General features: G+C 43.9%; 13 protein-coding genes and 1 long non-coding RNA gene across 16 annotated transcripts; 2 read left to right on the forward strand and 12 right to left on the reverse strand.

The window, feature by feature from the left end:
* Positions 1-6909: 6909 nt before the first annotated feature.
* On the reverse strand, positions 6910-44913 carry CD6 (CD6 molecule). The gene is made up of 11 exons (XM_033140510.1): positions 44667-44913; positions 23633-23701; positions 19672-19980; positions 17653-17961; positions 14761-14838; positions 12959-13108; positions 10800-10922; positions 9490-9630; positions 8282-8398; positions 8045-8161; positions 6910-7306 (listed from the first exon to the last, which is right to left on the reverse strand). The coding sequence occupies exons 1-11, from the start codon at positions 44719-44721 to the stop codon at positions 7209-7211; spliced, it is 1566 nt and encodes a 521-aa protein (XP_032996401.1). The 5' UTR covers positions 44722-44913; the 3' UTR covers positions 6910-7208.
* Positions 44914-60432: 15519 nt separating this feature from the next.
* SLC15A3 (solute carrier family 15 member 3) lies at positions 60433-74230 on the forward strand. Its single transcript, XM_033157419.1, has 8 exons — positions 60433-60996; positions 64755-65053; positions 66740-66902; positions 70556-70666; positions 72263-72431; positions 72816-72974; positions 73164-73322; positions 73651-74230. The coding sequence occupies exons 1-8, from the start codon at positions 60433-60435 to the stop codon at positions 73803-73805; spliced, it is 1779 nt and encodes a 592-aa protein (XP_033013310.1). The 3' UTR covers positions 73806-74230.
* A 1862-nt stretch (positions 74231-76092) lies between these two features.
* On the reverse strand, positions 76093-106639 carry TMEM132A (transmembrane protein 132A). Its single transcript, XM_033157432.1, has 11 exons — positions 106466-106639; positions 93824-94038; positions 93499-93717; positions 90538-90938; positions 89907-90056; positions 83482-83674; positions 83238-83381; positions 82252-82457; positions 79820-80096; positions 78782-78973; positions 76093-78152 (listed from the first exon to the last, which is right to left on the reverse strand). Exons 1-11 carry the CDS (start codon positions 106536-106538, stop codon positions 76959-76961), a joined length of 3264 nt encoding a protein of 1087 aa, XP_033013323.1. The 5' UTR covers positions 106539-106639; the 3' UTR covers positions 76093-76958.
* Positions 106640-118011: 11372 nt separating this feature from the next.
* TMEM109 (transmembrane protein 109) lies at positions 118012-122249 on the reverse strand. 2 transcript variants are annotated; one of them, XM_033157464.1, is made up of 4 exons: positions 122151-122249; positions 120930-121183; positions 120198-120300; positions 118012-118637 (listed from the first exon to the last, which is right to left on the reverse strand). In XM_033157464.1, the coding sequence occupies exons 2-4, from the start codon at positions 121149-121151 to the stop codon at positions 118255-118257; spliced, it is 708 nt and encodes a 235-aa protein (XP_033013355.1). In that variant the 5' UTR covers positions 121152-121183; positions 122151-122249; the 3' UTR covers positions 118012-118254. The 2 variants fall into 2 exon arrangements, with proteins under 2 accessions (XP_033013355.1, XP_033013347.1); XM_033157456.1 differs by lacking the exon at positions 122151-122249 and adding an exon at positions 121944-122047.
* A 1213-nt stretch (positions 122250-123462) lies between these two features.
* PRPF19 (pre-mRNA processing factor 19) lies at positions 123463-137522 on the forward strand. The gene is made up of 16 exons (XM_033157444.1): positions 123463-123636; positions 130019-130168; positions 130301-130377; positions 130702-130843; positions 130947-131020; positions 131111-131173; positions 131580-131621; positions 131785-131859; positions 132814-132889; positions 133309-133418; positions 133707-133862; positions 134200-134269; positions 134887-134972; positions 136442-136612; positions 136875-136980; positions 137125-137522. The coding sequence occupies exons 1-16, from the start codon at positions 123618-123620 to the stop codon at positions 137220-137222; spliced, it is 1515 nt and encodes a 504-aa protein (XP_033013335.1). The 5' UTR covers positions 123463-123617; the 3' UTR covers positions 137223-137522.
* A 1424-nt stretch (positions 137523-138946) lies between these two features.
* On the reverse strand, positions 138947-154124 carry ZP1 (zona pellucida glycoprotein 1). The gene is made up of 13 exons (XM_033140635.1): positions 153870-154124; positions 151565-151683; positions 148152-150404; positions 147284-147341; positions 146390-146533; positions 143548-143732; positions 143362-143459; positions 142324-142451; positions 142044-142233; positions 141799-141949; positions 141077-141161; positions 140237-140359; positions 138947-139112 (listed from the first exon to the last, which is right to left on the reverse strand). The coding sequence occupies exons 1-13, from the start codon at positions 154054-154056 to the stop codon at positions 138991-138993; spliced, it is 3843 nt and encodes a 1280-aa protein (XP_032996526.1). The 5' UTR covers positions 154057-154124; the 3' UTR covers positions 138947-138990.
* Positions 154125-159721: 5597 nt separating this feature from the next.
* LOC117051261 (acyl-coenzyme A amino acid N-acyltransferase 1-like) lies at positions 159722-165550 on the reverse strand. Of its 2 annotated transcripts, none has more exons than XM_033157475.1 (4): positions 165407-165550; positions 162955-163426; positions 161771-161973; positions 159722-160753 (listed from the first exon to the last, which is right to left on the reverse strand). In XM_033157475.1, the coding sequence occupies exons 2-4, from the start codon at positions 163415-163417 to the stop codon at positions 160157-160159; spliced, it is 1263 nt and encodes a 420-aa protein (XP_033013366.1). In that variant the 5' UTR covers positions 163418-163426; positions 165407-165550; the 3' UTR covers positions 159722-160156. The 2 variants fall into 2 exon arrangements, with proteins under 2 accessions (XP_033013366.1, XP_033013375.1); XM_033157484.1 differs by having other exon boundaries at positions 162955-163435.
* Positions 165551-168786: 3236 nt separating this feature from the next.
* On the reverse strand, positions 168787-173073 carry CCDC86 (coiled-coil domain containing 86). The gene is made up of 4 exons (XM_033157498.1): positions 172826-173073; positions 172220-172349; positions 171116-171190; positions 168787-169143 (listed from the first exon to the last, which is right to left on the reverse strand). Exons 1-4 carry the CDS (start codon positions 173056-173058, stop codon positions 169024-169026), a joined length of 558 nt encoding a protein of 185 aa, XP_033013389.1. The 5' UTR covers positions 173059-173073; the 3' UTR covers positions 168787-169023.
* A 2598-nt stretch (positions 173074-175671) lies between these two features.
* Positions 175672-185818, reverse strand: MS4A15 (membrane spanning 4-domains A15). The gene is made up of 7 exons (XM_033157509.1): positions 185678-185818; positions 182144-182316; positions 181784-181903; positions 180284-180340; positions 179449-179592; positions 177012-177131; positions 175672-176599 (listed from the first exon to the last, which is right to left on the reverse strand). The coding sequence occupies exons 2-7, from the start codon at positions 182312-182314 to the stop codon at positions 176591-176593; spliced, it is 621 nt and encodes a 206-aa protein (XP_033013400.1). The 5' UTR covers positions 182315-182316; positions 185678-185818; the 3' UTR covers positions 175672-176590.
* A 4813-nt stretch (positions 185819-190631) lies between these two features.
* On the reverse strand, positions 190632-191629 carry LOC117060937 (olfactory receptor 9G4-like). Its single transcript, XM_033173551.1, has one exon. It carries the CDS (start codon positions 191580-191582, stop codon positions 190632-190634), a length of 951 nt encoding a protein of 316 aa, XP_033029442.1. The 5' UTR covers positions 191583-191629.
* A 5832-nt stretch (positions 191630-197461) lies between these two features.
* On the reverse strand, positions 197462-198412 carry LOC117041694 (olfactory receptor 9G4-like). Its single transcript, XM_033140765.1, has one exon. The coding sequence runs from the start codon at positions 198410-198412 to the stop codon at positions 197462-197464; it is 951 nt and encodes a 316-aa protein (XP_032996656.1).
* An 8033-nt stretch (positions 198413-206445) lies between these two features.
* On the reverse strand, positions 206446-215778 carry LOC117060947 (membrane-spanning 4-domains subfamily A member 12-like). The gene is made up of 6 exons (XM_033173564.1): positions 215447-215778; positions 212464-212595; positions 210464-210520; positions 208048-208170; positions 207046-207168; positions 206446-206634 (listed from the first exon to the last, which is right to left on the reverse strand). Exons 1-6 carry the CDS (start codon positions 215651-215653, stop codon positions 206521-206523), a joined length of 756 nt encoding a protein of 251 aa, XP_033029455.1. The 5' UTR covers positions 215654-215778; the 3' UTR covers positions 206446-206520.
* A 6024-nt stretch (positions 215779-221802) lies between these two features.
* Positions 221803-269268, reverse strand: LOC117041753. Its single transcript, XM_033140899.1, has 11 exons — positions 269050-269268; positions 267611-267733; positions 241751-241807; positions 241185-241307; positions 232494-232575; positions 232110-232390; positions 230068-230190; positions 227678-227734; positions 226297-226434; positions 224678-224800; positions 221803-221994 (listed from the first exon to the last, which is right to left on the reverse strand). The coding sequence occupies exons 1-11, from the start codon at positions 269251-269253 to the stop codon at positions 221881-221883; spliced, it is 1425 nt and encodes a 474-aa protein (XP_032996790.1). The 5' UTR covers positions 269254-269268; the 3' UTR covers positions 221803-221880.
* On the reverse strand, positions 243218-246399 carry LOC117051289. The gene is made up of 3 exons (XR_004427171.1): positions 246327-246399; positions 245058-245290; positions 243218-243281 (listed from the first exon to the last, which is right to left on the reverse strand). It is a non-coding gene; the product is annotated as an uncharacterized LOC117051289 (long non-coding RNA).
* Positions 269269-286471: the final 17203 nt, after the last annotated feature.

A 286471-nucleotide genomic window follows, 5' to 3' on the forward strand; every position in this document is an offset into this window, starting at 1 on the left:
GTTGTTGGTAAAGTTGTTGAGGATTTTCCTTTGACAAAGTGGTAGAGGGTTTTTTTTTTTTTTTTAGTTTTGCCCAAAGTTGTTAAGCTTTTTTGAGCTATATTTAAGGAAATTCACCAAAATCTAGACTTCCGACATGGGACATTGCAGTGATTTCCGACTGGACACTGTTTCCGACTGCTGTATTCTGGCTATGTCCGGGAAGTTCTGGACGTATGGCATCCATACATAAACTTTAAGGATTTTTTTTAATGAAATGTGATATTAAACACTTGTATGAATTAGTTATAAAGATATATAATTTATTTATTTTTAAAATAGGTGGCAGAGTGATTTTAATAAAATGATTTCTACCTAAGACAGGATATTGCACCTGTGTTACTTGATAGGAGTGTGTGTGTGTGTATATTAGTCATAGCTGTCAACCTTTCCCTTTTTTGCAGGAAATTCCCTTATTATAGCATTGGGAATCAGCAGGGAGGGTTGACAGCTATGATATAGTGTGTATGTATGTAATTACTTATTTACCAGGACTAATAATTTTATGTTTAATAAAAGAGAGTGTGTACAATTGAAAGAATGATGTAGGCTAATCTTCTCTCATCCAGTCCCCTCCAGATGTTTTGGGGACTACAACTCCCATTATCCCCAGGCAGCACACCACTCGATGGATACTGTCCATGGTGTGGAACCTTCTCTCGGCAGTTAAGACATCAGTTGCTAAGAAATTGAAAATTAATAATATTCCATGTCGTACTGAGATTGCATTGACCTGTTATGATATGTCAAAGAGAAGCAATGAGGCAACCATTTGTTGGCGTGTGGAATAGTTTAACACAATACATAAGTCTATGGGGTTATGCCAGCAGTTCAACCTAGCAGTTTGAAAGCACACCAGTACAAGTAGACAATTAGGTACCACTGCAGCAGGAAGGTAAATGGCGTTTCCATGCGCTGTGGTTTCCATCATGGTGTTCCATTGCACCTGAAGCGGTTTAGTCATGCTGGCCACATGACCCAGAAAGCTGCCTGTGGACAAACGCCAGCTCCCTCAGCCAGAAAGTGAATTGAGTGCTGCACCCCATAGTCGCCTTTGACTGGACTTATCCAGGGGTCCTTTACCTTTTTTACCTTTACCTTTTTTCGCTTGTAATTATATTTGAGGTGTGTGTCTGAGAGAGATAGAGAGCAATGTAAAAATGGTATTTACATCATTGGAGAGAAGAACAGCATTATAGCCTATTATAGCCTATTTCTTGGTGGTTGTGGGTGATGCTGAGTTTTTGAATGGGCACTTCCTATCTTTTACTTTTCTGGGCTGCAGGTGTTCTTTGTTTCTATTTCAACTCTTCCTCAGGTTTGTGGTTTGGGGGCAAAGCTTCTTTTGCTCTCAGTCTATATGAGAACCCATCTGAGCTGATAAACAGCTGAAGGATGTGGGGCACAAGGTGGTGAATTTTCCACTGAAGCTGGTTTGCACACATGCGGCCTTTTCTCAGCACCCTGCCCTTGGCTCCCTCCCTCTTCTGGTTCATGCGTGCATGCGCACATGCACACACCCTTACAAAATGATTTGGTAGATGCCAGTGATTCAGATGGGTGCATAGGCTTAATTGAAATGAAATAACCTATTTATCCAGCACACAGAACAGGAGATGAAGGAGGGAAACTGTAACCCACAGATAGAGATGATAAAAAGGGGCAGAAGGTTTGAGGAAGGAGATACAGATCAGGAGTTGAGTTTCAAGTGGAAAGAGGCAACCTTCATTTATTTATTTCCTTCATCATTAAAATGTCATTTGATGTGGCAAAGGGAGCAGCAGCAGCAGCAGCAGGAAGAGGGGCACGCTAGGCTAAAAAATGTCCACACTGTCCTTGACTGAGAAATCTGGAAAGCAAGCTAATTGGAAGTGTCCATATGAAATGGTAATGTGGCACCCAGGTTCACTCAAGTTCCCTGTCAGGCTGCCAACTGTTCTGTAGAGCAACGTGAGCCCTGAATGAGTCCTGTCCTTGTTATAAGCTGAAATAAGCCTTCTATCTTCTCAAGCTCTGATCAGGCATGTGTCAGTGTTTTCACACAGCCTGACGTTTAAGTCAGCAGGGCGTCATTTTAAAAAGTCAAATTTCAGTGCCAGGCGATGGGCCATTTCAGATTTGCTGCAACTAAATGAGCTCAGATTCGCAAATGACCAATTATAGCAGAAGTTCTCCTCCCCATCACCACCCTGGTAAGCCACTGCAGCACTTTGAATTGTAAATTCCTGCAGTGTCAACGTGTCACACTCGATTTGAACGTGACACCAGGAGGGTTAGGAAAACTGACCCATACAGTGTATTGTGTAGCTAACGTCTCATATAAACTGAGCTCTCCTGCTATGTGTGCAGAGTTAGCATGCTAGTGCAATGCCTGTCTGGGCCACACATCCTTGGCATTATATGAACTCATCTGGAAACAAAGTGACCTGGTTTAAATGAGACATCAGTTGCTTGGAGTGCTTGCAGTAGCTTAGGACCAGACCAGGGTCAATAGAAACTGTAGGGATCTGCAATGCTTGCACAATCACATCTCATACAATTCTTGCAGTGGCAATGGACGTACTAGCTGGGGGAAGTGCTGCATGTTCTCAGGAGCAAAATATTGTGGTTTGACTGCTGGGTAAATGCCATTTCATGCACAATGCTTGCGATTGCAGTGCTGGGATATTGAGGGCCAGCAACCATATTTCCCCAATGACAACATCAGTTGAGGGCAGCCCACGTGGAGAACAGCTCAGCTGCACTGAAGTTAACTCCATTTGTATGTAATGGCTTCAGCACTTGTTGGGTATGGGTTTTGGGTGCTATTCTCAAAAGGAGCAACACAGCAAAATGAGTGATCTCTCCTACTTGGTGCAGACCCACCCAATATAGCATGATCATCTTCTACCAAATGTCTAGCTCCTTGTCATCACAGAGGTGGGCAATTGGCCTTAATGCTGTTCTGCAGCGAAAGTTGCTTGGCTTAACCTGGACCACTAGGTGGCAATACGGGCTGCAGGACATCACAGGACAAGAGACTCTGCTACAATGGGAGAAAGGAACCGTACCCCAAAAATCTCAGAATTCAGAGTGGCATTCTGCTACATTTGACTCACGACGAAACCCACTAAAATTAATGACCATGACTAAGTTAGGCCCATTAATATCAGTAGGTTTACTCTGAGTAAAACTTAATTGAATCCTAATTTTTAATGCATTATAAAGCACTTCATTGCTTTAGGTGGATGATTGTCTTAATCACCACCACACACTTTCAGTAAATCTTCCATGTTTAGAAGCAGTGTGCCTCTGATTACCAGAAACTCGGGGACACATAACAAGAGAAGGGACTCTTGCTTATGAGCTCCCCAGGGGAAATTTGCTGATTATTGTTGGAGACAGCGTCCTGGATTGCACGGGCATCCAATCTGATCTCCAAGGCGATGGAGGAATCAGTGCACGCAGTACATAGCACCTTATGATGCTCCAATGCACTGAATCAGTATCTCAGAAGTGGGCACAAAATCCTATGCCATCAATATGCACGAATTGTTGAACTCCAAACCCGGGGGGGGGGGGCTTGTTCTGTGCCTCTGAATACTCTTCTTCTTCTTCTTCTTCTTCTTCTTCTTCTTCTTCGCCTCCTTCTTTGCCTCCTTCTGAATTGCACAGATCCCTCCTGTGCATCATCTCAAGAGACTTAACTAGTGGAGAGACTCTCTCCCTTGGGGGAAAAAGGTGATGCTCAGCACAAATAGATGTGAGGCAGTATGTATATTATTATGCTGGACAGCATCACGAGTCTGCAGTGCGTCTGCTGTGGGGGATATGTAGCACAGCTCTGTTCTGGAATGCAAAGGTATATATATTTGTACTGACTTGACATCTGCTCCCTGTCCATAGGGAATCTTATCCGCTGGCATTACTGAGCATTCTCTTCATTTGGAGTAACTCTCTTTGCCAGGCATTTACAGCCCCCTTGTCACATCTGTTATATCAGGGCTGGGGCTTTGTTTCAGAGAGACATGTAGAGGAAGGTGGGAGAAATGGGTGCATTCTAGAAATCATATCATGCATTTTGCAAATACTTTTATTTCTTTAGATCCCTTTGGAATACGTAAAATTAATCCCAATTTAGTTCTCATTTATTTCAGTGGGAATGAATTCATGGTTAGTTTTGCATAGATTCTAAAGGGACCCAAGTGCAACTTACTTACTAATCTTGAGCATTTTAAAGATTGGAGTTATATTTCTTGCAAATACCGGACACAGCATGTGCTGGCCTGAGGAGCATTAAATGTAAGAGAAATGTCACTCAGTGCTAATCAGACTCTGCTCCTGAGTCAGCCAATCATGTCTCCCTGCTGGGTGCATATGGGGTAAGAGTTGACCACCAGTGAGAGCAGGGCTTCTTTGGCAGAAACTCCCATTTCCTGTTACAGGTGGGTAGCCGTGTTGGTCTGCCATAGTCAAAACAAAATAAAAAATTCTTTCCAGTAGCACCTTAGAGACCAACTAAGTTTGTTCTTGGTATGAGCTTTCGTGTGCATGCACACTTCTTCAGATACCTTCTTCAGATACTTCTTCAGGTATCTGAAGAAGTGTGCATGCACACGAAAGCTCATACCAAGAACAAACTTAGTTGGTCTCTAAGGTGCTACTGGAAAGAATTTTTTATCCAATTTCCTGGAATTCCCAGGAGAGACTCACACAACCTCTTCCCTGTTCTCTTTCCATGGAAGCTTAAAACCTTTTCGAATTTCAGATTGCATTAGTGAAATATACTCAATATACTCAATAGTGAAATTGTTATATTAGTGAAATATAACAATTAGCTAACTGTTAAGTTTTGTCAATTGGCGACTGCTATTTCTAACACTCTTTAAGTTTGTTGTTGTTTGATTGCCTCTCTCTTTTTAAATTTTGTGTGTATTTTTATTGTTGGTTCTGTTGTCGGTTGTTATCGTTCGGTCCTGTTGTAAAATGCTGTGGAATCCTTTTTGATGAAATGCAGCATAAAAATATTTTTAATATAAAATAAATAGCATGCACGGTACACGTTTATCGCATTCACTCTTTTCATTCTTATGCATAGACATCAAAATATTTTTTTAAAAACGACTTGGTTGAAAAATGAAATGTGCTAAGGGAAGAAACCTAACCCCACCATAGAGCTGGCTGAGGAGCCTTAGAAAGTGCCATAGCATTAAGTATCTCTCCGCTGGCAGAGACAGAAGTTTGCTGGCAGAATGGCAATACATTGCTAGAAAGGCCCTGGCACACCAGTGAAGAGCACAGGTGTTCCACTGGTGGGAGTGAAAACAGGGCAAGTTGGACATAGGCACAGGTATACCACATTTTCCCCAACCCATCCACAGAAATGGAGAAACTCCACAGCAGTCCCCGGAGCTGGTGCAATTAACCCCCTCTATTGTAGTTAATGGGAGGGAAGACGAACAGGCTGCCCCCATCTCCCACGCAGCAATAATGGCATAGCAATGGATGTGGTTGATGACTCTACAAGCCAATCTCTGGAATGCCTCCCTACTCTAGCATAGATGCAACTTAGGGTTGCTCTACTTAAGACCCTCTTATGAAGATCTAGAAGAGACAGGGACCAGCCAGGGCCCTTGAGAACCTCACAGACAACCAGTGCCACAGACTGGTAGAGCCCAAACAGCAGTCACTCCCTGGCTCTTGATTCTGGATTCTGGGTGCCCAGCAGCCCCCTACCCCTCCCTCGCAGGCTGCACCTCCAATTCCAAAATCTGTAAGGAGAATAAAAAGCAGATATTCAAATCGCCATTACAAAAGTGCCACGGTCTACTTTACCATGCTGGGGTGAGTAATAAGAATTTGATCCCCGCTTCAGTAGAATGCAACTCTCTTTAAATAGAAGATGTTTGTGCTTGGGTTTCATCAGATACATTCATTTCTGCCATTAGATGCTTCTGGTCCTGGCTACAGTGCAGCACAAAGTGCTTTGGGAGGCCTTATGTTTAACCCAGACAGAATACTCCCAGACACATAGAGCAGCTGTCATTGCTGTGTGTTGCTCTCTGGAAGTTGCAGAATTCCCATCAGCCCCAGCCAGCATGGCCGCCAGTCAGAGTTCTTTGGTGGCCCACAGGTTTCCCAGCACTGGCCTTAGACCATACATGAAGCTGCCTTATATCTAGTCAGAACATTGGTCCATCTAGCCTAGCATCAGCAACTCTCCGGGCAGGGTGTCTGGCCAAGGTCCTTCCCCAGCCTTGTTACCTGAGATGCTTTGAACTGGAGACACCAAGGACTGCATCTGGGCCTGACTGCATGCAAAGCTCTTTGCTGCCAGCTGCACCCTGGTTCTTCCCCAAATTTGCTTCTGTAGCAGAAGGAACTGCTGTCCTCCTTTCATCTCAGGAGCTCACAGGCCTTCACAAGCCCCAGAGCGGAAAGCTAAAACTGCTGTGAGGTGGGGCTAGTCCTGGCAATCAGTGCTCCATTCCCCACAGTGAGGAGAAATTAGAGCCCCTGAAACAGCAGTTCTGGCTTTCTTCAGGTGGAATAGCATTGACTAATCCCATCATGAAAGCACCCCGCCCTTATCCAAGAAACCCAGGCATTTAACCAAGAGCTCTCCCCAAGGAAGAAACTGTCAGAGAGGCTCTGGTTCCTAGAGCGAGGACTTTGTTTTAGCTCCATCCTTGGTAGCAGCTCAGGGGAAGTCTGTGTTGGTGATGGAACACCATTCAAGGGGACTGGCCAGTGCTTATTGCTGGAAGCTTCTGCCTCAGCTGCTTGGATTTTGAAGCTAGATGTCAGCCTGCTGAGACTGTAGGAATGTCAGTGTATCAACTGCTTTGCCGGCTGGCCATACAAACTGGGGAAAGGAAATCTATCTGAGTTCTTTTCTTCACCCCCATATAGTTATTCTCACAATAGCACAAGTTGGAAATCTCAGGCAGAATAAACACATGGCTCTGTCACAGCAACAAATTTCTAGTTGGTCCTGGGAATGGAGCTGGACACACACGTATCTTTGAGGGAATTGGTCTTCTTCCAAAATGCTGAATCCTTGAGGCCCAGACTGTGGGAACAGGTAGGTCCCTTTCAGTTCTCAGCCTTGCCGTCACCCTTGGCTGTTTCTCATGGAGGCGTTGCTGACGACAGATGGAGCGGAATCATCCCAGCTGCATCCCTGCCCTTTAGGCCCACATGTCATCATAATCGCTGCTGCTGTCAAATGAGCTGTTTCCAGGCCCAGCCTTGCAGTTCACCAAAGGTCTGGGGGAAGTTGTCGAACCTGAAGCAAAGAAGTGAGGGCATTTCAGGTCAGCTGCCTAGAAGCAGAAGGAAGGAAGGAGCTCAGAAAGAAAAGATGCTGAGGGGAAAGCTGAGGTGCTTGGTGACCTAACTATCCAGCTGCGAGGCCTCTCTGGAGGTCTTGCTGGGTAATGAGGGAGAAAACTATCGGCTTCTCAGGGTGGAGAGCTCTGGCCCCCACGCTTCTCTCTTTAGGTGATCTTGCTGTGCTTGACCATTGCTAGAGCCCTGCATTGTGGGCTGCAGTAATTGGCAGCCCTGTATTTAGATGAGGATGTGTAGCACCCACAGCCCTTAACTGTCCCACAACAGGAATCCATTTTGTCTAAGCCACAGATGGCCACCTGGCAGCCTAGAGGTCAGACACCCCCCTCCAAGCAATGCTATATGGCCCCTGTCATTTTAATCAAACGTCTGGCCATGGTTTCATGTGGAATATTTTTCTTTAACGTTGCATCTCTCTTTTGTATCTAACATGTAGGTACATTAGCAAACATGTGTGTAACACAATGCCTGGCCACACATGCTCCAAAACTGCAAAGCCTTAATTATCAGATGGTGTCAATTTCATTACAGAGAATGACCTCACTTTTGAAGGGATCAGATTGTGCTCGTCTCTGACGTTCAGAGTAGATACAACCTTGTTTTATTTTGCGATGACCTTTGAATGTGCTAGCTGACTAATTAAAGTTCCACTGATAACAATCCTACGCTTCACCTCCAAAGGAAGGCTCGTTTCCTGGATGGCTTTCCTGTTGCTCTGGTTTCTGGATGTTCTCATACCAGTCCGCGTCTCCAGAAGAGGTGCTGTCACTGTCTTCAGCTGCAGGTCCTGCTGGAGAAAACCATGGACTTCATTATGGCAGTGAGGAACTGGATCCAGCACAAGAAATCAGCAACAGCATCACAATTACTGTGTCCCCCCCCCCCAAGAAAGGTACAGAAAGGCTCTCACCTGCTTGTGGATAGGCCTCTGAGGTGGGGTGCTTGTTGTCCCCCTCCTCGTGCATAGCTGGCATTGCAAAATTGTAACGGGGAGGGTCTTCATCAGTCACTCGGTTCCTAAAAGAATCTGAAAGCAGGGGCCAAACAGACTTCATCATCAAGCTCCCGGGTGCAGGGGAAGGGGAGAGGGAGGTTTCTTTCAAAACACAGGGGTAGGAGGATCTACAGACTATCACTGTCACCCCCACCCCCACCCCCAAATGTCTTAGAAGCACAAGTTGATTTGTCAGGAAAGTAGGCTATTATATATGCTGTATTCAAACTGCCCACCTCTGAACCCTCAAACTTGCAGATCCTTTAACCCTAAGTTCCCACAGCTCTTAAAGTTTACAAGGTTTGCCCCTTGTGGCTTTTTCCCCTTTCCGGGCACACCAAAAGGGAAAAACTCCTCCTCAGGTCTGCCTGGGTGCCTTCCTGCTCCCTCCTTCCTCAGCCCTCTCCTGCTGCCTCTCTGCCCTCTCTCCCAACCTTGCCCCAACTAGCTGGGAGGGGCCAGTTGAACCCATGGGCTGCCCCTGCAGGGCATTTTCTGCTCCCTACCCAGTCCCTGCACAAACCCACTGATGGGAGTTTATTGGAGTGGGGGTGAAGAAACACACTGGACACATACTCAGCTTCCTAAATGCAACCCCTGTTATACCTAACAAACATTCAATTGCCTCTGAATGTGGATTGCATAATTACCCAGGCGCATAGATGTGGGGCACAGAAGTCTAACTTGCATCTCTCAGTAGAAAACCTGCACTGAATCTGCTTTTAAAGTCTGCAATGGGAAAATCTTCAGGGACTGTGGAGGGAGGGAGTTAGGGAAATAGCAGGTGGGCCAAACGGCACCAAGGAACAGTAGTGATGGAGAAGGAAGTGTTTAAAGAGCCTAACTAAATATTAAAATCAAATGTGTGGCATGCAGTTTTGTCTGCATTTCCCCTTTAATACTGATCTAAGTGAGACTTCCGAAACTGCTGCTAGTCATGCAGAGGGGTGTGTGTGAATATATACTGGGATATATTTGGGGGGGGGGGAGTGGGTGGAATTTTGATTAGGAAAACAGCACAAAGGAAAGGGTTAAACATCCCCCAGTAAAGTAGAACCACAAAGGATCACTTGGGATTATCATGGATGTATAGCTTGGCCCAAAGAAGCTGGGAAGTTTCTGACAAGAGAACAGTATGTTCCTGGCAGTGGTGAGATGCTCACTGTAGAAGGTAGACAGTTGCAGAGGTGGTTTGCTGTTGAAATCATAGTGTTCATAGTCGGAATCAGAGTCTTCGCTAAGGGGTGTAGGCAGCACTGCCGTTGCTGAAAGGGAGAAAGAAACATGAGTCCACTCAGGGAGAACCAGCTAGTGGAGCTATCAGGCAGGACTTCAGGGCAAAAGTCCAAGGTCAACTCAGAAGAGAAATGCAGAAGAAGGACTGGCTTACCCTGGGCTACACCCAACCTTCTCTATCTGCTACTGCCAGGGCTCTTGTGCCAGGGAATCAGTGAGTTTTATTGTCACACAACATAGGAATCCAACACAACAGTTGCACTAGCTGAAACTCACATCACGGCAGATTGCATGATCCATCGTGCAACAAAGCTGCCAGCAACCTGCTTATGAATTCTCCAGCATAATAGCATTTCACCGGCACAAAATATTTCAACCATTTTATCAGATGCATGAAATGCTATCTTTGCTTGGCAGAGTAGATAGATAGCTTGTAGATACGTAGAGACAAACACAGAGAGGCACGAAGGAGAAATGTAACCAGTGAAATCAGAGGGAAACAAAAATACAAAAAATGGCACTCTCAGACGCTTGCATAAAGTAACCATTCACAGAGCATTATTGATGATAAAAAACAAACATCTTGGAATGGGTACTGGCATTTATACAATATTGAAAGTACTGTACATTAGATTTTCTAGTTGTAGGCTTTTTTGGAGTTATATTATCTGTTTGAATTTTTTAAAAAAACACAAAAACCCCAACTACTATTTTTATGAAAATAAAATGGTTAAACTGAGAAGAATCCTGATAGAGACAATGTTATCAAAACAAACAGCATCACTGGTGGTGTGAGGCTGGTAATAACTGGGATTCACTAGCAAATACCAGCTCTGAGGTAGGGACTTTCCTCAGGAAAACTGTCTGTTGTGATCCTGATAATTATAAAACACATCCAACCACCAGCATTATTGGATAACTGCAGCCAAGAAGAGATTGGAATTGTTACTGTACATGAGAGAAGGGATAATGCAGTGCTAACATTTCGCTCCCAGCAGCCCACCAAGGACAGCCTTATGGGCTACTGTCGGGTAGATTCTGACCCAAACCATCAAACATGGAAACTAGCAAGTGCCAGGAAGACAGGAGAGAGAGAAAGAGACAGAGAAAGAGAAAGAGACAGAGAGACAGAGAAGGATAGGTGGTGGGTGGAATAAGGGAGATACAAGTGATGCCAGCAAACTATAACTTCCAATACCTTCTTCTTTGGGGAGGCTTGTGGGAACTTGCTGATAGTTGTTGCGTGTTCCAGTGGCTGAGACCTGCATGCTGTGATTTAGAAGGATGGGGGCAGCTGTTGAGGCACAGAGATTGGCACTATCTGCAACTGAAAACAGATATTTCATTCTGTAAGGCTCCCCTGCAGAGGGACTTTGCACGCAGATAGGAGTTTGACTCCCGCTCTGACAACAGTGGAGCTGGGGAGCCTGTGGCTTTCTAGATGTTGTCAGACTACAACTCCCATCATCCGTGACCATTGGCTGGGCTGGGCTGATGGGAGGAGTGCAGCAACATCTTGAGGGCCACAGCTCCCTCATTCTTGGCCTATACAGGCTTCCCTTCCACTCCTCAGAGGGTGCTGAGGTGACATTCTCACAACCAACTTCCACATGGTAATCGTATGAGTAACTATTGCATTATCTGGGGCAAGGGGAAACCAACACCCATGCTGCCAACTGAGCAGTGGAAAAGTGAAATATTCCTCCAATGGATGTGCTCTGTAAGAAAAGAACAGCATCTGCACAAATTTACTATGGAAAGAGATGATAGTTTGGAAAGGTCCAAAGGAAATATAGGCCCTCCATAGTAACTAAAGACAGGTCAGATATGACGTATGGCAACCCATAACGGATTTTGCCGAATTTCCTTGCTTGCTCAACAACTTTGGGCAAAACATTTCACCCTGCTCTTTCTAGGCACAGTGAATTTTTAAGAGTGGGTTTTTTGCAGAAAAGCTCTGAAGCAAAAAGAAAAAAAGGGTGTGGGTGCTCAGACACTGAGCTTTAAATTGCGGCGGGCTGTGCCTGGAAAAAGCAGAGGAAAGTTAAGTGTCGATAAGCCCAAAGTTGCATGCCCGGGTAACATCATTCATTCATGTAAAAGAAGTAAACATGAAAGCATTTTCTGGTCATCATACATAGCAAAATGACAACAATAAAATCCAACTGCAAAAAACTCCCAAAAAACAAAGAAATAGTAATTAGACACAATTTCCATCTCATATTAAAAGCTTGGGAAAACAAAAAGGGTTTTGCCTGGCACTAAAAGGACAACAGAACAGGCACTAAGCAGCAAGCTTCCTCAGAGACAGCACCCTAGAAGTGGGGCACCACAACCAAGCAGGCCCTCTCCCCTGTCTCAACCTGCCTCACCTCTGGCAACAGGGGCGCCTAGACAGGGCTGGCCCAATACCTTTTGGCCCCTGAAACAGACCCCAAAATGGCACCCCCATCCCTGCGAAGGAAGAAGGAGTGAGAGCAGATTGGAAACAATTGGGGTGGGGGTGGGGAGACAGATCAACGTTGGGATCTGCTGCTCCTGTGGATCCTGCCACCTGAGGCAGTTTACCTCACTTTACCTCATGGGCCAGACCTGCACCCAGAGGATGGTCTCTGAAGGACATTATAGGTATGCACCAGCACTCTGAACTGTGTCTGGCATCAGTGTGGCTTTTTAAAGCAATGTGGAGATATGTTTAGTTCACCTGGTTGCAGTTAGCAGCTTTGTGATTGTGTGTAGCACATAATTATTATTTTTTTGCATGTCAATGTTTCAAAAGGGGGGCAAGAAGTAGGGATATGCTACTAAACTATAGGGACAAACATCTGCCAAAATGACAGCGTCAGCCTGCAGGCTGGCTGAATGTGGCATCTTTAAAGCAAAAGAAATGAGTTTCCGACATGAATCCATATAACTAAATGCCCATAACAGGGGAGAAAATGAACACCTGGAGCCCAGAGAGATAGTGGCTCAATTACACACTTTTCTCTGAGAGGCTTCTAAGTCTCATTTGCAATCAACCCTTATACTTGAAATCTATCTGCACTGTCCTTCATATTTCAGGAAGCATTATAGACTTGTTATAAAGGAGGCTTCTGGAAGTGGCAGGGATACACTGAGACTGAAAAACATTTGACAGCTCGTGACAGCTTCTTGGTGGCAATATGAATCCATGGCAGGGACATTTTGCAGCATTTCTGATTCCTGCCAGGAAGGGATCTGGCATCTGTTTCGAAGCCTTCCTATAGTAGCTGTCCATCCAAAACACAGTATATTATATCCACTCCACCAAATTTCCCATAGCATTATTTATACGTAGGTTTCCTCCTTCTATAGTGCTGGTGATGCCCAGCATACCAATGGTACCGTTTTCTCTTCGCTTGTGTCGCAAAATGGTGATAATTAGAGTCAGAATGGCCAAAAGAAGAAGAAGACCCAGGACAATGCAGAGAATTTGCAGTATCTGGTATGATGGTCTAACATCTAAGTTCTCAGGTGCAGTCCAACCTGCAAATGGAAACATTAGCAGTTGTGGGTGGGTGGTAAAGATGGAGAATAGAAGAAGAAGAAGAAGAAGAAGAAGAAGAAGAAGAAGAAGAAGAAGAAGAAGAAGAAGAAGAAGAAGAAGAAGTCAATTTCAGTTTCTCTCCATTTTCCCAGTTCAGTTCATCCCATGATGATTTTTTTTCCAAGTAGGCATTAAAATATATATGCATTTTGTGCAAAAACATTCTCCTAATATAGCTATTTTTGAACACAATTATGCATAGTGGATTTATGTTGCATTTGTGATGTCCAATTATGTCTTATTATGTTATTGTTATTTATTGTTTGTAAAGTGCTTTGGGATTCGTTTGAATGAAAAGTGGAATAGAAATACAACCAGTCAATCAGTGTCCCCCCCCCCTCAACAGAATGCATTTTGCATGCTATTTTCAACAAATAAGCACATTTTTGTATGCATTCTTTGGTTTGCGAACCACATGGCAAAATTGAAAGTAGTGCAGATTTCAAAGGAGAGCTGTATTCTGATTTGCTAATTGGCTCAGGAAGTGTGAATTTGGAAAATTTCCATTAAATGCAAAATAAGCAAATCCTCAAGCCTCTAATGTGTGGAAGGGAGAAGGACAAGGAAGAGGGAAACAGCCTTCTAAGCTTGTGTTTGATTTTGTGCCATTTCTGTGTTTTCTTTGTTCTTATACCATAAATGTGTTGCTGTTGCTGCTGCTGGTGCTGGTGCTGTTGTTATGAGTTTGGGAAGGGGGGTAGTAGGCTGTATGCTAAGACCCTTCTAATGTCTGGGCCCCCTTCTAATTCCTGGAATAGCAAGCCGGGCTTGCTTCCTGGTGAGGTAATGGGCCACTAAGAAAACAACAGGAGTGGATCAGGGTGCCCCCCCCCAACTCACAAGTAGTTAGAAAGACAAAGGCTAGAGTTGAGAGTGGAGTTATGTGTGCTGGAAGCTGGAAGCAAGGCAGCCAGCTGGGAAGGCAGAGCATCAGAGCCATGCCTGATTTCTCCAGGAATCCAAGGCTGCAGCTATGAGAGAAGCAAGGCCTTATGGGGGTGTTAATGCTGTGAATCCCTCCATTGCAGGTTCTGGTTGTAAATATGTGCAAATAAACCATAAACCATATTAACTCTCCAGTCTCCGCTGTACCTCATTCCAAAGGAAACACGAATCCTGAGTAAGTGCCTGGAGCCCCTGGAATCTTGCACCACTCAAGAGACTGGGGTGGCATGTAACATTATCACAATGATTATGATTATGACTATTAAATTTATTAAGGTCCCCTAAGGTCCCAGGGCAGGTTACAACGTTAAAGCACAACACAATATTAAAGCCAGTCTAAAACAACGTAGTAGCATGGCATAACCGTGGATGAAGACTAGTCTTACTATGGTTTCAGTTACCCAGCTGTGCATACAGTCCCTATGTCACCTAGAGGACACAGACCAGGAACAAGGGCTATATAAAGATAAAAGCAGAGAGTTTAGAGGGTGGGTGTTTGTTCATATGGGTACTGATCACACAGGCAGACAAGACCAAACAAGCTGAGATCATGATTTTATGCTACCTCCTTTTGTAACTGAGCCTGAGCACAGACTGGAGATGCAATACTGTCTGCAGGAGAAAGTGCCTTGAGGCTTGAACTTACGTGGACTGGTCAGGTGGGAAACTGGAGTCACTGCTTCTGTCGCTTGTGTGTTTGCAGGGCCCGCCAAACCCCGTGAGCCTGAAATCCAGAAAAGAGCACAGAAGAGTAAAGAACCAGCAACACCTAAGTACCGTATTAATTTTTGGGTTAGAGAGCAGGAGACAGAGAAAGAGGGTCTAGACCAGGCATCCCCAAACTCAGCCCTCCAGATGTTTTTGGACTACAACTCCCATAATCCCTAGCTAACAGGACCAGTGGTCAGGGATGATGGGAATTGTAGTCCCAAAACATCTGGAGGGCCTGGTCTAGACTGCATCTTCTCAGGATCCTGGGTGGGTGAGAAGGGACCCACAGCTCCTGCTTTTTCCTCTTAGTCCCCCCCACATAGTTTTTACGGTTCTGTTTTATTGTATTTTAATCATAGATTTTAAGCAAATCAGCAGCAGTGCAGGGATTGCCAGAGACCCTCCCTCATTTGCAGATACCTTTGTATTGAGCTCAGGCAGACTAAGCAGCCTGTGCTCATTTCATGTCAGCACCCGGCAGCCATGCAGATCAGCAGGAAACAGTGTCGGGTAAAGCACATAGCAGGCTTGGGGTAAAACAGAGACAACTGGGAGCTCCTTTAGACTGCGATACATGTTGTGGCAGCGGCTTCTGCACCATCAAACGAGTTACCTAACTACTCTGCAACGTAACCAGGGCATTTTCAGGTGGTGGGTGGGCCTGTTGCCCAGTGACACCTCAATCACCCCCCCTTCAGGGAAGCCAAACAGCATCATGGCATGAAGCCCCTGCTGAAGCAGGGAAACCAGAAGGGACCCCTTGCTTGGACCCTGTGGCTACTCTCTGTATTGGGCTGGCATGGCATAGATTTCAACCACTCCTCTTTCTATGCAAATCACTGCAAATTGTGGTGAAATGAATTCAATAATGGAAAAATGAGAAACCAAGAAAACTGAAATTGACAGATCCTACTACAGTGGAACCTTGGTTGTCAAACGTAATCCGTTCTGGAAGACTTCCGAAATGTTCAACAACCGAGGCGCAAAGGACTATTGGAAATTTCCACTGAGAAAATTGAAAAACACGCAGCGGAAGCCATTTGGCTTCCGAGGCGCGTTCGAAAACGGAAGCATTTACTTCCGGGTTTTCGGTGTACAGGTTTCGAAGCATTTGGCTTCCGAGACACTCAAAAACCGAGGTTCCACTCTATTGCTATGTGTTGTTCACTCATCTCAGCAATTGTCACCAGCCTGCTGCTGTAAAGGGTTTAATGGTGTGCCTAGTTAAGCTCTAATTATCACTCGGTGAGATTTCTGCACGTGATTGCTATTCCGCTCCCACCTTACCATTTTTCTTCTTTATATACCTACCAATTAAGATTTTATTTTATGCATCCAATGAAGAGGGCCCAAGTTTATGAAAGGTTACGCTGTAATAAATTTGCTAGTCATTAAGGTGCCTCATGGAAGCACTTGGATCATTTTTTAGACTGGCAGCAAAGAGGGGAACAAATAGCCCAGTTCACCAACGTGATCGACTAAGCCTGCAGGGGGGAAGAATCCCAGGCTCCAGGTGGGATTTCTGTCTCCATTTCAGCTAGTGATCTAAATTTGGCCTGTCTTTACTCTGGAATGCTTTTAGGCATGTGATCTATTCTTGGCTTCACCTTCTGCAGACAGTCCACAGGTGAGAATGTGTTAAATGGATATTAATGTCTGGCAAGGCAAAAATGCAGGCAAGTCCTTAAACTTGAAGGGAAGTGGTGGGAGGAAAGCTCCAGGCAGATGGTGGTGAGGAATATTAATGGACAATCACTTGTCCCCACCAGAAGAGGACATCCAGGGAAGCTGAATGTTGAAAGATTCAGGACAGACTGCACCCCAAAAGCAGTACTTCTTCACGCAGCACGTAGTTAAAACTATGGAACTTGCTCCCACAGGTGGCAGTGATGGCCACCAACTTGGAGGCTTTGAAAGAGGATTAGACAAATTCACAGAGTTTATCCATGATGGCTACTAGCCATGATGGCTATGTTCTGCCTCCACAGTTGGAGGCAGCAACACTCCTGAATGCCAGTTGCTGGAAACCACAGGAAAGGAGAGTGCTCTTGTGCTCCTGTTCTGCTCCTTGGTTTCCCATGGGCATCTGGTTGGCCTCTGTGAGAACAGGATGCTGCACCCCATTGGCCTAACCCAGCAGGATCTTCTGGTGTTCATATCTGCCTATTTCAGTTGCTCCTGGTTTTTCTTTCCCCCCAGACTTAAGTTCAGGACTTGGTCGGAGAATGGCATCGCAAAATTGAATTCCCAAGGAGGGTGGCATTTTGGTTCACATGGCACTCTGGAATCATAGAATCATAGAGATGGAAGAGACCACAAGGGCCATCCAGTCCAACCCCCTGCCAAGCAGGAAACACCATCAAAGCATTCCTGACAGATGGCTGTCAAGCCTCTGCTTAAAGACCTCCAAAGAAGGAGACTCCACCACACTCCTTGGTAGCAAATTCCACTGCCGAACAGCTCTCACTGTCAGGAAGTTCTTCCTAATGTTTAGGTGGAATCTTCTTTCTTGTAGTTTGAATCCATTGCCCCGTGTCCGCTTCTCTGGAGCAGCAGAAAACAACCTTTCACCCTCCTCTATATAACATCCTTTTATATATTTGAACATGGCTATCATATCACCCCTTAACCTTCTCTTCTCCAGGCTAAACATACCCAGCTGGAAAGTTCAGATGACATAGCTTTGCCTTCAAACGCCAACTGAATCAGAGTTCTCCCCTGTCCTTAACTGTTCCTACCTTTAACTACCTCTGTGGTTGAAATCTGCACCAGAGAGAGGGACAGAAAAAGAGAAGGCATACTGGAGATGCCAGTTAAGGGCAATTACCATTGCAGATCACACCAGCAGCTGCAAACTGGGCAGCGCACACATTGCTGTTGTTGTAGAGCCAGGTACAGCTGGCGAGCGACTTTTCTGTTCCGGAGCAGGCATAGTACATCTTGCCCATCAGTGTGTGGCTGAAAGGCACTCTCGGGGCTGAGGCCTTCTCACTGCAGTTCAATGAGTGACAGAGCACATCAGCCTCATCCTGGTACCAGTTACCGTCACACACAGTGTTCCAGGTGCCCCGGTAATAAACCTCCACTCGGCCGGCACAAGCATCTAGTCCTTCTGACAGCCGCCACTCCTGGTGCTCTGCAGAGGTGATGGGAGTGAGGGAGAGAAATAGAATCAGCAAAGATCAAACAGCCGGCGAAATGCCGTTCTTATGCTGTAATAGTCGCTGCTGCATTATCAGCACCAGTGATTTCCTTTCCTTGTAGGCCAGAGCTATATCTGTTACATGGAAGGCATTTTCATGTGTGCTGCTAAGAACTGTAGTAGAGCAGTTTCCTGTACTTGAGGACTGAGATTGCCATGCTGATCAGAACATGTATTCAAGTTTAAAATGTCTCTCTTCTGTTTACCAGATCATAACATTCAGAAAGAATGGACCAGACGGAGGCTAAGGACATGGTAGGGTGCCCATTCGTTTTCAAGCTTGCCGTCTTCCATTTTCTGTCCCACAGTAATAAACGCCGTTTTCCCTCCTTCGTCTTCTTACGATATTTTTAAAAACGAGCTCCCATCCAGAGCGGCGTGGGGGTGGGGGTGGGGAGCTTTTTGACGTTTCAATTCAGCAATGAAGACGTCAAATGCTACCATGTGTCTCAAAGTCACTTTAGGTGTCATGTGTGAAAGCAGCGGGGATGTGCTTAGCATAACTTATGCTAATGTGCTTTCTGGGAAACATTCCAAGAGAAGATTCCATGGGAGGTGTGGAGGTCAGCGCAGGAGATCCCCATTCTTGCTAAGTGCTGACACCCTGGCTTGCAGGCCAGGCATTGAGAGGAACAGGGCCACATGTTTTTCAAGAGAGCTACATTCAGTACACGTGGATGTCAAAACACTTGCACTACTTGCTTAGGCCTGGGACTTTTTCAGAGACATAAAGTTTGTTTCACAGTTAATTATTGAATAAGATAAAAGGCGGTCCTCCTGATGTCTCCAGCTGCCCCAAAGAAAAATGCAGGACTGGAGGGACCTTTGGCCTGATCCAGGAGGGCTCTGCTTCATATACATGTATTTCTACTGATCTCTGTTAAAAACAAAAAAAACAAAACTGAACCCTGCAGGGAGCTGACATTTCTCTTAAGATGGTACTGAGCTAAAATTCATAAATACCAATACAAGACCAATAAATACAAGACCAAGAACAAACTTAGTTGGTCTCTAAGGTGCTACTGGAAGGATTTTTTTTTTTTTTAGTGATAAATATGTGTCTATCTTTGAGGAATAGATTTCTGCTTGATCTTTCCTTTTAGCTCTGCACAAGAGATGCACTTCTGTCATACGGCTGTCAGAAAATATATGCACGGGACATGAAATTTAAAGCAGAGATGTCCCAGTGTCCACATGCAGTTAACATTAGGCCAGCAACATCATTTTATCTGGTATTGCGAATTCCTTTCTGTACTAGTTCTTGGCTGCTCCACCAGGCTCAGAATACAGACAAAAAGGATAAAGGATTGGAAATGCCCTGGCTGCTTCTTCTGACATGTTTTAATGAGGTGGGTGGAAAGACTTCTGCTTCCCCTTGTCCTCTGTTACCAGTCTTAGGATGGAGGGAAGGAAAGCAGGGATGTCAAGCAACTTCTTCCCTGTCTCCTCCCACCTCCACCAATACATCTGCATTTGGTGGAGTCTCCAAGTATTAGCATGGCAATGTGAGTCTGGTCATTAAGGCCTGATCATGGGATAATGAGAGTTTGTCATCTCCAGGATTAGGAAATGGGCAGTATGAGTAGACACGTGTATGCGTGCACATGTGCACACACACAGAGAGAGGAAAATATATGTGCTCACCTGAACATATTACACCGGCATCTTCCTTGTGTCCGCAGTCATGGTTCCTCTCAAATGAACAGTCCCACAAAAAAGACTCATTCCCCAAGCACTTCACTTCATCCAAATAGATGGGGCCTGTCCCCTTCTGGAAATGAGAGGCAATTGGAGCCTGAAGAGCCCAGCCGCAATGCAGTTGCCGGCACACGACTCCAGCATCAGCCAGGTCCCAGTTGTCATCACATATGGTGCCCCAGGTACCGTTGAATTCAACCTCCACCCTGCCGGAACAGTTGCTTCTTCCACCCACCAAACGTAGCTTCCGTGTTTCTGCAGGAAAGAGGCAGAGAAGTGTTGGATCAGAAGTCACACAGTGGGAGAACAAAGAAATAGAAGGAAGGATGGATGGATGGATGGATGGATGGATGGATAGATAGGTATCTAAATTTACAGATCTAAATTTAATATAGTACAACTTGCTAAAACAGCAAGGCAAAGAAAGCTCATACATTCCAAAGCTCCCAACATCCTTATGTTACTTGGGAAATTCAGATCTGGCATGTATAAACACATGTATGAAGCTGATGTGTTGAGTTGGTTCATGCATGCATGTCCATCACTTGATGACTCACATGTAGGAATGGTCCTCACAGATATATCCATGGTTTTATCTTACTAAACATTTACACGAGTGCAACAACTTTTAGCTGCAAAATGTAAGTTCTCCACCCTCTGCTCTCCCCATGCAGCCTCACCCAAATCTGCTCTGGGTTTCCCCCCAACTTGGGGGTGCATGGGGAAAGGAGAGGGTGGGGAAGTTACACTGCACAGCTAAAAGTTGTTGCACTAGCATTACTGTTTAGTTGGATACCTCCCACAGATACAACTTTCATATCCCCTCATTTCCTTTTGCTTTGCAATGAGAGCTTCCCTCCAACCAAACTGAATCAGTTTGTCATATTCAACTGCCAATTATTCAGGCCGTTTACACATGCAGTAGAATGAGATGGGGGGGGGGGTCAGGTGGTTGCATGGACTGTAGCTCAGTCTGCATGTATTAAAAAAGAAGAAAAACCAACAATACCAAAGCAAGTGCTTACTGATAGGAAATCAGTGCAAAGGGTGATGTTCTGGACTTAGAACAATTCTCCTCAGTTTGCTATGTGCAGGAAGTTAAAAGCAAAAGTGTGGAAAAGCCGTCAATGTTAGTATTTCACCCCCTTCCTTTGTGAGAATCGTGTGACTTATGGTCTGAGAGAAGGGGGAGGGAACTGAGTCTTTGATCTCTTAATTAACTTCTCTGTGTCAGACAGAATGTGACCTTCACTGTGTGTGTTAGACTGGGTTCGTTCTGGAGATAAGATGTGTGGAAGAAACCTAGCCACACAAGCTGTATAGTTATGTATATATTGTAGCTTGTAGAAAATAAAAGAAGAACTGTTTCAAGTTAATATAGCCAGCGCTTTATTCAACCTCTGAGGAAGTGAGGGTGCTCATGACAGACAGTCTTGAGTCCAGATATTATGATTGAGCTGTAGGTGTTCCAGTCTTATCGCCTGGCCCAGTCGGGGCACGAAGTGGGGCACAAGACCTGGATAGATCCTGGCTTAAATCAACAGTCAAAAGTGGTATCCCCACCTGCAATTTGAGGTAGATGCATAGGTAGATGCAGCCACATTGCTAAGTAATCAAGGTTTGGCGTGCACTTGCAGCAGAATAAGGTAGCAGAATTCTGGAGGGGCAAGGGGGATTGTACCACCTCAGACAGTAGGTAGAAGGATGGCATTTTTGTTTGCTCTTCCATGTACCAAATTTCCTGCAAGTAAAACAACAGCAACAACAACAACTAGCTCATCAGGGAGAAAGGTCTCGGCCCCACCCTCTGCTGTGCCACTTTCCTGACTGCAGAGTGTTCGGGTTTGGGATTATTTTTTATACATATTGAAAAATATGGTTCTCCCACCTGCCGTATGAAATGATACAGCTCACTCTACCACCTCAGGATGTTTCCAGCTCATTGCCACATCATTCTGCTCTACATGTACAGCAAGCCCAAGTTATGAGAAATCAAGTGATAGAATTGCATGTGGGAATGTTACCCACCCTTTGATGTTTCCGATTCTGTAGCTAATGAGATAACTGGAATCCAACAGTTGGGGAAATACAGACTGGTCGACCCACTTTTTTTTCTATCTGAGAGGCATTCTCAGTATAGCATGGCGAAAAGGAACGCTGTAGCTCAGCGGAAAAGCATCTGCTTTGCACTCAGAACTTCCCTAGGTTCAATCTCTGGCATCTCTCCAGGTAGGACTGGGAATTATCCCCCTGCCTGAAACTCTGGAGAGCTGCTGCTGGTCAGTGTAGACAGTACTGAACTAGATGGACCAGCAGCCTTACTGTGTATAAGAGGCTATTTGTTTCCTTCAGAGCTGTGCACACAGATACATCTTTCCTCCTTCAGATAATGATTCATGGAACCAGCATGGGAGAAAAGTATGTGTGGGTTGAACACTCATAAAAAGTACTATTGGCCTGGAAACTGTACTGTATTTAGAGATTTACAGTATTTCCAGAATTAAACACACACACACACACACACACACACACTGATAACCCCAAAGCTCACAACTGTCACTGGGGCCTCAGTATGGTATAGGCTCATTGAAGACAGTGACAATATTGATCCTGCCAAAAGAGCCAATCCTGGCTTATGTTGCTACAGAAATTGCCTGAGATTCAGCCAATGAGTTCAGGATAGGGGGTCAATATACCTTTTTTTTTTTTTTTACAGTCCTCCGTTTGAAGGGCTGACAGAATAAAGTCCCCAACTTGGTAGCCTTCAGATATTTTGGACTACAGGGATGGTCCATGGTCAAGAGTGATGGGAGTTGCAGTCATGCAACATCTGAAGGGCACCAGGTTGGAGAAAGACAGTCCTCTGTTTGGCCGAGTCCTCTACATGAAGTGCTGTCTGATTTTAAAGAATCATAAGAAGGGAAAGTTGGGGGTGTGGGAGGCTTGAGGTGGCCTCTCAGCAGTTTAAGCCCCTGGACACCAGAAAAGCATCTCACCTGGTCACAATCTTCCCCACATGGTGAGGTGTATTTTATTTCTATTTAGATTACACCAGCTGTGTCTAATTTTGCACCCCTACAGATGAATTAACATATGCAAATATTAGGCAGATTTGCATCCTCTCTTTTTTTAGTGATGAATAAGTGGCTCCCCTAGTCCAGGAAGTGGGTGCTAAAGAAAAAACAACAACACCAACCTCAACTCCGCTCTATCCGTGGGATGGGTGCAACACAATTTGCCACCCACACAACTTCCTGCCCCTTTGATGAAAATGTCACTGAGGTGAGTGCACACGGAGCTCAGGTAACCTCAAAAACCAGTGATGAGGTAAGCTCTGCTCCCTGGGAGGAATCCCAGCAGGTGGGGGCTGGCTTGGGCCATTTTTGCACAGCTTGGAGACTACTGTATTGTAAGTTGATCACCCCACCCCGCCTCTGCCCTGTATGCAAGCAGGCTAATGGGAACTGAATGAAAGACCACCCAGACTCCAAAACAAAAGATGCACAATTGTGTCTTAGGATGGTATCTACTCTGAACTGTATGCATTCCATCATCTCCCAGGTCCAACAAGTGGGGTGAAAGATGTGCTTATCAAAATCTGTACATTCTCATGTCCTTATCTTTGTGAAGAAGCCAATCTACTCTGAGTATCATTCCTGCAGTTCTTGATAGATTAGCCCTTCAGGATATCATGCTTGCTCTTCATATGTAAGTTAAGGCGTCTGTCATTTGCAGCTGAGTTAACATGCCGCCGTGAGATGTAGTGTGTCTGGTTAATAAGTTGGATCTGCCCAGCACCTGACACTCAGCTGGTACTGAATTAGTAGTAGAAATGGCCTTATGAGCCAGCCACACAGAAACACACCACAGATAGAAAAGGGCTTAGCCTACCCTTTCGTATTCTTACCTGGCTCTGCAGTTGGGCTTCCTTCAGTGCTGTTTCCAATGGCAGGAGACCCGGTTGGCTTTGCCTGGACTGAAACAGAAACGGGCAAGATTTGGAAGTGAATAATCACAGGTGTCTGATTCCAAGACTCCAGCACAAAAAGCACACATCATCCGGGGCGGGGGGGGGGAGCCATGGAGCAATGCCCTAGGTGATCGGAAGTGCCTCTGCTGAATATAATTAAGTGCTAGTTAGAATTGGTATGATTGTTAAATACTTCTTGAGAGATCAAACTGTGCAGCTGGAATATTTTTGGAGGCTCTTTTCTAGCTGGAGAGCTAGCTTTAGGGATGGACAAAGGCAAGCTATCCATTTCAATGTCACTCAATTCCTCATTTTTTTCAAATCTTAAGTTCAGTTCACAAACACTTCCACATCAGTATGTGAATTATCCCCCCACCCCCTCCAGGCCTCATGAAAATTTGTCAGCACTTTTGTGTTCATTTCACCTGATATAGACACTTCTGTGTGTAATTTTGCCTAATATAAATGTTGTTGCATGCACTTACCCCCTAATATAATGCATTTTTGTATATTATTTTCACTGATATATGCATTTCGCCTTATACAGGCATTTTTGTACACCTTTTTCGGTTGAAGAACCACATTGCAAATTTTGAGAAGTGTGAATTTCAAAGGCTGGCTGTGTTTCAGTTTGAACCAACTTTCTGCCCTATTTCTATTCCCCCCAATTGATACTGATTAAATGTACAGTAGTTGTAAAAATGACCTTATGAAACAGCCCTGGGGAAACTACCAAAGATATAAAAGGGTTTAGCTGTTCAGTACGTAATACAGTGGTACCTCGGTTTACAAACTTAATCTGTTCTGGAAGTCCGTTCTGAAACTGAAACCGTTCTTAAACCGAGACACGCTTTCCCTAATGAGGCCTCCTGCCGCCAGTGCCCTTCCACCGTTCGGATTCCGTTCTTAGTCTGAGGTAAAGTTCGCAAACCGGGACACTACTTCCGGTTTTGTGAAGTTCGTAAACCGAATCGTTCGTAAACAGGACTGTTCTTAAACCGAGGTAGGCCTACCACGGTATCTCTTTCTATAAATATCAAAAGTTCAGTACATAAACTGTTGGTTCCAAAAATCAATCTTAAAAGTAGAGATTGCAGCAGGAGGGGTACGTATATTATTAACACAGAGTTGAAATACAGTCTCAGTGGAATCTAATTTTTGATATATTTTTCTTTTCATTTTTTCTGGAAATTTAGTTTTTTAAGTACGTTAATTGATTATATTTGCATTAATAAACAAAGTTTCCCATTTAAATGAAACTGCATTATAAATGCAAACCTTTTCTTCACTATTCAAATCCTTGATATTTATTCCGGCGGATTTGAAGCCAGCATCCTGTTATTTTATTTTGTCTGTTGCTGAAAATCAGAAAATATTTTGTAAAACAATATTTACAGTTTACACCAGCCCTGAATTACATGAAACGTGAAATAACAACATTAAGCAAATCGGCATTGCGAAACTCAAGCACAAACAGCATATCACCGGTGAAATTATCAGATCTGTATCAAATGCAGCTTTCAGAGCCAGTCTTCAATTTCATGCACCACCACCACAAAATTGAGTCTCACAATTTGGGGAATATTTAAAATGTTATAGAACATCTATTAATATTTACAACTCAGTTATCGAAGATGCCTTTTTCTTTTGTGACATTTCGGCCATTGCCAATGAGAATGCCACAAAAATGGCGCCACATCTGTTTAAACCTCTGATTTGATGAATGATTTCTATATTCTTCACGAAATGTAGATGGATGGTATCATAAGCTGCTTCTCAACAGGCAATTCTCAACACTATGCATTCATTGCTCTTTGTCTACATGCAAAATTGCAGCAGTGTCTCCACACTTGCATAAGTTTTGTGTTTTGTGTTTTGTGCGTGTTGAACTTCACGCAATGTCCTTCCACATGTTTGCAAGGTTCCTTCCCACAATTGCTGAGGAAACAAGGACTGATCATAAAAAGATTACTATGTTGTCTGGACACCCTGTAAAAACTGTGAATTAATGACTCATGACAATTCCAAAACAAATACCTTGTCTCGAAGCAACTATAGTCAGCTTTTTGTTGTCCAAGCAGATGCCCTTGGAATGCAGGGTGAGATTTATTGGCTGGCTGTGTGTATGTGTATGTGTGTGTGTGTGTGTGTGTGTGTGTGTGCGTGTGCACACACACACACACACACACACAAACGTATATGTATGCTCAGCTGAATTGTACCCTTTTATTCCCCAGCCACAGGACTATGTCACATCCACTAATGTGGATGGAACATTAGGTGATGTTCACATGCAAAACTGTGACACTCCTAGCAGATAGGCAAGTCCGTTGCATTTCTGTACAGAGCTTACAATGGAAGAGTAATGAATGAATAGTATTAGGAACTGTCCATCTGGAAGGAACCTACATCGTGCGGACCACCCCACCACTGCTGTAAAAAATGAGTGAACAAGGTATAGCAAATCCACAATGAACACCTCATCTGGAAGCTGTAATAGACAGCATTGCTTTTCTGTATAAACCAGTGACAAGGGTGATTTGGGGATTGGGTTATGTATTAAGCTAGGATAAGTCAGGAGTTTAACACTCCTGTTTTCAAGACGTTCTGGGGCAAATGCCCTTCTCCTGCCAGTCAAAGTGCAGAGAACCCAAAAGGTGCAGCAGATCGATGAGAATTGGCTTGTTTTCTTTGGTGTTTGGGTCCACCAGAATTAGAATGGCTAAGTTGTGCCCAAGGGAGGAGCAAACAGAAGTCGGGGTGTGACAATATAGACTACCCACCCAAACAGCATCATATACCTGGCAAACCAACCACTCCCAAAATGTACAAATCAGCTCTAATACACAAGCAGTACCTGCAGATATATAACAGGTAATTTTTTACTTATCAGGTTTTGTGCAGGGAGGCGAAATCCAGATCATTTTTTTAATTAAAAAAAGTTTGGCTATCACTTTGATAATGACATTGTATGGATGTTGAAAAAAACTTGTGGGCACGAGTACCACCAATTTAGCAATAAACTCCCATCTGAAAAATCCCAGTTATCAAATACAAACCCACAAATGAAACTGCAAGGAGAAATGCAAGCTAAACAAGAAGATTTTCCCTGCGTAGATGTCTTTTACTTTAAACTTTTACTAATGAAGCATGCTAGGAGCCAGCCATAGACCAAATCTCAAAATGACAGGTCATTTGATTCTAAGCTTATGGCAAGTTTTACCCCCTATTTGTATGAATAACAAATCCAACTATTCAGGTGCCACCACTCCTGCATAGTAATCAAATCACTCTAGGTCACAATGGGAATTAATTTTCTATGTGGTTAACTGTTGAACTCATAGCCCCACCCCACCCATGACCTGAAGAGTATTTAAAATGACTGACATGAACTGAATGACATTTTTATGGAATATTAATATATGTATGGATCAGCTGATGGTGGGTTTTGCTTCACTGCTGCATAGACAGAATAAGAAATAAGAACAACACCTTTTCAGAACACAAGTCAGTTTTATGAATTTATAATGTACCATAACCTGTTTGAATCAGTAGCTCCTGTTGCAAACAATGAGCTCAATCCACCAACCACTGCTACTGATTACACAGAAGATCTTTGTGTGAATCATCCCACACGTCTTTCTGTCCATGCAAACTCCACTAAGATGAACTGAAACTGTACAGTAGCAATGCCAATCACCTAGATTCAAGGAGGCCAATCCACGTAATGAAATATGTTCCTACACACAAGTATCAACTCCATCCTGGTGGACAAAAATACCACTGTAGGAAGGACCTGCATCCTGCATCCCATATCCGTATCCGAGACTGCAGGACAAGTGCTTCTGTTCCATATGCATCGTAAGCACTTTCGGCTCAAACGTTTCTGATCACATAAGGACCACTGATGTGACTGCAACTTGAATGGTCTCTCCACATGCTGCTCTAGTAGTGTCTGGGCAGTTCATCACTGATGCCATGCTATGCCCAACAGGAAGCCATCAGAGGCACAAGTTGCAAGAAGGCAATGTCTATTTAAAATTGCAGGGGGCTTCGATGACCAAGATTTGCTTCTGAGTAGGGAGATGGGCAAATATGTCAATTTCAGTTTCTCACTTTTCCAGTCTTAAGCTCACTTCCCCACATTTCTACAGGAGTTTATGTTTTTTGTTTAAAAAGTCTTCATGAAAATCCATCAGCATTTGAGTATAGTTTATTGTGAAATGCGACCTCGACTGTCTTTTCTGACATGCTGTTATTATTAGTACATGAAATCTGGGATACAGCTCACAGAATTGTAACCTTGGAAAGCATCCCAAAGATCATCTTCTTGCAAAGATCATCTGGCCCCTACAATTCAGGAATATGCAGCTGTCCCATACGGGGATTGAACTTGCAACCTTGGCATTATCAGCACCATGCCCTAACCGATGGAGCTGGGTAGAGCAATATTTTTATACAACGCTTTCTGGGGTAGAAAATGAGGTGCCAATACCCAAATATTCATTGTGCCATGGATGCCGGAACAAAATAGCTGTCATGGCCAGTAAAAAAGGAGATGGTGATACTCCACACTGCCATGGAAATCCCTGTTTTTAAATATATCTGCTGTAAGAAGCAGTGAATTGGACTTGTTTTTCTTGTGATGTTGATTCTTTTCCTTGTTTCTTTATTATTTTTTCAGTGATGTTTTTCTAGAGAAAGAGGTGCCGGAACTCACCATGAACGCCTCCCCTGTTTTCTTAGAATGGCAATGGTGCCCACCTGAGGGGTGCCATGACTGAGTTCTGACAAGTTCTGGCTGAGAAAAAGCCCTGATTTTTTTTCACTGCAAAATAAAATCCTATAATATATATATATATATATTTTAATGATAGAAAGTCAGATACAAAGTCAATGGAGAAATAAAGCTCACCCTACTGTTTGTTCTGACTCTCTGCTCAGTAGGTGTATTAGCAGTGAATGTTGGTTTCCTGGGAGATCACTTAATTGGGCATGTTCAGTATCAATAATGTTTTACAAAATCATCATTAAAAATGCGTCAAAAATGCACAAATGATGAAAAGATCAGTGGGACTGATCTGCTGCAAACATATACCACTGAAGAGATGCTGTACCCCTTTTGTCACATCACCAACTATCGCTATTCCCCTGTCAATTGATTCAAAGCAAGTAGATTGGATAATTGAGCTTCAGGTGATGAGAGATGTGCTGTATATGCACCTTTGCTAGATATGTGCTGTCAAACACCGAAGGAAACAACAGGATAGGAAGGAAGGAAACCTTTTATTATTCTCTCCTTATTTTACTTCTTCTTTTAAAAATAATAATAATAATCCCGCTCTTCTAAAATGATTCGTAGCAGCTTGCAACTAACTCATTACAAACAAGGAAACAATCAAAATCACACAACAAAACCAAAACTGCACATCTGCAGAAACAGAAAGATGCAAATCAGTACGCTGTAATCAAAGCAGCAAAAAACACAAGAAAGCAGGAACAAATCGGTAAGTGTACACACCATACAGCTAAAGCACATTGCTACATTGTACCACTCACAGTGCAACAATTCCCAGCACCCTTATCAAATTATAGTTCCCAGGGCTCTTCGGAGGAGGTTACGTGCTTTAAATGTTTGGTGTGTACGGAGGCAAAGGCAGGGTTCACTGACCACAAAACCTCCTTCAAGCACTATGTTTTAACTTGGAGTCTAAAGACTTTCTTGCCTGGCCAGGTAGTGTCATAGGGAGGGAGTGTCATAAGGCTGGCACCACAACTCAAAAGTCCCTGCTCCTAGTGGAGACCCACTGAACTTGATGGGAGCATATGGTGCGGCAATTCAGATGTTGAACCAATTGCACAAATGTGTTACTCTCTAATTTATGTAGTAAGGAAACATTAATGAAATGTAGCACACAAACAAAATGCAATCCGCGGAATTAATGAAAAATTGTCAGCTTTGTGCAAATGTTGTATGATCATTGTATTAACGATCAGCTCCCAGTTGAATTCACGTACTGTTTGTAGGCTTTCCAGAGGCATTTGGATAGCCTTATTGAAAACAGGTGAAATTTACTAATCCAACAAGTCTCTTATGCAGTTTTGGTCCCAGATTATTATAGACCAAGCTCTCAGTGAAATACTGACTCAAAAATACTTTCAGAATTAACTTGGTATCTCTTGACTGATCACTTCCTTGCACCACTGTGGGGGTAATGGTTTGAATGTCTGCCTAGGAGACTGGGGTTCAAATTCCCACTCAGCCGTGGAGTTTGCTGGGTGGCTTTGAGCCTGTCACTATCTCTCAACCTTCCCACCACAGGGCTGTTGTGAGGACAAAATGAGGAGAGGGAGAGCCATGTATGCCCCCTTGAGCTCCTTGCAGCAAAGGTGCAATGGAAATGCAACAAGTAAATAAATAATATCAATGTGGACCAGAACGGTTTTCTGGGGGAGGAAAGGGGAGGGATTTCCTTCTGACAACAAATTTTTGGAGGGGGCAACCTGCGGCCTTCAGGATTTTCCCACTTCCATTTCTTGTGCTAGAATCATAGAGTTGGAAGGGACCATGAGGGTCATCTAGCCCAACATGGGGCTCAAACTCATGACCCTGAGATTAAGAGTCTCTTGCTCTACCGACTGAGCTATCCCAGGTTATTGCTGGGCACCTATTCCCATTTACCAATAACTTCTGGAGAGCACCACACTGACAACGTGGACAGCAGCAGCAGAATTAAATATTGGCACAAAATCAACTATAGTTAAAAAGATCAACCTCGATTTTATTTGAGATGCATATAAAGCATTTGAATAGATTATAACACGGTAATTCTGTCCATTTTTTTCTGGACATTGAGTCTTAATGTTTGTGTCTAATGTGGCTTTCTCTTAAGCAAGTGTGCTTAGGATTGCAGCCTAAAGCTTGGCAACTCCGGAAAAAAGAAACGTCCTTTGGGGGTGGCAGACCCAGGACGGGGAAGATTTCTATATCTAACTTTCGAGGTGAGAGCTCGGGAGTGTTGGTGAAAAAATTAATACGTCTACAAACAAAAGAAGAATGGTATTTTGAACCGGAGAAGCTGGAAGAAGAAGAAGTGCGTACCCTGAAGCTCTATGCAAGGATTGCTATGGATTTTGTCTGGATCTGTGGATTTATAAGGAAAGAGGACATTTCGAGGAGCGGCTCCGGAACAAGACGGGAAAAAATGGACAGAAGGGGGATAGGGTGAATTGTATTAAGGGCAAAGCAAAAATGGTTTATTATGGTACTCTGAAGCCGGTGTGTTAAGACTTTAAGCTTTTGAACTAGAATAGGGATATTTGGATTTCTTTTATTAGCAGCAGTTTAAGGGAAGAAGATGTTTGTTAGGATCTGGTTAAGAATAATATGTTAAGGTATAGAATTTTGTGATGAATTAAAGTGAAGTTACAATATGATTTGATTTTAGCTAAGTTAAGAACTAGAATAAATATTGTAATTTAGAAAATAAGATTTTTAAGAAGAATGTTTAGTGTTAAATCTCTTTAAAAAAAACGTGTTTAAGTTTTATTTTTAGAACAAGAAGTTATCAAAGTAATATTTGGAATTGGAACCGAAGGAGAATAGGCAGGGGAAGTCAAAATCAAGATTCGACCAAGAACTTTTTTTTTCCAGAAGAATTATTGATATGTTTGTATTTGTTTATTTTTAGTTGGGATGGGTAAGTGTTGGGTTAATGTTGGTGATGGTGTTGGATTGTTTGTCTGTTATGGAAAATTAATAAATTCTTATTAAAAAAAAAAAAAAGGATTGCAGCCTAAAGTATATTATCTGGTGTGTAGCCCAATCCTGTAAATTCTTACTGAGAACCTTCTCTCCCACTTTTTCCAAAGTATGTTCACATTCCAGTTGCCGGGGTTCAGCGGCCAGCACCTCGCATGCGTTTCCGCACGGGCGCCGGCCAAGCCTGCGAACGGAGCGGCCGATAATTCTGGAGCATAAACTCGCACCGTGCCGCTGTCCGCCAGGCTAAATCTGAAGGTGCGTGAGTGGTTCGGATGAAAATGCCTCGTGAAAGTATCTACAAACACTTGCGACCTCCTGAGTTACTCTAAAGTTACATACCCAAGCATAAAGACTAAAGTTACGACCAAGCATAAAGGCTAAATAGACCCCCAAAAAGTTTAAATTAAAATGAAATAAAGACAGACAACGTTACTTCTTTGAATGGCTTTGGCTGACCCGCATAGGCTTTTACACTTCCCTATACCTATCACTATTCTAAGCTTTTCCTAAGCTAACAGACCCTGCACCGCCAAATCTTCCGCAATGCTAAGGCTAACTAAATCTGTACTGCCAAATCTTCCGCGATCTAAGCCTATGCTAAAACTAAAGCTATCTAAACCTTTACCGCCAAATCTTCCGCAAGCTAAGACCTAACTACCTCCTGCACGCGCTTCCAACCCATCCAACCCATCCAACCCGCTCCCCAAAAACCCCACTAACTAAGCGACTAATAAATCCTGACTATTCCCGCCCAAGACGGGGAGCCGCAGCCTTTTATTGACAACCAAGTGCAACGTCATGATCAATATATTTACCAATAGGAACGCTGTTGCTGCCCCCCAAAAAGGCGGGAAGCAGAATAAATGATCATTGACAAATTCAAACCTCTGGAACTACAATTTTAGGCGGAGGGATCTCAGTGGCAAGATGCCTACTGAGCTTTACTTTTGCTTTCGCTGTTGCATGGAAGGATACATAAAATAGTGCATCAACAACATTAACTTAAACAAATACCGTATTTTTTGCTCCATAAGACGCACTTTTTTCCTCCTAAAAAGTAAGTAAAAAGACCTGTGCGTCTTATGGAGCGAATGGTGGTCCCTGGAGCTAAATTGCCCAGGAGCCAAAAGCAGATTGTGCTTTTTATTTTACAAAGAGAAAAGGGAGTGTTGAAAGGATCCAGCTCAGCAGCTGATCAGAAAGAGATCGGGAGAGAGATAAGAGTCCTGGCTCCCTTTCAGCCACGCCCTCCTTTGTTGAATGTGCTGCAGAGGGAGGTTGTTTGTTTCCCCAGGACATGTGACTGGCTGATTAGATTATCTGTCTGGAAACAGTAGAAATGGCTCCTTTTCCTTAAGATTTTTCAGAAATGTGAGTTAAACCCCATAAAAATGGGGCTTTTCCTCTTTGCTTTTCCCCCTTTGCAAAAGGAGCTTTGCTTTTCCCCCTTTGCAAAAAAAAGCTGCAAAACCTTTTGCTGATCCTCAAAAAAACAAAAACAAAAAAACAGGGCTTTTCCCTTTGCAAAAAAGCTGCAAAGCCTTTAGCTGATCCTTTAAAAAGGCCTTTTGCCTTTGCATAAACAGCTGCAAAACTTTCAGCTGATCCTCAAAAAAGCCAGGGCTTTTCCCTTTGCAAAAAAGCTGCAAAACTTTTAGCTGATCCTCAAAAAAACAAACAAACAGGGCTTTTAGAGGAGGAAAACCAGAAAAATGTTTTTTCCCTGGGTTTCCTCCTCTAAAAATGAGGTGCGCCCTATGGTCCAGTGCGTCCTACGGAGCGAAAAATACGGTAATCGCGGGTTCAAAGGAACCCACGAAGTGTATTCCCACATAAGACTGCCGCTTTACAAATAGAGCAGATAGTGTTCTGCATTACAGAGGACAACAATCTATTTCAAGGTAACCACTGTTTAAAGGGCTGTCAAGTCCAAGCCTGTTTTAATGATAATTAGTCATAAGAAAGGAGAGTGGGGGGGGGGATGGGGGACTTGCTCATCTCCAGTCAGCACCTGGGCAACAGACCGAGCAGGCACTCACAGGTCACTTGAACATAGCCTTCCCCACTATGGTGAGATGTATTGTCCTTCTATTTAAATTACTATAATACTTTCGAAATTTGCATTGATGCACATAAATTAGCATAGGCAAATTCTACACACATCTATGCCCTCTTACTTGGCAATGCATGTGCTTATTCGATTTGCAATTTTCACTGATGCTCACTGAGCTAGAATTATTCAAATTGTTTTCGGTGACAAAGCAGTAAGCAAAATGGCCGAGGATGTTCCATTAACCTTCATGCTCCCATTAAAGTCAATGTCTATCACAATTAGACAGGACCAGGGGATATAATAAAATGTAATCTCTTTATACACTGATAATGCGGCTATTCCATCTCTGATCCAGTTGTATCTCTTCACAAAACCCTACAGATTATCCCTAGTTACAGCCTTCATCACCCAGGGCATAAAATCAATGAGCAGAAATAGAGATTATTGGGCATTAAATATATCTGCTCGCCATACATATCCATGTAAGCAAAACTGCAATTTTTATTCATTCCTTGGAAATTTATTCTCATAAAATACTTAGGACTAAAAATATATGGAGACTTGTCAGTGAACGATATGAGCTGAGTAAATAAAACAATAAAAAGCTCACAAACAAAAAGAAAGACCACAGGTGGTTAGGAAGGATCACTGTAATTAAAATAAATGTTGCCTCAAAATTAAGTTCTCAATGAATACTATACCAATATTTTTCTGATAGAGAATTTTGGAATTATTTGTCTAAAATAATTTATACTGGTGGGGGAGAAAAATCTCAGTAAAGGAAAGAAAATGATATAATATTTGTGTGTGTGTGTGTGTGTGTGTGTGTGTAATATATATTTGTGTGTGTAATTACAACTCTGATTATTTTCATTAATATATTTTCAAAATGAGAGCAGAAGACTGGACAGCTATTCCATTGCAAGCTCCATCACGAATGCTGAATAAGAACAGATTAGCCTCCATTACAGATAAACCAATTCTTTGGCTAGCAGTGTGAACTCAAGACAAACAGAATCGTTTTAAGATCCATAATCCCTTCATTTGCATCCATGCTTTATAGTACAAACTTTAAATGGCATGAATAGTAAAAGAATGGAATGTTACTGGGAGCATCCAAGCCTTTTTCCAGTGTAATCCAATACATTTCTGCTCAGAAGTAAGAACCCACTGATTTCAATGGACCATACTCCCGGGTAAGCGTGAAGAGGATTGCCGCCTTAAATTCATGATTTCCCTTCCTCTGCTTCTAATTATGTTTTATAACAAAAACTCTAACCAATGAATCAAGGCCCTCCCCTCTTCCATTTTTCCTACCACAACACTTTTTGCATGAAATAGATAAAGGAAAAGCTTTATTTGGAGTTGGAGGTTGCAAGGGAAATCTACTCTTATCGTTATAATAGTCAATTCGTTTTATGTTTGTTCCAGTTTGAAAGACATAATCTTTCAAGCTTTCATATATAGGAACAACTAGCTTCTGAAATCTTGGGTGCCATTCAACTCTCCAGATAGTGATCCAAAAATCAGAACAATATTTGGATGCACAACCTAGCCCCCTCATGGGTAGTTAAGAACAAACTAGATGTAATCCCACTGTGTGTGTGTGACTGAGGATGCAATGCTGGGGTGTGTGGTTAAACACTATCCATGGCATTTTCCTGATTTAATCCCCCCTCCCACCCACATTGACTATTAACTGCAGGGGGGAAATATAAGTACCTGTAGTCTAAGAGCAGCTATGTGTGTGGTTTAGATCAGGAAAATATCCCTGGCGGGGCATTTAAGGTAGCTAAATAACTAACTAACTAACTAAATCAGGAGATCGGACATGGATTTAATCTGTTTTGTCCCTCAGAATCTTCAAAATTGGCACATTTGGTCAGACATCATAATGGACAGCAAAGAATTAGCTACTTCCAGGTGAGATGAGCCGAGCTTCCTGGTAAGCTACCTTCTATTGTGTGGGCTAGGTAGTCCCTCCCCTTACCTGGCCGATCCCCTGGCAACGCCTCCCCCAGGCGGGATTGGGCGCTTAGCTGGGGTAGGCGGAGACCCCAGGTATCCCTCCTGGGGGAAGGCACAGCCAGTCCGAACTACCAGGTGTCGCCTAGGAGCTCAAGGGGCTGCGCGCGACCACGCAAACGTCGCCCCCCATTTGATGTGGGGAGCGATCATTTCATTTTTGTAATAATTATCTAGGACAGCATAATAATGTGGTTACTCTTTCTCAATGAAATATCAGCATCCATTAACTGAATAGTTTAAATAATACATACATTGATTTTAAAAATGAATTGAATTAAATAAAAGATAACCATTGCTCAAGAAAAAAGTCCTAGCAAATGGAGAAAGTGCTTCAAGAAACCATGAAGACACAAGATCAACCCCAGTGGGTCAGACACTGGACTAGGGGTCAGCAAACTTTTTCGGCAGGGGGCCGATCCACTGTCCCTCAGACCTTGTTGGGGGCCGGACTATATTTTTTGGGGGGGAATGAACGAATTCCTATGCCCCACAAATAACCCAGAGATGCATTTTAAATAAAAGCACACATTCTGTTCATGTAAAAACACGCTGATTCCCGGACCGTCCGCGGGCCAGATTTAGAAGGCGATTGGGCCGCATCCAGCCCCCGGGCTTTAGTTTGGGGACCCCTGCACTGGACCATCGAGTTTTAAAGATCCAATCTTCTACAATGTTTGGGCTTTTTGTTCTGGCCTGAGCAACAGCTGACACTGAAATGAAAAGACTTTCATCATCCTTGGTCACTTATCCACCTGTTTCTCTTCATATTAACCATCTATTTTAGTAATGGGTGTCATCTCAACTTCCTCTGCTGCAAAAATAATCTGCAGGCAGACAAGGCAGGGAGGAAGAAATAACACTTTCTGTTTTGGTGTGTCTTGCTCTTGAACATCCTAGGCCAGAATGGAGGCCTTTTTTTCTGTTTTCCGAAGAACCATCCTTGGGTGATACAGGAGCGGGATGCTGCTGGAGGGTAACAAAATGTTAAGATGGATCAAATCCCATCAGCAAAATATCAGCTTTTGGAGGGTGTTTCCCCTTTGGGGTTAATAGATTAGATCTCTAGCTGTTGTAAATAAAAAACAGTAGTCAGTTCTGAAACAGTCAAATCAAGGACAGTCAAGGAACCTTTGGTCTGATTAAGAATGATGACACTTGAAGCCTTCTCTCGTTGCCAAGATCAGTGGAAAGGTCAGACACCAAAGGTCTGATGGATCCAAAGTCTAAGGTCAGGAATCCAAACACTTGAAAAATGAGAGTTAACCATATTAAACTGAAGAAATCAAAGCACCTGGCAATAAAAACAGCCTCTGATATATTGTGACCATGCACATTGGCCGACAGACAACCTTCCAGGCAGCTGCTTCAGTTTCTCCAGCAGTGAGTAGGCTACTGCCTGCAATTGTTTGCACCAAAAGGAGGGCTTGGCTTCAGAAATCAGGTCACTGTGTCTGCCTGTCCGCTGCACACTTGGGTATTATTCTGTATAAGCCACTTAAGTCCAAGCAACCATCCCTGCTTTCCTACAGCCTAAGAGAACTCATTGTTACAACTGGGTTATTTTAGGCTAAACATTTTTGTCTCTCTCCCCACCCCCTCTCCTGGAAGGCTGTACCCTGGGGGCTTATGCCATTTTAGTCTCACTCTCTTTCATTCTAACCTGTCTCTCTGCTATAGCCTATCAGCTTTCTTTCCACATAAAGCAGCATCTTTTCAGAACAGGAAGTAAATGGCCTCGGCACAGTATGGATTCTCCCCAGCCCTGAAGCGCTTCGATGTTTATCATCATCTAGCATCACATGGTCTGAATTAATTACGCCAGTTCCCATTTCTGAAGATTTATCCCACTGAATAAAGCCAGACTGCTTCCACTATGATAGGAACATAATCGTGTTCTCTTAGGTTAAATCGTACCGATTTACCTGCCTCGTATTTTCAAAAGCGAAATCGCAACCACAAAGTAAGATCTGATCCCATATGGCCTTACACGCACAGAAGCTGCCAGGCACACCGCTCCTATCAAGATAAACTCACAGCGTTTGGAACCTATTACACCTCATCTGCAAATCCCTTTTCACTGATGTGCTACAGATCAGCCAGAGGGCAAGATTCCCTGGCACACCAGAAGGAGGGAAATACTATTATCTTGTTCCCCCTGACTGAAACTTGTTCCTAGTAACGGTTTACTGCCATCCCAAAAGCATTGGCTGCACGTCCTTAGAAAAGCCCAATTTCCATAATCTACCAAAGAATGAATCATGTGGCCAGAGGTCAGGCCCCTGGCTGATCTAAATTGGCAGAGCTTGACTGCTGCTTACTTAGCTGTACAAAAACAAACGGTAAATGCGAGACAGGAACCTTGAAACAAACAAAGCATCAAGGATGGCAATTGTTTGCCATTTCAAAATGCTCCAGATCTTTTTGAATCTCTCGGCTCCTGGACTACACAGGCAAGCAGGATAAAATGTACTACGCCAGGGGAAAGGATGCCTTTTTTCAGTTGCTCTGCCATGTAAAAAAAACTATTGAAAGTCGAAAAGAAACTAATCAGAAAGAATATTTCAAGCCTAGCCTCAGCCCTGCTTTGCTAGCTTTCTACTTGTGGTGAGTTTCTGGACATATTACATATCCTCCAACATTCACCAATGAAAATAGGGACGTTCTATTCTTCTATCATCATCATCATCAATCATAATAATAATGATAATCCCTTGTCCATCTGACTGGGTTGCCTCAGCCACTCTGGGCAGCTTCCAACATATATAAAAATTTAATAAAACATTAAACATTTTTTAAAACAACTTCCCTATACAGGGCTGCCTTCATATATCTTCTAAAGGTTGTATAATTACTTATCTCCTTGGCTCCATACCCTCCAACATTTCTCTGATGAGAATAGGGATGTCCTAAGGAAAAGCTTTGGCCACCTCATGAGAAGAGAAGACTCCCTGGAAAAGACCCTGATGTTGGGAAAGATGGAGGGCACAAGGAGAAGGGGACGACAGAGGATGAGATGGTTGGACAATGTTCTCGAAGCGACTGGCATGAGTTTGGCCGAACTGCGGGAGGCAGTGGAGGATAGGGGTGCCTGGCGTGCTCTGGTCCATGGGGTCACAAAGAGTCGGACACGACTGAACGACTGAACAACAACAAGGAAAAGCGGGACATTCCAGGATCATATCAGAAACCGGTACAGCTTCTGTAAATCCGGTACTGCCCCTGGAACATAGGGACACTTGGAGGGTCTGACATTAACATGTATGATTCTCCACTTGTAGTAGAGTATCCTATCCTGCCATCTCAGGGTCCTGCCACCTCATTTGGCTGTATCAGGGCTGGCCTTACCATTAAGCAAAGTGAAGAGACCACATCAGGCGACAGGTGCCAGAAGGCAGGGAGTATGTTTTGGAGGTGTGCCACATAGCACACCCCATAAGGAAGCCTACCACCTTCAAGTACAGTGGGGGGACATTGCCACATCACCGGTGTTGAAACTACTTTCAATGGCCTGTTCAGCTCACTTCTGTACATGGAATGTGGGAGGAGGGAGCTATCTTGTTGTTCGGCTCAGGCAGCAAAATGCATACATAAAGTCCCTACCTGCGTAAGCTTTCCAGAGGCACCAGGTACATTTACATGTACGTAGCATGAGCACTGACCTGTTCGTGTCTAATGTCATCACTCATCGATGGTGAGACCATAGGTAGAAAGCTGTGTGCAGTTCTGATCTTCGCCTCGCCTCAAAAATGATATTTTTAGAGACAGAAAGGGGTTTTTTTTAAGGGCAACCAGAATAATCAATGAGTTGCAGAAGCTTCCCTTTGGGGGGAGATTAAAACATTTGGAACTTTTTTAGTTTAGGACAAATGATAGAAGTCCGTAAGATTGGCTACGGAGGTGTTTTTCTCTCACCCTCTTAATACTAAAACCCAGTGATGCTGAATTTTGAAAGACTCAGGACAGAGAAAACAAAGTACTTTTTTCAAAGAGTGCACTCCAGCTACTGAATTCACTCTGACAAGATGTAGTGATGTCTATATCTTACCTCCACTGTCAGAGGCAGAATGCCTCTGAATATCAGCTGCTGGGAATCACAAGTGGAGAGTGTGCTGGTAAACTCAGATCTTGCTTGTGGGCTTCCCATAGGCATCTAGCTGGCTGTGTTGAGAACAGGATGGTGGACTGGATGGGCATTTGGCCTGATCCAGCAGAACTTTTCATATGGTCTTTCAGAGTACTCTAGTGGCACACTCACCTAGGCCACTGATCACTCTTAGATATAATTACTATGTGATGTTGCACATATATGGCAAGTGCATTTAAAAGTGACCAGGCCCATGTGGGAAGCTTATATAGGTAAGGGTTTCTCCTACGGCTTGCGTCAAGCCTCACCTAGCATAAACGGACAAAACGATAAATGATTTGATGGCCTTCATCGAAGAAGAAATGACTTACCTTCTTGCCAGGAATAACTGGACAAGAATTTTAACAGAGATAGTAGAAAGCAGGTATTCAGCTACTGGCATGGGACACCAGGGCCCAGCCCTACCACAAGGCAGAAAGAGATAGCTGCCTCAGATGGCAATTGTAGGGGGGGGCGTATGGCTCCAGCCCTCACCATTCCCCCAAGTCTTCTAACCTGCTACCTCTAGGTGCTGTGTAGAAAACACTGTACTATCACCAGTGCTGAAGTAAGATAAAACTGCCAGTCCAATTGGATTTTATATATGGGATGGGAGGGTGCCATCTTGTCCTTTGCCTCAGGCAGTAAAATATCTTGGGCAGGATCTGCTGTGCATTCTGCATATGCTGACCATCTTATTCAGGGCCAAACTAGTCAGTATGGGAAACGGATGAGCACATTCTCGCCTCTGTTTTTTTTTAAAACAAACAAACAAACAAACAGCGACCATAAAAAGTCAGGGAGCAGAATCAGACACAGGTAATAAAAATGTCGCCATGCATACAGCAGCTTTGGGTTAGCGATTTTCACCAGGACCATAGCATAAGATGAAGGTGTTACACCTTCTTCACCATGCTGAGAGGTCCCGATCCTGACGGCTGTCTCCCCCTGCAATTGCTGCTTATTTTTAAAACATGAAGTATATTTGCACATTTAACTCATTGTCTAGTTTGTGTGGGCATAAAGCAGGGGCATAGCAGAGTGAACTCAAAACACAAAAAGTAAATAAGCCTCAGCTAATTAGCCGGAGCTCCAAGAAACAAAAGGCAATGGTCAGATGATTGGCTTGGCGGGTGTTTAAACAAATTACAAGGAAGCTGGGATTATTTGCCCCTATTGCAGTTGAATCTTGCCCACCATTTCCCAAGGAACATATTTTAGAACAATTCAGGATTCATCACGGACCACCACCACCCCACGCTACACACAAGCCTGCAACCTGGTCAGTTAAGGATTTTATTATACTGTAGTGTTAATTTAAATGCTCATTTAAAAGGAGACAGAGATGGAGGCTCAAGCAAGGAATGTTGTCAAATAATAAAAATAAGCAAGTAAATTAAAACATGAGTTTTGTATTGGTAGAAATAATTGTATTTACAATCTTGGAGATTTAAAAACCCAATTACGTACTGGAAAATTGATCTACTTTCTTACTGCATTGATCAACATGCCCTTGTAGTTTACGTTGCGGGGGGGGGGGGGACTTTTCATTCCCTTCCCCCTTCTCTTATGTGGCTCCAGTCCAGACAAATATTCCCAAAGACTTGTGTTGCACTTACCATTTGAAAGATGGATCTAGTCTGGACTGCAGAAGTTTCTGTATGGGTCAAACTAGACAGGACACTAAATGGGTCTCTTGAAAATGCTTCACTTTTTGTAAACCGCTTTAAGGTATTTTTAAACAATCAAATGGTATATAAATTTTACAAGATAAATAAATAAAATTTATTTCAGAGTAGTTTAAAATTTGTAATAATAGACATGGGGGGGACCAAATTTCATCTGGATTGCAATGTACAGGGAGGAAAATTTAATCATCCCCTTCCCACTAGTATTCCTGATAAAACTGCCTTTCATGCTGCTACTTAGAAAACACACTTTAATTGGTGCCAATTAGATTTCTGTTGGGATCATGGCTGCGGTGGGAAGAGCTAAATCTCCCCTTCCTACACTCTAAGATTCCAATGAGAATCCACTCAGCCATTATTACAGTTTATAAATTCCTGGACCTGCTTCCAAGTTTGGCCATCAGCCTTAATCAGCTCTCAGGTGAGATAGGTATTAGGAGGAAGGTGTGCCTTGGACATGAAACAAGGTCAAATGCAGCCCTTCATTCATGTATGGAAGCCCACTAGGGACAGTATAGCCGTAAAGTGTCTGGCAGGACAAAATGCATGACTGTTGCACTGCGGTTGACTTGATGGGTCATAGGTTGTACAGGCCTGCATTTAAAAAAATCAGTCAAGACCAGAATTTCAGTCACTGTAAAATGGGAGACCTGCATTAGTTGGTGGCTGGGGAGCACTTAAAAAAAAATAAAAAGTCTTAATCATAAGCACAATGAATAGAATTCCAACTAAATCTCCATAATTTGGGGTGCTCCCAGACTGCTGTTACCGGCATTTTCAGGTGGAATTCACTCACATACCAACAACTTCAGGTTGTGCAATCAAAGCTGATTTGGTACTTTTGCTCAACAAACTCGCTTTGCCCCCCAAAACTGGATTTTTCTCCAATGGGGAAAGTGGTGGGGAAATGCCACAGAGGGTGGAGGATAACAATTGCTTGAGGCAATGTTGTATAAGCTCCCCACAAATAAACCAGAATGAATGCTTCATAAACAGCCAACATGGTTTAACTTCTGCACAAGCTTTGTGCAAACAAATCAAGATGTATGCTCAATAAACAGGTTGTCTAATGACCTATATAAGGACATCCATACAGGCATAATATAAAGTAGTAATGTACATACTGAACGAGACAGAAACGGTGTTGGTCCCTTTCTTGAAAAAGAGCTTTAAAAGCCAAGCAAAGGTGTGATCAAATTTTTCCTTCTATTCTGGATTAATGAATCTGTAATAATGACTACACCCTGGTTGGGTGTTCACAATGGCTAGTGCTGTTTCGAATCATTACTGTCTCCCCCCCTGCCCCCCATACAAGCATCCATCAATAGAGTCTAAGGAGGCCAACAGTAAGCTAAAAACAAACAATCGATACCAAAAATCCAATAAAACAGTTAAAAGAACAGTGCTAGCAATAATTACACAACAGTCCAGCAACAGTCCAAGACATTTTGCTCCCTGAGGCAGAATAACTAATGGCGCAATATCGCTCTCCCCATTTTTAAGATTCAGAGTGCCCAAAATTGGCTGAGTAATTTGGGCACTTTATTTCAAACAGCGCAGGCAGAAAATCTCACAGGTTTTTCCTTTGACGGTCAAAAAGTAACAATAATAACCTTTTCATGACATTCAAAATCAGCTGCCTGAGACAACTACTTCACCCTACCTAATGTTAGGGATGGTTCTGCATCAGCCACCAAAGGCTTGGGAGAATAAGAACTAAAGGACTACAAGATTGGCTTGCATGAGTGTCACTGAGGAATTTATTCTATAAACAGGGTACAATCAAAGAGAAGGCCCTGTCCACTGTTGCCTCCTGTGTTATGTATATAAATGGTATTAAAGTGATGCAGTACTTAATTCTGTTAATATGATGGTCTAAGCCAGGAGTGGGGATGGTGTGGCCTTCCAGATGTTACTGGACTACTACAACACCTCTAACCATTGGCCATGTTGGCTGCAGCTCATGGGAGTTGAAGTCCAAGAATGTCTGGAGGACCGCAGCTTCGTCATATCTGGTTTAACCAGGCTAGTAATATGCATATATGATTTATTTATTTTCTTTTTGAATAGCACAATGTTCTCCTGGGACTACTTTTATGTCCATTCCTGCCCCCATTTTTCCTTTTAATCTTCTTCTTGGGTTCGCTTTACATGCAAAGCTGGATAGTATTTATTAAACAACGTAGACTAGGAAATTCAGCAATTATGGGGCAAGAATTTAGATCCCCTTAAATATTGGTAACAGGCTGGAAAAAGGCAGCAAAGAGTAGGACCGAAATAACAGGCCTTACAATGGAGGGAAGTAAACAGTGGTGTTCCTCAAGGGTCTGCATTGGCTTGAGAATCCACAACTACTTGTTTATACATGATATAATGTTTGGGGTGAGAAGAGAAGCGGCCAAGTTGTGGGCAGCCCCCCTTGGTACAAGGTGCTAGACTAGGTGGATGCTTTACCCAGAAGAGCTCTTATACTTGTAAGAAATCTCTAGTCAATTCCCTCATTCGTGATTCAGGCAGTGATAATTAGAGACATGAAGCCCTCTTCGTTAGCTAAATTTCCAAAAAAAAGGCAAGCAGCTCCTATGCTAAGAGAAGGAGGAATTCAAGACAGATTCTTGTGTCCATCTGTTTCTACTGAGCTGAAAGTTGGCTTCTGAGTTCAGATGCACATCTTGGGAATAAATGGAATGGTGTCACCTTTTCAAATTACAGCAGGCATAACCCCCCCCCCCATGTTTCCCCATATTTGGAAAAATAGTGAGAACAAGTGGGCATAAAATGCCAGATTTGTTTCTGAATAATGAGGACACTGTTGGTCCAGGACCAGGACAGGAGACCTGTCATCTGTAGGCCACTTGGTCTGATATGTCAACTTCACATCTCAAAGAGGCTGACATTCATTGTCATTTGATGTCCGTTTTAGAGATGTGAGTAATGAGGGTGAAAATTAGTTTCTTTTCCCATCCTTTTGGGTATGGGTATTAAACCCCCCCCCCCACTGTTTTTCTCCAGCAGGAAGTGGGATCACAAATGAATGGTCTCTTCTTGACTTGAGAGCAGAACAAGGAAAAGAGAAAAATGGGCACCTGAAAGCCTCAGGTGCTGCAAACTGGTATTGGCCTCAAAGAAGGTAGCACCAGATCTACCGCAGAAAGCTGGGCCAAATGAAAGGACCGTTGTGGATGGCAGAGGGAGAGATGCACTGAGATGTCATCACATCTAAAGGACTTTCAGAGAAAGCTGAACAGAGCCAGAGAGAGCCAGCATGGACAGAAATGAAAATACAGAACCAAGCGAGAAATCGAGAGAAGTACCTTTTCTGATCGCCATTAAGGAAAGGGTCATTAGCAGCACTTCCATCAGGTCCATCGTGCATGAGGGTGCACTGAACAGCAATGATCTTCAGAGCTGGGGAGAGGAAAAGGCCCAGCATGCTCTTCATTTCATTCTCCTCCTGACGTCGTGATTAGTTTCCATACAGTAGTTTATTTCGTTTGCTTGTGGTTTCAATCGTCAGGAAACTGTCGGTACACTCTTAGTCCTGGTGGCAACTCAAGCAGACTGAAAAGTGCAGCAATGTGAGAAAATGGAATTGGGGTTGGGGAGGGGGCAGGAAAGCAAAATGAAACCCGTGTGAAATAATACTGGAGTGGAAGATATCACAGGCCACCAGCATTAGGATGTCCATTATCATGGCCAGAGGACACACACAAAGAACCGAGGTCCTGGTAGTTATACACATCATTCTTTGTCTCAGAAATAGGTGCTTCTGGAGTTGTCTTGTTATTTTGCCTCCAGGACCTTCATGTTCCTCCTTCATCTAGAGGCCTGACATGTAAAAGAATAGTGTTTTGTTTTGTTTTTCCTTTCAAAATTAAGATATATTTTTTTAATACAGAGCAAGAAACAAATCCCTAATCACCACCTTCCTGGTCCCTGGTCAAACCAGCTAGCGATATACAAATCATCCCAAAGTGCTTTCCCACATCTGTCCCTGTGTGCCAGGCAGGCAGAAACCATGTTCTTTTGTTGTAGCATATATAATAAAACTGGACCAAATGATATAGAATTTGTCAGGTGTATGTCAGATTTATCTGCATACGCAGCTTGTGGGTCAACTTTTCCATTAATGCCAAGATCCAAGTTTGGATAGTCCAATCCCAAAACAAGTCTCCATCCAGGTTTCTCCGGTACTTGGCAATCGTCAGTTTAGCTGCTATGATAGGATATATAACTAAGTCTTTAAGAAGCAATGTTTTAACATCGGGATCAAAAACAGAAAGGAGAGCAAGCCTGGTGTCAGGTGAAAGTTTTTGTTTAGCTATATGTTCAATTTCCTGAAACACTTCACCCAAATAAAGCAAGCTTGGATCAAGACCACTGGATGTGATTTTAAAAAGCTGGTGGACCTACATTCTCTCCAGCAGCTGTTATATCCGCTACTCGATATTCTGCTAAGCCACTGTGGAGAGAAGTGCCAAGGATGGGTAGGTTTAATAGTGCTTTCCTTGACCCTAGCTGAATCTGACCAAAGAAGCAGAGCAACCCAGATTGCCTGCCATTCCTCATCAGATATAGGCATCCCTGTATCATCTTCCCAAAACTTTTTCAATCCATAATTAAAACCTGTAGGAGTCTGAGCAAGCATTTTGTAAAGCTTCTTTTGAATTCAAAAGATCTAGTAGCATGGCTTTTGATCTCAGGGTGAGATATTAAGTAGAAAGTATGATACATATGTATGAATATTGGTCACTGACCATAATGAAGAGATTGATTGATAGACTGATGGATATGTATCTGATGAAATGGAACATCTTTTAATTTGGTTTGAATCACATCACCCTTCAGAAGTGCTGGCCTCATTTAAATCATCACTTTCCCATTTCCTGAAAATACAGTAACGGGTCATGGAAGAGATGGAAGGTCCAAAAATCTAACCATGAGATCTGCAGATCTGCAGATCGCTCTGGATAATTAACAAAACATTTTTAAAATGAGATTCATTGTGCTATCACTGAAGGTTTGGTGAGGACAGATATTTTTGACTGGTTGGAGCAAACCAAACTGCCTTTTGAAGTCACAGCCGCTTTTTACCATTTATTGAGGGGATACTTGTGTATTCACAGGAGAATAGTTTAAAAAAGGAAAAGGAATTTTGGAAGCCGCATCATTTTTATGGCTGCTGTCCAACCCAGGGAAGACCAAGTGGCAATTTTTCAATTTTGTAATTGGAGTTTGAATTCTGAAATCACCCATTTGTAATTTAGGGTAAAGTGTCCACAAAAATGCATGTATTAGTGAAAATAACATTAAAATATATTATATTAGAGCAAATTACTTGCAAAAATGTGTATGTTAGGCAAAAACGGATACAAAAATATCTTTAATTAGGAGAAATTCACACTAAAATGCTGACAAATTTTCATGAGATTTTTTTTAAATCACAAATTATTGCGGAGATGTGGAGAAGTGATTTTTTAAGACTGGAAAAATGAGAAACTTGGGGGACTGAAAATGACAGATTCGTCTATCCCTAACCACAACCCTCTCTCATCAAATCAGTGATTTTTTTTCTGGGGGTACGCAGGGGTACAAATACCCCTAAACATTTTGTGAATCTTTGTAGTTTTGTCCATTTACTGTATTTATTTTTCACGATTTGAACTATAAAATGGTGATTTTCTTGAGTCAAAATGAGAATACCCCTAAACATGTTGGGTTTTTTTAAGCGCTGCATCAAACCATTTGTTACCTGTGGTAACATTTCCAATTGAATGGACAGCACACCCTGTGGCCTTTAATCTGGTGATCTTACCCAGATAAATTAGAAGGAACCACAGACAGCCAAAAGTATGTCACCTCACCCCACACTTTTAAAGTTCCTTCTGCCCTTAGCCCTCTGCCCAAAGAAAACAATCTCATGCAAGGTCCATGAAGTTTAATTGCTGCCCTCTAATGGAGAGCAGCCGGCACTACAGAAATGCATTGGTGCATGGGGCTGCAGGATTGACATGATATCGAAGACATATCGACCCACAGCAAATTATTATCTTGACCTTACTTTGGACATGATCTAGGAGGCTGCCTGTTACGGAAATTATGGGGGGGGGGGGTCACCCAAGCAAAGTCTCCTCCCGAGCAAACTCATTGGGGTATGGAGTGATGCCCTTAAGGGAACCCATCTTTCTGCCATGATCCAGTAGGCGAGAGACCACGTGCACAGGGAAATGCTTCAGCAGGTAATCTCTGGGTGCTTCAGGAAGCCACCGGGCTAATATCCCTCAGCTGGAATCCCATTGTTCTCTCCCAGATAAGTGCTCAAGGTATCCTTGCCAATACTTAACACCAATTCACATTGACTCAGGGCTATCTCCCTGATATTGCTCTGTTTCCCCCATATGTTAATCTTGTTTTTCCTACATGTTAATCATGTATAACCCTTCCCTTTCGTGATGTAGTGATGATGTTTTAGTGATGTAGTAATGATGTTTCCAAACTGTATTCTGGGATATGATAGGAGTTTTTAAAAGTTCTTGTAACCCTGCTCTGGGTGTGCAGTTTTACTGTAACCTATTGCGCAATAAACCCTGTCTTGTCCTTGCTCCAGTGGCTGGACTTCTTTTATTTAACTCCGCAGAAACCAGTGGGCTTATCCCCAAGGGCCAGGTGCCTGGGCAGTTCCACACCTGGGATTTTCCGTTACACTGCCACACTGTCGTTTATTGTGAACTTGGTGCTGCTCCTGCATGCAAGTTCTGTGCAGTGTCCACACAACCTTGTACTCATCAGAATGCTCTTTTTTCCTTTTTGTTCCTTATTGATTTTCTGCAGATATGGTAGACTTCTCGCATTTTGATGAGGATGTTGTGTGGACACTGTGCAAAACATGCATGCATTAGCAGTGCCAAGTCCACTGCTGTGAGGAAGTCCCCCAAAGTCAAAATAAAGTAATGGCAGTTTCCCTTAACCAACGGAACTTAATTTGAGAAGACCATCTGAGAATCACTTGTCACTGTAAGGAAGCAGACAGTGGGGCTTCCAAATCTTGTGAGAAGTGCTGGCAAGTGAATGTGCTTCTGCTCCTTGCAATTCCATTGTACTATCCAAAGGGAAATATATTGGGGGGGGGATGTGCAATCCATATGCCTGAGCCAGTGCAAGAGAGTGGATTTTTTGCCAGGACACACATGGCCCCAGTCATATACAAACACAATCTGTTGCGGTTATCAAGCTGATTGGTTGTAACTCAGCCACAGAGGAGAAGAACCACTGCCATTTTTTAATTTGGAATGAGATTTCCATATCAGATGTCTCCCTCTTCCTCTTTATTTGCTTGTTAAATTAGTGCAGGATACGACTGCCAGGCAGAAAAGGGCAACCCAAATAATCCATAGGCTGGAGAAACAGATGGCAGATTTCTACAGGCACTTTCAAGCCTGTATTCACAGACAGAAACAAAAAAAAAAAAGAGAATTCTGCGCTCAGAAAAGCATTGTTCTGCAGTCCTATGGTACTGTGGCTTTCATTCTGCCCTTCCCTCTATAGATGTATAATCTAGATTAGACAGGCAAATCTGGAATAAAGGCAGGAGGTGGAGGATAAATCTTTCCATCTAGTAGCACCATGGTTGTTTCTCCAGTCTGTTCAAGGCAGACATGGGGGATCTGTAGCCCTACAGATGTTGTTTGACTACAACTGCTATCAGCTCCAAATGGTCAGGGATTGATGGGGCAAGATTGGCTTGCCCACCCTTGGTGTAATGTTTTAATAGCAAGGCTGCCATTTGGGTAGAGAGAAGCCTGTCCACAAAGGAGCTGAAGTGGCTTTGCTAACCGCAGGAGGAGTCTGTCAAGACGTGTAACAGCAATAGCCATGACTGACTCCCACTGCAAGCTACATGATGACCCAAAGAGAAGCTCTGCCTAATGCACCTGGAGACTAATCCCTCCAAAACGTCCACCACAGCTATAACCTCGCAGCTGCCTTCTACCCCCTCCAGCTTCATTCACATCAGCATTCCTCCCTCCCCATGACGCACAAAAGGAAATGTCACTCTTGATTATTTGTTAATTACTCACCACCCAGAGCCGATTATTGTGGAGGCACAGTAGTTAATGGCTGAGTTGATTTATACATCTTTCAATTTGCCATTTAACAGCCCCTAGCAAATGACTGTCTTTACAAATGCCTCATTAAATTTCATTTAGTTAAATGTCTTTTGCCTTGTTACAGAAAGGATTTTTAATTTTTTTTTGTTTTTAGAAAATAGTTAGCTGGTTGGTACCTATTTTTCTCGTTATGTCTACAGGTTACAAGTGTATATTGGATTTGTAGCGGAACCTGCCAACTTTGCCTCTCACAGTGCCTTGTTACTTGGCAAGCCGATCTTGTTGGTACATATAAAATGCTGAAATTGTGGGCATTTTTGTATTTTTGGAGTGGGACACCTTGAGCGACCCTAAAAGATTAAGAAAACCCCGAAATGGGAAAAGGAGAGGCAGCCTCAGAAATGTGTCTTTTGAAGGCCACGTGTATTTCAAAATATCTTTTCTTTATGTTTTCCGTGGGGGCGGGAACCCTGATTCTCTGCCCTATTAGCACAGCTTCGAGGGTGGTTAACAACCATAAAGGCAATCAAAGCAATGAAACGAAAACATCGGCACAATGTAATTGGCAGCACAACCCTATGGATGTCTACTCAGATGTGCACCCTGCTGAGGTCAATGGAACTAACTTCCAAGGAAGATGACTATAGAATTGCTGCCTAAAAGAAAAATGGAAACACAGGGGAAGATAAAAATAGGCTGGTTGCTGCTGCCCAGGAGGACTCCCCTGCCTGAGTGCCTGAGGGCCCCGTTCCTGCCACTCACCACCTGGCCCAGGGCGGGGCCTGGTAAGGCCATAAAAAGACTGCTGCTGCCTCTGCTTTGCTGCTGGTTGCTGCTGCCCAGGAGGACTCCCCTGCCTGAGTGCCTGAGGGCCCCGTTCCTGCCACTCACCACCTGGCCCAGGGCGGGGCCTGGTAAGGCCTCAAAAGGACTGCTGCTGCCTCTGCTTTGCTGCTGGTTGCTGCTGCCCAGGAGGACTCCCCTGCCTGAGTGCCTGAGGGCCCCGTTCCTGCCACTCACCACCTGGCCCAGGGCGGGGCCTGGTAAGGCCTCAGAAGGACTGCTGCTGCCTCTGCTTTGCTGCTGGTTGCTGCTGCCCAGGAGGACTCCCCTGCCTGAGTGCCTGAGGGCCCCGTTCCTGCCACTCACCACCTGGCCCAGGGCGGGGCCTGGTAAGGCCATAAAAGGACTGCTGCTGCCTCTGCTTTGCTGCTGGTTGCTGCTGCCCAGGAGGACTCCCCTGCCTGAGTGCCTGAGGGCCCCGTTCCTGCCACTCACCACCTGGCCCAGGGCGGGGCCTGGTAAGGCCTCAGAAGGACTGCTGCTGCCTCTGCTCTGCTGCTGGTTGCTGCTGCCCAGGAGGACTCCCCTGCCTGAGTGCCTGAGGGCCCCGTTCCTGCCACTCACCATCTGGCCCAGGGCGGGGCCTGGTAAGGCCTCAAAAGGACTGCTGCTGCCTCTGCTTTGCTGCTGGTTGCTGCTGCCCAGGAGGACCCCGCTGCCTGAGTGCCTGAGTGCTGCTGCTGTCCAGCTCTTTTTTAAATGTTTTTTTTTCTTTTTTTTTCTTAAATGTTTTAAAATGTTTCTATTATTATTATTATTTCTTTTCATCTTTTTAAGTTTTCTTGTTGTGGGGGTGGGATAGATGTTTAGTGGGGTTTTGAGTTTTGTATAATTTTGGTTACTTGTAATTTTTATAGTTTTTGGTTTGTATTGTTGTGTTTTGTTTTCTGTTTTTATATAGGTTTAATTTTGTTCTTAAGGGGTGGGGTCAGGGCTGCCTGGGAGGGGGTCCCGGCCAACAAAATGGCTGGGGCAGGTTCCACAGGGTGGGATGCACTGGGACAACCGATCTCAGTGATCACGGGCAGGAGGAGGAGTTACGCTAAGACCAGACCATGTCATTGCCGAGAAGGCAGGTTTAGTCGTTGTCTGAGGACTATTCCTGCCTCCGGGTCTGGTCCTGACCGGACGGATACTGGATTCAGCAAGGGATACCCACATGACCTGAAGATGCTGCTGTGCAATGCCAGGTCAATGTTGAATAAAACCACTGCCATCCACGACTTGATTGTGGATGGTGGACTTGACCTGGCATGTGTAACAGAGACTTGGTTGGATGAAGCGGATGGGCCTGTCCTTGCCGCTGCTTGTCCACCAGGTTTCTCTTACGCACAGCAACCCAGGCCATCTGGGCGGGGAGGGGGGGTTGCAGTGATTTTTAGGAAGTCATTAGTTTGCACCAGGCGTCCTATTGGGAAGACCCAGTTCTCTGAGTGCATGTTCTGGAAGTTGGGCAATAGGGGCAGTACAGGATTCCTTTTGGTGTACCGACCTCCCCGCTGCACCAAGGATTCCCTGCCCGAGCTGCTTCAGGTCGTGGCGGATGTTCTCCTGGAGTCACCTAGTTTGGTCGTCCTAGGGGATTTTAACATCCATGCCGACACGACCTTACAAGGGGCCGCTCGGGACTTCGTGGAAAGCATGGCCTCCATGGGGCTGTCCCTGAATAAGTCTGGTCCAACTCATAGCCGAGGACATGCCTTAGACCTGGTATTCACCTCTATGGATGTTGGTGATCTGACATTAAAAAAAAGTGAAACTAAAGAAGTGCCATGGTCAGATCACTTCCTGGTACAACTGGACTTCTCCGCAACCCTTCCCCTCTGCAGGGAGGTGGGACCAATTCGGATGGTCCGCCCCCGCCACTTAATGGATCCAAATGGTTTCCAGAGAGTGGTAGGGGATACTTTATCCCATGTTGATGGCCTTTCAGCCGATTCCCTGGTGGCCCGCTGGAATGTGGAGCTAACCAGGGCTATTGACTGTTTGGCTCCGAAGCGCCCTCTCCGGTTGCATGGAGCCCGGACAGCCCCGTGGTTTTCCCCGGAGCTGAGGGCGATGAAACAATCGTTGAGACGGCTAGAGCGCCGGTGGCAGAAAACCCATTCTGAATCCGACCGAACACAGGTTAGAGCTCAACGTCGAGCCTACCAAGTGGCGATAGCGACGGCGAAGAAGACTTTCTTCACCGCCTCTATTGCATCTGCGGAAAATAGCAGCAGGAGACTCTTTCAGGTGGTTCGGAATCTATCGGAGCCACCTTCGTCATCGGGGCCTGGTAGGGACCCCAAGATCTCCTGCAATGCGTTTGCAAAGTTTTTTGCAGATAAAATCGCTCAGATTCGGAAAGAGATAGACTCCACCGTGGGAGCAGGGCCAGGGCGGGAGAGTGCCAGAGTCCTGTTTAGTCCAGTTGCGTGGGATCAATTTCAGTCTGTTACCTCCGAGGATGTGGACAGGCTGCTCGGACGAGTGAAACCAACCACCTGTCTCCTTGATCCTTGCCCATCCTGGCTTATAAAAGCTAGCCGGGAGGGGCTGGGCGATGGGCTGCGCGGGGTGGTGAATGCTTCCCTCTGTGAGGGAGCCTTCCCAGCCCCGCTGAAAGAGGCGGTCATTAAACCGCTTCTTAAAAAAACATCTTTAGACCCGGCCAATATGGCCAACTATCGCCCAGTCTCAAATCTACCATTCTTGGGCAAGGTGATTGAGAGGGTGGTTGCTGAACAACTCCAGGCACGCCTGGAAGAAGCGGACCATTTGGATCCCTTCCAATCGGGATTCAGGCCTCACCATGGGACTGAAACCGCCTTGGTCGCGCTGGTCGATGATCTCCGGCGGGCTAGGGACAAAGGTGAGAGCTGTTTCCTAGTTCTGCTGGATCTCTCAGCGGCCTTTGACACCATCGACCATAACATCCTTCTAGACCGGCTAGAGGGGTTGGGAGCTGGAGGCACTGTTATACAGTGGTTCCGCTCCTTCCTCCTGGGCCGTGTTCAGAAAGTGGTGGTGGGGGATGAGTGTTCAGACCCCTGGGCTCTCACTTGTGGGGTGCCTCAGGGTTCTGTCCTCTCCCCCATGCTTTTTAATATCTATATGAAGCCGCTGGGAGAGATCATCAGGGGGTTTGGGCTGGGTGTTCATCAGTATGCGGATGATACCCAGCTCTACCTCTCTTTCAAATCAGAACCAGTGAAGGCCGTGAAGGTCCTGTGTGAGTGCCTGGAGGCGGTTGGAGGATGGATGGCGGCTAACAGATTGAGGTTGAATCCTGACAAGACAGAAGTACTGTTCTTGGGGGACAGGAGGAGGGCAGGTGTGGAGGATTCCCTGGTCCTGAATGGGGTAACTGTGCCCCTGAAGGACCAGGTGCGCAGCCTGGGAGTCATTTTGGACTCACAGCTGTCCATGGAAGCGCAGGTTAATTCTGTATCCAGGGCAGCTGTCTACCAGCTCCACCTGGTACGCAGGCTGAGACCCTACCTGCCCGCGGACTGTCTCACCAAAGTGGTGCATGCTCTGGTTATCTCCCGCTTGGACTACTGCAATGCGCTCTATGTGGGGCTGCCTTTGAAGGTGACCCGGAAACTGCAATTAATCCAAAATGCGGCAGCTAGACTGGTGACTGGGAGTGGCCGCCGAGACCACATAACACCGGTCCTGAGAGATCTGCATTGGCTCCCAGTACGTTTCCGAGCACAATTCAAAGTGTTGGTGCTGACCTTTAAAGCCCTAAACGGCCTCGGTCCTGTATACCTGAAGGAGCGTCTCCACCCCCATCATTCAGCCCGGACACTGAGATCCAGCGCCGAGGGCCTTCTGTCTGTTCCCTCACTGCGAGAAGCAAAACTACAGGGAACCAGGCAGAGGGCCTTCTCGGTAGTGGCGCCCGCCCTGTGGAACGCCCTCCCATCACAGGTCAGGGAAATAAACAACTACCTGACATTCAGAAAAAACCTGAAGGCAGCCCTTTTTAGGGAAGTTTTTAATGTTTGATATTGTTGTATTTGGTTTCTGTTGGAAGCCGCCCAGAGTGGCTGGGGAAATCCAGCCAGATGGGCGGGGTACAAATAATAAATATTATTATATTATATTATTATTATTATAGGTGAGCGTAACCAGCAGAAGACCCACTCAGCTGGCATTTAAGAATGCTGGGGGAAATGGAAGAAAGCTCTCTGACTGGCAAAAGAAAGGTGTGAGAGTGAGGCACCAGCCAGGCCATCCTCTCTGAGGGAAGCAGTCCAGAAGTGAGGCAAAAAAATTGAGACTGGGAATGATGGGGGGGGGGGTAATATGTTTTAGCATTGGGATATATACAGTCTTCAGAAGGGAAGAGGATAGGATTACTGTGTACCGTATATGAAGAAGTGTGCATGCACACAAAAGCTCATACCAATAACAATCTTAGTTGGTCTCTAAGATGCTACTGGAAGGAATTTTTTTGTTTTGTTTCGACTACGGCAGACCAACACGGCTACCTACCTGTAACTAACATATATGAGACAGCTACTGTACTAGGTTCTATTTTCATTGATTCAAAGTTGTTAATAAGCTAGCTTTTGAGGTCAAGTAGTGTACAAAAGAATGTATGAGACATGTCGTAGTGGTATACATTATTATAAGAAGGCTTGTCTGAATTACATAAGCCCAGGGTAGGGAAACCTTTTTCTTTCAAGGGCTGCACTCTCATGGGGTAATCTGTTGGGGGCCACATACAAGCAGTATGTAGGGCCAGAGGCAAACTGTGGGTGGCGTCAGAGGTGAGGGGCGTTTGTAGCATTACAGGATTGCATAGCTCTCTCTCGGCCACCACATATTTTTTATGGGCTTGCTGAGTAGCCATTTCTCTCTCTCTCTCTCTCTCTCTCTCTCTCTCTCTCTCTCTCACACACACACACACACACACCAGAAGAGGGAGCCAGCAAGGGAAGATGGCCTGAATTATGGGCTGAATGAGAACCAACTGACTCAGAAGGTATCAGTGGAATCTGTTGCCTGGCAACTACCAACATAGAAAAACTTGCCTTCACTGAGTGAGAACCAGCTGCTCAGTCCCATTCTCCTAAGCAGAGAGGTCAACAGTGAGCTCTGATGCCTAGTAGGCAGAGGCCAAATAGAATCATCAAGGAAGACCATGGATATGAGCAAGAAATGCCACCAATATAATCCTTATACCCTACAGAAACCATGTTAATTTTGTTATTGACAATTTGTTGTTGTTGTTGTTGTTCAGTTGTTTAGTCGTGTCTGACTCTTCGTGACCCATGGGCCATGACAACTAGGGGTGGACAAATCTGTCAGTTTCGGTTTCTCTCGGTTTATCATTTTTCAATAGACAATAAAGTTTCATTCATTTGTTCATTTTTCTGACCTTAAGTTCAGTTCTCCAGATTTCTAGATCTGTTCGCATTTTTTTTAAGTCCCAATGAAAATTCGCCAACAAGTGAATTTTTCCGTGTTTGTGTGTGTGTGTTTTGAATCTAATTTTGCCTAGCATAGACATTTTTTCAAAGCAATTTTTAATACAATGGATTTTTTGTGCATTGTTTCATATGCATTTTATTCACACTTCATCCCAATATATGCATTTTTGTACACATTTGTCGGCTGGACAACTGTGTTGCAAAATTCGGAGAAGTGACCATTTCAAAGGATGGCTCTAATTTGGTCTGCATATTGCTTCAGAAAGTGTGAATTAGACAGAATCACCTGTGAACTGAATCAAATTTCTCCCTATCCCTGCTGACAACAAACCTGAATGTGATTTTCATTGTGATAACATTTTGTGAGCTGCCTTGAGAGCCTCTGTGTGTGACAAATTTGTATATTCTTATCAGTATAAATAGGTAAGAAGTAGTGATTCCCAGTCTGCAGAGCAAGAGTGGGCCCACAGGGTCTTGAAGGCCTCATGCGATCTCCCAGCCATGCCTCAGGTCCATTGCCACTGACACAGGAGAAGGCCTTCTGTGGTATAGAAAGAATAATTTTACCAAGCACAATCATAATAATAAATCTTTAATACAGTCAAAGACCAGCAAGAAAATTGTACAGTCCAATTCATATAATTGGTATCTACTTAATAAAATTACAATTAAAATTTTGCAGATTTTAAAAAGTTTTATAAAAAATTATGGATGGATCTTAACCACCTGTTGACATTCCTGCAGTGGTCCTATGGTCTAGTTCGACTAGGGTATCAGTCACTGGTATTTGCTGTCATCACAGTGTGTCTTATTCTTGTCACTATGTAGCAAAATTTTGCAACAATCCTAGTGGTGTCTATGTCTTCGTCAGCTAAAAGGTATCTGGTGTAGGCTTCCTCTGATTGACTGGGCTGTTTCACCAAGAGGGGTTCGATCAGTTATTTCCTTGAGTGGGCAATATAAAGGGCGTGCCCAGTGGATTCGATCTCATTGCCCTCACAAGGGCATAGTCTTAGGTCAATCGGGGTCTTGTTGTATCTGCCCACTTAGAGAGCTGAGGGGAGAGCGTTAAGCCGGGCCCTGGAAAATGCCCAGCAATGTTTGGGGTTATCTAATGAGTTGAGGTAATTTACTAAGTGCAGCCTTTGATGATCATAAAGAGGAACTAGGTGCAATGTCTCCCGCCACTGATGTATTAGGACAGGCAAAGAGGTACCCACTAAAATCTGTTAGACAACCATTAAAGGCACAATAGTCCTGCTCTGTTTGACATCTGACCTTCACAAAGGAGGACACATGGGGAATCTATGTGTGTCTGGTTTCTTCACTATTCAGCTTTTGGCAAAAGCTGAAAACAGACCCCTTTACCTTTGACCCCTCAGATGTGTGCTTCCAGGGCTCACTCTATTCCTGTAACTGTAATCTGTTTTAACTACTTTTAATTTGCAATTGTTGTGATAAATGGCGGCAGCAGCAGCAGCACCTGTGATGTGGATCTCCCTTCGCTTCCTTCAGCATTGGATTTTTTACTGCTCTGAAGGAGGAGAGGAGCAACCTCCTGCATTCAGCATCGTGAACAGTAGGAGAGGCTCTCCCAGGGCCCTTGGGCAAGTATTTTGCCCTAACACACTAAGGAATGAGAGAAGATTGTTTTGATGCGCAGCAGACTACATACTAAGCGGATACCATGACCAGACAATTGAAACAATACACAGAGGACTCTTAATTGACACATGAGGATTAGTCAGTTAAAACCTGCAGTGCTTCCAATTGTCCAGCCACATTATCCACTTTAAAGACCGTTTACCTTGTAGGGCTACTTTAGTATTGCTTTTCAGAGAGGAATTTCCAGCTGCAAATGTTCATTGCTTTTAGCATTTAATCCATACACCTCTTTCAACTACTTTAATTGGAACATATAGTGTTTTGTCTATCAGCTGCTGAAGAAAATTTGTGTTTGAATATGCACTTTACTAATTTAACCAAAATAATTTCCATAGGAATTATGCTTAGCTTGGTAGATCTGTCATTTTGTCAGCAGGAGTTGAGGAATTTAATTCCAGGGTTAAATGATGCCTGTTTCCAGATGGACAGCTCCTAAAACTATTCATTTATTCTCTTTCTCTGTGTGCTACACATGAAATTGCAATTGACTCTCTGCACTGCTGGGGGTATTGCACTTTTTGCATGTGAACATCCTCTTATGTTCCATCTATCCTAGAGATGTGAAATCACCATATGAATGGGGAAGGGGAAGGTACAATTCACCTCCTAAGCAACATATATTCTTTTTTCCCCTTCTTTATTTTTAAAGACAAGCATCTGTCTGGGTTTCTCCAATATGGCTCTACCTGGGATGTGTGCTTACAGCTGCAGCCTTTTCTCAGTGACTAGCATAGCAATATGAATCAAACTGCTTCTTCAAAATGCTATTTTGGCTTAGCAATGGTATAAGGTGCTCCGAGTCTACTGGGAGGAGATGGGGTTAGTTAGGGGAAGTACAGAAATTCAAATGAAGTTCAGCACAAATTTCAGAGGGGTTTAAATTGCCCAGGAAAGGTCCCTGGAATCTGAACAACTTTGCCCAGGCCAGCTGGTCCCTCCCAATCACTCTGCATATAACTCCTTTCTTGAACTGGACTTTGCACATTCACTTAAAAAAAATAATACTGTACTTATGCTGTTGTGCAAGAGGAGAGAGCTCTTTAAGAGCTCTATAAGAAGTGTGCACTTAACTGTACAAACAAAATGTCTGTGAGGGCCCTAAATCTTGTTTTGTTTTTGGCGTCAGTTTACGAATATGACTTGAAGTAATGTAAATATTAAAACGGTTGCATTTTATTTATTTTTTATCATGATTGGGACAGTCCAATGGGCAGAGAAAGAAGCAGATTTCAGAATGAGAGGAAGAATTTTTTTAACTTTAAAAAAAATGGGAAGGAACACAATTCTTTACACCACAGGCTCTTGAAGTAAAATGCCAGCAGAGAAGTGTGTCTTGGCTACCTCCCTAATCCAATGCTTGTGTGGTGCTGGACTAGGAGTCAGAACAGTAATCTATCCTCTTCCAATTGGTACAAACCACACCTGCCTCACTTGTTAATTCCGTGCCTCTTCTGCAGGCCAATGGTGAATAACCCTTTCCCCCACATACAAGTTTTTAGATTCCCTAAAGGTCCATCTTTCAAAAACACTAATACACATTGCTGATGTATATGGGACCAATAATTCCTCTCTTTCCTTTGGGGTCACTTGCATTCACAGGTTAAGGGTGAAAGTAAGCATTGTCCTACTCCATTGATTTTCATCATGCAGCTATAAGGAAGTTTAATGGATTGATGTCCCAATGAGGGATGTCCCACCGAGAGAGCTCTCATCCAGAGTGCCGCAATATGGGTGTTTTTGCTGACTCATCAACAGAGGGGAAGGAATGGAGAACACAATCATTTCTAGGCCTTGTTGTTGAGGCAGACCACCTCTCTTTGGCCTGCCATGAGCTAAAGCAGATGTGCATCACCATAGGTAACACAGAGCCCTCAGGACACTTCCAAACCCCCCTCTCCAGGTACACACCCCTTGAGGTTTTCTGCCTGGTTCCAAATGTGTCCTTGAGGTATGATAATGACTCTTGCTTGTCTGGATGGAGGGCAGAGAGGGGCAGGTGAGTGTGTACAGTAGCATCTGTCAGGGCTGCATGGACGCCTTGCTCTCCTGACTTCCCTATGTCATGCATTGCTGCAGGTTATCAAGAGGTGGAGGGGGAAGTCAGTGGGGATCTCCGCATGGTGCAGCACGGCATCGGATTGCCTCTGCCGCTGCACCGCACCGTGCCAGGCTCCCTTTACCTTCATGGTAACAGGCAGCAACATGTGGCATTGGGAAGTCAAGAAATGCACGCAGCTCCACCTGTGCGGCCCTGCCAGCCACTACTGAGTGTGTGTAGAAACTAGCCTGCTGTAAGAAGGCAAACATTTGCATTAATTGCTCGGCTCACTTTTGTCTGTCTCTGGCCCTCCCCATCACTGCCAAGCGGCTCCTGGAGGTTTGCTCAATAAGGAATTCTGCCTGTAGACTGAAAAAGGTCTTGCATTCCTGGGATAGAAGGAGAGCCAAATATGGAGATCTGGAGGGAGCTGCTTATTGTTGGTTCCCCCTGTGAATTCCCTGCGTTTAGGAAAGCCTTGAGCAAAATGCCCTCATGTGTGTGTTGGCTGGGGCAGGGAGGGAGGTGCTGTTGTGGTTGCCCATTTCCCTACGTCTCATCTAGTTGTGAGAGCCTCATAGAAAAAGGCTAAACCTTTGGTGACCTAGGGAGCCAAAGAGCAGTTTTGCTTTGTTTTTAAAGTCAAACAAATAGATGATTTATTAAAGAGCTGTTGTTGTTTCAAAAAACTACTGCGAGAAGGGATGGAAGACTGTAAAGTGGGAGGGAAGAAAATATGATTGTGACTCATGGGAAAAGGGAACCAGCTCTGCCTCAGAGAAAATGAAAGTTTCCTTTCAGAGAAAAGAGCTGTCATATGACATCTGTATTTGAGCAGAGAAATGAGGAAGTGCAAGGAGCGCTGAGAGGCTCTGGAGTAGAAAGAGGATCCCTGGGAAGAAAGACTCGGAGGAAAAGACACGGGCAAGAAAGGGAGAGGCCGAGAGAATAAGCAAATAGCCAGGTGGATAAAGAGCTCAGATCCCAAGGCAGGGCTTGCATGGCCTCGCTGGGGGCCCGAGAGGAGCGGAAGCCCCTCATAAGGCAGGAGGAGGCCCCTGACAGGCCTGCCGCATCTCCCTTTGTGGGCAGGAAGACTGCCTGTGCTGCTGTGCTGCTGGTGGAGATTCTGGAGCGAACCGCTTTTTTTGGCATCGTCTCCAACCTCGTCCTGTACCTCAACAGCAGCGACTTCAACTGGGGCGGCGCCCAGTCTTCGCGTGCGGCGTTGCTCTTCTTGGGGGCCTCCTACCTGTTTTCGCCCATCGGGGGCTGGCTTGCGGATGCTTACCTGGGCCGCTACTGGACCATCGCATTCAGCTTCCTGCTCTACTTGCTGTCGGCCTGCCTCCTGCCAGCCGTGGCCTCGCAAGATAGTCGGCTCTGGCTGTGCGGGGAGATGCCAGCTTACCCAGTACAACCCGCCTGCAGAAATGGTACTACGGACTGCAACCAGCAATTGCCAAGTCAATATTGTGCCGCTGTTATGTACAGTGGTCTACTTCTCCTGGCCCTGAGCATCAGCTCTGTCAAAGCCAACCTCACACCATTTGGCGCTGACCAGGTAAGAACAGATCTGTGCTCACACCTACCCTTCCTACTGGTATTTATACAAGGAGGATACCGGTGCACTTTGCTCCTTGTTTCATGGGCTCCTTCTGTCTTCAATATACGTTGACTGAGTAAACACAATACCTCTGAAGTACATTCAAAATGGTTTGGTTTTTTTCTCTTAAAGAATTCTGGGCACTGTGATTTATTAAAGGTTGCTGGGAATTGTAAATCTGTGAGGGGGGAAACCAGAGGGCCCAGAATTCTTTGAGGGAAATAATGTGTTTTGGATGTGCTTTAAAGGCAAAGTGTATGCAGCCTTTGGCTCATTGTCTCCTGACTCTTGTTAAAAGCAGAATGCATTATTTTAGTTTATTTTTACATACTTCCTTATACAGTGGTGCCCCGCTAGACGAATGCCTTGCTAGACGAAAAACTCGCTAGACGAACGGCATTTGTCTAGCGGAAGCTGACCCGCAAGACAAAAAAGTCAATGGGGCTGCTTCGCAAGATGAAATTTTTTTTTAGCGTGAAAACCTCCGCGCTCCATTGCCGCTTCGCTAGACGAAAAATTTGCTCTACGAAAAAACTCGTAGAACGAATTGTTTTCGTCTAGCGGGGCACCACTGTATCCTGCTTTTCAGTACAGATTTTCCGCAGTAGCAATATAAGAAATCACAACATAAACCTAAATGATTTAAAACAAAATTAGAAAAGGCCTCCAAAAATTGAAAAGTTTTTAACTTGCGGCTGAAAAGATAACAGACTCATTGTTAAGCAAACCTCTCTGGGGAGGGACTTCTAAAGTAGGAGCCCTAACTAAAGCATCTTTTTCAGTATGCTGGCTTTTCTTCTTCTTCAGTCGTTTTTCAATTAAATGTAGCTTTTCTCTTTCTATGTGTTGTTTTTCTGAAAAAGACAATAAAAGCTTTTTTCATTTTTTAAAAAAAGTAGAATTCTTGTTATTATCATAATCATCAATAATACTAATAACAACCCACCCTTCACCCTAAGATCCCAGGGTGGGTTACAACAATTAAAACACAATGTTAAAAAAAAATTGAAACAACTTACAATCACAGAAATAAAGCAGGTCTTAAAAAAATATACATCTAATCTGTGAACAGGCAGGGTAACAAGTCCATCTTCAGGATTCAGCAAAAGCTGTGTAATGAAGAGGCCTCCTCCATGATAAGGGAATTCCTTCTCCCGGGTTTCCACCCCCCCCCAAAAAAAAAAACCTCTGAGGGAAAGAGGCGTTCTTTCAGATATTTGGGGGCCCAGATCGTTTAGGGCTTTAGCATGAGAATGGTTTCTGATACATGTACCAATAGGGTCAACACTTCCGTCATGCTCAGTTTTTACCCAGAACACCATTAAAACCAAACAAACATGTGTAAAAGCATCTGCAGCCAGGGGTCTTTCATATTTGTAGGAGATTAGGCAACTTCCTCACTGAGTTCCTTACAGAGAACAAGGAAGAGCATTTTCTCCTTTCCCCCTGAGAGCAAATTGAATTCCCCTTATCCTGGTCCCAGAATGGAGATACTTGTCTACTTGCGGCAGAACTAGAGCTAAGCCAAACTAGTCCCCCCAATTCTCCATGCTATTTGTGGGTTGCAAAATTGGGGGGTGGGGTGGGGGCAATTTTACCAAATATTCTTGGTGGGCAAGTTTCTCCGTCCACCCCCCCCAAAAAAATTCTATTTTGAGAAATTTTGGTTCACTTAATGGTGAATGTTGCTGAGTTTATTTATTTGTTTTATGACCTGCTTCCTAGAGTTGGATATTGGTGAGTGAAGGAAGCAGTGGGCTAAGAGAGGACTGGAAGGATCAGGGGCGGAGGAAGCCTCTTGGCCACCCGGGGTGGCAAATGCCGTGCAGAGGCACCCCCCTGGGGGCGGGGTGTCTTGACGCATGCGCCGCACATGCGCAGTCCATCCGGGCCAGCGCTGCTGCTCCCACGGCGACCAAGGGAGCTGCCCCAGCTGTCTGTAAAGCAGCACGGACGGGGTCCTGGGCGGCGGGGCTCGGCTTGGGGAGTGGCAGGAGGGGCCGCCAAGTGTCACCCCCCTCCCCTGGAACCTGGGGTGCACCGCCCCCATCGCCCCTCCCTTGTTATGCAGCTGGGAAGGAGTAGGGGCCAAGTCCATTGCTTCCTTCAACTGTATTAAGCAATACTATTTTATTGTTTAATAACATCTTAAATGAAGGAATTGCATGCAGGCGGTCACAAGTTCAATCCTTGGCATCTGGTAGGAGTGGGAGAGACCTTTAGTGCTAGAGAGGCACTGCCAATTGGTGTAGAGATAATACTGAGCTAGGTATCGGGCAGCTTGCTGTGTTCTTATTAAAGCTAAATCCACAGTTGTGCCAACGTTTAATGGATGACAAAATTCAGGAGGCCATTTTGGTAAATATCCACCAGAATGCGGCTGAAATTCCCCAACAGAACATAAAAAGAGCTTTCTGGATCAGGCCATTGGCCCATTTTAGTCCAGCATCCTGTTCTCACAGTAGCCAACCAACAAGCAAGATTGGAAAAACAACAGCACTTTCCCGTCCTGCGGTTTCCAGCAATTGCATTCAAAAACATGATTGCCTTCAACTGTGGAGGCAGAGCATGGCCATCACAAAACTTCCAAGTGTCTCTATTTTCCAGATTTAGAGAAGCCGTCCCAGATTCTGATTGGATCCCGGATTGTCCCACTTTTCCTTAGGATGTGCCTATTTTCATTGGAGAAATGTTGGAGGGTATGGAGTTTTCCGACCCCTGAGCCTTCTGAAGGCAATCCTTGTATAGGGAAACCTTTTTTAATGTTAAAGTTTTATTATGTTTTTATATATGTTGGGAGCTGCCCAGAGCGGCTGAGGCACCCAGTAAGATGTGTGGGGTATAAATAATAAAATTACCATTATGGAATGGGACGTCCTTATTTTCATCAGAGAAATGTTGGAGCGTATGCCATCATGGCTGATAGCCTTTGATAGCTCTTTCCTCCATGAAAACAAAACCGCCAAGCTTCAAAAGGAGTTTGAAAAATAGAAACCATGTAAGAAATTTATTTTCTGAATAAATCTGGCTTGGTAGACAGACCAGTAGAATGGCTTTGTTCCCACCCCCCACCCCAATGCAAGAGAGCTTCAGTGTAGCTCCTGCAGTACTGGTTGCCCCACCTTGTCCAGAACATTCCAGGTTAACCCTTCGTCACCCCTCCTTCTTAGATTGTGTCTTCACAGTTATTTGGTAACTCGTCAGCCAGCACCCTCAAAATGTGGTATAGGGATATGCTAAAGAGACGATATAGTGCTCTCCCGCTCAAACTGCCACCCACCGTCCAGTTTTTGTGCATCTTCGTCAAAGCCATGATACCCCACCCACTTCCCCATAATTGTTCACAAGCCAAGAAGAAGCCATTGCCTCCCTTGCAGTGGATAAGTCTTCTCCTCACCAGGGTTTGGTGTGTCAGGATACAGCTGCCTCTGTCAAACTCGACCTCAGGGCCCCCTTGGTTTGCACCTCATTCCCACGAAAGAGCTTTCCATGTTTGGAAATCAGCCTTGCAAATAAGACCACAACGGTTATCAACTCCTATAAATGTTTACTAGTCCTAGTCCACTTATACTTGGATAGAAAGGACCCGTTGTCTTTCAGGTTTCAAATATATCCCTTGCCAGTCACATGGAGACAATTCTTACAGGGATAAGTCATACAAGCAACTTGTCTGTCAGAACATGGTCTCACTCCTCTGTACTTTTAAAAATTTGAAGGTGACGGACCGTGGCCGGGATGCCACCCGACGTTTCTTCAACTGGTTCTACTGGAGCATTAATATTGGGGCTGTAATCTCTCTGCTGGTGATTGCCTTCATCCAGCAGAATGTGGACTTCCTTATTGGCTATGCCATCCCTGCTGGCTGCCTGGCCCTGGCCCTCATCGTCTTCCTCTTGGCTGCCCCTACCTTTGTCACAAAGCCTGCGGCTGGCAGTCAAGTCTACCCCATGTTCCAGTTGGCCCTCCAGAAAAGCTGCTGTGGCCAAGCAATCCAGAAGATGACCACCAAAACCAGGTAAAGCAGAGGATATCTCTTTCGGCTGGCCAAGGCCATTTGCCCTATGGGACTTTCCTCTGAGCATTGCTGGATATGCGCTTAAGGCTGGCATGAGCACCACTCAAAAAGCATGTGTGTAGCAGTTGGTTTAAAAAACAAAACTTCTTTAGATCAGTCAGAAAGGGTTAAGCATTACCTTCTGTTAAGGAGTTACCCTTCACCTAGATGGCATTAACACAGTGCACATGTACAGATGCAGCAAATGAGATGGCAGAATCTTGAGGGAATTATGGACTTTACCACTTTAGGATGCAAGTAGGGGGTGATATTAAAAACAACAACCCCAGGGTCCATAAAATGGTTCTTGTTTGGTCTGTTCTCTATGATGTTAGCTTTGTACTTTCAGAGAGTTTCTTAAACACACAAACACACACTATAATTTTTTTTTAAAAAAATGGCATCCCCTGCTACAGTCTGAAGTAATACAGCCTATTCAACCTCTTCATTCTGCTGCATTTTCAGACAAGGCCGCATAAACTTATCCTGAGGGAATAGCTTCTTAATTAATTTAATATTCTATCCCCCCCCCCCATAATCTAATGGAAAAAAGCACAGTGAAAATGTGACTAGCGAAGCTGAGCCCTGGAATTATTGGGAGCTCTCATAGTATTTGGTTGGTCCACTTGTGTTGTGTGGAAAGGGACCGTATAAAAAGACCCCTGAAGAAGGGCGGAAAGTACCTTCCAGTTGCAGTAGGTGAAGCAATGCATGCTTCTCACTCACCAAGTGCACTGGAATCTGCCAGATAAGATACTGAGCCAGGCCATTAGTCCTTCGAGAGCAAGGATCTTTGGTTCTCCAGATGGTGTTGGAGTTCCCATTATTCCTTACTACAGATCATTTCTGAAGGGTCTGATGGGAGCTGTAGTCCAACAACACCTGGAGGGCCGCAGGGTTCCCCATTCATGGACTAGCCCAATATTGTTTGCACTGTCTGGCCGCAGGTGTGCCAAGGTTTCGGATGGGTTTTTCTTTGCCCTGCCTAAAAATGTCAGGAATTGAACCTGGAACCTTCTTCATCCAAAGCATTTGCTTCACCACCCACAGAACTCTCCTTACAGCAAAGATGGAAAACCTGTGGTCCTCCAGATGTTGTTGAACTGTTACAGCTTTTGTTGTCCTTGACCATAGGCCGTGCTGGCTATGGCTGATGGGAGTTGTGGCCCTCTATGTTATCTGGTGCCAAGTTTCCTATCCCTTACAGCAGGGCAGGAGGAGAAACAGTTCTCACTCTACTTCTTCCAACCCATAGGAATGCACTCTCAGGGCCAAGGCTCAAAGGGGCTGTGGTCTTTGTGGGAAATAGATGGGTACTTTGTCCACCTTCTGAAGAAGTGTGCATGCACACGAAAGCTCATACCAAGAACAAACTCAGCTGGTCTCTAAGGTGCTACTGGAAAGAATTTTCTATTTTGTTTCGACTATGGCAGACCAGCACGGCTACCCACCTGTAACTTTGAACAGGTTGTTGAGTTCTGGGGAATGTTACTTCAGGCTCTGTAATAACAGTCTTGATTCCTATAAATCAAGTGAAACTGCTATTTGGGGATAAGAAGCCCACATGAATGCATTTGAAGTCTGTATTGTGACCCTAGTCATGTTATAAAAGCCCTAATACACTTTTGTTTTTCCTTTTATCGACAGAACACATAGTAACCAGTCAGAAGCCGAGGCTAATGGCTCACTTTCAGGTCCAAGGACTCAGCCTGTGGGGATGTCACATGAGAATATTGCCAACTTCCAAGTGATAATGAAGATCCTACCTGTGTTGCTCACTCTCATCCCGTACTGGATGGTCTATTTCCAGGTAGGGCATGGCACCGTTTCCTTATTCTGGTCTGAAGCACTGATCCATTTCGTGCAGGTATGGGGAAGCTGTGGCCCTCTGGATGTTGCTGAACTGCAGCTCGCAGCATCCCTAACTGTTGGCAATGTTGGCTTGGGCTGATGGGAGTTGGGAGTCCAAAAACATTTGGAGGGTTACAGCTTCCCCATACCTGGTTTAGTGGCTGAAGTTAGAAGGAGTGGAGGGTTAAAGGATGTCCTTTCATTGCCAAAATGTTCTTAAACCATGTGTGACTTCATACTTTCATAATAATAATAATAATAATACATAATAGTAATAGTGTTGTACAGGAACCCTCTCCATTTGGTCACTTTACATTAAGCATGAAGCTTGGTCTTTGGCCTACATAAGCTCTGCCCCGTCCTTAGCAGGGAAGCAAATTCAACAAGGATTGCAACCCACTATGCATGCACACAGGTGGCGTTGTGGTCTAAACCACTGAGCCTTGGGCTTGCCGATCGGAAGGTCAGTGGTTCGAATCCCCACCACGGGGTGAGTTCCTCGGTCCCAGCTCCTGCCAACCTAGCAGTTCAAAAGCACGTCAAAAGTGCAAGTAGGTAAATAGGTACTGCTCCGGCGGGAAGGTAAACGGCGTTTCCGTGCACTGCTCCGGTTTTGCCAGAAGTGGCTTAGTCATGCTGGCCACATGACCCGGACAAACTGTCTGCGGACAAATGTCGGCTCCCTCGGCCAGTAAAGCGAGATGAGCGCCGCAACCCCAGAGTCGTTTGCGATTGGAGTTAACTGTCAGGGCTTCTTTACCTTTTATGCATTCATGTGGGCTCAAGCCCAAACTTAGTTCCAAGCAAACTTGCATAGGGTGATCAGACTGCAAGGTCCCTAGCAGGGCTAGATTTGGACCTTTAGAGGCCCTAAGCACTTAAAGGATTTTGGTTCCCTCTTCTATATCTAATTCAAAATATAAACAATAAAAAACCATAAAATAAAATTTATTTTTTGAAATGAAATGAAACCTACAGTAAGATGGGAAAGAACGTTTAGTTTTATATATTTGTATAAATAATGTTTGTGTTTGTTCAGCTGCATCATATGGTCCATGGTAAATCTTGCAATGGGAAATTTCTGTGGTGCCCCCCCTTCCCTTGGCGCCCTAAGCACGTGTTAATTTTGCTTAATGGTTAATCCAGCCCTGGTTCCTAGGGGCTATAGAAAAAACAGAAGTCTGCCCATTTCATTTCCCCCTTGGTTCCTGTTGGCTTTTACAGCACAGCTGTAAAGTTGACAAGCAGTTACTATAAAGTGAAATGAAATGCACATTAAAAAGCAAAGCTATGGAAGCAGAGATGTTTCTATTCCCTTACATTTTTTTCAACAAGGTCATAAATCCTTGTTTGTAGGTGAGTGGGTTGCCAGGAAAATGTGAAACCATTTATCCCAAAGAGATATTTGCGAGGGAAAAGGAGCAAGCGTGGAGACAACAATAAAACAGATTATTCTAAATGTTAAAAATTGCTTAGGAGGATGTCTGTTTTGATACAAGCTCATGGTGTTTCCATACAACACGGTTTCACTTATCCACTCTGAGGTGCTATGGCACTAAGTCAGCTGTTGAGAGAGGTCTTCCTTCTCGGAGGCACCAGGCATCTCAGCAGGGATAGGGAACTTCCAGGTGTTGCTGGACTCCATTTGCTATCACCCCTGACTGTTGGCCATGCTGGGTGGGCCTGATGGGAGTCCAAATCCAACAATAGAGGGCTACAGGTTACCTACCCCTAGCATTTTTTTGTAATGAATCAGTTTAATAATATGCCTTTTAACTGCTTAACCAATTCATGATTAAAATCAGAGTTGCGCCAAAATGGGTTGAGGATACACATTGCACAGAATACATGGCCTCTTATGTTATCAATTAAACACACCCGAACTCACTTTCACTGATTACTGGGGATAGGTCTTCAAAACAGTGGGGAAATGGTACCTCATTCTGAGTAAAAGTAGGTGCCCTTGCTGTGGTTGGCTTTGTGATGTCATCATGTAGCTAAATCTGATTGGCCAACTACAAGGCAACCGATCCCTGAGGTGCTCAGATAATGAATTTCACTGTTCTTGCAGCATCTACCATGCAGATGGCTGGGAGATCAATGTGTGTTGAAGACCCATGGGTGGGTATGGGCACATCAAAGAAAGCCCTGTGCAAATGCTTATTTATAAGGACTTTCAAAGTTTCTTAGTTTGTGTGGGCATCTGCTACATTTACACCCCTGACTTTCCTCCATGACGGAACTCACGGTGGCATACAAGGGTTCTCCCCAGATGTTCTCCCCAGATGTTCTTCCCATCCAGGCATTGACCAAACCCAGGCATGCAAACATAGCCACCAAATCTTGGTGCCCAGCGGAGTTTTTCTGGGTGACTCCTGGGGGCCAGGGCATTTTGGGGCTCCCCAGTGTTTTTTTTTTATGGGGCTGGGACCCTCAATGTTCAGAGGGCCATGCACATGACATCAGGACATCGCACTGGGCACCCTCAAATATCCAGAGAAGCTGGCACCTCTGACTGCAAAGCTTCAACTAAGTGGCTGCATAATGGGTCTCAGACCAGAACCTGGGCCCTACGTTCCTGTTTTTCATACTTTATTAGTGTTTCAGGGCTGCAACATATTCTTTGCTTGCAATGGATGAATGAGTTTATTCCAGATTCAACTAAGTTGTTTTGGGGTTTGTTTGGTTTTTTTGCAATTGTAACCCCATATATTACACAGGCTGACCCCACTCCTGTGTTTTTGTTTCCCTTACTTAAACCCTCTTCTGGTCTCGAGAGACATTTCTTCATGGTTCTGGCTGCTTTATATGACAGAAAGTAGGGGGTTTTGTACCATGCACAGGATTTGGGTGACAATTTCCACTTTTGTAGCAGAGGCAGCCGAATATGCAAATGCGATCAGATCTGCATATCTAGCCACCAGGGAGAGAACACATTAAATGTTTCTTATTGGCATTTAATATGATCAGGGATTTAAACAGCTCTGGCTGGCTTTATTAGATGCATTATTTGTGAGTTTCAGGGAGACTTGATATCACTGACAATGATTTAAGAGTTCCTGAATTTTACAACAGATTCATCTGTTTGTAAAGTTGGTTCAAAATTGTTTCCTTATTTCTTCACATCAAGGAATAACACAAGAATAGTTGTCTGCATGTGGTGGGCACTGCCAATGACATCCAGACGTTTGATCACCACAGAGCTTATACCAAACATTTTTGGTTCCATAAACTCACCCCCAGTGCTGCTTACTCTACCTTAGCAAAGGAGAAGCTTTATCAGTACTTTGCATGCGCCACTAAGGAAGATAATAACACAATAAAATTCAAAGCCGCAACAATTATTTGCACATTTATTAAAAATCCAGTTGAAACTATTTAGTTTAGTTAATTCAACAAAATTGATTAGCTTGATCCAGATATATCAGCTTCTCAAAATCTGATTGTCGTTTACACTTCCAGTGCTTCCCTGCTGCCCCCAGTAATACCCCCCTTTGGGAACCACTGGCTTAGACCTTGACAGTCAGCTGGGTTGGGGTCAATCAAAGACTCGTGATCTTTCTAGCTGAGCATATATATCTTTAATGGCATTCCTCTTGTCTTGCGTTTTAGATGCAGTCAACCTACTACCTGCAGGGTCTGCACCTCTACATCCCCAACATCTTTCAGAAGAGTCAGCGGAACAACAGTGCTTTCTCAGTGGCCGCAGAGGGTCACTACACGGTAAGCCATGAGAAACAATGCTGTGTGGCTTCGTTAGACCTTCGTTAGGCAGTGGAAGACCATCCAGCCCAGACGACGGAGCTTGTGCCAAGCAGCTCTGTGCTTTAAGAAGGGGACGAGCTGTAGTGACTTGGGTCACATTGTGTTCAAATGTGGCACCCACCGCAACAAATGTCTCTTTTAAGTGGAGGAGATATGGGTGCTCAACAGCTCCAATGAAGAGGCTGAGCCTGTGGTGAATGTGTTAAGGAACAACAGGGCTTCTTCGGGGAAGGGACATAAAGCAACAGCCCGGTTCTGCCCAGAGCAACATTCCTCCTCCTCTGCAACAACCCAGGCACAATCCCTATTTTTATAGGCAGAATAGCTGCTGACAAGCTGCATGTGACTCTGGCAATGATAACAGGCCTCAGACACCACAAACAGAAGAGAAATTGTTGCACTTCCCCTCAGGCCCCAAACTGTGTTGCGCTAAGCTAAGGGGAGAGTTGAGATTGGAATAAGGATGGGATGCATAAACGCAGGAGAGAATGAGAGATTCTTGGAAAAGAACTCAGGCATTCATGTTGGCTTTGGACTTCTTTCTTAAGGGAATGCCCTTCTATCTCATGAACAGGAAGCAGTCTCTTTTATTTGAAGGACTTAAACGGCATTTATTTCTCTCTCCCCGTCCCCCATCCTTTCTGATATTGCTTGCCCGTCTCCTCAGTTCGGTAGCTGTGCTGCTTTTATTACTATTTCTCAACTTCATTCTGGGGAAAACATCCTCAGAATATGCAACCATGAGCCATATAGTGGTCTCTGGAAATCTGTTGAAAAAAATGTATGAGTGGGTTCATTTCATTCTTGCAGGGAGCCAACCATATGCAGAGATTGCCACAAACAGGACTGTGCTTTTTGCACAATCTGTAAAACACTCTATTGTGGGGAATATGATAAAAGCATGATCATGTAATTGGATTGCTTGTATACAACCAACCCATGATAATCAGGGGTGAGAAAGCACACTGTGATATTGGGCAGCCACTACATGTTTAGAAGGTTGTACCAATTGCCCATGGCAGCTGGGGACAGTTGACACAATCAGACTAGTGCATTCAAAAAAGTTGGTTGAGCAGAAGCAGTTCTGTGGTTCCTTCATCAGTTTGCAACTCAACCCACTTACCACAGCAGGGCAGCCATTCCTGGCACAGTAAATAAATAAGGGTCGGATTGTGAGGAGTGAGCATTTGGGAGAAGCAATGACACCCAGTGTTGAAAGTGGTTGCTGAACTCTGCATGGACCCGCTCATCGTGACAGTATGGTGGTGTGTATTGTCCCTTTGCAGCTCCATAGAATCCAAGCCTATTGCATGACATCCCATCAAATAGGTGTTCCCACATCCACTAGCTCCATAGAAGTGTCAATGGTATCTGTAAGCAGAGCTTTTTTTCAGCTAGAACTCACTGGTACTTCGTTCCAGCACCTCTCAAGTGGGCACCATAGCCATTATAAGAGAATAAGAGAGGCATTCATGGTGAGTTCCTGCACCTCCTATTCTAGAAAAAACAACACTGTATGTAAATATATCTGAAGTGCGCGCGCTCTCTCCCCAGTTCCCAGATGCCTGGCTCCTTCTAGCTAATGTGGTGGTTCTGCTGGTCCTGGTCCCACTAAAGGACCGGGTCATAGACCCGTTCCTGGCAAAGAGGAAGCTATTGCCTTCAGCACTAAAGAGGATGGCTCTAGGCATGTTCTTTGGGCTTGCCTCAGTTGTTGTTGCAGGTGAGTCATTCATTTATATGTATCAATCCCAACCGCTTCCAGACAGGCAGGATCGTAGCTAAGGGGTGGTGAGGAAGGCCCCCACCAGGGGCGCAGGCGGGGTGTGTGTGCGAAATTGGCTTAAAAATATGCCCATAAATATGTCTATAAATAAAAATATTGATTTTTGCCTCATAAGACAAGGCTTTAAATAGAGGGTCTTTATATGACATGCAGGGCCCTGTTTTTCCCTATTTTTTCCTGTCCCAGGAACAGCGACTGGTCCTATACACACACACACACACACACACACACACACACACACAGGCATGGCCTATGATTAAACATATCCCATCTGTGAAATGCATCCTTACTATGGGTCTAAAGGCTGCTTCTGCTCAATAGGTGTTCTGGAGTCTGAGCGTCTGAAATACGTGAACAACAATGGGACCATCTCACAGAGAATTGGGAAGGATGTTTACAATGCAGCCCCGCTCTACATCTGGTGGCAAATCCCTCAATACCTGCTCATTGGAATCAGCGAAATCTTTGCCAGCATTCCTGGTAAGCAGCACAGAAGAGTTTTCTATGGCACTAGCAAGCAAACACCTGGAACTGCACACAAGGGGGAAAGCTGCTGGGGGGGGGGTCAATGGAAGCCTAAATACAGCTATGGTTTATGGAGCCTAGAATAATGGTTTAAAAATAGCTGGCACCTTGCTCTTCTGGTTAACCAAAACTCCTTTCTCCCAGGGCTGGAGTTTGCCTACTCAGAAGCTCCCAAATCCATGCAAGGAGCCATCATGGGTCTCTTCTTCTTCATTTCCGGCGTGGGATCACTTTTAGGATCTGGCCTCCTGACATTGCTCTCTGTGCCGGCCAATGGCTGGATGCACTGCCCAGAGGATTTCGGTAAGTGACACAACATCTGCTGCCCTTTAGCTACAAGTAGCGGGTGAAATTGGACTGTAGGGAGAGTTAAAGGGCCTCTTGACATGCCCCTCTTAGGGTCTGGGCTTTGGCCTATGTCCGAGTTATAAGGGCAGGACAGCGTAGGCGAGAAAGGAACCTGGTGTGTCTGAAAGGCTGCAAAGAAGGTATGTTGTCAGGAGGCTGCTGTAGACAGAGAATACGAGGAAAGAATTGCCTGGAGTGGTGAATGCTGCAGTCCATGGCAATGGGACTCCCTGCTGCTGGCCTGCTTTGTGTACACTAATGGCTCTCCCTTTTTCTCCCCTAGGGAACATTAACAAATGTCGGATGGATTATTATTTCTTCCTGCTGGCCGGGATTCAGACAGTAACCTGTGTCCTCTTTGTCTGGATCTCCATCCGCTACGAGCGCCAGCAGCAGCGGTCCCTCTGCCTCCGCTCCGCTGGCCGCGAGGGCAACTAACATCCTCTGCCTTCTTCCACTGGGACTGCAAAGAGGCGCCAGAGTCCCCTGGATCTCAGCATGCTGCGGAATCCCCACCACTGTAGCCTATATGGTTAACTGCTGGGACGTTGCAGAGGCCAATGGTATATAAAAGGATTAGAGAAATTAATTGGGGATAGAGCTGTCAGTGGCAGCCAGCCAAAGACGACAACCGCACGTTCAAAGTGTCATTAACGTCTTAGTTCTCAAAGCTGAGCCCGGGGAGCCCAAATTAATTATCCCGGGATATAAGCCACTGTGACTAAGTCACACGGACCCGTTCTCTGACCTGGCAAAGCTGCTCTTGCTCCTGTGAGTACTTAACATTCCTTTTGCAGTTCAGCTGTCCTTTTTGGTAGTGGGATTAAACCCCAAAATAAGAGGTGAGTTTTCCCTGTATATCTCCTCCCCCTACCCCCTCCTCTCCCCCCCCCCCCCATGCCCAAGCCAATGACAAGACCATTCTATCTTTAAGCTACTGTGCAGCCTTCTTGAAAGTCACCTCCTCGGGAAAATTATTCTCTCTGGTCAAGGGTAAAGTGTAGCAAATGGAGATGTGGCTGGTGATGGGTTAAGACATCAAATATATACAACAAAGCTTTTCACGCAACGAGATCTGGTGTGGAGGGATCCACAGTCCTCTTCTGAGAATGGACATGGCCTTTAAGGTGTGCACCATCAGTTACTGAGAGCCAGTTTTGTCACAGAGAAAACGACACCTGTTGCCTTGCTTCTGGGGGGCATGGCTTCTGTTGCATGAAAGAAAGAAAGTGGTGGGCCTGGGATTTGAAGAGCACAACAGTGTTAATGGGGCCAAGAGAAGATGGAAAGGAATGGCACTTGTGGAATGGGGACTTCCTGACTGCTCCCTCCCACCTCACGGCAGCCCTTAGACTCAAACATCCAGCAATGGCAGGAGATGGGGTACGGCAGGGACTGCAATGGGAAATCAGAGGAATCTGACAGGGGTGTCTTGGGGAAGCTTTAAGTACTTTAGGACCTCTGTGGATCCAAGCACTTGTATTTTGAACATATGCAATGTGAACCTACGTCACTTCATTTTCCATGTGGGGAATACAGGGATAGATTTATATTGTGGAATGGAAACATCGGTCACTTTCAATTAAAAATAAATAAATCACCCAATGCGTTTCTGAACCTCTGACTGAACAAACTTCACTTGCGAATGTGAGCCGGCACAAAATCTAAAATAGCGTTTCGATAATTGCTTTAGTAAGCCTTCTTGTGGCCTTTTAAGTCCATCTCAACATTCCTTTTGGAATGCAAAGAAGAGTAGAGTTATCTTTGCAATGCCAAAACCCCAAAGGTGAAAAGCTGATTTCTGTGTCGAAGAAGCCTGGCATAGATGCGGGTCAAAGGCCACAGGTTGTTCCTAGTGTGGCATCTTTAACTTAGCAGGGGCTTTGATCTGGACCACAGCATCAAATGCACCCGGCTGGGCTGGATTCCGCTGCAGCTCGTGTCAGCTCAGTGTGTTGGATTTGCTCTTCAGCTGTCGTTATGAATTTTTAAAATTAAAATCAATGCCAAACTCCCTATAGAAACATTCCGTGCTTGACAAGACTCCTGTAGAATCCCAGAGAGAAGTTCCACGGGGCCTCGTCTTACTTTTCCTGGTAATATGAAAACTAATCCTAAATGATTTATGACCAGTGGGCCTGTAGCTTATCGGCATATTTGAGGAGTGACAGGAGGACGGGAGGTGGCAGTTAGAATCCCAGAGACAAGTTTCAGCAGCGCAGAGGAGGAGGGGGCTCCTGTCAACTCAAAATCGCTGCGTGGAAGAGGGGTATTTTGGCAGGTGTCTCCTGCAAGGATGGGGAAAGCGGTACTTGCTGAATTTCCTTCCATACGGAGAAAAATTAGTGGTAGGATAGCATCAGCTCTAGGTTGGGCAAGACACCCCTCCTGCATTGAGTCTAGCACACCATCACAGTTCTCACCAGCTGCTGCCCCTCTTCCTCTTCTGCCTCCTCCTGCTACTACCTGCTTGTTAGCAGCAGAAAGCCAACGAGCACCCAGGCAGGTGAATGAGCAAGTAGGTTGCAATGGTGGGGAGGAGGAGGTCCTCTTGCCACGGAGGTGTGGCCCCCTGGCAGACGACTGACTGCGCCGGTCCCTCGATGCCAGTCCTGCCTCCTGAGTGCCTGACCTGAATCTGGCTAGCAGGGAGTGTTGCCCCATGACTAGCCAAGCAAGGAAAGCACAAGCAAGCCATCAAGTCCAAAACACAGAAGCCTTGGTTATTTTCAATTATCATTTGTTTTTTATTAACAATGTAAGAATTAAAAATCTTCCATAAATAAAAGGACTTGCCTGGCAGCCTCCCAATACTACAGGTATAAAATATGAGCGATTGTACAAAACTGTTAAAAGACACCAGGCACACAGCTGGGGTGAAAAAGGACCGGCTGGTGCTTGCTGGAGTTCTGCCCTTGCCCGGCTTGTTTTTCTTTTTTGGAGGTGGGGGGTGTGGGAGTTGCGGGGAGGGGAAGAGCTCCAGGCTCAAGACCACAGGAAGGAAGGGACACTCGCTGTTCAAACCACCACAATGGACACAAACTGGCAATGAGGGTCAAAGCAATAAGGGAGGTCCGGGGGGAAGGAAGGCACCCCCACTGGCCCCCGGCGTTCCCCTCCAGAACACATCGCAGTTGGCTTGATGCTGCTGCTGATTTCCAGCCTGCAAAGCCCTCACACCCCCCACTCTAGTTAGAAACCTCTTGGGGGGGTGGGAGTAGGGGAGAAGCAACGAGGGCAACCCAGGTTCTGTCCCCGCAAGGGAGAGGTAGCTCCACTGAGGTCATAGCAGGAAGGGGAGGACTCCAACCCAGCACATCCCTCTCCAGCATGTAAAGAGAGTGGGCTTAGTGGTGCAGCCAAGGAAGGAGATCTCTAACATAGAGAGAGCAGCACAAGTATCCCTGGCTGAGTAACCCAAGGCTGGTTTCCTGTTGTGTAGAGCCCTCTTCAGAAAGGGGGGGGGGAGGGGAGAACGCCCAGCTGGATGACCCTAGGAGAGCACCCGGGGGCGGGGGGGGGGGCTTGCAGGTGCCGATCCCTTATTGGTTTGCCCCTATGGGTACAGGTGGGGCACGGGAGAGCCAGAGGTCAGGAGCTGCCCCGGATCCTCTCCATGTAGCTGCGCAGCTCGTCTGGGTCGTGCAGCCCCATGTCCTCGCACACCCAGCGGATGTCGTCTTCGCTGGCCACCAGGATGGACTGAACGGCAGGAGCGGAAGGTGGGGGGCTGGGAGCGGAGCCAGGGGGGGACGCGAAGGTCACAAACTCCACGCGCTTCCGCCGGCCACCCACCTCCCTGCCCTCCTTCTTTCTAGACAAGGTGGTGGTGAGGGCTGGGCTTCCAGGGGCAGGCAGGCCCAGAGTGCTGGCAGAAATGCCCATCTCTGGCCCCAGCGGTGGCAGTGGCGGCGGACCTGGGCTCTCCTGAGCCACAGCCTCCAGCTTCCCTTCTGGCCCCGCACAGCAGCAGCACCCGTCGCTGGTGCCGGAAGGGCCCAGGGGTTGGTCCTGGCAGTGCTGGTGGCGCAGATCCAGCTGCCGGCTAAGCTCCTCTTGGTCGGTGCCCAGCCAGACCCAGTTGTGGGGCTGCGGGGCGGAAGAGGCCAGCCCCGAACCGGCGTCGGGGGGCTCCTTGCGCTGGTAGCGGAGGACAAAGACCACGCAGTTGATGAGGAAGATGAAGATGGCGAGGCAGAAAACCCCCAGCAGAACGTACATACCTATCTCCAGATCTGTCACCTTGGCAGGGGCCTTCACCATCTCCTCCTCCTCCACATCCACCTCCTCAGGGTTGTTATAGGAGCTGCCACCAGGCTCCTCAAATTTGGTCATGGGCGGCCCCACTCCCACCGGGCTGCGTCTCCGCGACCCCCTTCCGCTTTCGGTGACGGCTGCAACCGTCACCGCTTCACCTGACATGGCGCCTTCCGCTCGCTGGAAAGGGGGCTCGCCGTGGAGACCGGGGTCCTGCTGCTGTGGGCTGCCTGTGGTCGGGAGGTGTTGGCCAAAGTTCACTTCCAGCCACACGGTGCCCTGGGAGAGGGGGGCCCTATGCTTGCCCTTGCGGCAGGAGTCTGGGGAGTGCAGGCTCAGCTGCAGCAGGGATCCTCGGCCTGGCCCCTCCGCCACGGCCACGGGGCGAGCCTGCTCCTCATCCTGCCGCACGGAGACCACGCGAGGGTTCAGCGAAGAAAGCGAGAGCGCCGCATCCCGCCAGCCATAAAGCTCTACGGGGGCCAAGGTGTGGTCGGTGAATACCAGCCAGATGGTCAGCACTGCTTCCTGCAAGGAAAGAGAATGTTGTATCAGGAGGTGGAGGGGACCACACAGATAAGACACACGTCTGGGTTTAATATGAGGTAGGCTTGCCATATCTGGAGCAGGGCATGCTGGGACTGACCCCCTGTAACCTGGGTAATTGCCCCCTCAGGGCTGGAGGTCGAAAGTCCTTAAGAGGCTGGCTTTTATATGAATTTCATGCTCGCCTGATTTGTGCCTCTCTTTTTTTTTTTGGTGTTGCTTTGGTGTTGATTCTGGTGTTTTTTACGTCATTTGTACTGAAGCTTTTTTATTTATTGAATTGCATTTTGCAATTCTGCCTGGAGGACTGTGGTTGGTTCCCCCTTTTCAGGTCCTCATTTGTGGAGGCAAGGAAACTCACAGCCCAGCTGTGCCAAGCCACACGTGTGCACGGGTAGATTTTGCCAGACTGGAGGAAGAGACACAAGGCTGCGGGTTTCAGTGGCAGCCATGAAATCCATGGTGGACCACAGCAGGATGGGGGCTTTATCTTCCATGTGTGCACCCTCCATCACTTCCTTGGACCAAAAGGCTGATGAGCCTTAAACCTGCCACACTACCAATTGCCCAATAGGGCCCTTCCTCTGCTACCTACTGCAGCATCTTCTCACCTGCTTCAGGGAACGCAGAGCAGAGATTCCCTGACACGTTGCAGTGAAGACATTCAGGTGTCCTGGCTCCATGGAGAGTGTCAGCGAGAGGCCTGAGACTAGCTGGGCCTGCAGCTCTGAGATGGAGACCTTCTCCTCCGTTACCACCAGGGTCTGCTCCCCCAGGATAGAGTCAGAAACAGGAGAACGCACCTGAACCAGGGGATAGAGAGGACATGATGACCCTCAAGAGGAGACTCTTCGCAGAACCAGTACCTTTATTCTTTGATATTCTTCTGAATTGCTTCAGCTTGTAAATAGATAACTAGTACCAAGCGTCCTCTGGTGCGTAAGGGAAGCTGGTTTCCCACTAGGGATTGACAAATATATGTAAAAGGAAAATGCTTGTGCACTATTAATATTTGTAAGATTGCCATATTCCCCTTTCTTTGTCGCTTCCCTGCATTCACTACTGGGGCATTCACACATTACATTCAACAAGTGTAGAGTATGTGAACTCAAACAGTTGAGCTGTACACTTGCATAATTATTCACATGTAATGTTCAGCGAATGTACCATTTGTGTGCCTGTGTTCCCAACAGTTGAGCTGCACAAATAAACAAGTGTACACAGGCAACGTTTCACACAAACACTTGTACATGTTTCAATACAGCTTGTGCTTGTACCTGTCATCCTACCCTGGGAAAGATCCCAGGAAGAGTGAACGCCTATGAACAGGTGGTTGTGATCTGAACACAGTTAGGATAGGTGATAGGGTTTAAGTGTCCTGTCTTCTGACTCCCTCCCCCCACAGCAAACCCTATCACCTATCCTAACTGTGTTCAGATCACAACCACCTGCTCATAGGCGTTCACTCTTCCCATTGCTCCACCTTTCCCCCAAACACCTCTGCTATCCCGTAACATCCAAACCACATGCCTTCTAGGACTTTGCAGTTAGGTTATCATCAGACATCAAGCAAGCTTCTCACCCCACTTCATCTAAGCAGCCAACAAACAGCACCCCCGCCTCCCCCCCCCCCCCGGCCAGCTCCTTACCTCCACAGATGTCATTCCTGGTTCCTGGCCAACCACTACACTCCCACCTTCCAGTGTTGCCACTCGGGGGTCCTGGATTCTAGCATGCTTTTGCACCAGATGAGAGACATCCAGCAGCCAATCGGAGCTTGGCATATAGGTCAGGTGACGGCCACCATCTAGTGGGTGAGCCACAAAATGGGCAAGGAAGCGGACCCCAGCACGCTGGTACTGGAGACGGCAGCCACGAGCTCTTCTCTCAGCTTCCTCTCCACCGTCTTCAGGCTCTGTTGGGCTGCTGCTCAGAAGAGGAGGGATGACTTGTACTGAGCATTTATAATGGCACATTTCAAGCAATGCAGTCGAGGTGCATTATCTCAGTAATCCCGACAAAAGCTTTATAAAGGAGGTTGGAATTATCCCCAAGTAAACCCTTACATGAAATTAACATCTACTCCACCTTCCTACAAGAGTACCGAGTGTCCCAAGTGTGCACAATGTAATTCCTACCATTTTTAGATCTTATTTTAGCAGTCTGTATCGACACAAGAACCTCTAAGTAGTTCCCAATGAAAAATCCCAAAATATTCATTTGAAAATAAATCGATAAAAGCAAAGATTAAAACCATGTAAACATAACAAGTTAAAATTAAATCTGAACTTTTAAAAGATACATAGTAGAATTACATGCTAAAATTATACGCCTGGATAGGGTTTCTGAAACAAATAAAGGTTTTCAGCAGGTGCTAAAATGCTACAGCAAAGGTACCTGCCCACATCAATGGGCGGGGAGTTCCAAAGAATGAGATGACATTTCCATTATAACTTGAGTCAGGTGGCCATCCTGCTGTGTAGGTTAGGTACTTTGCACCTAGGCAAAAAAAGTGTCTCCTTTCACACTCTCATGCTTCTCTTCCCTTCTCCTTTCCCCTCTGTGTGTTATTTTAGATTGTGAGCTCTTAGGGAGAATGATGTGTAAAGCACCTAGTAGTTTGTAGGCACTATATTATACCATAATTAACATCATCATCTCTTGCTTGCTGTGCACTGGGTATTAATCAAGGCACCACCAGCAGCCATGCTTTGTTTGTTCGTTGATCATTAAAGATGTTCAAGGAACTTCCAGACAATATAATATGTCTGGAGCACTGTAGCCATTAATCTCTCTGCCAAAATGCAAATAGAAATAATCAATTTCCCAAGTTATTTTTCAGCGATTTAGGTATCTCCCCAGCAGCCACCTGACAGGATAACAGGAACCATTTATTAAAGAACCGTAGAGGCCAGTGCCAGAAAAGGTACCGACACAGGGGAAACCCACTATGAAGACAGGAATCAAAGGGGAGGGGAGCAGAGCAGGGCTCTGTCTTGCCTTAGAGGAGCCGTGTATTCCCAGCACCAACCAACAGGTTGATGTCGACAAAGACTATGGTGCATTTTGAAACCATGCTCCTAGACCATCCATGAGCAGAAACTCAAGATATATAAGCTAGGTGCCAATCGGCACCTTAAACCTAGGTTACGGTTGACACAACAGAATGTCTATTCCCCAGGGGGTTAGACTAGATGACTCTCAGGGTCCCCTCAAACACTACATGATTCTACTATCTCAACTACATTGCTTGACTGTAGCTTGCTCTTACAACAATTCACTTGTCTCAGTATGCAAGAAGGAGAAAAACATACAGTGAAAATGGAGAAGGTATTAACTACAGACTAAGGCAGAGGTTTTTAAGCTGTGATCTGTGAGTCCATTTGGGGGGGTCTGTGGAAAGGCTGAAGCACAGTCAAATATATCTGTACTCAGCCCTACACTTACACTCCTTGATGTGATGATGGAAGACTAAGATGCCCAACAAGGGGGCTATGATTTGCACAGAAGCACAAAACTTTGCTACGCACAAGTCATGGCTGGATGGAGATGTCAGTCGCCAACCTGGCGCCCAGAAATCTCCAGGTAGTTGCAACTTGATCTGCGCCAGTAGCAAAACATGCCTGGGGAATTTTGAACACTGTCCACGAATGCATCATTCTGTTTTGCATTCTTTGTTCTCTTTGGCCCACATGACAACAGCTGTCTATATGGAACCACTGGGCTTCCATGGAGGAATGAGAAATTGCCCACCCTACAAGTATCAAAGCTCTGGCCATTGACTAAATCAGGGATGGGGATCCTTTGACACCCGCCTACCAAGATGTTTCTGGATTGCAACTTCCACCACCCCTCACCACTGGGCATGGTGGCTGGGGGCTAATAGGAGTTGGGAGTCCAACAACAGCTGGAAGGCCATAGGTTCCTCGTCCCTGCTCTAAACACTCCCTTGAGATTATCCCTCATATCTTCCCTCTCCTCTTGCTTAAGCACAGAGAGCACACAGACCTCACTCTGAGGCGTAAACACTGGGCTCAGTCAACCCAGTGCTGGTGACCCACTTGGCTCCATAAAAACTTACCCATCTGGGGTCGGACCAGGTACCCTCCAGCCTCGCACCTGCTCTAGAGAGGTGTCTGTCAGCTCAATGCGCAGGGGCAGCAGTGGGGCCCAGACAGTAAAGAGCAGTGAAGCGTGCAGCCGACGATACCAGAAATCCACCCGTACGCCACGTGCCCCTCGGCTCTCTTTCCCCCCTACGTAGACAGCGTCACAAACGTCAGATACCTGAGGGAAAATTGAGGAACACATCAAGAAGGTCTACAAATGCAGAGACAAGCGCCCAGGTATATGCCGGAAGACCACATAAGGGTGCAGAGCAGGTGAGAAGAAAGATGTTCAGGTCCCCTTTCTGATTATGGACCTGGCCATAGGCCTGTTATATGCTTCCTCTTCCCTCCCCCTGATGTGCAGTTCATTCAGCGACTGTAGGCAGGAACTCTTATGGGGCTCCATCTTCTTGTAGCCTACTGAAGAAGGCAGATCTGGCAGGGGCCCAAGATTTGTGGTAGGGGATAGAGGAGAGGGGGGGTTGAGGGGGCAGGGAGAGGTACCTTTGTCTTTCCTGTGACCCAAAATTTTTCACAATCACTTTAGCCTAACCCATGAAAAGACAGAGGAAGAGGACAGAGTAAGCTCACGACTGAAGACTGATGAGGACAAGGCCCGTCATGGAGACAACTAGAAGGCTGAGGCCTACATTAAAGAATGGGACTAATCCATGGTTTGCTGGGAGGCAGGAGGAAGGATACTATGTAAGAACAGATGAAACAAAGAGGAGGCTTGCAAGGAGCATAGGGAGACAGGTGCATAACAGCACTGCGTGTATAAGGTGGACAAATAAAAACACCAGATTTACACAAAATGGGTGTCTGGTCATTTTAGGGGCTACAGAGACTTGTCCCAGATATGTGAATGAAGTCTGGAGTTAAGACCCCTAGGAAGCGGATTTTAATCCTGTGGCCACAGAAAGGGAAACACCCTTTGTAAGGCATATTAGCTTCTCACCTGCAGGACCTGCTTGTTGGAAGACTCACAGCCCATCTGGTCCGTGACCTCGGATACTGCTCCCCCAGTCTCTACCACAACCAGCTTCACAGGCACTGAGTGGGGGATTCCTGTGAGGAGGGCAGTGTTCACAATCTCCTGCTCCTGAAGAAGGTAAAGGGGGGGGGAGGAGTGAGGAACCAATGTTAGATGCCCCTCAGGGGTACCTTATGAGGAGGGGAAGCACAGCCCTTCTAGGCCTCACCTTCACCAGTGGAACCAAAGCCCGCACATCTCGCTCCGACACTTGGATCTCCCACACCATCTTGTCCTTCTCAGCCTCGGGGTCCTGGCCAGGATACTCCACTTGCCAGGTGACAGGACGGTTAGAAGCTAGGCCCCCGGTGCCATTCTCCACGACAAAATCCAGATACAGGAACTCTGGGGAATCTGCTGCCCTAGATGGAGATACGGATAGGCAACAACACACTAATTGTAAAGCAGAAGTAAACACAGAGCCCAGGAGAAGCTGGGCAGATCATAGAACTTCATTGTGCCTGTTCAACTTAGATCAGTGACGGAGGCCTTTCGAGATTGTCCTGCTATAGAATGGAAATAGACGAACTGAAGAGGATACATGAAGAAACTTTGGATGCTTTAGCTGTTTTGGAGATGAGGCAGAAGGAGATGATTCTTCGTCTGAGAGGTATCAAAGAAAACCGGGATGAAGACATTCCAGGAATAATCACCAAAGCAATTGCGGAGTGGTTGAAAGTGCCAGAAGAGGAGCTGATATTGGATATAGAGAAAATTTTCAGAATAAGAGTGAATAAAACCAAAATTAGGAAAGGCCCAGGGGACTGCCTCATCTTTTTAAACTCAAGACTGCTGAGAGATAAGCTTTTGCTAAAAGGAAGAGTAGAACCACTTCAAATATACGGAAATACGATAGAAATAATGAAAGAAATCCCGACTCGCCTGCTTAAAAAGAGGGAGAACTATAAGTTTATAACAACAGCATTGAGGAAAAATGGAATTTTGTTCAAATGGGAGTTCCCAGAGGGGCTCTCGTTTACATTTAAGGAAAGAAGAAGGCTTTTTAAATCCGTGGATGATACTGAAATCTTCTGGAGAAAGTACTGGGAGGAGCTGGGCGGCGAGAAACGTCCAGAAAAGAGTATTCAAAGCGACTGAAACGACGGGAAAGTGGCGGTTGGAACAACAGAGGACTAATCACATCTTGACCTTCCTTGGGACCTCTCGATCGACTAAACTGTAACTGGTTCAGGGAATGTGTATTTTTAAACAGACGTCGCCCCTTTGCATTTTGGGCGTCGTGGACTTTGTTTTTTTTTTTGTTTTTTTTTCTTCTTCTCTCTTTTCTCTCTCTGCGCCCTCTTTTTTCTTTGTCCCTTTCTTTTAACATTTCCCCCCCTCTCTCTTCCTCCTTTTCTTCCTCTTTAGAGCTTCCTCATTAAGTATATAAACGGTGAATAAAGATAGAATTACAGTTACGATGTTGAAATGTGTCTCATGGAATGTAAACGGTTTAAACAGCAAGCTAAAGAGGAATAGGGTAGAATGTACATTGAAAAAAAGAAAATGGGATATCATATGCCTACAAGAAACGCATATTTCTCAAATTCATACAAGGGTCTTAAAGAACGCAAGACTGGGAAAGGAATTTATAGCGGCGGGGGAAGAGAAAAAAAGAGGTGTAGTAATGTACATCAATCCAGGGTTACAGCCTCAGTTATTATTTAAAGATGAAGAAGGGAGAATATTAATTGTAGAGATACAATCAGAAGTTGGAAAAATTGTTTTGGTTGGTTTTTATGCTCCCAATAACAGGAAAGAGGAGTTCTACAGGAACTTAGAGGATAAACTTTGGGATTTTGTAGGGGAAGATATGATATTTATGGGAGATCAGAATGGTGTGATCTCAATCGACCTGGATAGAACGGATAGGGAAAAAATATCCAACTCCGGTAAACTCCCCTTATCTTTCTTCAATTTGGTCACCAATCTAAATTTATACGATGCCTGGAGAACTAAGAATCCAAATGTTAAAGACATCACCCACTATTCTGAAGTACACAAATCTGGAGGGAGGATTGACGCTATTTGGGTTTCAAAAAAATTAATGTTGAATGTGGAAAAAACGGAAATCTTAAATAAATCCATCTCCGATCATAATCCAGTGTCGATAGAGATGAAATTCAGGAAATGCACAAGTGGGAGATGGAGGATGAATGAAGAACTTTGGAGGGATGAGGCAAGAGTAAATAAAGCAAAAGAGACACTAAAGGAATTTTTTGTACTAAATGAAAATCAAACAACGGATAATATGGTAATCTGGGACACCAGTAAAGCGTATATGAGGGGATTTGGGATTCAACAGATGAAGGAAATTAGGAAGGAGAAGAACAATAATTTTATAGGAATGAATAAGCAAATAAGAGATAAGGAATTGGAGTTGGTTAAAAACCCGAAGAGTGAAGAATTAAGATCGAGTATCAGGAACCTACAATCTCATCTTTCGGACATGATAAATAAAGAGGTAGAAAGGAGGATTCTCTGGACAAAACAAAGATATTTTGAACAGGCAAATAAACCAGGGAGAATGTTATCATGGCTAGCCAAAGAAAGACAAGCTAATAGGGTGATAAACAAAATAATGGATGGAGAGGCGGAGTTAACAGACCCGGAACAAATTAAGGCAAAATTCTGGAGATACTATAAAAATTTATATCAAGATAAGGGGGAGGAAGAAAGGGAAATGCAAGATTACCTAAATGGGAAAGAATTGCCAGAAATTAAAGATGAGGAATATAGTATGTTAAATGCCGAAATTAGAACAGAAGAGATTGAGGATGTAATAAATAAAATGGAAACAGGAAAATCCCCTGGCCCGGATGGAATTCCAGTAATATACTACAAAAGATTCAAAGAGATAGTAACACCAAAGCTAAAGGTTATATTAGATGAGATTCTGCAAAAAAAGAGAATCCCTAATTCTTGGCAAGATGCCTTGATAACTTTGATCCCTAAGCAAGGTGCGGATCTGAAATTAACAAAAAATTTCAGACCGATATCGCTATTAAATATAGACTATAAAATCTTTACCGGGGTGCTGGCAAATAGATTAAAGAGATTATTAAAAAGAGTGATAGGTAAAGACCAAGCGGGTTTCCTCCCCGAGAGACAAATTAAAGACAACACCAGAACAATAATCAATTTATGGGAATATGCAGAACTAAACCCTAGCAAAAAAATCGCAATGTTACTGGTGGACGCCAAAAAAGCCTTCGACAGCATTTCCTGGAAATTTATGGTGAAAAATTTGGAGAAGTGGAAAGTTGGAGAGAAATTCTTGAATGGAATTAAGAGTATTTATAACAAACAACATGCAAGATTAATCATAAACAATGAGCTGTCGGAAGGTTTTGAAATCGAGAGAGGCGTTAGGCAAGGTTGCCCCCTCTCCCCACTGTTATTTATTATAACACTAGAAATTCTCCTAAACACATTAAGAGAAGACAAGAAAATTGAAGGAATAAAAGTGGGAAATTATAATTATAAAGTGAAAGCATACGCAGATGACGTAATTATTACAGTGGAATCCCCGACAGAAAGTTTGCAAGAAGCATTAGAGAAAATTAACGAATTTGGGAAGAATTCAGGCTTCAAGCTAAACAAAGAAAAATCCAAATTATTAACAAAAAATATGGGGGAAATGGAGAAAAAAAGATTAGAAGAAGTAACGGGATTAAAAATCGAAACTAAAGCCAAATATTTAGGTTTGTGGATATCCAACAACAATACAAATTTATTTAAGAATAATTACGTCAGACTTTGGAAAGATGTCAAAGAATCACTTAAAAAATGGCAGAAATTAAAGTTATCTTTATTAGGACGGGTATCAATGATAAAAATGATGATACTCCCAAAAATCCTATTCCTCTTTCAGATAGCACCGGTGATCATTGGGACGAAGTATCTAAAGAATTGCCAAAAAGATCTGGCAGACTTTATTTGGCAGGGGAAAAAAGCGAGAATAAAACAAGAAATTATGTTAAGTGAACAGGAAGTAGGCGGCTTCGGGGTTCCGGATCTATTAACTTACTATGATGCTGCAGGGTGGATCTGGATTAAGGACTGGATTACATTAGAAAACAAAGAAACATTAGAATTGGAAGGCTGGGACAAGCTCTACGGCTGGCACGGGTACCTTTTTTACGAGAAACTAAAAATGCATAGAAGGTTCAATAACCATCTGGTAAGAAAAGCCCTGATTGAAGTCTGGGAAAGAATTAAAATCAAAATAATGCAAAAAACACCCTGGTGTATCTCACCGGTGGAGGCCACCTCAACTTTCAAGAATACGACTAAAAGGAGATGGCCTATATACAAGGAATTAGTGGAAGAACAGAAAGAAAACCCGAAATTAAAAAATTATACAGATTTAAGATTCTTAAACATAAGTTGGCTAGAATATCTTCAATTGAGAGCAACATTCCAAAAAGATGTAAAAAATAGAGGTTTCGGGGAAAAAGAAACAAGAATAGATGAAATAATTGTTTGTAAACAAAAAATATTATCCAAAATATATAGATTACTAAAAGGCGAACAGAGGACTTCAGATATAAAAAATAGTAATATGATAAAATGGGAAAAAGATATCGGGCATGAAATAGAGAGTGACAAATGGAACCAATTTTGGACAAAAAATATCAAATTCACCGCCTCTTATCAAATAAAAGAAAACCTTATGAAGGTACACCATAGATGGTATTTAACACCAGAAAAAACAGCCAAGATAAGTAAATCCAATAACAACAAGTGTTGGAGATGTAGAAACCAGACTGGGACGTTGTTCCATATCTGGTGGACCTGTCCCAAAATTAAAGAATTTTGGAATTTGATCCACGAAGAGGTGCAAAAGCTGATCAAAACATCGTATTGCAAAAAACCAGAGCTATATCTATTGGGAATAATCACTAACGAAGTACCAAGAGACAGAATAAATATTTTTTTATATGTAACAACCGCCGCAAGAACGCTGGTGGCTAAATATTGGAAAGGAGATCAGTTACCATCAAAAGATGAATGGCTCAGTAAAATAGTAGAGTATCTGGAGCTTGCGAAGCTGACGAATTACATCAGAGGTATCTCAAAAGAAACAATTAAAAACGAATGGAAATATATAAATGAATATTTGGGGAAGCAAGATACGAACAGAAGATACTGGTTGTGCTTAGAATAAGGAAAGGAATTAAAGTTAATAAAGCGATGATTGGAAGATCTGTAAAAATTGTGGAATATGTATAAATGACAGCTATAACAAGGTAATTTACTTAAAATGAAGCGTTGTTAAAGCAGTGGAAGTACATCTTTTGAAGTTTAATTATGTAATGTCAACTGGAGACTCCTTACTATGCCTTTGGTCTCCTTTCTCTCTTTTTCTTCTTTCCCTTTTTTTTTTTTTCTTCCCTTCCCCTCTTTTCTTTTTCCTTTTCTTTCCCTTTTTTCCTTTTCTTTTCTCTTCTCTTTTTTAGATATTGAATGTAGATGCACGTAAGTTTTGATTGTGTTTGTTTTTCCTTTTTTGTATATACTTATTCACACATGTGAGATATGTAAGAATATTTTTAAAGAGCAATAAAGATTTATAAAAATTAAAAAAAAAAAGAAAAGAAAAAAAAAAGAGATTGTCCTGCTGCTATTAGAAGCACAGTTGGAAGAAGCAGGGGTGATGGGCACTCTCTTCTGTGGAGCCCAGGAGGTGGAGTGCTTTGCCCTGGGCCCCCTCAGTCTTGGTTTTCTGTCATGACCTGAAAAGGTTTTTATTCCAGCAGGCTTTTGGCTGAACCCCTGGAATGATGCTGAGATTTGTACTGTCTCTTAATGCTTATGTGACTTGTTCTCAATTTTTGTTCATTACAGAGTGAAAAGGTTGGATAGGAAGAAAAACAGCCAATAATTTTCCTGAATTTCTATTTAACTGGTTGACCAAGCTTACAGGGGTGACAAATAGTTATGTTTCACATATCACCAGACCCAGTCTTTTATTCAGGCTACAGCAGAGAATAAGGAGGAGACACTATGATCAAATATTGCTTAGAGACAGTCTGGACCAATGAAAGTTGCCCCAGACACCTGGAGTTGACATTCCTTTGTAGATGATAAGGACAGGGTTTGGGTGTGTTTTTCTGTCTCAGTGTTCTCTTATCTCCTTACTTTCTTCACGGAGAGAGGTGAAGGGTGAGCCTGTCAAAACAAGACTGACTATCTACATTACCGTAGCTGAACAGTACAGCTCTCCCTCAAGAGTCCCTTGCATAGTTTTTGTGTTCAGCAGACAAAACAATTCCACTGAAAGAGATATACCAGTAGTAAGGGCTGTGAGTATATTGCAATTCCACAAGAACTTCAAAAAACAAACACCGCATGAAAGTGATTTGTAAAAATGTTACATGGAAAAAATATGAGAGAGAGAGACATTGCACATACTTTTGTAAATCAAGAAAATCTTTAATAAAAAACACAATTAAAACAAAACAAAACGGAAGTGATACTGGGTACAGAATCCCATTTCCTGAAAATCTCAGCTTTCATTTGAAATAAACAAAAAGTTTCTAGCCCTCATGACAGTGGAGGTACACCAAGAGAAGTCCAATGAGCACCTACCTCCAGTCCAAGCCACTAGTAATGGAACGCCGACAAGTGACCAGAGCGGTGTGGTGTTTGGCACCCTTGAACTTGTCCAGCTTTGCACTCCAAGCCTCTGGCCTGGTAGGGCGAGCTGCCAAAACCTGTAACCCTTTCTTAACCTTGATCCTGAAAGGAAAAGCAGCTAAGTAAGGTGCGTAGACAGGAAAAAGCCAGCAAAACAGTTTCACAGCAGCTCTGGCGATAGGCTAAGGAATAACGAGGGCCAGGCCCCGGAGGAATCAGCACCCCGAGGCTTGAACTGCTTATAATCAAGGTAAGATGGCCACCAGTGAGCTAGTGTAGCACAGTGGCTAACAGAATGAGCTATGGATCAGGAAGTCCCCCGTTTGATTCTTGCCTCTGTCATGAAGTGACCTTAGGAAAACCTTATTGAGGGATAAGAATACTGATGCACAAGTTTTTTTTTGTAAGGCTCACAACTATGCAACACATGCAAAGTGCTTGAACACTTGAAAGTGCTATCTGTTAAGAATTAACATAACCGCCGTTGACTAGAAAGCTCCCCTCAAGAATTCAGATTCCTTTGTCATTCACTGGAATGAGAACGTTGTGGCTGGAATCCCAAAGCCTGGCTCCCCTAACTCACCGGAGGATCAGTAGGTCGGCTGTGAAGTTCTGCTGCAGGATGAGGGTGGCTGTGAAGAGCTGCCCCGGGCGAAGGGCCATGTCGGGGACGCGGACCATCACGTTGTCGTCCAGCCGCACTTCCTGACGCCGTGGCAGGCTCATTACCCTGATATCGACCGGGCCCACGTAGTGCAGTCGCTCCTTGCCGCCCTCAGCACCCGGACGTGGCCTTTCCCGGGGTCGGACATGGGGGCACTCTCTCGGCATCCTCCCGGGCAGCGTGGGCTCCAGGGTGTAGTACAGCTCAGCCCGCAGAGGAGTGATGGTGGAATCCTCTCCCTTCCTTTGGCTGCTGGCGGGTGCAGGAGAGAACCAGCGAGGGGGGAGCTCTAGTTCCACCACACACACACCCAGCGGTGCCTGGTCAGGAGAAGCAGAGAGAGAGAGAAACCATGTGCTCCTTTTAAGTCGCTCCTCATGGTAGGTGAACCCATGCAGCAGCCTGGGTACACTGAGTCAGGCCATTGGTCTGTCTAGTCCAGTATGGCCTGCTCTGATTGAGTCTCAAGGATCTCAGGAAAAGTCTCTCTCACACTAGCTCTCTGGGATGCTTATAATTGGAGGTGCCAGAAACGGGCCTTCTGGACATGCAGCAATTGCTCCACCATTGAGCTATAGTCCCTTACTTTGGGAGTCCAAGAAAGCTAGTCTCGCCTCACCTTACCCATATAACTAGGGTCAGCCCAATACACTTTGATGACTGAAGAAGAGCAAGAAATGTCGCCTGGCAGCTGTTCTTTCTCTCCCCCCCCCACTCCCAACCCGCCTTAAGTGGCAACTGCCACTCCCTTCCTCTCAACCAGCCTTGGTAGGGCAGCTATCCCACCTCACTTTGAAAGACACATTGAGTGACTGACCAAGAGGGCGTCGGAGGTCCCACTTTTTGCCGCTGTGGTGCAAGCTCTTTTTGGGCCTATCTCATGCCATAATACCTCACTCTGATGAAAGGGGCATGGGGGGGCAGGGTAGCTGCAGGAATAGCTGCTGTCTACTTTGGTCCAGTGACCAGAAAATAGCTTTTGTTTTGTTCTTGTGCCACTTAGTTAGGTAGTGGTCAGTGATGGTGGCTCTGTGGCCTTGGGTGACACACGCAGGCCCCAAATTTGCCAAAGGTTGGGCAGGTGACAGCTGGGTGGTGGGTGGGACAGTGGGAGGCCAGCCGTGGGGGACTGGGTGGTGAGAAGCACCATCTGCTGCCCTGCGCATTCTGCCACCTGAGTTAAGAGGCTCACCTTGGTTTGTGGAAGGGCCCATCCTGCTTGTCACCATATTCCATTTCCACTAGTTCTTGCTCATCGTCTTTCTCTCTCCTTCTGTCCCTGTCTTTTTTGTCTCACCCAGCCCACAAATCTTCTGTTGGGGATTTGAAGCCGTAGTAGTCAGTAAAGCAGGACCAGCATGCGGCAGGAAGCCCACGTCAAGGGGGAACTTCACAGACTTACTCTGACATTACCAGGCCACCAGCTCAAAAAAAGGCAGATCTGACAGTTACCACATGCTTGGCCTCAGGGTGCAGAGGGAGCTCTCTGCTGAGCTTGACCACCACTCAACCAGTTGCCACCGGTAACTGACAGGGGGCTCGGGAATAAAGCTGATGGGCTACTACAGGGAAGGCCAAGTTGAACTGCTGACATTTTGCAGCCCTTTACAAGTTGGATATTAAACCTCCCAGGCTACAGCAACGTAATGGCTTTAAGAATCGCTGACTTGCTCACAAATGCCTCTTCCACGTTAACAGACTGAACTATCCCCCAACACCAAGAGAATGCATGGAAGAACAGAATATGCACCCTCCCTTCTCCATATGAGCACCCTGAGGGCAGCTTCACACATTACAGAAAGCCCTGGTAAGTAGAGCTGTGAGTCACATTTGATTTCTGCACTTCCAGGAAACCTGCAAGAGTAGAATCCCTGCATTTCTCAATGTGTGAAGCTGCAGTGAAGCGTCCTCAATACAGAAGCCAGCACGTGCCTAGGGTAATTCCAGTGCTTTATCATTTTGGTTTCCTTCCCAGCAAAGCACTAAACATTTTCACATGTGTTCTGAATGAACATCGGAGAGCTTGTTAAATGTTGCTTTCTTTTGATGAGTGTTATGAGTGTGTAATTAAAAACAACAACAACCAGTTATTTTAAAAGCAGAAATGTTCCCCACGCACAGATATTTAGAAAAGAGCCCATTCATCTTTTTATGGGGGGCAAAGAGGTTTTTTTTCCAGTTTTGGAAACAGTTTCATATTATCCAACATGCAACAGAAATAACAATGCTATAGAAAACAAGGCACCCGTTGTATAAATTTAAAATTCTGTGTAAGAGGGGATTTTTCTCACCTCTGGAGAACTATAATGACAAGCTTCCTCTCCTGAAATTCACTCTCCTTTGCAATCATTACAATTGCATGAGCCCTAATGTCATAGCATCACAGAATTGTAGAGTTGGGAGGGACTACATGGGGCTTGAACCCACAACAATGAGATTAAGAGTCTCATGCTATCCATCTCTGCTCTAGAATCACAGGGCTGGAAGGAGCCTCATGAGTCCTGCCACCTGGAACACCAGGGATTTGTAGACTTAAACCATACCAGATGGATATTTGTCCATTCTCTTCTTAAAAATAAAAATCCAAGGAAGGGGATTCATATGACATCCCTGGGCAGCTTCGACATTCCACTTTTTAGTTTGATGATAGATGCTTACAAGAGAATCCCTACAGTGAATCATACCAGAACCTATTCTGTGGGCCTTTGTCAGCTTGGTGCCCTCCAGATGTTTGGGTAAGAATTGCAGTCCCAAACATGGGAAGAGCATCAGGCTGGTGAAGACTATCCTATGACATTTCAGGGTCATGTACCAAATCTCTCCCAAGCAAGGCAGTTGGGGGGGGGGACTACCCAAAAGAGTGGCATCTCATTGACCAACCTGGAGGTGACAGGCACGGTGAACCACCTGGGCCTGGTGGAAGACATGTAAGGTGACGCATGGCAGGGCCTGCTGTCTTGACATCCAGTCCTGCCCTTGGAGGTGGAAGAGGACCCTGGTGTACGGCTCGTAAGGGGACACTGTACCCTCAATGGACACAGCCCGGATGTCCCAGGCAGTGGAGATGTCCGTGAATTGGGAGTCATCAGCTGGTATTGCCTGGGGAAGAGAGGAAGTCTTGAGCTCTGCTGAAGCGCCTCACAGCAGGAATCAAGAAAGGAAAGGGACTTGGAGCCCCCTTGCACAGCTGCATGGGACTATTTACCTGCTGAGCTGTGAAAGGGGTGTAGCCAGCTTGGATGGCGGGCTTCCCTGACAGACGACGGTGGAGGAAGAGGAAGGTCTCTGAGCGGGAGCTGAGGGAGGCATTTCCTGGCATGTAGCGGTCCGTACGCTGAAGACGGAAGTACTCTGGGCCATTTAGCACTTTTAGTTCGGCTGGAAGGTACACCACATCCGGAGATTCAGATTCACAGTCCGCTGCAAAGAGAACCACGTCCATCAACATCAGCCTTTCAACCTCTCCCCATACCCCAGTCCAGATATACATATGCTCTTCCACAATACCCTTCACTGACTAGTGATAGGAAAGGCTGAAATAAAAGCAGTGAATACTTGCCAGAATTCAGGTGACCCACCTTCCGTGTGTTCAAATGGGTGCAGGGAGCATGGGGTCATACAGACTAGTCATAATCCCCAGAGACAAGTGCAGCAGTCATGGCCCCTGGTGTCTGCATGTCTGGCCAGGGTGCGAAGGAGCTCCAAGCATAGACCGAGCTCCTTGATGCAATGGAGGACTCTGTTGCCCAATCAGGATGCTCCTCTCACATGGAGGAGTCCTAGACATGTTCACCAGTCAGTAAATCCCTTTCACACACTGGCTGCATGCATGCAACACCAGCCCTCACATGCTCTTTCAATGCATGGGTGGGGCATCTGAAACCTTTAATCTTGTCTGAACCAGGAATCAAAGTCAAACCTCATGTGTTCCAGCCTCAGGCCTAGGATTCAAGAGCCAGAACCACTCTGACTTCCTCTGCCCCCCCCCTTACCCTACTAAACTGAAATCAAGGTGTGGAAAAAGGAAAAGCAGTGACAATTCTCCACATAAATTTCACGCACATGCTGTTGCAGTACTCATACACATTCTGGAAAGCAAAAACACCACTTCCAATTTGTCTCTCGGGAAGATATTTCAGGAAGTTTCTCATCTCTCTCCAATCGATGTTCTAATAGCTGTGGAGCCCTGATACCCACTGCTATTACAGAGTCAGACTATAGGTTTGGCCCCCAGCACAGCGTCTCTGATTCATGGCTGATCTTGCATTGTCTTATGTTTTATTATGATGATTTCTTTTCTTTTTTTTTAACAAAATTTTATTAGCATTTTCATAATATAACACAAACCCAACCCCACACCTACAAATACAAAAACAAATACAAATACACATAAAGTCAGGATTCTTCTTCTTGTTTACACAAAAAAAAAATTCTAGTTCTGAATCTTGACGTTTGACTTCCCCCGCCTTTTCACCTTCGGTTTTAATTCAATATACTATTTCCTTAACAACTTTTCTCTATAAAAAGATTTAACTTTACTTAAAAAAAAAGAAAACATACTTATCTCAATCTTTGCATTATAACCTAAATCATAACCAAATATTCTTATAGCTAAACTTATTTCTTCTGTCCTTTATCATGCTGCTTTTAACTTAAAATTCAATATCTCCTTGCTTATTTAAAATAAACTTGTAATTAACAGACTTCACACTCCGATTTCGGATACCATGGCAGACCATTTAAATTATACATTTAATACTTCAACCCACTCCCCCTCTATCCATTGTCTTTTTCTGTCTTTCTCCACAGCCAAATCTCCCTTTGTCTTCCTCTGAGTGTCCACAGATCCAGGCAGCATCCACAACAAACCCAGCATCGAGCCTCAGGGCGTTCCTCATCTCCATTCTGGGCTCCTCCGATTCTTTTCCTCCTTCTTCTTGTAAAAATCTTAATTCCATGTCCCTTGCCCCCGAGCTGCCACCTCGGGGTCTGGATATTGTAAATTTTCCCGTTTCAGGTTCCTTTTCCCGGGTTCGCCCAGCCATTTCAGACCATTCTCCAAGCGCCCCTCCCAGCTCTTTGCCAAGGCTTGATTCCATTGTGTAGAACTTTTGAAAAGCCTCCTCTGTGGAATGTACATCCTTTTTATGAATAATTCCACTCAAGACCTGTAGTTTCCGATTAAGCAATTCCATCTGCAAGATAGTGAACATTTCCTCATCCCTTAAATCAGAGTTCGATACCAGTGCAATCGCAAAGTCCAGCATTTTAAGAGAGAGGGTGAGTATCAGATTTCAGTTCCTGTCTCTTCCTTCCTTTGTTTCAATTTTTTCCCACGACAAACCAAGTCGCCGCCATTTCTCCGAAGCCGGAGTATAAAGACCAAAACTTCAAACGGAGATATTTTTTCCCCAGTTAACCCCCGAAGGGAGATCTCAACAGACTCAGTTTTCAAATTCCAAGTACTTTCTATTGATTGCTGTAGCAGCAGTCACTTAAAGGGTTAATCTCTTTCCCCACTCAAAGGGAGGGAGGCGGGCTGCCTTTCTTCTTTCCCCCAGAGCGTTCCAGGAATACAAAGAGTCAATCAATTACTCACAGCCTCTGGGTTCTTATCAGCTCCTTAATGACAGGTAGAACTTAGACGCTCATCACAGGCTTTGTCGCCGCATTTCCATCCCGGTTGGGGCATGTCCCCTATAGCCCGGCTCCGTCGTCCCTTCACCCCCACTCCCCCTTTACAGGGGGCGCGGGGGAAGGGTTCGGAGCCACAACGGGCACAGCCGGGGAGCCCAGGGTGCGGGACGCTCTTCCCGCACCCCAACCGGAGCCCCGCTATGCGGCTGCAGGGCTCCTGACCCCCGGGATGAACTGGGTGCTTCGCAGCCGAAGCAACCCACGACCACCCATAATGGCGTCAGCCGCCGGAAGCCTTATTATGATGATTTCTTTCCCTCCTTAGAAACTCGATGTTCAGCTGTCTATGCAGCTGCCAAATGAGCACAGAGCAATGTGTGTAAAAAAACCAAACCAAACCAAGAAAACCCAAACAGTTATTTACATATCCCTGTATATTTTAGGATTCAGAGTTTAGCATTTAGCTATTCCATCTGTTTAGTATAAGTGTGGTAAATATGCCACTAAAGGGGATAAAGGGCACAGTTGTCCATATACAAAACTAGAGAAAAATAACAAGGAGAGCCACCCAAACCTTGCATTCATTTCTAGCTAAATAGTTACAGGAATTGGGGCCTATCAGAATAACTCAATTTAACTACACTATATTGAGCCTGATCAATAACAGGAGGTCTGTCTGTAGAAGCTTAAAGATTGGGCTGCATGTGGTACACCACAAAAATGGGCTGCGTGAAAAGGCACACCACGAAAATTGCCAATCAGTTCTTGCTTTTGAATTGGGGTTATGGGCACATAACCTTGGTTAAAGATTCTGAGCAGTGGTCATCATTTATTTGGTGGCGGTGAACCTAAATCCACTATCGTTTGGCCTGTCTTGAACAGCTGATTGGCCTTAACTGTGCTGCGGGTGTGACTCAGAAGCAAAGTTAGTAAGAGGGACCTGCAACAAACATGTCAGTGTACAATGCTCCTGTTCAGAGTTCCAACCAAACAATCATGCACTCTACCAGGATACTCCATTCCATTTCCTCTCTCTGACCCCATTTTCAGCCTTTTCACTCTCAATAGTCAGTCCACATTCCATGCCCATTGAACACACTCGGCCCTCTATGGGCTGTTTTGAGATTCCCCTCCTCCTGCAAATAAGATTTGTACTTCTGGAAATCTTAGGGTCCGCCCAAGCCTTCTGATGTCTCCCTCATGTACAGATTGTACTATTTGGGCTACATAACAATCCATACTCACTCACTATTAATATACAGGCTACATCACCTTTTAGCTTCAAATCAGTTATTTGAAAAATGGGACCTATAACTGGTAATCTAATAAAATCTATCAAAAGGACATTCTACCAAAAGATTTTTTTAACTGCTCAATAAGCATAATATTTCAAGCTTCTAAAAGATTAAATATGCAGGATTTTTTTTAATGGTCTGGAAAAGGAGATTAAATTATGCCACATTCATGGAGAATTTTCTACCTCTCTTTGAAAATCCCACAAAGGTAGCACGGAAATGCATGCAACCAGAAAATGCATGAATGGCAATGTGAGATGCATGGCATTTGGCAGTTAGATATGAGCCAACCTAGTTCTGTTTATGGGATCAGACAGATTCCTAGCCCAAGGCAGTGCTACTCCATCTCCTGCCAAGGTCCATCTCAGGATGTCTTCATGCTTGTATGGCAGCTAAGACACAGAAATCCTACCGTGTGTATGTGTGTGGTTTTAAAAAAACAAAAACAAACCATATTTCTGAATGAATCCAGGAGCCTTTCATTCCAATTTACCACTGCAAACTCAAGCTGAGCTGATTTGGGCATCTCACTGATTTGGAAAAATCAAGCTCTATGATTTTATAAACTGCACTTCATGGTACATTATACCTAAGAGGCCCGAGGAGGTAGAGCAGAGTATATGAGATGATAGGAAAAGTAAAGATTAGGTCATTATTCAAGATTACGGGCACCTTAACTGTCTGTATTTTCAATTCTCGCAGAGACTTTGTACCATGCTTTGGAGAGACCTAAGAAACAGATCCTAATTCCACTTCCCTCTGGCTTCTTGCTACTGGTTCTCATCAATCCATTACTTTCCCACACACCCTGTGGATTCAATTTCAAGCTCATTCAGGGGCAGAATTACATGTTATGTGTTGACCCATGATTCTTTTTAGTGGCATTTCCTTCCTCTTCTGTACACTGCAGCCGACAAAGCTGAGATTTGAAGGAGAGCATTGGCCCAGAGGCTGAGAGGGGCTTCGTAAACCCTTTCCCTTGCGCTGCTTCCCTGTCAAAAATACCCTACACACTTAAAAAAAAAACTTACGAAGGGAAAAAATGTGTATACACCTCTCCTTTCTTCAGCTGAGGTAAGAGCAGTTGGGGAGGTAAATTTTCAGAAGAAAAGTAGCACAATTTATTTATTTATTCATTTATTATTATTGTTTTCAATCTTATGCATTTCAATAATTTTACAATCATTTTAACATTTCAAAACTCGACTTCCTTCCCCCTCTTTCTGCGGTTTCTTAATTTTTTTAATATTTTCTGCATATTCCAAATTCACTTAATTTACTCATTTATACATCTACTTTAAATACATGTGTATGGAGTTCCTGGGCTGCCTGGACAAGAGGACTCCCCTCTTGCAGGAACAGAAATTTACTAAAATGGAATAGTGCCAGGGCTCTTTCAACTAAAGACTTTCTCTCCCAATGCAGCAGTACATCAGTTTGCAGACTATTGCCCCCAGTCTTACCTGGGGCATGGTAGACATAAGTGTACTGCAAAACGAGAGCATCGAGTTTACATCTTATTAATTTCTTCAGTGTGTTAGTAATCCTAGGGCAGCACTCACCTGGGAGATCTCCTGCACAAGCGCTGCTGAGATGAATGGAAGCTGTGCAGGAGCCCTGCCGCACTCTTGTGTAGCTAGCCCCTGATGTTTTCAATGGAACCTGAACAAGAGATCTCCCGTGGTGGATTGTGCCATGAGCAAATTTAAAATCCTTAGTTGTCTTAATGTCAGGCTGTTATCTGAAACTGTAGCTGCCTTTTGGGGAAGAGAAAATGCTCTCGTTATGAAGGATTTTAAACCAAGGCATTTAAAAGAATCCAAAAGCACAAGACAAATACAAAATAAATGGAATTGTAGAAGGAAAATGACATCCTTTTTAAAAACACATCCAATTATTAGGAGTACCTAGAGCTAGCAATTCTGCTTTTGTGGTGTTTATGAAAAGCCTGGGGAGATTTTTTTTTTGTGTGTGTGTGTGTGTGTGTGTGTGTGTGTGTTAAAAAGTCTAAGGTGTTTGCATTTCTGCTTGTTTCCCATTAGAAATGCAAACCTCATCTTTCTCTGAATTCTCTGGACACCCAGAGAGCGGTACAAACACATCATCAGATGAGAAAATGGAATGAAAAAGCTCAAGTAGCTGAGAAAGAAAGGGATTTCAAGTCAGATCGTTTAACTCTTTGGACCACACACCATAGCTGACCTTTGCCAAAGAACTGAGTGATAGTCAGCAAAAAAAAAAAAATTTTTTTAAAAAAGTCTCATCTTTTAATCTTCTCTCCCTGGAATTAATACACCATGATCAGGTCAAACATCGGTTGGGTGGGTGTGGGTGAATATATCAACTACACCAGTGTCAGAAAGAATGCACCCCCCTTTTCTTTATGAAGAGTAGTACTCAGAAGGTGGCAAAAGACCAGCATTAATTAAGCAGGGGAAAGAAGGGATTAGGGAGAGCAGATACACATCTTTTTAAGGGATGTTCTTTATTTCCACACAAAAGCTGTCAAACACAATGGATGCCCCTTTTTTCAAAAGCTCCAGAGAATGGACACCACAATTTTGCTCTGCCCTTTATTTTTAATTTTTGCGATTTGATAGAAGAACGGAACAAAGCCTTGGCATTCTTATAATCAAATTTGTGCACTCTTACATCGCATCTGTTTGGTGGGTTTCAATAAAAAAGGGGGAGAAACAATATGCTGGTCAAAATTGGTTAACGAGGGGTCATTTAAAGGCAGGTGTGGAACCTACCAAAATAAACCAGTAAAGAGCTCATTTGGCAGCCACTGTACCTAATGAAACTTCTGATCTGTCCGCTAATATGCTTTGTTCAGTTTTGTTAACATTTCTATCTACACCCCAGTTCCACCTGGGATTTGAGGTTTTCCAAAGCAGCCATTTTAATGCTGTAGGATGTGCAAGGGAGGAATTGTTGTTCTGTTTTGGTGAATGTTGTTTTTCCTCCCCTAGCAATTATTTTGTGTATGGGGGAAAATATTCAAATAGATGTTGGGGTTTAGCTTTAATTTGGGATTTCTCCAGCTCCCAAACAATGTCAAAAATGATAATGAAGCTGCTCTTAATTAACTGAAACCTAATTAGAGGCTCTGCTGAATTATCTATCTGGGGGGGGGAGGCATCATGATCCTAGCATTAAAGGAGCCTGAGGGGGAGGGGGGCACGTGTGGTGTGTAGTAGCAGGCTCCCCTATTGGGAGGACGGTTGTAGTGGTCCATGGGGGGGGGGGGAGGCGGTCATGGAAATGGCATTCAGCACAACACTCGGGTTGAATCTTTTGAAGGCTGCTGCCTAGAGGTTTCGCTGTTTTTCAGCTGCCCTTCAAAAACAAGAATGACAACTCTAGCTGTAAAGAAAGCCTTCCAGCTGCAACCTCAGCAAGATACAGAGATGCCCACTTGTGTCCGAGGGGTCAGGTGGGGTCAAGCACTGTTGCCGCTGTAGCCACTGGGGCAGGGGATTGTTGCCAAGGCTATTAGGATCCCTTTAAAACTGGGCCAATAAAGGGTTGCTATTATTATTTTTTAAGCTGCAGCAAGTCCATCATCCCCTCCCCTCCAATTGTGAAGTGCCAATCATCCAAATGCCATATTCTAGCATGTGGGGGATGCTCTCTCAAAATGATGCTGTTCATTTCCCCAACACTAGAAGATTCCTATCCCACCATTATTCCAGTGTAGTGGAGGTTATCTGGTTTTATTCTGGCCATAGACAGCTAGAATCATAGAACTGTAGAGCTGGAAGGGACCACAAGGGTCATCTAGTCCAACCCCTTGCAATGCAGGAATCTTTTGCCCATCATGGGGCTTGAACCCACAACCCTGAGAAAGGGTCTCATGATCTGCTGGCTGAGCTATCCCAGTATGATAGATTGATAGATAGATAGATAGATAGGGTCATTATGTATGCATTTTCAATAATTCTGGTCACAGTTCTGTAAAATGAGTTCACAGATTGCCCTGTCCAAATGAAGCACAGTAGGTGAGCTCCTTCTGGCTGGGTGGAGGTTTGAACCCAGGTTCCCTTATTCAAATCCAACCCATTAACACTGTTCTGGCTTGGTCCCCCAATGCCAGAAGCTAATGTACAGCCAATTCTTCAAAGGGCACCACATGCAAAGAAACTGCACACAAAGGGCATATAAGAACAGGGCAGCTTGGGGTGCCTGAATGCATCTTCCCCGTGTCCCTGATCTTGCAAGTGCCACAGAGTCCAACCCTGCTCTGCTACCCATCTACACTGCAGACAAGATCAGAGAGATCAGAACCATCTATTTCACCCATATTTCTCTGACATTATCTGCACATTTCCTTTTGTGCTTGTGGTCATCACATGTTTTGAAGGGTTGTGTGGCGTATAATATCAATATGAGTTGTCACATCCCTGTTTTTTTTACAAGGATTCCACCCAATTCTTCTGGGTTAAAGTGAAAGAACCAAAGCAGGATGTGGTCCTGGCACAGCTGTGTTCGTGGACACGTTAACACTGCACCCCCCCTTTTTTTGCTCGCACGTGCATCTAGAAATAAGGGTACAGCACAAAACCGAACACCTTTGTTCATGACAAGCTCAAAGGAGATTCCGATTAAACATCAGGAAGAACTCTCTGACAGTAAGAGCTGTTTGACAGTGGAACGGGATCCCCCGGAAGGTAGTGGACTCTCCTTCCTTGGAGGTTTTTAAGCAGAGGTTGGATGGCCACCTGTCATGGATGCTTTAGCTGAGATTCCTGCATTGCAGGGGGTTGGACTAGATGACACTCAGGGTCCCTTCCAACTCCCCCATGCTATGAGCTCAGTGTGTCACACGGGTGCCGCCCTGGAGGACAAGGACCAAGCCGTAGGCATGGATGGGCTTGCCTGCATTGAATAAAGAACAAGCTCTCCCATTCCCCTGCGCTATACACATTCATGCTCTGCTAGAGTTGGCCAAGTGATGTTGGGTGAGAATCGTAGGATGACAGAGCTGGAAGGGACCTCAGACGTCATGTTAGGCCAATCCCTGCTCAAGGCAGCACCAACAATGCAGGGTGCAATGACATCATCCCTGACAGATTGCTATCAAGTCTGCTGAAATGTGGAAGAGAGCACCACCTCCCAATGCAGCCTGTCCCACTTCTGAACATCTTGTACATTTCTCCTAATGTTTAACCCAAATCTTCTTCCCTTCCATTTCTGTCCGCTGGTTTTAGAGCTGCCCTCAGCAGCAGCAGCAGCAGCAACAAAAAAGTCTGCTCCACCTTCCACATGGCAGATATTCAGAGTGCACTATCCTGTATCCCTTTAATCCTGATGCTGTCCTGGGCTCCTTTGGGAGAAAGGGCAGGATATCAATTTAATACATAAATGAACCTTCTCTTTTTCAGGCTAAATAGGAGAGTCAGCATCAGTCAGATTCTAGGCATCAGTGGAGCAACCAAACCAAAAATACTGGCCGTGATTCAGGGAAAGCGGTAAGATTTCAAAAAGACTAAGAAGCCAAATCCCTAGATGGGAGCTGGCAAGTAATTCGCCACCCAAATCCTCTTGCTCTGCATATGCCATCCCAGTTAGAGGGAATTAGGAACGCCCCAACCAAAATATTACAGTCTGCCATCCAGCACTACAAAGAAAATGGAAATGCGGGCACAAAAAGGGGCACACACAAAAAGAAATCTTCAGAGGAGATCAGATTCCCTTAAGCAAGCAAATGAAGGGATCAAGAAAGTAATAGTGAAAGTCAGAGACTGCAAAAAACACATATGGAGGTAAGGGTGAATTACAAAAGAAAGTTTATTTTAGGCTTTTTTGGACATTTACCACAAAAGTGTGTATGTGCGCTTGCGCTTTAAAGAAAAACTTACACTCCCTTCTTTTTCCACAAAGATTGTTTTTTTTAAAAAAATCACATTTTTTGAAAAACAGAAAATTTAAATCTACTCCTGAGAGCATGTACAACTTTTTACAATTGTTGAGCAAGGATACCCTTCACTCAGGCTTGGAACAGAACATTTTAATTGTGTGACAGCCATGTAGAAGTTACAAAAATTACTTTTTGACCAAAGAAAATCATATATCCCACAAACGGACAGTGGGCTCTAAGGTGCTACTGGAAGGATTTTTTTATTTTATTTTTATTTTGTTTTGACTATGGCAGACCAACACGGCTACCTACCTGTAACTTCCTCATCTTATGTTTGCCAGACAAGGACAGTATCTTGACTATATTGCACAGATCTTAGCGGTCATTATAGTGGGGCTGTAGAAGTGCTCTGCCCAACAGTAAGGGTCTTGTGGCACCTTAAAGACTAATTTTATTATGGCATACGTCATTTTAAAAACGGCTAAGACTTCAATGTGCCACAAGACTCTTTTTGTTTGTTTTTGCTGTGACCTACTAACAATACAGCTGCCCCTCTGGAAACTGCCTAACAATGAAGCTAACACACATACGGAGCTGTGCATCCATGGCCATAATGCAACCTCCGTAAACTTGAGCGGTTCTGCTCTCCCCACTCAATCCTCTGTATGCAGAGCATTAATGATGTTGAGCCCTGCGGGGATCCCCTTATCGCACCTCCCACAGGCCCTGGGTCTGGTCACAGACTTTCCCCTGAGGAAGCAGCAGATGGCTGAGAGATACCGTGACATCACACCCTGCCCCTCTAGGTTACAGAAGGAGAAAGGAAACAAGTGGGCTCTTTACAAATTTAGCTTCTTCCTCCCTTAGGGTGAGACCTCTTGTCACCTCTGCTCCCCCCTCTCTGCTAATCACTATTTCTTCCATCAATTTCCCCCTTGTCAGCTTGACAACATGATCCACATATATAACCTGTCCTCTTCATTCTTGGATTGATTGAGTTTCCCCCCTTTCCTTCCAAACAAACCTCAGAGGGTGGCCGGGCGCTACACCCTTCAGGGTCCATCTATCTATCTATCTATCTATCTATCTATCTATCTATCATCTATCTATTTATTTATCTATCTATCTATCTCATCTCCCTGTGCTTCTGTCCCTCTCTCTTTTGACCATCAGGACCCTCTTCTTTTGATATGCCATCTTGTACACCAGTTTTTCTCCAGGGATGCTCCCATTTAAAGCACCCACCAGCTCTGCAAACACTTCAAAAGCAGCGGCTGTGAACAATAAATGTATCCACCACTGCTTTGAGATATTGCAGGCAATAACAATTTCCTGGTAGCTTCACAGGCTCCCCCTGAATGAACAGGACCGAGGGGAGGATTTATTCATCACTTTTAAAATGGTTCCGATGATGGACCGGTGCTCAGAAGCATCCTTTGCTCCAAGGAGAGACTAAACGAGCTTTCTGTCAATGGAACAAGAATTCAACACAGGAGCAATCTGATCAAAACAACGTTGGGCGCCTCTTCTTTGGCCAAAACCACCAGACATACGTTGTGGAGGATATCATGCACGCAGCCAAAAGCCATCTGCATTAAGGGATCGACTTAGGTCGTATTCCTTCGTCAATGGCTGTGCATATGGCTCTGGAGGCAGTTTTTAAATCAGCCAGGCGCACAGTTGTGCAGTTAACATTAGTGAAGGGGCAGAAACACTGCTTGGCACCCTCTGCTTAATAGGAATTTGTACTAGAGCTGGGAGAATTGGTGCTATAATCTCAACAATTGTGCTTAAAAGAGGAAATGATGGAGGAAATGCTCGCTCTTCAGCACAGCTGAAAAGTGCTGCTACTCACTACAGCAGTACAGGTATGTGGTCATCTATAAGCCCTGATCAGAGATTCTAAACCAACACAAGACTAGTGGCACATTCTGACTACAACAAATTGCCTGTGGAAAAATGATTGTAGAACATCAAAGTCAGAGAACAGTAACAGTGTCAGAGCGGCAGCAAATAAATCAGCATAAGGACCCATATTGGGAGAAAAGCTTCTTCAGAAGGCTGAAGTGAGGACTGGGGAATAGGGTGGAGCATCTGAGGGGAGAGGTTCGGCCAGAACAGGTAGAATTCTGCTCTCTCTTTCGCCACACAATATACAATTTCATCAGCTTCAGCTTCCCAAGGGAAGACGTATCAGCTCTAAGGCTTGAATCATTTGCAAGTAGCCTACCCATCTTGCAGGCTTGGAGGGTGGGGGGAGATACACTGTGTGGGGAATAATCATGTCTTGCTGAAAAAAGGGGTGGGGGTTACCAAAAGCTAATTGAATTACAGCAGCAACTGAAGAGTCATTTGCATTTCAAGATAAGTCCTGGGGAAATCTGCTTCTTCCCTCACCCCCTCCTTTCAGCAGCAGGTAGAGGATAAAAGATCGCATAAAAGATGCGATAGCACATGGGGGGGGGTCCTATAGGGTGCAGAGTGGGAGCCCAGAGTTGGCTCGGTTCCGAAGTTACCTTGGGGAAAACTTCTGTTTTGAAAGCCGGCATGTTAATCGGTAAACAAATAAATGAAAACGCGAGTTGGGGGGGGGGGTTTCGAAAGGATGTTGCACTTCAACCTGATTGTCAGTACGGGGAGATCGAGTGGGGGCGGGGGCATTGTTGGCCCGGGAAACAACTGGAGGGGCACCTCCTTGGAGACCAGGGAGCAGCGCTCAAGGGTCCGGAGAGGGGGAGCAAGGGGATAAGAGCCCATTGGCTCCCCACGCACACAAACCTCGTAGACGCGCAGAGGTGTTCAGCTGTTTCCATGGAGATCCGAAGTGAAGGCAGTATAGTTTTTCAAAACCCGCTTTTTTAAAGAGGGACCCTACCAGGGGGAAGGGACGGCATCGGTTGCTGTCGGGGGAGGGCGGTCCATCGCTTTAGCAACATGCGAGACCCCCCCACATCCATGTCGCGATTGCACCCCCATTTCCCAGCCAGGGGCAAAAAAAGCAGCCGGGGAGGGGGAGTGGATCGGCGAGGGAGCCGAAGCCCCAGCCAGGACTCACCTCCGGGGGCGCACAGGTTGAGCAGCGCGACGGCCAGCAGGAGCCAGCGGGCAGCAGCACGAGGGGACTCCATTCTCCAGGAGCCGATCCGTTCCCAACTCCGGCTCAGATCCCCACTCCCGGCGCTGTGGAGCGCATGTTCACACACACACACACACACACACGACAGCCAGGCTCCGCTGCGGCGCCAAACTCCAGGTGCCAGCGGGCAGTCAGCGCCGCCAGCCGTGCGCGCTCGCCGGTGCGCTGCGCAAGCCGCGCATCCCTGCTCGGGCCGCCGCCGCCGCCGCCGGGCTGCTCAGCCTCAGACAATAGAGGCAGGCAGGCAGGGGGAGGGGACCGGAGCACATGGGATCAGCGCCTTCCCGCTGCGCCGCTGGGTCCTAAAGCGCCTCTTGAGATGCCCCTCGATGACGGGCGACCCAGTGCCCCAGTAGCCGCGCCGCTCCGGGACCAGCTCCGAACAAGGCGGGGCCGGGGCGCGGCGGGGAAAAGGGGCGGCGGCGGCGGCGGCGGCGGGAGAGGGCGAGTAGCTGAGCGGATCTGGGAGGCCGCCGAGGGCAGCGAGAGCTGCTTGGTCAAAATGCGAAGGGGAGGAGGGAATCCAAGAAAGTGGATTCCCGCGAAAGAGCAGGGAGAAGGAAAGGGCGATCGCGGAGGGGATCGAGCGCGTTTCATTATACAATACAGAACTGTTCGCACACTTCACTTCTGCTGCTGCTTCCAGTGGTTTCCAACTTTCACCCTTTAAAATAACCGGACAAGAAAGCGGAGACGCGGATGATGTCTTGAGATGATGAGAAATTCACCGTAGTTTTCCTTAAGGTATCCTGGGAAAATAAATAAATAAATAAATTTTATTATTTATACCCCACCCATCTGACTGGGTTGCAAAAGAAAAATAAGGTGCTATTTCACTATTTATTTATTTTTACAAACCACAAAAAGTGACTGGGTGCTAATAAATAGGCCTACTTCACACTGGTTAAGTTTCCTTAATGCGTCTGCCCCTCCAATGTGGCCTGAAATAGATTTAACTGTTGATATTGGGTGGATTTCCAAGCTTTGTTCTTTTGAACAAAGCCTTAGAGGCATGCAAATGGTGTCCCCCCACCACCTTTTTAATTTTGACATTATTTCCTATTCACATTAGTTTACAACATTTGGATTTACTGTACAAGGAAATGGCCTGGAGAAGTAGGATTCAAGCAGCACAGAGGGACCGTTTAAATTCAAGGCTTCACTCAATCCTAAGAAACAGAAAGAAACTCTTGTCAGGTTTCATCAAGCCCTCATTTACAGATTTTGACAGGCGGTCAGACAACAGAGGAGAATCTACCCAAAATAATTCCCCAGTTCACATTAGTCTGACTATATGGAACTACCACTGTTGAACGCATGAGTAAAAAACCAATAGTCTGAACCCACTGAAGTTAGGTGACGTTTCAGCCAGCTAATCAAATGCCAGTTCAAAGGGACTAGCTTGCTTCAACTAAAAGATCAGCAGATCCCTCCTCCTTTGTACTGGCTGAATCTTCCACAGGATCTCACTTCTGCCCATGGACAGAAGGAGTTCTTGCATTCTAGGGAGCCTAGTTAGCCTAGTTAACACTTGCTCCACTCCCCCAGTATGCTGAAATCCACACTCACACCCCGCATGAAATCAGTGGAACTTAACATTTGAGCAAATGTGCACAATTTCCTTTTTGCAGAAGGGAAATTGAGGCTGGCACTCAGCTGCAGTGTATGATTTGTGGCAGAATAAGGGCTCAGGATTTTGTTTTCAAAACCACTGCCGAGTCCTGGAGCAGGCAAAGCAACAATGGAGAAAATACCTCTGAGCGCGTGCAGAATGCATCTGTCTCACCACTAAGCAACCTCTGCCATTTAGGATTAAAGAGTTTAGAATTAAGGAACAGGATTTTCAGAGTTGCTGAGATGGCTCCCAGGCAGACTTGATCACCATTCCGTTTAGTCTGAAAATCAAATAAAAAGCCTTGGAGATAATATTTTCTCCAAGGCCATCAAGTGAGTTCTGTGACGTGTAAATTGAGACCTGAAAGTCTTTCAGAAGTCAGGCATGTACCAAAATGTGGGAGTCCTGTTCGGATTGCCAGCCAGCCATGCTCTCTGCCAGGAAACTATTCCATTCTATTTCAATAGGTTTCTGTAAAGCGGGTTGTTGTTTTTTTTGTACTTATGCAAACCTCAGTCTCCCTGAACTTGCTAATGCCTTCCTAGCCACAATTGCTATGCCTCACCTCCACTGCCAGAGGCAGTATGCTTCTGAATACCCATTGCTGGAAACTGCAGGAGGGAAGAGTGCTATTGCACTCAGGATGCTGCTTGTGGGTTTTTCCTAGGTATCTGGTTGGCCACAGTGAGAACAGAATTCTGGACTAGGCAGGCCATGAGGGCTAATGTCCTTATATAGTATGCAGCCCCAAATGCAGCTCACTTTGTAGAATTGTGTTGGTTACCTCAGGGGATGCTGTAGCACAAATGCACATTGGATCACACAGTGCAGAAGAACTTGGCTAGCCAATTTAAACCCAATGGTTAAGAAGGCAACCTGTTCTGTTGTGTGTGTGTGTGTGTGTGTGTGTGTGTATGCAGTAAGAATATGACAGACTTAAGTAGGACACATAGTAAGCAAATAGAATGTAAAATAGAGACGTCTGTACAGCAAGACATATAGGGAAACAAATCAGTCTCTGATATTAGATGTGAATCAAGCAAATGTTTATTCACTTGGGTACCTGCCAGACCAAGAAGATGAAAAGCCAGGAGTGGGGTTTGGATTAAAAGGAGAATTTCCACCAGTTGCAGCTTCACCTAGTGTTCACACTGCCACAGTTACAAAAGCGGTGCAGTGTTATCCTGTTAGTGTTGCAGGAAAACATGTAGGAGGAACAGAATGTTGGTACTGTTCAGATTTCTGTTGGGGAGAACACCAAATTGAGCCTTTTATATTTTCCGACTTCCTAGAACCTCTTTTATAGGATGGGGTTGAGCAGAAGTGGGTTTCATTCTCAAAAGAAAGGCATCCTGATTCAATACATGCTCCGGGACACTGTGCCCTCAAATCCTGTTTTGGAAAATATAAACCTTTGTTGTCAAGATGATGGCACCCAAAAGCTGGTTCTCTGTGACACACACACTATGCAAGATGCCATATTTTTAAAAATCACATCCAAAGTCAAAACCAGGAGTGAGATTGAAGACTGTATGAACCAAAAGCCACAGGAGCTTTTAATGGATTTCAGCATTTAGAGAGTTGAAGAGGGTATTTCCTTTGTCGAGGAGCAGCAGAGGGGTCCTGTTGCAGCTTGTCATGAACACTGAGGTTCCCTAACACCTCCCTGTGGTATTATCATCACCTCTGGGCTTTCGTACCCAAGCGACAAGTTCCAACTCGCCTGCCCCCAAGGAAATAAGTGAATGTACCGGTATTTCTGGGCCCGGCAAGAAGATTTATCAGCACAATTATATTGCTCTTAGAAAAGTGCCCCGTCCTTTCAGCCTGGAGAAAGGCACTGACTGATATATTTTGGTGGTGGTGGGGCCCTCCCCATCCTCTTTCACGTCCTGCATTCAAAACAGAAATCCAGATCGCAGAAATGACATCATGGCTGCCATTTTGTGGCTGTTGTTGCTGCTCTGGTGTACCCCACCACCAGCACTGGGTGTTGAGGACTGAGGGAGGTGAGAAGTTCACAATGCAAGATAACTTTAAATCCCAGTTCACACAATACTGGCCGAGTATGTGAATGGCACCTGCATCAAACACGCTATGTTAAATGTGGGGTTTCATTTAACGTGTCTGCGTTTTGAAAGGAAGGAAGAAGAAAGTTGCTGAAGGGTGTGTGTGGGGGGGGGAGATCAGGATCCGATTGCAGGAGCTTCATTTCTGAAGGAAATACGCCAAATCCTTGAAAAAGTGTAATTATTTTTGAGCCCACAATTTCTAGGAAGGCTTCTGTTCAAATTTCTAGACTGGTAAATGAATTCCAACCTCTTATGTGGCAAATAAATGTTTTCTATTTTGCAATAAGCTGTCATTTGCATACAAAGTCGCACAGAGCGGTGGCAGCGTGCAGCTGTTGCTGGTTGGAACTTGCCTGTCTGATCACTGGCTACCGCACTGCAAGTTATTCACTCATTTAATAAACACGGTTGCTGTATCGCGGCCTCACAAATCCAGGCAGCCTCATTTACATAGGATGTGATTTATTCATGATGAATAGCAACCTTATGGATGTGCACAGTGCACATGCTAAATTAGCATACTTCACTCGTGCTATTTCCAGCAGATGGTTTCCTCTCTGTACCAGCTGCAAACAAGGAGGAGTGAAGGCACATTCAGTGGAAGGACTTATCTGACCATTTCTCAATGTCAGGGGAGATAAAAAGCCCTGAGTTGAAGCGCAGAAATGCCTGCCCGCAACAGGATTGCCTCTTTTACCCGCTCTGTCATTACGTCTCCGTCTGTTAAAACACTGGCAACCTTATTCTCACAGTTAAAATGCAGAAGATGCCCATTATAGATAGAGGTTCAGTGCTGATTTAGCATGCTTCAGCTCATTGACTTTACAAGGTTGAATTGTCACCATTACATATTGTACAAACTGGAATATATACAAGTAGAGCCTGCAACAAAATGTTGCAGCACGGATGCTTCTTTTCCAGATATTTTATTCCATTGCCCATCTGTTTTCTGCCCCACCACCCAACAGTTAACATTCTGTGCCCACTGAGGAACCTACATAGCCCTCAATATTTTGTGTGTGTGTGTGTGTGTGTGTGTGTGTGTGTACAGTACATCTTCTATAAATTTTATTTCCTATTTGAGGTTTTTGAATAACCGTACGAATCAGCAACAGTACACTTATTCAAAGACAGGAGGCAACATATCTGTATATATATGCAGCTGCTCTTGTTTTGTTTCTTGGCGAGCTTCTCCATCAATGCAATTTGCCATGATTTGATGTATCAACAGTCCAAATCTGCCCTTTTCAAGTCTTTCTGGTAATGTGTCATTGCCACTCTTGCTGCTAATAGCTTATGACTCATTAAAGTTTTAAAATGTAACATGTTCATGTTCTTGAGCAAGGAGGGGTTCCCCCCCCCAATATGGGTACCAATTATTTTGTCCATTTCCAGAAAAATATAATATTCCAAAAAATTGCTACCTCACCACAGGTTCTCCAGCACCATGCTGGGAGCGTGGGATTGATGTATGCCATTTTCACAAGGGTTTTCCTGAGTCAGCGACATACAGACCAGCCCTGGGATATTTGCGATTGCTATTAGCTTATTAGCTTGAAGCTACCAACATGAGTCTGACCAAACTGTGGGAAGCAGTGGAAGACAGGAGTGCCTGGCGTGCTCTGGTCCATGGGGTCACGAAGAGTTGGACATGACTAAACGACTAAACAACAACATTAGCTTATAAGATGATACTGTGTGGCCCTCCAGATATCGCTGGCCTATACCTCCCATCATCCCCGACTATTGGTCATGCTGGCTGCAGCTGATGGGATGCAGGTTCCCCATCTCTTCTGTACTGTATGTGTCAAAAGTGGAAACAAAGGAGGGGGGGAATGCAAGCAAATGGAGACTGAGATCACAATCTGTTTTCTGTTCTGTGGCTTCAAATACAAGGAATTGTGGGAAAGTTAAATTCTTGGACACTGTGCATAGCTCAAACAGTTGCAGCACCATAGCCAGAGAAACATTTCCCCTTCACGGCTCAGAAGGATTCTCAGTTTGCAGTCCAGAGGTCATTTTTTCTCATCTTTAGCTGACCCTGCACTGCAAATGAGACATCTTTGCTTGCTCAAGTACTTTCAAGTTGTCCAAAGCAGGTTCAGAGGCAGCCCAAGACATTTTGCTGCCTGAGGCAAGGGCAGCAATTTCCTCCTCAGGAGGTCATAGTGCATAAGTAGCAAAGACAGGTCAAGTTATTTTTGACACCTGAGGCAAAGAAAACAAAACAAAATCTCCTAAGCATCTCTCCCGCCTCTTCTTGTAGGTGAAAAGACAACAAGAATTGTATTTTGCAGCCCTTTCCATAGGCATCTGTTTGGGCACTGTGAGGAAGCTGGCACACTAGTTAATGATCTTTCATTGCTAAACGGGGTACGTTGCCTTTGGGACACAGAAAGTGACCTGCAATTTTTGACATTTTATTATTGTCCGGTTTTGCAACTTTTTTGGGGGCATCAAAACTCTGCCAAATCCGTTTGACCTGAGACTGGTCTTACTCTGTGCCAAAAGCAGAGCACTGGCCCCATGGGCACTCATAAGACACTCATGAGAACATAACAGATATGCAGGATCAGGCTAAGTCCAGCACCCTGTTCTCAAAGTGACCAACCAGATGCCTATGGAAAGTCTGCAATCGGTACCTGAGTGCAACAGTAATCGCTACAGGTCTGATTCCCCAGCAACTGGAATATTCAGAGGCACACTGGTAGAACATACAGAGAGAACATAGCTGTCGTGGTTAGTAGCCCCTCTTCCCTATGATACATCACCTGTTTCACAGCTGAGCCCTGACATTCGAAACAGGTCAGCTTGCTAGATGCTTTGAGGGGTGACTGTAAAGTGGGCTGTACTGTACTGTCTTCCTGTCTAATAAGGCACCAGGCACAGCTATGTGTTTTTGAAATGGTACAATCAGCTTTGCACCCGATATGTAACAGTCTCAGTGCAGCAAGATGAGATAAGGGGGGGGGGGAGGCAAGGAGACACTCTAGAATTTGCAAGCAAACTGAACACAAGAGGACAGTGGCTGCGCAGGGAAGCAATTAGAGAGGGATCTGGAAAAGAGAGCAAGACTGAACACAGAGAGGATTAGAAAATAAGCATATTTTAAGATCAGAACATCCCAACCGCTGTCTTCCCAGAGCCTGTCCCTAGGGGATGGGCCATATGAGTGGCAGCAGGATATAGAGGATAGAAAGCTTTTTATCTGTGGGATGCTAGTTTAAACCCAACAAAGGCTAAATCAATATTTGAAGCCATTTGGATATTCAGCACATTTTGCTTGTTTGTTTGTTCTTGCCTCCGTTGCATTTAGAATCCATTTGAAAATGAAATTCACAAGGAGACTGTGACATTTGGCCTCAGCCAGATGTTTCCCAATAGCTATTTTTTTGAGTCTTATTAATTTGCTATTTTCGTATTATGGGATTGTCTCCTCGCCATCACAATTCACAAGTCAACCTTTTATTTGATGGATGAGTGAATAAATAAATAAGAAGTGTGGGGTGACACGAGACTCTAATGAGCTGAGCTTAAATATTTGACTAATCAAAGGATTGGTTTTGATTTATTCATTTATACATTAATTAATCCATTTATTAAAAACAAACAAACAAGCATCTGATTTGTTAAAGGTCTGCAGAGCATGCAAGATCAGTTAACATATTGTTAGCTGATTAACAAGTGGAAGCTTAAAAATCCAATCTACGAATGTGAAGACGCTGTAAAGCCAAGGTTGCGAAGTGAACAAAATCAGTTTCTATCTTGCAAACGACCTCCTGCGGCCTCATTATTAAAAGATGAATTGTTGATACAGCAGCGCCTTCATAGGATTAGGTATGGGAGTTCCAGCACTGGCATGAGGGCAAAACTGGTGCTGGGAGCTAAGATCTGAGCTCAGTTCCACCCCTCCACAAGCACCAGCAATACTTTGTCAGGAAACAGTAACCAACATTATTGTGGTGCATCATAGGTACAATTTATACAGTATGGCAGGGGTCCCCTGTGTGATGACCTCCAAATGTTGTTGGACACCAACTCCCACCATCCCTACCCATTGGTCATGCTAGCTGGGGCTGATGGGAGTTGGAGCCCAATGGGCCTCACATTGACTGCTCCTGCAGCAGGCAATCTGGTGTGCCAGTTGGGGTTGGGAAGTCTGGGTCTTCTGGCGCCTCATTTTTAAAAAATCAAAATAAAAAAGACTACTAGTGTTGTTGTTGTTGTTGTTATTATTATTATTATTATTATTATTATTATTATTATTATTATTATTATAAAAATAACCGCAAACTTGCCAAACTTCAATTTTAAATCCTCACTCCCCACCCTGGTAACCTGAAATATCCTCCTTATGCAGGATAAAAAAGAAAATGGCTACTGGATGTGGAGGCAGATTCAGTCCTATTAGGGTTAGCAGAACAGGGCAAGGCAAAGATCAGGAAATGGGTGGAGGCTGAAGAGCTTCCTGAACTTCTAATAAGCTATAGAGTCACAGATAACAGTAGTTTATGGGCCGAACTTGGTAGAAGGCCATTTCCTATGCTCCTAGTGTCTGCTTTCTCTTGCTGAGGTTATTCCTGTTCAAACCTGTGGGACTATTAAGCTTTAAAAGAGCAGCTCACCCCAAAAGCTATTTGCTGGTGCAGATGTGTAAGCAGTTGGGTTGCTGTATGGTTTTAATATGAATGGTGGGGAGGGTAGAGGGAGAGAAAAGCTCTGGACTGCTTTTTAATAAGCCCAGGGATGCTGCCCAGAGGTGCCACTGTGCAAATTGCTGTTTGTGGCATCACAGCTAAGGAGAGGCTTCTGCAGCAGGCTTCGAGCCAAATTCATATTTATAAAAGGCAAAAAGGCAGGGATGAGAAAATCGTTACATAACAATGAGGAGCAGGCACGAGAAACGAAACCGTTGAAAACTCTTTGCGTCTTCAGCTTACCCAGGAAGAGCAGAGAATTGTCTGAACTAATCTCTCATTAGGTCCTTAGAATACACAGCATCACCCAGAGGAAAGAGCTCGGTTTCTGGGCCAGGAGATTTACCAGCTGGCTGGTGTTACTAACTATATTCACTTTTGCAATTTGTGGATGTGAAGCAGGTTGGCTCAGCTGAATATTTCCTCTTAGCTCCCAGAGAATGGCAAAAATGCTTCCCCTCTGTGAAACTCCATCCCCTGCCCACCTGCACGTACACCCCTCTCTAATCCAGGCAAGCACACAAAAGGCTCCCGTGTAGGATTAAAAGACACAGCATCTCTGCCTTTGACTCTGTTTGGATCCCACATGCAGGGACTCTATAGATTTGGATGGCAAGAAATTGGGCATCCATATATTTACAGGACATTTCTACCTCAGAGGAGGCATCTGGAGAAGGCTTAAGTTGGCTGAGTGGGATATGCATTTCAATGGTCTAATGTGTGTCCCGCACAGCTCCACATTCAGATCCTGGGAATACTGGGCACACAAGTACCCAAGTGTTACCTGCTTTTAAGTCCCATTTAGCCAACTGCATGCTGTCTGTCCAGATTCATATTCTGGCTTCACACATGTATGCAGTAGTTTCAGGTATTTGAAGATTCTTGAGCAAAGGAATGCAGTCCCTTCCCTCCACCACCGCTGTCCATTCAGATGTCATTTCTCTGCATCTAAGCTGTACAGCCACCTACCTCCTCCTCATTTATGTTGCTGATTGCTCATTTATAAAGGACAAGCAAACAGGCAGAGCAGCAACAGGAGGGGGACCTGGAGGTTGGCAGTAGGCTCCAGCAAATGCTCACTCCTGATACTAGGCCTGTCTCCATGGTTCATGTACCACACCTTTTTTACTGCAGCATAGTGGGAGTTTAGAAAGCACAGCTATCCTGCTGCAGAGGCAATGTAGGGTTCCCACAGGAATTTATCTACGGCTGGCCACTGCCACTCTTAAGTGCAGATTTTCAATAAGCAGATTGATACCCTGATCCTAAGCCTATTACTCATAAATAAGAGAGCAGGGTTCAGATCCCCACTCAGTCATAAAGCACAGAGCAGACCATGTTTCCTTGAATAGTTAACTTCACTTGTGCCATGTGATTTATTGCTGACCTGCTCCTGATACCCACTCCCAACAAAGTCTCAAGGTATCAGCATCTGCCAACAATTTAGCGTAACAAAGACTGGAGTGGAGTCATCCGGGAGAATACTGGTAAAAATTGACTCGGGGACATGCAGAAAGAATTATTAGACACATTCACTAGAGCAGCCCCTATATTTTCAGCTACATTGCAGTTTGGTATGAACTGTGAAAATGCACGCCTCTGTGATAGAATAAGGTTGCAATACTATGCAAACTTAGAAGCAAGGGCCGTTGAACATGCATCAGAACAAGGGGTTTGATCACTAATCATGATCAGATCACAAGATAGCCCTGCAAACATACACATAGGTGCACCTATTTTTAAAATATTGACTAGTGACTGGGTCAAACCAAGAACAGTTCCAGCTCATACTTTAGACATTGCTGCTAAGAGATGCTTATAGTGGTCTATCTTAGGGATTGAGATTGGCAACTTTGAGGTCTTCCGCAGCAAACATGAAGTCTCTGAGCCCCGCTTCCCTAGTCACTGCTCCTCTTAGTCATGTGGCGGTAGGGGTGGTTAATGTTTTATTTCTTGAAGAGTAAGCCAAATGAAGGAGGCAGCTGAAAGAGTATTGCTCCTTCCCATGTCCTCTTTCAGTTCTATATGCATTTCAAGGCTAAGTTTAATTCTACTGGATCCAACTTTTACTCAGACCCCTTGGAAAAATGGTGGGGTGTGCCTCACTTCTCTTGCAATTTCTCTTGGAGGGGGGCAATCTGGGGGAGAGAAGCGACCAGAATGTGCTATTCAGAGAACATGCTAAAAAAAACAAACCCAAATGTGCCAATGGCCCTAAAGGGTTGCCAACCCCTGGCCTAACAAGTCACAAGCCTCTCATAGCAGATTCTGCATCACCTCTGCTTAAAAAAACAAAACAAAAACGAAAGGATGACTGGAAACACACACAATAAAAGCAAAGAGAAAATGATTAAATACGCTTTTATTTAGAAGAGTGTAAAAATACCCCATTTGTTTAAAAACTGGCAGTTTAAAAATATATATTGTCAACAGATATGTGGCTTATACCTTGAGTGAGTTATGCCTCCAAACCAAAACAAACAGAAAAAGTACTTGAGTCTGGGCTTGTGATTCCATTTGCTAGAGGTACAAATTCTGTCTAGAGGGAAGAGCTACAAACATTCACTTTTGTCTATGGCTTATTTCTGCCCAGAACAAAGCAGCTGAATGCTACTTGCCATTGGTTCTACATGAGTAGTTCTACATGAGTATATTTGGCTTATAAGGAGCTGGAAATGAAACACGCTTTCCCAGCACATGCATGCATGCACGCACACACACACACACACACACAGACACACACACACACACACTCAAAACAACATTGTGGTTTGTTCTGTTGCCATCACAATCATGACAATCAGCTTTAGCTTTCAAGAAGGCACTGGCCTTAACTGTCTGATATACATACTGGCATGCTGGTGGAACATACGAGACCAAGATTCTCAGAGCAATCCCTTCAACACCCCATTCTTCTATCCCAATATGCAGCACTATAGAGAAATTGATATTAAAAGTCATGATTGAGTGAATAGCACCCTCACTTCACCAGCAAGCTCATCATCCAAGAGGAAGATGAAAGGTAGAGATCTAGAAGGAGGAGGTATGAAAGAACCCAAAACAAAACACAAGACAGGGAAGTCAAGAGATGGAGAGAGCTTTTAACAGGTCACTGGAGTGACAATTGGTAAGATAGTATCCCAGAATCATTCATCTCCTATAGGGAAGTTCCATTAAGTATTTGCATGTTCTTGCTCAGCTATGAGTGAAAGACTCACAAGAGAGCATCAATAGTCTAGGAGGGAATCATGGAGTAAGTGAAGAAAGGAAGAAAACAGTTGCCTCTTATTGAAGGTACATGGAGATTATAAACTTCCCAGAACTTCATTCTTCATCCAGGTGCTTGGCAGAGCGCCTCTGCCTGCGCTGCAGCTCTGCCACTTGACACTTCAAGCTGCGCACTTCGGCTTCTAGTCGGGCCCCTGAGTGGTTCAAACCACACAGCCAACCAAGCAGGACATACAGCGTAAGTAACCCTGACAGAAGCATAGTTTGCACAGAACTATCAGGCACTGAGGTGACAATAAACGTAAAGCAGGCCCCAAAGACGACAAACTTGAGGCCCCACATGATGCGGCTCAAGATGGCGACCAACACACTCAACAGAAACGACAACACCCAATAACCAAGCAGAGCAGCCAGGCCCCAGAGCAGCGCTGTCTGCACCTGTTCAGGGTTTAGCTTCAGGAACTGAGTTGCACGCTCCCCTGGAACACAAAGGAGAAAGGGAAAAGTTTTTAAAAATCATTCAACCCAGTGTGGCACTACACCATTTCATGACTATGGCATCACTACATTCCAGAAGGAAGCATCCCTCCCACAATGCATCAGTACAGGCTCTGCTATTAGTCCTAAAATGCTGCTGATAATAATAATAATAATAATAATAATAATAATAATAATAATAATAATAATAATGGTTTGTTGGTTTTTGTATGGTTGCCGCCCATCTGACTGGGTTACCTCAGCTACTCTGGGTGCTTCCAACAAATTAAAACACAAAAAGACATCAAACATTAATTTTTTTTAATGTGGGAGTCCACGTTTTTGTCTCATTGAAAACAGCTGAAGTGTCAGCATCAAAGGGAGAAATTCCTCTGCCCAAGCAAACCAGTTCTTTCTGGGCATGGCACTGCTCAACTCAACTGTGCAGACAGAGACACAGGGCTGGCTCATACAACAAATTTGTATTTACCATTGCACATAGGCTTGACAGCATGTAATACACCTATTTGTCACAATAGGATACTGACAGACTACTCCTAAAATATATGATGTGGGAAATAGACTTGAGGCTTCAATTTGAGCACACTTGTAAATATTCTGCTTTGAACTCAGTGAAGCCTACCTCAAGAGTTCTGAAGCATAAAGTGGGGTGTGTGGGTGTTGTTGGAAGGATGAAAGACACCAAGATATAAATTTATAAGCACATTAGTTCTCAGAAAAAAATTGAACTGGGAAACTAGCTAATACCAGATCAAACTATTTAAAAGAAACTATGTGGCCCAAAATATGTTAAAATTAGACAATAAACGGCTTTTGAATAATATTTTCTGAACACTTTCTACAAAATCAATTTCACTTTTGGTGTTGTTGTCACCTTTGTCATTTTAAAAAGATCAGATTCAATTTGAAAGCTTTAACCCACTGACCCTGAAAATCAATTTTATACACACAGACGAAACACGGGGTTGGAATCTAATTAACCACTTCTGGATGCTTAAAGATTTGGATATGCCTAGAGGGATTTAAATCTGTACAACATTATCTGCCACAATCAAAAACACCATTTGGAAAGTCCCATCTAGTTCACAAGCAGGAAGTGTATGTCTAAGAAATGCAAACACCTCTTGGGCAAACATGACTCATGCTGCATCTCTGAGCCAAGACAACAGCAACAACAACAACAACAAAATAGGAAACAGTATGGGTTCCTATATGCCAATCCCAGCCCTGCTCCATCCCACCACCACCACCACCACTGACATAAGTTTAACATCACAAACCTATGCTTTATTTGCTTGGAAGACAGTCCCACTGAGTTGAGTAGGGCTGCAGCCTAGGTTGTTCCTGCTTTGAAGACAAATAAGCAAGAAGGGGGGACTAAATATGCGACATCCTTTGGATTCAGCTAAGTTTGTCACAGAGTAAACCCATTGAAATGAACGAACATGGTTAAGTTATGTTAATTAATTGTCTACTCTAGGTAAAATTTAGTTGAACACCACTACCCCATCTTCCATCCAACCAATCTCCTGGTCACTTACCAGCTATTCCAAAGGAAGTAAGGAGCTGCCCTGTAATTTGAGCCACAACAAATAATGCTGAAGAGATCCCAGAGGACAGCATCCAGACCAGGGAAGAGATATTCTGCAAGAAGAGAAGGTGCACACATGTGTGTTTTTCTATTCACTCCATTATCAACCGTCAGAATTCAAAAGGGCTGTCCACACAGTTAGAACCCATCTGCTTGGGTAAAGAAATGTAGCAACGGATAGCTCCCTCAGCTGCTGAAATGAGTGGGAATTAAATAAAGAGCTACAAGATGACATAAAACTGGTCAAAATCACTTTTGTCATAGGTTTAATTTAATCATGTAGAAAAAGCAGATGGTACAACTCTCCTTGGACTCATACCAACACAAAACAAAGCTAAAGGAATTTATGCTGGAAATGTTCCCTCCTGTTCTAAATCCCAACACAAAGTAAACTAGCATGTCAAGGCAAAACTCTGACTGGTTTCCCCACCACCACCACATAGCAAAGTGTTCAATCATGTAATCCCCAACTGCATTCTAAAGTGATTCAATCCAGAAAGAGCTGTTCACTGTGCTTTCCCCCCTAAACATTTAGTTTATTTGTCCACTGGTTAGCTACTTGCCACAGATACATGAAAACCACTAAAAACCACCATCACCATTTTATTGAATTTATATACCACCCTATACCCCCCAGGTATAGGGGCAGTTCACAGGCAGTTCACATGAACTTCTTTCTTACCTTATTCAATATTCTAAAGTTCTCTCGTCCAATCAAATCCTCCATTGTCTCGCTCACGGAATGACCCACTTGGGATAGAAAGTCCTGTTCGGCATACTTTGCTCGCTTTGACTGGGCATTGGTTATTCCCACATGAGTGAGCACAAGTAGTGCTACTACGGCGAAGATTGGTTTTAGCAGGGGCTGGAAGCAGCTCCGTAAGGCGAGGCCCCATCGAGTCATTGCTCCAGCTGTTGTCTTTGCAACCAACTTCTCTGCAAAATAGGAGAGATCCCTAAAGTCATGTTTATCTGGCACTGCAAGCAATCTAAGGAGTGACAAGGATGACATTTTAGCCATGAAAAATGTATGCCCCCTCTTCTCACTACAACACCTACTACATAAAGAGACATTAAGTAGAAAGGTGAGCAGAGCAGACTACTAAACTAGTTAAGATGAAACCACGAGTTCCATTGCCCCATGCCAGAGTCAAATGCAAGCAAAATGGATTCTGCATACAAAGGCAAACTTCATGCAAGAGGATGACCTGTACTAAGTACATTTTGCATGCAACAAGACAAACTGTGTTGAACAATAGCTGTAACTGGATGAAGCGCACACACCCTGTACAAGTACTAAGCCAGGGGTTGGGAACCCATGGCTCTCTGGATTAAGTTGAGCTCCAACTCCCATCAGCCCCAGGCTAATAGGCAGATCAAGCAGCTCTCTAATGAACTATAGAGACCATCGTATTCCTGTCTGCTCTGCAGTATTTTTCTAGCAACCTATGCACAGAGGGAAGCAGGGGATCTACAAAAAGTAAGGTGAGAATCTCTCTTGCAGGTGCAGGACTGACTGGGTCTGAAGTCACTAGGTGAAAAGTCTAAATAAAGGGCCACGACCCCACATCCCTCTCTCGTTTCTCTTACAGAGATACAACCTAACTCCGCGTCCCAAACACAATCCCCCCTCCCCTGTTTATCTCCCCACTTTTTGAAGCCCCTCCTTAGCCTGACTTATTCTCTCCCCCAGCACCTGTTTACAGAAGCGCGGGGAATCGCCTGCTCCCGCCTTGAAGTCGTTAATGGCACGAAGGAGCTCTCGCTCCTGGCTACTCCCGAGGGATCCGCGCTAAGATTCCCACCAGCAGCGCCGAACTGCGCCAGAGGGCGCACGCGCCGAACGGGGGCTGCTGATTGGCCGCCGCCGTCGAGGAGAAAAAGCAGAGCGGGTGCTGCTTACCTGGGTACTTGGCCTAGAGGGGAATTCCGGAGCGAGCAGCTTTATCGCACCCCCACTCTCTCTCCATTCAAAAATAGCTCCAAGCGCCGTTGCACTCTGGGAAATGCAGTCCAAAAGGCACGAGGAAGGCGCGCCACGCTCTATCCAGGGGCATGCCGGGAATTGCAGTTCTTTACAGCGACGTTCACACGAGTTAAAGCAACCATGCGCTTCCAAGTACTGTATAGCGACAGATACACTTTACAGTCTGCTTCTCACGACAGGCCTTCCCGCCGCAAATAGTGCGTCGGATCCAATCACAATTAGGCTCGAGGGTCGTTACTGGGATTTTGCATTGTCATTCGGTGGGTGGTGCCGCCTTCAGGCTCGTAATTATGGAAGATATCTAGGTTCTTATCACGATATGAAACTCCAGGGCTCCTTAAGGCATTTCTGCTGCCGCTTCTCTTCCCTGGGATGGAACGGGAGATCTTTTTACGAGGTCTGGAGGGAACCTATATTGCAGCGCATGTAGCTGTAATTAACAAGAAGAAATAGCAAAGAGAGCGGCTCCCCTCTAACTTGGGGAGTTTAGATCACGTGAAACCTGTGATCTGGCTTTTGAGCGTTTTCTGCACGCTTTAAAAAAGGGGGGGGGATTTACGACGCTCCTGCAGTGTATTAACATCACAGGGCAGAGATGCGAGTTGAGACTGGGCTGGATTTTCAGCAAAACGTTCTCCTTACCAAACGCATATCGGATAGCACTAGTAACCTCGTTAAACTGCAGAGGACGGCAAGAACCACTTCTGCTCTTCTGTACATTTTTTTTTTTAATTTTTGTTTTGACTATGGCAGACCAACACGGCTACCTACCAAGAACAAACTTAGTTGGTCTCTAAGATGATTCTGCTCTCCTGTACAGCGTTCAGGCAGATGTCTTTGTGCCCCGTTGCCTTGGCGTGTGAACACGCTGCACTTCCCAATACTTTAAAAACAAACACCCACGAAATAATGATAATAATAAGAGTTTGGATTTGATATCCCGCTTTATCACTACGCTAAGGAGTCAAAGCGGCTAGTTCTCCATTGTTTTCTTGAATTTTGCCGCGAGAAAGAGGGGCGCGGAAAGGCTTCCAAACACGGATTAGCAGGCGCAGTTTAACGCAACTACTCCTCGGTCCAAATGCATGCCGGGAGTTGTAGTTGATCGGCACCGCTGGAGCCCTCCAGATCCGGAAGGTGGTTGCCTTTCCTGGTTCGTTTGGCCTCGCAGCGATACCTTGCTTGCTTTCCTTCCTTCCGGAAGTGCGGGGGCGGGAGGAAGTAGATTCCGCTTCCGGCCGATTGGTGGAGTCTCCCGCGCGCTGGCGTCTGGCGCGCGGTACAGTTTAAAGAAGCTGGCCCCGGCCACCGGAAGTAGAATCCTCCTCCTCGATCTCGTGGCCCGGAAGCGGCCGTGAGGCAGAGACCGAAGAGGCGCTCGCCATGTCCCTCATCTGCTCCAGTGAGTGACTCGCTTTCGCCTTTTCTCGTGCCCCTTTCGGCCTTCCGGCTCCTCACAGCATTCGGGGGGGGGGGCAGGGGAGGGAGCAGCCAGTGGTCTACAGTTAGTGGGGAAAGGGAAAGGGGGGGGGGAGTTGAGGGTTCCAGCCACAGTAATACTGGTCATGAGGATGTGTTAAAATACATTGCTATGGGCGGTTGCATGGCTCTCACTTGCGTCCACAGAGCTCCACATGCCCAGTCTACTTGCCCCAGACCTTTATAATAACCCACCAGTACAATTCAGCAACAGTGCTGTTCTGGCCCTCGGTGGAGATGCTGAGGCTGAGAGTGTGTGGTTTCCCCAAGACTGCCTGGCGAATTCATGGCAGAGATGAGGTTCAAACAGCGGGGCTTCTTGAATTGCAGCTCTGTCTCTTAACCACCACTCAAATCTCCTCCGCTTGCACCACTAGGGATGGTTTTTGTGACATTTACCAGTTTGGTTTTATGCATGTTCACTCAGGAGTAAGTCTCAGCATACCTGAAGTAGCTAAATCTTTAGTAAGTATGTTTAGTTTTGTAGCCTCAACAATTGAGCCTCAGTCTTGAAGCACAAAACTCTTGGTTGGATCTTTTAAGATTAACCTTAATTGTCCTTCTGAGAGTCCAAAGATGTTGGAATGGCGGGTAAATAACATTCTTATGACCTTGCCTTTCATTTCTGGTAACAAAAGCAATGGGTTACCCTGATCTGTCAGCTCAGAGATTAAAATGGACCCATTGGGTCATATAGACAGATCTCTGCATGAAGATAGCATATGCTTTTATGCTGTATACTGCTTTGCAACATTTTATACGAAAATGCAGTCTCTAATCATGTAAATAAATAAAAAGGTAGCAAAATTTGGGCCACTGTTGTTATCATGGACAGGTACTTAAAAGATTTGCTTGGCAATGGGCACTGTTGTTAAATTGTCTTTATTAACCATTTAGTTTTCTTATAATTGTAACTTTTAATTACAAAGTTATTAATTTATGTCACATTAAGGTGGTGGAGAGCTTTACAGAATTTGGTAATGATATCAGAGCAGCTTGGCAACTGTTCCTATTTTTCAGATGAATGACTGGGAGTAAGTGGGGTGCCCAAAGCTGCTGAGTTATAGTGTGAAGCTTGGTTATTATACATTCAATAAGCAAAATAGCCTATGATCATATAGGCATTTCTTTGAACAGGCACCAGCCTCTGATTAACCGTGTTAATCAAACCAGAATGTAAATTATAGTTTACTATTACTTCATAGCTGTAATGAGAGAACCTTATTTGAGTTATTTTTAGTGCTGGAAATACATTATTATAAAGAGGTGTTAGCACATTTCTGGTTAGCACTTTAAAAATACTCTTGGTGGTGCACTATTTGTGTCTCCCCCCCACCGCCGCCGCCCAGGGTTATGCTACAGATGGAATATTATATTTAACAAGCTTGTATAATTCTGCAGAATTAGCAGGTACAACATAGTAGCACAGATGTCTTGTACTGTATATATGTATATCACCTCCAGCTGAATGTATCTAGAAAACAGACTTGAGTTGAGTGGATCTAAGAATTTTTTTTAATTACTCTTTGGGCTGTTTGAATGCACCCTGTAATTGTGCATTCAGTTATGTGGGTGTAATTGGAATTCTGTATCTCGAGGCATTGAAAGAAGCCTGTGGTGTAATTTGAATGCACGACTTCTCTCTTTCTAAGACTGCAGGCTTTCTCAATCATATTCTATCAGATTCAGAAGCTCTTACTAATTCTTCTAAGAGACTATGACAATTCTAACTGAATGTTAACTAATTGCAACTTGGCGCTTCACAGGTACCACATGCCGAATATTAAAGAGCATTCTTTTTATGATTGTTAAGATTATGGAATGGCCTCTACCCTCAGTTCTTTAGGTTTAGTTATTTCTATATATTTGGATTCTTTATACTTTAGGCCAAAATTATTTAGGCTTGACTTGGCTAAGATGGACAAGTTTTCTGACTGTCAATGGGAAAATCTAAATTATAGCCTAAACATTACTAGATGGGAAGCAGCAGACAGTAAAATTTTGGCAAAGGAGTAACACTCTCTCAAGGTCTGCATTAATGGGTGGCCCACACTTACAGTTCTTACACACTTGCAATTTATTGCACATGTAGGTGATTTCAGCCTTTTTTTATCAATACAACTATCAGCTGCTGGTTCCTTCCCCAGTCACTAATCTAGTTTAGAATTTACACATTGCTCATCAGGGTGCGTGGGCAGGAAAGCCCATTATGCTAGTGCATTTGCTTCTGCTAGAATGCCAGTTAGTTGAATTCAGGGCATTAGTTTTTTACACTGGGGAACAATTTTGTTTCCATTTTCTGTTGCATGAAATTTTTCAACTGTTCTTATATGTTCTTTCAATGCTGATTTCAAATCTGAAGTTGGTTTTGTTCTGTAAGCTCTAGTTTTTTTGCAATTCATGTTTTTCACTGTGTATCCCAAGGGAATACATTTTTTGCATACCTCCAACTGTACATAGATGTACATGTCATTTTCAATGCTATACATGTGATGTTCAGTGCTATATAAGTCACTTACATTTATACTCACATTGTACTACTTTGGCTTTGTGTAAAATATTGAATTCTTGCATTGTGAAAAACAAAGATTATGGTGAAAAACATGAATTGCAAAAAAACTAGAGCTTACAGAACAAAACCAACTTCAGATTTGAAATCAGTACATTGAAATTAGGTTAGAACTGCAGGTGTCAATGCAACAAAAATTTTGTTCCCCAGTGTAATCAATCATTTATTTGTATGCCACTATTCCAAAGTTAAAACCATGCTCATGGCAGCTTACAACAAAAAATACATAGCTACAAACATTATAAAAGTAGTCATAAACACAGTGTTCAGATATATAAGGTAGGTGCCAAATACCGGTAGCTCCTTTAAACCAAGGTTGCAGTCGCCAAAATGGAATGTCTAGTTGCCATTTTGGGGCAAGACGTTTCTAAAGTATTATTTTTCAAATGATGGACTGATTGATTCTCAGTTAAACATCTGGCTTGTTCAGATGACAACTTTGAGCTAGGTTAAGTCACTTGATCCAGGGACAGCACATATATATTGGCCTATTCCGACCTCTCTTTTTTTTAATGATGACTGCTCCTGCTCAGGATGCACAGAAAAAGCAATTTGGTTCCAGAAATTCATTCTGATTGTGCAGATAAAATATAACTGAAAGAATTCTACAGGTTGGGGTATTAATGATCCCCAGATGATGGAGTTGTCAGGCGCCATCCTAGCCCCCAAGCATCTTCACTTGGTCACAAGTGGTCAAAAGCCAGCTGCAAGATGCGCCTGACTAATTTCAAACATCGCATAAACAATAAACACAACATCAAAAAGAACAGGAACAAATCAAACAATTTCCACATAACTCATAAGATACAAAATGAAGCTACAAAAAATCAACAGCAACAACCCCCTCTAAACCAGTGTTTTTCAACCACTGTTCCGCGGCACACTAGTGTGCCGCGAGATGTTGCCTGGTGTGCCGTGGGAAAAATTCCAGCCAGAATATCAGCTTTGTGTTCAGCCAAACAGGCCCTGGTTGCACACTGAATAAAGTATTTTATAATTTTTCATATTTCTGTTTACTTACTATTTCATAATAAAGTAATTATAAAATACTTTCTGTGTGTTTATTTGATTCCTATTCAAGAGAATTACTTTATATATAGTCAATATAGGCACAGAGTTAAATTTTTTAAACATTTTCTAATGGTGGTGTGCCTTGTGATTTTTTTCATGAAACAAGTGTGCCTTTGCCCAAAAAAGGTTGAAAAACACTGCTCTAAACAATACCCCAGCCCAAGATTCTGTTTAGCAGCCCCAGCTTTTGTAACTGGAGTCATTCAGGGCCCCGCCCTCCCAGGTCAGGTGGTAAAAGGCTTCCAAGGCAGGGAGCAGGGTCTCTAAGGATGGGTTCACACTATGAAAAACATTCCTATATTGAGTTCTCACCGGTAATGTGCAGGAATTGCTATCCATGTTGTAACATTTTCCTGCTCCTGCTCCACATAATTGGCTGCTGCTTGTGGGGTGGGGAAATGTGCAGTGATGTCATGAGGCAGGAACAAATAGATCTGTGACATCCAATGTAACCCTTCAGCATGAGGCTGCTAGTTGGCAGGATTTTCTAATATATGTGCTTCTGTGGCTGAAATTTGACAAGTTGAAGAGCTAAAATTCAGCTTTGCCCATTGTGCATTGATGTCTAACAATTGTGTATTAGAACTCGGGCTGGATCCATACCAAGTTAGCTCAGCTTGGGTCTCACTGAAATCTGTGGGACTTGGGTTCAGCTAACTTGATCCTGACGCAACCCATAGTATGTGACATACTGTGCATCTTTGGTTGGTAGGCTTTGTGAAGTCTTAAAGGTAAAGGGACCCCTGACCATTAGGTCCAGTCGTGTCCGACTCTGAGGTTGCAGTGCTCATCTCGCATTACTGGCCGAGGGAGCCAGCATACAGCTTCCGGGTCATGTGGCCAGCATGACTAAGCCGCTTCTGGCGAACCAGAGTTGTGCACGGAAACCCCGTTTACCTTCCCGCTGGAGCGGTACCTATTTATCTACTTGCACTTTGACGTGCTTTCGAACCACTAGGTGGGCAGGAGCTGGGACCGAGCAACGGGAGCTTAACCCACAGCGCCACCTGCGTCCCTTGCGAAGTCTTAGAGTCATTTAATTGTAGAGTTGGAAAGGGACCCTGAGGTCTTTTGATTCTGTGGTTTGGCTTTTGGTGTCAATTTACAAATATGACATGAAGGAATGCAAATATTAAAACAGTTGCATTTGATTCTTTTATCGCTATTGGGACAGAGGAAGAATCAAAGGAAGAAACTTAAATGTCTTCCTTTTTAAACTTAAATAATTAGTAGGAACACCATCTTCTTCAAAGTTTATACATGCTGCAATTTAAAAAGCACATGAATGTGTTTTTCTCAGTGGCAGGATCTGGGCACAGCCCAAATTGATTGAAAGATTGTGTAGTTTAGTGCATTGTGTTATGGCTCAGGTCAGCTTAGGCAAGGAAGAGTAAGTTGCACATGAACACATACTTGGAAGTTATGCCTGTCAGTTGTTCAGTGGTGGCTGTTGCCCATTGAGTTTGGTAGGGCAGAGCAAGAAGTCAGAGACCAAGGGTAGGTGGAGCCAGAGGCAATGACTAGCAGACTCAAACAATTAGAGTTTTGTCCCCATTCTCCCTGCTGAGTTCTACAAGGGAAACACAAGTGGAGGGTGCAGGCAACAAGGGCCACCGTCTTGGACCGGATGTAAGAAAGAAGGCATATGTGGTGGGGGAAGCGCTGGTTGAGGGCAAACGTAGGCTGCTGGTGTAATAAGAATTTTAAGGTCTTATATATAATAATAAATGTTCACAAGTGTACCAAACAAAAACGTACATTAATGTATAGGCCACATGTCTGAGGCAGACAGTCCTGACACTATTTTGACTCTCAAAACTGACCAAATGTTTCTCTGCAAGGAGGAAGGGGGTGAGGGATTGAGGGAACCTTCACATTGTCTCAGAAATTAAGTAATCACCATCTCAAAGGAGTGGCCAGGCTACCCAGGAAAGGCAATCAGATAAGGCATTATCAGATGACTTGCCAGACAGGAAACAAACAATGCACTCAGATTTCTGTTGGAGACTGCCTTTTTCTGTGATGTAGCTATGATGTATTTGGGGGGTGGTCTCGGGCTACACCCCTCCTGTGATGTATGCATGATGTTTCTGGGGGTGGTCTTGGACTCCAGGGTGGGAAATTTAAATGTCTGTATAAGGGCTTGCACACATGGCTCTGGGTCCTCCTCCAAACTCCTGTGTGTGAGGGCAGGACCCTGTTGCAACAGCTTCAATAAATATCAGGCTTACTAGTTGCTTTGCTTCTCAGTATTCTCTGGTTGGCCTCTGTTATTTTCTCCTACTGATGGAGAACCTACAAAGGACTCTTGTGTACCCCATAAGGGAATAAGGGCAGATTTTGATTACAACACTGGTGTAGTGCTCCATTCTCCCTACGAACCAGCCTCCACTGTCACAGTTTGTCCAGTTCTTCACGCAATGCCTAAACTAGTAATTCTGGAGCTAGATTAATTTTGTAGTTAAGGTGTCAGGCTCTTGTTTTTACAAAAGTATAGATAATCAAAAGGAAACACTGTGCTACAACATTTTTACTGTAGATTCCATTGGGCTGGGATACTTCATTTCCCCTATTACTTCTGTATCTCTACTTCCTAAAGTGCTGTGAAACATATGGATGGTTGAATGGCTTGTGCCGATTCTTTCTATTGTCACTTTTCTTGCAGTTTCAAATGAGGTGCCTGAGCATCCCTGTGTGTCTCCTGTCTCAAACCATGTCTATGAGCGAAGGCTGATTGAGAAGTATATTGCAGAGAATGGGACTGATCCGGTGAACAACCAGCCACTCTCTGAAGAGCAACTCATAGATATCAAAGGTGAGGACGGACAGAAGAGTCAGAGGCACTTGAGTCTCCCTTGTGTTTGATAATAATTAAGCAGGTTTGTAAGGATAATAATGGACGGCTCTTTCTGGAAGTAAAGCTTTCTTGTTCCTTTGTAATTCCCAGTTGCCCACCCAATTCGGCCAAAGCCACCATCTGCTACTAGCATTCCAGCCATTCTAAAGGCACTTCAAGATGAATGGGTAAGTATCTTTAAAACATATATTTTGGGGGTCTCCTCGTCTGCTTGCTGAGATGATGGAACTGGAAATGTTCTCCTCTGTGTCTTAAGGCATTCCTCCCTGCTTTCAGCCCTGCTTAAGAGTGGCAGGAAGCAAGAACGTTCAGGATTGGAAAGTTTTGGGAGGAAGGAGACTTCTAAGCCAGGAGTAGTTTGCTCCTCAGAAAAAATCAACACAGCACAATGTTTTGGCCAGATATTCAAGAAACTACTCCAGTGTTTAATGCAATATGGCCTAGCTGTTGCTGTGCTATAAATCGGTTACTATGCTGATGTGCTTCCTTAGGATGCTGTCATGCTGCACAGTTTCACGCTACGCCAGCAGCTGCAGACTACACGTCAGGAATTGTCCCATGCGCTATACCAGCATGATGCTGCCTGCCGTGTCATTGCCCGTCTTACCAAAGAGGTCACTGCTGCGAGAGAAGGTAAAGGCTCAGAAGATGATATGTTCTTTGGGTGGTGTCCAGGGAAGCAATCCACAGTGCCAGCTTTAACCTGCCAAACCACCTTTTCCCTCTCTCTTCCTAGCTTTGGCAACTCTGAAACCCCAGGCTGGCCTCATTGTCCCCCAGGCTGTACCTTCTTCACAACCCAACGCTGTGGTAAGTCACACACATGTATCGGTCAATAATTCTCTTTGTGCTCTGTCTTTCTTCTCTGGGCTAATCATGCTCTTTGTTGTCTTCCTGCAGGGTGCTGGTGAACCAATGGATTTAGGAGAGCTGGCTGGAATGACCCCAGAGATTATCCAGAAGGTAAGAAATATCCCTGGCTTGCTATTTGCCATCCAGATCATGCTATAGCTATACAGTTACAATCTGCCAATCTGAGCTCTATAGCTGGCTTTGTCTGTAGGAACATGCCACTTCCACACCGTTGTGCCTTCCCTCTCAACATTATGGCTGCAGTGTCTGACAGGTCAATCAGTTGCAGCTTCTTCCGCTCTCCTGCTTTTCGGGAATCACTGATAGCACCCTGGCTGGCAAAGCAAGCAGAAAAGGGTGGGCAGACAGATGCAATAGCCTCTTCTCTGTCCTGGGGCCATTTCCCAGCAGCAACAGGCAAAAAGTAGAGTGGGTCAGCAGCATTGTCCCCTGCTTATTGATGTGCTAGCATACCATTCTTGAAGCTGGCTTCTCCTAATGCTGTTCTGTTTTGCAGCTTCAAGACAAAGCCACGGTGCTGACCACGGAGCGTAAAAAGGTGAGTGCCCCTATCTCAATATTTGCTCTGCAGGCGGGGAAGCACTGAGTGATCCAGGGGTGCTTGCAGTATGTTTGTTCTCATGATTGCTGCAAAGGTGCAGCTCCCTTTGCTGGGATGCTCCTGTTACAAGGAGATTAGTTCTATGTTTTCTTCTTGGCAGAGAGGGAAGACTGTGCCAGAGGAGCTGGTGAAGCCGGAAGAACTCAGCAGGTACCGGCAGGTGGCTTCACATGTGGTGAGTATGGTGATCATAATTGATTGGGAAGGTTAACCATGAAAGAATCATCTCATCTAAGCCCAAACACTTCCTGGGTTTTACCAAGAATACTGTTGAGCATCCATCTGAACAACTCTGCACTAGCTATCCACTGATATAAGCCAGGGGTAGAGAACCATGACTGGCTACTTTGACAGATGGGCAGGATTCCACTCATCTGTCAATCACCTGATGTCAGGTGACAAGCAAGACTTGAAATCACCACTGACCGGGTGCTGACTTTAAATCTGCTTTCTGTAGGGGGTCACCCAATGCTGGAGGGCATGCTGTCACCACCTACCATCTGATTCATGATGACAGCGACCCTTCTTTGCCAATGAACAATTAGGAGTACACTTTAAGGCTCTCTATAGTGAATTGGAAGATGCATCTCTGCCTGCCTCACACCTGATATCTTATATACCAGGCATGGTTTTCCTTTTCTGCTGGAAGTTTAACCATATTTTGCAACACACTGGCCTTGGGTGTGAAGGCTCTGAGCTCTTGGACCTCTGTTGCCTCCTCCAGCCTTTCCAAATTAAAAATACTGTGCTGCTTTTGCGGCCGACACCAAACTGGTGTTGCTCTTTGCTACCAGCTTCTCCCTTGATTCTGGAAGGGCTTCAAGCTCACTTACCATTGGATTGCACAAGGAAAATAATCAGTCTTGCTATTGATACTAAGATCACCACCGTTCTTTCATTACTGTTGCTCTGGGCTTGGAGCAGCGTCTGCAGATTCTTGTCAAATCATGAGGAAAGATTGCTTGTTCTATCAGGGATACAAACTGGGGAAAGTTTGGGATCAAGCCAAGTGTTTGCAGACACTCCTCTTGTATAAAATGAGTCATTGACTGTTGTTGAGATGAAGCAGTAGGCCCTCTCTCATCCTTTGCACTGAAACGTTAATGTCAACAATGTTGCTTTTGCGCAGGGACTACACAGTGCCAGTATTCCTGGCATCCTTGCTCTCGACTTGTGTCCTTCTGACACCAACAAGATCCTCACAGGTATGTTAAGACTTCTGTTTCAGTTCCTTTCCTGAGTAAAGTGTTAGGACAGTTTGAGTCATGGGGTCCTTTGCTCTCTTCAAAAGCCATCTCTTCTCCTTTGGTTCCATGCTTGGGTTTGCATGTAGGTATGGGCAGATCAACCTATTTTCATTCCGGGTTACTTTTGCTTGCGGTTGATCTTGGGTCTATCCTGTCTGGGATTTTGTAGATTAAAATGAAACTACAAAAACATTTCAGATATTATATACATTTCTCCTATAAAATACTCATTTATGTATGCTTTCCAATGCATTTCTCCCTAAAAATACTCATTTTTCTGTCTTGTTTTTGGAATGCATGAGTCCCAAGACAATATGTGCTGAAGGAGTGTAGGGCGCTCTCCTCAACTGGGCCTTTGTGGTCTCTTTGTTTTCCAGGTGGAGCTGATAAGAATGTTGTTGTCTTTGACAAGACCTCAGAGCAGATCCTGGCGACACTGAAAGGTCACACCAAGAAGGTCACCAGTGTAGTCTTCCATCCTTCCCAGGTAAAGACTGTCATTTGTTGCCTGCCTCATTCCCTCCACCCCCCCACGCCCCTTATTTATATTTATTAAAATATTTAATATAACTTTAGCGTGTTGTTGAATTTCCTCTGCAGTTGCCTCAAACAATTGTATGATCTCCCTTGAGGTCCCTTTATAGAGAATGCACTCCATAGGTCGCCTCTTGAGCTGATGATTAAGGACACAACAGTTTTTTTCTGCTTCTGAATTCAGTAAACAAAGCTCTTGTTTCAGCCTAACTCTTTGGGCTTTATTCGCTCTCCCATGCAGGAACTGGTGTTCTCGGCTTCGCCAGATGCTACTATCCGGATCTGGTCAGTCCCCAGTGTTTCATGTGTGCAGGTTGTGCGTGCCCATGAGAGTGCCGTGACAGGGCTGAGTCTCCATGCCACAGGCGATTACCTACTGAGCTCCTCTGATGACCAGGTGAAATCAAAACCAGAGATGGTCAGGCCCAGATTGTGTTAACTGTAAAGCTCTTCATGCTAAAATGACATCTGCAAAATGTGAAGCTGCACTTGTGTATTTGCTTATTAGCTTTATTTTAAACATTTCTATCTCATTTTTTAACATAACAATTATTCCAAAGTGGTTCACACTTTAGAGATAACAATTAATAAAACAATCTAGTTCACAATGAAAAGGTACAAACATTGACATTTTAAAAAAATCCAAAACATAAAACAGTAAGGATCAGTCAAAGAAAGCTTTCCAGAAGAGACATTTTGCCATATACAAACCCTCCACCTTTCCTCTCTTTCAGTATTGGGCTTTCTCCGACATCCAGACTGGCCGTGTTCTCACCAAGGTCACAGATGAAACTTCTGGCTGTGGTAGGGGCTCTGCATTTGGTATTTTGGTGAAACTTGCTTGGGAGAGGGGAGAGTCCGCATGTTTAGTGTGGTCTGGTTTGGCCATAATGTTAAACCATAGTTTAGTGTTCTGAGAACAAGCATAGCTTTCCTCCAGCCTTGTGGACTCCCCCTCTGGTACAGCCTCAAGGAGGAATCAAAAAACTGCTGCTTCTGGTTTTTGTGTAACCACAGCTTGTAGTGTTGGCTGAACCTGGACAAACTGAGTTGTCACAACTGTGGTTAATGGAAACAAGTTAATATCAAGTAATAGTTTATTTGTTTATTTCAACTAAGCTTATTTAAGATTAATCACAGTTTAGCATGTTGCACAAACTCTAAACTGTGGTTAATCTAAGCCAGAAGTGGCAGCTTCTAGTCTCCTTATGATTGTACTGAGGAAGAAGGGAGACTTTAGATGAGCCTTGTGCGGAGGGCTAGGCTCATTCTCATAAAGCTGAACCATAGATTAGCATCATTCCCAAGCACAGCTCATGTTTTGATACATGGGTGGGAGAAGGCTGGTAGGGACTTCCATTTTCTCATAGGAATGGCTTTCTCTCAGCTTTGTGATGATTCACTATCTTCTTTCTCTGCAGCTCTGACCTGTGCCCAGTTTCATCCTGATGGGCTTATTTTTGGGACAGGAACAATGGACTCTCAGATTAAGATCTGGGACTTGAAGGTGAGAAAAGGCTTGGAATATTGAGCTACTTCATGATATCTACCTTAACGATAGCAGATAATGTTATGTGACGCATATAGAATGTTCCAAAGTGCTTTATAAATGTTGGCTCCTTGTCCATATTATTGAATGAGAAATTGCATAAAAACTAGGCTTGCACAGTCATTTGAGATCTCAAAAAGCCTGCTCTGCAATAACTTGGAACAGGGCTTTTGGCGTGCCTATCCCAGTTCTGTGGAAGAGCATTCCTGTTGAGATATGACAGCCACACACTATCTGCACTTTTTGGGGGAAATGGAAGACATTTGTGTTCCAACAGGCTTTCCTAGGTGGATAAATGGGTATTTGTCAGGAGTGTCTACTTGTTAGGGTTTTAGTCTTGTTTTAAATGTATTTGTTGTTTCAACTGCTTTTGATTATATTATGTATAAATTGCCTTGGGACAGTGGTTTAGAAAGTAATTGATAGACATTGATTATAATGGTACTAATATGAGCAAGGAATACTCAAGAGGTGCTACTACTGCCCATTCTAGAGCTGGAACTAGATTTAGAATAGCAAAAGATTCTACTAGTACAGGTGAAACTCGAAAAATTAAAATATCGTGGAAAAGTCCATTTATGTAAGCAATTGTTTTCATTAGCTACTGGAGTTTAATATATGAGATAGACTCATGACATGCAAAGTGAGATATTTCAAGCCTTTGCTTGTTATAATTGTGATGATTATGGCCCACAGCTGATGAAAACCCCAAAGTTGAAATCGTTAATTTGGGGTTCTCATCAGCTGTACGCCATAATCATCACAATTATAACAAATAAAAGCTTGACATATCTCGCTTTGCATGTCATGAGTCTATCTCATATATTAGTTTCACCTTTTAAGTTGAATTACTGAAAGAAATGAACCTTTCCACGATAATCTAATTTTTCGGGTTTCACCTGTATCTTCTAGATATCTCCCATAGTTTTTGTTAAGTGAATGGTGCCACAGACCGTCTGAGTGGGTTACACAAACCCTCTGGGGTCCACAGACCACCATTTGGGAACCACTGAGTTAGAGACATCTCACACTGATGTCATGAGAAAGTGGTGCTTATTAACATGCTTAAATTTTCTATACAAGTCTTCTAGGGCCCCTACTGCAAGTTCCCCCACATCAAAAGATTCATTTTAGTTTTGCCACTGAAAACTCTTTGAAAGCACTTCATCTTTTCTCTCAGCGACTCTTAACCTGTTTTGGGGCCCACTATATAAAGACCATTTTTAATTACCTGTCTTCCTGAAAGTTGCTATCACTTCCTAAGAGGAGCCAGACTCAAAATGCTATGCAGAAAGTATGTCACGGGGAGGATAAACTCACTCTTTTATTCACTGTGCAGGCAGGGAAGGTGTAGAAGCTTTGCATCCTTTGGGAAGATAGCACCAGGCCTAACATGTCTCTAACATGTAGTGACTTGCTTTTCTCAGGAACGGACCAATGTTGCAAACTTCCCAGGACACTCTGGCCCTATTACTAGCATTGCCTTCTCTGAGAATGGGTACTACCTGGCCACTGCTGCTGACGACTCCTCTGTCAAACTCTGGGATCTGCGCAAACTGAAGAACTTTAAGACCCTGCAACTGGACAATAACTTTGAGGTTTGTGTGACCCTCTCTTGCTCTAGTAGGCCTGTATTCCTTCCCCTTCTTTTCTTGACAGCACTTGGAATTTTCTCAGGTTCCTTCCTTTCATTTTAAAGCCCAGTGCGACCATTTTCTCTACCCTTTTGGCAGCTCTCTGAACCTTCCACAGCTGCTTCCTCTAGTTTGGTGCGCCTCCTTTAAATGGACAGAGGTTGCTACTGCCCCAGCTACTTCGGAAGTGGATGTGTTCATCTCAAATACCATTTTTTATCTTTAGGTGAAGTCCCTCATATTTGACCAGAGTGGCACCTATTTGGCCCTATGCGGCACTGATGTCCAAGTCTACATCTGCAAGCAATGGACGGAGGTTCTCCACTTCACAGGTAAGGGGGGTCCTGTGTGCCATTCTTGAGGGGCTTTATATTCAGACATTTGTACTGCTGGCCAGTATCACTGTTTGAGGTGTGTGAGGTGACAAAACAATGAAATAATTTCTCACTCAACTGTCTTTGTTTCCTTCCCTACAGAGCATAGCGGCCTGACCACAGGAGTGGCCTTTGGGCATCATGCTAAGTTCCTTGCTTCGACAGGCATGGACAGAAGCCTGAAATTCTACAGTGTGTAGTTTCTCCTACCAGGATGCGATGACAGCAGAGCCTATTCTTCACTGTAGTGTTAAGATAATCGGGGCAACCATGGGGCACATGGGTGGGGGGTGGGTGGGAGGGATATGGGGGAAATAGGGTGCATCATAGCTTTTTATCTTGGTTCAGGCTACCTGTAGAATGGAAAGTTGAGCCCAGTACTAAATGGATTTGTTTTCCTCTGTTCCTTCAGCTTTGTCTGTTCTGTGATTGTAACAATATTGAGCCAAACCCATCCAGTGTTGACCATCAAATGAGGGTTGGTGGCAGGAATTAAGGCTGAGGAAAGGGATGGGGAGATGTGCAGTTTTTTGTATGCAACTCTCTAGTTTCATTAAAAAAGAATATTAAACTATAACCATTTAAGTGTCTAAATAAGCAAATGCGCAGGGAAGCTGTGCCTCACTCACTGGGTGAGGGTTGGTTTTTTTTTTTTTTTTTAAGTACTTTCATATCTACCTTATCAGCAAATGTGGAGGGCAAGAAACTTTAGAGTGTGTGGTGTACAGCTAGGAAACTCCCCACCCCCAGGTGGAAAGCTAAGATTTGCTCCACATGTAATCAGGTGTACAGGTTCAAAAAGTTGAAAATAAATTCCTTGATAGTTGAGAAAGTATGTTACAGTGGTGCCTCGCTAGACGCAAATAATTCGTTCTGCGAGTATTTTCATCTAGCGAAGCACCAATGCAAACCGCGGTTTTCGCTAGATGAAAAAAAAAATCGTCTTGTGAGGCAGACCCATTGACAAATTCGTCTAGCGAGGCACCACTGTATAGCCAACACTAGCTCTATGAAGTAAGGACACAATGGAATGAAATATCAGGCTCTCACTTTCCCCTTTATGCACAAGAAAGTTAACTTAAAAGGGATGAGAATGTATAGTGACAGACCAACATCTGAAAGTGGGACAGACGTTCCTCTTGCTGTGCTAATGAGCTCCTGGTTTGGATGGGAACTTCTAGCTTGTTGGGTAATGGCAAGAATCGTAAGACACTCGAGGGTTGGCCCTGCTTTTATTGCAAGCAGTACTGTGGACCAGTTGTGTTATATCTTTGGTTGTCACCAATAAGCTTTTCTCTATCTAAGTAATCCACGCAGTGGGGAATAACTTTTAGGGCTGCAGTACAATTCAACTTCTTGGGAGTAAGCCCTTTGAAACAAGTGGGACTTCTATGTATCTTCAGTATACACTGATCAACATGCATGGAATGCACCATTACCCTCATTTGTTGATATTAGTCTACATAAGAAGAGGCCTGCTAGACCAATGTCCCATCTAGTTCAGCATCCTGTTCTCACAGTGGCCAACCAGGTACTTGTATGAAACCCTCAAGCAGGATCTGTATGGATATTTTTTTATTTCCTGTTCTGGATTTGTTCTAGATTTTACTCATTCAAATCCATTCTGTGGAGAGGCATTTTTGTTTCCTCTTGCAGCAGAATGGAGGAACTGGGAATAACAAATCTACAGATCAAGAATCAACCATGATAGGCACCATTAAGAACACAAAATATTGCATTTCCAGGCTTATAAGCACATGAAGGACTGATTGTGTCACCAGGGATGGTTCCACTAAAATTATGTAGGTGATGGGGAGGAAAGTGGAGATGCCTTTAACTTGTGGAGATGGCACAAGTTAACTTGTGGAGATGGCATACCTGGTCATTTAAGCAACTGGTATGTCAGAAAAATTACTGGAAGCAATGAAAGTTTACAACTTTTTAATGCTATGCATTTTCCCATCAGTACTAGAGTTTTGTCACTCTGCTTCTCTTTTTCCAGAGTACGATCACAACAACAAACAAGATTATACCCACTAACGGCAGTGCCACCAAGCATATCAGGGCCAGATCTCCACTGGAGCTCCTGTCTGTGGAAAAGAAAAGAGGCTTGCACTTATTTTGCAAGATTTATGTACAACTTAATAAAAAAAATCTAAAGTGGTATAGATAATTAAAAAATAGCAATTAAAACACTAAAAACAGTAAACTTAATAAAACCAGTACAATGAAGGGTCTGCCCAATATCAATAGGCAATAAGCACTAGAGAACAGAACATAGGAAGCTGCCATACACAAAGTCAGACCATTGGTCCATCCAGCTCCATATTGTCTACATTGACTGGTGTGGCAAGTGTACCTAGGGAAAAGGATATACTTTTATAAAGTGCCATTGTGCCTGCAGCTCTCCAGGGTTCTAGGCAGGGATGCTCTCCCAACCCTACCTGGAGATGCTAGGGTTTGAACCCAGAACCTTCTGCATGCAAACAAGCTGTGGTACTGAGCTAGGTCCTTCCCCAGCAGGTACTGCTACATGAAAAAAAAATTCATGCCAGGTGCAGAATGAACACTATGTGGCACTTGTAAGGGTGATAGTTACAGATCAAAGCTGGCACATTTGGGCTATGGCAGTCCTTTGCACCTCCTGAAACAACACATTTGTGCCATCCATAACTTCCCTAGCCAAGGACCCTTGGTATGTTCTATTGGGTCTATGCTAGTTGAGTACACTCTGGATAAAACCGTGTCTGTGAGACATAGTTTATTATGCACATGTTCTCAAGAACTGCTGTGGTCAGGGCAGGGTGCTCACATGAGCTGTTGCTGCAGCTTGTCAGGAGAAAGCAGCATGGTGACAGCAAATGGTGTGAGTGCACTTTGCTATTGCCCCCTGCCCCACTGATAAGCCATGGTGACACTAGTGATGGGAGGGCAGATAAATGCTACGTGCCCTGCCGAGCAGTACTCACGAACTAAAAAGTTCTGATATTGTTAGGAGGATATTGGTAGTCAAGTTTATGACTTGTGACCGCCCCGCAACTTTTAGTTGGCTGCTTCAGGCATAAATCCATACTGAGTTTGTATCTTACAAAGGACTATATATAAGATGACTGAAATTTAGTGTTGATGGCAAAACTATGTTAACACCTGTTCAAAAATATACAGCATTTTCATCATTTCAACTCACTCACTGGCAGTGCCAGCCACCAATTACCTTTCTTCCATTTGACTTGTTTATCATGAGTCTGGCTGCTTTCTTGAAAGATCACACCTCCATAAGTGCTTACTAGGTCCAAGGTTTCTGTCCCATTGCCCGTCTCCAAAAACCGGCGACTTCCTAAAAGGAATTGAAGAGAGAAAGAAGGTGTAAACTACTGGGCCACCTTGTACCATATTCAATTTTGAAGGTAAGAAGGAAAAGGAGCACAGCATTGATCATATTGTTAGAGCTGGAAGCCTGCAGGAGGGCTAGAAACCCATTTATACACCCAATGACTAGAGACAGATACAACTCTTTACAAAAAGAGTATTTGCATTCTGAATGCTTTAGAACCATAGCCAGACCCCTACACATCAGGATTGAAGCTTTTTGGGGGGAGGGGAGGTTTGCTGAGCCCCAGCATCACACATCAGCAGGCCAGTACTGCTAAGTGGGAAGATTCTGCTGAGATGGATCATCATATGAGGGTAGGAGTCGGAGCACCTGGCTGTTGGAGTGTCCTTGTATATAGGCGGTTAGAATTGGTGGTATGTGCCAGCAGCCTAGTTTCAAGGCTTGTGAAGAGAGGCAATATGCTGTTAAAAATAGCACATAAGAGCCACTTGAACAGGGAGTGTGTTTATCAGGTACCTATTCATTCATACTTTGTCTCTAGTTGCAGCCCATCAGCTCTTAGTGCTCTGCATTTATGCCCCCAGTTCCAAGTTCAGTACCAAGATCTATTTTTGTGTATGGGCAGTAAGTGCCATTTGTTCATGCTGGAAATACTGGTGGCAGCCTATCTGGATTCAAATAAGCCTTTTACGGTACGACAGCAAAGCCATTTGGACTTACTTGCAGCCACTGGCATTTGACACGTGTTCCTGCAGGGCTGCAGGTGAGAGGGGTGGCAAACAGACACGCTGCAGAAGAGGTACACCTAGGAAAGACATTGCATTAGATAAGCTTTCTAGCAGAGTCGTCAGCCCAAGTCTTCCAAGATATTTTAATAAAATCCTCATGATCATTGACGTAAACATTTACAAAGTACATTATCTCCTTACAGTTAAGGCATAATTCTAAATGTGCATTAATGAGAGTGGGAGGGGAACCTCTGGCCCATGGGCCTAAACTTTTAAGCTTGCCAAGCCTCCTAGTTTTGCCCCACTGCCATGCTCACCTGCTGCTCACCTGACAAGTGAGGGAAATGTAAAACATGCTGCAAAGGAACATTAAGTGTGTTCTCCTGATGGTTCCTTTGCCAGAATGGCTTGCATTCAAGTAGAATTAAATTCAGCACCATTTAAATTTGGCACCTAATGCAAGCCATGCTGCCTAGGGTCAGATCCACTTGGGGACTCTTGTCTGAAGCTTACAGGGGGGGTCAGATTTCTGCCCAGGGCAAGATGGCTAGCATTTTGAGATAAATTTAAACGGCTGAATTCAGCATTCATCCTACTTCTGCCCATGTGCCACACAGAGCACCTGACTGAAGCTCGTGGACCACTGCAGGTCCACAGAACACAATTTCGGAGCCCTTACTCGAGCTCAGCTGCAGTAGGAATTCTGTCTCTTACCAATCCATCCAGCACCGTATAATGGGCAGAATCCACAAATGCAAATGTAGCAATGGTGAAACGCTGGTAGTGGTCTGGAAAATGCAGCTGAGACGTGGCAGGCCCCACAGGAACCATCTGGGTTCTGTAGTTATCGCCTTCAAATGGGCACCTGGGGAAAAGAGGCATTGCCATTTGAGCAGAGAACAGTAGGTGTCAATCCAGAGAGAGAAACCAGCGGAATTCCTCCTTCCTACTTAACTCACCCATCCACCAGAATTGGCCACTGCGGCTGCTCAAGGGGGTTAGCGGTCGGAGTAGCCCAGCATTCATGCAGAACTAGAACCAAGGACGGGTCCGTTCTCTGCAGGACGCGAACCTCCACATACACAGGGTCCCTCAGTATCTTCACCACAGGATAGTCTGCATCCGAGTAGTAGGAGCTGTAACTGTAGTCTGGGTACAAGAGGCAAAGCGAAAGTTAGCACCTGTATGGGACTTCAGAGGAAGCACCGTTGGAACCAGCAGCTCTGGAAGCACACCTACCTGTAGCAATGCGCAGTTCAAACCGGAGAGGCCCCATCTGGATAACTGGAGCAGGTGTGGGAGGAAAGAAGACTTCAACCTGAACTGGCAAGAATTCGGTGGCATTGTAGATGCAGCGAGTATTGAGGCTGCATATGGAAGACAGGACAGCGGGATGATGCATAGCCTTGCCATGTTCAGTAGCCTTGCCACATATCTGAAGTTCTCAAAAAGATGCTTACATCTTTTTTGATGCATATATCCCTGTTAATACCCCTTTCAAACAATACTGGATGTGACTTAAATTGCTGTCTTCCAAAAGCACTGTTGATTGAAACCACACTTTTCCTCCACGTGTCTCATTTTTGAAGCAAGATTCCTCACTTGAGCACCTGAATGATTGTGCTTACGCACCTGAAAAGTAGTTTGCAACCAACAGCTGTTACCCTACTGGAAAATCCAAATTACAGTAGTCGTACCTTGGATCCTGAACGCCTTGCAAGTCGAACATTTTGGCTCCCGAACACCACAAACCCAGAAGTGAGTGTTCCGGTTTGCAAACGTTCTTTGGAACTCGAACATCCAACACAGCTTCCGATTGGCTGCAGGAGCTTCCTGCAGCCAATTGGAAGCCGCACCTTGGTTTTTGAACGTTTTGGAAGAAGAGTTTGGATTTGATATCCCGCTTTATCACTACCCTAAGGAGTCTCAAAGCAGTTAACTTTCTCCTTTCCCTTCCTCCCCCACAACAAACACTCTGAGGTGAGTGAGGCTGAGAGATTTCAAAGAAGTGTGACTAGCCCAAGGTCACCCAGCAGCTGCATGTGGGGGAGCAGAGACGCGAACCCGGTTCACCAGATTACAAGACTACCACTCTTAACCACTACACCACACTAGGTCTCCGTTCAACAGGTACCACTGTACTTCAGAAGACTGCTATTCAAGCTTAGTGGTGCTAGGAACAGTAGGCCTGCCCTGATTAGGACCAGCATGACGCCTCTTAGACATAGTATAGAGAGCAACCACCACCTCAGTAATGTGTGGGGGAGATCAACTTACATGAAGGTGCTGTCCCGGGTAATAAAACCATCTGGCCCACTTAAGATATCAACGCCTGAAACCAACTGGTTTTCATATATCAGCCTGCCACCAGTCATCTAGGAAGGAACAGCAGCACATATATAATTCTTTTTATCAAGCTTCAAGGTCCAGATGAAGGGACACTTGCCTAAGGTGCGTCCTCACCTGAATCGTCGTACCACAGTGTGTGAGAGGGAAGTGGAAGACCAAGAAAGAATCCGTTTTCCTGACAGGGTCACATCCTCCTTGGGCATAGGACAGCTTGACATTGTCAAGGAAGATGGGGTAGTCCAACATATCCCTGGAGACAACCAGAATGAAGTGGCCATCTCGAAGACATTGGACAGTGACTGCAAAGCACAAACACAACACAAGAGTCACAAGCTGGAATTTGCCATCTTTTGCAGAACCTGAAACTCTTAAGTTTCAAAAGAAATATGAGCTTTCTGTCTTCTCCTTGCACAGATCTGGGGAAGACTCTATTTGGATTGAGGGGAGGACTTCATTTTTCAGCTGCCCTAAAATGTAAGGAGATAAGTTCTCTGTTTGCTGCTAAGTCACACAATTCCTATTAGGAAATGCTCACAGGACTTGGTTTCTCCATATGAATCAATATACAATTGACAGTGCCAGTAGAGGAAGAATTGGTTTCCCAGGACAGAGAGAGCCCTAATCGTGACAGCTCTAGATACTGTGGATCTGCAGCATGAGCCCAGGTTCACAGGTTGCACTGTAGCCATGTTAAGCTGTCCACTGTGAATTGCAACATCACGTTTCTCCAGATGATGGACATGCAATGGTACACAATTTGTTTTCAGAATTTTATACCTTCACACATCGCTTCATACACCAGCTTGTTAAAGTTATACACACAGCAGTGTTACAATTGCACCATTGCCCACTGATAAATAAAAATAACATTGGCCCTTCAAGGGGAAAAAACAGCAGGTACAAGAGACACAGGTACAAGGGACGCAGGTGGCGCTGTGGGATAAACCACAGAGCCTAGGGCTTGCTGATCAGAAGGTCGGCGGTTCGAATCCCCACGACGGGGTGAGCTTCCGTTGTTCGGTCCCAGCTCCTGCCCACCTAGCAGTTCGAAAGCACGTCAAAGTGCAAGTAGATAAATAGGTACCGCTCCAGCGGGAAGGTAAACGGCGTTTCCATGTGCTGCTCTGGTTCACCAGAAGCGGCTTAGTCATGCTGGCCACATGACCTGGAAGCTGTACACTGGCTCCCTTGGCCAGTAACGTGAGATGAGCGCTGCAACCCCAGAGTCGGACACGACTGGACCTAATGGTCAGGGGTCCCTTTACCTTTACCTTTGCAAGAGACAGAAAGGGGAAAGAACAAGAAAAATATTCTTCAAATCCCTTCCCTCAGGATATGGTCTCCACATCCGGCCATGGCTATGTGTGGAAGGTACTGTTTTATGTTTTTCTGAGACTGATCATGGCTTTCTGTGTTTGGGAAGCAAGTGGAGGGGTAGAATCTGGAATTTGGAGGCAACTCTCCCTCTGTCTATCTGGCTGTTTTTGGCCATGGTGAGATGCTCCTCAGAGGGTTGGTGGTTCTCTGTTTGCTGGGGTATAACATAACACACACACAATTTTTGAAAATGTGGTTTTGGCAAAATGGGTAAAAAAAACCCACACGCTGTTCAATTAAAAAAATTGCCCCACACATTTTGGCCACTGTGAAACATGCTTAAATGTTTGTTTGGTAGAGGTCTGTTGTTGCACAATTTCACAGACAAAATATTTCTTTTTAAAAAATCTGCATGCATGCCCAGAATGACCTGAGATTTCTAGAGCTTCCAGAGAATGAATCTTTATTTGCATCAGCCACCAGCCATAGCAATAAAACACACAATACGATATACAAAGAGAGCAGGAAGTAGAGACTTTTGTTGTTGCTTTATAGGCCCCTCCAGACAGCAATAATGTAGTAGCGTCAGGGAAGCACCACAAAGCAACATGAAACCATCACTAGTGCACTATTATTGTGTCAAGAACATGTTACAAAATACACCCGTAATAAAACACTAGCCTGGAGGGGCCTTTAAGCAGTACTATATAGCAGGGGTGGCCAACTCCCAAGAGACTGCGATCTACTCACAGAGTTAGAAAACTGGCAGTGATCTACCCCCCTTTTCTAGGGGTTCAGGTCTAAGTTGTTGAGCTTTTTTAGGGAGGAGGGGAGCCCCGTTTTTGGAGGGTTCGTGTCAAAGTTGTTGAGCTTTTTGGGGGGAAGAAGCAAGCCAAAGTTGTTCAACTTTTTTTTAGGGGAACCAGACTGCTTGAGCTTCTTTGGGGGGAGCCAGTGATCTACCAGTAGATCATGATCTACCTGTTGGGCATGCCTACTATATAGTATCCTGGTTCATGCTGCTTTGAACTGTGCTTTATACATATTCATCCTGCTAGCCTCTGGAATCTCAGCAGTAGCCAGCACAGGACAGAATCCCAGTATGGCTTTTAGTGTATTGAACTCAGCATGGCTGAGAGTTCATCTGTAGGCATTTCCAAACCATGATACTGGGGGGAGTAGTTAGGGTGCTTTGCTTCTCCCCTGGCCAACCTGCTGTGCTACCTGGAGCTACGCCACAATTTCGCTTAGCATGACATCTAAATGCAGGCTCATGGTTTCTCTTGATCTAGAGAAGACACAAGCTGTAGCCAAGGTTTGTTCCTGGCTTGCTGCCTGTGGGTTGGGGCAAACCATGAGCTCTGGTTCAGATGCAATGCCGAGCCAAAAGCCATTATTCAGTAGCAACCGAACAACTGGGGAAGGAGTTAATTGGCTGTTGTGAACAACTGCTTGTACATCCATGCTTAGCCATTGTTTGGTTTAGCATTATGTGCAAACTGGGCTATTATTTCCTTAGTACAAGCAATAAGTCCCCTTGGTAAATGAATCATTACGATGGATGCCAGCCTAATTTACCACCAGCACTCCAGACAATTAGCAGGAAACTAAAAGAAACTGAAAATATTTTGCCCATTACCTGTGTTGCCATAGTAACATGGAGTAGTTTGGTCCCTCTCATCGTAACAGCATCCAGTCTGGTAACATTCAGCTTGTCCTAGTGAACCTGCACAGGGAATCTTTCCAGATGAAACCTGGCACTGCTCCTGGGTTAGAGGAGAACCTAGGAGGGCAAGAAAAGAGCTACAGCATTATCTGGAGCATGGTGAAGTAGGCCCTACTAGGAATGGCTTGCATGCCATGTTAAGCCAGATTTTAAAATAAACAATAGCTTGATGTGAATGAGTAGTGGGTCAGTCCTCACAACGGACAAGTGGGAAGCCAATAACAAATATTTTTTGTGTCCAATGAATCATTGGACATAAAAGTAGAATGAAAGCAACTAAAGGTCTCTCCTGGAATCTTATCAGATATTCAGAGGCAGAAGTAGATCACATTCTCGGGTTGCTTTCGCTGCGGGTTGTGTTCGTCACGGGCTAAGAACGTGCCAAACCCAGAAGTAACGAAACGGGTTACTTCCGGGTTTGGCGCTTTGCGCATACACAAAAGTGCCAAATCACACTGTGCACATGCGCAGATGTGGCACTTCAGGTTGCACTCTGCTCATGTTGCGAATGGGCTTCCGGAACAGATCCTGGTTGCAACCAGAGGCACCACTGTACTTGAATCCATGCTTCATCCTTGCCATGTGGTATAAATATAATACAGTTTCCCTGACATGCCATATGCGGAATTAGTATGCAACACTTAAACAAGAAAGTCGATGATCAATCAATAGTCTGAACTTTTTGCAGAACACCTATTACTGTATTCACACAATACCCATCAGCATTGTTTACTTAGTTCAGAATGCTTCTGTTTTACTTAACAGCACAGAACACATTAATGATAACATAGCAAAATGATCACATACCTATACTGTAGAGGCCAGAAGGGTGCATGAGGCCAGGATATACTAGGCCGGGTTGTGGATGCGGTTGTACTTCGCCAGGTTGAGGCTGAGGCCATGGGTGTGCTTGACCAGGCTGAGGCCGAGGCTGAGGCAGCGGGTGCACTTGGCCTGGCTGAGGCCGAGGCAGCGGGTGCACTTGACCGGGCTGAGGCTGTGGCCGTGGGCGCACTTGGCCAGGCTGTGGCTGCACTTGACCGGGCTGAGGCTGAGGCAGCGGGTGCACTTGGCCTGGCTGAGGCCGAGGCTGAGGCAACGGGAGCACTTGGCCGGGCTGTGGCTGTACTTGTCCAGGCTGAGGCTGAGGCCATGGGTGCACCTGGCCAGGCTGAGGCTGTGGGTGCACTAGGCCGGGCTGAGGCAGCGGGCGCACTTGGCCAGGCTGAGGCTGAGGCAGCGGGCGTATTTGGCCAGGCTGAGGCTGGGGCTGGGGCAGTGGATGCACTTGCCCAGGCTGAGGCTGAGGCAGCGGGTACACTTGGCCAGGCTGAGGCTGTGGCCGTGGGCGCACTTGGCCAGGCTGTGGATGCACTTGACCAGGCTGAGGCTGAGGCCATGGGTGCACCTGGCCAGGCTGAGGCCGAGGCTGAGGCTGTGGGTGCACTAGGCCGGGCTGAGGCAGCGGGTGCACTTGGCCAGGCTGAGGCTGAGGCAGCGGGCGTATTTGGCCAGGCTGAGGCTGGGGCTGGGGCAGTGGATGCACTTGCCCAGGCTGAGGCTGAGGCAGCGGGTACACTTGGCCAGGCTGAGGCTGCGGCCATGGACGCACTAGGCCAGGCTGTATTACGCCAGGCTGAGGCTGGGGCTGAGGCCATGGGTACGCTTGGCTGGGCTGTGGCTGAGGCTGAGGCAGCGGGCGTATTTGGCCAGGCTGAGGCTGGGGCTGGGGCAGTGGATGCACTTGCCCAGGCTGAGGCTGAGGCAGCGGGTACACTTGGCCAGGCTGAGGCTGCGGCCATGGGCGCACTAGGCCAGGCTGTATTACGCCAGGCTGAGGCTGGGGCTGTGGGCGCACTATACCAGGCTGCGGCTCTGGGCGTATTAGGCCAGGCACTGGACGCTCTAGGCCAGGCTGAGGTTGAGGCTGTGGGCGCACTATGCCAGGCTGGGGCTCTGGGTGTATTAGGCCAGGCACTGGACGTTCTAAGCCAGGCTGGGGCTCTGGGCGTATTAGGCCGGGCACTGGATGCTCTAAGCCAGGCTGGGGCTGAGGCTGTGGGCGCACTATACCAGGCTGGGGCTCTGGGCGTATTAGGCCGGGCACTGGACGCTCTAAGCCAGGCTGGGGCTGAGGCTGTGGGCGCACTATACCAGGCTGGGGCTCTGGGCGTATTAGGCCAGGCACTGGATGCTCTAAGCCAGGCTGGGGCTGAGGCTGTGGGCGCACTATGCCAGGCTGTGGCTCTGGGCGTATTAGGCCAGGCACTGGATGCTCTAAGCCAGGCTGGGGCTTAGGCTGGGGCTGCGGGCGCACTATACCAGGCTGGGGCTCTGGGCGTATTAGGCCGGGCACTGGACGCTCTAAGCCAGGCTGAGGTTGAGGCTGTGGGCGCACTATGCCAGGCTGGGGCTCTGGGCGTATTAGGCCAGGCACTGGACGCTCTAGGCCAGGCTGGGGCTGAGGCTGTGGGCGCACTATACCAGGCTGGGGCTCTGGGCGTATTAGGCCAGGCACTGGACGCTCTAGGCCAGGCTGGGGCTGAGGCTGTGGGCGCACTATGCCAGGCTGGGGCTCTGGGCGTATTAGGCCAGGCACTGGACGCTCTAAGCCAGGCTGGGGCTTAGGCTGGGGCTGCGGGCGCACTATACCAGGCTGGGGCTCTGGGCGTATTAGGCCGGGCACTGGACGCTCTAAGCCAGGCTGAGGTTGAGGCTGTGGGCGCACTATGCCAGGCTGGGGCTCTGGGCGTATTAGGCCAGGCACTGGACGCTCTAGGCCAGGCTGGGGCTGAGGCTGTGGGCGCACTATACCAGGCTGGGGCTCTGGGCGTATTAGGCCAGGCACTGGACGCTCTAGGCCAGGCTGGGGCTGAGGCTGTGGGCGCACTATGCCAGGCTGGGGCTCTGGGCGTATTAGGCCAGGCACTGGACGCTCTAGGCCAGGCTGGGGCTGAGGCCGTGGGCGCACTATACCAGGCTGGGGCTCTGGGCGTATTAGGCCGGGCACTGGACGCTCTAAGCCAGGCTGGGGCTGAGGCTGTGGGCGCACTATGCCAGGCTGGGGCTCTGGGCGTATTAGGCCAGGCACTGGATGCTCTAAGCCAGGCTGGGGCTTAGGCTGGGGCTGCGGGCGCACTATACCAGGCTGGGGCTCTGGGCGTATTAGGCCGGGCACTGGACGCTCTAAGCCAGGCTGGGGCTGAGGCTGGGGCTGCGGGCGCAACTGGCCAGGCTGAGGTTGAGGCTGTGGGCGCACTATGCCAGGATGGGGCTCTGGGCGTATTAGGCCAGGCACTGGATGCTCTAGGCCAGGCTGAGGCTGGGGCTGTGGGCGCACTATGCCAGGCTGGGGCTCTGGGCGTATTAGGCCGGGCACTGGACGCTCTAAGCCAGGCTGGGGCTGAGGCTGTGGGCGCACTATGCCAGGCTGGGGCTCTGGGCGTATTAGGCCAGGCACTGGACGCTCTAGGCCAGGCTGAGGCTGGGGCTGTGGGCGCACTATACCAGGCTGGGGCTCTGGGCGTATTAGGCCGGGCACTGGACGCTCTAAGCCAGGCTGGGGCTTAGGCCGGGGCTGCGGGCGCAACTGGCCAGGCTGAGGTTGAGGCTGTGGGCGTACTATGCCAGGCTGGGGCTCTGGGCGTATTAGGCCAGGCACTGGACGCTCTAGGCCAGGCTGGGGCTGAGGTCGTGGGCGCACCTGATTGGGCCACGGCTGAGGCAGTGGGAACTCTAGGCCAGGCTGGGGATGAGGCAGAGGGTGCACCATGCCAGGCTGGGGCTGAGGCACATGACGCATGTTGTCCTCTGGTGCTGGAACATATTCTTGTGGCTTGGGGCATATTATGTTGATATCATGGGAGACAACAACTCTTCCGTTGCTTGTTAGTTCTTCTACCCGGACTTTCAAGTTATTGCTGTTATCCTGCAGGATACATTGAACCAGAGTGTTATAGAGTAGTTGCAAGTTTCTGTCACACTGATGAGTCAGGACAGATATAGAATACTGAGGTTTTAGAGTCAAATACCAATGTGCCTGTTACAAGGCATTATTATAGTCCTCCTCCTATGACCTATGAATTTTGTTTTGATTGTAAACTTAAATTTATTTGTCAGAATACTGACTAAGCCAGTGGACTGGATTGCTAGGTACCAGGTGAGAAGTATTCTCCTAAAACATCTAAAAGCTCATCTTAAGTGTCTACACAACCGAGCTAATTTTCCTGACAGAGGATTTCTGCTGCATTTAGTTGGCCAAGATCTTGGGTAGGATTCAACTAAGCTATGTGCATGGCATGAGGTCCAATTACTCAACAGGACTTTCCCTGCTCTCCTCCCCCATGTGGACCTTGTTCCCCTTGGGCTTCACTGAGTTCTACACCCAGTTTTTAGGCTGTTCAGTTCTCTACTGCACATGGTGCTATAATTTGGAGGACAATTATACCCTTTCTTATACCTGGACTTTCTGCATAGCCAGCTATGAACCTGTGCCTCCCAAATGTTGCTAGATTCCAAAGGTAGCAATAAATGTAAAAACTAAACCCAGCCAGCATGTGTGATGGAAATTGGCAGTTTAGTAACAGGCTCCCTACCCCAAGTTAGACCAATTACCTGCCTTATAGCAAGGTTTCCTGAAATTATGTGCTTTAGAAGAGTGGGAGACTCAAATCCTTGCTCAGTCAAGAAGTTCATGGGCTGACCCTGGGACAATCACTCCCTCTCAACCTAAAGTACCTCACAGGACTGTTGGAAGAACACATGGAGCTGGGAAGATCCCCAGCAGCCCCTTTCACATGTGCATCACATGTGAAGGGGACTCATACAGAACAGGGCTACTTCTCTGTCTTTGGAGTCCATCTGCCCAAGCCAAACATCTGCAAGCAAAAGCTTACACTGCTCTTTTCCAGAGTCCTGGAACCCCAAACATGCTCTCAGAAGGGCTGCTTATACAATTCCCTTGAGGTCTTAAGGGCACAATCCAGATGTCCATATAAAATTATATTGTGTTATTCAGAATGACAATGTTTGTCATGCAGTATGGGGTTTCTAGGGAAGCCTGCAACACAAAATTCAGAAGAGCCTCACCTTCTTTAGTATGTGACAGCCATCGTAGCCAGCAGAGAAAGCAATAGCCCCATCTTTAGATGTGATCCAGTGGAGGCAGATTGAGCAATTTGAAACTTCAAAAGCTGTCCCAAACTCATCTGTTGATGAGAGGTTAATGCATTAGCCACCAAGAGATGCAACAGCTCAATAAAACTTATTTGCAGGAGAAAGCAAACATTGGTTGCCACTACAAAAGTTCTTCAGATGTATGTCCCTTATTATCAGTTAGTGCCTGGACCACATAGAAAGAGCGAACTTTTCACTTGCTTTGAAATCCAATAATAAGGTCAATTCAAGAGCTATGCCTCCAACAACAGGTGCTAGACCAACATGATCATTATTGCTGCAATTATTTCAGTGAGTATTCTCCATAGGACCAAGGAAAAACATTTTACAACTGTCAGTTAATATGCCTGTTAACTGGAGAGGGGTCTCTGCTGGAATCCCTGTGTGCCAACAATTATAGGTTTAATCAGATGCCAGACTAAGGCCACATTCACACCATACATGCAAAGCAGTATCATACCACTTTAAATAGTTATGGCTTCCCATCCTCCAAAGAATACTAGGAACTGCTCCCAGGATTCTTTGGGGGAAGCCATGGCTGTTTAAAGTGGCATGCTGCTGCTTTAAATGGAAAGTGCAAATAGAGCCTAAACCAGTGGTGGCGAACCTATGGCACGCGTGCCAGATTTGGCACGCAGAGCCCTCACTGCTGGCACGCACACTATCGGCCCATCCGTGCTGTTGTTGTTGTTTTTTCCCCATGCTTGCGTCCGCTGTTGAAACCTTGAACTTTTTTTTTTTTTTTTTTGCTAGTCACTGGAGATTGTGTTCGGCGATTGATCTGTTTTTCAGTTTGCTGCGTCAGTAGTTGTTTCTGATTGGGCATAACAGCGTTCGTTTTTTAATCTTTATTGTGCTGTGTGTGTGTTTTTTTGGCGCTTTGGCAGACGATGATGTCGGCGCTGCATGTTAATTCTAGCGAAGGTATTATTTGTCATTTATTTCTGTTCTCTCCCCCCCCCAAAAAAGCTCAGCAGCTTTGGGGCGCCCCCCCCAAAGCAAAGCAACTTTTGTGCGATCCCCCCAAAAAGCTCCAAAACTTTGGTCGGTAGCTCCCCAAAAAAAGCTCAACAAGTTTGGGCACTTTGTGATAAATAAGTGGGTTTTGGTTTAGAGTTTGGGCACTTGGTCTCTAAAAGGTTCGCCACCACTGGCCTAAACTATACTGTTAAGTCTCCTAAAAATTTTTTAGCAACTAGAACAATTGTCTTAAAACAAGCTTTTTAATAAAGCCTAGTTTGGGGAGAATGTTTGCCGTTCTTTGAGTTTCTATTCTCGACACCAAGCCTTAGCTCTAGCCACACGTACAGGAACTGCAACTCTCCCCGTGGCCTCTCTAGTTTCACAGCTTTTGAGCATTTTCTTCAACTAAACCTTCACATTCTAGATAAAGATATCCAAAACCATGCAAGAGAAAAGCTGCCGTTGCCACAAAGCTGGTGGCTGGCAAGAAGCATCACTCCCATTACAAGGAGAGAGGGGTATTCTGAAGTGCTCCGTTGAAGCAACACAGCTTTAAATACAGCTGAGCAAGGCAGCAGCTGCTGCAGCATTTTAGAAAAAATAGTAGTGTGTGATTTAATGGGAGCTAAAAGCATGCAGCTTGCCAGAAATCTCTTTCCTTGGTCATTTAGACAACCAGAATAAGAAGGCAACTACATACCTCTGCTTCCTTGTGTCCTCTCCTTTGAGAGGTTACTGAATCCCCTCTCCCTGGCCAGTACTAAGGAAGAACATGCAGAAGCAAGACCTGCTGTTTGGCATCCACCTTCCAAAGAACCATTCTGCCACAGGTTAGCATAAAGCAGGGGTCCCACCACTCCAACCTTTTAAGACCCAGAGACACATTTGAGAAGCAAAGGAACTTTTGTGGGCGCCACAATATATATATATGCCCATTTCACCGAGGAAAGACTGGCAACGCTGGAGAAACTCTCCCCAAAGTGGAAGACACCTACACACATCTCAAAACAAATTGGACAAAAATGCAAGCAACCATTCCACCAAATAACCCTTCCTCACAGTTAAAACGTAACAAAAATAAATTGAGAGGGGCAGGAGAACTGGCAGACACCAAGGGAGGCATCAGGGGGGCACGGTGGGAGCCCAGATACAAGTTTCAAGGAGTTCCCCAACAAACACACACAGTTGACCCACCCCCTTCTTTCTAACAGACCAGTCTTATAATTTCTTCAAGAGGAAAGAGAGCCTTCCTTACCCACAACTTTGAAGCGGACATCTCGGCCTGGGCTAGGAAACACAAGCAGCTGCATGCTGTACTCCCCACAGCTGTAACGGTATGGTGAGGGTAAGGAGCCCACCCTCCAAAAGTCACCTTGCCCTTGGCACAGCCCCAGAATCACCAAGATTGCTAACCCCCCCAAATCTCTGTAGCCCCAGCCCATGGCTGCAGCACCCAAAGCAAAACAGAAGCAGAGCCCTGGCAGCCCCTCCCTATAGAAGGAAAGCTGGTAAGGACGCTGGCATTATATAGGGTCAGTGGAGGTGGGCTGGCTAAAGTAAGAACTCATCGTGGAGCAGAGCCTGCACCTGGGGATAGGGGACCGGGGAGCGGGTCAAAAGTGCAAATCCCGGCCAAAAGAGAAAACGTCTCTGCTCTCCCAGTAGTAATCTCTCTTACTCTTCCACTTGCTATGAATGGACACGAGGCAGCATAAATCGAGAAAGACTTGTTCTTCCACTTTTTTGGGGTCACATTTGCACCCCACTCTTGAGCCAAAAAAGCTCCCAGACCAGCCTTCATACAATCGAAACAAGATAGTCCCTATACGCCGGATTACAAGCCCCACCCCCTCAAAAAACAAAACAAAAAAACATCCCAAAACAAAACAAAACACGACATGCAAAAAAAAGGAGACAAGGAGGGTTCAGGTCCTATGAACACTTGTGTACTTGGGACTCAATCGATCTCACTGAATTTAATGAGTCCTATATCAAGAGATCCCAGGTGATAGCTGCCCTTTCTCTCCTAATTTTCCATCCACCTGATTGCCCTTTGTTTTTATCTTTTATCCCTTGTTCTTCCTTCACCTCTTTCCTTATGCTTCAACTCCTTTCTTCTTTTTGAGATTTCATCCTTGCCCTTCCTGCCAGGACTCTCGTGTCTTTAAAGGATGTGGGAATGGGGAAGCAGGTGTTTGGGTGTGAAATGTGAAGCCCCCTGAACCGCTCCCTAACAATAACCTGCCATTAGGTGGCGCTAGGGGACATTTTGAAGAACTTTGCCACTTCGTTTGCAAACTCTTTTAATTATTCACATTTTCATAGAATTGTAGAGTTGGAAGGGACCCTGAGGGTCATCTAGTCCAACCCCCTGCAATGCAGGAATCTCTGCTAAAGCATCCATGACAGGTGGCCATCCAACCTCTGCTTTAAAACCTCTCTACCCAGCTTGTCCTTTAAAGGCAATGCCAATGCATACTTGGACAGAATACTGATCACAATTAAAATGTGTTTGTGTTTATCATTGTGCTTGGAAAAAGGGTTGCATATCTGCTAATGACCCCAAGATAAAACATACTGGGGTCAGGCTGTGAGACTTTGAGGTGAGTAGTAACAGTTAGAAATTCACTTGGAAGAAGGTGCTGCAGAAATAAAATCCTTTCTAATACTGTATGTATCATCTTATTAGGAGCACGTTTTCAGTTCATCTTCTTTCTCCCTATGGCTCCCCTTTCATTTCAGTAACATGAGTAGCAGCGGACATTCTGTGATGATCTGCAATTGCTCGTCACACAATTTCACATTAAAAAGAGCAACCTCTCCATATTTCTACAAAGCAATCAAAGGACCTGGGGTGGGAAACATACTGTTCTGGTCCTCTAGGGTTATGCTAGTTTTGCACAAAGACACTTCCCAGAGTCAATTAAAGGGTCAGCGCATGAAAGTGTGCGCTTAACCCCATTCACAGGGAATTCAGGGCAGTTTGGTGGAACATTTATGGAAGCTCGTGTTGTCCAGAGTCAAGGGGTACTTCCCAACTGTGGCTTTTAGGGCTCCCTCACCCATTATTACTCTTCCTCTGTAAGCTACATGAGAATCTACAATTGACACTTTGTGGGGGAGATTGCAGTGCTTTCTGTGTGCATGTACATCAGGCTGTGCTTTAGCTGTGATATAGGATGCAATCAGGGCTTTTTCCCAGCTGGAACTCGCCAGAACTCCGTTCCAGCACCTCTCAGACATGCCCCATTGCCATTCTGAGAGAACAAGGGAGGTGTTCGTGGTGAGTTCCAGCACCTCTTTTTCTAGAAAAATAGCACTGGATGCAACCATTATTTTAGTGATTATTTCTTTGGATAAAGACCACAGTTTCACAAAACAAAACTGTCATAATGATTGTCTTTTATTTGAAAAACAAATTTGGAAGCGAGCAGGTGGCGCTGTGCTCTAAACCACTGAGCCTCTTGGGCTCGCAGATCAGAAGGTTAGTGGTTCAAATTCCTGCAATGCTCCGTTGCTCTGTCCCAGCTCCTGCCAACCTAGCAGTTCGAAAGCACACCAGTGCAAGTAGATAAATAGATGCTGCTGTGGCAGGAAGGTAAACGGTGTTTCCATGTGCTCTGTTGCACCAGAAGCGGTTTAGTCATGCTGGCCACATGACCCGGGCAGCTGTCTGTGGACAAATGCTGGCTCCCTCAGCCTGAAAGTGAGATGAGTGCCGCGCCCCATAGTTGCCTTTGACTGGACTTAACCATCCAGGGGTCCTTTACCTTTTATTTGAATGTTTCAAATACGTCAGCACCAAGACCTTTTGGTCATAGGAAAAGCTAGCAAACAGCATTGCTGCTGCAAAAATCAGCTTCCTGGGGGCATCTAGTGGACAAAAAAGGGAAATGCTAACACTCAGTTAAATGTCTGATATTTCTGATATGACTGGGGATGAAAACTCATTAAAGTACAAATTAAAGCAGTAGTTGCTAGGCAACAACTATTAATAGTACAATCCTATGCATGCAAGTCCCACTAAATTCAATGGGACTGAGGTTCTGGTAAACAGGATTAGGACTGCAACCTGGGTGTCATAGAATCAAAGAACTGAAGATTTGGAAGGGAGCCTGAGGGTCATCTAGTCCAACTCCCTGCAATGCAGGAATCACAGCTCTTAACTTTCTTTGAAACAATAAGTGAAAACTGTGTAAATGCAAAACAGCATCCATACAATGGTATCAAAATGACAGCCCTGCTGCCCCATTTAATCTGCAGGAAAGATAACAGGAAGAAAACCTGTGGCCAATGACTTGCTTGCATTTTAAACAGAAGACGTAATCATTATGGGTGCTTTTAGTGTGGGACTTAATCTTGCATATTCTCACTCTTTGATTTGTTTTCTCTTTATCCACCATACAGTATCGTCTTTCCTATATCCCATAATTCACTGACACTCTTCAGCAGCACTGCTCTGCGTTCCATCATTGCTTTTTCCAGTTGGTAATGCTTGCCTAAGATTCTAGTCATCCCTGGGGGAAGCCATTTGTTTGTACGTCTTTGAAAAGACTGTGCAACCTCTGCAAACTGAATTAAAACTTAAAATGGTATGCCTTTGGAGGAAAGGAAACCTGCATCTTATTAAGACTGCAGCATAATTCATCACTGTTCCATCAGAATCAAATTGCCTTGCAAGCATGTTCACCACTGGCATGCTAAAACCCTCATTGGGAATATTTTGTAGATGCACGTGGCAAAATTGGCACATGTACAGTCAACACATTTGACTGTGCACACAAAATGTATATGCTTGTGACTTCGGACTTAGAGAGGCTGCATGTTGTTATGAATATGAACAGGATCACCAAAGGTGGAATGTTAAAAAATGGGATGTTGCTCTTTGCCACTCACTAGAGGAGGGTTTCCATGGGGTTTGTTTATCCTTGTTCTTCCTTTATCTACTTTAGTTCACTTTAAGGCTCCATGTAATTAACAGTCTAGTCTTGGTAGCCTGCAGCAGATATTTGCATACAGATGCCAGCAGTTCATTGTACAATGCCAACACATGCGGACAGTAGCTACTCTTTGCCAAGTCTTTTTCACTACTGCCTTGGCCATTGGTCCCTCCTCCTTGCGTGCAACAGGTGGCCACAGATTTGTTCTGGCTTCTAAAAATTATCAGGCTTTTCTGGTATTGCGAAGCTCCTAAAAATGGTCAGAAATGGTTCTACTAAGGCTGAGCTGGAAATCGCTTTTGGGTGGGTTGACTGAAACAAGTAGTGCTTAATTGGGAAGAGAATTTGCCAGAGCCTTGGTAGATACTTTTTTCTTATTCAGCAGAGGTGACCTGCCTTTCTGAACCAGTGGGCACATTTGGAATTTAGAGAAAGTGCTATGAGTACCAGTTACAAAAATGCAAGCAAACCTCCACTTCCCATCAATGGCGAGGAGGGTGGAAAGGTACCTACATCAGCCACTGCCATACTTGCTGAGAGAGAGAGAGAGAAGGAAGCTCTTTGAACCTGACCTCTGTTCTGAACATCCCGGCATCCAATGAAATGTGCTTGTTTAAGGGGGCGTGTTTAAGGTAGGGGAAGATGTGTCAGTGCAAACAATCTCTTGTGCCCTGTTGATTTTTGAGGGGATATTTACTGAGGCATTATGTAATTGCAACTGGTGGTCGCTAGTGGGCACGCTGGCACCTACAGGAGCCCATGTGGCACCCTTATATCCTCTTTGGACACAGCCAAGTGGGAGCTGCTTTTCCATGGGACCACCCTACATGGTAGAAAGGTGTACATACTTTAAGATATTAATGACTTCCCTTCTTCTCTTTACAGTGTTCATTTTACACATCTTATATCCCTGCATACTTTACAAAAACTATACCAATCGGTTTTCCATTATTACATCCCTCAAAACTTATTTACACTGTCGACTTTACCTTAATGCTGCCAGCGTTTTCAGCTGTGCACAATTATTTCCCACATGCTCAATAAACGTTTTCCATTCTTCTTTAAACATATGTTCTTCTTGTTCTCTTACTCTGTATGTTAAGTCTGCAAGTGTGCATATTCTGTCAACTTCAGTTGCCATTCTTCTTTGGTTGGGACCTCGCTTGTTTTCCATTTGGGGGCTAGCAAAACACGGGCCACAGTTGTTGCATACATAAACAACCTTTTCTGACACCTGGGAATTTCAGTCTGAATTATCCCCAACAGAAAGGACTCTGTTTTTTTGGGGAAAGCAATTTTAAACATTTTTTTTCAATTCATTCTAAATGATTCCCCAATACCTGTACAGAAATTATTATTTACGTAATTTCAGTGATTTAAGAAAAACACTAAATATTTTAATTTTAAGAGGTGTCATCAGGTGCTGTCATATAATGCAGTGCATGATCTGTGATCCAAATCCAGATGTTCACATTCTACAGAAATAGAAGTATGTATGCACACTTCTATTTACTATTTACTATTTCTATTTACTATTTACTATTCTATTTACTATTCTAAATAGTATGTATGTATGTACACTTCTGACAGAAAGACAAACCTCAGCTTTGCTGGTTTCTTTGTATACAGCACAATTTTGAGGAGGCTGCCACAATGGGAAGCATGAAAAATGGTTTTTCTGTCACAAAACCTTAGTTGTAGCTAAAGGAACCCGTCACCATTATGCTAGTGTGTCTACATATAGGCCTAGGGACCAATACAAACCCATTATCTACTTAGCTGTTCAATTCAGCCAGCTTCTTATAGTTAGGATTGCTTTGCACGGCTCCATATATTCCCCATGGACCATCTTGGGTGTTACGAGCAGCAGAGGGGGCCCTCTTGGTAGTTCCACTGCCCTCAGAAGTTTGGGGAGTGGCAGCTCACTCCCGTGGGCTACTTGGACAGATTGCCAACCTGCCAATCACCTGACAGAACTTCAAACGAAATAGTCTGGAGTGCACTCCCAGTTCTTCCTTCCTTTCTTTGCAGAGGTAGCTTAAGATTCCCCCCACCCTTTGCAGCCTAGCTTGAATTCAAGACAGGGATGCAAAAGAAGATTTGGGAGCGCACTGTTAAGTGCTGTGCCCATTGTTCCTTTGTAGTCAAAAGTGAGTGCTTTTTTTTGAATCTGGTGCCTTTTCCTGTCACCTTGATCTTGTCAATCACCTTTTGTGTTTTGTAGTTGTGGTTTATTTTATTTCTAATGTGCTAGCTTTGCAGAGCTTGAAATGTCCCTTTCGCCCAAGTGCTTAGAAGATCACACAGAACAGCGGAAAAAATTATTGTCCCCATTTGACAGATGAGCAAGTGTAGCAAAGTGGCCTCAATAACCCCCCAAAGAAGCATGAGACAGGCTGAAGGACTGAATGCAGTTCGCTGAGGCCTAACACAGTCACAGGCTTCTGACCACGCATGTCGTCTTTCTGACGAGTGCTCTTGAAATACCATGTCACACAGGGATATTCTCACTCCGATGGTCTTCCGTGTGTGGGCTGATTCATTGGATCAAGTCTGGAGAACTAGAATATGTCACCTGAGCTGGTTTTCCTTCCTTCCGCTATTAGAAATTGCTCTTTCCAACCGGGCCAAGATGAAGCTCGAGGAATTTCTGGATCTCCTTCCAGGAGTGCTCTTGGGCTTTGGCGTGCAGCTCCACTTCACCACCCCATTGGTTAGGCAAGGGAGTACCCCGGAAAGAAGAACAGTAGCAAAGCGGGGAACCAGGGGGTTCTAGGAGGTGCCCAGCCCCCGGATACGAGAGCAAAGCACAGTTCCTTTTCCCATGCTGCTTTGCTCTGGCTATGGCCGCCTCAGCAAATAACTTGCTGTTTAGGCTTTGGTCACTTTCTGCCACCACAAAGAGCACGGGCCCTTGGGCCTTCTCTAGAGGGATGGCAGAGGCGTGATGTCTTTCATCCAAAGGACTTTCCATGACGTGGTAAGAGGACATTGTCCCCATTTCAGTGATGCGAACCTTCTCAGCAGAATAAGGAATGGCAGGGATATAGACGTCACGAAAGCGAAGTGGTGCGTCTCTCATACCTGTGGCACCGTTGATGCACACAGCAGCCACGATCTGGTCTAAGAAGGTAATCATGGCCAGTGCTATTTCCGATCCTTTGGAAAGCCCAACGACTCCAAGTCCCGGACCTCTGACCTGGCGGGGAGAGGAGGGAGAGAGGGAGGGAACCAACCACACATACACAACGGCATGAGAGGCAGATGAAAGTACAGTTTTGTAAGAAGGAAGGCTGTAAACGGGTTTGTTCAGAAGGAAGAGTGATTCGACACATGGTGCAGGGTGACAGATGGCCGAATGCTGGATCGTACATCAGATTGCATGTAACCCTTTCTAACTGGCTCCTTCTGCACTGGGGCCCTTTCACACAGCATTGAATATAGTGGAATATTATCTAGTGGCACCCTTCCTTACAGCCAAGCTCTTTCTAAATGGTTTATACACAACTGAGTCCTGCTCAGCAGAGATCTCCTGCCAGGCTAATGAGCAGCTTCCTCTCTGCAGCTCCTTCCCCTTGTATGTATTGCTTCCTCTTCAGCAGGGCTGGGGAATTAGTGATCAATTACCCCTTCAATCTAACCTGAGCTCCAGCTCAAGTCCTACCTGACCATTGGCTGTGCCAGCTGGGGCTGATGGGAAACTGAGTTTGGTAACAAGCTGGAGGACCACAGGTGTCCCACCTCTGCCATATAGAGTCAGCTTCTGCTCCCCACAAAATGTGTGTGTGTGTGTGCGCGCGCAATGTCTTAGGCGTGTCCGTTTTCAGCCAGATCAATTCCATACAAAGACAAAATGATGCTTGGGAGATCCTACTGTACTATACAAAACCTGAGGACTACCAAGCGATGTCTGTGTTAGTCTAGCTTTGTCTGATCAAGTGCATGTCATTATATATTCCAGAATCCTGTTTGGTGCCATTTCAGCAGCGCATTCCTTGTGAGGACCCAGGCTTCTCCTGCACCCTCATGGGTCAGTTTTTACAGGTGGGTGGGACCACACACCTACAAGTCACTTAGCATCATTATGATGTCAGATGATTGAGAGGTGGCCTGCCAGGCCAAAAACGTTCCTCAATCCCGATCTATTTTAATCTATTGTCCCACTACAGAGTGCCCTTGTAATGAGATAGAAGAAAATATACCCTCTCAGACACACCTTGGGATGTTTTAAGAGTAGTATGGATGCTTCCTCAAAATATTCCAGGTCCACTTCCTCCAGTCTCTCTGGGAGGTCATCATATCCAAAGAAAGCCAGAGCTAGAACAGCAAAGCCTTTATTGGCCAGCAGGACAGCTCGAAACTCAATGAGACCTCCAGACCCACCAAATAGGTCAATCACCCCCGGAAATGGCCCAGGCCCTGCAGAGAGTCCAAGAAAGGGAGAGCAACTATGAGAGAAGGTACCTGCAATTATCTCCCTCCCTGCCTTTGGAGGTCTCTGAGACCATGCAGGGTGGGGGTGACCTTGGAGAGGACAATAAAAGCAACCTGGGCATGTGAGCAATGTGTGTACCACAATGAGGGAAGAGAAGGACTGCACGATTGTAGGGAAGGTTCAGAAACAAATGGGAAAGTTGGATACAGGCGTGTGGGAAGAAGGAAAATGCAGTGAAGAGGTAAAGGACAGGGGGCATTTCTCTTTATTCTTATAACCCAGAATGTATTATAGGACTCTCTCATCCAGGTACTGATGAAGTCCCAATCCACATAGGTTCATCTATGCATTATGTGGGTGCAGTACTGAGCCCACTAGGCCAGAGCAGGCCCACTGATGGGGTGGTGTGAAGCATCTGCCTCGCCCTGCCTGCCCCACTGCTGGTGGAATGACCCCCTGTCGCTAGTGATGATGTGGTGTTGCCGTTCAACTTCTCTGCCCCCGAGGCAGGAAAGACGAGGGGCAATGCCTTGAGGAATGTGCCCGCTCTCGCTGGGTTTGGCAGGTGGTGGTGGTGGTGATGTTCTGACAACAGCGGAAGTGGGGCGGGATGCAGCAGCGAGGGTAGCCCATTCCCGTTTCACCACAAGTTGCAAAACAGGGGTGGGCTGCCCCTGCACTAGGCCATTCCTCATTGCAGTTACAATGGTACCCCGGGTTACGTACTTAATCTGTTCCGGGTTACAGTATGTAACCCGAAAAGGACGTAACCTGAACAATTCGTTCTGTGCCGAAAAAAACTTCGAAAAACGCTCTGCGCATGCGCAAATCGTGCGCGCGTTGGGTTGCGCTTCCGGGTTAGTGGAATTTGTAACCCAAAAAGTATGCAACCCGGAGCATACGTAACCCGAGGTACGACTGTAATCACCCAGGTGGGGAGAGAAAGCACAAATCAGTTTGCTTACCTGGTGGCAAGAAAAGGGCGCCCCGAACTTTGCCTTCTTTGACCTGGACACGTTCCACTCCATGGGCCGCGTACCATCTCTCCACAGTGCAAGTGGCCAGTGGTACCTCATCGGGTGAAGGAATTAATACCCTATAGCCAAAGAGGTTGACCTGGACGCGGAAAGGGCTGCCTGTCACGTTGCGTTTCATCAGCCTGCGGAACTTTTTCTCTGGCTTCAGGGAGGAGAAGAGGCCCATGGGCCAAACACCTACATAGTCCCCGCCTAGAGCAGCTGCCTGCTTCACGTCCACCTCCCCAGACAGATTTGCCCGGAAGTAGGCTCTGGATTGAAACTTCTCTCCCATGTCATCTGTAAGCAATGCATGCAGAGTTACCAGCTGGGAAGGGTCCAGGCCAGAGGCGCGAATCCACACGGGTGAGTCGGCTAGTGAGCTTTTCGGGGTGACAGTGAGGCAGGCCATGGCAGCAACCTGAGGAAAGGGAATCAGTGACATTTCCAATAAGTTTGGGAACTGTAAGAACGAATGGAGGAGGTGCTCAGCTTCCCTGCTTCCCCAAGAACAATTATTGCCCTTAACCTCTGATTGAAGCTCTCTCCTTTATATCCCGCCTTTCCTCTTTTACACACACTTTTATCCTCTGAACTTTGTGAGGTAGATTGGCATGAGCGGTAGCAACTGGCTGAAGATCATTCAGTGAGCTTTATGGCTGAGGAGAAAATTAAAACTCCACTCTGTCCTAGTTCAAGGTTGGTAGTCGATCAAGTTTTACACCAGAGCTTTCCAAACTGTGTGTTGCAACACATGAGTGCGTTGTAGGCTACGGTGTGTGGGTGTGTCATTCGAACGCTTCCCACTCTCCTCCTGGGGCTGGTAAAGGGTGTAGGCAGCTCACTGGATTGCTAGTAAAACTTAATTACTGTGTTGCAAAATGATGCATGTCTAAAAAGTGTGTCACCAACATGAAAAGTTTGGAAAGCTCTATTTTACACAGACAGGGCCATCTGAAGCATATCTGGCACCATGGTGCAAAGATCTCTCCAGCACACCCCCCTTCCTAGAGTTGTCGACCTTTTGGCTGGTGGGGTGGCATGGCATGGGCCCAGGACTCCTGTGATGCAGGGGGCAATAACCAGAGTCGTAGTAAGACAGTCAAGGCCACCCCACCCTAGTGGGCTCCGGGGAAGCCTCAGCTTATCAGAGGCCACATATAGGGTGGTATATAAATTCAATTAATAATAATAATAATAATAATAATAATAATCAGCACCAATGTGTTGGGGGCTCGGTGGCCCCAATACTGACCTGCATCCTGCATTGGAGAACCTCCCTGGTCCCAGATCCACATTTGTCTTAAGGGGGTTAATAAATTCCAGATTCACCCCTTCTGATTTGCATGACGCGAGTGATTTTCTGCTGGACCTGGGCCATTGCATTCAGGCCTGCTCTCCACCAGTTCCACCCAAGAACAGAAGAGCCCCACTGGAGCAAATAGAGAAAGCCTCTCCTTTTAACCCAGCACCCAGACAGCCTTGACATCGCTTCCCTTGCCCCAGGGAGGGATTGGGGTGGGGGAAAAGAATTGCTATGGGAGAGGCATGGGTGCGTGCAGGTGGGGAGATCTCACCTGTGTCCCTGCTAAAGAAATAACTCGGGAGAGAAAACCAAGCCAAGCGACTGTCCCACAGTGAGGAGGACAGGGAAGACGCCCCCTAGACGAGGTGGAGGAAGAGGCTCTCTTTCCGTTGCAAACTACCGGTAAGCTCCCGCGCCTTCTTTTAAACAGAGGGAAATGCAAGGGAGTGGGGGCTTGGACAGATCACAGCTGTCCGATGGGGCCGCGGCAGGGATCTCAAGAGGGGCCCGCACGCATGGTGGCATGACGCGGGCGCCTGGAGCTGGCTGCCTCAGCTGCATGCAGCCAGCAGCGCCTCGCTCAAAGCCTTTCCGAACAGGAGCAGCAGCATCCTGCGCCGCCAGCAGCTGTTCCCAGACTTCAGCTGTTCCGCACCCCTGTTGGGGCGCGCCCTGGTGCAGCGATAAAGACGGGCCTGTACACAGAGCAGGCCCATTGAAATTAATTGACATGACTAAGTTAGCTTGATTAATTAATTTCAGTGCATCTACTTTGAGTAAAACTCAGCTGACACAGGCTTTTAACCATGCACTTTTCCTCCATGCACTGAACGGTTTGCTCACTTGCGCGCTGCAAGAAGCCCGCCTGCGCGCGCTTGCAATCGAAGCTGCACTCGAAAGCGGGGCCTTTGCTTCCCGCTGGCTGGGGCTGATGGGAGCTGCAGAACAACCCCGGCTGGAAGGTCGCCGCTTCCCGCTCGGCCCGCCAAAGGTTTTGGGGGAGCGTGGCGAGCGGATCTTCCTTTCCCTCCAGGCGTCTGCAAATCCTCCGCGCCTTTCCCCACGCGCCCGGGCGGCGATGGGTTCTGCACTCACCGCGACTTGAATGGCTCAGGACCCGGAGGAGTTGCAGCCGCCAGCTCCTCTCTCTCGGTGCTCCGCAGGTGCCCAGTACCTTGTCGGTTCCTCGCCAGGGTAGGGCCTCCCCGGGCAGGGCACGATCCCGTGGACGGGCGCCAAGCGGGGGAGGTGCAGCTGCGTCACGTGACTTGGCGGCTGCCTCTGGAGCAAAGGGAGGTCAGGTAAAGCGAGGCAAGTCGGTACGAGAAGAAGTGAAACATCATCCCACACCGCGCTGGTGTTGCTCAAGGAGAGGAGTCAGGGCGTAGGGCAGGGTATTGGGAGTGGGTGGGGAGGTAGCTGCCCCTCCTCACCGCCAGATGAGCCGTCCTCCCCACTGCTCCAGCTTTCATGGCCTTTGGCTCAAAACTGTGTACAGTTAATTTCCTTTAGTTTTCCTGCGCTGTTTCTGTCATGGTATGCTTTAGCTGACATTCCTGCATTGCAGGGGGCTGGACTAGATGGCCCTGGAGGTCCCTTCCTACTCTGCAGTGATTCTGCATCTCATCTGGTTGTTTCAGTTCCTCCCCTGGCCTTTGAGAGAACTCTAAACAGACGTACAGGGTGAGTCCTTTAAAAGAGGCCCCGTGAATATAGAGTACACATGTTCCATGGGGCATCGTTTAAAAGACTCTCCCTGTACAGTATATACCAGTGTAAGAAATGATTCTGTGCTTGGAATAAGGTGTGAACTGCCGGTGCTTTTTAAATGGGTGGCTTCGCTTTGTCATATATGTCATATTTATCAGTTAGCAAGATGGCATTTTAAAGTATTTTGAAAGGTCAACTAGCTCAGGGAGACAGCATAGAAATTGATTAACTAAATAAAATACAGCTAACACCAGTAGAGAGTTGGTATGTGATTGTTTTAAACATTATTGACCCTGATTTAGAAAGCTTACCTTGTTGGCTAAGAAATTGTGTGTGCAGTTCAGATACAAATGTGCAATGATTTGCAACCCCCAGCTAAACACACTCACCGAAGTCGTATAGAAAGAAGAGGTGGGGGTCCAATTCCAGAAGCAAAAGGTGGGCGCTTCTACTCTGTGCATCCTATTTGCTGTTAAAGTCAGACCTCTGATTTGCAAATGATACAGAGCTACAGGGGAGCTGTGAGGTAGGTAGCCAAGTTTGTTGAAGAGACCAGATTTTTCAGGGTGCATAAAACAAAAAGGAATTGCAAATGAGCTACAAAGGAATTTATCCAAACTGGGTGACTGAATTCCATTTGACATTTCATGGCCCAGTGTGAGCTTAGTTCAAAGTGATGCCTTATACAGGGTCATTTTGGTGATCTATAATTGGCTTTTGATGAAATTGTTTTTCCAGAGCTTTTTAACAGGCTGTGTCAGAGTGAAGACCTTGTGTATTCTGTACCATGGAGCCTTCTGCCCCTGCAAGTGTAGATAAATCTATATGTGTGAAAAATATATAGCTCACATGTAACATTAACACTGCCCCTCTCCAATATTGTTCTTTGGTAAGATGGTTCATTCCGAATAGAAATAATTTTCTCGCCAACTGTAAGATGTATTGGATGAGGAAATCATTCCCTCTAATAGCAAACTTGATGGATGTTTGACACTGTCTTTAACTGTTTTAAGGCATCAGAGACTTTCCTCTTTTCCAGGGTTTTTGGACCTTAGTTTGAAGTGCGACATTGTAGCCTTTTTGAGTGGGGATGGGATCTGTACATCCTCATTTTTATTTGTATAGCTGTGTTTTTATATTTTTATCAGATGTTCTTAATTTGTTTTAATAATGTAAGTTGCTTTGGGTTGTCACTCTGTGAGAAAAGTGACATATTTTTTTATTACTATTATTCTCAGCAGAGGGTGTTGTAGGGCTTCTGGGTAACAAAGAGAATCCCAAGGTTCACAGAAGTTAAACATTTTTTTGGGGGGGGATGTTATCTATGGGGGGAGGAACACCCCCTCCAAAAAATGAAAACCAGGGAAGGGGGAGGGAATGAAGAATCTTGGGAAGGGGCATGGCTGGCTGGAGCCTTCAAACAAGAGCACTCCATGCTACGTTTAGGTGTGCTTCTGTTGTGGTATTTCACACTTGATGAAGAAAAAGTTGTTTTCTCCTACTACAAAGGGCTGTAAATGATTTTTGCTCTAGCTTCTGCTCAAGAGCTGCTGCTTTGGACAACTCTGGGTCTGTTGCGAAACGGTCCCTTCAGGAGGTAAGGGAAATTGGGCATTGTGGAACTTCTGCTGTTTGTCCCTCAGAACCCAATATTTTCAGTAGTGGAGGGGGCTGCCCATTTCCGCCTTGCTCCACAGGAATTCTCCATGAGACCTAACTCATGTCAATATTCAAAGCCCTGGACCAGTGAAAAATGAGACTTTGCTCTCTGCAACTAATTTGCAACTTTTCATGTTGGGCAGCCAAGTATGGGATAATCATTGACAGAGACATTGATCCAGGTGAATGCAGCTTAGTTTTTCATCAAGCAAGATCAGGATCATGTTATACAATGTACAAAAACTGAACCACTCCCCTGCCTTATTTTCTGAAAACAGCAGAATCACACAAGAAGCTCTTTCTGAAACTGGAGGCTTGTACAACAGCTCTTGTTCACAACCCTTTCTGTGCTCATAAGATTTGCTAGATTGGAGTCTTAGCCTGGTTGAATGTATGCCAAAAAATATGCCGAAGCTTAAAAATGTTCCCAGCTAATCAGAACCCGTTCCCCCACCCCAACAAAAGGACCACAACCTACTTCAGAAACTTACAGAAAAGGCTTTGGGATTTGAGCCAGTGTGGTGCAATGGCTAGACAAGACCAGGAGACTGAGGTTACCCCTCGCTCTGGTGAAACACATTTAGTCATGAAACTCATTTGATGACAATGGGCCATCTTTCAGCCATTCTGCCCAATGAAATGTTTTGTTGTGAGGAGAAAAGTTCCATGTAAGCTGTCTTGATCTCCTTCAAGGAAAGTTGAAGATAGCAATGTAATAAAATAAAAACAAAGCGTGTTTTTAGGGTGACTTGTGTCATTAATAAAAAAATGCTAAAGCCCGAGGGTTTCCATGGAAGACAAGCACACACACCCCCTTATAAATACAGAGAGGAGACTTTCATCACTAACCTTGCAGTCAAGTCCCAGTCATTAGCAGTTGCTTGACACCACAAAGCTAAAAGATCACACAGGTGCATAAATCCAGAAAGCAATGACTTTAATAACTCCCGAACCAGTCAAATGTCCCATTCCACCCCTAACCCAGAATAATACCTTTACAACAGCAACCAGGTTATTGATGATATTTCATATATAACTCTACAGTCTGGATGTTTAACCCATTCCATAAAGTCTGGGGTCTTTTGCTACCCTGGAGAATAGTTAGTTTAAAAAAAAGATGTCTAAGGGCTTCACTCTGGAGTATTCTGCTTTGCCATCTCCACAGAAAAGCAAAAGGGAGGCTTCAGCTAAGGGGCATCTGGATGCAATGCAGCCTTCTCTGGAAGAGTCTGATCTCCGGGACCAAGAGAAGCCAGGGTGCAAACCAGCAGTGCATCTGGCCAGCACATTTCAAGATGTCATTTTCAATGCATGGAGAGTGGGGAGGGAGACCCGTCTCGGCCTCATTCCTTGGCTGCTTTGCGCTGCGTTTGGCGTTTCTGCAGCAATGCCAGTGTGTCCCGCTTCTCAATGCGACGCAATTGCTTCTTCTTTGCACGCTTCAGTTTTGCTGGATTCCGAATCTGAAGGAAGGAGCAGAAAAGAAATGACAATGGCGCTGCCAGCACTCTTGTATATGAGACTTAAGAACTCTCAGGAAGAACGAGTCTCCTACTCCTCACCAGATGCTTCAGAACAGGGATACAGTGGTACCTCGGGTTAAGAACTTAATTCGCTCCGGAGGTCCGTTCTTAACCTGAAACTGTTCTTAACTTTAGCTAATGGGACCTCCCGCTGCCGCTGCGCCGCCAGAGCACGATTTCTGTTCTTATCCTGAAGCAAAGTTCTTAACCTGAAGCGTTATTTCTGGGTTAGCGAAGTTCTTAACCTGAAGCGTATGTAACCTGAGGTACCACTGTAGACAAGACTTTGGACTTTGGGGTACATTCTTTGATTTTTACAACTACGGGTTGCGGCGCTCATCTGGCTTTCAGGCCGAGGGAGCCAGTGTTTGTCCACAGCTTTCTGGGTCACGTGGCCAGCCTGACTAAACCACTTCCGGCACAACGGAACACCATTGACGGAACATTACCAATTTTAATATAGATCAATTATAACTGGCATGCATGAGACAACGACAAGTGAATCTTTGGAAAGCAGCTTTGCAGTGGTGCCAGTCAAGAAAAGAGAAATATAGTGGCCAACGGCTGTAAACGGAACTCTGTTTTAAGCAAAACATCAGATCAAGGAAAAGGAAAAGTGACATCTCTTGAGAGATGAATCTGCATGTCCAGAAAAGCTGTGCCCATTTGCCTAGACATGAAAGGCACCATGATAAGGGAACAGATTATGACGTTTGAGCCACACAGCCAGAAAAGGCCTTGCAATCCTGAGACCTAGAGCTAGGTCATCCGAAAGATGATGCAAGTGCCTTGCAAGACCAGAAACTTTCCATGTCAATCTTGCAATCCACAGATTATAAGAACTGTGGAGATGATCCATTTTTGAAACAGAGTCCTTTCAGCACCCCAAGGATAGGAGCTGTAGTCATCTGGAGGGCACCACGTTGGATTAGACACTATTCTTGCAAGATTTTGGCTCCACCCCATTCTTGCATTGATCAGGAACTAGGATTATAGATTTTCAGACAGGGTTCACATGGGATTAGTCTGGCTAGAGTCTCACCCATTTTGCTATACAACATCGTATCTCCATGACTACATTGGGCAAAAAATCCTGCATTGCAGGGGGGTTGGACTAGATGACCCTTGGGCTCCCTTCCAACTCTACAGTTCTATGATTTTCTGACTTGGAAAACTCTCAGGGCTAGACATGGCTTGACAGCATGTTGCCATTGAAACAATTACACGCAAGGGCTGGTATGAAAGAGCTAGTAGGGTAGTTACTGTTTTGCACAGCCTCGCCCTGCTCCAGGCCATTGCTTCCTATGCTGCAAGGTTGTGCTGTGCTGCCAAAACTCAATGAAACCCGTAAAACATTAGCAGTTCAGGCAGTGGTGCTTTTTGTAATACTTGGCTTGGTGCTGTGGCAACTGAAAGTAAGGTCTGGGCCAGTGCTAATAGCATCCATTGGCTTCCAGCATACTTGGCTCAATAAGTAGTGGACATATAGTAATCATAAGGTGAAATAAGCAGCCTCTCCATCACCCATCCTACCACCACAAAGACAAGCTTGAAGCTTCTGTACTAATAACTCAAAACAATTTCTAGCCTACACCTCTCTTGGCTCACTCTCAAGGGAAACAAAAATGGCACCCTAGTTTAAGCAGATTTATGCGTAAAACAAGTGTGTTAGGCTAAACTCAACCTTGGGTAAGTGAGGATTTGGATAAACTTTGCATATGTGTTAGATTAAAACAGGCCCACACCTCCCCTAAACACTCCTCCTCAATTAGCGGCAACATGCCATTTCTATCAAGCTAAGCGCAACACAGAGAGAACAGATGATCTGTGTTATTGCAACAGTGCTTCTCTTCTCACAGAAGGCAAGTTTCTTCTTCAAGAGAAAACTAAGGACTTAAAAGGGGAGACTCACCACTTGCACAACCTCTGCCTTCCGCTCATTCTCCAGTCGTCGTCTTAAGTTTTCTTCCCTTCGTAGTTTTTTCTCCTGAAGGAGAAGACAGTAAAACCTGTTATACATATTATTTTAGAGCCACAGCAGTGGAAATTTGAACCCTGATCTCCCAAGTCCTAGTCCAACACTCTAATCACTACAGCACACTGGCTTCCTAGAGTACTTCTGCTATGGGGCAGCTATATATATTAAGTAGGCAAATAAATATGGGGAAAACAAAATGTCACTTTGAGGAGGATCTGAAATATTTTCCTTGAAGCTTGAATTTGTTTTACTCTGGATTCTTTTATTTGATATTTTAATGTGTTGGGGGGGGGGAATCGCAAAGCAGTTTATTTTAAAATAAAAGGCAGTACAGAAATGAAATTAATAATAATAATAATAAAGTTCATTGGTGCCTAGACATTCTGTTGTGGCGACCGTAACCAGGTTTAAGGTGGCATTTGGAAGTTAGCTTATATATCTGAGTTTCTAACACTGCCCAGAAGAAAGGACATGTGTCACAGCAGAGAAGACCCTCTAACTTAGTACTGCATAATGGATAGTCCTTGAACATGACAACATCGGCAGGACAATACTGAGGTGGGGAGGTGCTCTCTTAAGTATTTAGGTTCCAAGTTTTATAAGATATCAATAAAACTTTTGAGTTCAGATTAGTAATATTTTGAAAGACAGTGCAAGTCTTTCAGTACATGTATGGCTTTAGCCAGCTGCTGCACTTAATAACCAGGGAGTTGCCTTGTATGCTAACTGTAGCTTCCATGTTGTCTTCAAGGGCAGCACCACATGCAACACCCTGCAGTAATCCAAGAGAGGTTATCAGAACATGTATTACTGTGAAAAGTCTGTCCCAGGTACCTGTGTATCTAGTCAAGAGCTGGCACTCCTAGCTACTTAAGACACTTGGGTCTCCAGTGACAAAGATGAATCTAGGCACATCCTTGGGTTACACACCTGTTCCTTCAAAGGGGACCCAACTCTATTCAGAACAGGCCATCTGCCTGCTTCCAGACCTAGGAACCACTATTCAACAGACCACTTTATATCACATTTCTCTCTCACCTCACGTTCTTTTCGCTTTTCTTCCACCAACTGCCGTGCAAAATCTTTGACTAGTTTCTTTTCCTGGCGTTCCTTCATCTTGCGTTCCCAGGAGGTACGCAAAGGCTTATCCAGAGTCATGAGAGAAAACCTAGCAAGGAGCAAACGGAGCCATTACCAACCACTGCCATGAGCGTAATACCATACAAAAGCTTTAAACTTTTGCTTTAAATGTGTATGCTATTTTTTTGCTCTTAACTCTATTTAGTTATTTTTTAGTGTACATCGCCTTGATGTGGTTGTTTAGAAGGTGCTTAATAAATCAATGACGATAACAAACAACTCAAGTGAAGCTTGTTTCTAAGTTCCTCTTCATCAGACTTCGCAGGCCACGCTCTCCACAGACTGGCAAAGACACTGGAGAACAATTGAACTATTCAGTGGAAACGATTGGAGAGGGCTTATTTAAGCATGGCAAACCAGCTGTGAGTCAAATTTGTTTCAAAATCAGAGCAAAAATTAACTGCACGCGACTTGCTTGTTAACCTTCAGTTTGCACCATACGCAAACGCACTAAGTCCCGCAAAACAAGGTCCCGCCACCTAAAGGCGAAGATCAAACTCTCACCGCTTCTTGCCGGTGTCTTTCCATACCCGCCCAGACTTAGGCTTTCCTCTGGGGATGGCGGGAGCCTCCTTCCGCTTCGTGCCCGAGGAAGCTGCCTGTGGTTTCCCTGGTCCAGCTTCTACCGAGCCGGCCGTTTCTTCGCCGTTTCCGGGCTGCTGGACCTGCTCACCTCGGTCAGTATCGGGAGGGGGCTGCCCACTCAGCGGCTCCGCTTCAGAAACAAGTGCCGCCATAGCCCGCTTGCCGGTTCCCCCGGAAACTGCTGGTCGGCCTCCCTTCACGTGGGAGAGATACAGGGACGTCCCCCTTGGATGACGTATCGTCCTCGAGTATATGCGTAGAGCAACGCGAGTGGCCTGTTGCGCCCAGGCGCTTGGGGGGAAACGTGGGCGGAGACAGCCATCTGACCGCAATTGGCCAATTGCCCTTCGGCTGCGAAGAGTTGCGGTCTTACCCGTTCCGTAACAAAACTTCCGGTTTCCAGTTGTATTTGGTGTGATTCTTAACATGGGGCAACAGCAATGGGAATACATGAAACTCAAAAGGGTTGGAAGTTCACCTTCTTGCAGCGCACTGAAATAGATAGATTGATTTACAAAAAAATAAAAATAGCCCTTGGTGACTGACACACACACACACACACACACCCGTCAGTGCATTGCAAGGGTTGGACTAGATAACACTTATATGCATACTGTCTTAAAGGGACTGTTGTGATGTATTTATTAAAAGGAAATTTCGCTGCAATCTACAAGTTGTTTTACTTTAGAATAAAAAGGAATGGAGACTGTAAGTTAAAGTTTTCACTGTAGCTCTCAGCAGCACTACCGGTAATTTTAATCATAAACATTTCATTTATAGGTCTGAACACCACAGAAAGAAGTAGCAGAACCTGCACACAAGCATCCATAAAAGAACAAATCACGGGGAAGCCTTGAAATTTATTAGCAAACCACTTCACACACCAAATGACAAATATATTTTAGTCTGAATGCAGAAGGCACGTGGCAGGTGATGTATAACAACATTCAATTCAATAATCAGACCTGAGATACTATATAAACTATATAAAAACTAGAAAGTTGATTTGGACTAGGCACAAAAAGATTCTGATAAACACACAATGCCAGCAATATATTTATCCCAAAAATATATGTGCAGTAGTTTAGAATAGGAGCTAATTTCCATACATATTGTAAATGAATGCAACAGTTCATCTTTATATACTTGGTTACAAATTGAAAGGATCTCTTTTATTGGTATTTTCTGTTAAAACAAGAGCTTGATCTTCAGTTTCACTGCTATAAAAAATGATAATAGAAAAACTAACGCATGGGCTGTTTTTATTTTGATCATATATTTTGTGGTTTTATATTTTGATTTTGTTCTGTGAACTGTCCTGAGATCTCCAGGTATAGGGTGGTATATAAATTCAATTAATAATAATAATAATGTCTCCTAAAGTGTGCACAGTCATTATATGGACTCTGGGCTCTTTTTTCTATAACAATATGTCTGAGAGGATGGCCTGCCTACACCCAGCACAGTGAATTTACTGAAAAATCAAGTAATAAAGCCTACCCTGGTAGGTAAAAAAAAGTTAAAGGACCCCTGGATGGCTAAGTCCAGTCAAAGGTGACTATAGGGTGTGGCGCTCATCTCGCTTTCAGGCCGAGGGAGCTGGCGTTTGTCTATAGACAGCTTTCCAGGTCATGTGGCCAGCACGACTATACTGCTACCATGATGGAAGCCAGAGGTACCTCGGTCGCAGAGGTACCTATTTATCTACTTGCACTGGTGTGCTTTTGAACTGCTAGGTTGGCAGGAGCTGGGACAGAGCAACAAGAGCTCACCCTGTCACAGGGATTTGAACCGCCAACCTTCCGATCAGCAACCCGAAGAGGCTCAGTGGTTTAGACCACAGCGTTACGCGTTCCCTACCTGGTAGGTATGCTTTTAGGATGTTGAGTGGTGATAGCACTGGCATTCTCAAATGCTCCCCAAGCTGAACAATTTCTTGCAACTACAAAACTACCACCTTAGGAAGAACTATTCAACCTTGTCCCCCAGAAACAGCCTTTTTGACTTCATTCTGCTGATTGTCCAAATTGGTCCACAAAGATTTAAACATTTTTTTCTGCCTCTGGAAATAATACTGTATGATATCACAATGTGGACAAGCTTTGACAAACTTGTTTGCTTGCTATGAATACAGAATCTGTCACACTGTCCTATCTATTGCACTTTGGTCAACATCTCAGATGTTACAAATGCAACACATCATCAGTGCATCTTACTACTCTTTGATCCCATCCCTTTTTATTGTGTAACCAAAGTAAACAAATTTAAGCAGTCCTCTCTCTCTCTCTCTCTTTCAAATATCAACCTTTAAGCCTCCAGGTGAGGTTTCTGCATAACATTTTTTTAACAGCATCTCCTTCATAATCTATTCAGTACTTTCATGAGGTAGCTGTCTCCAAGTTACAGTAGAGGTGAGCTATCGTAATCTTACCTCTAGTGAATTTTCTTAGGCAGATTTTCAGCAAAAATCTTTCTAACAAAGATCGCTATGGGAACCAAGGGGAAGCAACATGTAGGAAGACTGGAAGCTTTTTCATACCAGTCATAATGTTGACCTTTCTAGTTCAGTATTGTCTAAAGTGACTGAGAGCAGATTTTCAAGGTTTCAGACAGTAGTCTCTGTCTGGAGATGCCAGGGACTGAACCATTTGCATGCAGCGGCTCAGAAGCCCATCAGAAAGTCTGATTGTGCTCTGGAGAGGTAAAAGAGAACATTGTGTTCTTCTTCCCTTAACTGACCCCAATTCCATACACTCAGAAAGAAGTCACATTCTTCATTGGTATTTATTCCGATATTAAGCGTCTATAAGATTGCAGCATTACAGTGCAATTGTATGCATGTCTACTTAGAGGTAAGAGCAATTGGTTTCAACGTGATGTACTCCCAGGTGTGTACAAGATTGCTGCATTAGGGTACCAGGGCAACCTGAAGAATGGAAGGGATAGAGTGGTTGGTATGTGGGTGAAGACTTAATCTACCTTTCTTCCCTGGTTGCAGACAGGCTGAGATGCTGATCAAATGTTTTCCAGTGTGAGAATGCTTGATTTAATGTGAACTGTTCCTGTGGAAGAATATGTGTTGTGCATTCATTAAAAACCCTCATCAGTCTTCCCTGCAGAAAGATCCACAAGCAGTTTTCTAACCAGCACAAAGAGCTAGATATTTTCTTGAAAAATTCACAGCTCTTTCCCTTCCAATATAGTGTGTGTTTTTATATGAGTCTCATCACCACAGTGTCCATTTCATTACCACAAACCTAAATTTCATGTTGGAATAAGCACAGACAAATCTGTTTGGGCTCTCTCTCCTCACCAAACCCAGGAGAATTTAGAGATCAGACTGTTGTCTTCCAGGAACAGACAGGAAAGGCCCCAAATGTAAACTTTTAAAAAGGTATAGAGATTTCCCTCTCTTGATAATGCACAAAAGTGAAGAGATGTCTTGGATTTGGAAAAGCTTCTTTTCAGCTTATGTGGCAGGACCCATAGAGGAGAGTCACAGGCAAGTTTATAGTTTGTTTTCTCTTTCTAAAGAAAGCCAGGCAAGAGATTAGCAGGATTCCTGCAGTCCATCTTGGAAAAGGTGAAGTATCTGCAAGAAGTTCAGAGCTGTGTAGCTCTAAGCAAGAAAGACCTCTATAATTGCTGAAAATGATGTGACAAGAAGTTCCAAGAGAAGCCTTATCACGATGCCTGGAAAAAAACATCAAGAAGAGCAAAGTTGGTAATTGTTCTCTGCAAGCTTTACCCATCCTCTACCCAGACACAACTTTTGCCTCGTTCCATTATTCTAAGAGAAATGCCAGCCCTTTCAGGGGAGAGCCAGGTATCACTGAAATCCCTGCAAAGAGGGAAAGTGAGGATCACAAAAAATTGAAATTATTTCATTGAGATCAGATTCTGTTCAATTTTTTTGATGGGAAAAGGGCATAACTCAAAGCCATGTCAGGGAAGGGGGAGAAAACACATTTGAAATTTGCAGGCTACTACCAAGCTTATGATTTTCTTTCCACATAGCTGAGTGAGGAATGATGTTGATTTAGGGGTGGGTTTGTCCCAGCCACAGCAAACCTGTGATGGAAAAAAGGCAGGGATTCACCCTCACCATCTGCCGATAGAGTTGTTGTTGTGCAGATCTGGATCCAACTACCAGGGCAGCCACAGCTATGAACAGTTCAAGAAGTGTAAAGACGATAAACACCGCGTTCAGACCATATATCAGCACCTGTGGGAAAAGGCATGAAACAGTTGCACGGGTTGCTATTTATACAGCTCCAGAATTGAAAGCACAACCAAAAACCCATCGCTTGGAAGTACAAGAGTTAACCTTCCAAAAGCAGCTAAGTCCTGTGATGTCTCTTTCAGTAACACCGATCTGAAAGATTCTGAAGAAGATACATGAAATTCTCCATGGACAGCGAGGTGAGCAAATCTAAAGAGTGTCTTCGTGCTGAAGCCTAACGGTTGAAATGTTGACTTAGGGCTGTGTACACATGACTAGTTTAAAACACAGCCAGGTTGTCCTTTTTCTCAATTGAAGCTGGTTTGAGGTGAAAAATACATACAAAGTGCATCGTAAGAAAGGACAGGATAGATAATGGATTGCGTCTAGTGTCGTGTGCACACTGTTTTCCATTACTTTCCATTAAATGTTTGTTCTAGACATTGTTGGAAGGGATAATTTAGGAATATCCCTAAATAACCTTAACTTCATTCCTGAGAATTAGGAAGATGGCAAAGGAGCTCCTCCTCCCCCATCTTCTACCCTTTCTCCAGAAAAAACAGATACCTGGGGTCCAATCACATAAGCAGGATTTAATAACTGGACCCTTGGCAGGAAAACATGGGAGGAATAAACCTTCAAATCCAAAGAACCATGTATATTATGTATTTTTTATAGCAAGAGACCTGTACACACATTATATAATTAAGGAACTATAACCACCAGGCATAAAACTACATTTTATGTAGGCTAGTGCATTTTCCCTTTGAGAATGTTTTCTATTTCTGTGCCTACTGGAATGGTAACAAGCTCGCTTTTATTTATTTTCAGTACTGATACTCCATGCTTTTGATCCACCAGGACCCACAGACAATGCAAAGTAATTTTTAATCTATATGTTTGCATCAGGAAAATGGCAGAACAACATCAAAACCAAATCATATCCAGCTAACATCATTCTAGCCTGACAGCTCATTCAAAACATCAGATTTTGATCTCCAATTGAAAGGCAGGCACAGTTGAGGCCAGGCAGCCCCCCTTTTGAAAGGTCGCCCCAAAGCAGCAATGCTATAACTGAAAAGGCTCTGAAAGGCAGGAAGGACATGGGCCTCAGGGGCAGACTTGAGTGTACATGGACAGGCAGCTGTGGGATGAAGTCATCCTTCAGGCATCCCGGACCCAGGTTAGCACCACCTCCTTGACTTGGTAACAATGCAGCTGGAATGATAAACTTTGTGCAGCAAGTCCCAATTAGAGGTCTGGTTGTGTCATTTTGCACCAAGTGACATTTCTGCGCTAGCTTCAAGGCCAACCCCATACTAAGTAGCTCAATAAAACACCACCACTATTCTTTCCAAGCTTGCCTCTAACCTCGGCCCAGTGTACCTGAAGTAGCGTCTCTACCCCCATTGTTCAGCCCGGACACTGAGGTCCAGCTCCGAGGGTCTTCTGGCAATCCCTCACTGCGAGAAGTGAAGCTACAGGGAATCAGGCAGAGAGCACCCTCCTATCAGATGTCAAGGAAATAAATAACTATCTGACTTTTAGAAGACATCTGAAGGCAGCCCTGTTTAGGAAAGTTTTTAATGTTTGATGTTGGGAGCCGCCCAGAGGGAAACCCAGTCAGATGGGTGGGGTAATAATAATAATAATAATAATAATAATAATAATAATAATAATAATAATTTAACATTATTATTATTATTATTATTATTATTATTATTTCATTGCCTCATTTGGACACTTCTTTAATTTTGTTTGTTTGAAGTTGAAAAGGTGATTGAGCCAGCTGTTCTTTGCAGCTAATCCTCAGACAGGTGCAATATGTCTCCATATTGGGCTAAAATATCACACCAAAAAATAAATTTTATACAAAGTGAATTTTGACCCACTGGGAGTTTTTAGCACGATTCAAGCCCTTCCTTTATTTTGTCTTAAATGCACCGCAGATTCCCAATCTAGGGTCTCTCTCTCTCCCTTCTTATTTTTCTCTTTCACAAAAGTACCTCACATACATTTGTAAACATCAGAGCGAAAGGGGATATCACATTATCCCCACTCTTGAATCACAGATACAGGATGTCTTTATGCACCTTGTTGGTCACTGACAATGTCCTGTGACGGTTAGTAGAGCCTCTCTCTTGTGAATTAGCTATTTTCGGCTTCCTATAAGCCAATGGTAAGGCAGAATTATATCATTTAGGCACAAAACAGTTCTGAAGAGTCTCTAGATGCCTGAAGCCTTTGCTGAATCAGATCACTTTAAGCAAATTATGGACTGCTACTACATGCACATGAAGAGATAGGGGAAAAAACTTACCTGAACAGAGCAATGACCATCATGAGTATCAGGATCATGACACAAGTCTTGTTGACGGGTTTGTGCAATCTCAGTACTATGGAGGATTACAGCAACCAATGCAGCAACACAAACTAGCAAGTTGGCAGCGGAGCAAGCTTTCACCTATATCAGTACATTGAAATAAAATAAAATAAATAAATAAATAAATAAATAAAGAGTTGCTCTATTTACATCACTTCCATGTCTCTGACAAGTAATCACCTATAGTTGGTCTCAGAATTTACAGCCTTGATTTCTTTGGAGCCCTACGTACGGATTCCTGAGCGATCCCTTTGCTCTAGAAGTTTGCTTTCCTGGTTAACAATATTCACACTTTTTTTTTAGGCCACAGATGGAGAAGCTGTGGCCCTCCAGGTGTTGTTATTCCCATCAGCCCCAGCTCCATATTGTGCCAATGGTCAGGGATGTTGGGAGTTGTAGTCCAAGAACATTTGGAGGACTACAGTTTCTTCACCCCTGTGCTAGGCAGATTGCCTATGATAGATTGCAGTGAATGTCCCAAATTGGGACTTTCTCACAACAACGTAGACATCATGATTGTATTAGAGAATTATTAAGCTGACTCACATATCCTACGAAAATAACCTGACCGCCTCTCAGCAACTTCACCTTGCTTCCATTACAACAATTGTCTTTATTTGAGCTTTGTCTTCTCAAGGCCTTGGCCAGAACAAACCAGGGATCTGTATGGTTGTACAGCCCAGAAAACAACCCTGAAGACATATTGGCAACAGCTTTAGACATACCTTTATTATGTCAATTTTTTGAAAAAGATACTCAGGAGAATATTTACCAGCCATTGAAGATCTCTTTTCTCCATTTCCACCAACAATGACCCAGAGATCAGGAGCTACACAGGGAAGGAAAAACCAAGAACAATCACCAGGCTGAGTCTCATTCCATACAGAAACTAGAGTACAGAGTCTCACATGTCAGGTTGTGTTGGTCAGAAAGGCCAAAACCTTCTCTAACCCCACTACCTCCTAAGCTCACTCCAACCAGAGGCTTTCTTACATTACCAATTGAGGTTAGTAACATGTAAACCAACTCAAAAGCCACCTCTGTAAAGAGTCCTGAGCTTGAGTACTTAACAAACCTTGTCATTTGTGAAGAAGATGCAAGTACCTATAAGACAGAATGGCATCTCCCCAAATAGATTTGCAGCAGACAGTGGCGTAGCAAGGGAGGGGTGTAGGGGGCGGGGCGCCCTGGGTTCCAGGGGAGGGGGGTGACACTCCATGGCCCCTCCTGCCACTCCCCACTGCCTGGCACCCACCCATGCTGCTCCACGGACGGGGCAGCCCATAAGCTGCCGCCTGCCCAGTCACCACGGGAGCAGCAGCGCCGGGCCGGATACACTGCGCATGCGCAGCATTACTGCACATGCGCAGCCTGTCCCGATGTGCGTCGTGACGTTGCAACGCCCCACCCCCAGGGGAGTGCCTCCGCTGCGCCGTCCCAGGCAGCTCGGAGGCTTCCTCCACCACTGGCAGCAGAACAAACACTTGGGCAGACCACAGGCAGGGCTGTTGAGTTTTCTTCTTTGGCAATCACTCGTGGTCGAGTAAGATTGTCTTCCATGAAAACGGTCTTAACAGTGAGTCCGTATGGAGGCCAATTCTGGATCCACATGTCCTTCCACAGTGGGGACATAGGTTTTCAGGTGGGATTTGATCCCAGTGAGGGTTTGCCAAACATGCCTTCCTCTTAGCCCGTTTCTCCTTTTCGCCCTGAGTTCATGCTTCTTCAAAGTCCACAAAAACCTTTGGTAAAGGCTGTTCTCCAATTGGAGTGCTCGCAGGCCAGTGTTTCCCAGGCCAGTTTTTCCCAGTTATCAGTGCTTATACGACATTTTTAAAGATTTGCCTTGAGAGCGTCCTTAAACCTCTTTTGTTGTCCACCAGTATTTCACTTTCCATTCTTTAGTTGGGAATAGAGTACAGTAATTGCTTTGGAAGACGATAATCAGACAGGCCACAGGTAGGGGTGTTGAGTACCTCATGTCTTGTTGCACCTCAAGGACCAACAATTTATTATGGCAGAAGCTTTTGTGGATTGTAACCCACAAAAGCTTCTGCCATGATATTTCTGTTAGCCTTTTAAGGTGCTGCATGATTCATTGTTGTTTTTGCTACAACACACCAACATGGATACCCCAATGGGAAATGGTTACCTTGGTTGAGGATTCAGCCTCTTTGTGGCTCTAGGCCTCTGTGTCTAAAATTAGAGAGGCCTCCCCAGAAGCTTTGGTACGTGAATGAGCCTCCAAGCCTCTCAGCCAAAGTCTGCTTACCAAGATCCCGAACCAGAAGTAGACCCCACTCTTCACAGTCAGGGTCTTTGAATCTTCTTCTGCTACTGTCAGGGCAACTCCAAAACATATCTCTATAGCCCCCACGACGATCTGCACAGTCTGGAGGGGAAGAACAATGGTATTGTGGATCAGTAATCGTGGACAAGTGCTATAACCCTTGCCAGCTTCACCACCACCCTTCTTCTCCACATGTTAGCATTGCCTACAAATTGTTCTGTTTCCAATCACCTCCCTCATCACTACCTTATAGAGACCTTATAGAGAAAGCTACCTTATAGAGACAGAACATTGGGTCCCTCCAGGATTTGGGCCTAGTTTGACAAGCCTACAGACCCTTACCCCAAGGGCCTTGGGAAGCATATTCTTGGTGTTTTTGCTATAGGTTGATGCACCGTGCGATACAGTGACAGTAGCTCCTGACGTATTTGCTGTGCCTGCTTCCTGCTGGCCTGGCTGAACGACTTTCGAGATGATCCTCACGTTTCCGCATTCTGTCACAGTGGTGGACATTTCTGGACAAAAGAGAGGATAGTGGACTTACCATAGTTAGCAGGGGATGAGCAGAACAAGGTGGAACCAGAGGCTGGTCATGACATGCACATGTATGCTCTCTACAGAATGGTGCCACCAGTCTGCAGTAGGAGCTACATTCCATACATACTGTATTAGGCAATTCATCCTTCAAGTTCCTATACTTATGTGGCCTACATGGTACCATTCACAAAAAAGCGGGAGGCTTAAGGGAACCTCGAGGTTTGCAGAAGCACAAAAAATTCTAATAAGGACCCCTTGCTCCCCCATGCCCCCCAAATGACCAGCCAAAGGAGGACTAAGCAGACACAGTGGACACAGGATGTTACCTGGCAGTCGGCAGGTGAGACAGAATGCAGCATCCTGAAAAAGGGTGTGGCTGGCACCTTGACTAGGAGCACTGCATTGCAACGTTTTGTCGCAGGACGCACTGGTAGCACTCACGAGTGGATGGCGTTTCTTTACCTAAAAGGAGGGGGTATCTTCCCGGCTCTGTTCAGTAATACCTGCAAACTCTCAAGCCGATTAAGGCTGCTGGTTGGCGGTCCTGAGCTACATGGCTCCACTGTGGTCACTCTGGAGGGCATCATTTAATATACAAGAATTGTGACGAGTTTCCTATGTCGTCTCCTCTCTAAGATACGCTAAAAACCTAAGAAGCCTCCCTTCCTACCTGTAGTAGCAAGAGCAGTTCCTTCTTTGGGGCCTGCTCAGCATTTTAACAGAGGCTGAATAGGCTCCAGTTTTACTCTCACTTGCCAGCTTTGGACTCTGTTTCCAGGATCTCTTCCAACCAAAGGGTCCATGAAATAATAATAATAATAATAATAATAATAATAATAATAATAATAATAACTTTTTATTTATACCCTGCCCTTCCCAGCCAAAAACCGGGCTCAGGGCGGCTAACACCAATTAAAATCACAGCAAAAACATAAAAACAATCAATTTAAAATACAGATTAAAATACAAATTCAAAATTCAAAATTAAAACTGCAGTCTCATTTTCAAATAGCCCACCAATAAAAGAATGAAGCGTAACTATCAAACAGAAACCAACCCAAAGGCCAGGTGGAACAGCTCTGTCTTGCAGGCCCTGCGGAAAGATGCCAAATCCCACAGGGCCCTGGTCTCTTGTGATAGACTGTTCCACCAAATCAGTGCCAATACCGAGAAAGCCCTGGCCCTAGTTGAGGCCAACCTAGCATCTTTGTTGCTCGGGACCTCCAAAATATTATTATTTGAGGACCTTAAGGTCCTACATGGGACATACCAGGAGAGGCGGTCCCTTAGGTACGAGGGTCCTAAGGACATCCTTGAAAGGAAGACCTCCTGCCAGTATACTTGGAAGCCCCTTCTCTGGCCATATATGGGCCGCAAGGGATGACTGGTGGTCTCTCTCCTGCTAACCCCAAGAACATTCTCTCATTTCACCGAAAACCATGATGGGCTCCTTGCTGTGGTCAAAAACTATCATGATAAGTAATTCCTCACTATTGCCTCATATTCTACATGGGATTGCTCAATTTGTTCTAATGTTGCAGTACTAGCAGAAGCACCCTTGGTTCCGGAGGGGGTGGTAACTTATTGTAAAAGAACAACAAGTTAGGGAAGAAAAAAAGAGCAGCGCCACCATACCAAGGGCCTAGCAATTCGGGCACGTTAGCAATTGTATGAGTGACATTAAAGAAATAATGCTGATGTAGCAAGCAGACCCCTGTGACAACTTAAGGGGACCAATTTATATATTTCTTCCTGCCATTGTTGCTGCCACAAAAGCCTTCTTCGTAAGGGCAATTTCCACAGTAATGCTCATGCATGAAACTTTTGTGCATCAGCTACCTTCAGTGATATGTATGCAACACCAATATTGCAGCTATGGTATCAAAAGGCAGTTGAGAGGTGTGGTGGGAACAACAGGGTCACATTCCCTGACTCTCTCCCCAAGGTCATCCGTCAGGGCGACCAAGCAAGAGTGGCTGGGATGGGGGGTCAGAAGCACACACCTGGCTTCTTGTTGGATATTCCAATCTTTAGCCTGAATATTCAGCTTTCATTTGTTTTTAAAAGTCTGTTACCCTTTCACTTATGGTGATGAAAGCAAAATGTGCAGGTCTACAGAGAACTTTAAGACTGTGCAAACACTGCATCCAGTAAATACCACTCCTGCTGATTTGGGAAGTAACAGGCACACAACATCAACCAAAATCCACACCTATCCTGCCCTTTTAAAAATGAAATATTTACATTTTGATGCATTTCCCCTCAAACCTGCTTAGATCAGAATTGGGGGGGGGACACCTAAAGAAGGATGTACTTGTGTTTTAAGCTGGTCATGTGTACACAGCCTAAATGCCTAAATGCGCACAGCTAAAATTCTGGTACAAAATGCTGACACTCTTGAGTCGCTCTTCTGCTCTCTCCTTCTTCCTCTGTGCTTTAAACAACATTTTAAAAAGGCATCGATCTCTTTGGCACAGACCTCCTCAGACAGAGGTGCGACCCAGAAATGGGTTATGACAACAACCCACCTGTCATTAAGACATGGTATAATAGGAGGGTGATTTGACAAGGGGACTGTTAGGAAACTGGACAAAAGCCAGCAGAGAATCAGCACAGAAGCAAATACCCTTCTGCATTCTATAGAAGACAAACAGTCCAGGCTCCAAGCAAAAGAACACACAGTTCTGACATCAGTAACAGCAATATCTAAAAACTGGGGGTGGGGGCGGGCATTTCAACCACTTTGTAACTGATTTTAAAGAGTCCATCCTTGAACAAAGGAATTGCAGAAGGAGGCAAAAGGTCATTAAGAGGTTCAATGCTGTTTAATATTGTGTTTTTCATTAAAACAACGGCCTGTGATTAATTAGTTTGTCCATGTCGATATAATGCATTACCATCACATTTCTCTGTGACCTCACTGTTATAATCTTTTCCCATGTACTACGGAGAACACTTCACAAATCCTATGAATGGACTCTATGAATACATTTGCTTCTGCCAGAATACATTTGTTACTAGTCTTTAAGCTGCCGCAACCCCCTTGGCTGCTTTGGAAGCAAATGTAGAGCAGCCTTTTCTCTCTCTCTTTTTTTAAGGCAACGTTGATCAAAGACGGAAATTGATTCTCTCACGAGCTGTCAAATTCTCCTGTGGGTTTTCTTCTTTTTTAGGGCGGGGGACGTTTCCTCAACTGTATCTGATGCACACGCTTCCCTCCTGCCTTGGGGTTTCCACTAAGCTGCAGATTTACCTCCCACCTCCCACCCTTTCCTCCCCCATCCCCAAAAAAGCACGCTCGTGTTGGAGCAGGGGATGCAAACAGGAGGACAAGCTCACCTGCGATGAAGTCGTGCTCGCCTGCAAAATGCGGGGTTTGCAAAGGTTGGTCTCGCCCTTTTGGAAGGCGCGGCAGTGGAAGCCAGGATCCGTGTCTGGATAATGTTTACCGCCTCTGCTTCTCTCTTGGTGTCTCTCGTGCAAATGGTCGCGAGGGATCCTCCTTAGCTTGCGCCTGCCTTTCTCTTCCTGGAAATGAATGGGCAGGATCCAGCAGAGGGCAGAATGGAGCTGATAGATGGCCTTCGTGAACTGCCTTTCTGTTCCCGGAGTTGTTCTTGTGCAGTAAACACATTCTTGCCTACCTGCCAGAACCGTTACAATTATAGCTTTGTCAAAATCGGGGGCTTGGAGAGGGATAGGGTGAGGAAAAAGAGAGGGACGCAAACCTTACCGGTAGGCAACATTTATTAGCATTGATAAATGGTGTTTTTAGGGTGTTCAGAATGCCTTTCGTACATTATTAAAGTCATTGTTGCAGCAGCAGTCCTGCAAGGTAGGGTAAGTATTCTCCTCAAGTTGCAGATGAGCTGCGTGATTGCTGAGGCTGAGAGGGGCTTCCCTAAGGAGTTCATAAATAGGCTGGAGAGTTGAAATAGAGCAGGGGTCAGAAAACTTTTGCAGCAGGGGGCCGGTCCACTGTCCCTCAGCCTGTTACGTTGTGTGTGTCATTACCAGAGGCAAAATCTAGCAATAATTATTAAAGTTTAAAAAGAAATAAAATTCATCTGTTTAATGGAAGCACATCCTAACTACACTTACAATGGTACCTCAGGTGACAGAGCTTCAGGTTACAGACTCCGCTAACTCAGAACTAGCGCTTCAGGTTAAGAACTTTGCTTCAGGATAAGAACAGAAATCGTGCTCTGGCGGCGCAGCGGCATCAGGAGGCCCCATTAGCTAAAGTGGTGCTTCAGGTTAAGAACAGTTTCAGTTTAAGAACGGACCTCTGGGACGAATTAAGTTCTTAACCCGAGGTACCACTGTACCAGGGTGTAAGCCCTACAGGAGAAAGTAAGGACTTACTTGGGAGTAAAACATGCCTAGGTTTATGCTCTCACATGCTTGCATATGTGTGCAGGCACCCACACACAGCCACATCAGTATGGCAGATAGTGCAACCAAAGAGCAGAGTTGGAAAGGAATAGTCATTAAGGGGAAGTCAGGGTTAAATTCAGCGATTTCGTAAGAAATTTACAAAAAGAAGGAGTGAGAAGGGAGAGGGGGGGAAGTGAAATAATAAGCAAGTTTCTGATCCTCATTCTGAAGAAGACCCAAGCCGTTCAACTTGCTAAATGTGTTTCCCAGAATCCTTTGCAATGTTCTTTAAATCTACTGTTACTGTGTGTTCCTCTTGTGGCTGCTAATTCCGATGGGTTGTCCTTGATTTGTGGCCTTCTTTCTGCTGCAACCTTTCCCCCAATATCCATTATGCACAGGGATACAGGTGTCAGGACATGGACGTAGCCTGGGAAGCCCCCCTAAATCAAGTAAATAAATAAAAATACTTAACTGGCCAATTGCCTGCTCCCCCCCCCCCCAATATATCCATGTGTCAGGAGAAGGAAAAGTCTTGCCAAGCAGCAGTTCTCTCTGCTGGATTACTGAGTACACATTGCAGAGTTGATTCTTGCAAAACTGTCTCATGCGGAAGTGAAGGGTTTCAAATCACTTGCTTTCCTTTGCACTTCTTTTCTTAGAAATCATTAGATGTAATTCAGATGGGGGCAGGATGGTGAAACTTACGGAAGAAACCACAAGAAAGCAGAAGATGGTTACTTCTTCCCAGTATTTAGTGACGGGGAAAAGTTTGTTACTGAACAAACACTGAAATTTTTTCAGGTTCATGTTGAGTGTTTCTTCAGATGATCTGTTTGTTGAGCATTTGTACTGATTTCTTTTCCTTTATTTTATTTAACAAGATTGTTGATCATTAAAATAAACAAGAAAATCTATACAGTAGAAAAACAACCCTCTAAGCAGTTGGCTTGCATAAAGATAAGGCAGAGGCTATAGTGGATACATAAATATATTAGACACTGGGTGAAAACATTTCTCTTTACCCAGGCCTTCAGCCATTAAATAATTTATGGCCTATTAAATGGGGTTGTTGTTGTTGTTGTTGTTGTTGTTGTTGTTGTTGTTATTATGCTCTGTATTATTATGCTGAGTAAGTTATATTCTTTAAAAAAAATCTTTTTAAATTGAGTTTTACATTGCAAATTTAAATTCAAACAATAAACACCACCACCATTTAGGATTCCCTGAATCCTTTGACCCCCCTCCACCATTCCATGGTTACCATTTTCAGTCTTTTCCCACTGCTTCACTAATTTTCTCTATTTTTCTTATTTAATTCACTTTTACCTTAGTTTTTAGTGCATTACAAATGTTACTCAAATCCTACCAAAGTTTTTAGTTGTTTACAGTGTTCTCTTAAGTACAATATAAAATTTTCCCATTCCTTCTTAAAGTTCTTCTCTTCCTGGTTTCTGATTTTCTTCTTTTCATTTCTGGGCCAGTAGTATCTGCGCTGCTGTTCTCGCATATATAAATAATCGTCTCTGCTCCTTTGGTATCTCCGCACCTAAAATTCCTAGTAAAAAAGCCTCTGGTTTTTTCACAAACGTTGTTTTAAACATTTTTTCCAACTCATTATATACCATTTCCCAGAATGCTTTTGTTATATTGCATGTCCACCACATGTGGTAGAATGTGCCTTCCTTCTGCTTACATTTCCAACATACATTTGAAGCAGTTCTATACATCTTAGCTAATTTTGTAGGTGTTAAATACCACTGATATATCATTTTCATATAGTTCTCCTTCAACACACAGCATGCTATAAATTTTAAGTCATCCCTCCATAACTTTTCCCAAGATGAAAATTGGATATTGTGCCCAATATCTTGTGCCCATTGTATCATTACTGATTTAACTTCTTCATCCTTAGTATGCCACCCTAGTAACAATTTATATATTTTAGAAAGTAACTTGTTTTTGGATGCCAAGAAAGCATTTGATAACGTCTCCTGGTATTTTATGTTTAAAGTTTTAGAATATATGAGTTGTGGAGACACTTTTATAAAAGGAGTAAAAGCAATATATACTGACCAGTCAGCTAAGTTGAGAGTAAATAATGTCCTGACTGAGAACTGTAAAATAACTAAAGGAACAAGACAAGGTTACCCATGTCACCTTTGTTGTTTATAATAGTTTTAGAAGTATTGGCACAAATAATAAGATGTAATCAAGGTATTAAAAGCATAAGAGTGGGAGAGAGACAGTATAAATTAAAAGCATTTGCAGATGACATGGCAATATCAGTAGAAAAACCAACAGACTCAATCCCGAAAGTATTACAAAAGAGATTCTCTTTTTTAGAGGTAGCAGGTCTTAAGATTAATAAAGATAAAACCAAACATTTGATTAAAAATGATGAGAGTAACAACAAATTGCAAGAAGTTCCTAAACTGCTCCCCCACACTCCCTGGGAAGTGACAAGTGATCCCAATTTGTCTGTAGCATGGAACAGCTTTTCATTCAAATGGGGACAAAAGGCTCTGCTTAACTAGCTGTGAACTGCAGATAATATATCAGACTGTGGGGAGGAAGGCGAAAATGGGGGGGCAAAGACGGAGAGGAGGCAGGTGGAAATTCAACAGGAGAAGCTGTGGAGGGGCAGGCAAAAACGGGGGCAAAGACGGAGAGGAGGCAGGCCAAAGTACCTGCCTCCTCTCTGTCTTTGCCCCCATTTTCACCTGCCTCCCCACAGCTTCTCCTGTTGAACTTCTGCCTGCCTCTTCTCCATATTTCCCCCTTTTTGCCTGCCTCACCACAGCTTCTCCTGTTGAACTTCCACCTGCCTCCTCTCCATATTTCCCCCCGTTTTTGCCTGCCTCACCACAGCTTCTCCTGTTGAACTCCTGTGGTGTGATTTGTTTGCCACCCCCGCACTCTTCCTGGTCACCCCAAAACTCTGTTGCTTACTGTTGTATAATTGCAAATGGTGCAGCCTGAGGCAAGGAGTTGTCTTTGCGGTGGCAGTTTAAGCATGTTCCGGCCACTCCCCCGCCAGCAGCCTATTGGCTGAGCTGACCTCAAGTTCCGCTCCCCCTCCCTCCCTCCCTCCCTGTTGTTCTATGGTGTGCTGCGTTTTATATCCACTGGAGGGTGCTATTTTTTTTGTAGAAAATCGCATTTTTAGGTTTGATAAGTGTGGTTTTTCTTCAACGTAAGTACATAAGATTCTTCCCATATGCCCAAGGAATGTTGTGTCCAAATTTGAACAGATTTGGTCACGCGGTTGCGGAGAAAGGTGGAGGCAAGTGAACACCCAGCTTCACCATTTATATATATATATAGATGAGAGTAACAACAAATTGCAAGAAGTTCCTAAACTGCTCCCCCCCCCTACTCCCTGGGAAGTGACAAGTGATCCCAATTTGTCTGCAGCATGGAACAGCTCTTCATTCAAACAGGGACAAAAGGCTCTGCTTAACTAGCTGTGAACTGCAGATAATATATCAGACTCTGTCCCATGATGGCTTTGTCTCCTTTCTCAGGTGCTACAAATCTGTGGATGTGGCTATGAGGAAATAGGGCAGGGAGAGAAAAATTGTCCATGGAGGCAGGGAACTATTGAGAAGTAAAGCACTAGATGGTGCCTAACATACAGCATCACCCCAAAGTTATCAGTTTGGTCTCCTGCTAGTTTCTGCTGTCTCTTAAATAAGGATACCAGAGAGTGGTTCTTCATTCTCTAATCCAAAGTTGTGGCCTGTGGCCCACTAAGATATTGCGGGACTACAGCCCCCATCATCCCTGAGCATTGGCCATGCTGGGTGGGGCGGATGAGAACTGGGGTCCAACAACATCTTGAGGGCCACAGATTCCACATCCCTGGTCTTCTGCATACAGTACTTTGCGGGAAGCTGAGCAATGTCACTGACATTCATTTGGGTGCTATGAATCTCCCAAGGACTTTCTTGAAGGCTGCCTTCACATCTTTGTTGCGCAAGCTGTAAATGAAGGGGTTGACCAAGGGGTTGATCACAGTGCAGAAAAGAGCATTTACCTTGTCCCCATTTGGAGTGTGCTGTGAGCTTGGTCGGGAATACATGAAGAGTAGGGAGCCATAGTAGAGGGAGACAGAGAGTAGGTGGGCAGAGCAAGTGGAGAAGGCCTTGCGCCACCCTGCAGCTGAGCGGATGCGTATGATGGCTGCCACAATGCCTGCGTAGCAGCCCAGGATGAGGGCAGTGGTTGCCAGCACATTGCAACCAATGACTGCAACCAAGATGATTTCATAGACCCGGGTATCCTTACAGGCCATCTTCACAAGTGGTGGCACATCACAAAAGTAGTGGTTGATAATGTTGCTCCCACAAAAGCCTAGCCGGAAAGTGTTACCTGCATGTACAATAGCATTAGCAAAGCCAGCTACATAAGACCCAATGACCAACTGGGTGCAGAGCTTCTTAGGCATAGCAATGTTATACAGAAGTGGTTTGCAGATGGCCACATAGCGGTCATAGGCCATGGCAGCTAGCAGGAAGCATTCACTGTAGGCCAAGCCAGCTGAGAAGAAGAACTGCGCTGCACAGCCTGCCAGGCTTATGACATGGTTCTCAGACACACAGTCGTACAGGATCCGGGGAGTGTAGACGGAGGAGTACCAGACATCCAGGAAGGAAAGGCTGCCCACAAAGAAATACATGGGTGTGTGCAAGCGGGAATCTAGGTAGATCAGTGTGATGAGACCCAGGTTTCCAGTCAATGTGAGAGTGTATGAGACCAAGAACAGCACAAAGAAGAGGATCCTCAGGAGTGGATCTGTCGTGAAACCCATTAAGATGAAGTTGGTAAGATGCGTGTGGTTGCCTTCTGTTTCCATCATCACCATAGATCTCACCAGTTGATGTAGGGAAGAGGAAGAGGAATGCTGTCATTCCCCTCAATGGTATTATATAGATCACACCTGTCATTTGGAGGAACGGATTTATTAAAACGACATACAAAATGTAACATGTTATCCCCCCCCTTGTTTTACAATAGCAAAAGAAGATAGACTTTATGTTTTCCATCTGGCAATGTGAAACTCAGTGCAAATCAAGCACTACTAAAAACAAAACAAAACAAAACAAAACAAAATAAAAAATTCCTTCCAGTAGCACCAACTAAGTTTGTTCTTGGTATGAGCTTTCGTGTGCATGCACACTTCTTCAGTTATCCAGTGAAAGATGGATAGGCTCTTTCAGCCTCAAATATTGTGGGAGCAGAAGCTTTGGTTGTGGGTTACACCGAATAGCTGGGGGAATTGAGGTGAATTGAGAGGACATTTTGCTGAGGCAGTGAATCTGAGGAGTAATTTTGAGCCTTTCTAGGCTGACTTTGACTTGGGTCACCAAAACTAAAGTTGCATGACTGACAACTTGATAACAGCTGTAGCAAGATATGTGCAATGCAGGTGACGGGTTGGTTGTACATTAGTGTGCTACTTTTGGTGGACCAGTTGTCCATTGCTGGACATTTGATGTAGTTGATTATGCTATGCCATGGTTATTGACAACCATGCTTGAAAAAGAAGCAAGATGCCTTGTCATATGTGGAAGGCAGCACAAACGTCTTCTGTTCTGTTCTGTTCCAGGTACACACATAGGGAAGGCACTCACCAATGTGTTATGGAGGAAAATAACATGTGAAGCAATTGCTCACCTTCTACTGAGATTATATGCTAAGGGGAGACATACAATTTGGAACACAGACTCCTTGCACTCACCTGATCAATTCTTAAGCCACATTTTGTAGATAAGAATCATGAAGATGAATGATGGAGTTGATGTCACAGTAATCCTGCAAGTGACAAAAAAGGGGAAAAGGTATTTGCAGTGATTTGGCCTTGTCTATAGTTCTCGAAGCTACCAACATGAGTCTGACCAAACTGTGGGTGGCAGTGGAAGACAGGAGTGCCTGGCGTGCTCTGGTCCATTGGGTGACAAAGAGTCAGACATGACTAAACAACTAAACAACAACAACAGTTATATCAGTCTCTCACAGTCTATGATTGGTTTTGGAAGACCCTGGTGGCCTTCAGATGTTGTTAGACCCAACTCACCATCAGTCTAGGGCTGCCATACGTCCTAATTTTCCAGAACATGTCCTGGAATTCGGCTCCGATAATGGCCTCCTGGGTTATTTTTCAGAAATAGGGCAAATGTCCTGGAAAACCGGCAGTGGGGTTTACATCGTGCCAAAATTACCTTAAAAAGCTACGCGACACAGTCAAAAAGTCCCAGCTAGTACTGGCCAGTGATGATGGGAATTGTGGTTCAGCAACATCTGGAAGGCTATAGGTTGTTCACCTCTGGTCTATTACACCCCTCATCTTTTTACCTTTTTAAATACACACTGCAGGAAACACTGGAGTATTGGCCAAAGTCAGATTAGTAGAATGGAATTCACCTCCAACTCTGATTAAGTAGTATACAGCAGCCTTCCAATCCCTTCTTAATACTGGCTATCTCTAAATAACTGAGTGTAGAACATTCCCACCCTCCCTCCAGTTGAAAGGTTATTTTAGAAAACGTGAAACTCTTGAAAAGTGTTTTTCCTGGGAGCTAAAATCGGAAAAAAAGTTTAGTGTAACTGTCCAGAGTATGGTTTATAAAAGAAATGCCACAAGAGGAATTACTGCAACTCAGCACCAGAGAGCATACTCAGGCAAGGAATTGACATAACTATGTGTAAACAAATAATTCTACACGTCTTATCCAGAAATAGTTTAACCGGCAGTATATGGCTGTGTACACACAATACCGTTAAAGCATATCTGAAACACATTCTCCCTCTCAAAGAATTCTAGGCACTACAGTCTGTTCAGGGTTGTTGCTGCCAAGTGTAACTGTGAGGGGTACAATAAAATGCACATGATTCTTTGAGGGAAAGAATGTGCTTTGGATATGGTTTAAAGGTTGAGTGTGTTCACAGTCACCAGGGACTGCTTGGTCACAGGGGAATGATAGGAGGCACCAGCTGGGGAATCTCCAAGGGAAGAAGGCTCAGAGCCCAGGGTAGGATGACAATGAGTGGTCAGAGGGAGAAGAGGGAGAAGACTAGGAAGAGGAGGTTCCAGAAGCTCAAGAGGTAACAGGGTTTGGTGAGAAGGGAGAGTCTGTGGCACAGAGAAGTCCAGAGTCAAAAGCTGAGACAGAAGCAGAAGAGGAGGGAGGCCAAGAGGTCCTTCTATGGCCTATTCATGATGATTTGCTCTCAGGGCAGTTATACACAATCCTGTTTTCAACGCGGTTTGCATCTGCATGGGATGGCCACACTACTCTAAACTTAAAAACGGAAAGTGTAATGCTGGTGGTCAACAAAAGAGGTTTAAAGACTGTCTCAAGACAAATCTTAAAAAATGTAGTATAAACACCAACAATTGGGAAACATTTGCCTGCGAGTGCTCCAGTTGGGTGTTGTGGGTTTAGAAGACACTCAAACTCACGACGCAAGGGAGAAATGTGCTAAGAGGAAGGCACCCTTGGCAAATCTACACCATGATCAATTCCCGCCCGGAAACCAATGTCCCCACTGTGGAAGGACGTGTGGATCCAAAACTGGCCTCCACAGTCACCTACAGACTCACTGTTAAAACTGTGTTTATGGAAGACAATCTTACTTGGTTATGAGTGATCGCCAAAGAAGAAGACTTCACTTCCTGTCAGTGCATATCCCATAATAATTTCTTGCTGAAATTCTTTTTATACCACATATGTTCTGTATTATTTCTCCCCTACCTTTGTTGTGCTAAAGCTTCTCTGGGCAGCAATAGTGCTGGGGAAGCATTGCAAAACAGCTGATAAAACAGAATAAATCCATTTGCAGTTCTGAGCCATTTAAAGGTTTTAGAGTTGTTGTTGTTGTTGTTTTTAAGCATTTTGATTTAGTTCCAGAAACAAATTAGCAACCACTGCAGGATTGGTTTTATATGCTCATACTCCCTTGCGCCAGTGAGCAACCTGACTGCTGAATTCCGTACCGGCTGAAGTTTTCAATCCTTCTTCAGAGGCAGCCTTACGTATAATGTGTTGCAGCAATCTAAGCTAGGGGATACCAGAGCATAGATGACAGAACTCAGACTATCCCAGCCCAGAATTAGTAATTCACCTGGCTATATAGAGCCATTAAACAGCTCTTGTACAAAAAGAAACATGTCATTTGAATCCATGAAATCACCTAGTGATTTTACAGCTGCTTCAAGAGCTAACTGCAGTGGATTAAGTTGGAAACTAGGTTGTTTGAATGTCAAACCTTGCTTTGTTTTTGCAGGGACAAAAATGTCAATCAAAATATTTTGGTCTTCAATGGGGCAGACTGGATTCCTTTTTTGGTTTTCAGTTACTTCTGTAAACTTATTTACTTTATTATAACCTATAGCCAGAACTCATGAAGGATTATGGTTATGATGAAAGTCATATATTTTTAGTTCTTGGAAAAAATTACTCTCCAGAAGAGCTCCTGTTTTACTGCTGGTCAGTTGGGCTTCTGATAAGGAGAACAGGAAATGAGTGTGCAGGCACTGGGGATGGGGATGGGGGGGTGCGGGTGTCTCTCATCTTTCTAATTTGAAGCTCAGTCCTCCACATTCTTATGTTACTTTTACCAGTATATGCATTCTTGCACACTTTGACATATACTTTTGTGTATACATTTCCTGAATGCACATGGAAAAGTGGTCTGCTCCCTGGATGGGAAGTTTCAGCTGAGCAAATAGTAGCATGGAAACCAACTATGGGGACATCACTATGGTCTACACCAGGAATAGCAGACTTACCTGTAAGAAGCTCGGTGAGTTGAAGCTCTGTTGCCTGCAAAAGGTGGCTTATATTGAAATGTTCCCTTTGCTCCAGCCAAGCTAAAGTGACCACTATTCTTCCCCAAAAGTCTCCCCAAGTCAGAATAACTCAATAAGCTCCCTATAGAAACAATTAAAATTGTTGCTTCTTCTTGATGATTTCATATGGGAATAAGGACGCAAAACTATTTTCTCTCTCTCCTGCTCACTAGAGAATTTATACCAAAAGGGAAGAAAACACCACAAACATAACAAACAACTTGGTTTGTGAGTTTTCCATGTCGGGTTGCCATATTTCAAAAAGTGAAAATCTGGGCACGTTTACAGATGGCCGCATCCTGGCTACGTCTGGGAAATTCCAGACGTATAGCATCCCTATATTTCCTCCTCTTCCCTCTTTCTTCTCTTTGTCTAGTACAGAGGTCACCAACCCTGGTGGAGGATAGTCTGACTTCCTTAGGGCCCGGGACCTCTAAAGTATGGTTATTCATGGACCTCTACGGGGCATACCAGGAGAGGCGGTCCCGTATATATGAGGGCCCTAGGCCACAAAGGGCTTTAAAGGTCAAAACCAGCACCTTGAACCTGACCCTATACACCACCGGGAGCCAGTGCAACTGGTAAAGCACTAGGTGAATATGCTCCCACGGCAGGGACCCTGTGAGGAGCCTCGCTGCAGCATTCTGCACCCGCTGGAGTTTCTGGGACAGTTTCAAGGGCTGCCTAGAGTGTAGAGCGAATTACAGTAGTCAAGCCTGGAGGTGACTGTTGCATGGATTTATAAAATTAAAGATGGGTGAGCTTGCCAAGTCTTTGCTAGAATAAATTTGGGGTGTGATGGGGGTTAAGAAGCCTTGTGGGAAATTATCTGAACCAATTATTTTATTTTTAATTTTTTTAAATTCATTTTTCAAAAGCACACCTTAAATGCAGATACCACATGAATAGTAGTGTAGTGTCAGGTTTGGGAAATTCTCACCTCCCCCAGTAGCATTAAGGATCAAGGAAGAAACAAGAAAGTTTGTATGTATGGTTTTATTCTGTCATGGTCTTGCAAGACAGAGAATCCAGTTCTTAACTTCTTAGTGATGTTGCTCACTCTGAGCTCCTCCCCTTCCTTGCCAAGCAACAGTACTTGGCCCTTTGCTCTTGAATTCTAATTGAAAGTCGAGTTAAATATACTCAGAGTCAAGTGTGGATTTCATGCTCTTTATTCAGCTCATTGTAGCGAGGAATGCAGTTCCCCCAAAACATCTACTTTATATACACTATTTACACAATGGGCCCCATGTGATTGGCTAATTCCAGGATACTCCTGTATGCCAATCGGGTTGCGGATTCACTTCTACCTGGAGCTGGATTGGGTGGCTTCTGCGGACCAATCAGACTGCTGCATTCCGGATCCTATTCAACTCAGTACATAACACCGAGTCTATGGGGGTGGTGTTGCTTCTATGCTCTCCAAGGACGTCTCTGCTGGCCGTTCTCCCCATCTCCCTCCTTCTCTTAACACATCATAGCTTGGCAACTTTGAGTTCTGCTGTAATTCATTCCTCTCTCTCTCTCTTCTCTTGAAACTACTGGAGGGGGGGCAAGCAGAGGAGAAGGAGGGGGCAATCCCCAGCCCTCCTCTTCAGTCCTGCTCCTGACATATAGGTGGGATGCTTAACTATTTATCCACTGGCCATCTTTTCTAGTGCTTCCCCTTGTCCGCTACTTTCGTACTCACGAGAGACTAGCCTCTAATCCAGAGGAGGAGAACCTGTGATATGCCAAGTTTTTGCTGGACTACAGCCCCCTTCATCCCTGAGCATTGGTCATGCTGGTGGGACTGATGAGAGTTGGAGGCCATCAACATCTGCAGGGCCAGCAATTCACCACCCTTGATAAAAATCTGTATTATGTGGGGAGCTGAGCAACGTCACTGACATTCATTTGGGTGCTATGAATCTCCCAAAGATTTTCTTGAAGGCGGCCTTCACATCTTTGTTGCGCAAGCTGTAAATGAAGGGGTTGACCAAGGGGTTGATCACAGTGTAGAAAAGAGCATTTGCCTTGTCCCCATTTGGAGTGTGCTGCGAGCTTGGTCGGGAATACATGAAGAGGATGGAGCCATAGTAGAGGGAGACAGAGAGGAGGTGGGCTGAGCATGTAGAGAAGGCCTTGCGCCGCCCTGCAGCTGAGCGGATGCGTATGATGGCTGCCACAATGCCTGTGTAGCAGCCCAGGATGAGGGCAGTGGTTGCCAGCACATTGCAACCAATGACTGCGGCCAAGATGAGTTCATAGACCCGGGTATTATCACAGGCCATATTCACAAGTGGTGGCGCATCACAAAAGTAGTGGTTGATAATGTTGCTCCCACAAAAGCCTAGCCGGAATGTGTTACCTGCATGTACAATAGCATTAGCAAAGCCAGCTACATAAGACCCAATGACCAACCGGGTGCAGAGCTTCTTAGGCATAGCAATGTTATAGAGAAGAGGTTTGCAGATGGCCACATAGCGGTCATAGGCCATGGCAGCTAGCAGGAAGCATTCACTGTAGGCCAAGCCAGCTGAGAAGAAGAACTGAGCTGCACAGCCTGCCAGGCTTATGACATTGTTCTCAGACACACAGTCGTACAGGATCCGGGGAGTGTAGACGGAGGAGTACCAGACATCCAGGAAGGAAAGGCTGCCCACAAAGAAATACATGGGTGTGTGCAAGCGGGAATCTAGGTAGATCAGTGTGATGAGACCCAGGTTTCCAGTCAATGTGAGAGTGTATGAGACCAGGAACAGCACAAAGAAGAGGATCCTCAGGAGTGGATCTGTCGTGAAACCCATCAAGATGAAGTTGGTAAGATGCGTGCGGTTGCTTTCCGTTTCCTTCATCACCATTGATCTCACCTGTTGAGAAGAGGAAGAGGAATGTTGCTGTTCCCCTCAATGGTATTATACAGAGTACATCTGTCATTTGGAGGGATGTTTTGAAAACATCAATTTGGCATTATTTTGCCCATTAACCCAACTGTTTTTGCATTTGTTTTTGGTGTATTATTATAATATTCATGCTGTACTGCTTTTCATGGAGGTGTAATGTGTTCGGTGTACAGTACAGACTCCTGCTTCCCCCCCCCCATGACTTCACCCTTTCTTCAGTCGAGGGAAGGAGCAAAGATCCCTTTCACTCTTGCCCCTTTTGTTTTGTTTTAAAAGGTGGGAGTGAGTGAACGGGGCCCCCTCATGCAGTAGCTTGCCTTTTTGGTATGAAGTACAAGGGAGAGAAGTTAAAGCTGTAATTCTGTACACCAGGTGTGAGGAAACCTTCATCCTCCAGATGTTGCTGACCCACTAATCTCACCTTCCTTGGCCCTAGGCCATGGTTGCTGGGACTGACCCTTACCTATGAGTAAGTGACATTGAACTGAATGGGGCTGACTTCAGACCAGACTCAACCAGGCATGCATTGGCTTTTACTTGAAAGGACATGGCATAACACCCAAACAATGCTTGTTTAGAAGCAAGACTGGCCAGAATTGAATGGGAGTGTGGGACTAACTCCCTACTCTCCCTACTAAGCGTGCTTAGAAAGGATTATATCGTAAATGTTCCAGTCCTAATTAAAATATTTATGAATTATCAGGAAGAGTTAGGATTTATTAAATCTACATGCAAATGGTAATATGTTATTTTTTCTCCCTTGTGTGTGGGAAAAAAGAATCTGGCAATGTGAAAATCAGTGTGACTCAAGCACTGCTAAAATTATCCAGTGATGAGTAAGCTCTGTCAGCCTTAAATATTGTGGGACTAGAAGCCTTGGTGTCCATTTTATACAAAGAAGCAAGATGCCTTATACTGTAATGTGTGAAAGGCAGTGTGAACATCTTCTCTTTTGTTCCAGGTATACACCTAGGGAAGACACTTGCCAATGTCTTATGGAGGAAAAGAACATGTGAAGCAATCTCTTACTTTCTACTGAGGTTGGGCGCTAAGGGGAGAAGTACAATTTGGATCACACACAGACTGATTGCGTTCACACAGATAAAAATATCTGATCTGTTCTTAAGACACATTTTGTCTCTATAAATTATGAAGATGAATGATAAAGTTGATGTCACAGGCATCGTGCAAGTGGCAATAAGGGAGAAGGTTATTTGCAGCAATTTGGTCTCCTCTACACTTATATCAGCACCTCACAGTCTATGATTGGTGTGAGAATATGTGAATTATCCCATAGATTTTGATTTTCAATTAATGCCATTGCTTAAATGAACTGACAAAAGGAAAATAATGGCTAGTTTGATAAAGGAGCTAGACCAAGAATTCATTTACAATTTTGACATTGTTCTCATGGATCCAGTAGAGATTAGAGGTAGACCTCTCACTGCAAAAGTACCCATGTAGTTTTGTAGCAGTTGAGTATGCTTTTATGAGCTGCAGAGCCACAAGCCAATCAGACTTAGAGGCCATTCTTTCTTGCCCAAAGGATAGTGCCCAGTTAGATCCTACTTGTGCAACCAACAGGACACAGCAATATACACACTGACAAATGAATTTATTTCATATATATATATATATATATATATATATATATATATATATATATATATATATGTAATTGATTTTTACAACCACACAAAACATTGACACTGGTATGTCTCAAATATGCATTGTTAGAAGCAGTGCTGTGAAACGTCATTTTAATTAGGAAGAAGCAAAAAGTCACGTCAGTTGTGCAAATGCACTAGTGCTGGAACAGCCAATGAGATACCCTCCAGATGTTCTTGGACTACAGTTCCCATTTCCCCAGCCAGCATTGCCAGTGATGGGACGTGTAGTGCAGCAACAGCTGGCGGACACCACACAGACTGCACTGCACTCCAGGAAGGACACAAAGCCCTGTATTGTACTGAACATCAGCCTCTGAAAAAGCAATTTGAATCAATAATTGACCCAGCTATATAGAGCGATTAAACAGCTCTTGTACATGAACATACACAACATTTCTTAAAACGAAAGCACTGTGTGATTTTACAGCTGCTTCTAAGAGCTAACTGCACTGGATTAAGTTGGAGATAAGCTCGTTTGAATGAAAAACCTTGCTTCTTAAATATGACAATATCATAAAATTCAATCTGATGCTTTCCCTAAAGCTCAACTTACATAGTTCTTTGATGGTATCTATAGGGGAACTATCCTAGACTTTGTATGTGTCAAATATATTTCTGGTCTTTGCGTTATCACTAATTGTGGTATTTATCTAAGGATCAAATGCTTAAGATCATTTGCTGTTTGGAAAGGAAATCTAGTCCAACCAAGAGCAATAAAACCCCAGCAAGTTGTTGCAGAAAGGCAGCTTTGTTTTTTGCAGGGACAGAAATGTGAATCAAAATGTTTTGGTCTTCAACAGGGCAGACAGGAATCCTTTTTGGTTTTCAGTTGTTTCTGTAAACTTATTTACTAAATTATAACCTATGGCCAGAACTCATAAAAAATTATGGCGACGGTGAAAGTCATTGGTGCTGAGATATATATTACCATGGGCACAACACCACAGTCTACATGCGGAGTGAGCAGACTTACCTGTATGAAGCAAGCACCATTTGTTCTCCTGCTAGGTCCATTTGGATAGGCTTAGAAAGGTGGCTTATATGAATAGTCCCCCCCCCATTCCAGGAACAATTAGAACTATTCTTTCTTCTTGCTAATTTGCTATGGGAATAAGGATGCAAAACCATCTTCTCTCTCTCTTGCTCACTAGAGTATTTCACATTAAAGAGAAAGAGAACATCACCCCTACTCGGACTGCGAGTTCTCCATGTAAACAACCACTAACAGCTGCAGTTGTTCTATCATGGGGCATCACAATGCTCAGTTGGGTATATTGTTTGTTTTGAAACCTTTTTCTGATGATGTCTGCCCTGGTGGGCACCTTTTTTAATTTTTTTGCTCCAGGAGTCCAATTGCAGGACCAAGAAGCCAGAGAGCTGTGTGCTTGAGAACTCTGGGGGTGGCTTGCAACCAACTCCTCTTCATTTTGTGCATTTGATTTTTTTTTTATAAGAATTTATTGACATTTTTTACTTATAACAACATACACCCATATCCACACCTACATTTATACACATACAAAACAAATACAATTTATAAATCAAATACAAACATTGCCAGGATTTTCCTTCTTATTTAAACATCTCACAAAAAAAAATTTCTTTTTCTTAATCTTGACGATTGACTTCCCCTACCTTTTCACCTTCGATTTTATACCCATAATCTACTTTTTAACCTCTTCTTCTAAAAATTAAACACAATTATATATATAGAATAAAACAATCATCTTAATCATCTTAATCTATAAACTTAATCATCTTATATTAAATTTACTAATAATACATCATCATAAATCTTCACAGATCATTCTTATCAAATCTACACTATCTCCTTTTTCCTTTAATCTGCTGCTAATAACATAAAAGCTTCAAATATCTCCTTTCTTATTAAAAGAAAAAAAAAACTAAATATAGCTGACAGTCTTCACCCTCCGATTTCAAAATGCCATAACAGACCGTTTTAGATTTTACTTAATACTTCACCCCACTCCCCCTCTGTCCATTATCCTTCTCCTGGTGACGCCAGAGCCAAACTTCCAATTGCCTTCTTTTTCCAAATGTCCACAGATCCAGGCACAGTTCAGAACCCTCCTTGCAACGAGCCTCAGGGTCTCCATCTCATCTTCTTTCAGCTGCTCCGTTTCTTTACACCATTCCTCTTCTTCTTGTAGATATCTTAATTCTTTGTCCCTTGCCCCCGAGCTCACACCTCGGGGTCTGGATATAACAAATCTTATCGTCGTCCTGGGGCTGCCACCCCCAAAAAACGAATCTTTTTCCCGGAGTAGCCCTGTCATTTCTCTCCATCCTTCCAGCAACCCTCTCAGCTCCTTGCCAAGGTTTTCTTCCAAAGTGTCAAAGTTTTTAAAAGCCTCCTCTGTGGGAAGTAAATTTCTTTTCAAATCCCCACACAAGACTTTCACTTTCCGATAAAGTAGTTCCAGCCTCAAAGCATTGAGCCTTTGTCCATCCGTTAGTCCAGAGTTCAAAACAAGTTCAAAGACACAGTCCAACATGATGGTAGAGGGGGAGGGAGTGAGTGTCAAATTACAGTTCCTGTCTCTATGTTCTTCCTTTTATAAGAGTTGTTTTTCACCTCAGTTTAAGCTTTCCGTCGCCATTTTTTCCAAGCCGGAGCGCAAATACCGCAGCTTTAAACGGAGATATTTTCCGCAAATTTACTCCCCCAAAATTTTTTTTAACAGTCTCATGTATCAAAATTCAAATACTTTATAACCAGTTCTGTAGCAGCAGTCACTCAAATTGGTTAGTTTCTTTCACTCGAAGGGAGGGAGGTAGGCTGCCTTTCTCCTTCCCCCCGGATCGTCCAAAAAGCATAATATCTAGTCCAATCAAGTACTCACGACCACCGGGTTTCTTTAGATCCATACATCAGAGGTAGAACTTAGACGCTCATCACAGGCTTTGCCGCCGCATTTACATCCCGGTTGGGGCATGTCCCCTATAGCCCGGCTCCGTCGTCCCTTCACCCCCACTCCCCCTTTACAGGGGGAGCGAGGGAAGGGTTCGGAGCCACAACGGGCACAGCCGGGGAGCCCAGGGTGCGGGACGCTCTTCCCGCACCCCACCGGAGCCCCGCTTTGCGGTAGCGGGGCTCCAAACCCCCGGGATGGACTGGGCGCTTCGCAGCCGAAGCAGCCCACGACCACCCGCAATGGCGTCGCCGCCGGAAGTCCCATTTTGTGCATTTGAAACTCTGCTTGCCATGCTCTGTGATTTGTGCTAAAGCACAGTGGCTTGGTTTATTGATTATGGTTTTCACTTTCTGCTGTGGTGTTCCATTCCTCTTGCACTGTTCCAACCGCCCTGACAAATGTGATTTATGTAGTTGTTGAGTTCACTTGCTTTCAGCTTCCAGCTTCCTGTTCCAAAAATAGTGTTTCAAAATTCACAGAAGCAAAACTATTGGATGGGTTGCGGTTAAACAGCGAAACAGGCTTTTCTGTCTTTTGTAAAGTTTATTTATTTCAAAGCACCACCTGTTTGAAAGCAGCAGGACCATCCCTGCATGCAGTGAAGCACTAACCATCCTCTGGACCCCACTAGATCCCCACTGCTAGATTTCAGAAGTCAGGAAACACAGGATTTAAGAGAACATCTGACTGTTTCAGCTGAATATGATCCCACATCACATCATTGCTTCTTGCAGTGGGTACTTCTACCAGAGCTGCAACAACTGCATCAAGATCACTCCAGAGTCAAGCAACTTTATCCTCAAAATGTAGCTAATCCTTCCACTATATCTAAAGGTTTGGTATCTGTAATATACAAGGTGTTAATTGAAACTGAGTTTGCTAATCTCATAGCTGCAAAAATCCCATGGGAAGCAGATGTCCCTGTGGAACATCCTAATGCCAAATGGTGGACACGCTGGTCCAAGATACCTGTGAAATTGGTGTTTGCCCAGCTAAGAGTGTCATCATTAAAAATATCACATAGATGGCACCTTACTCTTGTTCAAATTTCTTACATTTCTTACATATAAGCCCAGGCACCTCAGCTGATTGGTGGTCAGGATGTGGAGAGGCTGGGTCATATTTCCACATGTGCTCATGCAAAACATTTCAACCCTTTTGGTCCTCAATTTACTGGGGAGTTGAATTCAGTATTAATTTCCAGATGTCTTCCGATCTCGCCCTACTTGGAATTTTTGATGCTTCAAATTCACAGCTTCACCACAAGGAATTTTGACCTTTCTTTTAGTTGCAGCACGCATGGAGGGAGCCTGGTATTGGTGCACAATGGAGCATCTGAACATTGATTCATGGTACATGAGGATCTGGCCAATCACATTGGCCAGACAGATACAAAAAGCCAAGCGGAATTTGAAGCCCTTTAATCTCTACAATTGTTGTTGTTGTTGTTGTTCAGTCATTCAGTCGTGTCCGACTCTTCGTGACCCCATGGACCAGAGCACGCCAGGCACGCCTATCCTTCACTGCCTCTTGTAGTTTGGCCAAACTCATGTTAGTAGCTTCGAGAACACTGTCCAACCATCTCATCCTCTGTCGTCCCATTCTCTTTGTGCCCTCCATCTTTCCCAACATCAAGGTCTTTTCTAGGGAGTCTTCTCTTCTCATGAGGTGGCCAAAGTACTGGAGGCCCAACTTCAGGATCTGTCCTTCTAGTGAGCACTCAGGGCTGATTTCTTTGAGAATGGATAGGTTTGATCTTCTTGCAGTCCATGGGACTCTCAAGAGTCTCCTCCAGCACCATAATTCAAAAGCATCAATTCTTCGGCGATCAGCCTTCTTTCTTCTACAATAACTCTCTACAATACCTGGCAACCTACAATAACTCTCTACAATACCTGGCAATCTCTACAATACCTGGCAACCATTCCTTGACTTCACACAAGAGCGCCATGTTCGGAACCCACCTTTGAGAAATGGTGGCAACCTGTGCGGAGACCTACTAAACTAACCTCAGAAATGAGACATGGACATATGACACTGTGGTTATTCTGAAGTTCTTAGTGCTGCTGCTCTGTTGTTGTCACCACAAAAAAAGGAAAATCATCATCATCATTAAAAACTTGAATGCTCCAGAGATCCCACCCCCCACAGTAGAAATCAGTAACTGCTGGGCCATCTGAAATGCAGGTTAGCAAATGTACTCATCAAAAGGCAGGAAACCCATTTCATCATTTTATTGAAAAACCTGCATGGGTAAACATTTTGTATGAGCACATAAAAACGTAAGAAGAGGCTGCTGGATCAGGCCAATGGTCCATCTAGTGTAGCATCCTCTTCTCGCCTGTGGAAAGCCTGCAAGAGAAACAGTATGGCTGAACCCCTATTCTGGTGTTGTGTTCAGCCATTCATATATCTGCACATATTTGCATACGAATAAAACAATAGTTCTTGAAAGAGGGAATGCTTTTCAGCCCCATGGAACCTTCAATGGGGGATTCCACAGCGCTCGATCCTATCCCCCACATTGTTTAACATCTACATGAAACCACTAGATGGGGTTATTCAGAGGTTTCTATTTCTCCTTTACATCTGCAGGTGAGGCAGTGGAAGTGCTGGACCAGTGTCTTGCCCCGATAATGGACTGGATGAGAGCCAACAAACTGAAACTCAATCCAGATAAGACTGAGGGATTGTTAGTGGGTGGTTCCCTAGATCGGATGGGTGGGAGATTGCCTGCTCTTGATGGGGTTACATGGCCAATAAAGGCTTAAACAGCTCAGGACTACAATACCTCAAGGAGACCGCCTCTTTCCATATGAGCCTACCTGGACCCAGAGATCATCTTCTGAGACCCTCCTTTGTGTGCCTCTTGCTTGAGAGGTCCAGAGGGTGGCAACATGAGAACGGGGCCTTCTCTGCAGTGACTCCCTGTCTGTGGAATGTTCTCCCCAGGGAAGTTCGCCTGTCGCCTTCATTACACACCTTTAGGTGCCAGGCAAAAACATTCATTTTTAACCAGGCCTTTGGCTGATTTGATTGACATCCTATACCCTTTTAAAATGTGGGGTTTTTGGGGGGTGGGGGTTATTGGGTGGTTGATGTTGTTTTAATTTTGATTATGGATTTGTGGTTTTATATTTTGATTTTATTTTGTAAACCGCCCTGAGACCTGCAGTTATAAAGTGGTATATAAATTCAATATAATAATAATAATAATAATAATAATAATAATAATAATAATAATATCAGGTGTGCAACCCCCACTCCAATATCAGTGATAATTCCATACCCTAACATTTTAGACTATTAATCAAACTGGGTAATCTACTAAAATTTGCAGCAAAAGCACATAGCCTGGGTGGATATATTTGCAAAAAAAAAAAAAAGTTAATACATCAATAATATTTCACTTCCTGGATTCTTGGAAGTGATATCTTTGATCGCTTTTCTCTTGGGTTCTTTAGTAAGCCTCTTCCTTGGAAGAAAGTTCAGCACTGGAGGCTGGAGGAGCAGGGTTGCCTTCAGCAGGATTCACACCACCTCGATAGATGGGGTACTGCATGAAAGTTATGGCCTGAAATACACACAAACATACATTATTATGATGGTGTCCTTTTTTCCATGCTACCGTTATCTAAACAATTGCTCTAAATTGTTAAATCCCTCTGTAGCTGAACTCTACCAGTGCAGCTGATACCACACTGATAAGGAATAGGGCCATTCAAGCCTTTTACAGACATATCAAATACTATTGCTGTATTGAGGGATGCATGAATAAGGAACAGAAGACTTCCTAGGCTGCATCAGACTCGTGGTCCAGAACCATGGCCCTCTACTGTAGGTAACAGCTGGCGATTCCAAGAGAGCTGCAAAGGATCCCGTGGGAGCCTGAAGGCATTTCTAAAATCCACAAATCAATATCTGCTCCATACCATATTTTCAATACGATCTGCTTAATTTCTGAGCGAGGCTTTCCAATGCTTACCCTCTCATTGTTACAGCAGACGGCCAGGCACCCAAAATGGGCTGTGGAAACGGCAATGCAGAACTCCAGGGATGTGAACAGGAAGAGGAGGACTCCGAGACCAGTACCTATTTGGTGGCTTAACTGCAAAGCAGAGAAGCAGGTGACATGACAACTAGGACACATCTCTATGTACCAGAAAATCATCTCAGTGGTTTCAATGCAGCTCCTAAGAAAAATTCTGACCTGACAACATCAGTGGAAAATTCATGTGGAGAAGAGCTGGAGGCAGTGGTGATGACTATTTAGAATCGTTTGGGCAAGAGGTCATACTGACATCCATCTGCCTCTTTGAATATAACACAGTAAGACACATGGCTGTGCAGCTGGGACCTTCTTAGTATGTTTGCATTTTGCAGCATCACAAAGCAAATCTCCAGGCATACAGTGAATAGGATTTAGAAGGCCCTGATATGATACGTGTAGTGCACACATAAGGCTAAAAACCTCATTTTGTGCCTTGCCACCTGCATGAAGGCTGCTAATATAGGATAGAACACAGAGGAACTATCCAATGTACATCCTGATAGATATATTATCAGGTTGTATGGCAGGTGAATCAGAAAAAGCCCACTTAAATCACATATGTTAGTTTTGCTATTGACCCTTCTGTGTCGTTGACATTTGCCTCACACTTTGTTTTCAAAAGAAGCAGCTAAAGAGAATATCTGGGAGCTACTGTGTCAAAAAACAAAGACGCTACCAGCACTATACATTTAAAGCAGTATCATCCTACTTCAAACCATTGCAATTTACCCAAAGAATTCCAGGAAGTTTTTTTTAAGGGTACCGATAATTGTTTGTCTTCCCAAAGAGCTACAATTCCTAGAATTCCCAGAGGCTGGTCTCTTGAAGTGGGAACTGCTTGCAGTGCAAGCAAAGCTCGGGGTGGGTCTGGGTTTCTCTCCCTTTCTCCAGATTTTGCCCACAATGTCAACATTTTTTTGGAACTTGTTCACTTACCTCACGAGAATAAATGGCAAGAGTAGGAGAATAATGATTTAGACACAGCTCCGTCAAATAGAGCACGATGCCAACTAATGCCATTATAGAACTTGTGATGTTCATTCCCACACAGCATTTCACCTGAAAGATACAATGAATCAGACTACCAAAAAACAGAGGTCCATCTTCAAAGGCAAATAGTCTAATGAAGAGAGTCACACCCAAACAATGTGAAGCGAAATACCTGTTTTGCAAGAGGCCTGAGTTCAAGCTATATTGAGGAAATAGAAATCTAAAGACCATTCTGAAGCAGTGTGAAGGATTTGTCAGCCACACAAAACTGTGCAGGCTTCCTATTATTTGTATTTGTACTGATGTTTGGAATGAACTAGTTCAGTCGAATGAAGTTCACTGGATTAGTTCAAAAATCTCTAAACTTCACCTGAAAGTAGTTCCCAGAATTGCTAGGTGAACAGAACATGAACTAAGTTCAAACTAGGGGTGCAAGAGAAGGAAGCCAGCCCCTGGACACACATGCAGCGTAATATAACTGAGGACTCAGCTACACTGGCAAAGAAAAAATGCTTTATATGTGTTGTTTATGCATTCTAACACTAGATGGGGCTGTGGAGTCCCGCTTTTGCTCACCCGATTTCTCATACAAAATTTGCAACACGTTTAACTGAAACGCTTCTTTGGTTTGTCTAGATGCAGTCTGAGTCTATGAAACTGGATTTGATGTGCCTGGATAGCTCAGTTAGAAATCATGGTGCTGATAACACCAAGGTTGCAGGTTCAATCCCTGTATGGGACAGCTGCATATTCCTACATTGTAGGAGGTTGAACTAGATGGTTCAACTGCTCGTGCTGTCTGCATAGTTTGCAAGTATGAGAACTTGCAAATCGATGTCTGCAGAAGTGTTTGGGAAAACCTTCAAACAGCAGTACTTCAAGGACTGAGGTCTGTGTGTGTAGCTAGGCAAGCAAGGAGGGCATTTGTTTTACATAACAAATAGCCACTTCCTGCTCCCCAGCAACATAATGACCCCCCCCCCTGATTACCACCTGATTTACTTTACTTCTGTTGGATGCATTTAAGATTTAGAACCCCACTTACCTGGGAGCAAGTCCAGTTGATTCAATGGGGCTTACTTCTAAGTAGATGTGGCTAGGTTTGCACTGCAATTTGCATTGACGGATGGAAAGAGTATGCCGATGCTGCATAAGGGCACTTTCAAAAAGTTGGATAACCAGAAGCAGGAGAGAAGTGACAGAGAAGCTACCCTCAATGGGCTGCCACCTTTTCTGTGATTTCCTAGGGAGCTGCAGTACCGAACGGCAGTACACTAAAGATCAAGCCACAGACTCTTCTTTCTAAGAGCTGCTCTGGTTTGCAGGCAGCAAGGGACCTGGGCGCTGGAACAAGATCCCCACTTTGAATCTCACGGTAGCACCTTCCAGCCAGGGCTGGAATCAAGAGGTGTTACTTGAGGGAGCCTCGGCTACCCTCTGTTCTAGGTTGGCTGTGGACCTTGAGCTCCAGTCTTACAGGCTGCTTTGATTTACGATAAATGCACACCAGAATACTGTAGACAGTTACTATAGTGCCCCTACAGAGATCCTTTCAATTGCACATTCGTTATTATTTGTTCTCATGACGCTGTTGGGACAGTCACACGTGATCCTGCTTTCACATGTCTGCACGTGCAAACGTTTTGAGGAAGTCAGAGTGTATCGTTTCCAATCAGTGCATATCTCTTAACCTCCTGCTGACATCCTACAACTTTTCATACTGCAAGCATTCTGGTTTACTTTTGTCCTGCTTTTGCTATGCTATAACCATTCAGACGGAGGAGACTCTTGAGAGTCCCATGGACTGCAAGAAGATCAAACCTATCCATTCTCAAAGAAATCAGCCTTGAGTGCTCACTAGAAGGACAGATCCTGAAGTTGAGGCTCCAGTACTTTGGCCACCTCATGAGAAGAGAAGACTCCCTAGAAAAGACTCTGATATTGGGAAAGATGGAGGGCACAAGGAGAAGGGGACGACAGAGGATGAGATGGTTGGACAGTGTTCTCGAAGCTACTAACATGAGTTTGGCCAAACTACGAGAGGCAGTGAAGGATAGGCGTGCCTGGCGTGCTCTGGTCCATGGGGTCACGAAGAGTCGGACACGACTGAACGACTGAACAACAACAACAACCATTCAGACAGCAATAGTGTAATAGCATTAGGGAAGCACCACAGAACAAACTTATGCAGAATAAACGCTCCACTAATGCACTATTATTGTGGCAAGACCATGCTGCAGAACCACCTGCAATAAAACACCAGTCTGGAGGGGCCCATATACCCAGACATGTAACAAGAAGGCTAAGTTATTTGTTTGTTTATCCAGCAATACAAATGAGGAGGGAATGGTGTGTATCTCACCATGCTTGTATTAAGATATTTCTCAACTGACACAGCCAGGGATCCAGAAATAATGAACTATTCAGGAGAAGAAAAAGAAAAGATCATTTGGGTTGTTCACTAAAAAAAACGACATAACATTTTCCTTAGTTCCAACATCTCAGTACTTTGGGACTGATGTCAGATAATAGCATATTTTCTTCTTTTACCAAATAACTATTGGCTTTCTGACTATCTCTCCAACATAAATGCATTGAAAACTGACAAGGAGATTTGTTTGTTTGTTTTAACTAAAAAAAATGTTAAACATTTGAATATGGCTTTGACATAAGATTCCCCTCTTCCTGTTGAACCATGTGTGCCAGTCCTTTGTAGTCCTATGCAGAGGACTAAGCACCATTGCTGCAAAGGCTTTGCCCAAGTTTTCCTGGATGGGGCAGTATGACTTAACTGTCTCAACCAAAAGCATTGCTTTTGGTAAACAAATTGAAATATACTAGGAGTCAAGTGTGAATTTCATGCTCTTTATTCAGTTCATAGTAGCAATGAATGAATGTTTCCCCACAACGTCAGCTATATATACATTATTTACAGAATGGGCCCCACGTGATTGGCTAATTCCAGGCTACTCCTGTAGGCCAATCAGGTTGCGGATTCACTTCCACCTGGAGCTGGTTGGGTGGCTCCTGCGGACCAATCAGACCGCTGCATTCTGGATCCTATTGTTCTAGGATTCAGCTCAGTACATAACACAAATGGAACTAAAAAACTTTCTACATTTCTTGCGAAAGACATCCTGGGATAGTATAACTTGATTTCAATCTGCACTATATATTTAAAGCTGTGTTACAGTCACTTTAAATAGTCATGCCTCTCCCTCAAAGAATCATGGGAACTGCAGCTTGTCAAGGGAGCTGAGAGTTAAGGGTGCGGTGCACAAAGCTACAATTCTCCGAGTGGTTTAACAATCAGTTTCTCTTCCCATGGAACAGTGGGAACTGTAGGTCTGTGAAGGGAACAGGTGTCTCAGAGGCCTTAGCAAAGCATTTCTGCTTGCCAGACAAAACAACACCCTCTCTTGCTCCCCTGCTCTGTTCAGGGGGTTATTGTCATCTTTTTGAGCAAGTTTGGGCAGGGTGGGGGCATGGGAAGGTGGAGAGCGGAGGAAGTCTCATTGTGCCAGTATGAATCCTGGCACTGGCTTCCACTAGTGCAACAACTTAGTTGACTCCAGCCTACACACTTCACTTCTACAAGAAGAAGAAGAAGAAGAAGAAGAAGAAGAAGAAGAAGAAGAAGAAGAGGAGGAGGAGGAGGAGGAGGAGGAGGAGTTTGGATTAGATATCCCGCTTTATCACTACCTAAAGGAGTCTCAAAGCGGCTAACATTCTCCTTCCCCTTCCTCCCCCACAACAAACACTCTGAGGTGAGTGGGGCTGAGAGACTTCAGAGAAGTGTGACTAGCCCAAGGTCACCCAGCAGCTGCATGTGGAGGAGTGGAGACACGAACCCGGTCCCCCAGATTATGAGTCTACCGCTCTTAACCACTACACCACACTGGGGTGGAGGTAAGCAGGTTTCCTGCATGAGCACATTTCCTTCATCTATATCTATTCCATTTTGCAGAACTCTCTCTCTCTCTCTCTCTCTCTCTCTCTCTCTCTGTGTGTGTGTGTGTGTGAGAGTGAGTGAGAGAGAGAGAGAGAGAGAGAGAGAGATGACTTGTTTACTAGCTATTAGTTCTCAATACAAAGGAAGTCATCAATTGAATAGGAACGTTATGGACACATCCTCTCCAAGATCAAAGCTGTGTACACACACCATACACTTGAACACACACCCCCAATTGGGAACTGTAGTTTGCCCTGCATGGAGCTACAATTCCTAGCACCCTTAAACTACAGTTTAGGATGGTTGGGCATGTGTGAAGGATGTGCTGTAATGTGCATTAAATGTATGCTCTGTATGACCATGGACACTGAAACAGACTGGTCCTCAAAGACAAATAACCAACTACTTACAAATAGTCCTGCCCAGAATGGATAACCTCCAACAGCAGCAAAAACAAGATACCGGTACATGGAGTCGTGTACAAGAACAAGGGAGACAGCCCCAAAGCCAATGTGTACCAATCCAATCATGATCTGGACAACCTGGGAGAGAAAATTACACAAACAAGATCAAACAGTTTCCTGAGCCCTGATAAGAGGCAAAAAACAACAACAACAACCCCCTGAATAATGACTTCAAGTTGCCCACACAGAAAAATAGTAAAAAGCATCTCAGGTCCCTAGATTGTGTGAGGAATACCCTCCTCTAAGTCCTTGTAATGGTGTCTCATAATTTGAACATTTTGTGTGGTTTATTCCTGTAGCTTGTGGCATCAATGAATGTGGCATAATTTGATATAAAGAGACCCCCATCATGGAACTACCTTTGACCCTGGTACTTGTCTTTATCTTAAACATGCCCTGGAAGGTATGAGTAGATATCCTGACCTTGTAACACTTAATATCAGCACACAATTCTGTGTTACAGGGGTGCCAACCTGAATAACAAAAAAACATTTGAATGGCAATGCCCATCAACTGGGGAGCAGCCCCCTCAAATATTTTATTGGGGATGGGCGAAAAGAATTTGGCTCCTGGGAATTGGCTCCTATGCTGTGTTACTAGTAATGTTCAACTATTACCTCCTGTAAGAAAGAATGGGGTTTCGCATAGAATCTTCCTCCAAAGGTAAACAAAATAGCAAACAGGCAGAAACCATGGCATAAAGCAGAAGTTTTCAACCTTTTTGAGTCCACGGCTCCCTTGACCGACTACATTCTTTCCGCAGCACCCCTGTGGGGCTCAGGAGCCCAGTTATGTCACCCTTTGCCTGAAGAGCTGGCAGCCTCTCACCCTTTTTCGAACACCCTCCCTTGTGGCGTGTTCCCTCAGCCTCCTCTCCTCTCCCCTCGCTGCCACCCTTGGTCTCTGAGCTGAAAACAGAGGTGCCTCCCCGAAGGCGCCATTCGCCTGGGGAGCTCATAGCCAGGGCTGTTGCAACAATCAGCTGCACAAGCCTTTGGGAGGCAGAGAAGTGAGAGGGCATCAGAGGAGGCAGGTAAGGAAAGAAGGACAGAGGCCAGTGTTGCCCGTGGCACCCATGACTATCCTTCAAGGCACCCCAGGGTGCCACGGCACACTGGTTGAAAACCACTGTCATAAAGGAAGAAAGGACACTCATCCAAAAAGACCCCTCTTTTTTGAACATTGGTTCAACACTCCCCCCTCAAAAAAAACCCTTAAACCCCAGGTTTTCAGTGGTTGGGTACCTGAAAGCTACACCAGGACCCCCTCTTTGCTTCACAAGGATCAGTTGTATGCTTTGCTGAACACAGACCAAAAGAATGAGCGAGGTATTTTTTATGGATGGCTTGTGCAGAATTTTAAGGGAAGAGCTTAACTCTTGCAGGAGGCACAGATTTCTGATCTCTGACTTTGTGTTTGATTAGGCCTCAGGATAAGGTATGCATTGCTTTTTTCTTTTCTTCATAGTATGGATACCATGTAGAATTGTCATGCCCACTCTTTAGGTTTTGGGGATAGTTGGGGATCCTATTTGCTCTCAAGATCAAGATGCATATGCTGTGTGATTGGCTGCCCACTTATTGTGTAACTTTGCTGTCTGAAAGCAGCACACATATACTCTGTCACATTAATTTAAATTAGTTAACCAATCTTTGTTTATTTCCTGGTGTATGAACTTCTTTATGGTACATAAGGTTAAGGGCAAACACATTTATAGCAGAACAACATTTCATTCCAGCAAAAGTTCCTCAACCTCTTGGGGAATACACATGAGTGCTGGACACAAATGTGGGTTCAAACACACCCCACATAACACCTTGTTTTTCCACTGGCTGACAACATTATTTATATTCTTCTCCTTTAAAGCCAATGATAAGTGACATCACTTTGTGAATTAAGGCTTGTGGTTGCTACAGCAGGATATTGAAATTGCCTCTTGTCATGTCCCTAACAGCGCCACGATTCTGAAACAAATGGGTTCACTAAGTGTGGCACCAGAAATGTGATTTATTTAATTGAATGCTCTTGTCAGTTGATATACATTGATGCCACCACCTGCCATGTTAAGACTCCTACTTTAGAACACTGATCCCGCATTAGAGGCAAAATCAGAGAGGCTCCGCTGGTTGAACACTTTATTGCACAAAACCACGCTTGTGATGTCTTTCACTTTTTTGTTGTAAAGCACATATCTTCAACTCACTCCACTGGCGTTAATGTGTTCAGATTACCGGTACTTTCCCAGATGGAGTCCAAGTATATAAACTCAATACACTAGTTCCACATGGATTAAATTCAACATTAGAATTTGCAGGATTCCTGTAATTACATGCAGCTGTGTTTGTGGGCTTTCCGCCGCTATGTCTTTAAATTTGTGAGCCCTACCCATGTTTCCTAAGGAGGTTTAACCAACCGAAGGATATTGTGCTCTTTCTATGCTCCTCCCAATGGAAACATGCAGATGGGGACAGGTAAGTTTCTATAGAGATTTTTTTTTGTATTAGTGGGACTGGGGGTATTAACTAAGTATTTGCAAATAGACTACTTATTGTCTCACCTTTATTTTTGTAGATATACCCCTGCTTTAAGTCATTTACATACTGTCTTCTCCTCTGATTTGGAGAGGAATATTGTCTTCTTGTAAAATGAATGCTTTGCATTGCCATTTGCCAGGGACTGGTTCATCAGTAATACTCTTAACTTACTTAAACGTTCCATTGAATATGTCACCAACCCAGTCAGCCAGACAGCCCAAGCATTTTTAAATACATCCAACAAATCCACATTGGGTAAGAGAATAATTGAGACCATCCTTTGCATTACCCTCTTGAACTTGTTGATAAGATTAGTCTTTTCTGCACTGACATCACTCTTGCAGGGAAACCACTGAACATAAGCCTGAACATGAGCAAATCTCATTTTCACTTACCCCCAGAGTTTTGGTCTCAACATAGCGGAGTTTCTCCATGGCTCCCACCTGCCCGCTCTGCTGAGGCTGGTTATCAGGGCCTCCAAGCTGCTGACCTCCATGGAGAACTGCCCCTGGTAGTTGGAGAACAGTATTTGAGGCCCCCTGGCCTGCCTGGTTTATGTTGTCACAACTGGGGGGGAGGAACACTATGGTTCTGTCAGCCATCGCTGCTGGATCTGTTGCCTTCTCCAAGATGTCTGTAAAAACAACCCTTATCAACAAATAAATGAACTGAGGCTGTAAAATGGAGGGGTGGAAATGGAAGCAAAAGGAGGATGTGAACAACCAAGTGTGAAAGGAGGAAGACAAAGAACTTGGAGGAAGCATGAAGGAAGAGGAAATAGTAATGGGCCTGCAGCTGTTGCTCTACCATCTTACATCTGTTTCACACACACACAGCCAGAGGTGTCAAATTGTGCCCAACACTGGGGGGGGGCACAGTCATGCATGCAACTGTTGCAGATGCACAGCCCGGGGCAACCTCCCGTCAGGCTGCACTAGGCCTGCGGCAGAGGACAGTAGACAAAGGTAAGAGAGAGGAGGATGGAGGGGACGGGTAGGGGAGGAAGGGCTCGGCCTCTTCCGCCCCCTCAATATTGGGGTTACCCAGCCCCATCCCAAAGACTTTGGTGGGGGGGAGAGGCTGAAGATGCTCCAGCCCTATAGAGCTTGTGCCTATGCATTCAACACTCCCACTTCCAGTTCTCCTTTCCCACCAGGTCTGCTGTTGAGCCAGGAAGACTCATTGAGAGAGAATCAACCAGCACGGAAGCTATAACTGCTTAGAAACTTGAACACCTACTCAAGTAAGCACAACTGTTGTGGATGCATTCACTTGAGGGTAGCCCTTTGTCCTGGTGCCAGAGGAACTAGTAGGGATGCCACCTGAGACAGAATCGTAAGCTGCATCACAATATTTTTCTCTGCCTATACAGGCCATTCTCATTTTAATTGGCCAATGCCTCCCCAAACTGAGATTCTGGAGAGTGATCACACTTGCCCAGTGGATGAATTCTCAGATAAAAGACTCAACCCTTCTACATGCTCTGCTTTGGTTGAACTAGTAGCTTCTGTTCCCTAGAGGGGTCCTGGCTTTCAGTAGTGAGGAGAAAGACCTCTGCATGTTATCACAAACACCTTGTTATTCCTTCAAGCTTTTCAGAACTGAGCCCTGGATCAAATCAAGGCCATGCCCCCAAATTCATTTAACTCAGTCAAACTGTACATACCGTACACAACACTTCTTGATGAGCTTCTTCTCAGTCTGCCAGGGTGAATGTGACAGAGTAAAAGGGAAGTGGGGTGGTATTTATTCATTTTCAGGCAGAACCAATTCAAGATGTGGTCACATCATCTACCAGCACAAACCACCTGTGCTTCCTTACACAGGCACTGGAAACATTGCAGCCACCCATTGTTAACCAAGTTCTTGTAAGTGAAGCCAAAGCTGTCATATCTTCAAAATAAGTTTCCAGGTGTTCTTCCTCCCTGCAGAAGAATTGTTAGCACAATAAGATCCTTTTTCCAACTGTCAATTTACATGCTCTTTTCACTTAAAAACTTGTAGTGAGGGTCAGCTGACGGGTGTCTATTGAGTTTCTTATCAGAAAGTTCACAATATTCATAGTACTGAATGCCCCCATACTTTCTGCCATTGTTGTGATCAAGGTATTAACAGACAATTTAATTTGATTGAAAATTCTTTGGTTAATTGTCATAGCTAGTATTCAGCACCCTGTACTGATTATTCCACTACAGCTGAGCTAAAATTTCCCAACAAATAATTTTCTGACATTTTTTTTTTGAAAACTTCCTTTTTTTTTTTTAGCTTTCCTGAGATATTACAAAAAAAAAACCAACTTGTCTTCCCTTGGAGACTATTTGGCAAAAGGCCTTCCTGAGTTTGCCATCCTTGAATTTTGAGCACAACTGTGGATTCATTTTTTTTAAAAAAAATATTGTTTAAGATTATTTTAGTATTTAAAAAAAACTAAAATATTTTTTCACTAATAAAACACTCTTCAGCCATTACACTCTTTAAGTGGGCCCAAGATATAGGGAGAACAATTTATCGAACCCAATGGGATAACTTATGGAACATTAGTATGAAATTCACGGCCTGCACCTGGATAAAGGAAAACATTTTAAAACTAGTATACTGATGGCACCTAACTCCTGAAAAATTGGCAAAAATATATAAACTAAATTCTGATAAATGTTGGAAGTGCCAGGCAAAAGTAGGTAATTATTTCCACTGCTGGTGGACTTGCGTCAAAATTAGAGATTATTGGAATATAATATATCAAAAAATGAAAAAGATGTTAAAAATTACTTTTAAGAAGACACCGGAGGCGTTGCTGTTGAGCATGCTGCCGGGAGAAATACCAGAGGATAGAAGAAATGTTTTCCTTTACTCGTGTGCGGCTGCTAGAATGTTAATTGGACAACATTGGAAAGGGGAAGAGGTTCCAAAATTACAGGAATGGCATTTAAAACTGGTAGAGTTTATGAATTTGGCAAGAATGACAGCAGCTAAATATTTCAAACCAAAAAGTGTCAGCAGAATGGAAATATGTGGAAGAATATATGAAAAAAGAAGGAGTTGAAACAAGATTGGTGATCTGTTTGGAGTGATTCACTCACAGGAGTAAGGAAAATGTAGACATAAATAAAAATACTTGGATGTAAGCTTGATTGGGGAAAAATAAATCAAACAGCATTGACAGGAGTATTTGTAATGAACACGAAGCAGAACTTTAGGAAGTCTTTTAATTTATAACTTTAACTTTTATTTCTAATTTACTTCTATTATTTGTAATTTTTTGTAATTGGATGTGAGTTGTGTGTGTAACTTACCTTTTCTTTTTTCTTTTTGCTTTTTTGTAACTCTTTAATTTCAAATGTAATATTGTAATAACGCTTGTATGACTATTTGATTATACTTTTAAGGATATTTCAATAAAATTGTTTTTTAATTTTTTTAAAAAAAACACTCTTCAAATATTTTCCAATATTCACTTAAGAAATCAATTTCCCTCCCACCCTTCCATGGTTTTCTCATGTTTATCATTTGCTGCTGCATATTATATTTAATCTATACCTTCTTTCCCCAACTTTATTTTCAAAATAACTTTTACTGCTGAACTTACTCCAAACCTGCTTGTGTACTAACATGTTTACAGTAATGTTTAAAATAATCTACAAACATTTTCCAATCCTTCTTAAAGGTTGCTTCATTTTGTTCTCTGATTTTACTAGTACAGCAATATTTTAGAATTGTTTTGGCTTCCCTGCTTCCTCTTCTGGTCTTCCTCTTGCCATTGCTTCCCTCATCCATCCACACGAACAGTTTCATTCAACTTTAAGTGAGCTGAAATTTCTCAGAAGAAGTTTAAAAACAACAACAACAACAACTGTTCATAAATTTTACCAACCCTCACAAGAATATTTGGCAACCTTTCCTTTTCACTCTTTCCAAATGTCTGCACAGGTGTTCAGTAGTTTAGGCTGCAAAAAAGAGAGAGTAAAGGAACCCTGGATGGTTAAGTCTAGTCAAAGGCGACTATGGGGTGTGGCGCTCATCTCGCTTTCAGGCTGAGGGAGCCAGTGTTTGTCCACAGACAACTTTCCAGGTCATGTGGCTAGCATGACTAAACTGCTTCTGGTGCAACAGGACACCGTGACAGAAACCAGAGCGCACGGAAACACCATTTACCTTCCCGCCACAGTGGTACCTATTTATCTACAATACTTGCACTGGCGTGCTTTTGAACTGCTAGGTTGGCAGGAGCTGGGACAGAGCAACAGGAGCTTGCCCCGTCATGAGGATTCGAACCGCCAACCTTCTGATCGGCAAGCCCAAGAAGCACAGTGGTTTAGACCACAGCGCCACCCGTGTCTCCTCCTAATCCAAACCATGTTCCGAGTAGCCATTCCACGAATCTGCTTCTCTCCAGGACACCGGCCATTTTTTTCTACAAAAGATTATTGCATGAAAAACCACGCTTAAAAGAAAACTACTTGCCCTTCAAGTTTACGCATGTATAGCAACAGATGCATAAAGTCCTAGTCCCGTTTTTGGTCCAGTATGTGGTGGTGGTCAGGGGTGGAGCCAGGCGGTAGAATTACACTCCTCTTCAACATGTTCACTCCTCATCTCAGCCGTATACTCATGTTTGCTTCATGCTTATAATCACCTCAGGCCCAGCTTCTTTGACATCTTTTAGAAGTTGTGGTTCTCTTGACTGGTTTTGTTGTCCTTGTTTTTTCCTTCTACAAGCTATACTGTATTTTCATGTCTATCCTACCTAGTGGAGATAGGATAGGCAGACACTTGGAAACGCAACCTCTTAGTCTTTCAGCTGAAGTGCCATACACAGGGGAGCCTATTAAACAGGGGAGCTGGATTTGTGGTCCTTAGAAGAAGATGAAGCTGTCTTCCCACATGCCTGCCTCACAGCTCTGGAACAGTCTGGGCAAGAGCCTGCAGTATTTAAATCTAGCCTTGCCTATAGCCTGTTGTGAAGCTGGGAGAGAGGCAAGCATTGGAGAGACAGCTTCATTTCCCACCAGCGATTAAAGCCCCAAATACAGGAGAGTCTGTGTCCATCAGAACTTGTCCAGGGAGGTGCAGGTATCTAAGCAGCTTTCGTGGCTTTTCATGATACTGGTGGCATCATGCTCTCTGTAACTAAGTAAGGTGGTTTTATGTTTACTGAAAATAGATGGGATAGTTTTAGATCCTCCTTAATGAAGTAGGAGGACATCTTGCTCTATTTGAGCACTGATTCTTTGCTTAATCAGAGATTTTTTTTCCTCATCTCACCATATTTATTTTCCAATTAAGTGCTCACTTTCCCCCTTTCTACTTGTAGACTAAGATGGCGAGATAAATAAACTAATGGTGGGGGATAGAAGGATCTGGCAATTTCTGTTCCCTCAGTTTCTCTTTATCCCAATCTGAATTTCATTTCTCCACGTTTCTGCAGCAATTCGCATTAAGAAAATCCTCAGGAACATTCTTCAGTATTCTAGTGTGAATTTCTTCTAATAAACATGTTTATTGTATGCAGTTTTGACTAGTGTTTACATTTTTGCAAGCAATTGCTCTGAATACAATTTTTATTTGATTTTCACAAATATATTCATTATGATCAATGCTTTCCCCCCAGGGGGTACTCAAGAGGTGAGGGGTACTCACCTCTTTTTGTTGTTGTTAAAAAGTGTGGCACTTACTGTAACAACTTAGTGGTGAGCACCGGAACCTATTTTTCTAGAAAACACTGATTATAATGCACTTTCCCCTAAAATATGCAGTTTTGTAAGCATTCATTAGTTGGAGAACTGCACCACAAATTTCGTATAAGTGAGAATTTCAAAGGATGTATGTGTTTTGGTCAGGTGCACTGAGTTCTGCCCAACATTGTGGGCACATGATGGAGTGCCCCACTGCAGCGCACCCACAGCAAAAATTTTGTGGGTGCCTTAGCCCCCCCCCCAGCCCCCCAGAGATGGTGCCTATGGTTTTGGTCATTTTTATCTGATTCTCACAAGCAGAAGACAGGGGCAGTAAATCTGTACCATAAAATGGCATATGGGATTTCACATTGTTGAACATTTGCCCATACACAAAATTCCACGTCACCGGCTGCAGTCATGTGCCTGAACAGCAGCATATAGGGAAACTAGGGAACATTGGAACTACACTTTCAAGCTTTTATTGCATCCCTTGATGCTGCTACATGGTGGGAAGAGTTATGTAGGTAGCAGAGCATTCATTAAATTCTAGAAGAAGAAGAAGAAGAAGAAGAAGAAGAAGAAGAGGAGTTTGGATTTGATATCCTGCTTTTCACTACCCGAAGGAGTCTCAACGCGGCTAACATTCTCCTTTCCCTTCCTCCCCCACAACAAACACTCTGTGAGGTGAGTAGGACTGAGAGACTTCAGAGAAGTGTGACTAGCCCAAGGTCACCCAGCAGCTGCATGTGGAGGAGTGGAGACACGAACCCGGTCCCCCAGATTACGAGTCTGCCGCTCTTAACCACTACACCACACTGGCTCTCTGAGCAAGTGCAGCAGAGTCTAGGGGTGGTAGATGTGGAACTACATTTTCCATGATGCCTGAATGAGAAATGAGAAAGAAGCTACAGTAGAGGAACCCAAAATGGAGCCATTAGAGATTGTTCTGGTGTCTGGAGGAACCTGGGTTTGAGTTTAAATGGATACCACCACCACCCGCCCCACAATTTTCCAGCCTTGGCCCATCCCTGTTAGATTTGGAAGACAGATATAGACATAATTTCAGGTATTGAGCAGAATCAATATTATTTTATTTCTGGAATTTTATTTCAGCTGGATTTCTGGTGAAGCACCTCCCGTAACCTGTCTCTTTACTAACCCTCAACACTTGGAGAAAGCACTGTATCAGAATAGGTTGGTGGAGCTGGGTTGTTTTCAGCAGGGGCCACATCATCTCCAACGATAACAATGGGCACAAGGTCCATGTCCTGAAACACAAGGGAGGTAGAAGAATTTATTTTCACCACTGGCATCATCATGGTGACTGTCTTCAAGACCTTTATCTTCATTAAAGTAATTATCCCAAATTCTTACAAAGCAGAACTCTAACTGCATGGCTGATGCCACACGTCTTCAGTTGTAGGTAACTCCCTCCAGACCAGACATTCTCGAAAATGCACATAATTCTTATTATGTATTTAAATGATTGCCGGAGTTTCTAAGCAGTTTACATAAAAATGTAAAAAAACATACAGCAACATACAGCAGATAAAAACAATCCATGCAGAGGTTTTCTGGCTATGTCACCAGACAATGGTGGTTGCTCCTCACTGCCCTCTGCAGGCAGCGAGGAGGTTCATGCAGAGGAAAGCCAGTATTTATGAGGCAAAAATCCTGGAAATGGTCTCCAGTGGGGTCTGGGGAGCTCACTACATCCCGCTGTGCCCATATCTACCAACTTGAAAGGCAGAGTGGGTGCGACCTGGGAGTGTGTCCCTGCCATGGACGAGCCTCTGTCTCCGGCATGATTTGTGGTCGGTTTCTCCATAATTCAGACAATTGGCATTAATCAAGGGGCGCTCCTGGACCAACATATGCTAATGGGCTGCGATCAGTCAGCTGCTGAAAGGACTGGGCTTGGCTCTTTGAAGGTATCTGAATGTTTTCTTTGAAGCTTGAGAATCCTTACGACAGCCAGAAAAGCAAGGGGGGGACAAGGTGCTTTGTGCTTTCTTATGCTTTCTATGGTTTTCAAATGGTCTCCTTTTTTCCTGTCCTCCGCTACATGGTGAAAAGGATGTGTGTAGCCGCTGCTATGCTATTCTGTTTGTTACTTCGGAAAAGAGGGTGGAGGCTTTTGATTTATGCTCAACAGGGAATTTAATAAGGTTTTACTATACCTTCCCTCTCAACAGAGGCTGAATGGATTTTATTTAAAATTATTCCTGGATTGGACTAGGAGTGCTGTTGGAGGAATGCAGTGGGTGGGTGGGGGAGAGAATGAACTGCTGCCAAACTGATGTGGTAAAAAGGCTGAAATTGAGAAGAGATCTTGTCTTTAACTGTGTGCCGAGGAAGAACTCCAGAGTGGGATTTTAATGGCGAAGTTTGAATATGCACTCTGTGAGCTATTTATGGCTGCAGTTCATACGCTAGTTGGTAAACAGCAGAAGGAATGGAATGTGACCCTGTACCATCCAGAGAAACATTGTAAAGAACAGAGCAATGGAAGATAGTAATTAACTCTCCCAGCACACCAGGTCTGGAACAACAATGTATATGAAGGACACATGAAATGGATTATTTATTCATAAGATGCAACAGAGGTGCTGTTTGTAAGGTGAAAAAAGTGACCAGCTGGAAGAATGGTTTAACGGCAAGTGAAGGATGCCAACTGGACTCTAAATAAGAAATGATGCGGCTATGTGAGGAAATGATGATGATCTTGTGTTTGGAACAGGAGTGGGAAGCCTGATTTTAAGAGATTGCATTAAATTTGATTAATTTGGTTTGATTTGTAATAATTTGGAAAATGAATTTTAAAAAAAATGGAAAAAAACCCCGCAATCCATGCAGAAAGCAGGCTTGATGAGCCTGCAGCTGATGGTGTGTGGATGATTTCAATCAGATATAGTAACTGACCCCCAAGGAAAGCAGGTTTGAAGTCACTGCCCACCAGCTGATAGGTGATGACTTCAAGCCTGCTTATCAACGGCACTTCAAAGCCTTTGCAAGCTCTGCGTCTTGCTTTGAAGTCCAGACGGTCATCACCTGACATTAATGTGACATCAGATGATTGACAGGTTAGTACTCCTATCTACCTGTCAAATTTGGCCCACAAGAAGTATGAGAGATAAGGATCTGGTGTGCTGGCCAGATCAGGTTCCCCATGCCTGATTCAGTAAGTATGAAACCCCAGGAGCCACAGACGTAGAAATGGAAGTGCATCTCCTAGTGGATACATACCCTCTTTCCCATTCCCCCTTTCAGCTAGTATCACACCACAGATACCAGCTGAAGTCTCTGAGGAAGCTACAAATGCCTGATGCCAGCCTAGCAGCATTTTTCATTCAGGTTCATTTGTTTGCATAGCTCAGGTGTGGTTTCCTCTAGACGCTGTTGGTCTGCAGTCTTCCGAAGCAATTACTCTATTCTGAACTTAAAAATGAAAAGCATAATGCTGGTGGTCAACAAAATAGGTTTAAAGACCGTCTCAAGGCAAATCTAAAAAAATGTAGTATAAACACTGACAACTGGGAAACACTGGCCTGCGAGCGCTCCAGTTGGAGAACAGCCTTTACCAAAGTTGTCATGGGCTTTGAAGACACTCGAACTCAGGACGCAAGGGAGAAAGGTGCTAAGAGGAAGGCACGCTTGGCAAATCTACACCGTGATCAACTCCTGCCCGGAAACCAATGTCCCCACTGTGGAAGGACATGTGGGTCCAGAATTGGCCTCCACAGTCACTTACGGACTCATTGTTACAACTATGTTTATGGAAGACAATCTTACTCGGCTACGAGTGATCGCCAAAGAAGAAGAAGAAGCAGTTCCCACCAACCCCAGCCAGCATGGCCCATGGTCAGGAATCATGAGATTTGTAAATCAACAGCATCATATTGTCTAACCCAGGTATTTTCATCTTACCAGCTTTCTAGAACAAATGCTTACCATCTCCTTGTTACAGCAGGTTGCCTGACACCCGAAATGTGCTGTTGGAACGGTGATGCAGAACTCCAGCAAGCAGAACAGGAGAAGCACAGCACAAAGCCCGTTACCTACTTTGTTGAAAAGCTGCAGAACAGAGAAGCAGGTGAAATGACAACTCTTATATTGGTAAATCAGTCGTGAGGATAAAATGGGTCTGAGGAGAGCTCCTTGGAGGAAAGGTGGGATATAAATGTAAAAATTAACGAATTAAAAAAATGTCTCTGTGAAAGGGTAGGATAGAAATATTCTAAAATGAATGCACTAGCTTGAATATTAAGATATCAAGAAGTAAGTCCATTATTGAGGATGTGCAGTATCTGGCATTATGAGAATAAAAATGGGAGATTATCCTACGCTACATACCTCATCAACAGAACCTCCTCTCTTCTCCCCAGTTTCCTACTTTCAGCCAACAAAGTGACTCAGCTGTTTTTGAACAAGGATGTCTCCAGGTATTTTGGAAATAATTTTGAGGTGACATATGAGGGCATGAAATAGGAGGCAGCCATCTCAAAATTATTTCTGAAACACCAGCCTGGGAGGATGCCTATCTGGAGACATCTCTGTTCAGTTTCTACTTGCCTTATAGTAGGGAGAAGGTGTGGAAAGAGGTTCTAAAAAAAACCCTCCACTTTCATGTGAAAGACCCAGTGTATGAGACTGTAGCTACAATTGTATACACACTTACCCAGGTTTGACGTGGCAAAGGGCAAGGATACAGACATCAGAAAGCCCAACCACTAGCTAATAACACCATCAAGTTTGCATACTGGGAATGGGATGGGTGCTCAATCTTGAATTAAAATACTGATTTCTCGATTGATTCCCATAGGACGGTCCTTAATTCCATCCCAACATTTATTAATATCTTCCCGGTGTGAACCTGGAAAGGACCTAACCAGACAATTACGTGATTCTCTCTGGCCTTTTAATAGCTAGGTGAGTCCTCTTTTGATAAGGAAATGTGGTGAACTGGACTTAAGACTGGAAAAATGAGAAACTGAAACAGACAGATTTCTCCATCCCTAGCCCCTGGACATACCTTGGGTTTGGTTGCTTTGAAATGATGGTCAGTGGAAGTGGACAGGATTTCTCTCTTTACACACATATACAAGCCAAGATCCCGCTGCTTTGTTTGGTTTACAGTGATAACACTGGATTCTCACAGAAAGACAATCAGGCCTCTGTGCCTTTATAGCCCAGTTCCAATACTGACAGGCTACTGCTTCCTTACACACACACCACACACACCACACACACACACACACACACACACACACACACACGGTAACAGAGAAAGAACTAAGTCCTGATCCCCAAATGGCTTTCTCCTTTCAATAGAGCCCATGGATTGAGAGACGGGGGCACTGTAGACTCTTGCCAGGGACATGAAGATAATATCCAGCCATCCTGCTTGTTCTGTTAATCCTCTCCTGGCCAAATCTCAGTCTTAGAATCAAGAGGCACAGGGCTGTAAGAGACACTCAAATAACATCCGAACTAAGCCTCCCAAACTTACAACATTAAATTCTGATCATGATATTATATGATCAAAGTTATTGTGGGACTAGCTCATTTACCAATGTTCTCTCTGGATGAGAACCAGGATAGCCTTGGAAAAAATAGGGTTGATTTAAACACAACTGTGCTGTGTACAGAATTATGCCAATTGTTGCCGCTGTAGCACTTGTGACGTGGGCTCCCACATTGCATTTCACCTGAAAGAGTGATATGAAGAATCAGGATACCAAAAAGCACACACAGGTCTCTGTACACACTCTGTACACACAGGGTAATTACAGACACACACACACACACACACGTGTGTGTGTGTGTGTGTGTGTGTATGAAGCTGCCTTAGTCACTAACCATAATTAGACCATTTAAAAAACTTACAAAACATGAAAGATGTCTTAGATACAATTACCGGTAGCCCTTAATCTGTACTAATTGTGTTCTGTTTTTGTTTGAATTATGGTTTGTTATTGTTTCAGTGTCTCTGAGAAAGGTTGCCAATGAAACGTGTTGGGCAATTTACCATTCCCTACATTTTTCAGTGCCCCCCACCCGCCCACCATTTGCTGAAGACCGGCGCTACAAAGAAGTTCAGTTTATGGCCGAATACTCTTCTGTGAATATGGCCCTGGAGCAGTTTGATCATACTTGGGACTCATCTACAATGCTAAAAATGGGTTTTTAAAAGGGTTATGATAATCATATAGCCATATGACATTCTTTTAAAACATCAACAATGTGTTATTAAAATGTGACACCAGGTGACACTGCTGAGTTCGCCCTGTCAAGTAAGTGGGTAGACCAGGGGTCAGCAGCCTAAGGCCCATGGGCCGGAAGTGGCCCACGGAGGCCATTTAACAGGCCCCCAAACCACCCCCGAACCAAGCCGCCCACTTGGCGAGTCCCTGCGCACTGCACTAAACTAGGAAACTCTCTTCCGCAGCTCTGGAAATCACTTTTGCGCATGGCCAGATGCTGGAAATCGCTTCTGCGCAGGTGCGATTTTTGGCATCTGGGCATGCGCAGAAGCGATTTCCAGCATTGTGCTGCGCCGGTCCAGCCCATGGAGGACCTCCGTGGGAGTGATCCGGCCCATGCCCGGTAAAGCTTGCTGACCCCTGGGGTAGACTGTGCAGAAACAGAAGCAGAGGAACCAAATACTTCTTTGTTTTAGAATATCAAAAACATCATTCTAGGAATGTTTAAAGAGTGAGTATAGATTCAGCCCTGGTGCTCTCCAGATGATGTTGGAATCAATTTTTTTCATCAGCCCCAGCTAGCATGGCCAAAGGTCAATGGTGCAGTACTGGTGCAGAATAGTCTACTAACATTTGGAGGGCACCAAGTTGGGGAAGGCTGATCTAGTGGTATAAGAAAAACAAAATTTATGACCAATACTGGCCACATCCAATATTACAGAAGAGGAGAAAAAGGTATATAGCTCACCAAACAGCGGTTCCTATATTTTGTAGTTGACACAGAGATGGATCCGGAAACAATGAACTGTTAAAAAAAGGGGGAGGGGGGAGAGATGCATATCAATTCACTTCAAATTTACAGTAAAATACTCTCTACTTAGAAAAACCTAGTACTGTGAGAGTCTTGTCAGCAAAACATTCTGGCACCTGAGGCAAACCACAAAAGGATGTCTCCCCTCCCTGCCAAGGAAGAAGGGGCAAGTGAAGATCTAGATCAGGAGCAAAGATCTAGATCAGGATCTGCTGCCCACATGGATTCTGCTGCCTGAGGTGTTTGCCTCACATGCCTCATTAGTGGGCCAGCCCTTCTTGTCCACACAAGGACAGCTAGGGCTGCCTTTGAAAGGGGATAAACGTTGGCCTTCAATCTTACGTTTCTTTCTGCATTTATTTATTCTAATAGCATATCTCTCATCCCACCACAGCTTACAAAGTCAAATAACACAGCACCCACAATGAATATAATAGCAAGCTAAATTAAAAGCACATCAGCATTAAAATATGCAAGATAATATAGCAACTATTCATTAAATACCTTCTAGAATAACAAAAAGTGTTCATAGGTTATCTAGAGAGATGGTAAGAAAGGAGGCTTGGTGGACTTGCCAGAGGGCAATGCCTCTGGTGATCTTAGGGTTTGTGTGAGTAGGAATCTTCCTTGAATTCCTTTTGGAAGTGAGACATTTTAAAATAAAATAAAAATGGGCAGATTGTACTTTGAAGGTGAATCCCAGTATTTAAACTGAGCTCTGGTATTTAAACTGAGCTCTGGTTTCTGAGTTCAGTTGGTAACTAGTACAATCAATGTATTATGTACTGGCAATCATGCTCCTACCAGCATCCTGGCAACCCAATAATGAACTTATAGTTTCTGAATTCCAACCAAATTTTTTTATTTTTGAGATTCAAGTTTTCCATTGTACAATGGTACCTCGGGTTAAGAACTTAATTCGTTCCGGAGGTCCGTTCTTAATCTGAAACTGTTCTTAACCTGAAGCACCACTTTAGCTAATGGGGCCTCCCGCTACCGCTGCACCACCAGAGCATGATTTCTGTTCTAATCCTGAAGCAAAGTTCTTAACCTGAAAAAAATGGAAACAAATGAGGGGGGGGAGTGCGGATGACACCCCAAAATATGCACGCATGGGATGCATGAAATCCACTTTAAACTGCCATGTGTACACAGCCCCAGGCAGTCATGTTGATCCTCCATGACATTTCGCTTCCTGTCCTATGTGGTTTCCTGTTGTTTCCCCGCAACAGCCAGTCAACAATCTGCGATAACTCAGCATGCTTAGTCTGTTCAGCTGCAAACCTTGGGGTTTCAGTAAGCCTGATAACTCCACCTTGTGAATGGATGGTTCTATTTCCCTACACACAGTAGGAACATAGGAATCTCTAGTCATACTTGGAGATGCTGAGACTGGAATCTGGGATTTTCTGCAAGCAAAGCAGATGCTCTGACACTGAGCTGTGGCCCTTTCCTTATACATGCAAGAGAATACAGTGTTCAGTTTTGTTTATTAAGCAACTGTAAAATAAGCATGCTAAATTAGATGTCAAGCATTTGTTCGGAACTGAAAATTTTCCAATGCAGATTACCCCAGTTTGCCTTGGAACATTTTCCAGAACCAATTCAAAAATTTCTAGATCTGCATCACTGACTTGTAGAATTGAGGTTGCAGTTAGTATGTATGATCATGACCAAAACCTTCACTTAAAAATAATAATAAAATCCACTAGAAACATATAGCCTTAACAATACAAGAAAGAGAACAAGCATAAAAAGTAAAAAAGTTATTTTTTGTAACTATTCAATTCTTATTCTTTCAATGATTTTATTTTTAAAAATGTTAAGTACACCTCTCAGAAATGTTGAATAATAAGTAGCATATAAACACCTTAAATAGAGAAAAACATCTCAAATGCATTACAGCAAAGGAAAGAGATTACCCCTAATAATGTTCTGGCATTTCAAAATACAGTGGTACCTCAGGTTAAAGACACTTCAGGTTACAGACTCCACTAATCCAGAAATAGTACCTCAGGTTTAGAACTTTGCTTCAGGATGAGAACAGAAATCGCGTGGTGGCAGCACGGTGGCAGCGGGAGGCCCCATTAGCTAAAGTGGTACCTCAGGTTAAGAACAGTTTCAGGTTAAGAACGGACCTCCAGAACGAATTAAGTTCTTAACCCGAGGTACCACTGTAATCCAAAGGGCTCCTATTCTTCATTTATGTTAACTTTCATCACTTGCCTCCTTACTTGAACAAATGAGGAAATGTTTTTGAAAATTGCCAAGTCCCAGAGTTTAGCAAGCTGGATTCTTAAATGCGAGGCACAGAACATACTACTTACAAATGTTCCACTCCAGCATGGAAAAAGTGCACTATCGGCCAAAGGGACATAGAATGTGTCCATAATAAAAAATGAGACTATCCCAAAGCCAATTTCTATCAATCCAATTATGATCTGGATGGCCTGTAGGAAGAAAATACACAAACAATATTATTTTTAAACTGTTCCTAGAGACCTGGAAATATAGAATGATAGTTTTTGCTACTATTTTCATTTCACTGTTTTATTTTTATTTTTGCATTTCTTATCATTCCTAGCTGCCTTGGGCACAAATCCCGACAATACTGTGCATTAATATTTAAAGGAAGCCAATAAAACTGATATGAGCTTACTCTTCACCACAGTCTGGAAATATCACCTGGACAAAAGCTAGATGAGGTATTTTGATCACTGCAAAAGTAAAAGAGGACCTCTCCTTAACCGGATTTGAGCCAAGAAATGTGAAACCCAATTTTCAAGATATCCTAATCCTGAATCTGAAGGACAGGGGCATAGGAATTTGATTAAGTTCATATTTAAAGGTGGAACTGCTTTAAATGCACTTTCTGAAACAACATGGGCGTCGAAACACTTCTCTGAATTTTGCAATGCAGTCCTCCAATCAAATAATGTTTACAAAAATGCATATATTGGGGGAAGGCGTGTGTATAAAATGAACATATCAGTGAAAATAACACAGAGAAATGTATTACACATGAGGAGACTTGCAAAAATGTGTACACCAGTCAAAATATGTGTGTTAGTCAAAACAGCATACAATTCACAATTTTCATGGATTTTTTTAAGATAAAAAAAAATCACAAATTGCTTCAGAAATAGCGGGAACTGAATTTAAGACTGGAAAATAAGAAACCGAGAGAACAAAAATTGAGAGATAGATCATTCCTAATCCTGATTCAGCTGAAATACAAAAAGTGACAAATGAGTTCAAAGAGAAACAACACACAACTTTTTACAACCTGGCTTTGCAAAAGACAGTGCTTAGATTGCTATGCCAGCAGTGAGCCTGTAGATCTTCCCTCAGTTCCTCATGCCCTGATTACACCCAGAATGGGCTGCTCTAATGAGCTTTGTGTGGGTCTGGCTTTGAAGATGGTTTGAAGCTTCTTTTAGCAACTAAAAAAATAAACTAAGCACTGTTAAGTTCATGCACACACTTTCCACACCCCCATGAGCCAAAACCTTTCACTCTGTTCCGCTCATTAAAATGCACATGCACATAATGCACATGGCAGCAATTCCCTTCTGAAGGTTCCTTGTGCTGGAGGTGGGGCAGCACAACTACAGAGGACCTGCTTAAAAGCCCACCAGCTGCAGTAGTTAGGAAGGTGGGCACGAGAAATCTTAAGCCTCCCTGACTCTGCTATTGGCTCAAGCCAGCTATTTCCACCATTTTTCATCTGATAATCTCAACATTCTCTGGCTCCACTTCCCTCAGTGCTCCATGGGTCCTAGAAGTTCACAAGACCTTGCCATACTTTCTTAGAGCTTAAAAAAAACACCTGCTTCTTTCTTTTAATTTACAAACTTAATGTCCTTCCTCGTTCCTGGAGACAAAATTGAGAATGCAGAAAGCACTTCCTTAATTGGGGGTTATCTTGTTTTGCCTCCAAACCGGTAGGTATGCAGGTACATTGTATACCTGGGGCTCTCAGGAGAAAAATCCTCGGAGTTTCCCTAAAAACATATAGTTAAGGGTAGGCTGCTCCTCATTCATTCCCTGTACATGGGCATTCAGCATCAGAAAAGTGCTTCTCTCTAGGCTTTCCCTGACTCTCCCTGCCCCTCCATCTTCTCCCCACAACAACCCTGTCAAGTAGTTTAGGCTGGGAAATGGTGACTGAACTCTATTGTTAAGTGAGGGGGTTCAACCTGGGGCTCCTTAGCTTTAGTTCAATGCTCTAACCACTACAACACACTGGCTCATGATATGAGAGCTCTGCCTGTTGCATATTTGAAGTGTTGAAGTGACAATTGCTCCTGTAGGTAAACCACTGAAATCACCAGGGACAGAAACGTGAGCAGATGACATTTGCACTTACCCCTAAAGTCTTAGCCTCTACTTTTACATTCTTCTCCAGTTCCCTCACCCAACGCTTCCGCCCAGGTTGGTTGCTTCCAAGCTGCTCGTCTATATATTGTGCCACTCTTGGTGGTTGCCCAACAGTAGCATGGATCCCCTGGCCTGCCTGAATTATGTCGGCTCCATTTGGAAGAATGAATGCTATTATTCCATTTTGTCTTCTCAATGGATCTGTTGTCATAGCTGAATTGTCTGCAAAAACCAACCAACCAACAAAAACAAATCGAAATAGCAAACAACCTTCTCTCAGATTTGGACAAATATAACGAACTTCCCCCTACACACAGAAAGTGGAAGTTCCACTGAGCTATGGCCCTTCCATCTGTTCATACAAATCCCTCACATGTTTGATAAAACCATGTGGGAAAAGCACAAATGGCCTGCTTGGCTTCTGAGAAGACAGTCCCTGCCCCCAGGCCCACAATCTGAGAGACACAACCCAAAAAAGAAAAGGGCTGAGAAACCACAAATTCTTTGTTATAGAGGTCTTACCGATAACAGCAGGAATGAAAAAAATTATAGAGGAGCTGGTTGTTGCTGGTCTTTTAGCAGAGCCAGTGGAGAGTGTAATAGTTTTAAGAGAGTCCCTTGTACAGTGTCGCACCTCCCCGTTCCCCCTGCACCAAGAGAACCACCAAATAGTTGCTTCATTAAGCAGATGATAAACAGGACAAGATCTGAAGCCAGATGAAACACATACGCCATAAATCCCACGCACTAAGTCATAGAAGGAGGAACAGTTGCAATCAATCTTCTTTTACATGCTGTGTACAAGGTTCCCTTTCTCAACCCAAACAATTCCCAGAAATAAACCAACAAGTCAATGGACCCAGGCTCTGAATATTGTGGAGTCAGATATAACAAGCGCTCAACTCACTGATGGGGGATTAAGCCTTTACCACCAACCCATAATGAAGTCATGATACTTTGCTGGCATATGTACTGTCCAACTACTCAGAGTCCGTGTGGTCCTTTGCTTTTCCTCTAGTTCAGGCAGAGGCCCCTCCTGCTGACATTGTCAGGGTGATGTTCCACTGAAGACTGTCATGAGTAGTCAGGCTGCGGCACAGCTGAAGCATGAGTTCTCCTCAGGTGCCTAAGGTTCTTTAAGTAGGTAGTTCCTTCCATAGGCTTTGCATTGTAGGAACATGGCTTAGTTCTTTTGCACATCACCATTGCAGGGACCCATTCCTTCTCTGCTTGCATCCAGATCGGTCCCCATTCCTCAAGGAAGGCATAAAGCATTGGTATAATAAAAACAAAACAAAATAAAAAATTCATTCCAGTAGCACCTTAGAGACCAACTAAGTTTGTTCTTGGTATGAGCTTTCGTGTGCATGCAAACTTACTTGGTCGCTAAGGTGCTACTGGAAGGATTTTTTTATTATTATTATTTTTTGTTTTGGTATAATAATGTTGCTGATGGCAGCCTCCAGTTGCTCATGGGCTCCAGTAATCAGTAAAAAAAACATGACATAAAGTAATCCAACATCACAAATACAACATAAATCATATAGAATAATTAACAAATAATCAGTGAAACAATTGTTGTTGTTGTTGTTGTTCAGTCGTGTCCGACTCTTCGTGACCCCATGGACCAGAGCACGCCAGGCACGCCTATCCTTCACTGCCACTGTTAACAACACAACAACTCAAAAAAGCTAAACATCACAAGTCCCATTATAGGATTAACAAATCAAGGCAGCATTTGTAATCTAATATTGTTAAGCAATATTAACAACATTAACAAAATAGCAACTAAAAAAATAGACTAAGCACTCTTAAGTTCATACACACACTCTCCCCATGATTCATAGTTCTTCGCTCTCTTCAGTTCCATAAAACACACATAAAATACACATAATGCCTGTTGCAAAGCCAGCTCAGCCAGATGCCATGACGGAAGGGGTCCCCTGGTAGTGGGCCCTGTGGAGGTGGGGCTCTTGGGCCTACCACCAGTGGTAAGGTGGTTGTTGATTCTGGGTGGCCTGTCCAGGCGCCACTGATGAGAAACCCACATCACTCCCAATAATCAGGGTGCCCTGATTATCAGGATAATACCAATAATCAGGAGGTTGATTCCCAGTCAAGGAAGTCCTAGGTAAGCTTGTCCCTCCAGGGTGGCAAGAAAGGGAATCCTAAGCCAAATGGCACTTTCTTATGTAAAAGACTCAGGATTCCCATGCCACCTGCCCTTAAAATGGGTTCTGGTTATTCAAAAGTAAGGGGAAAGCCCTCTGTGGCTCTTTGAGAGGACACCAGTATCCTTTTCAAAGATGTGTCTTGGATCAATTAAGCACCAGCCCCAAATAAAGTTAATTACCTGTAAATGTACTTTCGTTGCCCTGCTTCATTCACTCTTTCTCAGTCTCTCAGTGTGTCAGAAATCTCATCAGGAAGTAATCGGCATCAGACTTAACCAGCAGACATCCCAGTTTAACTGGGCAACTTTAGATAGACATAACAAATGGAGGGTAATATCTTTGTAGGTGGGAGGAGACATCACACTTTGCCAAGGGGACAGCGTACTTTATTTCTGAGACTATATTATAGCATAGCTGAAAGACAGGTTAACCCATTGCTGCCCTAAACAAAGTCTGGAAAAAAGGTGAAGCTGCCTCAGCTATAGTATCGCCGTTGCAAAATGGATTTGCAGGGAGGAATGAGAAGACTTTCAAGCAGTGCTTTCCCCTGGGGGTACTCAATGGTACACAGTACCAGCACCGTTTCCCCCAAATGTTAAAAGTGTGGCACTTACTGTAACAACTTCATGGTGAGTACCGGCACCTTTTTTCCTAAAAGGTTTTCCATATTGCTTTCAATATAAATATGATTGGAAGTGATGAGGTAGAAATGTGGTTCACTTTGCGTATATAGGCAAATCTAACTAATCTGCCTTTTCCGAAACAGCATGTAATATGAAACATGCAAACCTTTGAAATGTGTGCATCTCTGAATTTTGTAATGCAGTCTTCCAGTCACGTAATGTGTACAAAATACATGTCCTGGGGTAAGGCATGCAAAAAATATATATATCCATAAATTAGTGAAAGCATACACAAATGCCTTGTATTTGGGGAAGTTGTGCTTTGCAAAAATGTGTAAATTGGGCAAAATTGAATACCCAGAAATTCATGCTAAATGCTGCTGAATTTTCTTAAGGACTTTTTTGTGGGGGGGGGGCAGCCCCTGTCTTTGCTTGGAGTATTTGTGTGCTTGGATAAAAACTTGAACATGTCTACTACTCAATGTTCTGTGTTCAGAGTTGCTCTTTGATGGAAAATGCCTCAGCTGATTGCTTTGTATAACTTGTACAGTAAAATGGCAACTTATGTGTATTTAACACCTGTAATTTCAACTTTATGCAATTGAAGGCTGTCCAGTTGAAATCACACAAATTAAAGGCACAATCACAAAATTAAATTAAAGTAATCACACAGGTTGAATTAAATCATACAAATTAAATTAAACCCATCACACAATTTAAAGCTATTTTGCACAGGTTTTTCCTGGCACGGTAAGAGCTTTTAATCTCTCCGCCTTGCTTACCAGGCTCTGGGATGCTCTCGCAAGATCTTACAGGAATTTGGACAGCCCCACAATATCTCAAAGAGCATCCCAGAGCCTGATAAGCTTGGGGGGTGGGGGTGGGGACAAGGCCTGTTTGGTGCATGGCTCCAAAAAGGTAAGGATGCCTGTGCTGGGTTGATTTGAATACACAAGTTTCTGCCTATATAAGCTATCCCCAGAACATAACCCAGATGATTTTACTGTATCGGTCAATTGTTCATTCAGTCATAGAAACAGAAACAGTTCCTAGGATACCTTTGAAAAAAAGCAGATTGTGTAATGTGCTTGCCTGCTAATTTGAACATTTGTGTTTGTTTCTGAGTTTCATAGAAACAGTACACAGGAAGACAGTACACAGACACTTTATTATTCACTGGCTGGAGAAAGCTGAAGAGTGAAAAAAACAATTCAGGAAACACACCAATTTCCTGTGGAAACCCCCCAGTCTAGTGGTAGGAGTTGGAGTTTAGATTTTGACCCAAGGTGACCTTCATTTTTATCAAGGGATGGTGATGAGGGAGAGATAAGCTATGCAGTAGATATACTTTGTACAATATTGCAACATAAGGAAGTTCTTTTACTGCTTCTAGACATCTGCTGCTATTCATATCATATCTAGTAATGTTTGCTTCTGGCAATAAATCTGCCTTCTGTAGTTGACCTTTGTAATGTTTTATTTTGAAGTCTTTATGATAAAATTTTAGGTTCCTGTTAATTAAGTTACTTCAAATGTATACTCATATTTGACTTTTCTGTAATGTTTTGTTCTGGATTGTTTTATTTGATGTTTTAATACAGGTTGTAAACCACTTTGAGACCCCCCCTTAAAAATAGAAAGCAGATTAAAAATGGAATGACTAAAAATAATTATCGTAGCTTTAAGTAAACAGCTCTAAACAGTAGTATAAGCCGACCCGAATATAAGCCGAGGCACCTAATTTTAGCACAAAAACTGGGAAAACTTATTGACTCGAGTATAAGCCAAGGGTGGGAAATGCCAACAGTGGCAAAGGTGGTGGAGGAGGAAGGAGCAGCCCGAAATGAGATTAGACAAATTATTATACAACGTTTTTGTGCCATTGCAGCCCCACAAAACAGTGGATGCGTGATTTTTTTGGTGCAGGCTGTAGCCATGGACATGCTATGTGAGCTGATGGTGAATTTGGGGTGACCCAATGCAAAAATCCTGAGGATCCATGTGCTTTTACCTCCCCTCTCCCAGGCAGCCTTTATTGCTAGCGTTTCTTATCTGGCTTGCCGATCTCTTGCAATCAGCTGCTGAGTGGAAGCAGCCTCTCTCTCAGCAGCAGCAGCAGCTATTGAAGACAGCAGCTTATACTCGAGTGAGGTGGGCAGTGTTGGTGGGATCAGTGGCCAAAATGGGCTGCTCCTCCCCCCACCGCCGCCAACCTCACTCGAGTATAAGCCAAGGGTTCGGCTTATACTCCAGTATATACGGTAATAGCTTCTGTCTTCAATAGTATATCTTCTTTTACTCTTTTGCACATGTTCTGGAAGTGATTGTTCCCTAAACACAGAAAAGAAGGTTTTACAAAGTTTGACAGTTTGAATCCCTGTGACGGGGTGAGCTCCCATTGCTCGGTTCCAGCTCCTGCCCACCTAGCAGTTTGAAAGGACATCAAAGTGCAAGTAGATAAATAGGGACCGCTCCAGCAGGAAGGTAAACGGTGTTTCCGTGCGCTGCTCTGGTTCGCCAGAAGCGGCTTAGTCATGCTGGCCACATGACCCGGAAGCTGTCTGCGGACAAACGCCGGCTCCCTCGGCCAGTAAAGCAAGATGAGCACCACAACCCCAGAGTCATCTGCGACTGGACCTAATGGTCAGGGGTACCTTTATGAGGTATACATCTGAACCCACATGTGTGTCCACCACATTTCCAAGCGGCTTAGAATCTTTTGCTGGAGTTAAAACGTGTGTGCTTTATGAATATGTATTTCTGCCCTTGATCTTATGCCCAATATGGCGTTCACACATCAGAGGAATAAAGGAAGATTAGTTTATTACATGAAATGAAAGTGACATTATTATATGGATGCTACTTCAGATAGCAAGGTTACAAATTTAAGCATGCTGCAAATCATACAGCACATGCACCTTAATCGGGAGAATAAAAGGATCCCGGACAACCGAAAAGCCTGAAGGGTAGGTGCAGCCATTTGCCATAGCCGTGCACTAAAAGTAAAGTGAAAGAGAGAAGGGAAGGATATGCCTGTCCTGAAGTAAGCAGAACCCAAGCCAGGGGTCTGTGCCTTCCATTTGGGAGTTCTACTCTCCCTGTCAATATCCTATACCAAAGTTGCAGTCACAGCACATAGCCTAGATGGGCAGATAACAAAGAATGTTAGGAAATGGGTCGTGTTGTATTTTTGAGATTGCTGAATTGTTAGTGAGATAGCAATGAAAACCTCTATCCTAGCCTCTTCGCGAGGGTTTGAGGGAAGACTATGCACTGTTGTTGTTGGCTGGAGGATCAGGATTGCCTTCAGTGGGACTTCCATCTTGTCTGAAGACAGGGTATGGCGATACAGTTGTTGCCTGAGAGACACACAAAATTCATTTCCTATATGAAATTTATTCATTGTCATCATCTTTGTTTTCATCATAGCATCATTTTCTGGGCTGCCACTGCAATCTTCATTAAAACAATTTCCCTTCATTCTTCCAGTGTATTAGAACTCCTACTGGTCTCCCTTCTTTTATGACTGGACGACCAAACATGTTGGAATAATCCAAAGACTTTTACTGCCAAGGGCCTGAGCCTGCTTGATTATGCTAAACAATTTTTAAAACTATGTTACGGCATGATTGGAAGGCAATTGTGATGATATGTGTCCTAATAATTAAGTGATGCTTTGTGTCCTAATAATTAAGTTATGCATCATTTTTACAGGTCTGACTGAGGTTACCACATAGTTCCTATTAGCTAAAAAGAGGGGGTCAGTGGTACTACACATATTTTGAATCTAGACAAGGTCTTAGATTCAATCCAGTTAGAAATGTTACAGGTAGCAGTGCTAGAAAAGACTGGAGAACCAACTCTGGTCACACTGGACCAGGGGCTCCAACTCCCATCAGTCCCAGAAAACACGACCAATAGTCAGGTTGATGCGAAGTCCAAAAATATCCGAGGCACCATGTTGGCTGTCCCTGCGCATTTCCACATGAGGTACCAATTTGCTGTCTACTCGTGGGAAATGAGAAATAAGTGCAGAATAAATGAGTTGTTTGAACAAGACACAAAATGTCCTCAAAATAGCCCGTAGCCATGGATGATGAGAGTCAAAGTTCAACAACATCTGGGGACCTGGTGTTGAAGAAAGCTGTTCTAGACTGCATCAGACTCAGGATCCAGACCCAGCATCCACAGTGAAATACACAATTTACATTCACAAATAAATATATTCCCCACACCATCTTCTCTGTGGGCTTTTAAATATGATCCTCTTAAAAATTGAACCAGATATTCAAATGCTTACCTCATTCTTGCCACAGCAGGTTGCCTCACACCCAAAATATGCTAAGGAAACAGTAATGGCAAATTCCATAATGCTGAACAAGAGGAGAAAGACAGCGAGAGCAGTACCTACGGGCTACAGAGCAGAGAAACATGCATTATATACTTTCCCCTCCTACCAGTTAGTTCTGTTGCAACTTTAGAAAGTGCACTGCTAAACACATTCTGGGTGTTGTTGTTGTTGTTTTAAAAAAAACCCAGCTCATGAAGATTTGGGGGCAGTACAGTGGTGACTCTAATGATTCTTGTGATCAAAGAGTCTACTGCTTACACGAGATACCTAATGTTTTAAATCCTCCTCAAACATAAAATGGTAAGGCATAATAGTTTGGGTATTGAACCCCAATATTTCCCCAACAATTTGATTTAAGGAGTAGAGGCCTGGTCCTCTAGTCTTAGACTGGGCAGCTTACTGAACAACTTGCTGGCACAAGCCCCTTTTGGGCTCAGTTCTTGCCTGTCGTGGATGTAATCTGCATTGTTAATGCTTATTCTGTATGTGATTTTTAGAGCTAAAGAAAGCCCCCGCGAGATGTAACTGAAATTGTAATTGTAAATCAATGTGGTATCATAGAATCGGAAGAGACCACAAGGGCCATCCAGTCCAACCCCCTGCCAAGCAGGAAACACCATCAAAGCATTCCTGACAGATGGCTGTCAAGACTCTGCTTAAAGACCTCCAAAGAAGGAGACTCCACCACACTCCTTGGTAGCAAATTCCACTGCCGAATCACTATCAGACTAGTGATAATCCGGCTTTCCTTTGCACATGTTTGTAGGTGAATATAAGACTGCAGAGAAGGTGTAAAATAAGAGTTAAACTTATGACACTGAGAATGTGTCATGAATGCTGTGTGTGCATAAGCTGAAAGGAAAATAAGCAGATAGTAGAAAAGAAAGTAAAACAAATGTACACAATTCAATGAACATTTCCCAATCTTCTTTAAACATATGTTACTTTTGTTCTCTTATTCTATATGTTAGGTCTGCAAGCTGTGCATATTTCATCAGTTTAAGTTGCCTTTCTTCTTTAGTTGGGACTTCGCTTGTTTTCCATTGTGTACATTTGAAAACGTGGGCAGCTTTAAGATAAATTCAACAGTGTAAATAAGTTTTGATGGATGTAATAATGGAATGCTGAACGGTTTAGTTTATGTAAAATATGCAGGGATTTATGTTAATCATGGAAAGAGAAGAAGGGAAGTCATTGGTTTTTTTATGGTTGCTTAAATGAATACTCTAAACTGTAAAACAGAAAATTTAATAAAAATTATACAAAAAGAAAGAAAAAAAGAAAGTAAAACAAATGGTTAGAAGTTTAAAATGGCAAGGTATGATAGATATTGCTGTGTAAAGTTTAGGAATATGAGTTCCAAAGAAAGGCAGGGAAGGTATTGTCACAAAAATTATGGGGGGGGGGGAATCAGAAGTTTAAATGTGCGTGAGAAAGGCAGAGCAAATAAAGGTTGGGATGCGAAGGTCGTGGTTGCAAGAGAATCGTGAGAGAAGGACGGGGTGGCACGTGCTCAGGAACTACTGCTATAACTGTTCAAGACAAAGGAAAGATAAGAAAGTTGCTATGATTAAACCAACAGAAGCCAGTAGAAGGAAGTGCTGCCATTTATGGATGTAACTTCCTCTTTGCTTGTATAAATGCTTGTGCTTTTATCATATCTGGGGTGCTGGTTGAGGCTGCATCGCACCAGCTTTGTATTGCCTAAATAAATGTCCTGTTTGACTGACAATTGGAGTCTGGATCTTATTGGCCATTCAGGCTGAACCCACAGGGTACAGGGCATGGAACCCCCATATTTTCCCAACACAAGATATGGTCATGATTCTTTCCCATTTGCAGATGTTCTCTATCTTGGGCCTTGCCTATAAAGTCAACGTTTTTCTTACTTAACACCAGTTCGCTTGTTCACTTACCGTTGCACGATCCTGGTCATTTCTCTTAAAGTTATTATTTTTAGCTAGCTGTACTATGTATAGAACGATGCCAATGAAAGCCATTACAGCACTTGTGATGTTCATTCCCACACTCACTTTCACCTGAAAGAGTGATACAATGAATCAGGAGACCAATGACAAATGTAGCTTTGCTAAGTTTTCTTTCTTGGAGGGGTGGGAATTCATTGTTCTTAACCTGATGAGCTGTAGTACTCCTCTGTGAACATTAACCAGGTGTCGCTGCAGAGCAGCAAAGAACAACGAGCCTCTGTCAGATAACAGCCTTGGTATGTGGAGAGTAAAGTGTCTGAGTCCTGTGGCCAGATTCCCATTGTCGAACCCCTTGGTGCTTTATTGCAGATGTGGCCCTCCAGATGTTGCTGAGCTACAACCCCAACAGCCCCAGCAAGCATCATGAATGTTGTGGTTCAGCAACATGTAGAGATTCAATTTTTTCCCACACCTGCTTTATAGGACTGGACATTTATGAGATTGTGCATTCGGATGGAGAAGAAGAGAATACAGAGAAATGTTCTATATCTCACCAAGGTGCTGTTTGGGTAGTTTTCAGCTGACACAGCCAGGGATCCAGAAACAATGAACTGGCCAAAAGAAAAAGAAGAAAATGCATTTTATTCCGGTTCATTTAAAATGTACAGGAAAACCAAACTACTCACAACTATACAATGTTATGGCAGAAGAGGAGGTGTTTTGTTTTGTTTTTAACTTGTGAGTATGGCTCTGATGTAAGAAATATCCCCTTTGATTAAACCAGTTGTACTGGGACAATTAATTCAGGGAAGTTAGCACCATTGCTGTAAAGTGATTGCCTGTGTTCTCCTCACTGGCTTCCTGCCTCCTCCCCTTTTCTAAAAAGCACTGTTTTTTTTGGAAGCAATTTAAGTTTTGAAAATTCTGCTTTCCTTTGGAGAGCCCTCTAGAGAACATTTAGCTCAGTCTAGCCAGATCATGGTTTTGAAGAGGCTTCTTTCTAGTCTGCATGCTTAGCCAGACTAGGAAAGTGCCTCTCAAGGGAAAAGGAAAGTACAGAGAAAGGGACTGAATATTTAATAAGTTTGCATTTGTATGTGTGCAAATAAATGCATTGACAGTTACAGTTTAAAACAAATGCATGCCAATGGGAGACAGGCCACCAAAGGTGAAAGACACACTTTATATCGACCTCCTCCACCAGCACCCTAGTTTCTCCGCAAAATTCAAAGGCACAGACTTCAATTTTACACGACAGTATTATGCAAGTGCTTTTGCGATGCCTGTACTGCAGGACCAACCCATTTCCTGCTCTTGGTGACCCCAGCCATTGGGAACAAAGCCACTACATATATGCATAGCTCTCCCCAGGGTTGTGATGATGGGAGAGTGGAACTTGCATATGTATTCAGAACTTCCATTCATTCCTATATCTATATCTTAGGGCAACTGACATTATTTGATTTCTTTTCAGTTCACAATAATTCTATTCCTATTCCACTTCACAGAAATAAAGTAGAGAGTGACATTGGCTTGTTTACCTGCTGTTAGGTGTCTGCACACCAAAAAACCAACCACTGAATAGACGTTCTAAGGTAAATCTCCTCCAAGGAGCATCTCCACTGCCCAGCCAGGACACTGAGGTCCAGCTCCAAGGGGTTTCTGAAAGAAGTGAGGTTACAGAGAACTAGGCAGAGAGCCTTCTCAGTAGTCATGCCCTCCCGTCAGATGTCAAGGAAATAAACAACTACCTGACTTTTAGAAGACATCTGAAGTCAGCCCTATACAGGGAAGCTTTAAATGTTTGATAATTGTACTGTGGTTTTATAACTTGTTGGAAGCCACTCGGAGCGGCTAGAGTGGCAACCCAGTCAGATGGAAGGCATATAAATAATAAATTTGTTGTTGTTGGTATCAAAGTCACAGCCATGAGCATTGTTCTGATGGGCAAAGAATACTTACAAACATTCCACCCCAGAATGGATAGCCCGCAAGAAGAGGCAAAATATCGTAATCTGGAGCAGTAGTAAAAAATGAGATAACCCCCAAGCCAATCAAGATCACTCCAGTTAAGATCTGGATTGCCTGTGAGAAAAAAGTGCAGACAAAAATCAAATGGCGCCCTCAGTCCTGATACAGGTGAAAAAACAAAAGACATGCAAAGAAGAAGAAGAAGAAAGAAATAGCCAAGGACATCTCAGGTCCTTAGGTTGTATGCATATCCCTTCCCCTGGCTGTCACCCCATTGCACAAACAGTTGATGCACAACTTGCACACATTTAACAGGTGTGATTTTAACTTTACATGGTTGAAGGCTGGCCGGTTGAAATTGCACAAATTAAACACACACAAGGCAGAGAGCTTAAAAGCTTAAAAGCTCTCTGACTGGCTTATCAAGTCTGGGGAGCTCTTGTGAGATCTCTCCATAAGATTTCTCTGACTGTCTCTCCCCCTCCATTGTCTATCTCCATTTATATCTTTTACATAGTAATCCTGTGCACATCTACTAGGGGTGAACGAATAGGACAATGTCAGTTTCTATCAGTTTCTCTTTATTAAGACTAGAATAATGAGAAACTGAGAGTCACATTTGTCCACCCCTAGATCAATTTGCCAAATTTCCATGAAATTTTGTCAGGATTTTGGCATGACTGTCTCCTATTGTGTGTTATGTTATTTGTATATTCTCTTCACTGATAGATGTATTTTATGTGTACTTTCCCCTAATATACATATTCTCTACACTTTTTTATTCGAAAACTGTATCACAAAATTCAGAGAAGCGTGACTTTATAAGGATAGAGGTGTTTTGGTTCTTATATTGTTTCAGAAAATGCAAATTAGGTAGGTTTGCAGCAAAGTGCAAACAAAATGTATCTTCTACCTCATTTGTTTAATTTCCTCCAAGGTGCTTATATAGTACATCAATTGTAGGAGAACAAAACAACACCCCTGAAACTCCAGAGTATTCTATTTTTCAAAAAAATCTATGAAACAGAGGGGGCTAACCTGTGACCCTTCAGATATTGATGGACCCACCCCACCTCCCATCAGTCCCAGCCACCATGGGCAATGGGCCAATTTGATGGGAGTTGGAGTCTAGCGGCATCCAGAGAGCCACAAGTTAGCCACTCCTGCTAGAAAAAACAGTTCATTTTTCAAAAAGCAGTAAAAAAAAAAAATTCCCCACAGCTGAATAACATTGCCTATCTTAAAACCACCTAAAGCTACTTTCCAAAGAGAGAGAGATGGGATTCTGGTGGACTTGGGGATGCCAACAGTTAAGGAGTTCCAAAACCTGGGGCCACCACTGGAAATCTCTACTGCCTAATCAGAAGTAAGTCTCATTGTATTAACTGAAATGTATTTCAAAGTAAGTGTCCATTGGATCGAAGCTTTGGTGACCCTCTGCTCCTTCCCACTCCTGAATCAGTTAAGCAATGTGAATATTCCTAAATTAGCTGCTAAGAAGAGGCATAAAGAAAGAGAAGAAAGGGAGTCAGGAGAAGCCAGCTGTTCTTAATTTCTGTCTACTCCATCTCTTTCTGTCTCTTTGTGAGGAACCTTTTAGAAAACTAAACATTCACAGCTTTGACGTGGTGAGTGCAATGGGTGCCTTGCACCATCAGAGACCAATATCATCAGGAAGAACCCTGAAAATTTCAGTGTTCCTGCACATTAGGGTGTCAGTTGCCCAGTCAGATATGTCAAAAGCCTTGAAATATCACTAACAAATCTGGCTGATCCATTGCTGGGTAGTAACCTGTTAAGAAAACCCTGTGGATCAGTTTAGTCCTTCCTTCTCTCTTGGCAGGAAATGTACCACCACACAATGGACCTGAACATATCAAACACACTTACCCCAAGAGGCTTGGTCTCGGCTTTACGGAGTTTATTCAACAACCCGCCTTGATTTTCTTGGTTGTTGGGACTTCCATACTGTTGTCCTGCATATTGTACACAGTGCACTGTTCCTGCCGGTTGGGGACCAGGGAAATTCTGGCCTGCTTGGTATACACCAGCAACGTTTGAGGGAATTAACACAACTGCTCCATTAGACATCCTCGCAGGCTCTGTTGCCGTAACTAAGATGTCTGCAAGAAACAACCCATATAAACAAGTGAAAACCTCTCCCTTGTATTAGGAAAAAACAACATTAAAGGCGTATGGGAATATCCCTTTAGTTAAGGTGAGTTGCAAAAAGTGAACAAACAAACAAACAAACAAACAAAAAAGCCTGCCATGATCATCCTCAAGATGATACCTGATGAGGCAATGATGCTAACCATGGCAAATATGATCTACCTGATGAATGTGTCAGATTTCAAACTTATCCAATAAAACATTACCAGGGGTACGGCAAGTGGTGAAAACTGACCCTTTCATTTCAGCACTCAATCCATAACCAACACAGCTCTCAAACTTCTAATACCTAGCTTAGCAAGCACTGATAGCACCAATTCTAGCAAAACATACAGAAGTAGCATATGACTCAAACCTGCCACAAACTCCAATAAGGACAGAAGTTCCTTCTTTGAATAGGTTCTGATTATTTAGGAATGAGGGCTTCGGGCTCTCAAATTTCAGCAGAGCCCTGTGTGGTGCTAAAATTCAGCATCCCCTACCTTTTGTGTTCTGTTCTATATCCTTTTTGCAGTGTCCCTATGGCACCAGCACCCAGGACGGCTGAACCAATCGCACTACCCCAAATCTGCCTCTGGTGGAGGGAAACCTCTTTGCATGTGGTCAGAAGGATGTGGTTATTCCTTCAAGTCTTTCAGAGATGAACCCTGGTTCAAATTAACTACTTTCCCCAAATACACCTTAACGCATATCCAATATACTTACATTACACTCCCTGATGTGATAACCTCTCCTCAAAGTGATAAGGTATTAAAAGTATGCTCATAGTTAGAAGACAGGAAGTGGGATGGGTTTTTTTTTCAATTTAGGCCATACTCTTCTTACAAATTAGTTTATCCAACCAACCATCCTGAGTATCTGCAAACTTGCATTAGGTACATAAAACTATTGAGCTCACTGCAGTCCTTAATCAAATTTGTAACTACAAATAGAGTTATGATCAATGAAGTCAGGTATTACTCAGATGCAATATTACACATGACATACCTTCAAAAATGCTTTTTACGATATTCTCCGTGTGCTGTTGATGTTGTGGTTATTAGATGCATTACCTACCCTTCTGCAGCAGGCCCAGGGTGGGTTCTAACAATTTAAAAATCAGTATTAAAAACAGTGAAAAGAAATTTACTGTCACAGGAAAAGGGAGGGTCCTATTGTATGTAATTTCTCAGTGGATATGTGTAACTCCCCAGTACAGGAAGAAACAGGAAGTGTTGTCAGCATGGCAATGTCCTTTTCTCAACCACCATTTTACTAAATCTTCTTGCTCAACCTGTAGTTGGGGGCCAACAAAGGTGCTGAAACTCACATTAGATGATTCTAGAAATACTGAGTTCCTCTTATGAGACATGAATGCATGTTCACAATCTACCACTGATATGCTCAAAATACTGTATTAGCATGTGTATTAAGCACCTGAAGGTTCTTTGTTTAATCATCAGCCAACGCTTATCACATACTCTCAAAAATCCGATATTGATGTACCCACCATTGTTTAACGCTTTAGACGACCCTCAGGCCTGTACTGAAACGTGTTATATCAAAAACTTTCATGCATCACTTCAATGTTTGACTGTGCGTTATGTGCTTTTGTTGAAAAATATGGGAAGCGCATATCAGAAACCTATCAACAAAAGCTATGACAATTCCCCAGTATTCATACCCTCAAAGTGTCCAGGGGCAGTGCTGGAATTATGAAAGCTATCCCAGCTTCTGATTTGATCCCAGAAAGTCCCTATTTTTCCCACCAGCATCGCCAACACTGAGCTCAGGGACGGAGGATGAGCCGACGCTTGTACTGAGTGATGACAATGGCGGCAGCAGCTGTGAGGGAGCTTCCTGTTGCCTCTCCATGGGGTCTCCATGGCTGCTGCTGTGAACCTCCTCCCTTGGGCATCTTGAAGCAGCTGCTGGTGGAGCGTGGAAGGGGGGAGGCTGCCGCCACTGAGGCCCAACCCGATGTGACACCCCAGCTCTGAGGGGCAAGCAGAGGGTAGTGGGAAGAGAATGGAGAGGAGCATAATTTTTGATTTTTTAAAAGATGTTTTGTCTAATCTTGCCCCTTTCTAAAATTTATTTATAAGTGTGTGTTTTTCTATTTGTCCATCTACTGAAGAATAAAATAAAATAAAATAAAATCAAGGTTAAGGGGTTTTCTCAGGACGGTGGGGTGTGTGTGTGCTGTGTCTCATTGGTGTGGTGGTGGCGGTGGCACTTAGCTTTCTTCTGATAGGAAATGCTCTGTGGAGGAGGGGGATGGGGGTTGAGGAGGGTCAGTTGGTGGGGAGTGAGAAATGCCCCCATTTTCATCTATGTTCCTAATGTGCTTCACAGTTTCAAATTGGGCTAGCTTCATTCCCAGTAAAGCTTTAAGTCATAACTCTGGAGTCCCCCTGTTTTAACATTTCAATGTCAGGCATTTCTTATTGAACCATATCTGAAGAATGATCTCCCATCATCTGCAGGATCTTTAAGGCCCAGCTTCTTCAAAAGAATGTTTATTAAAATACTTATTCACAGTTCTCAATAAAAGGAACTGACACAAGCAGACAGTAAACACTCCCCCCCCCAGTTTTTCACAGCAGTTCTTCCAAAGAGTTGAAGAAGAGCCTTTTAACTCTTCTTTCTTAACTTAGTATTTTGCCCTAGAGACAAAGAGGCAACTTCGTACAGTATAAGGATTCCAGTCTCCGTCACTGCACAAATAGTGATTGAGACTGGAGTGCTACTTTATTTATTTGTGTGATCTTTGACATTAGCTGATTTAACTTCCATATTCAGCACAAATCTCATTGTGGTATGTGGGAGAAAATAACTACACATAGGCACGAGGTGATGTTTAAAATTGCCAAACATTAATGATTACAGCTTACAGAGATTGGCATGGTAGGGAACAGAATTCCATTCATTAAGCAGTTTGCTCGCTGGAAGATATCCCCTTCCAAACCTATATCCTGGAATAACTTAAAAGGTAGTTGCATGATCGTTCTCCCCACCCCATGACGCTAAGGACTCATCTTATTTTTGTGACTGTAAATTGTTTTAAAATGTTATAATGTTGTGTTTTAATTGTTGTAACCCTCTCTGTGTCCTTTACATTAAGTATTAGGAGATCATGATATTTACTCATGTTTTCCAGGTCACATTTAAGATAAAGACTCCTACCTGAGTCAAGATAGTTCATAATGGGGGCCTTTTTGATACCAGGTTTTGCCAACTTCATTGATGCCATGAGCCACAGAAATAAACCACAAAAAGTTCAGATTGGCACCCATCATTACAATGTACATTGAGACTCATGCCCTGAGCAAGCATGGTAAGATGCTACTATATGATAAGGAAGGCTCTAGAGACTAATGGAAGAGAGTTTTTTTCTTCAAGTCCCTAGAATACGAGAAGCCCATTCCACAGAAACTTAGAGCAAGACTTTCAATGTGGTTGCCCCTTCATATTCGTTTATTTCATTTTATTGTTTTATTTTTGCATTTTTATACCACTCAATTAACTATGTTCTCCAAGTAGCTGACAAAAGTTGTAGTCACAGATTGCAAAAATGTTGGGAAACTGGTCATGTTTTAATTTTGAGGCTGCTGGATTCTTCATGAGAGTTCACCAAAAACCTCCATCTTAGGCTCTTTACTAAACTTTTAAATTGTGGGAAGAATATGTACCATCATAGACCACAGGGTCAGGGTTGCCTTCAGCAGGACTTCCATCATGTGGCAATGCAGTTGTGGCCTGAAAGACAAACAAAATCAATCTACTATATAAAATATGTCAATTGTCAATGTACTAGGAATTTATACAAAGCAAGGAGGCCTTGGGAAGAAAGAAGAGAAACTTCATCTTCAGCACATTGAGCTTGAGACAACAATGAAAGCAGAAACACCTGAGATGTGAAGGGCCAGAGGTCTTCTTGACTTTTTGCTGCCTTTTATAAAATTATATAAAGATTGGGGGGCTTTCTAGAACAGTGCTCATCAAACTTAGATTCTCAGTTGTTGTTGGTCTACACAACACACCATCCCCAGCCAGCTTAGCCAGTAGTCATTGCTGATGGGACAGAGCTGTAGCTATGGGGGACAGGATGGGACTCGTTGGGTTCTTTGCCCCAGGTGAAGCCTTCAGAGGGGCACAATTGAGGCTCCCGGCCTGTGTGTGTGTGTGTGTGTGTTTGTACACAAATGTGCATAGGGGTGTGCACCAAACTGGGTCTTTGACTTGGGTGAAATAAAGCCTAGTTTCACCCCTGCATGGGAGATGGAGTTCAACAACATCTGGGGGCCCAGTGTTGAAGAAAGCTGTTCTAGGCTGCATCAGACTCAGGATCCAGGCCCAGCATCTATGATGGAATACCCCTAAAGATTAAAGGAGGCTATTTATATCCACAAATAAATATATTCTCCGTACCATCTTCTCCTTGGGCTTTTAAGAATGTTCCTCTTAAAACTTGAAAAAAGATATTGAAATGCTTACCATGTTGTTGCTGGCTGCCTTCAACCCAAGATGTGCTAAGGAAACAGTGATTGCAAATTCCAGCATGCTGAGCAAGAGGAGAAGGACAGCGAGAGCAGTACCTGCAGACTATGCGGCAGAGAACCATGAATTGCATTAAGTATTGTCCCTCCTACAAATTTGTCCAGTTGTAGCATTGAATTACATCCTGCCCTACAACCTAGTCTTAAAAAGCAGCTTGGGAAGATTTGGGGACAGTGCAGTGGTGACAACTCTGATCCATTTGATTAAAGCGCCAAACGCACACATGACAAGATTTGATAGTCTGCTATACTTGGAACACACACATGAAGCTTAAAATATGTGACGACTCTTAATTCGGCATAGAACACATTCTTGTTAATTCATTTTACACTGCATCACGTTGTATTACATTGTACTATATTGTTAAATCAGCTGTACAGTCAAACCTCGGATCCCGAACGCCTCCGTTTTGGAACGTTTCAGCTCCTGAACACTGAAAACCCGGAAGGAAATGCTCCGGTTTGCAAAATGTTTTTTGGAAGCCGAATGTCTGATGTGGCTTCCGCTTGTGGGCAGGAAGCTCCTGCAACCAATTGGAAGCCGCGCCTTGGTTATGGAACATTTCGGAAGCTGAACTGGCTTCCAGAACGGATTAGGTTTGACAACAAAGGTTTGATTGTATTATGGATCCACTAAAGGCAAGAGCAATCTAAGGTGCCCATGTGAGAGTGCTCCCACATAGCAACCCTCCTCCCTTGGCATTTGCCTCAAATGCTTTTAAAACCCAAGGGCCTGCTGTCTGCTGATGACTAGCATCCTGCAGAACAGTGTAGCGAAGGACAAACGTCACACCATTATTTCAGAACCAGATAAAATGGAAGGAGTCCATCATAGCTTTGGAGGACAAGCACAATTGCATTCTCTGTTGAAATGGCATGTGAACACCAGTGTACATGATTATTTCCTTCACCCCCTACTAACAATGTTGGTAGTAGTCTTCATTGTGTACATGTTTGCCATCCTTCAGCTGTATCGCGTTGGCTAACCTTTGGCCCACTGGATGTTGCTAGATGACACCTGCCCTCACAGCTTTACTGTTGGGCATGCAGAGTGGGGCTGATGGGAATTGGAGTCCAAGGACATCTGGAAGGCCACACCTTGGCCAAACCTGTCCCACATCCCTTGCACAAAGGTGACAAAAGCCCGAGCCAATGGCCCATTCAAGAGGTGCCCCTGAATCCTATTACAATAGTTGGTTTGGAGATCTATGCTCCACCAAACACAATGGGGGTTACACTGAGAAGTATCAGGTATTATAGACTAATAAATGGAATAAAACATGGCTTTAATGTACCAAGGTACCCAACAATGGCATTCAACCATGCGATGTTAGAATGGTTCTGAGAACTGTTGTTGTACTCAATGAAGGAGGCATTGAAGTGCCAAATAAAGTGGCTACTATAGACTCTTTGCTGAAATAGAACAAATATCTGATGTGCTGGAAGTGCAGAAATTTCTCCCAGACTCACGAGTTTGCCAGAATCCCACATTTCTAAAGGTACAACCCAAAATGCAAAGAAAGGACATGCCTGGTCAAAAGAACCACATGGGCGGTTTCAACTTTACTTGCTGCTTTCTCCACAGTATTCCCCACTGCCTCTGAGACAAGCTGCCTTTCAAACTAAGCAGTGGCTGATCTCTTTTGCTGTGGGAACTTGTGTTTTGAAAACAGGAAGCGAAGCTCAAGGTGGGTGCATGAGTTTTTCCCATTGACACACATTCTCATTCTTGGATGTTGCCTGTAAAATCAATGTTTTTCATACTTGCTTGTATTTGCTTGTTCACTTACCTGCAGAAGAAAGCCTTCAGAATCACTATAATCTCTTTTATTATTTATATTTATATTTATCTCCATTGAATATAGAACGATGCCAATTGTGGCCATTACAGCACTTATGATGTTCATTCTCACACTGGATGTAACCTGAGAGAGAGAGAGAGAGAGAGAGAGAGAGAGAGAGAGAGAGAGAGAGAATGAGGCTACAAACAAAAAAATTAATTGCCTTAAATTCACCACCCCCTCTACCCTTGATTCCTAACCTGATTTGCTGGTGAGCTGTACTATTCCTTTGTGGACATTATCTAGGTTGCACTGCAGAGCAGCAAAGGCCAAGCCAACAGACCCTTCTGTCTCATAAGTAACCTGGTATCAGGGAATAAAGTGTCTGTCCCATGTTGCCAGATTCCCAATACCCTACCCCCACTCCTTGGGATAAAGGTTCATGGAACCAAGAGTTAGGATGGAGAAGAAGGGAAGAAGAAAGAGAAAACATTCTACATCTCACCAAGGCTTTGTTTGGGTATTTCTCAGCTGCCACAGACAGTGATCCAGAAAAAATGAACTATCCAAAAGAAAAAGAAGAAAATTCATTTTGCGACAGTTCACTTAAAAATACAGGAAAATCAATCTACTTCCAACTACATAGCACAATAGCATAATGGGAGTGATGTCAGGTGATGGCTATTCTTTTCCCTTATGGGCCCTTATGAGCCGCCCAGAGTGGCTGGGGGGGACCCGGCCAGATGGGCGGGGTATAAATAATAAAATTATTGTTATTATTATTACTTATGGGCAAATTGTTAACTGAATCACCTATGAAGACAGATGTGAACTTGTATATAACATATACATGCATTTCTGTCATTATTATTTTTTAGAACTCAGGGCATGACACATTATTTCATTTCATTTCATTTCACTTTCATTTCCTTTCACTTCATAATAATTATATGACAATTCCATTTTACAGAAATAAAGCAAAGGGTGACTGTGGCTTGTTTCCCCCGCTGTTAGGTATCTGTACCCAAAAAAGCCAAACACTGAATAGCTATTCTAATGTAGATCTCTTCCTCAAGAGTTAAAGTCACAGAACCATGGGCACTGAAAGAAACTTCATTCTCAAAGGCAAGTAATACTTACAAATATTCCACTCCAGAATGGATAACCTACAACAGAAGTGAAAAGTCTGTAATATCTGCGAAAACAAACAATTACAATTGTCGCCAAGCTAATGTAGATCAGTCCCAGCATGATCTGGATGGCCTGTGAGAAAAAAGTACAGACAAGATCAAACATTCCCCTCCAAGGTGTCTTACGTATTAAAACAAGAGTACATCAACTGTGAGAGAACAAAATAACATCCCTGAAACTCCCAAGTATTCTATAAAAATTCTGCTGCCCTTCAGATATTACAGACCCCCAACTCCCATCAGCCCCCATGGTCAATGCTCAAGTATGAGAGGAACTGGGGTCTAACAACCTCTCAAGAACCACAATTTAACCACACTTGCTCTGAAGCACGATTTATTATTAATAATAAAAAGGAGCAGTAAGAAATCCCCACTAAAAGCCGCTTGAAACAGCATCCCCCAAAAGGTGTGATTGTGGTGGACTTCTGGATGCCAACATGTAAGAAGTTTCTGAAGCCTGGGGCCACCACTGGAAATCCCTACTGCTGAGTCAGTAAGTGTCCATAGGATAGGGCCTTGAAAAGCGCAACAACTTTGCTTTGCCAAAAAAAACTTTGGATTTTCACTTTTTGAAATATGGCAATTCTACCATGGGATTGAAGATTTGCTCTGCTCTTCTCCCTCCCCACTCCTGTTAAGAAGAGGCATAAAGGCAGATAACAAGAGAGATACGAGAAACCTCCTGATGTTCTTTCTATCAACTCCAGCTCTCTCTTGGCCTAGAAAACTCAACAGATACAACTTTCACATGGTGAATTGTAGTGTTCATGCAGTGTTCATGCGGAATTATGATGAGGAATCATATGCTGGTTGGTTAGGTGCCGGTCGATCGACTGCCCTCCAGGCCCATGAGTCGGTGGAGTGAATGTCTCTTGGTTGGTCCAATCTAGCAGTATGTTTTCTGGTCCAATTCTACATGTGTCTGCATGCCTGCATGTGGCTCTTTCTATTCTCCATGACCCCTAAGCGGGCAAGTCACATATCCCTAAGAGTTAGTGGCTGCTAAGCCAGATGCTGCTTTTACATTTACAACTGTCTTGTTAATTGCTTCCTTGATACCTAGATAGGATCTTTCTCTTTGATGTAATTATGCTGATGTGCTAGGTTTTTGGAGGGGAGGTTAGGCAACTAACAGTCCTGACAAAAGGCAGGGTGATGCCAGGAAGATGTTTCTCACTTTCGCCCTAATCTCCTGTTTTCTTTCATGTGCCTGGCTTTGAAATGTAGAAATGCTAATAGGTCTGTAGTTGGGAAAGTTAGTTTCCTGTGTTCTTCAAAGAGTCTTTGTTACTTGACCCTGTTCCCAGGGGTGGGATTTTCTGGGAGGTGCTGGATGGATTTGATTGGTCCTTTTTTATTTCTGTCATGAAATTCCCTGATGTAATAAAAGTAGCCTGGGTCCGTGTGTGAGTACGCACTTTCCCCAGAGCTTGCACGTCAAACTCTTTGTCTGTCTTTCTTAACCTGAGCCCCCTCCTTCCCTGAACTCATGCAACGCCACAGTGAATATAATGGGTGCCTTGGACTATCAGTTTTCAGAACCCAATCTCATCAGGAATTACCCTGATAATTTCACTGCTCCTCTGTATGTGTGAGTCAGTTGGCCAGTCAATCAGTGAGGGCCAAAAGTATTGAAATATCACCAAAAAAAAGTCATCTTGGACCAGAGGATAATCTGGTTGAATCTTTGTCTGGTAGTACCCTGGTAAGAAACCAATGTGAATCAGTTTAGTTCTTCTTACACTCTTGGCAGGAAAGTACCACCATTCCATGGACCTGAACATGTCAAAGAAACTTACCCCTAGAGTCTTGATCTCTATTTTGTGGAGTTTCTTCAACAAATCTTCTTGAATCTGTTCGTTGTTGGAACCTCCAGGCTGTTGGCCTACATTTTGTATACATTGCACTGTCCCTGCTGGTTGGAGTCCAGGGGAATCCTGACCTGCTTGGATAGCACCGTCAGAGGGAATCAACACTACTGTTCCATTAGACTTTATCACTGGATCTGTTGCCATAGCTGAGATGTCTGCAAAATGCAACCCATTGGGGGGGGAATGAAAATTTCAGCCTCAAATTTCCTAAAATATTAAAGGGACATGGCAGTACCCTTTAGTTAAGGCAATTGGCTAACAAAAATAATACCCCTGCCATGACAATCCTATAGCTTATAAAAGTGACGCCTGCAGAGCCAATGGCTTTAAATTTATGGATAGAGATAATCTTTCTTTGGGACCATCAACATTTCATAAGTCAATGCAGGATCAGAAAAAAAACAACCATAGGGTATCTATACCAGTCACAGACATTTCACCCTTCATCTGGATTTAGTCACATGGACCAAGGAAATTTGTGGGTACATGGAGTCATAAGAAAGCACAATTTGTGACATTGCACAACATCATTATTGATCATGGGGTCTGTTAAGGCATCAACCTTAGCTTCCAGTCTTCTAGCTGTGTAGAGCTGGAGTCAAGATGAGAGAGGTTATAATCTCTAGTGCAGTACACAGCTCTGACTTCAATGAGATAGTCTGCTCTTGAAATCTTAAACCCACAGCAAAACTATTGATAGTTAACAAGGCTGGCCCAACACCTTTCCATAATATGAGAATCAGGATCAGCCCAAAAGGTTTTGCTGCTGGAAGCAGACCATTAATTACTTATGACCAACCAATTACAAAACCTTGCTGCCTGATTTACACATCTGTCCATGCCTTCATCTGCTCCCAGAAATTCTGCCACTTGAAGCAACCACCTTTCTACTTCATACATCCAGCACTGTGAGGACCAACTCTAGTAAACACACAAAAATAGTGTAAAATTCAAACCTTCCACAAACTCCAATAAGGTCAGATGTACCTTCAGTTCTTTGAAAAGGTTCTGGTTATTCAGCAGTGAAGGGAAATCCCTCTGCACGTGCTCAGAAGCACTTGGTTATTCCTTCAAGTCTTTCAGAGGTGAGCCTGGGATCAGATTAACTACTCTCTCCAAATACCTTAACTCACATCTAAGCACATTACACTCCCTGATGTGCTTGTTCTGAGCTTAATAATCTCTCCACAAAGCGATCATGAAAACAGTGCTTATTGTTAGAAAATAGGAAGTAGGATGGTGTTGTTTCAAGTTATTCTTTTTAGGATGTGGTTTATCCATCCAACCAACCAAGTATTTGCAAACTTGCATTAGTGCAATAAGCCTATTGATATTGCTGTAATCTTCAATTTGTAACTACAGATAGTATTAATAAATGAAGTCAGCTATTATTCGGATCTAATGTTACATATGACATACCTTCAAAAATGCTTTTTAAAATATATTTTCTTTGTTTTGCTGATGTTCTTATTATAATTTTTACCTGCCCTTCAGCAGCAGGTCCAGGGTGAGTTGCAACAATTTAAAAATCATGATCACTATTATTATTACTTTATTTTGTCTAGCTGAAGCCATTATGAAAAAGAAAAACATAAAACAGAATAAACATAGAAAAGAATACATTACACAGTTAAAATAATTATTTAAAGCAAACATTTGCTCAGAAAAGAGTTTGCTCCCCTGAAGAATTTATAGTCTCCACAAATGTTTCTCCTTAAAATTGCTGCTCTAAAGGCAAAACAGGTCACTTTTCTAGAGGTATAGGGGAACTCGTACCCTAATAAAAAGTTAATTAAGTATCCACTTGATCTCTCTATTTGGAGATTTAAATCTTTAAACAAGACGGCTCTTAAATTTTTGTAGATTAGGCACACCACTAAGTCTTTGGGTAAGTCTTCAGGCACATTACCTCCATATGGGCAAATTCTCTCTTCATAGCAACAGTGTCCTTCAACTATGGCAGAGTGGATTGACTGAAGCTGCAGAGCTGCAAAGTCTTTTATTTGTTTGATATTTGTGATGCTGGTTACATAGTGCGGGCAAGGAGTCTAAATGGGTAGCTTGGCATACAAAGTGGCACATTTAGGCAGCCAGGCAGTAGTGTGATCAGCACAAAAGCCATGCTTTAAAACGTGAGATTTCATGTGGTGGGATGCTGTCTCAAAGCCTAATGAATTCAGAATGTCCAAAGAATGGCCGTATTTGCTCAATAACTTGTAGCATTTCTTGATTCCAAGATGGGACTGCTCTAATGTTAAGATTCAGCATCTTCTTGAAAGCAGAAATTACTAAAATGGGCCCTATCCCCCTGGGCCCTATCTGCCTCCAGCACAGCCACTTTCTCCCACAGGGTCACCACCTCGACATCTGACGATGGAACTTCGCCATCCTTCAGCTTTTACTGCAGATGCAGCAGCCAAACAAAGCAAACCAGAACCAAGCCAGGCAGCAGCCTCACAGAAGGCTCCGCCCCCTTCACTCTCTCACCCACCACTTTATTTATAGGAGACCCACCGACTGAGGTATGGGGAAATGGTGGAAGACTTTCTATGGGGCATTCAGGTGGCCCAGATCTTGTTTTCTTAACAACAGGAAGTGCTACCATCTTGAGTGGGGGTTGAGTAGGAATCACTGATCTAAGTACTGGTAATGTGTTAGAGTGAAGCACAGAAAAGAACTTCCAGTAACACGTTGAAATGCTGTACTGAACTGAAGACCCCTTGGGAATTCAGACCTCTGTGTGACAAAATGAGAAACAATAATGGCTTAAGGGTTTTCTTTTTTTTTTTTTTATAAGAATTTATTGACCTTTTTCTTATAACCACATATACCCACACCCACACCTACAATTAAACAAATACAAAACAAATACATTGATAAAACAAATACAAACAGTGTCAAGTTTTCTTGTTGCATCTTTTCTTTAAAAAGAAAATTTCTATTTCCATATCTTGACCATTGACTTCCCCTGCCCTTTCTCCTTCGAGTTCATATCCTTAATCTATTTTATAACCATTTCTCCTGAAATTCAAATTCAATTATATAGTTACACACAATTATATATTCAACATTTAACTAACAATGCATCATCGTAGTAATATCTCATCATAATTCTTCTTCCATTGAAATCTTCACCAATCATTTATATCATATCTATCTCTTCTATCCTTTAAACTGCTGCTAATAACATAGTAACTCAAAATATCTCCTTTCATATTCAAACAAAAAATAAAACAGAAAGATTGTTGACAGTATTCACCCTCCGATTTCAAAATTCCATGACAGGCTACTTCAAATTTTACTTAGTGTTTCACCCCACACCCCCTCTGTCCATTATTCTTCTCCTGGTGGCCTCAACACTGAATTTCCCTGTGGCTTCCCTCTCCAAGCGTCCACAGATCCAGGCACAGTCCAAAACTCTCCTTGCCACGAGCTCCAGGATGTCCATCTCGTCGTCTCTCAGCTTCTCCGGTTCTTTGTAGCATTCCTTTTCTTCTTGTAAAAACCATAATTCTCTGTCCCTGGCCCCCGAGCTCACACCTCGGGGACTGGATATAACAAATCTTACCGTCGCCTTGGGACTGCCACCCCCAAAAGGCGAGTTTCTTCTCCGAAGTAGCTCACTCATTTCTCTCCATCTTCCCAGACACCCTCTCAGCTCTTTGGCAAGACTTTCTTCCAAAGTGCTAAAAGTTTTAAAAGCCTCCTCTGTGGGCAATTGGTTCTCTTTCAGACCCCCACACAAGACTTTGACTTTCCTGTACAGCAGTTCCACCTTCAAAGCAGTGAGCCTCTGTTCGTCCGTTAGTCCAGAGTTCAGTACCAGTTCAAGGACGAAGCCCAGCATACTGGTAGAGGGGGAGGAAGTGGGTATCAAATTTCTACTCCTGCCTCTCTGTTCATCGCCATTTTCCTAAACTGGAGCGCAGATACCGCAACTTTAAATGGAGATATTTTCCACTAATTTACTTCCCAAGAAAAAAGTTTGCCAGTCTCATGTATCAATTTTAGGCACATTGTAGCAGTCCTGTAGCAGCAGTTGCTCGAATTGGTTAGCTTCTTTAACTCGAAGGGAAGAAGGCAGGCTGCCTTTCTCCTTCCCCCCGGATCGTTCCAAAAGCTCGATTTCTGGTCAAATTAGTTACTCACGACCACCGGGTTCCTTTGGCTCCATTCTTCAAAGGTAGAACTAAGACGCTCACCGCGGGCTTTGTCGCCGCATTTGCATCCCGGTTGGGGCATATCCCCGTAAGCCCGGCTCCGTTGTCCCTTCACCCCCACTCCCCCTTTACAGGGGGGGCAAGGGAAGGGTTCGGAGCCTCCGTGGGCGCAGCCGGGGAGCCCAGGGTGCGGGACGCTCTTCCCGCACCCCAACCGGAGCCCCGCTTTGCGGTTGCGGGGCTCCTAACCCCCGGGATGGATCGGGCGCCTCGCAGCCGAAGCAGCCCCGACCACCCGCTATGGCGTCGCCAGCCGGAAGTCATGGCTTAAGGGTTTTCATTAGAGTTCCAGCATTTTCAGGGCAGTTGGAGAATATGCAATACCTAAGGGAACCTTCACGGAACAAAAACCACATTCCAAACAAAGCATGGAAGACTCAGTTCCCTTGGAGAGCTCAAAAATGGCATGAATATATTTATTTTGGAGAATTTGCAGATTCATTTTTTGAAGAGTTCCCCATATTTGTGAACCATAACAGATTTGTCAGAAGTCTTTCGCTCCAAAAAATTTGAGGGCTAGGGGAATGTGTCTACCTCCTTTGCTCCAATAAAACCTTGATAGAGAGTGAAATCTGTGAAATAATTTATACTCTAAAAATTGGAAGGCACCTGGGGAAGAGGGAATAATTGCAGAAGTGTATAAAGCCAGGGGCAGATCTTCTATAAAACTAATGAATCTTAGTTTCAGGGCCCCTAATTCTAAAGGGGCACCAGAAGGGAATTTAGTCCATATTGCTTAAAGTTTTTGGGTCTAGTTGGCCCAATCTGAGTTGCACGACTCAAATTTATTATTATTTTGTTATATATATTTCAACAATCCTAAAATTTGAGAGTCAGTAGCGTATATGTTGTAAAGGTGTGTGATCTGTCATGTAACAACCCCATTGAAAAAGATAACAGGGGTTACCCAGACCTCGTTGCTAGTTGCAAAGGGGTACCCATAAAAGTTCAAGCTTCAGGGCCCCCAAAATATAGGTCCACCGCTGTATAAAACAGCCCTCTATTGATGGATCTCTATCCTAGCAGCTCTAGTTACGGAAATTACGGTAATATTAGCAGTCACTTTCCCCCTCAATGGAATATTCGTATAGTCATTTCTATATTTAAGAAAGATGATCCTAGCAAATCAGCCAATTATCACCCTATTAGTTTGTTGCACATCTCATTGAAAATATATACCAAATACTGGTTAAATACATCACATTATTGGCTTGAGTCCAGTGAGATGATGTTTATTTGGAGTGCTTACTGACTTTTCAGCAGCTTTTCAAATCAGTATTAAAAACAGATAAAAGAATTTACTGTCACAGGAAAAGAGAGGGTTCTATTGTGTGTAATTCCTCAGGTACAGGAAGAAACAGGAAGTGCTGTCAGCATGGCAACGTCCCTTCCTCATAAACTTGTTGAAATCACTGCAGTTCTCAATTACATTTGTACGTACAGATAAGAGTTACGATAGTCAAAGAACATTCAGATTTAATATTACTTATCAAACCTTTATTAGGCATCAGATTTAATATTACACATGACATATCTTCAAAAATGCTTTTTTAAAGCTATTCTCCTTGTTTTGTTTATGTTCTTATTAAGCTTTTCACCTGCTCTTCAGCAGCAGGTCCAGGGTAGGTTCCAACAGTTTAAAAATCAGTATTAAAAATGGTGAAAATAAATTTACTGTCACAGGAAAAGGAGGGTCCTATTGTGTGCAATTCCTCAGGGGGTATGTGTGTAAATCATCACCACAGGAAGAAACGGGAAGTGCTGCCAGCATGGCAATGTCCCTTCCTCAATCGCCCATCTGACAAAATCTTCTTGCTCAACCTGTAGTGGAGGGCCAATGAAAACTCACACTAGATGATTATAGGAATAGTGAGTTCCTCATATGAGACATGAATGCATGCTCATATTGTACCACTGATATGCTCAAAATATTAGAAGTGTATTAAGCACTTGAAGGTTCGTTGGTTAGTTGCCAGTCAGCACTTACCACGTACTCTCCATAGTCTTGTACTGATTTATCCACCAATGTTTAATGCTTTAGACAACGCTCAGGCCTGCTTTGGTTATTTTTTTTTTGTACTGAAATGTGTTGTATCAAAAATCCTCATGCTATGCACTAGTCCACTGTACATTCCCCCGATTGTGTGTTATGTGCTTTTGTTGAACAATATGGGAAACCCATCCTAGAAACCTACCAACTAATGCTATGACCATTACATTCCCCACCCCTGAATTTCTCAGACAAGAAGGGCAAAGTTTGGTGGTGGTAGGGACCATAGCTGTCAACTCCCCCCCCCCCTTTTACAGGAAATTCCCTTATTATAGCATTGGGAAACAGCAGGGAGGGTTTATTGGGTTTAATATACTAGTCCGCGCCGATCTATACATGGGGCAACTGAACATTATATGCTGGAGGGATTCAGTTGACTTATTGTCACAAACACACAAAACAGAGACCTGACCCTTAGTAAATCTGTGTCTCAGCACACAGCAGGGAGGGTTGACACCTATGGTGAGGACTCATCATGTAGCTGGCTACCATTTCAAGATCCCTTCAAAATGACACCTCTTCGTAACATGTTGTGGCATTCTGTGAAGAATAGTATCCCTGACTGGCAACAGCCATTAAAAATGGGCTTGATTTCCTCACTCCCCAAATAGGGGAGCCATGCCTTGGGTAGAGTGAGGCAGCAAGATGTGTTTTTTCCTTTTAAAACTTTTTTTTTTTTTTTTAAACAGCTGCTACATGTGAGGGCAAGGGAGGGTCTTCGTTTCCGCTTCAACATTTAAATTTAAAGCTATGGCAGCAGGAGTCTCCACAGCTCTAATTATAAACATGCGAAGGGGAGAATGAGAAAGGAAATAGAGTAAAAGAAACAGTCTCTTTCACTGCCACTCTGGTGAGAGCCCCTCCCACCTGAACCTCCAAAATGGCTGCCTCAGCTTGTCAATGATGAATGCGATTATTATGAAAAACTGGGTTTTTCTTTTAGCCTACTGTCTGTCTGTGTCATTTCCTTTGATTTGAGAAATGCAAATAACTATTCTCATAAACATGCTTATGAAGAACCTGAGGTCTTGATAGAGCGTACACAGTTTTGAAAGGTTTTGGGGAAACAGCACTATTGGAAAAACTGACACAAAATTTAAAAGGAGCAAAAGGCACAAAGAAACACGGCAATTTTTGTGCAAATTGGTGTGATACTATTGCTTATATGAATAATGAGACATAGGAAAGAACAGTACCCATAGTTCACAGCACAGTTTGGAATGCATGAAGCATATATTTTAATTACTCCCCATGAATTCCTATAAATCCCTGTACCGTGGTACCTCGGTTTTTGAACATCTTGGAAGTTGAACATTTTGGTTTTTGAGCGCAGAAAACCCAGAAGTAAATGCTTCCATTTTCAAACACACCTTGGAAGTCGAATGGCTTCTGTTGTGTGTACATGTTATTTTTCTTAATTTTCTGCGGACTGCCCTTAGCGCCTCGGTTTTTGAAAGTATCGGAACTCTAACGGTCTTCCGGAATGGATTACGTTCGAAAACCAAGGTAGCACTGTAAATTAAAATTGTTACTGATACAAAATACCCTTTACTCTTAACAATCTAAGCATGCACATTATTATACATCATTTCATATCTGTAATCATTATGCTATATACTGTATATTCTGGCGTATAAGACTACTTTTTAATCCAGGAAAATCTTCTCAAAAGTCGGGGGTCGTCTTATACACCGGGTGGAGAAACTGTGGTTGAGTATATCTCAAACTCTATATTTTAACTGGAAAAGCTGGGGGTCGTCTTATACGCCGGAAAATACGGTATTTAACTTCACTGATGCACAGAAATAAACCACAGAAAAAGTTCAGATCGGCATCCATCATTACAATGCATATTGAGATGCAAGTCCTAAGCAAGCATGGTGAGAACTTCCAGCAGGTGACAAAAATAATTATTTATATTCATTAATCTAACAAAAGTTGCAGCAATAGCACATAGCCTGGGTGGACATATTGCAAAAACGTGGTAACTCTATTTTTGAGATCGCTGATTGTTACCAACTTTTTAAACGTGGGAAGAATGTGAACTGTGATTGACCGGAGGATCAGAATTGCCTTCGGTGGGATTCCCATCTTGTCCGAAGACAGCGTACGGCAATACAGTTGTGGCCTGAAAGATGCACAAAGTTGATTTGCTTTATTATTATTTGCTCCTAGACCCAATATCAGGCAATGTGCATGGGGAGGGGAGGGGGAAAGCCCTGTTGCAGAAGCAAAAGTCTGTGTGCAGGGCTACCACTAACGGGACTTATTAGCCGAAACCCATCCAGTTCTAGTACTAAATACAGCATGGGAACTAGGGGTTGAGTACAAGACTTCACAGCAAAAGTGGGCCTTGAGAAAGGAGTGGACCAGAGAGGGGTCAGAGGAAGGGCTGTATTTTTTGGCAGAGGTGTAAAGGAAGATTGAAATAGTCTGTGCATGGCAAACAAAGGAGAGAGAGGAGTCAAGGATGAAGTAACACTATGTGCCTGTTCAGCAGGGTGGGTGGCAATTGCCAATGGACCAGGAAAGCATACGAATAAGGAACAAAGATAAGAAGTATCACCTTCATCTTGAGGCAACAATGAAAGGTAGACAGTTGGAGATGTGACAGGGGCAGAGATCTTTTTGACATTTGCTGACTTTGATACAATTAAATTAAATAAGGGACAGAGGACTTTCAAGAACAGTGCTCATCAAATTTAGGTTCTGCTGGACTACACAACACACCATCCCCAGCCAGCTTAGCCAGTAGTCATAGATAATGGGAGATGGAGTACAACAACATCTGGGGACCCAATGTTGAAGAAAGCTATTCTAGGTTGGATAAGACTCAGGATCTAAATTCCTCAGAATCTAAAGACTCAAGGAGGCATTCTACATTCACAAATAAATATATTCTGCATGCCATCTTCTCCTTGAGCTTTTAAATACCTGAACCAGATATTCAAATGCTTACCATCTTGTCGCAGCAGGTTGCCTCACACACAAAATGTGCTAAGGAAACAGTGATGGCAAACTCCAGAATGCTGAGGAAGAGGAGAAGCACAGCAAGACCAGTACCTGAGGCCTACAAAGCAGAGAATTGTGCATTGTGTACTTGTTCCTCCTACCAATTATTTCAGTTATAATATTAGACAGTGCCCTACTAATCACATTCTTGGTACAACTTACTTTTTAAAAATTAGGAAGAAATTAGAAAAACCTTAGGAAGAATTAGGGAGTGCAGTGGTAACTATTTTAATTCTCTTGATGAAAGGGTCTGCAGTTTACATGAGATAAATAATGTTATATACCAGTATACTTCTTCAAACATACCATGATCAGACATAATTTTTAATGTATCAAACCTGGGGAGGGCCTTCCCGTGTGTGTGTGTGTGTGTGTGTGTGTTGTGTGTGTGTGTGTGTGCTTTGCCAGATCACAAAGCAAAGCTCACAATGCATGTCTGACAAGGTTTAATAGGCATTTATACCTGGTCTGCAAACATAAGCCTATGAATATGTGAAGGCTGTTACTTTGGAGAGAACACATTCCGGTTAATTTGCTTTAATAATGGATCCACTAAAGGCAAGAGCAATCTAAGGTGCCCATGTGAGAGTGCTCCCACATAGCAACCCTCCTCCCTTGGCATTTGCCTCAAATGTTTTTAAAACCCAAGGGCCTGCCAATGACTAGCATCCTGCAGAACAGTGTAGCGAAGGACACACGTCACACCATTATTTCAGAACCAGATGAAATGGAAGGAGTCCATCATAGCTTTGGAGGACAAGCACAATTGCATTCTTTGTTGAAATGGCATGTGAACACCAGTGATTCTTTCCTTCACCCCCTACTAACAATGTTGGTAGTAGTCTTCATTGTGTACACCTTTGCCATCCTTCAGCTGTATCGGGTTGGCTAACCTTTGGCCCACTGGATGTTGCTGGATGACACCTCCCCTCACAGCTTTACTGTTGGGCATGCAGAGTGGGGCTGATGGGAGTTGGAGTCCAAGGACATCTGGAAGGCCACACCTTGGCCAAACCTGTTCCACATCCCTTGCACAAATGTGACAAATTCACATTTACAATAGTTGGTTTGGAGATCTATGCTCCACCAAACACAGTGGGGGTTGCACTGAAAAGTATCAGGTACAGTGGTACCTCGGGTTACAGGCGCTTCAGGTTACAGACTCCGCTAACCCAGAAATAATGCTTCAGGTTAAGAACTTTGCTTCAGGATAAGAACAGAAATTGTGCTCTGGCAGCGCAGTGGCAGCGAGAGGTCCCATTAGCTAAAGTGGTGCTTCAGGTTAAGAACAGTTTCAGGTTAAGAACGGACCTCCGGAACGAATTAAGTACGTAACCAGAGGTACCACTGTATTATAGACTAATAAACACAATAACCATGGCTTTAATATACCAAGGCATCCAACAATGGCATTCAACCATGTGATGTTAGGATGGTTCTGAGAACTGTTGTTGTACTCAATGAAGGAGGCATTGAAGTGCCAAATAAAGTGGCTACTATAGGCTAAGCCATTGACTCTTTGCTGAAATAGAACAAATATCTGATGTGCTGAAAGTGCAGAAACTTCTCCCAGACTCACGAGTTTGCCAGAATCCCGCATTTCTAAAGGCACAACCCAAAATGCAAAGAAAGGACATGCATGGTCAAAAGAACCACACGGGCAGTTTCAACTTTACTTGCTGTTTTCTCCACAGTATTCCCCACTGCCTCAGAGACAAGCTGCCTTTCAAACTAAGCAGTGGCTGGTCTCCTTTGCTGTAGGAACTTGTGCTTTGAAAACAGGAAGCAAAGCTCAAGGTAGGTGCATGAGTCTTTCCCATTGACACATTCTCATTATTGGATGTTGCCTGTAAAGCCAATGTTTTTCTCACTTACCCCTGTTTGCTTGTTCACTTACCTGCATTGTAAACTTGAAAGGATTCCTATCAACAATTCTTTTAGAATTTATTGCTAACTCTGCTCCATATAGTGCAGCGCCAATTGCGGCCATTATAGCACTTGTGATGTTCATTCCCACACTGGATTTAACCTTAAAAAGAGGCACAAAGAATACAGTTACCAACAAAAAAAAATACTTAGCTGCCTTAAGTGCACCCCTCTCCACCATGGATTCCTAAACTGATTTGCTGGTACAGTAAGTCCTCCTCTGTGTACATTACCTAGGTGAGGCTGCAGAGCAGCAAAGGCCAAGGCTATAGATTCTTCTGCCTGATAACTGCCTTGCTGTCCAGACAGCAATGTGTCTGAGCCCTGTTGCCAGATTCCCAGTGCCCCCCTGCCCCCCGTGCTTTATTGGGATGGAAGTTCATGGGATCAAGAGTTAGGATGGAAAAGAAAGAAGAGGGGAAAACGTATTTACTGTATCTTACCAAGCAGATGTCTAGATATTTCTCAGCTGCCACAGACAGGGATCCAGAAATCACGAACTGTGCAAAAGAAAAAGAAGAAAATGCATTTTGCTGCAGTTCACTTCCAAATACAGGAAAAACCCATTGATTTCCAACTACACCGTACTATGAAAACATGGGAGTGATGTCGGATGATAGTGCATTCTTTTCCTATAAGGGCAAATATAGTGAATCACAACTAAAGGCAAATGAAAGCTTGCTTATACAGTTGTACCTTGGTTCTCGAACAGAATGCGTTCCTGGAGTCCGTTCGACTTCCAAAACGTTTTGAAACCAAACTGTGGCTTCTGATTGGCTGAAGCCAATCGGAAGCCACGCCGGACGATCGGCATCCGGAAATCATTCAAAAACGGAACATTCACTTCCGGGTTTTGATTGTTCAGGAGCCGATTTGTTTGGGAGCCAAGACGTTTGAGTTCCAAGGTACGACTGTGATGTATACATGCATTTATGTCAATTCTTTAGGACTCGGGGCAAGTCACATTATTTTATTTCCTTTCACTTCATAAAAATTCTTTAAAAAAAATTATTGAACAAATTTAACAATACAAATTATCAATCACTATAATCAATTACATTTCCCCCCCCCCTTTTTATTCCCTCCCACCCCTCCCTTTCCCACCCTCCAAAGACTTCCCTCAGCTCCTCTCTCTGATTTGTTTATACATATTATTCTCTGCATGTTGTAAATTTCTACATATCATTGCTTTATCTATCATATGTTCTACTAATAAATTTGTGGGTGTTTATTCAAAACCTGCCAAGGAGTCCAAATCCTTTTGTTGTTTTTTCAAATACGTTTGTGAAAAGTTCCCATTCTTCCTTAAAGTCCCGGTTGTCCTTCTCACGCAAATGATATGTTAACTTTGCCATCTCCGCATAAACTCATCAGTCTTTCTTGTCATTGTTCTTTCGTTGGGATTTTCTCATTCTTCCATCCTTGTGCTAACAAGGCTCTTGCCGCTGTTGTAGCATACATGAATAAACTCTTTGTTTTCACTTCATAAAAATTCTATGCCTAATCCATTTTACAGAGATAAAGCAAAGGGTGACAGTGGCTTGTTTCCCCTGCTGTTAGGTATCTGAGCTCAGAAAGCCAAACACTGAATAGCCATTCAAATGTAGCTCCCTTCCTAAAGGTAAAGTCACACAACCATGGGCACTGAAACAACCTTCATTCTCAAAGGCAAGTAATACTTACAAATATTCCACCCCAGAATGGATAGGCCACAATACTTGCAAAAGGAAAGTAATATTGACCAAAAAGAATAATTTCAATAATCCCCAAACCAATGAAGATCAGCCCAATTATGATCTGGATGGCCTGTGAGAAGAAAGGACAGACAAGATCAAACAGTCCCCTTGGCCCTGATACAGGTGAAAAACAGCTGTGACAAATGATATCAACCTACCTATGAAAGAGAACCAGCAAAGAACATCTCAGGTCTGGGCTTCCCCAGCTACTAATGTATTGCACATACAGTAAGCCTGCAACCTATGCACATCTATCTCGTGAGCATTCAGCTTTATGTGTTTGGCAAAAAAATAAAAAGGGGGCAGGTGTGCAAGAAAAAAGACTTTGGAAGTTTCACCTGCCGTCGTACTCAATGTACTTTGACTAAATGCAATTTTGGAATGTAACCACTGCATAAATTACGGGCTTACTGTATCTTCCTTTTTCAGCCTTCCGTTCTTCACAAACTCTCCCCATAAGTCCTCCCTTCCTGGGAAGCAAAGTTCCTCTGTCTATTGTGTTATTTGGGGGGTGGAAGGCAGGTAGGAAAGCAGAGTTGCTGTGCTGTCTTCAAACAAAGTGAACTTTTTACGGGGATATAGGCTGTCCTTGTAAAGTTTAATATCCCATTCACTATTTGCTTCTGTCCTAATAACACATAGGGTTGGACTCGTTTGCATTCCCTTTCCTTCATGGCTCCTGTAGGATGTGAGCAGGAGGGCAGCCTGGCCACAGTCAGCCTGGGAGGCTGCTCAGCTAAGCTCTATGGTAAGCGACTGTTGCCACGGGCATAATAATAATAATAATAATAATAATAATAATAATAATAATACAATTTATTATTTATACCCCGCCCATCTGTCTGGGTTTCCCCAGCTACCATTAAATTTGCAAATATTTTATTGGGAGGCCAAAGGGACCTTGGCCCCTATGAGCAGCATAAAAATATAACAAATCAAAAACAACATTCTCCAATCCACCTGCTTTATGTTTTCCAGGCTAGCAGGGCTTCTTTCCTATATGCTCTCAGCCGTGACTCAGGGTGGGCAGATGCACCTTTAATACTAAAGTCCAAGAGGGAATTTGCATGACAAGCTACGCCTGCTGAAATTCCCTCTTCTTCACTATTGACAAGTATGTTTATAAATATACTTGTACATGACCATTTCATTTTTAAAAAATCAAAATTGGTTGCAGTGTGTGTGTGTTCGTTCTCTCTCTCTCTCTAAGCAGTATAAAAAAATTAACACAGATCACCAACTATTACAGGAAGTTTTTGTCTCATTGTCTGCATTAGTCTGTTGGCAAAGAAAAGTTTTCCAGTCATCAAACCAACCTTGTTGGTCAGTTTAGTCCTTCCTACTCTGGCCTTGCTTTCATGGCAGAAAATACACCACCGCACTTACCCCCAGAGCCTTGGACTCTACTTTGCGGAGTTTCTTCAACAACTCTTGTTGATTTGGTGGGTTGCTGGGGCTTCTATACTGCTGGCCTACTACATACTGTACATATTGTACTGTCCCTGCTGGTTGAAGACCAGGGAAACCTTGGCCTGATTGGAAGGCACCAGAACCATCGGGGGGAATTAACACTGTTGTTCCATCGGACATTCTTACTGGATCTGTTGCTGTAGCTGAGATGTCTGCAAAAGACAAGCTATGTAAACCAAGAAAAATTCTGCCTCAGATTTGGGGGGATGGGAGAGAGAGAGAGAGAGCATAGTTACCCCTTTTTAAAAAATGAGTTGCAAAAAGATTTTTAAAACAAACAAACAAAAAACAGTGCCAGTGCCAGGATATTTTGCACCCTAGGCAAGGCTAACTACTTGCACCCCCCCCCCCATTTTTATTTTTACTAACTTTTATTTTCAAAAACAGATGTCGTTTAGAAAATACGAAAAGCACAAAACTCGAAACTGCTAACTTTATTTTAAATTGCAAGAATAAATAATACAGCAACCTTTGGTTACCTTTCTGAAATGCATTAAGTACATAAACCTGTTGAAATCACTGTAGCTCTCAATTATATTTGTATGTACAGATAAGAGTCACAATAAATAAAGTCAAGGATCATTCAGATTTAATATTACACACGGCAAGGCATACCTTCAAAAATGCCCTTTTAAAGCTATTCTCCTTGTTTTGTTTATGTTCTTATTAAACTTCTCACTTGCCCTTCAGCAGCGGGTCCAGGGTGGGTTCCAACAGTTTAAAAAATCAGTATTAAAAACAGTGAAAATAAATTTACTGCCACAGGAAAAGGGAGGGTCCTATTGTGTGTAAATCCTCAGCACAGGAAGAAACAGGAAGTGTTGTCAGCATGGCAATGTGCCTTCCTCAACTGCCATTTTACAAAATCCTTTTACTCAACCTGTAGTGGGGGGGTCATCCAAGGCACTGAAACTCACACTGGGTGGATGTAGCAATACGGAGTTCGTCATCTGAGACATGAAGGCCTACTCATATTCCACTGATAGATTCAAGATATTAGCAAGTGTATTAAGCACTTGAAGGCTCTTTGGTTAATTGCCACTTACGTGCTTTCAAAAGCCATGTATTGATGGATGTATCCACAGATTTGTAATGCTTTAGCCAACTGTCAAGCCACAAGCTTATTGGTTACAGCTTACAGAGAGACTGGCATGGTGTTATCATCAGATAAAATCTATTTTCACTGGCTCCCAAAGCCAATAAGGACGCACGATGGGTGGAGAGGCTCAAGTCTTTATTGCTATAGGAATAGCGGCTCGGTTTGGGTTTCTTTCCAAAAAGACTGAGCAAAACCAACACTCAAAAGTAGAAAGCATTTATACAGGGTTGCAGAGCATGACCCCACCCATGCCTGATTCCTCCCACCCCTCCCAAGCTTGCTCACGGCACATGGACACTAGCTGGCAATTGCTGATAAGCTAATATGCTTGCTTGGAGCCCTATCTGATTTGGTGGTTGCTCTTCTACTTGCAAAGCAATTGCTTTTAATACGAACTTTTGTGCTTGCTCCTGGGGTGAACTGGTGGTTTTAGGTTGGAACCTGAGAACACAGGAAGTTAGGCCACTATACAGAGTCAGATCATTGGGTTCATCCAGCTTGGTGATGTCCACACTGACCGGCAGCAGCTCTCCAAGCTTCAGAACTGGGGTATTTAAACAGGAGCATCTTTGAGGCTTTGCCCCTTCCAGCATTTGGGGGGGGGGGGGGCGTTCAGGCAGTTCAAGAGATGCTGCTGTTGCTTGCTGCCTTGACTTAAGGTGTTTCACTCTTTGACACTGATAAGGGGAACTTCTCAAGTACAAACCAGGACACCCAATTTTTGGATTGACTTGCCTAAGATCCAGGACAAAGCACAGCCTTTCAGTAATTCCCCCGGGACATCAATTCCGCCTTTGAAACCTGGTAAGATCTGGACACATGGCAGCCCTAGTTTATAGGGAAGGGACAGTTGTCTCCTTATCTGAAATCTAACAGCTGCTAGTTTATCAGACTGCTGCATAATAAAAATATTTCTGGAAACAAACAAACAAAGGATGTCAAGAACTGGTATCAGTCCTGGTGAATCCTGGTGAAACACACACCTATTTATGTGTTACAGTATCTACCGGTATTTTTGCCCTTCTCCTGCTTATTCAGGAGTGAAGGCAAAAGCTCTTAGCTCATGTTCAGGAGCTCCTTCATGCCTTTCAGAGGAGAGTTGTGGATCAAAAGGAAGCACTGTTCCCCAAATTAAGATAACTCCTTCCAGATGTACTCATGTTACACCGTCCGCCCCGTGTTCCTTCAGCAGGGAGTGAAAGGCACAACACGAAGACTTTGGCCAGCCTCGTCTAGCCCTCCCCATTCCCCTTTCACGGAAATTCGCTCCTGTTGTTATGGAATATTAGATATTAAAACCAATATTAGATATTGTTGATCGGGGGAAATTAACTGACGCGATGAACAGGATGATGTGAAGGGAAGGCCGCCCAGAGCATTCTAGGGGGCTCCTTTTATTGAAAACTCACAGCTAGGTTAACCATTAACATACACAGAGAACTCCAAAGACCAAATAAGGAAAGGTGTGCCTTCTGATACCTAATATGGAAAGCCCCTCCTAATAACACACCTTTTCCTCCCTTCATCGAGTACGTGACCTGATGCATGCTTAGAGCTCTATCACTCACCCCCTCCTCTAAACACCTCATGATCTCCAGTACTTTTCCACCTATTCCTTTGTTCTCCTGCTCTGCCTAAACATGTGTTTCCCAACTTGGTGCCCACAGAGCCAAATGGTATGCCAAATGAAGCTCTGTAGCTTACCTAATTTAGTGTGGTATGCCAACACTGTATATTAATTATTCTATCTTGATAAGAGCGGCGTGGTATGCCAACGCCTGGCTAAACTATAATTCCCACATCTCCCCCTTTTTAATTTATTAAATGCAAATGGCCAAATCAGTTAGATGAGCAAGGGTGTCAGCATATCTGTGTCAAGTGTGGAAAGTCACTTCTGTGAGAGGGTAAGGAATGCCGCTTTTATGGGCATAATGTGTATGTCATGAGGCAAAACGTGTGCAACAATTGCATTAACCTTGTAAACCTTTTCATATGAAACATTATACAAACATAAACTTTATATAAAACCCTATGTACACTTTGCATCAAACAATGAAACAATTAGCAATAAGAATACTTTTTAGTCTCTCAGAAAGTGAGGGCTCAATAGCTTAATGTCTGTGTCAAAAGTTCAACAAAATAAACTTGTTCCTCAACGGAGGGGTGGTGTCTTCTATAAACGTGTTGTTGACACATTAATGTTGTACATAGTTATGTTCATGTGTCTGCAACGAGTTAGTGGTAGACAAGTAAAAGCTGCCATGATGTGATGAGAGAGCCTTGATTTCTCCCCAAGTGACATGATGATGCTGTAGTGCCTCTCTGTGGGTCTTGAATCTGGAACGCTATAGCAACACGCGGTTCTGGTCCCTCTGGGGGTCATGGATTTGTAGTGCAGCCAGGTTGAGCATCGGGTTTGAGTGCGAGTCCTGGATCCTGGATCTGCAGTGATGCTAGGTTGGGCGTCAGGTGGAACATTGGATCCTGACTCCAATCCATCTTTCCATGGTTTCACGCAGCGAGCTGTTTACGCAGTGAACTGGAACCAAACTAAATCTGAAAAAGTAAGCACAAAAACGTAGCCCCGCCCATTTCCCCTGTGGTTTGGGACTGGCCAAAATGATTTCCAATTGGAGCTAATAAATTTGAATTAATAAATTTGTAATGTTTAAATAAATTTGTGATGTTTAAATTTAGAACTTAGAAACTTTAGCTACCATTCCTGATTTGCGGGGAAACCATTTCCACTTTTTTCCTTTTAATTTTAACAAAAGCAGCCTTTAAGGTGCTGTGAGATCTCTCAATAAGTATTCCAAATCAATAATAAATTTCCAATTGTTGACAAAACTCTGCAAAATTATGACTACAGTAAGCAGGTTTTGAGAACTTGCCTTGTGGCTTCTCCTTTCTTGAGGAGCTGTCCAAATATAATGAGAATGCGTCCAAAAAACGAAAACAAAGGAAAAATATTGTGTTGCCAAATTACATTCGCTTGTAAACCCTCTGGGATTTACACCAGTAGAAGATGATGGTGCAATCTGAGAACATTGAAGACACTGCTGTAAGATAGCTGTTGCATGTTCTAAAGAAGCTAAAACCTTTTTTTTCCAACTCTTTTTGCATGTTGGTGAAACATAGCATGACTGTCCCATGGTGTGATAACACAAATCTGTTCTTTTGTGGCCACATCAGCCTTAGCATTGCCTTGTGATAAAAGTCCAGGAAAGGACTGATGCGATCTAATATGAGCAATATAAAGCTGGCAACTGCATGCTTGTAATAATTGTTGCCATGTTAGAAACAAACTTAAAAGATTTTCAGCTATGCTTGGTATGATATAGATACTGAAAGAAAAGCAAATAACCTGACAAATATACTATCTAAAATAATATTAATATCCTGCATTAGGAATTCTTGAAGTGCTAAAGTTACTACAGTTAATCTTTGTACCTCGATCAATAAAAAATTATAAGAGCATCTTGTAAAGGTTGCTGTGCAATTATAGAATAAGCTTAATTAGATCAAAAGCAAACAGATGAGGATCTGATAGAATATGATAAGAAATCTTTTTCCACATAATCTGTTAGAAGCTGTTTGCAACTGCATAAACCATTCTCTCCTATTCCCTCAGTGGCAGAGGGATCACTATATCAACTAAATCTAAATATCAAAACTTTACTTCTCTCTCTAATTTTAAATATACTACAATATTAACAATAAAACTTAGCATATGTACTAGAGAAATCTATTCTAAATTAGCAAAAAACTTTCTCTTTAGCTGCCTGTGCTTCTGAATTTCCTGTTGTTGGCCAGCTATGGAGATGAGGATTAAAGACAATGCTGTGCCATCCTGGCATTAACCCTTTGAAATACTGCCTGTGTTACTGATGTTAAAGCAACAAGGTCTGCTAAAAACCAGTTCTGCTGGATTCCTTGTAAATCTCAAAGCTTCAAACAAAAGAAAAGAATAACTGAAAATAAGAAAAGAGAATCTGCCACCTTAATTTGAAATATCTGTGAATAAGAATATGTTTATAGGCCAAATATAAGAATGACTTCTGCAGCTGAACTTTTTTCAGGAGTAATTTGCAATCTAAAATTAAGCCAAATTGTTCAAAATTTATTCCAGCCATCCAGGTGCAAAACTCTTGTAATGCACCAGATAAACCTCTAGATGGCGTTTCAAAGCCTGTGCCAAATCATGCCTAGTGGTAAAACTTTTTTACACAATGGAATGGTGAAAAACAATACTCAAATTACCTGGAAGCTTGCTTGTAATCAAATTAGGATCAGGCAAAATCACATTGTAACAATCTTTACTTGCCTGATATTTACAAAAATTTAGTGAAATGCTAAATGATTAATTGCCAATGCTTTAAGAATTAAGTACTTCTCCTGAGTAAATTGTAACTGTTTTTCTCAAATAGGGTCTGTAAAACATCACACTAAAGGTAGGCAGTGAGCTTAGAAAGACCTATGATTGTTCTCTAATTATCTATAAATAACTTTTTACTAAACTCTAGTCATCTACAATTAACTTATTACTAACTTTTCATTGAACTGCTTCATTAAGTCCCTTCCCCACAAGTTAACATGAATGGGAAGTACTGCAATGTGCTTTTTGAGTTCCTCAGATACCCCAGACTAAAGTTGAGTCTTTAATGGGCCAATCTGGGGGCCACTGCTTGGCAGAGATTAGCATACCTCAAAAAGACCTGCCATTTAATAAGTATGTTTTGGCAAGAGTCCCTTTAATAGAGATGGCATAAGAATAACAACCCCATGGAAAATCTATCTTCCTAATTAATTCTACTCCTACACTACCATTCCTATAAGCTCCTTCTCACCTATCCTGCAATCTCTTTAAAGGAAGGTTTCCCAAACCTTATTCTGCCTTGCCTCAGGGTCCCCTAAAATGAAAATTTCTCTGATTGTGCCTTTTAGTTAATAGCAACCAATCAAAAACTTTGAAGACTAAAAGAAATTTAAGAGAAATTCAAACAAAGAGATTCAAACACGTGGGAAAAGCCAAACCATGCCATTTCAAAACTAGCCCTCCCCCCCACTCACACGAGGGGAGGGGGAAGCTGCCTTTGTTTCTCAGCCACCCTCGTTTGCATTGCCCAACAAAAACCTTTCTTCAAAATAACTTTCTTAAAGGGCCAGGTATTACAAAACAGAGGTAGAAAGGGGGGTTTGCTACCATGTGCTTCTGGCAGCAGCAACAATAACAAAAGCAATAATATCAAAACCAACAAACAGAATTCCCTTAAACAATTCCTGCCAGCTGTCTGCTTGCCCTGCTTCCTCCTTGCCTTTTCAAAACACTCCTACCTGCATAATGCGGAAAGACTGAAGCTCTGCTTTTAACCCTTTCCTGAATCGCAGTGCCTCAGCTCTCATTGACTCCTTTAGAGAAGAAACTGATGACTTAGCTCTCTGAAATGCTGACATTACCTGCAAATCTGAGAGCGAAGGGTTAACATCCCCTTCTGTTGGGAGCGGAGAATCTCCCTTAGTAAATGAAGAAAGCAAGCCTGTTTCCAGGAAGCTAGTCCTCTGCTCTCTCAAAACCTGATAACATACAGGAGCCCATTGATACTGAATTTGCCCCTGGGCATCTACAACCCATGAAACAAGTTCCATAGCAGTAAGCGTCCCTATCAATTGCTCTGTCCTAAAACCCATTCTAATTGCTCCTGGAGAATTAGCTAGCAAAACTGTTGCCTCGGAGACTAATGGCACAGGAGGAGGGGTAGGTTTCCGATCTCCTGTGAGCAAATAATCTCTCTGAGGCTCTAACTGCAGTTTTGAGAGCGAAGGGGGAGAGACCCCTTTTTCTGGGAGTGAGAAATCTGATGGGGGTGCCTTGAGATCTACTGAATGAATGACCCATCTTCTCAATAACATCCCTGCATGAAAACATCCCATAACAAAAGATTTAGCTATGAGAACTGCTTCCTGAATTCCTGCCTGACTAAAAATCTTAATGACTAAACTTTCTGCATGCTTCTATACCTGAATTCCTAATGTCTGCATACTCACCGGGAGCTCTTGAGCTGTGGATCCAAAAGGCTGTACCCTGCCTTTGAGTGCGTGTGCAGCTTATCACGTCGCGGGTCACCAGATGTTGTTATGGAATATTAGATATTAAAACCAATATTAGATATTGTTGATCGGGGGAAATTAACTGACGCGATGAACAGGATGATGTGAAGGGAAGGCCGCCCAGAGCATTCTAGGGGGCTCCTTTTATTGAAAACTCACAGCTAGGTTAACCATTAACATACACAGAGAACTCCAAAGACCAAATAAGGAAAGGTGTGCCTTCTGATACCTAATATGGAAAGCCCCTCCTAATAACACACCTTTTCCTCCCTTCATCGAGTACGTGACCTGATGCATGCTTAGAGCTCTATCACTCACCCCCTCCTCTAAACACCTCATGATCTCCAGTACTTTTCCACCTATTCCTTTGTTCTCCTGCTCTGCCTAAACATGTGTTTCCCAACTTGGTGCCCACAGAGCCAAATGGTATGCCAAATGAAGCTCTGTAGCTTACCTAATTTAGTGTGGTATGCCAACACTGTATATTAATTATTCTATCTTGATAAGAGCGGCGTGGTATGCCAACGCCTGGCTAAACTATAATTCCCACATCTCCTTTCGTTGTGACGCACATCTGGCTGCTGCCTCCTCCCCCCCACCCCCCGGAGAGTCTTTCCATTCCATTCCTGCCAGGGAGATTCTGAATCCGGACCAGACAGCATTGAGGAGCTATGAAGCTGCATGGGGGCTTCTTGTTTAACTTGCCAGGCCCCACATAGCTTTGCAAATGTGCCAGCAGTTTTATTGCTCAGATGTCCCACTGAAAATGGGGTGGTTGGGGGGGGGTGAGGGTGGAGAGACACCCGACACCACAAAAGCATGCTTTTCTTTGCAGTTTGCAGTCAACTGAGTTAGAGGCAGCACTTAACTTCGCTAACCAGAGAGGGGCTGGGCCCTTCATCTATGTGGAAGTACCAGTTGGTATCTCGAATGGATTAGGCATTATTTCTATATATGCAATTAATTAATGTAACTCTCACCCAAAGTACTTGTTTTAGTTACAGGTAGGTAGCCGTGTTGGTGTGCCGTAGTCAAAACAAAATTAAAAAATTCCTTCCAGTAGCTCCTTAGGGACCAACTTCGTTTGTTATTGGTATGAGCTTTTATGGGCATGCACACTTCTTCGGATACACTGAAACAGAAGTCACCAGACCCTTATTTATAGTGAGAGGGTAGGGAGGGGTATTACTCAGAAGGGTGGTGGGAATGGGTGATTGACTGATAGGTGTGGTAAACCTGTTGACTGCAATTAGTCTTACAGGAAAAAGCAAGGGGTGAGATGGCTAAAAATAGCTTTATCATGTATAATGAGCTAAGACTCTAATGTCTCTATTCAGACCAGGTCTCTCCATGGTTTGAAGTTTGGTAATAAGTTGCAATTCAGCAACTTCTCTTTCGAGTTTTTTTTCTGAAATTCTTTTGTAATAAGACAGCTACTTTGAGATCTTGTATAGAACGTCCTGGGAGACTGAAGTGTTCTCCTACTGGTTTCTCTCTCTTGTGATTCCCGATGTCAGATTTATGTCAATTTATCCTTTGGCGTAGGGTTTGGCCTGTTTGTCCAATACTTGTGTTACTCGTGCTGCGCTTCAAAATTTCACTAAATAGGAAGCAGTTCATAAAGGAAATAATGATAAGCCCTGCTTCTGCATGTTAACTGTGTCAGAGGAGGGAGGCTGTGATTGTTCAGTGTGTGGTGGGGAGCAGCAACTCAGCAACACTTTATCTTATGTAACGTTCTTCCTCCTAAATAAGTCTGGCCTTCCATTCAATGGCTGCTCTTGGGTGGCTCAGGTATTGCTATGTCTCCGTGTTCCTCAGCTGTAAAATGGAACCAAGCTCTTCAAAATCATATATAAACACTATAGAGTCCAAGTGAGGTTTCTGCTTTTATAATGCCCGATTCCTCCTTTACTTTACTTTAGAGAATAGATATCCTGGCTTATCACACAAACAGTGAACGCTTTTGAATTTTATGGTTTCTTCCTGATTTTCTGTGATGCTTTTTCAACCCCTTGCTACTAGGGATGGGAGAATATTGATTTTGGGTCCTCTCAGTTGCTCATGTCTCCAATCTTAAATTCAGTTCCCCACATTACTTTGCAATTGTTTAAAGAAGTCCTCATGAAAACTCGTCAGTATTTTACTGCAAATCTCTCCTAATATACACCCCAATATGCCATTTTGGCCCATATACACATTTTTGAAGAACTGTTTCCCACAATCGACATTTTCCCCACACACACATTTTTGAAGAACTGTTTCCCATAATAGAATGCATCTTCATATGTTATTTTCACTAACATGCATTTTTATGCACACTTTATGCCAATATATGCATTTTTGTTCACATTACTTGGTTGGAATCATGAATTGTAGAGTTGGGAGGGACCCCAAGGCTCATCTAGTTCAACTCTGCAAATGCAGGAATCTCAGCTAGAACATCCATGACACATGGCCACCCAGCCTCTGCTTAACAACCTCCACGGAAGGAGAATCCAGCACCTCCCAAGGGAGTCCGTTCCACTGTCAAACAGCTCTTATCATCAGAAAGCTCTTCCTGATGTTCAGTCGAAATATTATTTCTTGTAACTTGAAGCCGTTGTTTTGAGTCCTACCCTCCAGAGCAGAAGGAAAGAAGCTTGCTCCGTCTTCCATGTGCCAACCCTTCAGATATTTGAAGAGGGCTATTAGTCTCCTCTTTACCAGGTTTAACATACCCAACTCCTTCAGACTTGGTTTCTAGATCCTTTCTCATGTTGGTCGCCCTCTTTTGCACATGTTCCCGTTTCTCAATATCCTTCTGAAAATGTGGTGCCCAGAACTGGACACAGCACTCCAGTTGCGGTCTGACCAAGGCAGAATGGAGTGGTACCATTATTCCCCTTGATGCGGACACTATACTTCTGTTGATGCCGCCTAGAATTGCACTAGCCTTTTTTGCTGCTCTATGACACTGCTGACAAAGCATATACTCAGGAATGGAAACCTCTTATAGAATTTTTGTGTGAAAAAGAAAAGGAATAAATGACATTTGGGTTTGAGAACTGGAAACTTCCGGTTAGGTGCCGAGTCAATGGCGGACGGGAGTCCGACGGCTCCGTCCTCCGTTAGGCGATAGGGATCTCCGTGCCTGCGCCACGGGTCCCTTAAAGCCACGGGAAGAGCGTCCCGTGGACCGACGGCTTCGTGGGTCCCAGACGTGCTGTCTCCGCTCCTGATTGACCCTCGTAAGGGGGAAAACCAGGCGAGCGGAGCCCCAGCACGGGACTGAAGAAGCGACTGCCTGCGGAGGATCAAAGCAGCGATCCCGCCAGACCTGAGCACCCGGCACTTCCTACACAGAAACTTCCAAAGAAACTCTGTAAGTTAAAATATTGGATTATTTTACAAGTTTAAAGAGCACTGCTTGCAGAGGAAACTGCAAAAGGAAGCCTGTTCCCTTTGAACTGTTTGCGCGAGCTTGGTAGCGCTAAAGATCAAAGCCGCGACTAACGGGAAAGTTTTGCGAACTCTGCCAAACTTTTTAAAAGTGGATTAAAAGTTGCTTAAAGGATGTTTAAAGACTTAAAAACAGTTGATATGGCAAAAGAAGATGCCCCTCACCCTCTGGATTAGGATTCCGGGTCAGTAGCGGGCTGTGATATATTGTTGCCATTTTTTCTTTGTTGGTGTTTCAGTGACTGTTTACCAGGGGAGACATTTTGACTTCTTTGTAACCAGATACAAGTTACTTTATGGACTTTGGTGGCAACACTGCAAGTTAGGAACTGTTACTGACTTGGGCTATATGAAAATAAACCCTTCTTGGCTTTAAGGAATTTATATTTTGAAAAATTTAAACTCTTTGCCTAAAAGTTGGATTTTTGGGACTGGTGTGGGCTCCTGGCTCAGCAGTCTCTTTGTTCTCAGAACTGAGCTGCTGGCCACCTGGTGTTTACTTTTGGGACTGTTGGCCTTCTGCTGTGAATGTCTGAGATTGTTACCACAGCAACTGGAGTGACCTTGAGATTACAATTGCAGAGCCCACAGGAGATGGACACTAGATCAAAAACAGCTGGTTCTAGCTCTGCACAAAAAAGAGGCTCTGTTTCCCTAACTCTACAGGAACAAATGGAGAAATTGGTTGTTAGTGTGGCAGAAATTGCAGCAGGATTGAAAAGCGTCACTGAAGGGTTGAAGCAAACACAAGATCAAGTTTCATCAGGAAATACAGCAGTGAACTCAGCAATAGAAAAATTACAAGCTGACATAAAAGCTGATATTAAAAATTCTACGCAGACCCTGGAAAAATCAATTGGGCAAATTGAGGAGAACGTAAGGAAGAACAGAGAAGAAATTAATAGAATTGGGCAGGAGGTGACCACCTTGAAAAAGGACTCTGAGGAAATTAAAGTGGTCAAAGAAAAAATAAAAAAGGTGGAGGAAAAATTGGACAATTTAGATTTGGAGCAGATAGAGAATATTGGAACACGACAGAGAACTGTTGAAGAGTCTCTCGCTTTTCTGCAACTACATCAGAGAGAGGGCAACATCCGTCTAAGGGGTCTTCCAGAATTGGAAGGGGAAGACCTAAAAGCTTATATTGTGAAGCTATTTTCAGGATTTTGGGAGCTAGAAGAAGTTAACGTCTCAGCGCGCATAGTGAAGGCCTTCAGATTTGGTCCAAGAGGTTCCAGAGGAAAGAAAAGCAACAAAACAGTCAGTGACTGTTTGATTGTGCTACACGATCGACACGATAGGGACTTTTTTCTGGACTTGCATTATAGAAACAACCTGGTGGTAGAGCAGAATAAAGTAATTTTTTATAAGGACATCCCCAGATTTTTCCTGGACAAAAGAGTTCCTTACAACGACTTGGTGACTGAGCTTAGAAAAAGAAAAATTCCCTTCAGTTGGGAATTTCCAGAAGGCCTGGCATTTACGTTTGAAGGAAAAAAGATAAGAATAAGGTCCTTGGCGGAGAAGCAAAAGTTTTTGGACAAGCATCAGGAACAATTTAAAGGCACACCACTCGATCCAGCACAACTCTACAGGTTCCTAGCGGAATTTCCACCACCGCCGGGACTACCAAGTTTACCAGGTTCAAGCCAGGATCCAGAGAAAGACAAGAAAGGAGAAGCAACTGGAGGAGAAGAATAAAGAAAGGAAAATGGCGCTCAAGCTAATGACATGGAATGTCCGGGGATTGAATCAGAGACCAAAGAGACGCAGAGTGTTTTACAGCATAGAAAAGAAGAATTTGGATATAATATGTTTACAGGAAACCCACATAGCCCGACGTCATAGAAGATTATTACAGAACAAAAAACTAGGCCAAGAGTTTATATCATCGGACAAGGTCAAGAAGAGAGGAGTAGTGATATATGCAAAGGAGAAATATAGCCCAAGACAGCTTTTTAAAGATGAAGAAGGGAGATACATCGCAATCGAAATTAATATACAAGGCGAAAAACTTTTGATTCTGGGACTTTATGCACCAAATGATGGAAAGTCAATTTTTTATAAGAAAATACATGATCTGCTGTTGGACTATTTGGATTACAAATTAGTTTGCCTTGGAGACTTTAATGGTGCAGTTTCCACACTAATGGATAGATCTCAAAGAACCAAATTAACGAATGATGGGAAACTCCCAAAGACTTTTTTCGAAATGGTGGATAATTTGAATTTGGTGGACTCTTGGAGATTAAAAAACCCTACAGATACAGAGGCAACTTATTTTAGTGAATCTCAGCAGTCATGGTCGAGGATAGATTATATTTGGATTTCGAATGAATTGGCTCCAAAAATACAAAAGGCAGAAATTGGTCCTAAAACTCTTTCAGACCACAATCCGGTACAGCTAAATTTAAAAATGATTTCCAAGGATTCTTTTAGATGGAGAATGGATGACGCTTTGATGAGAGACACCAAGCTAGTAGAAAGAGCGGCGAAAAAGATGAAAGAATATTTTCAGATAAATTGGAGTTCCGAAGTGGAGAAAAGAATTGCCTGGGATGCAAGTAAAGCTGCAATGAGAGGATTTCTCATTAGTGAAAAAGCAAAAAAGAAGAGACAACAAAATGCAGAAATGGAGAGATTGTTGAAATCAATCAAAGAAAAGGAAAAAGAATTAAGAGGACATCCCAGATGTGTTAAAATCCAAAAAGAAATCAAATACTTGCAATCCCAATATGCCAATATAATGAATCAGGACATCGAATGGAAAGTGAAAATGATGAAACAAAGAACATTTGAATCGGCTAACAAGTGTGGAAAACTACTAGCTTGGCAACTGAAGAAAAGACAAAAGGAAAATGTCATCAATAACTTGGTAGTAAATGGAAAAAATGTGGAGAAACCGGAGGAAATCAGATGGTGTTTTCAAAGATTCCACAAGCAACTGTACAAGGAGGAGAAGATAGATGAAGCAGAAATAGACCGATTTCTGGAAAAGAATGGATTGCAAAAAGTCCCAGAGGAAAAATTAGCTACTCTCAACCACCCAATATCGACACAGGAGATAGAAGATGCAATAAATAACATGCAATTAGGGAAGGCTCCAGGACCGGATGGATTAACAGCAAAATATTATAAGACATTGAAAGACTGGCTATCGCAGCCGCTAAGAGAAATTTGCAACAAAATACTAGAAGGAGATAGGGCACCAGAGACGTGGAAAGAAGCCTTTATCACACTGATTCCAAAACCAGATACTGATAAGACTCAAATGAAAAATTACCGTCCAATATCCCTTTTGAATGTGGATTATAAAATTTTTGCAAATGTATTGGCTACAAGGTTGAAAAGAGTGTTGAAAGACTATATACACAGAGACCAAGCAGGTTTCTTGCCAGGAAGACAAATTAGTAATAATACGAGAATTATTGTGGATATTTTAGAAAAACTGGAGAGAAACATAAACACAGATGCGGCACTACTGTTTGTTGATGCAGAGAAAGCATTTGATAAAGTTTCTTGGATATTTATGAAAAAGAATCTGGAAAGGATGGGAGTTGGAGAAAAATTCTTGAATGGCATTAAGGCCATCTATACAGAACAAAGAGCTAAAGTAATAGTAAACAGTGTGATATCGGAGGAGTTTGAAGTTGAAAAGGGAACAAGACAAGGGTGCCCTATTTCCCCTTTACTTTTTATTACGGTCCTGGAAGTCCTCCTAAATATGATACGAAAGGACAAACAGATAAAAGGAATTCGTGTGGGAGAGAAAGAGTACAAACTACGCGCCTTCGCAGATGATCTGATGTTATCCCTGCAGGAACCGGAAAGCAGTGTCCCCAGAGCCTTGGAAATAATTGAACAATTTGGACTTGTAGCTGGTTTCAAATTAAACAAGCAGAAAACCAAAGTTTTAGGAAAAAATTTGAGTGCAGAACAAATTCAAAGATTACAGGAAGGCACTGGCCTCAATTTTGTCAAAACAGTAAAATATCTAGGTATCAATCTCACAACCAAGAATTTGAACCTGTACAAGGACAATTACGAAAAACTGTGGATGGAAATAAAGAAAGACATGGAGATATGGACAAGATTGAAATTGTCGTTAATGGGAAGAATTGCCGTGATAAAAATGAATGTCCTACCAAGGATGCTGTTTTTATTCCAAGCCATACCAATTTTGGACAAACTGGATTGCTTTAAGAAATGGCAAAAGGACTTATCAAAGTTTATATGGCAGGGCAAAAAGCCAAGAATCAAGTTTAAGATCCTAACAGACTCTAAAGAGAGAGGAGGCTTTGCCCTGCCGGACTTAAGACTTTACTTTGAAGCAGCGGCCTTTTGCTGGCTAAAGGATTGGTTTAAACTAGAGAACGTTGATGTATTGGACTTGGAAGGACATGATAATATGTTTGGCTGGCATGCATACCTTTGGTATGACAAGGTTAAGATCCACAGAACTTTTAAGTCTCATATAGTTAGAAAATCCTTGTATCAGGTCTGGATTAGATATAAAGACTTGTTAGAGAGAAAGACCCCTAGATGGATCTCCCCAGTGGAGGCCAAAGCCTATAAGAGACCGAACATGTCTGCAAACTGGTTAAGATATATGGACATATTGCAGCAGGAAGGGGACTCTTTTAAGCTAAAAAGCTACGATCAAGTGAAAAGCCAGGTCCCCGACTGGCTGCATTATCATCAGGTACATGAAACATTTAAAATGGACAAAAAAGTTGGTTTTCAAGTAGAAAAATCAAAACTGGAAACAGAACTGATAGAATCGAACTTTAAAAACCTTTCCAAAATGTATAATCTTTTGCTAGAGTGGCATACGAAAGATGAACTGGTTAAATCGTCAATGATAGACTGGGCGAAAGATGTAGGACATAATATTATGATGGATGACTGGGAGAGATTGTGGCAAAAAGGTATTAAATTCACTGCTTGTCATAGTTTAAGAGAAAATATAATGAAAATGGTTTACAGATGGTATTTGACACCAGTTAAGATAGCTAGGATGAATACCAAAATGTCAGATGTATGTTGGAAATGTAAACATGCGAAAGGTACCTTTTTTCATATGTGGTGGTTGTGCCCAGCGGTAAATGCTTTCTGGGACAAGATTTATAACGAACTCAAGAAGGTAATGAAGGTTACCTTTTGTAAGAAACCAGAGGCATTTCTTCTGAGCATAACTAATGAAGAGATACCCAGTCAGGATAGAGTGTTTTTTATGTATGCCACAACAGCAGCTAGAATCTTACTGGCAAGAACATGGAAAGGCGAAGAGATACCAACGGTGGAAGAATGGCAGATGAAGATGATGGAGTATATGGAACTCGCAGAACTGACCGCCAGAATCCGGGACCAGAGGGAGGAGAAGGTGTCACGGGACTGGAAGAAATTTAAAGACTATCTAGTTAAATCAGTAAAATTGAATATTTGAGCAGAATCAAATAGAACAGCGGCTTTAGCAGGTTTATGTTAGATAAAATTGTTAGCAAGATATTTTTGTGTGAAAGATTTATTTGTTAGAAAATATGTTAAGATTTGGTGTTTAAGTTAAGATATGATTAAGTAAAGTAAAGCATACTAAAAATTGAGCAAATATGAATAGAATAAGATACAAAGCTACCTAGAAGATATATATGATTTTGAAGACAGTGGAGGGAATGGGGGAAGTCCCCTAAAACAGAGAAGATAGTAACAAGAAAAGTAAGAGGATAAGTGTTAGTTTAAAGGTTTGTATATGTTTCATTTTATTGTAATTGTTTGATTGTGTTTTTGTGTTGTGTTTATGTAATGTATTTCTGTATTGTTAATGTTGGTGTTTATGCTATGTTTTTCTTTTCTCTTAATAGAAAATAATAAAATCTTATAAAAAAAAAAAGAGAGAGAACTGAAGATAATGTTGGTTTATAGAAAGTAGTTTTGATGGGTGTTATACTGGAGTGGGTGAGTTGAATGATGTTTTTATATAGCTGATAGACGGAGAATCAGAAGCTCTTTATTTTCTCAACTCTATTTTCCCTCTTTTAATCCTTTTTCCATCTCTCTCTATTTTCCTCTTTCTTTCTTTCCCACCCCCCCTTCTTTTCCTTTGAGTTTGTTTTCATCAAGATTAACATTTTAGTTTTGATGTTTTTAAAAAGATATTTGATAATAATCTTTGCATTCGTCTTTCTAAATTCTAATAACATTTTATTTAAAATGGATATATGTGCCAAAAAAGACAGAAAAGCCAATGAGTGTTAATTTCACTCCTTTAGGAGCATCTCCCGTATACAACTTATCCCTTGGATTCTTCACTCATTCTTGGGGAAAGAATCTGCAGTACTGTAAGCTGGAGGAGCAGAAGCTGGAGGAGGAGGAGCACAATTGCCTTCAGCGGGAGCCGCATCAACAGTGTAGGGAATATAAACCATTGCCTGTATAACAGAAGAGTAATTCATCAGAAGAAGACACGTGCCATGTCATCACCATTGTCACAATCACCATCCTGGCAGCATTCAGGGGCTGCCACCACTCTGGTCATCATCATGAAGGAGCGTGAGAACATTACAGAAGGGGCAGGGCCAGGGAGCAATTCTGATTGTGTGAGGATCAGTGTTAAAATGTTGGAAAAGGGCTGGTGCTGGCAGATTATCAGTTTGCAACTGCAGTTCTCCAAATTCTTCTGTTTTGCTCTAA

Source organism: Lacerta agilis, chromosome 1, assembly GCF_009819535.1.
Source record: "Lacerta agilis isolate rLacAgi1 chromosome 1, rLacAgi1.pri, whole genome shotgun sequence".
Classification (NCBI taxonomy): Eukaryota; Metazoa; Chordata; class Lepidosauria; order Squamata; family Lacertidae; genus Lacerta; species Lacerta agilis.

Coding starts and splice junctions, on each gene's coding strand:
- LOC117060947 (XM_033173564.1), bottom strand. CDS start 215,653: ATGGCTGACAGAACCATAGTGTTCCTCCCCCCCAGTTGTGACAACATA. Junction 210,521..212,463: donor CATTCTGGGCAGGACTATTT/GTAAGTAGTTGG, acceptor TCTCCTGAATAG/TTCATTATTTCTGGATCCCT. Junction 206,635..207,045: donor TCTGCTGTAACAATGAGAGG/GTAAGCATTGGA, acceptor TGTGTATTTCAG/GCCATAACTTTCATGCAGTA.
- LOC117041694 (XM_033140765.1), bottom strand. CDS start 198,412: ATGGTGATGAAGGAAACGGAAAGCAACCGCACGCATCTTACCAACTTC.
- CD6 (XM_033140510.1), bottom strand. CDS start 44,721: ATGGACCTGATGGAAGTGCTGCTAATGACCCTTTCCTTAATGGCGATC. Junction 10,923..12,958: donor AAGAGAAAACGGTACCATTG/GTATGCTGGGCA, acceptor TTTCAGTTGCAG/ATAGTGCCAATCTCTGTGCC. Junction 8,162..8,281: donor AGAGGCCTATCCACAAGCAG/GTGAGAGCCTTT, acceptor GGTTTTCTCCAG/CAGGACCTGCAGCTGAAGAC.
- LOC117060937 (XM_033173551.1), bottom strand. CDS start 191,582: ATGGTGATGATGGAAACAGAAGGCAACCACACGCATCTTACCAACTTC.
- TMEM109 (XM_033157464.1), bottom strand. CDS start 121,151: ATGACTCGATGGGGCCTCGCCTTACGGAGCTGCTTCCAGCCCCTGCTA. Junction 120,301..120,929: donor ACTTTAGAATATTGAATAAG/GTAAGAAAGAAG, acceptor CTCTTCTTGCAG/AATATCTCTTCCCTGGTCTG. Junction 118,638..120,197: donor TACTTCCTTTGGAATAGCTG/GTAAGTGACCAG, acceptor TTTGTGTTCCAG/GGGAGCGTGCAACTCAGTTC.
- PRPF19 (XM_033157444.1), top strand. Junction 131,021..131,110: donor CTTCACAACCCAACGCTGTG/GTAAGTCACACA, acceptor GTCTTCCTGCAG/GGTGCTGGTGAACCAATGGA. Junction 134,973..136,441: donor TTAAGATCTGGGACTTGAAG/GTGAGAAAAGGC, acceptor TGCTTTTCTCAG/GAACGGACCAATGTTGCAAA.
- SLC15A3 (XM_033157419.1), top strand. CDS start 60,433: ATGGCCTCGCTGGGGGCCCGAGAGGAGCGGAAGCCCCTCATAAGGCAG. Junction 60,997..64,754: donor CACCATTTGGCGCTGACCAG/GTAAGAACAGAT, acceptor AAAAATTTGAAG/GTGACGGACCGTGGCCGGGA. Junction 73,323..73,650: donor GCACTGCCCAGAGGATTTCG/GTAAGTGACACA, acceptor TTTCTCCCCTAG/GGAACATTAACAAATGTCGG.
- ZP1 (XM_033140635.1), bottom strand. CDS start 154,056: ATGGGCTGGGGCTACAGAGATTTGGGGGGGTTAGCAATCTTGGTGATT. Junction 151,684..153,869: donor TGTCCGCTTCAAAGTTGTGG/GTAAGGAAGGCT, acceptor TCTCATCAACAG/ATGAGTTTGGGACAGCTTTT. Junction 139,113..140,236: donor ACAAGTCAAATGGAAGAAAG/GTAATTGGTGGC, acceptor TCTTTTCCACAG/ACAGGAGCTCCAGTGGAGAT.
- CCDC86 (XM_033157498.1), bottom strand. CDS start 173,058: ATGGCGGCACTTGTTTCTGAAGCGGAGCCGCTGAGTGGGCAGCCCCCT. Junction 171,191..172,219: donor AAAAGCGAAAAGAACGTGAG/GTGAGAGAGAAA, acceptor CTTCTCCTTCAG/GAGAAAAAACTACGAAGGGA. Junction 169,144..171,115: donor AGGCAGAGGTTGTGCAAGTG/GTGAGTCTCCCC, acceptor TCCTTCCTTCAG/ATTCGGAATCCAGCAAAACT.
- TMEM132A (XM_033157432.1), bottom strand. CDS start 106,538: ATGGAGTCCCCTCGTGCTGCTGCCCGCTGGCTCCTGCTGGCCGTCGCG. Junction 93,718..93,823: donor CCCCTTTCACAGCTCAGCAG/GTAAATAGTCCC, acceptor TCTCTTCCCCAG/GCAATACCAGCTGATGACTC. Junction 78,153..78,781: donor CTCTGCGTTCCCTGAAGCAG/GTGAGAAGATGC, acceptor CTTTCCTTGCAG/GAAGCAGTGCTGACCATCTG.
- LOC117051261 (XM_033157475.1), bottom strand. CDS start 163,417: ATGGCCTGCCTCACTGTCACCCCGAAAAGCTCACTAGCCGACTCACCC. Junction 161,974..162,954: donor CGCCCTTTTCTTGCCACCAG/GTAAGCAAACTG, acceptor GACTCTCTGCAG/GGCCTGGGCCATTTCCGGGG. Junction 160,754..161,770: donor TACTCTTAAAACATCCCAAG/GTGTGTCTGAGA, acceptor TCTCCCCGCCAG/GTCAGAGGTCCGGGACTTGG.
- LOC117041753 (XM_033140899.1), bottom strand. CDS start 269,253: ATGTCCGATGGAACAACAGTGTTAATTCCCCCCGATGGTTCTGGTGCC. Junction 241,808..267,610: donor CATTCTGGGGTGGAATATTT/GTAAGTATTACT, acceptor TCTTTTGGCCAG/TTCATTGTTTCTGGATCCCT. Junction 241,308..241,750: donor ACTACCCAAACAGCACCTTG/GTGAGATATAGA, acceptor TCACTCTTTCAG/GTGAAAGTGAGTGTGGGAAT.
- MS4A15 (XM_033157509.1), bottom strand. CDS start 182,314: ATGTCCACCACTGTGACAGAATGCGGAAACGTGAGGATCATCTCGAAA. Junction 180,341..181,783: donor ACTTCTGGTTCGGGATCTTG/GTAAGCAGACTT, acceptor TTCCCTGTGTAG/CTCCTGATCTCTGGGTCATT. Junction 177,132..179,448: donor ATGGTCATTGCTCTGTTCAG/GTAAGTTTTTTC, acceptor CTTTTCCCACAG/GTGCTGATATATGGTCTGAA.